The sequence below is a fragment of the Pelophylax lessonae genome, assembly GCF_965119305.1.
Source record: "Pelophylax lessonae genome assembly, chromosome: 5".
NCBI lineage: Eukaryota > Metazoa > Chordata > Amphibia > Anura > Ranidae > Pelophylax > Pelophylax lessonae.
In genome coordinates, this window is record NC_138772.1 from 16034056 (window position 1) to 16249055 (window position 215000).

General features: G+C 43.7%; 2 protein-coding genes across 4 annotated transcripts in view; both read left to right on the top strand.

Moving 5' to 3' along the window:
- The window catches only part of CYP8B1 (cytochrome P450 family 8 subfamily B member 1), a 21157-nt gene extending 3456 nt beyond the window's left edge, over nt 1-17701 (top strand). Inside the window, exon 2 of the mRNA XM_082259092.1 lies at nt 16099-17701. Within this exon, the coding sequence (XP_082115218.1) occupies nt 16107-17642 (1536 nt within the window). The 5' untranslated portion in view covers nt 16099-16106 and the 3' untranslated portion in view covers nt 17643-17701. The remainder of the gene's footprint in view (nt 1-16098) is intronic.
- A 28824-nt stretch (nt 17702-46525) lies between these two features.
- On the top strand, nt 46526-174306 carry GJC2 (gap junction protein gamma 2). Of its 3 annotated transcripts, XM_082257712.1 has the most exons (3): nt 46526-46545; nt 71089-71192; nt 172544-174306. In XM_082257712.1, exon 3 carries the CDS (start codon nt 172564-172566, stop codon nt 173797-173799), a length of 1236 nt encoding a protein of 411 aa, XP_082113838.1. In that variant the 5' UTR covers nt 46526-46545; nt 71089-71192; nt 172544-172563; the 3' UTR covers nt 173800-174306. The 3 variants fall into 3 exon arrangements, with proteins under 3 accessions (XP_082113838.1, XP_082113839.1, XP_082113840.1); XM_082257713.1 differs by lacking the exons at nt 46526-46545; nt 71089-71192 and adding an exon at nt 84042-84189; XM_082257714.1 differs by lacking the exons at nt 46526-46545; nt 71089-71192 and adding an exon at nt 158684-158708.
- The last annotated feature ends 40694 nt before the right edge of the window (nt 174307-215000 follow it).

Genomic DNA, 215000 nt, shown 5'->3' on the forward strand with positions numbered 1-215000 from the left:
AGCGCCCCATCGTTGGTGTCAGAGGGAGGAATAGCGCCCCATCGTTGGTGTCAGAGGGAGGAATAGTCTCTTAGGTCAGTAAAAAGAATAGTTCCCTGAGGGCTAGACGAAGGCAAGCAAAGAGCCACATATGGCCCACGGGCCAAAGTTTGGAGACCACTGGACAGTGCCTTGCATTTAAAAAAAAAAAGCCTGCTGCGTCTTTTGTATATTTCTGTAAAATGTGCATTGTGGGATAGTCAGGGGTAAGCTGTAGAAAATGCACTGAAAAAGCAACATGCGTTTTTGTTTATTGAATTTTTAAAGTCACAAATCAGCATCTCCCATGAAATGATGCAAATGAAAAGAAAGAGAATGCGTGTAAAATGCATCTTGCACAGTGTTACATTTTACCCACTTCACCTCTGGAAGATTTACCCCCCCTTCATGACCAGGCCATTGTTTGTGATACAGCACTGCATTACTTTAACTGACAATTGCACGGTTGTGCGACGCTGTACCCAAAAAAATTGATGCCTTTTATTTACCCCAGAAATGGAGCTTTGATCAGTTCTGCGGTTTTTATTTTTTGCACTATAAACAAAACAAGTCCAACAATTTTGAAAAGAAAAACCAAATATTTTAACTGCTATAAAACAAATCCAACAAAAAGCTGAAAAAAAAAAAATGTCATACATTAGTATGAAGTTTTCTGTATTTTATTGTGATGTCTTTGGGGGGGGGGGGGGGGGGGCACACCTGGTTATGTGCATGGATTACTACCTTTACCTGTTGGTCTTCTCCCATTATGGACATCCATTGCTTGGTTGTGGTTTGTAGCTCACCTGCAGCGTTGCCTGTTTGCTCCTTATTGGCACTGAGGGGGGAGTGCAAAATCTGGTGCACCTGTGCATGGGAGCCAATCAGCTTTTAACTTCGGCTTGTTCAATTAAAGTGGTTGTGAAGGAAGAAGGCGCATTCTATGCATGAAGGTAAAAAAACCTTCTGTGTGCAGCAGCAGGGATGGGCACGGACCGAGGCTGTGGTGGACATTTTCCAAAGTACAGATCTTATTGAAGGACACCAAGGTACATTTCAAAAAACACCACTCTCTACTAGGGTTAAGGCACAGCTCTAAAGGGGATCTTTGGGGACCCTGCTCTAAAGGGGATCTATGGGGACCCTGGCCTGCTCTAAAGGGGGATCTATGGCAAATATTTCCCCTTTATAGCAGGCCAGGTCCCCAAAGATCCTCCTTTACTAGAGCACACCCACCCCATAGATCCACCCTTTAGAACAGGCAAGGCAGGGTCCCCTATAGATCCCTCTTTAGACTCTAAAGGGAGAACTTTGGGGGACCCTGTCTGGCCTGCTCTAAAGGGGCATCTATGGGGGACCCTGCCTGGCCTGCTCTAAAGTTTACAGCAGGCCAGGCAGGGTCCCTCATAGATCTCCCCCTTTAGAGCAGGCCAGGCAGGGTCCCGTATAGACCCCCCCCCCTTTAGAGCAGGTCAAGCAGGGTCCCCCATAAATCCACCTTGAGAGCAGGCCAGACATGATCGCCCTTTAGAGTAGGCCAGGCAGGGTCCCCCATAGATCCCACTTTAGAGCAGGCCAGGCAGGGTCCCCCATAGATCCCACTTCAGAGCAGGCCAGGCAGGGTCCCCCATAGATCCCACTTTAGAGCAGGCAAGGCAGGGTCCACCATAGATCCCGCTTTAGAGCAGGCCAGGCAGGGTACCCCATAGATCCCCCTTTAAAGCAGGCCAGGCAGGGTCCCTCATAGATCCTGCTTTAGAGCAGGCAAGGCAGGGTCCCCCATAGATCCCGCTTTAGAGTAGGCCAGGCAGGGTCCCCCATAGATCCCCCTTTAGAACAGGCCAGGCAGGGTCCCCCATAGATCCCGCTTTAGAGCAGGCAAGGCAGGGTCCCCCATAGATCCCGCTTTAGAGCAGGCAAGGCAGGGTCCCCCATAGATCCCGCTTTAGAGCAGGCCAGGCAGAGTCCCTCGTAGATCCCCCCCCTTTAGATCAGGCCAGACAGGGTCCCCTATACATCCCCATTAAGAGCAGACCAGGCAGGGTCCCCCATAGATCCTCCTTTAGAACAGGCCAGGCAGGGTCCCCCATAGATCCTCCTTTTGAACAGGCCAGGCAGGGTCCCCCATAGATCCCTCCTTTAGAACAGGCCAGGCAGGGTCCCCCATAGATCCCCCCCTTTAGAGCAGGCCAGGCAGGTCCCCCATAGATCACCCTTTAGAGCAGGCCAGTCAGGGTCCCCCATAGATCCTGCTTTAGAGCAGGCCAGCAGCAGGGCTGCTTGCTTTGGGGGGCATCTGACAGGAGGGAAGAGCCAGGAACGTCGGCGTGGGACCCGAGAGGAGGAAGATCTCGGCTGCTCTGTGCAAAACCAACTGCACAGAGGAGGTAAGTATAACGTTTGTTTTACTGAAAAAAAAATTAAAGATTTACAATCACTTTTGCTTTGGTAATAAAACCTGGAAGCTGATTGGTTTCCAGTTTTTGCACTTTCCAGGTTTAGTAAAGTGCTATATGTCCATGGAAGTGTGGCATTGGCAGTCTGCAGAGTAGAGTAGGGACTGGCCAGAGAGGGATCACTTTGACGCAGTTGGTCAAGGGGCAGCAATTATTGATGCACTGAAATTTTGGTTGCTGAAAACTATCAGCCAAAAATTGGGTTTTCAGCGTTGTGCTGAAAAGAAAAAAAAAATTGCCCGGTTGGCGAAAACGCCCGCGATATTGCTGCGATTTAACCTTGCTTATGGTGTGTTTATCATAGGTCATGTGACTTAAAAAATGCATCAAAAACACAATACGAGTGCATTTTTTGATGTGTTTTTGCTGTGTTTTAAAATGCATTTCAATGGGGACGTGCGTTTTTTTTTTTTTTTTTTTTTTTTTTTTTTTTTTAACTGACCAAATATGCACCAAAAATTAAACAAGCAGGATTTTTAACCGCTTCAAAAGGTGCCGATAATGGCCGACAATATATTCATATTCATTTAAATTCATGATAATAATTAAAAAGTCGAATATGATACAATTGTGTATATAATATTTTATTTTTTATTTTAAACGTCAAATTTTCTTTTCGGTGCACCACGATTTGTATAAGAATTAAGAATCCCCTTTTTTTTTTTTAAAGCAAAGGTTTGCTATAGATATGTGAGGGTTAATAGTAGTGTCACCTCTTTAGTATCCCATGTGTTGTATATATAGAAGTCAGCTAGTCGCTGAGCAAAGACAGATCTCCATTCTACAGCATAGTGAAGGTCGGTGATTAAAGGGCGGGGATGGCTCAAGATGCCGGATTATAATTTAATAGGAGGAAATAATGATTTTCCCCCGTGTATTGGGGGGGGGGTCTTTTGTTCAGTCAATACATTTTCCTCCAGCCAAGGTCTGAATCTCATGTTCATGCGATGTCTATCAAAAAAATAGGCGATGTACAATTTCCATAGCATTTCAATAAATGTATTCTGAATTTTCAGAGTGCCCTCTATATCACATGCCCCCATTAAAGCATCCCCTATATGGGGTGTACCCCTATCAGTGTCCCCCTTTACATTGGGTGTACCTCCATTGGGTCCACCTCAATCACAGTATTCCTGTACATTTGTACATTGGGTGCTCTTTATCACAGTACATTGAGTGTGCCTTCACTTTGGGTGCCTCCCATCACATTGCCCCTTGACATTGGTTTTGCCCTCACTTTGGGTGCCTCCCATCACATTGTCCCTTGACATCGGGGGTGCCCTCACTTTGGGTGCCCCCCATCACAGTGCCCCTTAAAATTTGATGTCCCCTCACTTTGGGTGCCTCCCCATCACAGTGCCCCTAGACATTGGGTGCCCCTCGACATTTGGTATCCCTTCAATTTGGGTGTCCCCTCATTTTGGGTGCCCCCCATCACAGTGCCCCTTGACATTAGGTGTCCCTTCACTTTGGGTGCCCCCATTACAGTGGCCCTCGACATTTGGTATCCCTTCAATTTGGGTGCCCCTTGACATTGGGTGTCCCCTCATTTTGGGTGCCCCTTGACATTAGGTGTCCCTTCACTTTGGGTGCCCCCATTACAGTGGCCCTTGACATTGGGTGTCCCCTCACTTTGGGTGCCCCCCCATCACAGTGGCCCTTGACATTGGGTGTCCCCTCACTTTGGGTGCCCCCCCATCACAGTGGCCCTTGACATTGGGTGTCCCCTCACTTTAGGTGCCCCCATCACAGTGCTCCTTGACATTGGGTGTCCCCTCATTTAGGTGCCCCCATCACAGTGCTCCTTGACGTCGGGTGTCTCCTCACTTTGGGTGCCCCCCATCCCAGTGCCCCTTGACATCGGATGTCCCCTCACTTTGGGTGCCTCCCATCACATTGCCCCTAGACGTCAGGTGTCCCCTCCCTTTGGGTGCCCCCCATCAGTTTCCCTTGACAGGTGTCTCCTCACTTTGGGTGCCCCCCATCACAGTGCCCTTTGACATCTAATTTCCCCTCACTTTGGGTGCCCCTTGACATCAGGTGTTTAGTCACTTTGAGTGCCCCTTGATATCGGGTGTCCCCTCACTTTGGGTGCCCCCCATCACAGTGCCCCTTGACATCAGGTGTCTCCTCACTTTGGGTGCCCCCATCAGTGCTCCCTCCGATCAATGCGGCCCCTAGTATCAGGTGTTCCCCCAATCAGTGTGGCCCCCCCTGCATCAGGTGCCTCCCATACAAGTGTCCTGTACCATAACCATAGGTTTTCGGAGCCAGTTGCATTAGGTGTGCACTTCAAAGTTCAAACACACGCGTGTGCGTCTTCATATATGGCCCTGTCACATTGATCCCTCCACTGCCACACAGAGTGATAATGCTAATTTGCACTAGGTGATAGGGTGAGCCCAGGCACATCTGGCACGCCCATGACCTTAACATTGCCCCCTTATATTGGCTGCTCTCACATCAGAATGCCACCTTACTAGGGGTGACCCTTTACTTCCGATGCCTGCTCACATTGGTGCTCCCTCCCATCTGCCCCCCCCCCCCCTCCAAATCTGAATGCCCTCCCTTGCAATAGGTGCCCAGCAGGCGGAGGGCAGGAGCAGGCTGCAGGTCTGGACTGAGGAAGTTCCACTTTGGTCCTGCAAAGAATCGCATGCGATTTTATTTTTTTTTGCCCCCCCCCCACTGCTTGCTTGTGTGTGTATATAGAAAGGGAAAAGCGCCATCTAGTGGGCAGTAAAAAACTGTACAAATTGTGAATAAAAACAGAAAGCAATGATGTGGAAGTTTCACATTTCTATATTTTATTCAGAATACAACATAGATGATATATCAAATGTTTAACCACTTAAGCCCCGGAGGATTTGGCTGCTAAAGGACCAGGGGTTTTTTTTTGTTTTTTTTTTTTTTTTTACTGCGTAACTTTAACGGACAATTGCGCGGTCGTGCGACGCTGTACCTAAACGAATTTGACGTCCTTTTTTTTCCCACAAACAGAGCTTTCTTTTGGTGGTATTTGATCACCTGTGCGATTTTTTTTTTTTTTTTTTTTTTTTTTTTTTTATCACGTGCTATAAACAAAAAAAAAGCGTAAATTTTTTTTTTTATATGAAATTCCCCCAAAAAAAATGTAAAAATCAAAATGTTTTAACATTTTTCGGCCAATTTGTTTTATGCTACCTATGTTTGGTAAAAAAAAAAAATCGCAAGAAGCGTATTTTGATTGGTTTGCGCAAAAGTTATCGCGTTTACTAACAAAGGGAAAGATTTTTGTCATTTTTGGTGTTTTTTTTTTTTAACGCGTAATGGCGGCGATCTACGATTTTTTTTCGGTACTGCGACATTGCGGCGGACAGATCGGACCCTTGACTGACATTTTTTACACTTTTGGGGGTACCAGTGACATTACTGCAGTAATCAGTGCTATATATATGCACTGTTACTGCAAAAATGACACTGGCAGGGAAGGGGTTAACTTTATTGGACAGGGAGGGGTTAAGTGTGTCCTAGGGGCGTGATTCTAACTGTGTAGGGACATGGCTATTGGTGTAAAAGCAAAGATCAACCGTTCTACATAGTAGAACGGTCAGATCTTCACTTTTACACAGGGAGAACTGACAGGCAGCTTGTTTACACAAACCGCTCTGTCTTTCTCCCTTCACCGGAGCGATCGTAGTGTGACTGGCGGACATCGAGTCCGCCGGTCACACGCACTGACTTGTCTGTGAACGAGCCGCGGCGGGCGCGCACCCGCCCGCAATAGGCTCGCAAGTCAGTGACAGGCGAGTGACGTATCGATACGTCACTCTGCCTGGCCGGGGCTGACCGCCGCAGTATATAGTCGTGCGGCGGTCGGCAACCGGTTAAAGTAAGAAAATGTATCATTTTAAGAGAAAAAGAAGTTGATTTTAAATTTTATGGCATCAACACATCTCAAAAAAGTTGGGACAAGGCCATGTTTACCACTGTGTGGCCTCCCCTCTTCTTTTTATAACAGTCTGCAAACGTCTGGGGACTGAGGAGAAGTTGCTGAAGTTTATGTATAGGAATGTTGTCCCATTCTTGTCTAATACAGGCTTCTAGTTGCTCAACTGTCTTAGGTCTTCTTTGTCACATCTTCCTCTTTATGATGCGCCAAATGTTTTCTATGGGTGAAAGGTCTGGACTGCAGGCTGGCCATTTCAGTACCCGGATCCTTCTTCTACACAGCCATGATGCTGTAATTGATGCAGTATGTGGTCTGGCATTGTCATGTTGGAAAATGCAAGGTCTTCCTTTGAAAGAGACGACGTCTGGATGGGAGCATATGTTGTTCTAGAACTTGGATATACCTTTCAGCATTGATGGTGCCTTTCCAGATGTGTAAGCTGCCCATGCCACACGCACTCATGCAACCCCATACCATCAGAGAGGCAGGCTTCTGAACCGAGCGCTGAGAACAACTTGGGTTGTCCTTGTCCTCTTTAGTCCGGATGACATGGCGTCCCAGTTTTCCAAAAAGAACTTCAAATTTTGATTCGTCCAACCACAGAACAGTTTTCCACTTTGCCACAGACCATTATAAATGAGCCTTGGCCCAGAGAAAACTCCTGCGCTTCTGGATCATGTTTAGATTTGGCTTCTTTTTTTGGCCTATCGAGTTTTAGCCGGCAACGGCGAATGGCACGGTGGATTGTGTTCACCGACAATGTTTTCTGGAAGTATTCCTGAGCCCATGTTGTGATTTCCATTACAGTAGCATTCCTGTATGTGATGCAGTGCCGTCTAAGGGCCCGAAGATCACCGCCATCCAGTATGGTTTTCCGGCCTTGACCCTTACACACAGAGATTGTTCCGGATTCTCTGAATCTTTGGATGATATTATGCACTGTAGAGGAGAACTTCAAACTCTTTGCAATTTTTCTCTGAGAAACTCCTTTCTGATATTGCTCCACTATTTTTCGCCGCAGCATTGGGGGAATTGGTGATCCTCTGCCCATCCTGACTTCTGAGAGACACTGCCACTATGAGAGGCTCTTTTTATACCCAATCATGTTGCCAATTGACCGAATAAGTTGCAAATTGGTCCTCCAGCTGTTCCTTTATATGTACATTTAACTTTTCCGGCCTCTTATTGCTACCTGTCCCAACTTTTTTGGAATGTGTAGCCCTCATGAAATCCAAAATGAGCCAATATTTGGCATGACATTTCAAAATGTCTCACTTTCAACAATTGATATGTTATCTATATTATATTGTGAATAAAATATAAGTTTATGAGATTTGTAAATTAGTCCATTCGTTTTTTACTCACAATTTGTACAGTGTCCAAACTTTTTTGGAATTGGGTTTATGTGTGTGTGTGTATGTATGTATGTGTGTATATATATATATATATATAAATATACGTATGTGCTTGGGGGTTAGAAGTCATTTTCTAGCAAAAAATACAGATTTAAACAAAAAGTGCAAGGAAAGTCAGTGTCTTCAAGTGATAATCACCAACAGTTATTTGGAGGGTGGGGGGAGGACATTGGGGTATCCAGAGGAATCGCACACAAGAGAGAACATGCAGATCGTGTCCTTGCTGGAATTCAAGCTTTCTACTCTGTGGTGGGAACAGTTTTTTTGCTTTGATGCACCTGGAATGTAGATGTTACCTGGAAGTTTAACCACTTCAGCTCCAAAGGTTTGCCCCCTCCCCCCCCCCCCCCCTTCATGACCAGGCCATTTTTTGCGATTCAACACTGCGGTATTTTAACTGACAATTGCGCGGTCGTGCGACGCTGTACCCAAATAAAATTGTCCTTTTATTCCACAAATGGTTTTCTTTTGGTGGCATGTGATCACCTGTGCGATTTTATTTATTTTTTATTTATTTTTTTCTCTATAAACTAAAAAAAGAGCAACAATTTTGAGAAAAACACAATATTTTTTTACTTTTTGCTATAAAACATTCCCAATAAAAAAAATGTAAAACTAATTTCTTCATCACTTTAAGCTAATTTGTATTCTGCTACATATTTTTGTTAAAAAAAAAATCTTAAGTGTATATTGATTGGTTTGTGCAAAAGTTATTGCGTCTATAAACTATGGGATAGATTTATGTGGGTTTTTTTTTTTTTTTTTTTGCGGGACTGTGACATTGTGGCAGACAAATTTGACATCAGGTGTCACTTTTTGGGGACCAATGACAACAATGCAGTCATCAGTGCTAAATAATATGCAGTGTCACTGTACTAATGACACTAGCAGGGAAGGGGTTAACATCAGGGGCAATTAAAGGGTTAAATGTGTTTCCTGGGAGTGCTTTCTAACTGTGTGGGGGAGGTGCTCTGACTGCGGGAAGACAGAGATCCGTGTTCCTGCTTAGCAGAAACCCAAGATCCCCATCTTCCCCTCTCACAGACTGCCGGTCTGCCTCTCTCCCAACGATCGCTGGGTTCCTGGCAGACATCGGGTCTGCCGGACCCACTGATTGGCTCCTGCTGTGTCCAATCGCAGCGGGAGCAGGTCACCGGTGGCTCGCGCGCCCCAGACCTGGAAGAAGAAGAAATCATGTACAGGTACATGATTTTGCACTTAAGGGCCGCTATGCAGCAGTATATATGTACGTGGGGCGGTCCTTAACCACATGCCGATCGCTCCCCGCTGAGAGAGAAGAACGGACAGCGGTTGTAAACACAGCTGACCGTTCTTCTCTCTGGAATGATCACAGAGCGCCTGTGATCCTTCTATGTAGGATCACAGGTATCTATAATCATTCCACAAGCCCCGCCCCCATATAGTTAGAATCACTCCCCTAGGCCCACAGGGTTAACCCCTTCCCTGCCAGTGTCATCATTACAGTAACAGTGCATATTTTTAGCACTGATTACTGTAGTAATGTCAATGGTCCCCCCAAAAGTGTCAAAAATGCCAGTTAGGGGTCCGATCTGTCCGCCGCAATGTCACAGTCCCGCTAAAAATCACTGGTCGCCGCCATTACTAGTTAAAAAAACAATAAAAATTACATCAATAACTTTTGCACAAACCAATCAAAATACGCTTATTGCGATTGTTTGTTTTTTTTTTTTTTTTACCAAAAATATGTAGCAGAAAACAAATTGGCCTACAATATTAAAAAAATATATATTTTTTTTTTTTGAGAATGCCATATAGCAGAATGTGGAAAAAAAAATATATATATATAATTTATTTTTATTTTCAAAATTGTCGCTATTTTATTTGTTTATAGCGCAAAAAATAAAAATCGCACAGGTGATAAAATACCACCAAAAAAAGCTCTATTTGTGGGGAAAAAAAGGATGTCAATTTTTTTTGGGTACAGCATCGCACGACTGCGCAATTGTCCGTTTAAAGTAACGCAGTGCCAAATCGTAAAATAGGACCTGGTCATTAAGGGGGTAAAACCTTTCAGTCTTAAAGTGGTTAATTGAACATTAATAATTTTAGATAGGCACAAAAGGTAATTTTTATGAGGCTGTGTGCTGTTTGTTTGGATGCACTGTGCAGCTACCTGTAAGTACTTGTTAGATGTATCAAGAAAACAGACAAAACAATACGTATCTTGCTGGAATCAATGTTTAGGCAGAACCAATTAAAAATCGGTTCACATGTGACTTATTTATCAAAACTGACCGCAAAGCACACATTCAGTGCCGGTTCACACTGGTGCGGTGCGGGAAACCCTGCGATTCAGTGCCGGTTCCCGAATCTCATCAGAATCGCATTCTGGTTCATAGGGACATCTGCGAACCACTGGAGGTGTCAATGTAAAGGTAATGACACCCCAGATCGGATCGCAGTGCGAACTGTGAAATGGTGCAGGAATCAGGTTGTATAGGTGTGAACCAATCACAGCGGCTCTTTACCATGTGTGTGGCGTGTCCAATCACAGCTGATCACGATGTAAACACACTTGCCGGTTATTGCCATTCCTTTCCTCACGCTGTCCTGATGATAGGAGCCCCCCCATAAGTGCAGCCTGGATCGGGGGGCCCCCCACCATGAGTGCAGCCTGGATCGGGGGGGCCCCCCACCATGAGTGCAGCCTGGATCGGGGGGGGCCCCCCACCATGAGTGCAGCCTGGATCGGGGGGGGCCCCCCACCATGAGTGCAGCCTGGATCGGGGGGCCCCCCACCATGAGTGCAGCCTGGATCGGGGGCCCCCCCTCCATGAGTGCAGCCTGGATCGGGGGCCCCCCCTCCATGAGTGCAGCCTGGATCGGGGGCCCCCCCAGGAGTGCAGCCTGGATTGGGGGCCCCCCCACCATGAGTGCAGCCTGGATCGGGGTCCCCCGCCATGAGTGCAGCCTGGATCGGGGTCCCCCGCCATGAGTGCAGCCTGATCAGCGAAGGAGAAAAATTACCTATTTGCAAAATATTATAACAGAAAGTAATAAAAAAAGGTGTGGGGGTTTTTTTTTTTTTTTTTTTCAAAATTTGCAGTCTGTTTTTTTTTTTTTTCGTTTAGCAAAAAATAAAAAACACCAGTTGTGATTAAATACCACCAAAAGAAATCTATATTTGTATGGAAAAAAAAAAAAGATAAAAATGTCATATGGGTACAGTGTTGCATAAACGCACAATTTGTCATTCAGTTTGTGCCAGCGCTGGAAGCTGAAAAATTTTGGCCTGGGCAGGAAGGGGGTGAAAGTGTCCGGTGTTCCGTGAGAATTACCTACCCCTCGTCACTTCTGGCCAGAAGCATCTGAGCAGCGCAGCAGTGCGCATGCTCAGAGCCCCGGATACCTAATGGCAGAACAGAGGAGCTTACTAGTGCGCATGCGCACTAGTATAAAACGATCACGGTGTACCATGAAAAAAACCTACCGACGCGGCGCTTACCTAAAACAGCTGTGCTGACATACGAGTCATCCCCGCTCCTGTCCCGGTCACTTCCCTGCTCTCGGCAAGTAAATATAAAAGCGGCTTTCGGCTCAGTGATTTATGTTTTCATACAGCCGCCGCCGCTTTTATATTTACTATCCGAGATCAGGGAAGTGACCGGGACAGGAGCGGAGATCACTCGTATTTCAGCACAGCTGTTTTAATGTACCCGCTGCATTACATACAGTGCGGAGTACCGGAAGTGACGAGGGGTAGGTTTTTCTCACGGGTAGGTAATTCTCACGGAACACCGGTATTGAAGTGGTTAAAAGGGAGTGTCCATGGAGAATGTCAGATTCCATACTGCACTTATTTATGGAGCTGGCAGGAAGCAATCAACCATAAAGAATACAATGACAGCAAATTCCAGCACAGGCCAGGAAATCCTCTACTCCGATATACATTCCGAAAAGGAAACACGGGGGGGGGGGGGGGGGCTTTAACCCCAGAAAACCAGAATATAGATAAATAATATATCAAAAATATAGGGAAGAGTTAGAACCCTTGTCAGTTTTTTATTTATATTGTCTCTGCTGGGGAGATTCACCCTCTCTAGAGGGGTCTATTTATAACACTGTGGGTATGGGATTGTGTATAAAATTGTAAAGAAAAAAATTGTTTTGTTTTTCCCCTTTTTTATTGGTTGGACTTTGTCTGTTTTTTTTTTTTTTCCAACCTGACTATCTATGTAAAACATTTATTGCATGAATTTTTATTACAGCATTTATTATTACAGCATTTGTGTACATTGAACGAAATGTCTTATTATTATTATTATTATTATTATTATAATAATAATACAATTATAAATATGATAAAAAGAATAGTAATAAATATAATAAATATATAATATATATATATATATATATATATATATATATATATATATATATAATAATTGTATCTTTAGCTCCATCTAGTGGCCATAATGCAGTATGGTCCTGTGAAACCCCTGAATGAATGAGAAAATTGTACTGAATTTTAGCCACTAGATAGCGCTATAGATAGAGGCATTAACCACTTGACCTCTGGAAGATGTACCCCCTCTTGTGACCAGGCCATTTTTTGCGATATAACACTGCATTCCTTTAACTGACAATTGTGTAGTCATGCAACACTGTACCCAAATACAATGTGTCCTCCCCCCCCCCCCCCCAAAAAAAAAAAATGCTTTCTTTTGGTGGTATTTGATCACCTCCTACTTTTTTTTTTTTTTTTTTGTGCTATATACAAAAACTGACCATTTTGAAAAAAAATAAATAAATAAAAAAATGTTTTACTTTCTGCTATAAAATCTATCCCAAAAAAAAAAAATCTAATTCAATTTAAGGCAACATGTATTCTGCTACATATTTTCGGTAAAAAAAAAAATAAATAAATAAAATCCCAATAAGCGTATCTTGATTGGTTTGCACAAAAGTTATCGCACCTACAAACTTCGAGATTTTTATTTCAATTTAAATTTTGTTTACTAGGCGGCGATCCGTGACTTCTAGCGGGACTGTGATACTGCAACGGACAAATCGGACCCCTAACTGACACTTTTTGGGGACCAGTGACACTAATACAGTGATCAGTGCTAATAATACGCACTGTCACTGTACTTATGACACAGGCTGGGAAGGGGTTATAATTGGGGGTGATCAAAGGGTTAACCGTGTGCCTAGCCAGTGTTTGTGAACTGTGGGAGGTGCTTTTACAAGGGGGAAGAGATGGAATTTATTCCCTGCTTTGCAGGAACACCGGATCCATGCATTCCCTTCTGTCAGATCGCTGTTCTGTCTCTCTGCCTAACGATCGGTGGGTGCCAGTGGACATCAGGTACTGTGCACCCACCGATTGGCTCCTGCTGTGTGTAATTACAGCGAAAGCAAGCCGCCCGCGGTGCACATGTGCGCCCCCTACCTGGAAGTATTAGATCGTATGTATTTATTACAATGGGGTCCCCTGTTCTAGTGACAATTGCCTAAAAAGGGTTTTTTTTTTTTTTTTTTTTTTTGTTTTCTCATTTCATGTTGAGATTTGAGACAGGAAGTGACATTAAATATTCCCAATGGGACACTTTCAGGTTTAAAAGTCCTTGACCAAATTCTTACCATTCTCTACTCTTATCCAAAACGAAACAAACATGTTTTAACTTTGGAATTTAACCCCTTTCCTCCCAGTGCCGACATCCGTTTAACAGGGTCCTTATGTCCTGGGGATGAGAAGAACCAGCCAATCATATGACTGCTGTGATTGGCTGTCACGGGAGGTCACATGATTGGTAGCTGGCTCCCAATCAGTAGGTGTTGATTTGCTAAAGGCAAATAGACTGTGCACTCTGCAAGTGCAGTTGCTGCTGAGCTTAGTAAGTGAGGGGGAGCTCTGCTGACTTCCATCATCCAATCATGTGCAAGCTAAAAAAAAACAGTGTTGTGCTCCCTTTTTTTTTTTTTTTGTGTGTTGTGCTTTTTTCCTTGCATATGATTGGATATTCTTTGCAAAGTGAAGCTTTACATCATTTGTTGAACTTTGGTGCAACTGCACTTGCAGAGTGCACAGTCTATTACCCTTTTAAGAGGAGCTCCAGGCTCCTTCAGGAAAAAATTAGGTCATAAGCTAAAGCTACACATACTGTAGCTGCTGACTTTAAATATTAGGACACTTACCTGACCACGAATCCAGCTCCCAAGCCGATTTTTATTTATTTATTTTTTTCTTCTTTTTTAAATTGTTGTGCTTTTTTTTTTTTTTTTTTTCTTCTTTTTTTTTTTTTTCAATTGGCTCTTGGGTGCTCTCGTCGCCATTTTGGGTAAGGAAAACTTGCAGTGAAGCCTTGCGGCTTCACAGCCAGCTCCCTATTGCGCATGCGTGAAGCGAGCTGCACTGGTGAATGGCCTGGCGGCAGGGGAAGGAGGAAGGGGGGGGGGGGTGAACTTCGGCAAAGTCACCCGGAAGTGGCAGCTGGTACCTGTCAAAACCAGGCTCCCCCCATCCCCAAAAAAGGTGGCAAATATGGCAGCAGGGGGGTGGGAGGAGGCAAACGGGTGGAGCCTCCCCTTTTGCGTGGAGCCTCCCACTTTATTCAAACCCTAACGCTGGCCATACATTATACAATTTTCTTGAAATTTACCTTCAACTATGTAGTGCAAAGGCCTGCCTAATTGGATACAAAGTAAAAGTGTTGTTTTAGCTTTGACCTCATATTATGTGGTTTTTGGTAAATCCAACAGAAAATTGAACCATCTATGGCCAGCCTTAGGCTCGGTTCACATATATGCGAATCGGATGCATTTATGACCACCTCTGATCTGCATAACATGTGAACCGACCCGAATTTCATGGCACCCGGTTCACACATGTCCAGGGCGGCTGAAGTCAGGCTTTTAAAGAGTCCTGCGTGAATTTTTATTTATTTTTTGGTCCAGTTTAGGTGCCAATTTGACCTGGTATCAGCCTTTTGCTTTCCCTGTGCAGCAGAGCTCAGAGAGGGAGTGGGAGAAGCAGCCAAATGCACGCTGTTTGGTGGGAGAAGCAGCCAAATGCACGCTGTTTGGCGGGAGAAGCAGCCAATTGCATGCTGTTTGGCGGGAGAAGCAGCCAATTGCATGCTGTTTGGCGGGAGAAGCAGCCAATTGCATGCTGTTTGGCGGGAGAAGCAGCCAATTGCATGCTGTTTGGCGGGAGAAGCAGCCAATTGCATGCTGTTTGGCGGGAGAAGCAGCCAATTGCATGCTGTTTGGCGGGAGAAGCAGCCAATTGCACGCTGTTTGGCGGGAGAAGCAGCCAATTGCACGCTGTTTGGCGGGAGAAGCAGCCAATTGCACGCTGTTTGGCGGGAGAAGCAGCCAATTGCACGCTGTTTGGTGGGAGAAGCAGCCAATTGCGTGCTGTTTGGTGGGAGAAGCAGAGTAGCAGAGATGAGCTCATTAGTCTGCTGCTTCTCCTTCCAGTCACAGGGTGGGGAGGAGACCTATAAGCCTACTTCTCAACTTTTTGAGATGGGAACGAGGGACGCCGATTAGCAAAAGTATGTAGGCATAGGACACACACCCTGCCACGCCCCCTTAAAGGAGAAATATAAAAAAAAATTAGTTAAACCCACAAATGCTCTTTTTTTACCACTATTATTGCTTTATGCTGGCTTTTAAAATTTACAAATGCAGCAATTTAGAAATTTGATGAAAGGTTTAGCACTGGGAAACATTTTTTTAAGAGATAAATAGTGCATTTTATATACAATTATATAGATCAGACCACCATGGGGGGACAAATGAAGAGGACAGAGGGACTTTGTTCCAAATCAGGGACAGTTGGGAGCTATGCAATAAGTAAAGGTAAAGCTACATTAGTGTAGAGAATACACTGAGACTGTGATGTGTAACTCCCAGAACTGGATGGACACATTTCAAATTCTGCCATAATAATGATATACTGTATTAGGTTTATTTTTTTTTTTGTTGAGATGGTTTTTCAATTAGTACTACACATAGCTGGCTCCTGAGGAAGTGGCTAATACCCATGAAACGTGTCAGGCCTCTGGAAATGTAAATCTTGTGATTTGAATGTAGTACTTTGTATAGCAATTGATTTTATTGATGGTATTTGATATTTCAACAAACATTTGTACACTATACGGAAAAAATATACTATTTCTTATAAATGTTTCTAAAAAATGAAATGTAAAAATGATGAAGTGCCTCCAATGTCCCCAATTTGTGTTCCTTTTACAATGTCCTATTTCTAATTGTGTTTTCTCTTTTGCAGCCTCCAAGATGGCTCTGTTACTCCCAATCCTCCTGGCTTTACTGGCCTCTGTTCTTGGAGGCCTCTACATGTTGGGGATGTTCCGGAAGAGAAAACCCAACGAACCGCCATTAGACAAAGGAACCATCCCATGGTTGGGATACGCCCTTGAGTTCCGTAAGAACACCGCTGCCTTCTTGCAGAAGATGCAAAAGAAACATGGAGACATCTTCACAGTTCAGATCGCCGGCTATTACTTCACCTTTGTGACAGATCCACTCTCCTTTAGTCCCATCATCAAGGAAGCCAAGACAAAGCTGGACTTCCAGCAGTTTGCCGCAGAGTTGGTGGCCAGGGTGTTCGGCTACCATTCTATAGCCAATGACCACAAGATTTTGGAGAAAGCCAACACGAAGCACCTCATGGGCGATGGCCTTGTGGTCATGACTCAAGCTATGATGGACAACCTCCAAAACTTGATGCTCCATAATGTCGGTGCTGGAAATGGTGAAAAAAAATGGCATGAAGACGGGCTTTTCAATTACAGTTACAACATCGTCTTCCGAGCTGGCTACCTGGCTTTATTTGGAAATGAGCCAGCTAAAAGCAAAGGCGCTTCGGAAATGGCCAAGAAGCTTGACCGTGACCTCTCTGATGAACTGTTTTATGAGTTCAGAAAGTACGACAAGCTGTTCCCGCGTCTGGCTTATGCCGTCCTGACACCAAAAGGCAAGTTGGAAGCCGAACGTCTGAAGAGACTGTTCTGGAACATGCTTTCCATAAAGAAAACCTTACAGAAAGAAAACATCAGCGGGTGGGTCATCGATCAGTTCCAATTTAGGGCTGAGGATGGGATGCCAGAATACATGCAAGACCGGTTCATGTTCCTGCTTCTTTGGGCCTCTCAGGGTAACACCGGACCTGCGTGTTTCTGGCTCCTTCTCTTTCTAATGAAAAACCCAGAAGCTATGCAGGCTGTAAGCGATGAAGTTCAAAAAGTTCTTAAAGAAACCGGGCAAGAAGTGAAAGTAGGTGGACCGCTCGTCAACCTCACCAGAGACATGCTGCTGAAGACCCCTGTTCTGGACAGCGCCGTGGAAGAAAGCTTGCGTCTTACAGCTGCCCCTGTATTGGTAAGAGCCGTCAAAGAGAACCTGAACCTCAAGATGGCCAACGGAAACGAGTACGCCATCCGTAAAGGTGACCGTGTAGGCCTTTTCCCATACACCGCGGTACAAATGGACCCAGAGGTCCATCCCGAACCTGAGAAGTTCAAGTACAACCGCTTCCTCAACGAGGACGGCAGCAAAAAGACAGACTTTTACAAAAACGGGAAACGGCTGAAGTATTTCACCATGCCGTGGGGAGCCGGCACCACCATCTGCCCTGGGCGTTTCTTCGCCATCAATGAACTCAAACAGTTTGTGTTTCTGATGCTGTTGTATTTCGAGTTTGAGCTTGTGAACCCGAACGAAGAGAATCCACCCATTGATGCGAGTCGTTGGGGTTTTGGAACCATGCAACCCACCAAAGATGTTCAATTCCGGTACAGGTTACGTTATTAGACCAAGAAGACGACCTCCTCTACAAGAATCATTTCAGCTTTTTTTTTATACAAAAAGTATAAAGTGAACCTTTTTTTTTTCAATTTTGGGGAAGTAATTGAAAATAGGGACTGTTTTTGACCGATGTCTACTATTTTATATTCATTCAGGTCCAGGGGAAGTTGAAATTCCTTGAAATTAAAGTGAACAAAGGCCACTCTAAAATCTCAAACATCCCCCAAAAGCGCAAAAAAACCAGCAAAGTATTGTAAGCATACGATCGCTTTTATAACTGCATTGTTTTGTAAAAAGAGAATGATTTTCTTTGTTGCTGATTTAAAAAGGATTTTGATCCACAAAAGAAAAAAAAAAAAAAAGAATAAAAGTTTAATATATACATTTTGTGAAATAAAAACACATTATTCCACATTTGCATACTGTATTTATTATAATGTCATCCATATAAACCATTATTAGTCTTTCTTAAAAGCAGGGCTTTGTTTCTCAGAGAATAGGTGCAGGAGCTCCCACCTTTTGGGTCACCCTTTTTCTCTACCCCCCCCCCCTACCAATCTCTGAGAACTGTCTCTTGGCTGCACCCCCTACCCACCTCCCAGTACCCCCTCTTTTTGAATAGATACAGAAGCAAGTATCATTTTGTACTACTAAGTAATTTGTATAGAATTTGATAGATCCCACCCCAGCAGCAATAGACTTCCCCCAGCAACAACAGACCCCACCACAGAAAAAATAGATCCCCCACACAACAGACCCCCCCCCCCCCGAGGCACAATGGATCCCCCCAAAACAAAATACCACCCCAGCAACAATAGACCTCCAGCAGCAACAACAGATCTCCCAGCAGCCAATATCTAAAGACCCTCCAGCAGCTAGCAACAATAGACCTCTCCCTCAACAGTAGATCCCACCCCCAGCCAACGACGATAGACCTACCCAGCAACAATGGGCCACCCCAAAATATAGACTCCCACCATCGACTATAGATTCCCCAGCAGCCTGCATCAATAGACCCTCCAACACACCTTGCCATAAAATACATTCAGTGTTGGAGGTGCCGGGACTGCGTTCCCCTGGGTTCCCGCTGAAAAAAAGCCCTGCTTAAAAGTGATTCTAAAGGCAATTTTTTAAAAAAAAAAAGAAAAAAGTTATACTTGCCTGCTCAGTGTAATGGTTTTGCGCAGAGCAGCCCTGATCCTCTTCTTGTTGAGTCCCCTGACAGCGGTCCAGGCAACCCCCCACCCCCCCAACCCAAGATTTTTGCTAAGGGGGCACTTAAATAGGCTTGCTCCCAATTCACAAATGGAGCTCGGCCATGCCCCCACTCTCTCTCACCGTTGATTGTGACTGACGGCAGCAGGAGCCAATGTCTTCCGCTGTTGTGTGAACCGGAAGAGCTGCTGCTCTCAAGCAAATCCCTGGATCGAGATGGGGCACAGGCAAGTAATGGGGGCTGAGGGGGGGGGGGGGGGGAGTTGCACCAGAAGGTTTTTTTTTTTTTCTATGACCTGCTTCTACCTATACTCTTGTTTCAAAAATTTTCTTTGGCTACAGGATACTGGTTGTGAAAGCAGTGGGCAGCCATTGCTGATGCTGAGATTGACACCCCTGGCAGATAACGGGGGCTTCCCCAAGGAGCAGAGTCCTAAGTGACAACTTGGTCTTCACCAGAGCATCCCTTCAGGAGTGATAACCAGTGACCTTAGTGACCCCCCCCCCCCCCAAGGTTAATTTGCTATAAGCTGTCAACCAGGTCATGGCCCTCAGTATCGCCCCAAGAAGGAGTTGCAGGAAAAGAGTAGCTACAATGTGGTGACAAGGTATGAAATGGCAGAAAATCAAAGCTCAAGTAGAGGTCAGGGCTGGCAGAAGTAAAGAAGGTAGTTAATGTCCAGGCACAGGTTGAGGCAGGTATCAAGCAAAAGGATTGTCAGTTTCTAGGCAGAGGTTGAGGCATGTGGCATGCAAGGGTATTCTGTATCCAGACAGAGGTCAAGGCAGGCAAGAGAATGTTGGATATAGGCACAAGTCAAGGCAGGTGGCAAGCCAAAGAGTAGTCTGTATGTAGGCAGAGTTGCAGGCAGGCCAGAGCATTAAGTATCTAGACAGAGGTCAAGATAGGCAGCAGGCAAGAGTTGAGGCAGGTGGCAAGCAGGATAGTTGGTGTCTAAGCAGAGGTTTAGGCATGTGGTATGCAAGAGTATTCAGTATCCAGACAGACCGAGGCAGGAAAGAGAATGTTGAGGATATAGGCAAAGGTCAAGGCAAATGGCAGCAGAATTTGAGGCATGTGTTGCTGTGTGATGACTTCTTGGGTCTCCCTCCGATTACCTGCAGACAGTGACTAGGGGATTTTTTCACACATCCATCCTTACTCCCGTTTGCTCGTTACTCAATAAACAGTTCAGGGGATTTGTTTTTAGATTTATTGTGGAACTTGGATGGGAGAAGGGAAAAGTGGGATACTCCAACTGAACAAATCACTGTAGAAGAGGACAACTCTCACTTGGCCTCACCAGGTTATTTGAGGAAGCAGTCTCACTGCTTTAACCAAACTTTCACTTGTATGGAAGAATTAAGTCCTCTTGCTCTCTTTAGCAGCAGACTTGATGAAACGACATTATCTTCAGGACACTCTAGCATCCCCTTTACTGACACCCATCTGCTGACTCTTCCACTGAAGGGATGGCCCTCACATGACAGGCCCCATATAACACAGATCTGTACTCACTGTAGGCAGAATCAGATCCTTTCCAGTGTCTCCCTTCCAGTCAGCTCTGCAGGACCTCTGGGTTCAGCTCCTCTTTAACATTTAAGTCCACCGGTCAGCTACTTGAGGCTGTATGGCAGCTTCTAGAGAGGGGCAGCCGCCCCCTCCTTCTGGGACCCACTCTCCAGCCGAAGACCCCAAACCCATGTGCCCTTGGCCCATATGTGGCCAGGGAGTACAATAATTTACGTGGAACAATAGACATCTGCTGTATAAAAATTTACATGGAAGTATCCACCAAGTGCATTATAACAATGCAGCCCCCGCCAAACACACGGCTTGATGTGAAAAGGGTAAGCATCCTGACTAACTATACTACAAATAACATTTGTAGACATATACGCAAAATGGACAATTTCTCAAAGTTTCCTTTAACATATAGGCGTTTCGGATCGCGGGCAGAATTGCCGCAATTCTGAACCATTGCAAGTCGGACGCCCGTGCTATTCCCATGACTTGCAATGGCACCCCCAAAGCGGCGCAATTATGCCTGGATTGTTGCTCGACAAATTGAGGGAAAATCACGCAAACAGAATCGCAGGACACCAGTCGCCCAAAAGAAGTTTGTGTACTTCCAGGCGTCCCACGATTCTGTTTGCGCGATTTTACCGCGATTCGTGGGGCGGCAAAATCGTGCTGCGTGTGTGGTGCCATTGCAAGTCACGGGAATCACACGTGACTTGCAATGGTTCAGAATCGCAGCAATTCTGCCAGCGATTCGAAAAGCCTATATGTGAATGGAGCCAAAAGGCATGAAGACCCTTTGCAAATCTGCAAAGAAAGGGTGAGCATGTAGTAACTTTACATTCTATGTATACACAGTGAGACTGTTCTCTCCGCTGAGGCAACCTTCTTACCTGAAGAATCTCTATCTCTAGCATTCATGTAGAGAGAAGGCTGATGCATCAAGCCCTCTAAGGGCAACTCTCAGAGGCGTAACTAGAACCTTCAGGGCCCGGATGCAAGAAACCATGAAAGGCCCCCTGGACCCTTGGCCGGGGCCCTTCCTTTCAAGCATGGGGCTCTTCCCACTGATCCTGGGGCCCTTTACTCTCGTTGCGGGGCCCTTTATTGTGGTCCTGCAGCGGGACCCTTTCACAAATTCTGCAGTGGGCCCCCTTCCTGCCATCTTGGGGCCTCCCCACGGTGGGGGAATGCCAGGGCCCGATCGTAAGTGTGACCTTTGTGATCCTGGAAGTTCACCCACTGGTGTCAGTAGTTTTTATTTTTTGGTATTTTAATTGTATTTTTTATAATTTAATTTTTTTACAATGTCACTGACTATGACTCTGTCCATTCAGAAAAGGAAGGAGCTGGTAAATTACATATTTACCGACCCCTTCCTGGTTCTCTATTGTGACACATCCCCTGCAGCAGCCGGCAGGAGAGGGGAGGGAGCACAGTGTGGGGGGAGGGCAGCACACAGGGGCCCAGAGACAGCAGAACACAAGTGAACTGGATAGGAGGAGTGGCAGGGGGGAAGCATACAGAGGAAACAATCTCCTCCTGCAGCTACAGGAGGAAAAAGGAGGAGAGTGATTTCTCTACATGCTGCCCCCACCGCCCCTCCTATTCAGGTGTACAGGGGAGCTGCACAGGCCCCCTGGAGCATGGGGCCCGGTTGCAATTGCAACCCCTGCAACCCCTGTAGTTACGCCCCTGGCAACTCTTGACGCTATGTCCTGTTGTGTTCCTGTAATAGACAAACAGAACAACCTGCCAATCTGACTAACTAAGCATATTCTGTACTTGTTCCATTCAGGAACCATATGACTAGCAATAGGCAAAGTTCCTCTCAATTACCAGGGTACTGACTTTTTCGTATGCTAGTCAGACCCACAAGATAGGAGGAAGAAGTGCAGAGACCATCTGACTGGTGTTCAGTGACCGTCTCTCTGCAGCCTTGAGGCAACACCTCATCCCCTAGTGCCATGCTGTCAATGCTGGAGCCTTAGCATTAGCTTGTGCCTACTTGTGAGTGTCTGTAAGAACTCCTCAAGGGTTCCTTTTCACTCTGACACCCCTCTCTCCGAAGAGACAATGAGCCGCTACCCCCCCCCCCCACCCCAAAAGGTAGCAACTCACACAAATTTTCTTTAACATAACAGTGGCCCATTGGCGCAAAGGAATCTTCGCAAAGTGTCCTTTTCAATGCAGTTTCTTTGCTAAGTTTCCTTAAGGAGCTATTGCCTCAGCAATACTAATGGTCAATGCACCAAAGGATCGTCACAAAGTGTCTCTGTGAACAAGGGGTTTACCCCCTCCAGTTAGCAGTGCCTGCCTTTAACATGAGAAGTCCTCTGTGGCAGAAGTTATTTTCTCCAAGGTGAGGAAACCATGGTAGTTTCAATGATCCCCATCTTCATTTGCAAGAAAAGAAGGGAAAGTGGATTTGGGAGGAGAGCTCCTAGCCCCAACAGTAACAGTAAAACTCTTCGGGCTCACTAGCCCCTTTTGTAACTCAAGACTCTTAAGATTGAATGAAGAACTTGGCATACCACAATAGTAGTGGTCAGGATGAGGTATATGGACAGTCTTGCCTTCATGACTCAGGTCCTGATGGCCCAAGCTTGGCCTGTCTTACCTGGACAGTTGACTTCCACTCGATCAATGTATATTGACCGCCCTAGATTCCAATTCTCCTTTAATGGACAGGAAGGTTCCCACAGCTGAGGCCTGGATGGGTTCTGATGTGGCTTGGGGACATATAGAAAGTCCCAGACAGCTTCTTCACACCAAGCACCCCTCTTGCTTTAGATTTCCTCCATTACCTCCCATGGAGCATATGGATAATCATATCCGTATTCCATGGCCATCTGGGAAGTTTCTGCCTATCTCCTCTCCCAGGAGGGGAATATAGGGTCTCCATTTTGGAAATTAGCGTGGAATATGCATCGTTCTGGGCTTGGACCTGAGCATAGGTGCGGGGTGGGAATAGGTCTGGGACCCTTGTGGCATAGGCCTCACAGAACCCAACATTCCTTGCATATCTCATAACCGCTGTTTCTGTTTCTTCACTAAGTTAACTGGAACTTGCTGGACTTCTTCCTTCAGTTCCCCAGTTCCATTTAGCCTCCACATCTGACCTCTAGTCACTGATTCCCCCTTCCAGGGATCAGTATCGGCATTCAAATCTGGATGACCCCACGTCAATGATCCCTGCCTCCACCTCACTGGGTGAACTGGAGGACTTCAACTTCTGGATCCATTGATGCCCCTCTGCCTCTTTAAGAGCTGGACTTTTTGTTGCTGCAACCTCAACCAATGCACCCTGTGACTGCTGCTCGGCCCTCACGACTTGTGTGCATTATACCTCTGAAATGTGGGTCTTTCTTGTTTGACAGAAGGTTATGCGGGTGTGCACCACTGGTCCTGGCCCCAACAGTGTTCTCGGCACTGTCTGTCCTCTCTCAAAGGTAATAGCCACCACTGGTGTCAGCAGTTCAGAGGTGGTTCCTATCTCCCAGTTCACATAGCCTTCTGGGCTGGCAATCGCTCTGTTCCAACTTCAGCAAAATGTCACTGCACTATCCATACTGGCCCCACGCTCACAGCTGCACGGACACCTTCAGGCATCTGCCACATACCAGTCCAAGATGCTTCATGTCCCCTCCGCTGCACAACGCCAGACTTCCCTTGGGCATCAATCGGACTCTAGTGTCCAACAGGGACGAATTCTGCTATTCAGTCCACTATGCTGGCTCTCTGCTAACACGTGGGATAGCCCCTGCGCTCCGGCATCCGTCATCTTGCTCCTCCAGACACTTTCTTCTCCTCAGCTACACCTGACAGCGGATTGGCGGCCCGTGGAGGGCAACTCCACCTATGTCCCCAGACTTGCTGACTCTTGTGGTGGCTCCTCCTGCTAGGCAAATCTTGCATTCTCTCCCGCGCGGTGCAGTAACCCCTTCGCTGCTGCCATAACACTAAACCTGCAGGAATGGTACTGCAATGCAGCTTGTTCCCTGCCACAGACACACATATATTTGCTTCTTCTGTCTGTTCTTGACCATAACTTGAAAGCACACTTGTACCGATCACTGTAAAGCAGACTATTACTTTCTTCCACTGTACAGCACATCCTTTCCTCGCCGACACTCCAGCACTTTACATGAGAAGATATGGCATTCTTGGGTATGAATCCGGTCATTGCCAGTAGCAACCACTGCTGTAACTCAGAGGAAAATCCTGGCCAAGCCCCCAAATGTAGCACTGTCCCCATAGGCCTTGCTGTGTGTTGACTTCTTGGATCTCCCTCTGATTACCTTGCAGACAGTCACTAGTTGATTTTTCATACATTCATCCTTACTCCCATTTGCTTGTTACTCAATAAACAGTCCAGGGGATTTGGTTTTTGTATTTATTGTGGAACTTGAATGGGAGAAGGGAATAGTGTGATATTTCAATTGAACTATTAACCGTAGATAAGGACAACTCTTACTTGGCCTCACCAGGTTATTTGTGGAAGTGGACACACTGCTTTAACCATACTGCCACTTGTATGGAAGAATTAAGTCCTCTTGCTCTCTTTAGCAGCAGACTTGAAGCAATTACTTTTATCTTCAGGACACTCTCTAGCATCCCCTTTACTAACACCCATCCACTGACTCTTCCACTGAAGAGATGGCCCTCACAGGACAGGCCCCATGACTGTACTCACTGTAGGCAGAATCAGATCCTTTTCAGTCAGGTCTGCAGGACCTCTGAGTTCCGCTCTTCTCTAACATTCAGGTCCTCAGGCTGACTATCTGAGGCCACATGGCAGCTTCGAAAGAGGAAGGGCAGCCGCCTCCTCCTTCCGGGACCCGGCTCTCTAGCTGAAGACCCAAAGCACATGTGCCCTTTGCATTTATACAGTATCCCAGCATGCACCGAGGCACTTTCCTCTGTCAATCACCAGGGCTGTAACAATGCCTGTGCCCCCCACTTGTCAGGTTTCCTCCCACTGTCCAATATGCCTCCCTATTGGACCAGTGTAAAACATTACAGAAAAGCTGAGCTGCACCTGAGCACCATGAGCAGACCCTAACAATGAATCCTGCTCTGTAGTAGGCAGAGAGGAATATAAATTTACCTGGCAATCTCTCTGGTAAGCAGACAGACCCAAAAACTATACTCTATTCTAGCACCCACCTAGGAGGGTGCTACACATGCAAGAATGTTTTAGTATCCAGAGGTTAAGGCAAGCAGGAGAGTACTTATATGGGGGTTTAGGCAAAGGTTGAGGCAGATGGCAAGCAGAAGAATAGTCTGTTTCTAGGCAGAATCTGAGGCAGGCTAGAGTGTTTAGTATTCGGGCAGAGGTCGAGGCAAGCAGCAGGCAAGAGGGTGGTTAGTGTCCAGGCAAATGTTGAGGCAGGTTGCAAGCAGAATAGTTGGTGCCTAGTCAGAGGTTGAGGCATGCGACATGCAAGAGTATTCGGTATCCAGACAGAGGTGGAGGCAGGCAAGAGAATGTTGGTGATATAGGCGAAGGACGAGGCCAGGGCAGCCATCAGAAATGTTGGGACCCCTTACACAGCTTTAGGACTGGGCCCCCCGATGCTTGACCACCAATCTTCCCCATGGCCCGCCCACTGGCCGTTTCACCAAATCTGCCCACTGGCCATCTTACCAAGTCCTTCAGTGCACCCACTTTTATTGTAGCACTCTTACAATTTAACATGTGAATATGAAAAGTATTAAAAGTCATCAGTGCTTTCAATATTTAACAGTAAGACTCCATTCACACTAGTCCGACACTAGCGTACAGGCCCCCTTAGAATGCAGTGACCAGTGTACAGGCCCCCTTAGAATGCAGTGACCAGCGTACAGGCCCCCTTAGAATGCAGTGACCAGCATACAGGCCCCCTTAGAATGCAGTGACCAGCGTACATGCCCCCTTAGAATGCAGTGACCAACGTACATGTCCCCTTAGAATGCAGTGACCAGCATACAGGCCCCCTTAGAATGCAGTGACCAGCGTACATGCCCCCTTAGAATGCAGTGACCAGCGTACAGGTCCCCTTAGAATGCAGTGACCAGCGTACATGTCCCCTTAGAATGCAGTGACCAGTATACAGGTCCCCTTAGAATGTAGTGACCAGCGTACATGTCCCCTTAGAATGCAGTGACCAACGTACATGCCCCCTTAGAATGCAGTGACCAACGTACATGTCCCCTTAGAATGCAGTGACCAACGTACATGCCCCCTTAGAATGCAGTGACCAGCGTACAGGCCCCCTTAGAATGCAGTGACCAGCGTACATGCCCCCTTAGAATGCAGTGACCAACGTACATGTCCCCTTAGAATGCAGTGACCAGCATACAGGCCCCCTTAGAATGCAGTGACCAGCGTACATGCCCCCTTAGAATGCAGTGACCAACGTACATGCCCCCTTAGAATGCAGTGACCAGCGTACAGGTCCCCTTAGAATGCAGTGACCAGCGTACATGTCCCCTTAGAATGCAGTGACCAGTATACAGGTCCCCTTAGAATGTAGTGACCAGCGTACATGTCCCCTTAGAATGCAGTGACCAACGTACATGCCCCCTTAGAATGCAGTGACCAACGTACATGTCCCCTTAGAATGCAGTGACCAACGTACATGCCCCCTTAGAATGCAGTGACCAGCGTACAGGCCCCCTTAGAATGCAGTGACCAGCATACAGGTCCCCTTAGAATGCAGTGACCAGCGTACATGTCCCCTTAGAATGCAGTGGCCAGTATACAGGTCCCCTTAGAATGTAGTGACCAGCGTACATGTCCCCTTAGAATGCAGTGACCAGCGTACATGCCCCCTTAGAATGCAGTGACTAGCGTACATGTCCCCTTAGAATGCAGTGACCAGCGTACAGGCCCCCTTAGAATGCAGTGACCAGTGTACAGGCCCCCTTAGAATGCAGTGACCAGCGTACATGCCCCCTTAGAATGCAGTGACCAGCGTACAGGCCCCCTTAGAATGCAGTGACCAGCGTACATAAATGTTGAAAATAAGTAATTTTTCTCCTTCACTGATGTGCACTGATGAGACGGCACTGATAGACTGCACTGATGAGGAGGTACTAATATGCCGCACTGATAGGCGGCACTGAATGTGCTTCCATTGTGGTGACACTCAAAATAGTCAGTGTTAGGACTGCAAGTAACACAGGGTGTTGTGTAGTGGCCATGCAGCTTACACATGCATTTGCAAATACATGTCAACTAAACCCCTGTTCTTTATTTATATTGGGAGACAGGTCTACTTGGTTGGTGGCAGACTGGAGGGTGAGTACATCAGACTGGGGGCTGGCTGACTTCCATGCACCTCTTTTAATCCTTTACATTTTCAGTTTTTTCTGGGTTAACCCCTTCCCTGCCAGTGTCATTAGTGCAGTAACTGTGCATATTTTTAGCACTGATTACTGTAGTAATGTCACTGGTACCCCCAAAAGTGTCAAAAATGTCAGTCAGGGGTCCGATCTGTCCGCCACAATGTCGCAGTCCCACTAAACATAAAAATCGCACAGGTGATCAAATACCTCTATTTGTGGGAAAAAAAGGACATCAATTCTATTTGGGTACAGCGTCGCACGACCGCGCAATTGTCAGTTAAAGTAACGCAGTGTCAAATGGCAAAACATGGCCTGGTCATTAAGGGGGGAAATCTTCCAGTCCAGAAGTGGTTAAGCATTATTACCATCACTGCTTCTTTAAAAACTATCTGTTTAAAAACATTTTTAGGATTGATACATGTCCCCCAAACCCTTTTTTTTTATGGCCAATAACTTGCATATAAGCCTTCAAAATGGCACTTTTGATTTTTCAAGTTCGGGTCCCATAGATTTCAATAGGGTTCGGTAGGAACTTTTGCAATGTTCGAGAGTTCTGGCGCAAATCAAACGTGGGTGGGGGGGGGGATGTTCGGCCCAACTCTAATTGTCAGTTAAATTCTATTGGTTGTGCAGTTAGAATGAGCTTCAGGGACATCTAAGAATGTATAATCTGGGAACATGTTGTAATTAAAATTAACCACAAGATGGCACAATAAGATTTCTCTAATGATCAGCAAACATTAGGTCGTGTGTATGAAAAAAGAAGTTTCATAGTCGCTGTATACAACCTGTGCGTTCTGTCCCCATTCCTACTCATCACCCACACAGGCCGAGCTGGTCGAGCTGTTTGTCAGGTTGTTGGAATTTCCTGGCCAGCCCCACGTCAGCACACCTGAGTTTGCTTCTCCTGCGAACCCTCAGGACCACTCTTAGTCCCGATTCACACTGGGGCAACTTGTCAGGCGACTTAGCCGCCTGACAAGTTGCGCTCTATTCAGGCCAATGGAACAATTCTAATTGGAGCAACTCAAGTCGCTCCGACTTAGAAAAAGGTTCCTGCACTACTTTTGGGGCGACTTGCATTGACTTATATTAGAGAAGTTGTTTGCAAGCCCCGTTGAAGTCGCGATGCAGGGGGCGGCTTCAGAGTCGGGCGACTTTGAAGCCGCCCCAGTGTTATCCTAGCTTATAAGAGAGGGCCCTCCCATTCCCTCTTGTTCTCATTTTTGTGGTCTCCAGGCCACCTCAAACAAGCCATAAAAGAACAAGAAGGAATGGAATCCCCCCCCCCCCCCCCCCCCTGCCAAAACCTTCCCACCCATGTTTAGACTCTCCTGGGGTTGGCAGGTCCAGAATGAAAAAGGTAAATCCTCTCAACACTCTGAGTGTCGGGGCTGCGGGCATGGGTGGCTTAGAGAGCCTAAGAGTATGGCGGAAAGGCTGTGGAGTGCTAGGCTCATTTCCCCTCACCTGCTTACAGCTATCAGGGACGCCCCATCTGCTCTTCTCGGCTGTTATGTTGACCGGTGCTGACGCACTGAGGAAGTGGAGCATGCGGGTGGCAGGCGTAGCCTAGCAACCGCCCTGCATAAGACCGGAAGCCGCAATGGCGGCAATGCTGAGTGCCACTACAGCAGTGGTTCTTAACCTGGGTTCGATCGAACCCCAGGGGTTCGGTGAGTCACTCTCTGGGGTTCGGCAGGGGGGGAACAAAGGGGCAATTGCTCCCCCCGAGAAAATATTACTGATTGTGAGGCCGAGCGCACCCCGGGAAATCAGAGCTGCAGTCGGGACAACTCACAGCCATTACACATAGACACTTGACACTCCGCCCCCTGTACCTCCCCCAGCAGGTTTCCAGCCTATCTCCTGCAGGCTGCTTGCTGCGTGAGTGGGCGGGATGGGGATGTACCTGACCACGGAGATCGCGCCCGCCTGGAAGAGGGAAGTGTGAGCAGAGGGAGCCGAGTGAATGTTCCTGGAGGTAGGCTCAGCTAGCTGTACATGGTGGATTCGTTTATAAGGACCTCTATGCTACGTCTGCTGAGTTACTGCAGCTTAGCATAGAGGTGCTGTTAGCTGACAGATGGAAATGCATGTCCTTTTCATTTAGCTCAATAAAGCATTGTGAATACCCCCTGGTGTGTGCCCTCCTGATACCCCATGGAATGCTCTCCCAACACCTCCCCCCAATGTGTGCCCTCCTAACACCCCATGGTATGCCCTCCAAACACCTCCCCAAAGTGTGTTCCCTCTTGACACCCCATGCTATGTCCTCCCAACCCCCCCCAGTGTGTGCCCTCCTGATACCCCATAGTATGCCCTCCCAACACCTCCCCCCTCAGTGTGTTCTCTCCTGACACCCCATGTTTTAATGGTTTTGTTCTTTGTTCTTAATGGTTTCGTTTTTTGAGATACAGTCGCCAACACTTGCAGGGAGGCCCCAGCGAGATTTGAACTCGCGACCCCTGGTTTACAAGACCAGTGCTCTAACCCCTGAGCTATGGAGCCTTTTTTTTTTTTTTTTTTTTTTTTTTTTTTTTTTTTTTTTTTTTTTTTATGGTTTTGTTCATTTTGTGCACCTATGTATAAATATATACCTAAATATATACCTATGTTTTGAATTTGAAAAAATCATATTTTATTTTTTCAATTAAGAAGGGTTCGGTGAATGCGCATATGAAACTGGTGGGGTTCAGTACCTCCAACAAGGTTAAGAACCACTGCACTACAGAGTCTGCCCACTGTGCAGGTAATGGGTTACAAGATAGGCTTTCTGGAAAAACCACCAAACATATTCGGCAAAACAAGATGGCCACAAGACCGGAGGAAGCAAGAATATTTAATAGGATACGTGAAAGAATTGCATCAGAAACAGGCAATCATACCGGTCCCGCCACAACAGCAGGGAAGAGGCGTTTATTCCCCAATATTCTTGGTTTCCAAGGCATAAGGAGACCTCAGACCATTCCTGGACCTGAGATCGCTCAACCTAATTATCGACCCTCAGGTATTTAGGATGGAGTCCATATATACTGTTATATCAGTGAGACAGCCAAACAATTGGACGATATCAATCGATCTCGCAGATGCATATCTGCACACCACATTCAAATCAACAAACGCCACCAGAGGTATCTGAGGTTCACTTTGGGAGAAGACCACTATCAATTCAGATGCTTGCCTGTCGGAATCAACACTACTCCCAGAGTCTTCTCCAAAGTCCTGTTAGCCACCATCGTAAATATTTGTCTCAGAAGGATAAGGATCTGCCATTACTTGGACGACATTCTGGTGGTAGCCCAATCAATCACAGAAGTGACGCGACATCACAATCAAGTATTACAGATCTTCGCCAATTTCGGTTGGCTGGTGAATGCTCAAAAGAGTCAATTAATACCATCTCAAAGAATGGAGTATCTTGGCCTAATATTCGATACACGAAAGGGACGGATCTTCCTACCCAATCGCAAAGTGGCCGAGCTGATGACTTGTATCAACAGCATAATGAGTGTTCCTGCAATGTCAGTAAAGGCTCGTACACACTTGACGGAAATTGGACGAAAAATCCTCCAATTTTTCTTTCTCATGCTCAGGGGTCATAACTGTTTTTAGTTCACAGTGCATAAATGTTCACGAAATTTCTCGTCCGATTTTTTTTTTTTTTTTGGGACATTTGTTCCTAGACTTCCGGGTTGTCAGCAACTTCAGATCATCATCTGCATGGTCTTTGGTATAAGATTTTTCGTGGATGTACTGCATACACATTAAACAAAAATTGGTCGTCTGGGGACGGACGATAAAAATTTTGGTGTTTGTCCCTCCGCTTTTTTTTCGTTGAAAATGTCGGCATCGGCTGCTGAAAGTTGTGTACACACTAGCCGAAAATCGTACGATTTTACCTGGGATGGGAATTTTCCGTAGATTTTCTACTAGTGTGTACCCCACTTAAGAGATTGCATGACACTCCTAGGAATGTTTACGGCAGCAACCCCCGCAGTACCTTGGGCAAAGTTTCATGAAAGAGCTTTTCAGACATCATTCCTACCCCAGTGGGATGGCGCATCCTTAGATCTTGTTGCCAACTTGAATCCGCCAGAACCTGGTATGGTGGAGTTCACAGGGCATGCCCGGTGGAGTGGATCTCGATAACCTCGGATGCCAGTCTCCAGGGCTGGGGGGGCCCAATGCCTCGGCAGGGCCGGACTGGGAATAAAAACCAGCCCTGGAAATAATTTAATACCAGCCCCAGTGGCGTAGCGTGGATTGTCAGCACCCAAGGCAAGGCAAGTAATTTGCGCCCCCTAACCAGCGGACATTTAGCTATCTGGGGATCCCTACCACTCATACAGAATTAAAACCCCTTATGGCACATTTTAGGATTTACCACTCCTTGTTGTTCTCCTTTCTTTCCCTTTTATCTTTCCCTATCCTAATTTCTTGTTTTTTTTTCATCTCTCTCTCTCTCTCTATCCGGCTTTCTTGTTCTTTCTCTTATTCTTTCTCTCCCTTTGTATTTGTTCCTCCCCCACTTTTCCCTCCCTGTTCTATGAATTCTCTCTTTTTTTTATTCCTTCTCTTACTCCTTGTTGGGGGGGGGGGGGGGTGCTGGGAGAGCGGCGCAGGCTCCAGGGACGGCCCAGCTGGGAGGCCACAGGCTCTAGGAACAGCCCAGCTGCCCCCCTCCCCACTATCTAATATACTGCATACCCCCCTCCCCACTATTTAATACACTGCAGACCCCCCTCCCCGCTATCTAATACACTGCATACCCCCCTCCCCACTATTTAATACACTGCTGACCCCGCTATCTAATACAATGCTGACCCCCCTCCCCACTATCTAATAAACTGCAGACCCCCCTCCTCGCTATCTAATACACTGCATACCCCCCTCCCCACTATTTAATACACTGCTCACCCCCCTCCCCGCTATCTAATACAATGCTGACCCCCCTCCCCACTATCTAATAAACTGCAGACCCCCCTCCTCGCTATCTAATACACTGCATACCCCCCTCCCCACTATTTAATACACTGCTCACCCCCCTCCCCGCTATCTAATACAATGCTGACCCCCCTCCCCACTATCTAATACACTGCTGACCCCCCTCCCCACTATCTAATAAACTCTGATGCCCCCTACCCCTAAAACAATGCGGCCCCCCGGCCCCCTCACCCTAATACAATGCTGATCCCTCCCTCTCCCTAATACAATACTGATCCCCCCGGCCCCCCTCCTCCTAATACAATGGTGACCCCCCCTCCTCCTAATATAATGCTGTTCCCCCCTCCCCCTAATACATTGCTGCCCCCTCCCCCTAATACAATGCTGATCCCCCCTCCCCCTAATACAATGCTGATCCCCCCAGCCCCCTCCCCCTAATACAATACTGTTCCCCCTGGCCCTCTCCCCCTAATACAATGCTAATCCCTTCCTCCACTCCCCCTAATACAATACTGCCTGCCCCCCCCTCCCCCTACTACAAAGCTGCCTGCCCCCTCCCCCTAATACAATGCTAATCCCTTCCTCCACTCCCACTAATACGATACTGCCTGCCCTCCAAAATGCATTACGCAAGGTCCCTCCTCCACGACTCTTACCTGTACACTACAGGGCAGCTCAGCACGTGCCGCCGGTCATCGGTGTCTGTGTGGAAGCTTGGGAGGGAACTTCAGGGAAGGGATGCCACCATCACGCCATGCCGTGCAGCCAGCCAGCCAGTAGAGATCAGCCGCCGCGCAGCCGCCGGATATGATGTCACGCCGACGCCGCCGCTCACATCAGACAGGCAGTTTCTCCTTTCTTTCGGCTGTGATCGGAACTCCGCCCCTCCAGCCCGATGCAATCCGGCCCTCTCAGCTTTGCCTCTCCAGCCAATCAATGCTCCACCCCATTGTCTCTCCGTGGAATCTATCGATTTCGGCACAACACCGGCCGGCGGCCGCGATTTACAAAAGGGGAAAGCTTTCTTTGTGGCCACATCTCAAAGCGGCTTCAGGGCCGCCGGCCTACCGGGAAATTTCCTGGTATCCCGGCAGGCCAGTCCAGCCCTGGTAGCAAGCTGTCGAGACAAGACACTCCAATTTCCTGGAGTTGCAGGCAGCCTTCCTAGCCCTGCGTGCCTTCTAAGACTTGATTCGACAAGTTCAAGTACAGCTAAGGTTGGACAATCAGACGGCAGTCTCCTATATATCCTGACAGGGGGGAACCAGAAGCCTCTCTTTACTGCAATTAACAACCAGTATTTTTGTCTGGGCCAAGACACGTCTGGAAGCCTTGACAGCGGCCTACATTCCAGGCAGACAGAACCACCTTGCGGATCAGCTGAGTCGGAATTTCCCCACCAGCAGTGAGTGGGCGGTCAACAGACGCTACCTGGAACCAATTTTCTCTGAATGGGGTGAAAATACAGATGATGATACAGATGATATGGATGATGATACAGATAATGATACAGATGATATGGATGATGATAGAGATAATGATACAGATAATGATACAGATAATGATACAGATGATTTGGATGATGAAAAGGATGATGATACAGATGATATTGATGATGATACAGATGATATGGATGATGATACAGATGATATGGATGATGATACAGATGATACAGATAATGATACAGATGATGATGATACAGATAATGATACAGATGATATGGATGATGATACAGATGATACAGATGATGATACAGATAATGATACAGATAATGATACAGATGATGATGATGATACAGATAATGATACAGATAATGATACAGATAATGATACAGATAATGATGATACAGATAATGATACAGATAATGATGATACAGATAATGATACAGATGATATGGATGATGATACAGATGATACAGATAATGATACAGATAATGATGATACAGATAATGATACAGATAATGATACAGATAATGATACAGATGATGATACAGATGATGATGATACAGATAATGATACAGATAATGATACAGATGATGATGATACAGATAATGATACAGATAATGATGATACAGATAATGATACAGATGATGATACAGATGATGATGATACAGATAATGATACAGATAATGATACAGATGATGATACAGATGATGATGATACAGATAATGATACAGATAATGATACAGATGATGATGATACAGATAATGATACAGATGATGATACAGATAATGATACAGATGATGATGATACAGATAATGATACAGATGATGATACAGATAATGATACAGATGATGATACAGATAATGATACAGATGATGATGATACAGATAATGATACAGATGATGATACAGATAATGATACAGATAATGATACAGATAATGATACAGATGATGATACAGATAATGATACAGATGATGATACAGATAATGATACAGATGATGATGATGATACAGATAATGATACAGATAATGATACAGATGATGATGATACAGATGATGATGATACAGATAATGATACAGATAATGATACAGATAATGATGATACAGATGATGATGATACAGATAATGATACAGATGATGATGATACAGATGATGATGATACAGATGATGATGATACAGATGATGATACAGATGATTTGGATGATGAAAAGGATGATATGGATGATTATACAAATGATGATAGAGATAACAATACAGATTACATGAATAATGATATGAATATATGGATAATACAGTTTGGCTTGTAGAATCTAAGGAAGTCCTCAATCACTTTCCTAATGTTATATTACACCCCCAGTTTGTAAGCACTTCCTGCAGCTGATTTAAAGCGATATTAAAACCACAAGCAAACATTTATTATATTGCAGCTTACCAGTTCTTAGATGTGACGGCGGCAATAGTTATTTTAAGGCCCCGTTCACATACGAGCGACGCTACTTCGCACCGCGACCTCCGAGGTCGCGGTGCGAGCAGTGCACCGCGACCTCGGAGCGGCCGCCACGGACTTCATAACATTGAAGTCTATGGCGGTCGCCTCCAGGTCGCCCCAAAGAAGCTCCGGTACCTTTTACTAAGTCGGAGCGACTTGTGTCGCTCCTATTAGAACGGGTCCGCAGCTTCCCTATGGAAGGCGACCTACGGCGACCTGTGAGGCGACCAGGTCGCCTCACAGGTCGCCTTAGTGTGAACGGGGACTTAATCTTTCTTTCTTCTTTTTTAATCTGGGGATCCAGCCAGTAAGTCTGTTGTTCTTCAAAAGAACAAGCTCTTCAGCAGAATGTATGAGTTACAAGGATGAGGCAAACCATTTACCACTGACAGGGGAGCTTACACTGATCAGCTTTTATTTAGGCATGTAAAACCTTTATCCCAAAAGGAAAAAAACTGTTACTGTAACTGATTATAAAGTGTGAGTTGCAATGTGTTAGTGTATTTAAATCTTCTAGCACTTCTCATACCCCCTCCCCCTCAGACTGACAATGCTGCTGTCCAAAGGTTTCATCCAGAATGGGGGGGCGACTCTAATATAGGAGGTGTGTTACTGGCCAGATGACTAGGTAAAAACAGGGGGGGAAAAAGCAAAAAAAAAAAAAAAAAGGAAACTAATGCAGCCACGCCATCTAATTATTGGTAGGCTGCAATACACAGGATCTCACAAAAGTAAGTACACCCCTCACATTTTGTAAATATTTTATTCTATCTTTTCATGTGACAACACTGAAGAAATGACACTTTGCTACAATGTAAAGTAGTGAGTGTACAGCTTGTATAACAGTGTAAATTTGCTGTCCCCTCAAAATAACTCAACACACGGCCATTAATGTCTAAACCGCTGGCAACAAAAGTGAGTACACCCCTAAGTGGAAATGTCCAAATTGGGCCCAAAGTGTCAATATTTTGTGTGGCCACCATTATTTTCCAGCACTGCCTTAACCCTCTTGGGCATGGAGTTCACCAGAGCTTCACAGGTTGCCACTGGAGTCCTCTTCCACTCCTCCCTGATGACATCACAGAGCTGGTGGATGTTAGAGACCTTGCGCTCCTCCACCTTCCGTATGAGGATGCCCCACAGATGCTCAATAGGGTTTAGGTCTGGAGACATGCTTGGCCAGTCCATCACCTTTACCCTCTGCTTCTTTAGCAAGGCAGTGGTCGTCTTGGAGATGTGTTTGGGGCCGTTATGTTGGAATATTGCCCTGCGGCCCAGGCTCTGAAGGGAGGGGATCATGCTCTGCTTCAGTATGTCACAGTACATGTTGGCATTCATGGTTCCCTCAATGAACTGTAGCTCCCCAGTGCCGGCAGCACTCATGCAGCCCCAGACCATGACACTCCCACCACCATGCTTGACTGTAGGCAAGACACACTTGTCTTTGTACTCCTCACCTGGTTGCCACCACACACGCCTGACACCATCTGAACCAAATAAGTTTATCTTGGTCTCATCAGACCACAGGAGACGGTTCCAGTAATCCATGTCCTTAGTCTGCTTGTCTTCAACAAACTGTTTGCAGGCTTTCTTGTGCATCATCTTTAGAAGAGGCTTCCTTCTGGGACTACAGCCATACAGACCAATTTGATGCAGTGTGCGGCGTATGGTCTGAGCACTGACAGGCTGACCCCCCACCCCTTCAACCTCTGCAGCAATGCTGGCAGCACTCATACGTCTATTTCCCAAAGACAACCTCTGGATATGACGCTGAGCACGTGCACTCAACTTCTTTGGTCATGGTGAGGACTGTTCTGAGTAGAACCTGTCCTGTTAAACTGCTGTATGGTCTTGGCCACCATGCTGCAGCTCAGTTTCAGGGTCTTGGCAATCTTCTTATAGCCTAGACCATCTTTATGTAGAGCAAAAATTCTTTTTTTCAGATCCTCAGATCTTTGCCATGAGGTGCCATGTTGAACTTCCAGTGACCAGTATGAGAGAGTGAGAGCGATAACACCAAATTTAACACACCTGCTCCCCATTCACACCTGAGACCTTGTAACACTAATGAGTCACATGACACCGGGGAGGAAAAATGGCTAACTGGGCCCAATTTGGACATTTTCACTTAGGGGTGTACTCACTTTTGTTGCCAGCGGTTTAGACATTAATGGCTGTGTGTTGAGTTATTTTGAGGGGACAGCAAATTTACACTGTTATACAAGCTGTACACTCACTACTTTACATTGTAGCAAAGTGTCATTGTTTTACATTGTAGCAAAGTGTCATTTCTTCAGTGTTGTCACATGAAAAGATAGAATAAAATATTTACAAAAATGTGAGGGGTGTACTTACTTTTGTAAGATACTGTATGACATTTTTGGTTTTGGGATTAACCACTTGCCGACTGCTCACTAGAGCTGTACTGCAGCAAAGTGGTTCGTTATCGTCTGGCGACGTACACCTACGTCGCCAGACACTCCCCTTTCAGTCACAGCGGAAGTCGGGCCAGGGGAGGAGCGGCGGCGATCAATGCTGCTCTTCCCCGATCGTTGGGGAATCTAGTTTGGAGATCCGCCCGCTTGTGTAAACAGAGCGGGCGGACCTCCTAAGTGACAGACAGGGTCAGATTGCAGGGTTCAGCGTAGCTGAACCTGCAATCTGTCCTTGTGTCACATAGTCCCCTCCCCCCACACACGTCAGTAAGCACCAGGCATACATTAACCCCTCCCTCTCCAATAAAATTAACCCCTTCCCTGCCAGTGTCATTTTTACAGTAACAGTGCATATATATAGCACTGATTACTGTAGTAATGTCACTGGTACCCCCAAAAGTGTCAAATGTCAGTCAAGGGTCCAATCTGTCCGCCGCAATGTCGCAGTCCCGCAAAAAATCGCAGATCGCCGCCATTACTCGTTAAAAAAAAAACACCAAAAATGACAGAAATCTTTCCCTTAGTTAGTAAACGCAATAAATTGCGCAAACCAATCAAAATACGCTTATTGTGATTTTTTTTTACCAAACATATGTAGCAGAAAACAAATTGGCCAAAAATTTAAAAAAAATTAGATTTTTACATTTTTTTGGGGGGAATTTCATATAAAAAAATGTGAAAAATATTGTTATTTTTTCAAAATTTACGCTCTTTTTTTGTTTATAGCGCAAAAAGTAAAAATCGCACAGTTGATCAAATACCACCAAAATAAAGCTCTGTTTGTGGGGAAAAAAGGACGTAAATTTCGTTTGGGTACAGCGTCGCACGACCGCGCAATTGTCAGTTAAATTCGCACAGTGCCGAATCGCAAAAAGTGGCCTGGACGTAAGACAGCAAAATCCTCCGGTGGTAAAGTGGTTAATATCGCTTTAAATGTGTTTATTTCTTGGCCTGCTTTGAAACTTTAACATTTTGAATACAATGAAGCTTTAACTGTCAAAGGCTCCAGCATCCCATTGCGGTTGCAAGAACCGTGTGACCTATTCCTGCCTCTTATTTAAAGCAGATGTAATGTCCAACTGAAGAACATTTCGTTTGCTTTGTGCATCATAAACAAATTACTTTTATTTAAAAAAAAAAAAATGTTTACCTTTCACTAGAGTCTGTAGCTTCAACTGTGTCCCCTTATATCAAAATGATGTCGTATGATCATAGGCATAATCTAGCCCCCGCCCCAAAGCACCAACCCCCCCCCCCCCCGCCCACACCCCATGTTGAGGGCATGTGACCTGGTATGGTATCGCTTCTCGCCCTTTTGGCTAAGATCAAGTGTAGTATCTGTTCTTATCAGTTGGTATGGAACCTGATGGTTAGTATCGGTGGGGGCCGAAATGAACCAGGGCGCTCCGGAATAACCGGGGGAATGGGAAGTAAGCCACATCAGAGAAAGTCAGATGGGTCCATTGCCTTTTGATTTGAATGGGTCCGCCCTTACCAGTTTGAAGGGAGCAAGAAAGCTGGGAAATGACGGTTAGTATTGCTCCTGGATGTAATTGGTGAGGAATTGGGATGGCGGTGGGAGGGCCTTTCCTCCTGGGTTGAATCTGGCCTTGCAAAAGGCTTGTCCCCAGTTGAAGGCAGGCTCTCTCTAAGCTGTCCATGTTCCAAACCTCCTGGTAGGTAAGGGCTACACTCGGTCTGGCCATTGGGCCGGGGTAGAAAAAGCCGTAGTGTATGTGCCCCTGGGGTGGCAGCCCAGGGGTGCCTTAATTCTCACTGGTGAGGGGCAGCTCGCCTTGAGTTTTTCGGCTCCATGGTCACTGCACCTACACACACTTTTTTAAGCACCTGCCTCTTGGGCAAGGCCTTTTGGCTTCGACCAGAGGAATTTTTATTCCGGCCGGAAGGCCTGCCCTTGTATTTTCACAAGGGCACTAATTCACTCCTCCACTTCCCCTTCCCCACCTTTTTGTTTGTGTGTGCTTTTTTCTTCGTAGTTTGTCACTTTCTATCACCTTTTCTTCACTGCACGACTTGTAGGGTGTGGGTCCTCGGGCCCTGCCTTGAGTCTTGGGAGGGGGCGGATATGGCCTTTTGGCTTAGTTCGCCCTCTCTCGTGGGGTCTCCCTTCGGGGGAGCCCCACTTAGTACTCGGTGGGGGCTGTTTCGGCAGTCCCCCTGAAGAACGGGGTCGGTCTGGTTGCGGCCAGACAGACCATGAGTACCTTAAACCCCTGTCAGGAGTCTTGCGCCCCGGGGGATCGAGGTTCGGGTCCTACCTCTTCGGAGGGAAGACCATTTGTTCGCACACCCTGTGCACTTTTTGTGTTCCTCACGTTTGTGTGTGTGCACTTTTGTATGCACCGGGTGAAGTCTTTTGAGTGTGTTTCACACGCTACGGGCTTTAAAAAAAAAAAAAAAAAATGTGACCTGGTATGGTTCAGGAGGGAGGGCGTTTGCCTCCTCCCTTTCCTGACCTGCTGGGCTGCATGCTCAGATAAGGGTCTGGTATGGATTTTGGGCGGGACTCCACATCATTTTTTATTTTTACATTTTGGCGTGGGGTTCCCCTTAAAACCCATACCAGATCCAAAGGGCCTGGTATGGGCTGGGGGGGGGGGCTTTTTTTCCTTTATTTGCTTTACCAGCACTTTTTTTTTTTTTAAATTCAGCTGTCAGCGGGAAACCCATTGACAGCTGATGACTCATTGATTAATAACCACTTGCCAACCGCCTGCAGTACATATATTGCGGCATGTCAGCTCTGTCCCGCGAAATCTTGTACGTTGCTTTGCGGGACCGCGAGTGGGGGGCGCGCCACTGGAGGCACGCATGCGCGCCCATTCGCCACAGGGGAAGCTGATCTGCCGGTCCGGCAGCCTCGATTGCTGCTGATCGCTCCCCGTGGAGATAGAATGGCGGTCTGCCGTTGTAAACACGGCAGACCGCTGTTCCATCATTAATGAACACATGGATCTTGTGTTTCTCCTGTTTAGGAACACAGGTCCCTGTGTTCATTTCATAAGCCCCATCCCCCACACAGTTAGAAAGCACCCCCTAGGGCAGTGATGGCGAACCTTGGCACCCCAGATGTTTTGGAACTACATTTCCCATGATGCTCAACTACAATGCAGAGTGCATGAGCATCATGGGAAATGTAGTTCCAAAACATCTGGGGTGCCAAGGTTTCCCATCACTGCCCTAGGGACACATTTAACCCTTTGATTGCCCCTGGTGTTAACCCCTTCCCTGCAAGTGTCATTATTACAGTGGCAGTGCATATTTTTAGCACTGATTATTATTATTATTATTATTATAAAATAGTATTTATATAGCGCAGACAGTTTACGCAGGGCTTTAGATTACTGTAGTAATGTCACTGGTCCCCGGAAAAGTGTAAAAAATGTCAGTTAGGGGTCCGATCTGTCCGCCGCAATGTCACAGTCCCGCTAAAAATCGCAGATCGCCGCCATTACTAGTAAAGAAAATAAATAAAAATTACAAATCTATCCCCTAGTTTGTAGACGCGATAACTTGCGCAAACCAATCAATATACGCTTATTGGGGTTTTATTAACCAAAAATATGTAGCAGAATACAAATTGGCCTAAATTCATGAAAAAATTTGGTTTTAAAAAATTTTTTTTATTGGAAATGTTATATAGCAGAAAGTGAAAAATATTGTTTTTTTCAGAATTGTCGCTCTTTTTCTGTTTATAGCGCAAAAAATAAAAATAGCACAGGTGATCAAATACCACCAAAAGAAAGCTCTGTTTGTGGGGGAAAAGGACATCAATTTTATTTGGGTACAGCGTCGCACGACCGCGCAATTGTCAGGTAAAATAACGCAGTGACAAATCGCAAAAAATGGCCTGGTCATTAAGGGGGGTAAAACCTTCTGGTCCAGAAGTGGTTAAGGACGCAGCGGCCGGCTTCCCGGCCCCATTCCTTAACAACCAGCTTACACTACTCCCTCCCTGATTGGGCAAAGCTTTGCCCAATCAGGGCACAGAATGCACTGTGCAGCACTCAGTGCATTGCAGGATGTTTGTCAGGGGGAACACCCTGCAAATTCGGGTGATCGGTGAATGGTTGAACAGGCAAATGTGCGATCCGAACTCATGCTTGGGCCAAACTGTTCACCCATCCCTACTATATATGTAATGTGTATGTAATATGTATGTACTATGTATGTAATATGTATGTACTATGTATGTAATGTGTATGTAATATGTATGTAATATGTATGTAATATGTATGTAATGTGTATGTAATATGTATGTACTATGTATGTACTATGTATGTAATATGTATGTACTATGTACAGTGCCTTGCGAAAGTATTCAGCCCCCTTGAACTTTGCGACCTTTTGCCACATTTCAGGCTTCAAACATAAAGATATAAAACTGTAATTTTTTGTGAAGAATCAACAACGAGTGAGACACAATCATGAAGTGGAACAAAATTTATTTCATATTTCAAACTTTGTTAACAAATAAAAAACTGAAACATTGGGCGTGCAAAATTATTCAGCCCCTTTACTTTCAGTGCAGCAAACTCTCTCCAGAAGTTCAGTGAGGATCTCTGAATGATCCAATGTTGACCTAAATGACTAATGATGATAAATAGAATCCACCTGTGTGTAATCAAGTCTCCGTATAAATGCACCTGCACTGTGATAGTCTCAGAGGTCCGTTTAAAGCGCAGAGAGCATCATGAAGAACAAGGAACACACCAGGCGGGTCTGAGATACTGTTGGAGAAGTTTAAAGCCGGATTTGAATACAAAAAGATTTCCCAAGCTTTAAACATCCCAAGGAGCACTGTGCAAGCGATAATATTGAAATGGAAGGAGTATCAGACCACTGCAAATCTACGAAGACCTGGCCGTCCCTCTAAACTTTCAGCTCATACAAGGAGAAGACTGATCAGAGATGCAGCCAAGAGGCCCATGATCACTCTGGATGAACTGCAGAGATCTACAGCTGAGGTGGGAGACTCTGTCCATAGGACAACAATCAGTCGTATACTGCACAAATCTGCCCTTTATGGAAGAGTGGCAAGAAGAAAGTCATTTCTTAAAGATATCCATAAAAAGTGTCGTTTAAAGTTTGCCACAAGCCACCTGGGAGACACCAAACATGTGGAAGAAGGGGCTCTGGTCAGATGAAACCAAAATCAAACTTTTTGGCAACAATGTAAAACGTTATGTTTGGCATAAAAGCAACACAGCTCATCACCCTGAACACACCATCCGGAAGTGACATTCCCCCCCCCCCCCCAACCGGCAGTCCCCCATTCTCCCCGTGGTTCCTGGGCTCTTCACCTATTACCGGTGCCCTTGAACACTCCCCCTGGGGAGGGAGAGCGCTGTGAGTCCGAGGCAAATCGCACACCTGCACAAACGCAAGCCCAAGGGATTTTTTTTTTACCAAAAATATGTAGCAGAATACAAATTGGCCAAAAATGATGAAAAAAAAAATAGATTTTTAAATGTTTTTTTTTTATTGGGAATGTTATATAGCAGAATGTGAAAAATATATATATTTTTCTCAGAATTTTCGCTCTTTTTTTTAGTTTATAGCGCAAAAAATAAAAATCGCAGAGGGGATCACATACCACCAAAAGAAAGCTCTATTTGTGGGGAAAAAAGGACATCCATTTTATTCGGGTACAGTATCACACGACCGCGCAATTGTCTGGTAAAATAACGCAGTGCCAAATCCCAAAAAATGGCCTGGTCATTAACCACTTGTAGACCGGAAGGATTTCCTGACCAGTCCCTATTTTGCGATTAAGCACTGCGTTACTTTAACTGACAATTGCGCGGTCGTGTGACACTGTACCTAAATACAATTGATGTCCTTTTTTTCCCACAAACAGAGCTTTCTTTTGGTGGTATTTGATCACCTGTGCGATTTTTATTTTTTGCGCTATAAACAAAAAAAGAGCGACAATTTTGAAAAAAAAAAAAAAAAAAAAAACAATATTTTTCACATTCTGCTATATAACATTCCCAAAAAGAACTTAAAAATCAAATTTTTTTTAACATTTTAGGCCAATTTGTTTTCTGCTACATATTTTTGGTAAAAAAAAAAAATTGCAATAAGCTTATTTTGATTGGTTTGTGCAAATGTTATCGCGTTTACTAACTACGGGAAAGATTTATGTCATTTTTATTATTATTTTTTTATTTACTAGTAATGGCAGCGATCTGCGATTTTTAGTGGGACTGCAACATTGCGGCGGACAGATCGGACCCCTAACTGACATTTTTGACACTTTTGGGGGGACCAGTGACATTACTACAGTAATCAGTGCTAAAAATATGCACTGTTACTGTAATAATGACACTGGCAGGGAAGGGGTTAACAGTATAGGTGATCAAGGGGTTAAATGTTAGCCTAGGGGAGTGTTTCTAACTGTGGGGGGCGTGGCTTCTGAAATGACCATAGAGACCTGTGATGACCATAGAGACATGTGTGTGATCAAAGGGTTAAATGTGTACCTAGGGGAGTGATTCTAACTGTATGGGGGAGGGACTTGTGAAATGACCATAGAGACCTGTGTTCCTATATAGAAGGACCACAGGCGCTCTGTGATCATTCCAGAAAGAAGAACGATCAGATGTGTTTACAACAGCTGACCGTCCTTCTCTCTCAGCGGTGAGCGATCGCAGGTGTCAGGCAACAATCGAAGCCTATGGAGGTGTTCATAGCCTTACCCCGCTCTGATGAAGGGGGGACACCCCGAAACGCGTAAACGGTTCTTTGGAGGTCCACATCCCACCACGGCCTGCATCAGCAGAGGAAGCCCAGTGGAGAGTCTTGGTGGTCCTTGATTGTACACGTTTGCCCGTGTTCCAACTTGTTTTGTGAGTACAATGTGTATGCTATTTTATTTTAATAAATTGTTTTAAAGATAATGCGCTAGGCTAGGCTAGTCCGTTCCTTTTTTAGAGTCTGTTTGGGTTACCACGGACCTGTTGAGAGTGGCAGCACAGCCGGGACTACGTCCATTCAATCTGAATCGCATTCTCAGGATAACCCCTCAAACGCAGGAGTCATTTGTCTTTTGTACAGCAATCAGAGCCACCTGCCCGCTGCCCCCTAATTGCAGGCGCGTGACCGAAGTAGCCTTACCTGAGAGCGAGCGCCATACATGCCATACATGACAAGGCGCGCTCACGCTCCCGCTCGGTCACGGACCCCCCCGCACGTGTGCCCGGCGGACCCGATGTCCACCGGGCACTTGCGATTGTCCATTACAGTGGGAGAAAGGCAGGCGGCTGATGTACACAAAGCCGCCTGTCATTCTCCCCTGTGTAAGAATAGTGATCATACGGTTCTACTATGTAGGACCGTTGATCACTGTTCTTACACCTCAAGCCACATCCAATCACAGTAAGAATCACGCCCCTAGGGACACACTTAACCCCTCCCTCTCAAAAAAAGTTAACCCCTTCACTGCCAGTGTCATTTTTACAGTAACAGTGCATATGTATAGCACTGATTACTGCAGTAATGTCACTGGTAACCCCAAAAGTGTCAAAAATGTCAGTCAAGGGTCCGATCTGTCCGCCGCAATGTTGCAGTCCCGCAAAACAAATCGCAGATCGCCGCCATTACTCGTTAAAAAAAAAAACAACAAAAATGGCAAAAATCTTTTCCTTAGTTAGTAGACGCAATAACTTTTGCGCAAACCAATCAAAATACGCTTTTTGCAATTTTTTTTTTACTAAAAAATTTAGATTTTTAAATTTTTTTGGGGGGAAATTTCATGTAAGAAAATGTGAAAAATATTGTTATTTTTGCAAAATTGTCGCTCTTTTTTTGTTTATAGCGCGTGATCAAAAAATCGCACAGGTGATCAAATACCACCAAAAGAAAGCTCTGTTTGTAGGAAAAAAAGGACGTCAAATTCATTTAGGTACAGCGTCGCACGACCGCGCAATTTTCCATTAAAGTCACGCAGTGTCGAATCGCAAAATAGGCCCTGGTCAGGAAGGGGGTAAAATCTTCCGAGGCTTAAGTGGCTATGGGACATGAGCGCCCTGACTACAGCACCGGGATACAGTCCATGGACTTCCACATTAGCAGTAGAGCGGAGATAACAATTTGTTTTCTCCTCTATCATATGGGTCATTTTTAAAAAAAATAATAATTATTTTGCCTATAGTTATGGAGCATCGGCCGTCCTTGTCTGGTGACGCTATAAAAAGGAACGCAGCTGCAGAACAATCCGCCCCGGGCTCTGCGTGCGATGTCTTCCATCCAGCCCCAGGAGCGAGCTGTCATCCTGCTCAGTGTATTCTGTCCATGTAAATCTGCAGCTCCGTCCCATCACCCCATCGCCCAGGATTTCACATCCCCAGACCAGCCGCCGACTTCTGCTCGCTCCGCGGTACCTGCCGCCGCACCACCCGTCTGCCTGCCCTCTGCCAGCACAACCCATGCCAGGCTTATTATTCATCTCTACAGCTGCCTCCTGCCCAGAGAGAAATTTACAACTTGGGATCTCAGAGCCGAAGGTATGTAAACTATTCTATGCATGGAAAATTCTGTGTTCTTCCTATGGACTGGCGTTGGGCTGCAAGAGAGTAGTTAAAAGTCATGGCAGATGTTACAGCATCTGACGAAAGTGAGTACACCCCTTACATTTTTGTAACTATTTTATTATTATTATTATATAATATTTATATAGCGCCGACAGTTTACGCAGCGCTTTACAACTTGAGGGTAGACAGTACAAATACAATACACTATAATACAGTAGGAATCAGATATTATTTTAAAAACAGAGGGGAAAAAAGCCTAAAAAAAAAGTAAACTAATGCAGCCACCACATCTAATTATTGATAAGCTGCAATACACAGTATCTCACAAAAGTAAGTACACCCCTCACATTCTTGTAAATATTTTATTCTACCTTTTCATGTGACAACACTGAAGAAATGACACTTTGCTACAATGTAAAGTAGTGAGTGTACAGCTTGTATAACAGTGTAAGTTTGCTGTCCCCTCAAAATAACTCAACACACAGCCATTAATGTCTAAACCGCTGGCAGCAAAAGTGAGTACACCCCTAAGTGACAATGTCCACATTGGACCCGAAGTGTCAATATTTTGTGTGGCCACCAATTTTTTTCCAGCACTGCCTTAACCCTCTTGGGCATGGAGTTCACCAGAGCTTCACAGGTTGCTGCTGGAGTCCTCTTCCCCTCCTCCATGATGACATCACAGAGCTGGTGGATGTTAGAGACCTTGCGCTCCTCCACCTTCTGTTTGAGGATGCCCCACAGATGCTCAATAGGGTTTAGGTCTGGAGACATGCTTGGTCAGTCTATCACCTTTACCCTCAGCTTCTTTAGCAAGGCAGTGGTCCCCTTGGAGATGTGTTTGGGGTCGTTATCATGTTAGAATACTGCCCTGCAGCCCAGTCTCCGAAGGGAGGGGATCATGCTCTGCTTCAGTATGTCACAGTACATGTTGGCATTCATGGTTCCCTCAATGAACTGTAGCTTCCCAGTGCCGGCAGCACTCATGCAGCCCCAGACCATGACACTCCCACCACCATGCTTGACTGTAGGCAAGACACACTTGTCTTTGTACTCCTCACCTGGTTTCCCCTCACACGCCTGACACCATCTGAACCAAATAAGTTTATCTTGGTCTCATCAGACCACAGGAGATGGTTCCAGTAATCCATGTCCTTAGTCTGCTTGTCTTCAGCAAACTGTTTGCTGGCTTTCTTGTGAATCGTCTTTAGAAGAGGCTTCCTTCTGGGACGACAGCCATATAGACCAATTTGATGCAGTGTGCGGCGTATGGTCTGAGCACTGACAGGCTGACCCCCCGTCCCCTTCAACCTCTGCAGCAATGCTGGCAGCACTCATACGTCTATTTCCCAAAGACAACCTCTGGATATGACGCTGAGCACGTGCACTCAACTTCTTTGGTGGACCATGGTGAGGCCTGTTCTGAGTGGAACCTGTCCTGTTAAACCGCTGTATGGTCTTGGCCACCGTGCTGCAGCTCAGTTTCAGGGTCTTGGCAACCTTCTTATAGCCTAGGCCATCTTTATGTAGAGCAACAATTCTTTTTTTTCAGCTCCTCAGAGAGTTCTTTGCCATGAGGTGCCATGTTGAACTTCCAGTGACCAGTATGAGAGAGTGAGAGCGATAACACCAAATGTAACACACCTGCTCCCCATTCATACCTGAGACCTTCTAACACTAATGAGTCACATGACACTGGGGAGGGAAGATGCCAAATTGGGCCCAATGTGGACATTTTCACTTAGGGGTGTACTCACTTTTGTTGCCACGCGTTTATTCACAGTCACGATTCACCATTGAAGATTGATATTTCACCGTAAATTTATTAATTATCAACTTTTCATATGGACTTCTTTTTTTTTCTCCCTTTTTTTTCATGGATTTTATTTAAACTCCCTTTTTTTTCATGGATTTTATTTAAACTTTGGACTTTTTTTTTTTTACTGATTATGAGTATTTTTTATGCACATTTTTTGCACAGATGTCACATTTTTGCACTTTGTCACTTTATTGATTTTTTTCCTATTTTTTTGAGTTATATATTTATAGATATATATATATATTTTAGCATTAGCACTTTCATTTGTTGCAATTTTTACTGTTTTTATGCATATTTTTTGCACAGATATCACATTTTTGCACTTTATTGATTTTTTCCTCTTTTTTTGTTATATATTTATATATATATATATAATTTTTACTGTTTTTATGCACACTTCTTGCACAGATGACACATTTTTGCACTTTTTCACTTTATTGATTTTTTTACTCTTTTTTTTAGTTATATATTTATATATATTTTTTTAGCACTAGCACTTTAATTTGTTGCAATTTTTACTGTTTTTATGCACACTTCTTGCACAGATGTCAAATTTTTGCACTTTTTCACTTTATTGATTTTTTTCCTCTTTTTTGAGTTATATATTTATATATATATATATATATATATATATATATATATATATATATATATATACTTTTTTTTTTTTTTTTAGCACTAGCACTTTAATTTGTTGCAATTTTTACTGTTTTTATGTTTTTGCACTTTTTCACTTTATTGATTTTTTTCCTCTTTTTTGAGATATATATTAATATTTTTTTTTTTTTTTAGCACTAGCACTTTAAATTGTTGCAAATTTTTACTGCTTTTCCCTTATTTTTTATATTTGCGCATATATCTTTTGCACCCAAGCACTTTATTTCTTTGTTCTTTCTACCATTGATATTTGTTAGATTCACACAATTTTTCACTTATTGGTTTTATATCCTTCTTGCCCCCCCAGGTAGTGCCACCTATCCCTCCTTTTTATATATTCATGACTATACATACCGCTTTCGTGGGGTGATATGTGAGGTAGGCTGCAGCCTATGACGTATATCACGGAATTTAAAATTTTTTGCAAAATATGAAATGTCAAAATGTCTTTAACCAAAGCATAAAAGATGAAATCGAATCATCGCAAGCATTCCGTAATTGCAGATAATAATTCCGTCTTGTTGCACCGGGGTTCTGGGTTCAGCTTCGGTCAAGGAGGTACCTGCATGGAGTCATTATGTTCCCCCTGTATACAGATAATTGAATCCCCTTCCAAACTATGGACTTAGGGGGGGGTGTGGTGTGCACGCAGTGAGGACATTAGAGTGTAAGCTCCCGTGGGGTAAAGACTGCTGTGAATGCTTCTATGTAGAGAATCAGTGCTGATGTTGATGCAATATAAATGAATGGGGTCACCCAGGTCTTCCGGCAGCCCATGCGATCTGTGCGTCCTGCTGGCGTCCTGCCGCTTCACATCTATGAACAGGATGACGGGAGGGTGTGCTGGGTGTGCTGGGTGGCTGCTGGCCAGGACTGGCCCCCCGTTTTATACCTTCTGTAGGATGCTGACGGTTCACACATGACGGGGACTTCTGTCTGACATCGTACAGTAAGTACCATTCCTCACCCCTCTCCTTGGGGGGCCGATTGTGATAAGCCACAGGGGAGCCAGATTTATTCCTAAGTAATAATGAAACCTTCTAGAATTAGGATTGGGGGGGGGGGGGGGGGGGTCATGTGACCATTGTGGCAGTTGTATGAGTTGGATATCACTATTTTAACAATTTATAATGAAAAATGACAGAATCTATACTGCCGTGAGCTGAAGAGATGTTCTGCTGAGGCTGAAAATATCAGGTGCCTGGCCCTGTCATAATACTGATACTTTGTCTTCTGTACATGTATGCGGATTCTGACTTTTCTCAGGCTTTCACTTGCTGCATGCTTGTTCTAGGTCCATTTAGGGGTTTACATGCGGTGCATTCACATCTGGTCCTGCCTCCGAGGATTTTACAATCTCGGCCACACTACCCACAAAAACCATGGACACAGCGCGCCCACGTTACTCTGACTGCAAGATATCCGACTTCTCTTACAAATTTGTATATGTAGCGGAAGCAAATAGAGAGTGGTGCAAAAACAGTGCATTAAAGGTTTATTTCTTCTTCTTTTTTTTTTTTTTTTCTCGTCCTGTCGGGTTTTTTTTCTTTTTTTTCTTGTTTTATTTATTTTAATTTTTTTTCTCATCCTTAGAGTTTTTTTCCTCTTTTTCTTGTTTTTTTTTTTATTTTTTACTCTTTTTTCGCTCTCTCTTTTTTTTTTTTTTATGTCCCCTCCGTCCATTATCTCTCTTAAGTCTTAAGTCCCTTTCTTTCTTTCTTTTTTCTTGTCCTGTCAGCTTTTTTTACTCTTTTTCTTGTTTTATTTATTTCTATTTTTTTCTTATCCTTTCAGTTTTTTTCCTCTTATTTACTGTTTTTTCGCTCTCTCTCTTTTTTTTTTTTTTTTGTCCCCTCCGTCCATTATCTCTCTTAAGACTTAAGTTCCTTACTTTCTTTTTTTTCTTTTCTTTTCTTTTTTCTCATCCTGTCAGGTTTCTTTTACTCTTTTTCTTGTTTTATTTATTTCTATTTCTTTCTCATCTTTTCAGTTTTTTTCCTCTTTTTATTTTGTTTTATTTTTTACCCCTTTTTTTTTTCCTCTTATTTACTGTTTTTTCGCTCTCTCTCTCTTTTTTTTTTTTTTGTCCCCTCCGTCCATTATCTCTCTTAAATCTTAAATCCCTTTCTTTTTTTTTTTTTCTTGTCCTGTCAGGTTTTTTTTTTTACTCTTTTTCTTTTTTTTTCTCCAAAATACTCTTTTTCTTGTTTAATTTATTTCTATTTCTTTCATCCTTTCAGTTTTTTCCTCTTTTTATTTTTATTTATTTTTTCATTTTTTACTCTTTTTTCTCGCGCTCTCTTTTTTTTTTTTTTTTTTTTTCCCCCTCCGTCCATTATCTCTCTTAAGAATTATGTCCCTTTCTTTCTTTTCTTTTTCTTTTTTTTTCTCATCCTGTCAGGTTTCTTTTACTCTTTTTCTTGTTTTATTTATTTCTATTTCTTTCTCATCCTTTCAGTTTTTTTCCTCTTTTTATTTTTTTTTTAATTTTTTACTCTTTTTTCTTGCGCTCTCTTTTTTTTCCCCCTCCATCTGTTATCTCTCTTAAATCTTAAGTCCCTTTCTTTCTTTCTTTTTTTTTTTTTTTTCTCGTCCTGTCAGGTTTCTTTTACTCTTTTTCTTGTTTTATTTATTTCAATTTTTTCTCATCCTTTCATTTTTTTTCCTCTTTTTATTTATTTTTTTATTTTTTTACTCTTTTTTCTCACACTTTCTTCTTTTTTTTTGTCCCCTCCATTCATTATCTCTCTTAAGTCCCTTTTTTATCAGTCCTGATTTTTTTTTTTACTCTTTTTCTTGTTTTATTTATTTCTATTTTTTTTCTCATTCTTACGGTTTTTTTCCTCTTTTTATTTATTTTTTATTTTTTTCCTCTTTTTTTTATTGCTCTCTCTTTTTTTTTTTTTTGCCCCCCCCCCCTGTCCATTATCTCTCGTCTTGTCAGTTTTTTTTACTCTTTCTTTTTTTTACTCCTTTTTCTCTATCTCTCTCTTTTTTTTTTTTTTTTTGTCCCCTCCATCCATTATCTCTCTTAAGTCTTAAATCCCTTTCTTATTTTTTTTTTTTTCTTGTCCTGTCAAGTTTTTGATCCTCTTTTTCTTGTTTTTTTCTGTTTTACTCTTTTTTCTTTCTTTCTTTCTTTTTTTTCTCATCCTGTCAGGTTTTTTGTCTTTTTCTAGTTTTTTTTTTCTCGTCCTTTAATTTTTTTTTTAATTTTTTTTGTTTATCTTTTTCTTTTCCTTGATTTTTTTTTTCTTTCTCTTATTTTTTACTCTTTTTCTCTCTCTTTTATTTTCTTTTTATTTTCTTCCCTCTGTCCATTATCTCCCTTTAAGTCCCTTCTTCAAAAAAAGAAAAATAAAACTTTTGGAGGGGTTCTGCAGTCTTAACCACCTCCTTCCCAAGCCTGTTCTGACACTTTGCTCCTACATGAAAAAAATCTACTTTTTTTTTTTTGCTAAAAATTTACTTAGAACCCCCAAACATGATATATTTATATTTTAACAGAGACCCCATAGAATGAAATGGTGTGTTGCAATTTTTTATGTCACACGGTATTTGCGCAGCCATTTTTCAAACGGAATTTTTTGGGAAAATAAATAAATAAAAGTAAAGTTAGCCCAGTTTATTTGTAAAATGTGAAAGATGATGTTACAATGGGTAAATAGATACCTAACATGTCATGCTTTAAAATTGCGTCTGCCCGTGGAATGGCGGCAAACTATGGAGCTTAAAATTCTCCATAGCCCATGCTTTAAATACCTTTACAGGTTACCAGTTTTAGAGTGGCACAGGAGGTCTGGTGATAGAATTATTGCTCTCGCTCTGATGTTCGTGACAATACCTCACATGTGTGGTTTGATCACTGTTTACTTATGTGTGTGGGAGTAACCAGGGCCGTCTTTAACACAGGGCAAAAGGGGCAGCTGCCCTGGGCCCACTCATTGTTGTAGGCCCCAAAGCAGTTGCCCCTTGAGCCCCCATTGCCTTTGAATATTTGATAAGTGGATTGGGGAGGGCCCAAGAAAATATTTGCCCAGGGTCCAATCAATATTAAAGACAGCCCTGGGAGTAACGTATGCGTTCGCATTTGCGCGTCAGCATGGTGGGACGGGGGTGCTTTGAATTTATTTTTATTTATTTATTTTATACAAAATTTTATTTTATTTTTTTTACACTTATTTTTATTAATTTTTTTGTACAAACTTTATTGCACTCACAAGGGATGAACAACATCCCTTGTGACAGCATGGGCCGTGACAGGTCCTCTGAATGGAGAGATTTGGGGTCTATTAGACCCCAGATCTCTCCTCTGGCCCCCCATGCAGCTGATCAGACAAAGATCAGTTTGATCGGCTGCTTCTCTGGCTGCTGGTGTGCCTAGGGCGGAACCGGAAGTGATGAATACTCATCGCTCCCGCTTACAGGGTTACAGAGAGAGAGGAACGACGTCTCATCCTTTCAGTTTTTTTCCTCTTTCTTCTTTTTTTTTCTCATCCTATTTTAGTTTTTTTCCTTTTTTTTTCTTCTTTTATTGTTATTTTTTCCTCATCTCATTCGTTTTTTTCCTCTTTTTTTTCTCGTCCTCTTCGTTTTTTTCCTATTTTTTTTTCGTCCTTTTAGTTTTTTTTCATCCTTTTTTTTTCTCGTCCTTTTAGTTTTTTTCCTCCTTTTTTTTTCTTCCCTTCGTCCCTTTCATTTTCTTTTCCTTTTTTTTTTTTTTTTTTTTTTTTTTTTCTTTTTTTGTTCTCATCCTTTCAGTTTTTTTCCTCTTTCTTCTTTTTTTTTTTTTTATTTTCTCATCCTTTTTTTTTATTCGTGTTTTTCTTGTTTTTATTTCTTTTTTTCTCTCTCTTTTTTTTTTCTTTTTCTTTTTTCCCCATCTATCCATTATCCCTCTTAAGTCCCTTCTTTGAAAAAAAAAAAAAAAGGGGGTTCTGCAATTGTATCTCTCCTCCCCCATGCGTCATACATCTTATTTAGAGAATATAATCGAAAAAGGAATGTGACTGTTAGTATCATTTTATTATAATTTGTTGCTTTAACCACTTGCCTACTGGGCACTTTTACCCCCTTCCTGCCCAGGCCAATTTTTATCTTTCAGCTCTGTCACACTTTGAATGACAATTGCGCGGTCATGCAACACTGTACCTGTCAGGATGCCAGTAGACAAGATAACTCCTCTGGAGGTACTTCTGTGCACGGACTAAAACAGATTCCCTTCTGTGGGTGCAAGAATTGGGCTTTGGCTAATAGATATGTGGATGTGTGAATTTGCGCGCACACGAGCTGTTGCGCATTCTCGTGCGCGCCGGCACCTGCGTGAAGGCTATTTAAATTCAGCTGGTGCTCAGGTTCCGTGCTGCCTCCTATGACCCTGTATCCTGCTTTCAGTTGCTGACCTTGTTTCTCCTTACCATTCTCTGAACCAGGGGTGGGACAAGGGGTGGGCAGGAGGGACGGCTGCCCTGGGCACTGTGGTATCATGTGAGGTGGGGGGGTGGCAAGGAGATTGAGAGGGAAGGGATTTGTATTTGGAGGGGGAATTTGGGGGGGGGGTAAAAATTGTTCTAGGAGGGGAAATTTTGGAGGGATATGTTAGGAGTGGTGATTTAGGGGGATGTGTGGTTGGAGGGGGGATTTGGAGTGGGGGGTAAAGGATTTGTACTCGGAGGGGAAATTTGAAGGAAAGAGGATTTTTGCAATGAGGTATATTTTTTTTTTTTTTTTTTTGGGAGGGGATGTGGGGGATGAGGGGGCAAATATTTGTTCTGGGACGGCAGATTTCAGCAGTGGGGAGGGGTGGATTTGTACTGGGAGGAGGATGAATTTATGCTTACAGGGTAAGCATGCAGATTAGTGCTCAGTTGTTGTTTTTTTTTTTTGGGGGGGGGGGGGTGATTTGCTGACACATAGTGCTCATACATCCTGGGGGGGGGGGGGAGGGGGCAGTTTGGCATGTTCGCCCTGGGCTCTAGATAACCTTGTCCCGGCACTGCTCTGAACTCCACCTACTTGTCCCCTGACCTCTGCTTCTGTTTGCTCCTTTGGCTTCTGCGTCACTGTTTGGTTCTAGACCTGGCTTGCCTCCTGACCTCGCTCCTGTCTGTGCCCTGTACCCGATCCATCCTGTCTGTGCCCACTACCCGATCCATCCTGTCTGTGCCCACTACCCGATCCATCCTGTCTGTGCCCACTACCCGATCTATCCTGTCTGTGCCCACTACCCGATCTATCCTGTCTGTGCCCTGTACCCGATCCATCCTGTCTGTGCGCACTACCCGATCTATCCTGTCTGTGCCCACTACCCGATCTATCCTGTCTGTGCCCTGTACCCGATCCATCCTGTCTGTGCCCACTACCCGATCTATCCTGTCTTTGCCCACTACCCGATCTATCCTGTCTTTGCCCACTACCCGATCTATCCTGTCTGTGCCCTGTACCCGATCCATCCTGTCTGTGCCCTGTACCTGATCCATCCTGTCTGTGCCCTGTACCCGATCCATCCTTTCTGTGCCCACTACCCGATCTATCCTGTCTGTGCCCTGTACCTGATCTATCCTGTCTGTGCCCTGTACCCAATCCATCCTGTCTGTGCCCTGTACCCAATCCATCCTGTCTGTGCCCTGTACCCGATCCATCCTGTCTGTGCCCACTACCCGATCTATCCTGTCTGTGCCCTATACCCGTTCCATCCTGTCTGTGCCCTGTACCGATCCATCCTGTCTGTGCCCGCTACCCGATCTATCCTGTCTGTGCCCTGTACCCGATCCATCCTGTCTGTGCCCTGTACCCGATCCATCCTGTCTGTGCCCACTACCAAATCTATCCTGTCTGTGCCCACTACCCAATCAATCCTGTCTGTGCCCTGTACCCGATTCATCCTGTCTGTGCCCACTACCCGATCCATCCTGTCTGTGCCCACTACCCGATCCATCCTGTCTGTGCCCACTACCCGATCCATCCTGTCTGTGCCCTGTACCCGATCTATCCTGTCTGTGCCCACTACCCGATCTATCCTGTCTGTGCCCACTACCCGATCTATCCTGTCTGTGCCCACTACCCGATCTATCCTGTCTGTGCCCTGTACCCGATCCATCCTGTCTGTGCCCACTACCCGATCTATCCTGTCTGTGCCCACTACCCGATCTATCCTGTCGGGTATGCTTGGAGGGTAAGCATGCAGATTAGTGTGCTCAGTTTTTTTTTTTCTTTGAGGGGGGTTTGCTGACACATAGTGCTCATACATCCTGGGGGGAGGGGGGGGGGGCAGTTTGGTATATGCGCCCTGGGCTCTAGATAACCTGCTCTGAACTCCACCTGCTTGTCCCCTGACCTCTGCTTCTGTTTGCTCCTTTGGCTTCTGCTTCACTGTTTGGTTCTAGACCTGGCTTGTCTCCTGGCTTCGCTCCTGTCTGTGCCCTGTACCCGATCTATCCTGTCTGTGCCCACTACCCGATCTATCCTGTCTGTGCCCACTACCCGATCTATCCTGTCTGTGCCCACTACCTGATCTATCCTTTCTGTGCCCTGTACCCGATCCATCCTGTCTGTGCCCACTACCCGATCTATCCTGTCTGTGCCCACTACCCGATCTATCCTGTCTGTGCCCTGTACCCGATCCATCCTGTCTGTGCCCACTACCCGATCTATCCTGTCTGTGCCCACTACCCGATCTATCCTGTCTGTGCCCACTACCCGATCTATCCTGTCTTTGCCCACTACCCGATCTATCCTGTCTGTGCCCTGTACCCGATCCATCCTGTCTGTGCCCTGTACCTGATCCATCCTGTCTGTGCCCTGTACCCGATCCATCCTGTCTGTGCCCACTACCCAATCTATCCTGTCTGTGCCCTGTACCCGATCCATCCTGTCTGTGCCCTGTACCCGATCCATCCTGTCTGTGCCCTGTACCCGATCCATCCTGTCTGTGCCCACTACCCGATCTATCCTGTCTGTGCCCTGTACCCGTTCCATCCTGTCTGTGCCCTGTACCCGATCCATCCTGTCTGTGCCCGCTACCCGATCTACCCTGTCTGTGCACTGTACCCGATCCATCCTGTCTGTGCCCTGTACCCGATCCATCCTGTCTGTGCCCACTACCAAATCTATCCTGTCTGTGCCCACTACCCAATCCATCCTGTCTGTGCCCTGTACCCGATCCATCCTGTCTGTGCCCACTACCCGATCTATCCTGTCTGTGCCCACTACCCGATCCATCCTGTCTGTGCCCTGTACCCGATCCATCCTGTCTGTGCCCTGTACCCGATCCATCCTGTCTGTGCCCACTACCCGATCTATCCTGTCTGTGCCCACTACCCGATCTATCCTGTCTGTGCCCACCACCCCATCTATCCTGTCTGTGCCCACTACCCCATCTATCCTGTCTGTGCCCACTACCCCATCTATCCTGTCTGTGCCCTGTACCCGATCCATCCTGTCTGTGCCCACTACCCGATCTATCCTGTCTGTGCCCACTACCCGATCTATCCTGTCTGTGCCCACTACCCGATCTATCCTGTCTTTGCCCACTACCCGATCTATCCTGTCTGTGCCCTGTACCCGATCCAGCCTGTCTGTGCCCTGTACCTGATCCATCCTGTCTGTGCCCTGTACCCGATCCATCCTGTCTGTGCCCACTACCCGATCTATCCTGTCTGTGCCCTGTACCCGATCCATCCTGTCTGTGCCCTGTACCCGATCCATCCTGTCTGTGCCCACTACCCGATCTATCCTGTCTGTGCCCTGTACCCGTTCCATGCTGTCTGTGCCCTGTACCCGATCCATCCTGTCTGTGCCCGCTACCCGATCTATCCTGTCTGTGCCCTGTACCCGATCCATCCTGTCTGTGCCCTGTACCCGATCCATCCTGTCTGTGCCCACTACCAAATCTATCCTGTCTGTGCCCACTACCCAATCCATCCTGTCTGTGCCCTGTACCCGATCCATCCTGTCTGTGCCCACTACCCCATCTATCCTGTCTGTGCCCACTACCCGATCCATCCTGTCTGTGCCCTGTACCCGATCCATCCTGTCTGTGCCCTGTACCCGATCCATCCTGTCTGTGCCCTGTACCCAATCCATCCTGTCTGTGCCCTTTACCCGATCCATCCTGTCTGTGCCCTGTACCCGATCCATCCTGTCTGTGCCCTGTACCCGATCCATCCTGTCTGTGTATGACCTGGCCACAGGAGTGACAGGAGGACTGAGGACAGACAGCGGGTGTTTGGTGGACTGGTCCAGTGGTGAGTTATAGAAGAAGATAACAGTATATATAATATTTTCTACATTTTATATTTTTTATAAAACAATGGATTTGGGGGCCTTTAGTTGGGTGTTATTTTTTTGGGGGGGGGGGCAGCATTTCATTCTTGGTCCCAGGCAGCACAATGTCTGGGGCCAGCCCTGAAGGAAGGGAATGTGTTTTAGCCTGCGACAGAAGTCCCTCCAGAGGAGTTATCTTGTCTACTGGCATGCCCATCCTGACAGTACCCAAACAACAGTTTTATCATTTTTTGTTTCACACAAACAGATCTTTCTTTTGGTTGTATTTAAAGAGGTTGTAAACCCCTGGGTACAGTTTGTACCTATAGGTAAGCCTATAATAAGGCCCTATAATAAGGCCTACCTATAATTCTGCCTGCGATTCCAAATCACTAAGTGTGAATGGGGACCTTAAAATTCATCATTATATGGCTTAGAAGAGCTTACAATCTATTACAGTATACAGGAGGATATAGAAAATTGGAGAGCTTACAATCTACTAGGGTAAAAGGAAGGATACCGATTGTAGAAGAGCTTACAATCTATTAGTATATAAGAGAGGATACGATTGTAGAAGAGCTTACAATCTATTGGGATATAAGGGAAGATGCGATTGTAGGAGAGCTTACAATCTATTTGGCTATAAGGGAGGATACAGAAGGTAGAAGAGCTTACAATCTATTAGTATATAAGAGAGGATACCAATTGTAGAAGAGCTTACAGTTTATTAGAATACAAGGGAGGATACCGATTGCAGAAGAGCTTACAATCTAATTTGAGTATTAGGGAGGATACAGAAGGTAGAAGAGCTTACAATCTATTAGGATATAAGGAAGGATATGATTGTAGAAGAGCTTACAAACCTATAGGACAGGATACAGAATGAAAAAGAGCTTACACTTTATTAGGGTATAAGGTAGATACGATTGTAGAAGAGTTTACAATCTATTGGGATGTAAGGGAGGATGCGATTGTAGAAGAGCTTACAATCTATTTGGCTATAAGGGAGGATACAGAAGGTAGAAGAGCTTACAATCCATTAGGATATAAGAGAGGATACCGATTGTAGAAGAGCTTACAATCTGTTATTATATAAGAGAGGATACCGATTGTAGAAGAGCTTACAATCTATTAGGATTTAAGTGAGGATACAGAAGGTAGAAGAGCTTACAATCTATTGGGGTATAAGGAAGGATACCGATTGTAGAAGAGCTTACAATCTTTTAGAGTATAGGACAGGATACAGAAGGTAGAAGAGCTTACAATCTATTAGGATATAAGGGAGAAAACAGAAGGCAGAAGAGCTTACAATGTATTAGTGAGTAAAGAAGAATACCAATTGTAGAAGAGCTTACAATCAATTAGGATTTAAGTGAGGATGCAGAAGGTAGAAGAGCTTACAATCTATTGGGGTATAAGGGAGGATACCGATTGTAGAAGAGCTTACAATCTATTAGGGTATAAGGGAGGATAACGATTGTAGAAGAGCTTACAATCTATTAGGGTATAAGGGAGGATACAGAAGGTAGAAGAGCTTACAATCTATTGGGGTATAAGGGAGGATAACAATTGTAGAAGAGCTTACAATCTATTAGGGTATAAGGGAGGATACAGAAGGTAGAAGAGCTTACAATCTATTAGGGTATAAGGGAGGATACAGAAGGTAGAAGAGCTTACATTCTATTAGGGTATAAGGGAGGATACAGAAGGTAGAAGAGCTTACAATCTATTAGGGTATAAGGGAGGATACAGAAGGTAGAAGAGCTTACAATCTATTGGGGTATAAGGGAGGATAACGATTGTAGAAGAGCTTACAATCTATTAGGGTATAAGGGAGGATACAGAAGGTAGAAGAGCTTACATTCTATTAGGGTATAAGGGAGGATACAGAAGGTAGAAGAGCTTACAATCTATTAGGATATAAGGAAGGATACAGATTATAGAATAGCTGAATAGGAATGTATTCAAATCAGAAGCACCACAAGTGCCAGCATGACCGGTCAGAGTTCCTGTGTTATTGTTCTCTGAGGGAGTACAGTGGTTGCAGCGTGACACCGCGCCTGTCACATCCTACACAGACCCAGCTTGTAACTTTGAGCGCTGAAATGAATCCGTGGAATTATCCGACATTCTGGAAATAATGTGAATAATCCTGTGAACGGTCTAATGACAGACGACACCCCCCCCCCCCACCACCCTGCCCCCCTCCGCTGTTGAGAAATGTCAAGTGTTTTGGGTCTGAGCCCAACGCAGGGCCATCTTCAACACGGGGCATAAGGGGCAGCTTCCCTGGGCCCAGTCATTGTTGTGGGGCCCAAACCAGCTCCCCCTACCACCAAAAGAAAGCTAAATGTAGCAGAATGCATTTTGGGCTAAATTTATGATGAAAGAATATTTGCAAAATTTTAAAACAGAAATAAGAAAAATACAGTTTTTTTGGGTTTTTTTTCCCAAAATTTTCAGTCTTTTTTCATTTATTTAAAAAAAAAAAAAAAAAACCCAGTGGTAAAATAATAATTTCATAAATAATAATAATATGAATAATATGAAATAATAATTTCATAAATATGAATATTATGAAATAATAACTTCATAAATAATCATATGAATATTATGAAATAATAATTTCATAAATAATAATATTAAATAAATACCACCAAAAGAAAGCTAAATGTAGCAGAATGCATTTTGGGCTAAATTTATGAAGAAAGAATATTTGCAGAATTTTAAAACAGAAATAAGAAAAATACAGTTTTTTGGGGTTTTTTTTCCAAAATTTTCAGTCTTTTTTCATTTATTTAAAAAGAAAAAAAACCTAGTGGTAAAATAATAATTTCATAAATAATAATAATATGAATAATATGAAATAATAATTTCATAAGTATGAATATTATGAAATAATAACTTCATAAATAATCATATGAATATTATGAAATAATAATTTCATAAATAATAATATTAAATAAATACCACCAAAAGAAAGCTAAATGTAGCAGAATGCATTTTGGGCTAAATTTATGAAGAAAGAATATTTGCAAAATTTTAAAACAGAAATAAGAAAAATACAGTTTTTTGGGGAGTTTTTTTCCAAAATTTTCAGTCTTTTTTCATTTATTTAAAAAAGAAAAAAAAACCCAGTGGTAAAATAATAATTTCATAAATAATAATAATATGAAATAATAATTTCATAAATATGAATATTATGAAATAATAACTTCATAAATAATCATATGAATATTATGAAATAATAACTTCATAAATAATAATATTAAATAAATACCACCAAAAGAAAGCTAAATGTAGCATAATGCATTTTGGGCTAAATTTATGAAGAAAGAATATTTGCAAAATTTTAAAACAGAAATGAAAAACATTCAGTTTTTGGGGGGTTTTTTTTCTAAATTTTCAGTCTTTTTTTTTCATTTACTTAAAAAAAAAAAAGAAAAAAAAAACCCAGTGGTGAAATATTCATTTTATAAATAATAATAATATGAATAATATGAAATAATAATTTCATAAATAATAATAATAATATGAATATTAGGAAATAATAATTTCATAAATTAATAATAATAATATGAATATAATGAAATAATAATTTCAAAAATAATAATAATAAATAAATACCACCAAAAGAAAGCTAAATGTAGCAGATTGCATTTTGGGCTAAATTTATAAAGAAAGAATATTTGCAAAGTTTTAAAACAGAAATATGAAAAATGTGGGTTTTTTTTTCAAAATTTTCAGTCTGTTTTCATTTATTTAAAAAAAAAAAAAAAAAACCCTGTGGTAAAATATACATTTTATAAATAATAATAATATGAATAATATGAAATAATAATTTCATAAATAATAATATGAATATTATGAAATAATAATTTCATAAATAATAATAATATGAATAGTATGAAATAATAATTTCATAAATAATAATAATAAATAAATACCACCAAAAGAAAGCTAAATGTAGCACAATGAATTTTGGGCTAAATTTATGAAGAAAGAATATTTGCAAAATTTTAAAACAGAAATAAGAAAAACTTGTTTTGTTTTTTTCAAAATTTTCTGTCTTTTTTCATTTATTTAAAAAAGGAATAAAACCCAGTGGTAAAATAATAATTTCATAAATAATAATAATGTGAACATTATGAAATAATAATTTCATAAAAAATAATAATATGAATTTTATGAAATAATAATAATAAATAAATAAATAAATACCACCAAAAGAAAGCTATATTTGTGGGAAGAAAATTAAAAAAATGTCATATGGGTGCAGTTCTGCATGACCGCGCAATTGTCATTCAAAGTGCGACAGCGCTGAAAGTTGAAAATTGTCCTGGGCAGGAAGGGGGTGATAGTGCCCACCCGGTATTGAAGTGGTTACCATAGGAGAAGTAAAGCTGCCATTGGCTGACAGTCAGCTTATAAAGTAACGCACATTTGAACCTTTTTTTTTTCCTCCTTTAATTGGCCGGCATTTTTTGAAGATTGTGGGACGTTTGGCGGCCAGACGTGACTCAGAGGGGGTGACTCGGAGCCTACTGACAGAATTCCTATATATTCCTAATGAATCATATAGTAGTGGGCGAGCGATCACAGCGCAGCCCTCTCCCCTCCGCCTCCACGCCGGCCTCTAATAACAGCGTGAAGGCCACAAATCTGCACCCCGCCTGCCGGCACAGCCATGAGCTCCACTTCCCAACATCTGGCAGCCGTTAGCTGGGCCAGGTTTCCGCTCGCTAACGGTCGCAAGAGCGGTCAGTGGGCGCTGACTTCATGCCGGTCATAACCGGTCCAGCTGCGGATGAAACAGGACAAGAAGCGCTTTCATGGACAATCTGATCTCTATGGAGAACAATCCATATCCATACACAGACATCTATTAACACCCCAGTAGATATTTAAAAAAAAAAAAAACACCTAATAAAAAAATACAAAAATACAATTTAAAAAATGCTAAAAGTAAATAATATAAATACTACAAGAAAAAAATATTTAAAGTATATAAATAAAAAACAAAATAAATATTGAAATAAAAAATATTAAAAGAAAACAAATTATAGAATAAAAAAATACTAAAAATACAATTTAAAAAATAAAAAAAAATACAATAAATAATTTATAAAGAATAAAAGTAAATAACATAAAATTAATAAAATACTTAAAATAAAGTAAATAATAAAATAAAAAAGCTAAAATGCAAAAAATAAAAACTACAAGAGTAAATGAAGTAAATTAAATAAAAAAAGTAAAAGTAAATTCGGTAAAAAAAAAAGTAAATTAATTAACAAAATAAGAAATACTTAAAAATATATATTTAAAAAAAAACAGAATAAAAATACTAAAAGAAATTAAAATAAATAATAGAAAATACTAAAATATTTATAAAATATTTTATAAAAATATAAAACTAACGAATATCAAATAAATAATTAAAAAAAGAATAAAAGTAAATAACATAAAATAAAAATACTTAAAAATGAAGAAAATGACAAAAGTAAAAAAGCTAAAATACAATATAATAAATAATAAACTAAAAAAAGAGTATAAGAGTAAATTAAGCTTAAAAAGTAAATTAAAAAATAAAATAAGAAATACTAAAAAAATAAACAAAACAATTTTAAATAAAAATAAATAAATAAAACACAAAAATAAATGAAAATAAATATTAAAAGATACTAAAATAAGAAAATAATAAAACTAAATAAAATAAAATAAATTACAAAAGAATAACAGTATATAACATAAAATAAATAATAAAATAAAAATACTTTAAAATTAAGTAAATAATAAAGCTAAAACACAAAATAATAATACAATACTAAAAGAGTAAATTAAGTAAGTTAAATAAAAAGTAAGAGTAATTTAATTAAAAAAAAAAAAGAAAGTAACTTAAATGATAAAATATAAAATACTAAAATAGAAAATAGAAAAAAAAGGAAATTAAAAGAAATAAAAAAAACTAAAAGAGTAAATTAAGTATGTTAAATAAAAAGTAAGACTAAATTAAGTAAAAAAAAAAAGTCAATTAAATGATAAAATAATAAATACTAAAACAGAAAATAGAAAAAATGGAAAATAAAAGAAATAAAAAAGAACACTAAAATAAATGAAAATAATAATAAAAAATACTAAAATAAAATATAAAATAATAAAACGAAATAAAATAAATAATTAAAAAGAATACAAGTAAATAACAAAAAATAAATAATAAAATAAAAATACTTTAAAATGCCGTAAATAATAAAAAGCTAAAATACAATAAACTAAAAAAAATTACTAACAGAAAGTAAAATAAATAATAAAATAAAAAAAATACAAAAAAACAAACAAAAAATAAATACTAATTTAAAAAAATACTAAAACAAAATAAATAGAAAGACAAGGAATACTAAAAAAAATAAACAAAAAATAAATACTAAAATAAGCTAAAATACAATAAACTAAAAAAAATTACTAACAGAAAGTAAAATAAATAATAAAATAAAAAACTACAAAAAAATAAACAAAAAATAAATACTAATTTAAAAAAATACTAAAACAAAATAAATAGAAAGACAAGGAATACTAAAAAAAATAAACAAAAAATAAATACTAAAATAATTTAAAAAAATACTAAAATAAAATATATAATAAAATAAGGAATACAAAAAATAAACAAAAAATAAATACTAAAATAAAATAATTAAAAAAATATTTGTAAAAGAAAATAAAAAAATTGTAAAACCAAATTAAATAAAATAAATAATTAAAAAAGAATAAAAGTAAATAAAATAAAAAATAAAATACTTAAAATATGAAATAAATAATAATAACAAAAAAAAGCTAAAATACAATAAAATAAAAAGATATTAAAGAAATTAAAATAAATCATAAAATACTTATCCAAGCCCATCATGCCTGAAGGGAAAACATATCCTTAAGTTGAACTAAAGGCAAAACTTTTAACCTATTGAAAACACACTGATCATGACTTTTGACCCTAATACTAGATCCAGCTGTGATCTAGCCATTGTATCCTTATTTTTATTTATAATTAATATTTTACACGGGAACGCACATGTCCTGAGTTGTCCTTAAATTGAGATGAAGGGAAAAAAAGCATCCAAAACACATAAAAAATGCATAAAAAAAACGTGTATGCAGAAACACATCTGGAACACGGAAATCGCGGTGTGAACCAGCCTCTTCAGGTAAAAAATGTGGAGTGCCCCTTTAAGGCTGGATATTTGAACCTCACATGTGGGAATAATAAAAGTCGGAGAATTGGATTTCCTGGTCACAATTATTCATGAAATGTAACAACGTATAAATATCCGTCTTCTTCTCTGCGCTCCAATATTGCCGCGGCCTCCATCTTATCGCTTCCCAGAATCCTCCTCTTCCCTCCCCCCCACACCAGAAAACGCTCTTCTCTCCCTTTATGGAAAATAAAAACTTTTCCCACTGACACCCCCCCCTTCTCTGACCCCCCCCCCCCCCCAGAGACGTCCTATCGGTCGCAGAGGCTGTAGCGGTGCTCATTAACCTTTAACCCCCGATAGATTTTCAGCTGCGATACCAAATATTTTCTCAGGCTCACAAAGGAGGTTTTAATAACCAGATAATTCGTTCCATCGAGTTCCGTTCTTTTGTTTATTTATTCTATTTGTTGTTGTTGTTATTATTTATGTGTTTTCTTTTTTTTCTGATTCTTTAGAATTTATACTTTCCCAGTCCCCAACTCTCCATTTCCTTTAAAGGGAATTTTTTTTGTCTTTATAAAGATTGTTAGATAGTTAACTATGAAGATAGTAGATAGTAGTTAGTTAGTGCAATGGCGCCCACATAACACAAGAGGGCAGACTTTAGAGTGTAAGTTCACCTTCTACCTTCTATGTAGCTGTCACTGCCCATACAGCTGGTACAGGCAGGATGGGACCAATCAGGGCTTCAGAGACAGATCAGAGCAGTTCCCATTGGTCACATGCTAGCACATCACCACACTGAGCAATCCGATCCATCCCTGAAGCTCTAAAGTGCAACCCAGCGCCGGGGCACTGTCACCTAGAGCCCAGGGGGGGACATACCAAACTTCACCCCCCCCTTCAATTCATGAGCATTATGTGTCAGCAAAAATCACCCCCCCCCCAAAAAGAAAATTAAAATTGAGCACTAATCTGCTTGCTTACCTCCTAGGCATAAATCCCCCTCCTCCCAGTACAAATCCAACCCCTAATGAAATCCCCCTCCCCAGCACAAATATTTGCCCTGCCCCAGTTCCCCCAAATCCCCCCCTTCCCCAAAAAAATTACCCCTCCTAGCATAAATCCGGTACTCGTCCACCCCACTCCAACCCCCCCCCCCCAGTACAAATTCTCCCTCCAATCCCCCCTCCTAGCAGAAATACCCCCAATCATCCCTACTAGCACACATTTCTCCAACCCCTCCCAGATAAAAATCACCCCTCTTACCACAAATCCTCTTCTCCTCAAATTTTCCCTCTGAGTACACATCCCCCCCAGCCACACTCCAAACCCCCCTCCCCCCCAGCATAACCCCCCCCCCCCCACACACACACACACACACACACATCCCTAATAGCACAAATCCCCCACCCCTCCAAAAATAAAAATCACCCCTCCTAACACAAATCCTCTCCCCCTCAAATTTTCCCTTTGAGTATACATCCCCCCACTCCAAATCCCCCCAGCACAAACCCCCCCTCCTAGCACAAATACCCCCCAATCATCCCTACTAGCACAAATCCTCTTCCCGCTCAAATTTTCCCTCTGCGTACACATCCCCCCCCCAGCCCCACTCCAAATTCCCCCAGCACAACTCCCCCCAATTTAACCCCTAGCACAAATACCCCCAATCATCCCTACTAGCACAACCCCCCCCCCCCCCAAAATAAAAAATAAAAATCACCCCTCCTAGCACAAATCTCCTCCCCCCTCAAATTTTCCCTTTGATTACACATCCCCCCACTCCAAATCCCCCTCCCCATTCACCCTCCTAGCACAAATACCCCCCAATCATCCCTACTAGCATAAATCCTCTTCCCCTCAAATTTTCTCTCTGCATACATTCCCCCCTACCCCACTCCAAATCCCCCCAGCACAACCCCCCCCTCCCCCAATTCCCCTTCCTAGCACAAATACCCCAATTATCCCTACTAGCACAAATCTCCCCCTCCAAAAAAAAAAACACCCCTCCTAGCACAAATCCTCATCCCCTCAAATTCCACATCCCCCCACTCCAAATCCCCCCTCTATCACTAATCCCCCCCCCAATCCCCCCTAGCTCTAGCCCCCCCCCCCTTTTCCCTCCTAGCATAAATACCCCCAAATCATCCTTACTACCACAACCCCTCCAAAATAAATAAATCACTCCCCCCCAGCACAAATTCTCTTCCCCTCAAATGTTCCCTCAGAGTACACATTCCCCCACTTCAAATCCCCCCAACACAATTTAACCCCCCCCCCCATTCCCCCTCCTAGCACACATGCCCCCCAATTACTCCCCCACAGTCCATATCCCCCCCAGTGCCAATTCTCCCTCTAATCCCCCCTACTAGCAAACCCCCATCCAAAAAAAAAAAAAAAAATGTTCCCTTCTAGCACAAATACCCTCCACCCTCTACCATATCTCTTCTAGTACAAATCCTCTTCCCCCATTCCCCCTCCCAACACAAATCCCCCTAAACCACCACTCCTAGCACACCCCCCCCCCCCAATATCATCTCCTAGAACAATTATTACCCCTGTCACCCCTCAAATTCTCCCTCCCAACACAAATCGCTCTCGCCCCAATCTCCTTGCACAAATCCCTCCTTCTAACACAAATCCTCTTTCCTATCCCCCCTCCCAACACAAATCCCCCCAAATCACCACTCCTAGCACATCCCCCCCAAAGTTCCTCTCCTAGAACGATTATTACCCCCATCACCCCTCAAATTCTCCCTCCCAACACAAATCACCCCTGCCCCCCACCTCATATGATACCACAGTTCCCAGGGCAGCCATCCTTTCTGCCCACCCCTTTTGCCGGCCCTGGTGCAACCTCTCTATGATTGTCACAGGGACAGGAAGTCAGGAGAAATCTCCCCAGCGGGGAGGGGAGCTGGGGGAGGGGGTCACAGGGACAGGAAGTCAGGAGAAATCTTCCCAGCGGGGAGGGGAGGGGATTTGGGAGGGGGGGGTCACAGGGACAGGAAGTCAGGTCACAGACAAAAATAAAAACACCTGACACAGATTTTTAACTCCTCCCCTCTCCATCCCAAATTAAGGAAACAAAATGTACAGTAGTTCAGCTTTACTGGAAGTCTGCAGGGTGTAATTATTAAATGTTCGTTGGTGAATGTCCCAAGCATTCGCCCGGCCATCGCGAATTCTGAATTTTGCTTAAAGTATAAAAAAGGGCAAAACTTGATGGTTAAAAAAAAAGTAAAAAAATAAATAAATGAAAAACTGACAGGGGTTATATCCCTCTCTTTAGAATCCAAAAAAAAAAAAAAATAAATACAAATAATTTTTGCCTATAGTTCTACTTTAATATGTTGATTTCCTATGATTGTCAGCTCCATCTAGTGGCCTTAATGCAGTATTTTTCCTACCTATACCTAAATCAGGAAAATACTGCATTATGGCCACTAGATGGAGCTGACGATCATAGGAAAATCGCTCTATTAAGCAAAATATAGTCCGAATTTGCAGCGGCTGGACGAGTGCTTGTGACATTCGTCCAAACATTTTAACCCTAACACCACCTTCCGCGGCTCTCTCGCGCTCTCCCATCCGACCCCAGATCTCTCCATAAAGAGAACCTGTCACATATGCCAATTTCTGTCGGAAAGGATGTTTACGTTCCTTGTGACAACAATAAAAGTGATAAAATTAATAATAAAATAAAAATAATCTAAAAAAAATAATGAAATAGGAAATATTAAAAAATAAATAAATACTAAAATAAAATTAAATGTAAAAATAATACTAAAAGAAAAGAAAACAAATATTAAAATAAAAAAAGGGAAAATAAATAATAAAATAAAAAAATAGGAAAATAAATAATAAAATAAAAAATAGCAAATACTAAAATAAAATGAAGTGTAAAAATAATACTAAAAGAAAAGAAAACAAATAATAAAATAAAAAATGGGAAAATAAATAATAAAATAAAAAATAGGAAAATAAATAATAAAATAAAAAAATAGCAAAATAAATAATAAAATAAAAAACAGCAAATACTAAAATAAAATTAAATGTAAAAATAATACTAAAAGAAAACAAATAATAAAATAAAAAATGGGAAAATAAATAATACAATTAAAAAATAGGAAAATAAATAATAAAATAAAAAATAGCAAATACTAAAATAAAATTAATTGTAAAAATAATACTAAAAGAAAACAAATAATAAAATAAAAAAATGGGAAAATAAATAATAAAATTAAAAAATAGGAAAATAAAAAATAAAATAAAAAATAAGAAAATAAATAATAAAATAAAATATAGCAAAAGTAAAATTAAATGTAAAAATAATACTAAAAGAAAACAAAACAAATAATAAAATGAAAAAAAATAGGAAAATAAATAATGAAATAAAAAATAAGAAAATAAATAATAAAATAAAATATAGCAAAAGTAAAATTAAATAAAATAAATAAAAATTAAAGCAACAGTGAAAAAATAAATAAATTATTAATTAAAAAAAACTTAAGGTGCCCCCCCCCCCCCGTGCTAGCACCCAAAGATGAATGCGTATGTCTGTCCCGCAGGCATGCAAACAGCGATCATCCCACACATGTGAGGTATCACTTTGAATGTCAGATCATGGGCAGTAATTCTAGCATGAGACCTCCTCTGTAAATCTAAAGTGGTGACCTGTAAAGACTTTTAAATCGTTGCCTATGGATGGTAAAATTGACATAGTTTGGCGCCGTTGCACGTGCATGCGCATTTTTAAAGCGTAACATGTTTGGCATCTATTTACTCATCTTTTAAATTTAAAAAAAGAAAATTGGGTTTTGTGTTGTATTTTTTTTGCATTAAAATTCAAAAAAGTTTATTTTTTCCCCCCAAAATTGCATTTAGAAAACTGTTGTGCAAATACCGTGTGATAAAAAAAATTCTGAAACCCTCTAATTTATTCTCTAGCACAAATAGAATAAATATATAATGTTTGGGGGGTTCTAAGTAATTTTCTAGCAAAAAAAAAAAAATGTAAATTATTGTTGCATGTGAAAAAAAAGTGGCAGAAAAAGCCCGGTCTTCAAGTGGCTAGAGAAATAATTATTATTATTTATTTTAAATATTTTTTTAATATTTTTTTTTAAATAAAATGATCAAAAAAAAAGAAACAGTAGCAATGTAGCATCAAAAGTTTTATTATAGTTTTTTTATTTTTTGATTAACTGATTCATTGGGTGGTAATCGATAACCCCTGAATGTGTATTAACACTTCACTAATCATTGCTATTGATTGTCAGGGCTCCCCACATTATCCAGCGTCATTCTGTAGTGCCAGGGAAGATCAGGTCCCGGTAACAAGTGAAACTACATCAGAGAGCTCTGGATGGTCACAGGACACTGATATTATCATTTTTACTTTTTAAAGTTTGTCCTGGAACACAGCATCACTTGACTCTGTCCTTTGTGGTTTATCCCCTGACACAATCATCCCGTCCCCGGTACAATGGGGTCATTGAGGGTCCTGACATGACGTTCCTTGCACTAAGGGGACGGCGGCCCCGGATGACAATAATCAATTGTCTTCTCTTGTTGTGTCCCCAGATCTGGTCACCTCCAGTCCGACATACGTCCATTCCTGGCAGGGGATGCTGTGAGAAGCCCGAAGATTTAAAATATCGACTTTATTTTTCCTTCTGAGCGAAAAGGTAACAATTTATTATTATTATTATTATTTTGCCATAAAGTTTATTATTATTATTAATATTATTATTATTATTATTATTAAGTGAAAAGGTAACAATTTATTATTATTATTATTATTATTATTATTGAGCGAAAAGGTAACACTTTATTATTATTATTAGTATTATTATTTTTAATAATAATAATAATAATAATAATAATATTATTATTATTATTATTGAGCGAAGAGGTAACACTTTATTATTATTATTAATATTATTATTATTATTATTATTATTAATAATAATAATATTATTATTGAGCGAAAAGGTAACACTTTATTATTATTATTATTAATAATATTATTGCTATTAATAATTTTATTATTGTTTGTGTTACCAGAAAATCAGAGCTGTACTGGGAAAGGAAGGATTGTGTGTGTGTTATCTATATAAAAAAAAAAAAGTTAGAGCGGCACTCACGGGTCTTGAAAGGTGAACGCACAATAACGGTTTTCTTGCGTTCACCTTCCAAGACCCACGAGTGCTGCTCTTTCTTTTGGTTTAAATGCACTTCAGTCTCTGCTGTGCTCCCGGGCCAATTTTTATTTTTTTTTAATCTCTGATTTCTGTGTGGTGGCAACCATTGGATAATATATATATATATATATATATATATATATATATATATATATATATATATATAATTGTTATTTATTATTTTTTTACTTTTCTTAAATCTATAAATCAACCAAACAACATTTTGAAGGAAAAAAAACAAAAGTATATAAAATCTGATAATTTTTTATTTTTCTATATATATAAATATATACATATATTAAGCATTTAATTGTATATTTTTTACATTCAAATATATATATATATATATATATACATATATATATATATATATATATATATATATATATATATATATATATATATATATATATATATTTAATTTAATATGTATATATATTTTATTATTATTATTATTTACTTTTTTTAAATCTAATATCAAATAAAAAATATATAAATATATATATATATTATGTACAATAATGTATAATACGATATCGTGTCTATAGCTCTGCAAATGCCGGAATATACCATATTTTGTAGACAATATAACTTTCACACAAACCAATTATATATTTATATATTATAATTATACACTTTTTTTTTTTTTTTTAATATACCAAAGACACGTAGCCTAAATGTATGAAGAATTTTGATTTTATTAAATATGTTTTATAACAGAAATTAGAATTTTATTTATTTTTTTTTTTTCAAAATGTCCTTTTTTTTCCAATAAAAATCCCAGTGGTGAGCAAATACCTTCGGACACAGGTGATCACAGATCAGGGTAAAGGGCCAATCACAGCAGCCCTGTACAATGTGTTTAGCTGTGTTCAATCACAGCTGATTGTGATGTAAACACACTTGCTGGTTATTGGCATTTCTTTCCTCATGCTGTCACAGAGTAAGGGGAGGAGAGCCGGTAACCAGCAAGCGTGAAAGGGGACTTCTACAATGATAATCAGTGTCCTGATTATCAGTGCAGCCCCAACAGTGCCCATTAGTGCTGCCCATCAGTGCCAATCAGTGCTGCCAATCAGTGCCACCTATAAGTGCCCATCAGTACTGCCTATCAGTTCCCATTAGTGCCACATATCAGTGCAGTCTATCAGTGCTGCCTATCAGTGCCAATCAGTGCTGCTAATCAGTGCCACCTATCAGTGTGGCCTATCAGTGCCCATTTCTTTCCTCATGCTGTCGCAGCGTAAAGAGAGGAGAGCCGGTAACCGGCGAGTGTGAAAGGGGACATCTACACTGATAATCAGTGTCCTGATTATCTGTGCAACCCCAACAGTGTCCATCAGTGCTGCTTATCAGTGCCCATCAGTGCTACCTATCAGTGCCAATCAGTGCTGCCAATCAGTGTGGCCTATCAGTGCCCATCAGTACTGCTTATCAGTTCCCATTAGTGCCACATAGCAGTGCAGCCTATATCAGTGCCTATCAGTGCTGCCAATCAGGGCCACCTATCAGTGCCCATCAGTGCGGCCTATCATTGCCCATCAGTGCAGCCTATCAGTGCCCACCAGTACTGCCTATCAGTTCCCATTAGTGCTGCATAACAGTGCTGTCTCATCAGTGCTGCCTCACCAGTGCAGCCTATGAGTGCCGCCTATCAGTGCCCATCAGTACCGCCTATCAGTTCCCATTAGTGCTGCATAACAGTGCCGCCTCATCAGTGCAGCCTATCAGTGACTATGAGTGCAGCCTATCAGTGCCCTCCAGTACCACCTATCAGTTCCCATTAGTGCCGCATAACAGTGCAGCCTCATCAGTGCCGATCAGTGCAGCCTATCAGTGCCACCTATCAGTGCCAATCAGAGCAGCCTCATCAGCGCAGGTCTCTTCAGGAGAAAAATTACCTTTATGCAAAACAGAAACTAAGAAAAACTTTTTCTTTTAATCAGATTTTTGGTCTTTTTTTAGTTTGTTTAGCAAAGAATAACCCCCCCCCCCCCCAGTGGTGATTAAATACCATCAAAAGAAAGTTCTAAAAATAAATTCTAAAAATGTAATTTGGGTGCAGTGTTGCATGACCGCGGAACTGCCATTCAAAGTGTGACAGCGCTGAAAGCTGAAAATTGTCCTGGGCAGGGAGTGGGTGAAAGTGCCCGGTAGGCAAGTGGTAAATATGCTTTAGGCCAGTGATGGGGAACCTTGGCACCCCAAATCTTTTGGAACTACATTTCCCATGATGCTCAACTACACTGCAGAGTGCATGAGCATCATGGGAAATGTAGTTCCAAAAGATCTGGGGAGCCAAGGTTCTCCATCACTGCCTTAGGCCATACGCACACTGGGCATTTAGCCCCGGGACATGAGGCTCTGGTGTTTAGGTGTGGGTAGAAGGCACCGGAGCACCATCCAGTATTGCTGCCCGCAGCCTGTAAAGCTCTCTGAGAGAGCTGCTGTGGTTGGAGGGTGCACCATATGGTAGTAAAGATTAGGGAAGTTTCAGTGGTGGCTGGTGCTCCATGGGCTGGAGGGGCGGCAGACGGACCGCACCATACCCCCCCCTGGACCACACCAGGCCACACACCATACCTCCCCCCCAGGACCACAGCAGGACCCCCGGCTCTCTCACCCTGCCTGGACATCTGCGGCGGCGGCTTCGGCTTCTTTACCCCTCCTCTTCTGCATCTCCTCCCTCCTCCTCCATGCCCAATGGCATGGCTTCTCCTTTTGGCCAATCAGGAAACTGGTCTCGGGACCCGCTTCCTGATTGGCCAGGAGGAGGATCCATGTGACAATAGGGAATATTCATTCGCTATTGTCACACAACTGGGTGGGCACTGCGCCCCTAGCCCACTTTTTTTTTTAGCCTATTAGAGCCTCTGGCTCTAATCACATGGCTAAAAAAAAAAAGCCCCATTGAACTCCATGCGTCCGGCACCCTGCATGTAGATTAGGGGGCCGGACGCATGAATAGGGGGGGCGGCGCCCCTGCGCCCCAATGCACCAGCCGCCACTGGGCAGTATGCACTCTTTGTTTTGGGTTTAGATACACTTTAACGCATGAAAAAAATGCACCCATCAGGGGCGTAACTACAGGGGATGCAGGGGTTGCAATTGCACCTAGGCCCCATGCTCCAGGGGGCCTGTGCGGCTCCCCTGTACACCTGGATAGGAGGGGGCAGCATGTAGAGAAATCACTGTCCTCCTTTTTCTTCCTGTATCTGCAGGAGGAAAATGGAGGAGATTGGTTCCTCTGTATACTGCCCCCGCCACTCCTCCTATCCAGGTCATTTGTGTTCTGCTGTCTCTGGGCCCCTGTGTGCTCCCCTGGTCCCCCCCCCCCTTACTGTGCTGCCCCCCCCCCCCCCACTGTGCTCCCTCCCCTCTCCTGCCGGCTGCTGCAAGGGATGTGTTGCAATAGAGAACCAGGAAGGGGGTCAGTAAATATGTAATTTACCAGCTCCTTCCTTTTCTGAATGGACAGAGTCATAGTCAGTGACATTGTAAAAATGTTTTTTTAAAAATAATACAATTGAAATACCAAAAAATAAAAGCTACTGACACCAGTGGGTGAACTTCCAGGATCGCAAAGGTCACACTTGCCACCGGGCCCTGGCATTCCACCACCGTGGGGAGGCTCCAAGATGGCAGGAAGGGGGCCCCACTGCAGAACTTGTGAAAGGGTCCTGACCATGATAAAGGGCCCCGCAACGAGAGTAAAGGCCCCCGGGATCAGTGGGAAGAGCCCCAGGCTTGAATGGAAGTGTCCCCCGGGAAGGGGTCCAGGGGGCCCTTCATGGATTCTTGCACCGGGGCCCTGAAGGTTCTAGAAACGACTCTGGCACCTTCTGTCCTTTTTGCCTTGTTACAGAAGTTCCCAGCTGATGGAACGAACGTCAAACAAATGTCCTGCTTTACCTACTGACCATTGTGCACACATTCAGGGACAGTTAGGTGGCTTGATATGTCCTAAAGAATTTGTGCAGAGAGGTTTTTCTCTCTATACAGAAAAAAAAAAACTATCTTGGAAGTTCTCAAGGCTAAGGGTGGTCAGAAGAGGTCTACGTGCCCCCGGCCAACCCTAGACAGTGGCCTTTACTGCCTTCCTTTTCCTCTGTGCTGAAGTTCTTTGAACATTAACTTTTTCACACACCTTGCTCATTCCTTTGTGCCTTCCAGAGGATTGTGAACAAAGAGTTTGGGACATATCGGAAGGCCATTGGGTTCCTGTTATTGCGCACTATATTTAGGCTCTCGGCTATGTTTAGTTTACGCAGCTCCTGGGGATGATGGCAATGAGGATAATGAATGGCTCCCACAGATGTTAACCACTTTACCACCGGAGGATTTTCCTGCTTTACGTCCAGGCCACTTTTTGCGATTTGGCACTGTGCGACTTTAACTGACAATTGCGCGGTCATGCAACGCCGTACCCAAACGAAATTTACGTCCTTTTTTCCCCACAAACAGAGCTTTCTTTTGGTGGTATTTGATCACCTCTGCGCTTTTCATTTTTTGCAATATTAATAAAAAAAAGCGACAATTTTGAAGAAATAACAATATTCTTCTACTTTGACAGTTATAAAATATCCAAAATATTCAATTTTTGTCATATATTTAGGCCAAAATGTATTTAGCTACATGTCTTTGACAAAAAAATTCTCAATGAGCGTATTTTTAACCGCTTTAAGACCGGAAGATTTTACCCCATTCCTGACCAGACCATATTTTGCGATTTGGCACTGTGTTACTTTAACGGACGATTGCGCAGTCGTGCGACGCTGTACCCAAATTAAATTCATGTCCTTTTTTCCCCACAAATAGAGCTTTCTTTTGGTGATATTTGATCACCTGTGCGATTTTTACTTTTTGCGCTATAAACCAAAAAAGAGCGACAATTTTGAAAAAATAACAATATTTTTCACATTTTTTTATATGAAATTCCCCAAAAAATGTAAAAATCTAAATTTTTTAACATTTTAGGCCAATTTGTTTTCTGCTACATATGTTTGGTAAAAAAATCGCAATAAGCGTATTGGTGATTGGTTTGCGCAAAAGTTATCGCAGCTACTAACTACGGGAAATTTATGTCATTTTTATTGTTTTTTTGGTTTAACTAGTAATGGCGGCGATCTGGCGGCGATCTGCGATTTTTTTTTGCGGGACTGTGACATTGCGGCGGACAGATCGGACCCTTGGCTGACATTTTTGACACTTTTGGGGGTACCAGTGACATTACTACAGTAATCAGTGCTATAAATATGCACTGTTACTGTAAAAAGTACACTGGCCGGGAAGGGGTTAACTTTTATTGGTGATCAAGGGGTTAATGTATGCATGGTGCTTACTGACGTGTGTGGGGGGAGGGGATTGTGTGACACAGACACAGATCGCAGGCTCAGCTATGCTGAACCCTGCAATCTGTCCCTGCCTGTCACATAGGAGATCCGCCCGCTTTGTTTACACAAGCAGGCGGATCTCCACACTCGATCCCCGACGATCGGGGAAGAGCGGCGGTGATTACCACCGTTCCTCCCCTGGCCTGACTCCCGCTGTGACTGAATACAGCGGGAGCGAGCCTCCGGCGGTGCGCGCAAGCGCGCCGCCCACAAGGGGAGGAGTCCAGTGACGTAGGTCTACGTCGCTGGACGATAACGAACCACTTTGCCGCAGTAGGGTCAACGTGAGCGGTCAGCAAGTGGTTAAAGAAGCAGAGTTCTGGTAACAGGCAGACAATACTTCTGTCTGAAGCAGCGCTGTGTTTCTGCACTTCCTTACACAATAGCTGATGACCGTGATGAAGGACGTTCCCCTTGTATGCTCCATTGTAGTCCACCGGATGTCTGAGATTCTCATCGTTTCTGGCCACAGACAGGGAAATATTTCACCAGTTTCAGCAAAAGATTAATTTGCTCGCATTCTCAGTGGTGCCCAACCAGGGGCAGACTGGAAATGTTCGGCCTGGGGGGGCAAGTACAAACCAGAGGCCCATGGTGCAGTGACTCTGGCCCCCTCCCACCCTCCAAATCCTCCTCCTGACCCCCATTCCAAACTGAAGCCCTGCTCCAGATACTCTCTACTTATCGGCTGAACCTGGGTTCCTGACCTGGCCAGCAGGGGGAGGTTGTGGGGAGCTGGGGCAGCTCGGTTGGGGCTGGCCAGGGGAGGAGAGTCTCCAGTGGGGCATTGAACCGGCCTCTGCTCAGACACAGTTTACACCATCCATGCTGGGGGGGGGGAAGCCTGCGCTTTGTCCTTGTCTTCACCCACACTTAGTAGGTCAGCGGCAGAGACTTTTTACTCCTTTTCACCAGGAATCCTTTAGGCATGTCTGTGGCAGAAGCGGTGCAGCCTTTTCTATGGGGCATCAGAGCAGCCCAGCGGGCAATTGCCCCCCTGTCCTCCTCCCCTGTGCCCAACTGAGCCTGACCAGGTTTTCCCCAGATCTTCTGTTTGGTGCCTGGCTGGGGAAAGGTCTGTTCCCTTTTTATTGAAGAAAATAAACTTTCCATTATTGGTTGTGGAGATTCTTCACAATCCTGGAAACTCTTGCAGCAGAATGGAAATTATGAGGCAAAGAGAGAGGAGAATACAAATGGCAGACTGAAGTCACCCTGGGCCTCAAAGGTGAAATGTGAGAGAAGGGCACCAGGTCCTAGTGGTGACATTGCAGAATTGGCGTCTAAGGGTCAGTGGTGAAATGGCAAGGGTAGCTTCTAACCTACAATCGTGAACCTGCAGATATGGTTTCCAGAAATGAAATGGTAGAAGTGAACTTCTGGTCTCAATGGTGAAATGGCAACAATGGTCTTCAGCCTCAATGGTGAAATGGTAGAAGTGGCTTCTGGGTCTCAATGGTGAAATGGCAGAGGTAGCCTCTAACCCACACTAGTGAACCCACAGAGGTGGTTTCCAGGACTTAGTGATGAAATGGCAAAGGTGGCCCCCCGGTCTCACTGGTGAAATGGCAGCAATGGTCTCAAGTCCCCAAAGGTGAAATGGTTGAAGTGGCTTCCGGGTCTCAGTTGTAAAATGGCAGAGGTAGCCTCTAACCCAAAATACTGGTGGTTTCCAGGACTTAGTAATGAAATGGCAGAAGTGGCTTTCAGGTCTAACCAGTGAAATTGGAGCAATGGTATCAGGTACTCAATAGGGAAATGGCAGAAGAAGCTTCCACGTCTCAATGGTGAAAAGGAAGATGGTGGCTTCTAGGTTTCAGTGTTGAAATGGCAGGTAGCCTCTAACCTGCAATAGTGAACCTGCAGAGGTGGCTTCCAGGTCCCAATGGTGAAATGGCAGGGGTGGCTTCCAGGTCTCAATGGTGAAATGGCAGGGGCGGCTTCCAGGTCTCAATGGTGAAATGGTACACGTGGCCTCCAGGTCTCAGTGTTGAAATGGCAGGTAGCCTCTAACCTGCAATAATACACCTGCTGAGGTGGCTTCCAAGTCCCAATGGTGAAATGGCAGGGGTGGCTTCCAGCTCCCAATGGTGAAATGGTGGGGGTGGCTTCAAGGTTTCAATGGTGAAATGGTACACGTGGCCTCCAGGTCTCAATGTTGAAATGGCAGAGGTGGCTTCCAGGTCTCAATAGTGAAACAACAGAAGTAGCCTCTAACCTACAGTAATAACTTGCAGAGGTGGCTTCCTGGTCTCAATGGTGAAACCGAAGAGGTGACTTCCAGGTCTCAATTGTGAAATGGTACAGGTGGGCAGATACAGGTACAGATGGTGGGCAGATACAGGTATAAATGGTACAGATGGCCAGATACAGATTCAGGTACAGATGGTGGCTTCTAGATTTCAGTGGTGAAATTGCAGAGGTAGCCTCTAACCTGCAATAGTGAACCTGCAGAGGTGGCTTCCAGGTCCAAATGGTGAAACGGCAGAGGTGGCTTCCAGGTCTCTATGGTGAAATGGTACAGGTGGCCTCCAGGTCTCAATGTGGAAATGGCAGAGGTGGCTTTAAGGTCTCTATGGTGAAACAGCAGAGGTAGCCTCTAACCTACAATAATAACTTGCAGAGGTGGCTTCCAGGCCTCAATTGTGAAATGGTACAGGTAGCCAGATACAGGTACAGATGGTGGCCAGCTACAGATACAGGAACAAATGGTACAGGTGTTCAGATACAGATCCAGGCACAGATGGTGGCTTCTAGATTTCAGTGGTGAAGAGGTGAAATGGCAGAGGTAGCCTCTAACCAGCAATAGTGACCCTCCAGAATGTTTGGGATTTCTAAGTAATTTTCTACTAAAAAATAGTACTAATTGTTACATGTCAGAATAGGCCCGGTCTTCAAGAAGAAACTAACCAAAAAAAAAAAAATACTAAATTTCAATAAATAACTGAATAAGGAACGTTGAAACAAGCCAGCTCTTCCTGTGCCACCTCATGCCCATCATTTTATTCTCTAGGGCCTTTGCTTAAAAAAAGATATATATACCATTTGGGGTAGGGATAGACCAATATGTTTTTTTTAGGGCCGATACCGATATTTTTGTCACAACGTATCGGTATCGGCCGATATGGGCCGATATTTTGTACATTTAAAGTTTTGAAAAACAAAGACAATTTTTGACACAAACCTGGTACTGAACATGTTCATTTTTGTTTAATGCTTAATGGCTGTCTTGCTGGCTGACACCCTGTGGTGGGTGGCTGGCCTGCTGGCACCCTGTGGTTGATGGATAGCTGTCTGGCACCCTGTGGTGGGTGGCTGGCACCCTGTGGTAGGTGGGTGGCTGGTACAGGGGCTGTGGGCGGCTGGCTGGTACAGTGCCTGTGGCTGGCTGGTACAGGGCCTGTAGGTGGCTGGCTGTTTGGCACCCTGTCTGTGGGTGGCTGTCTGGCACCCTGTCTGTGGGTGGCTGGCTGTCTGGCACACTGTCTGTGGATGGCTGGCTGTCTGGCACCCTGTGGTGGGTGGGTGGCACAGGGGCTGTGGGTGGCTGGCTGGTACAGTGCCTGTGGCTGGCAGGTACAATGCCTGTGGGTGGCTGGCTGGCTGGTACAGTGCCTGTGGCTGGCAGGTACAAGGCCTGTGGGTTGCTGGCTGGCTGGCTGGTACAGGCCCTGTGGCTGGCAGGTACAAGGCCTGTGGGTGGCTGGCTGGTGCAGGGCCTGTGGGTGGCTGGCTGGCTGGTACAGGGCCTGTGGCTGGCTGGTACAGAGCCTGTGGGTGGCTGGCTGGCTCTTTGGTACAGTGCCTGTGGCTGGCTGGCTGGTACAGGGCCTGTGGATGTGGGTGGCTGGCTGGCACTGGGCTGCTGTGGGTGGGTGTATGGCTGTGATACACTCCCATGAGACTAGTCCCGACTCCAGATGAGGCTGTCCAATGCGAGGGAGGCGGCCTAAGAAGTCAGAATGACGTCACAAAAATATCAGCAATATTAGCCAGTTCCGGGACCGATACCGATATATCGGGGAAAGTGCATATCGGCCACCGATATATCGGCCTTGCCGATAATCAGTCTATCCCTAGTTTGGGGGTTCTAAGTAGGGATAGACCAATATTTTTTTTCAGGGCCAATACCGATACCGATATTTTGGTCACAACGTATCGGTATCGGCCGATATTGGCCGATATTTTGTACATTTAAAGTTTTGGAAAATAAAGACAATTTTAGACACAAATCTGGTACTGAACAGTTTGTTTATTAACATTGTTAACATGAAAGGCTCGTTCTTCACACCTTACCTGCATGAAAACTGATAGAAAAACCGCACAGCTTTCACTTTCAGGGACATCAGTTTCACATCATGTGAACGAACGAGTCCTAGAAGAGTAGACAACTGTGAGAAATAAAGTGCTGGGAAAATAATAACTAAAGGCTTCCCAAACAAAATTTACATAAACTGCTGCAGTAGTGCACTCACTGTCTGCAATGATTAAATCTAGTAGCTGCACTGCAGTGCAAAATACAGTGAACTGGACACCAGTACTACTCACTTTCAATACTCCCAGTTAAGTAGAAGAATATTATAGTGCAGAAGGCATAACATTTCAGCATGTTCACCAGTTAAACGGCTTCTTTTCATAAATTGCTGCCACTTCATTAAAAACACGCTCACTTGATACCGAGGAAGGAGGAGCAGAAAGAGTTCCTTCTAGCATGAGAGGCAAGTCTTTTGTAGCGTGCCTCATTTTCTTTCCACCACTAAAGAGGATCACAACTTCTTCTGTCAATTACTGGTTCCTTCAAATAGAGATGAAGTTCATCATCCAGGCTCATTATTGCAGATTCAGAAGAATCCTCCTCATGAGGCCCCAAAAAACATTGAACATGTCATCTATTCGACCACAATGAAGTTTCTCTTCTGTCCATTGTCCTTTTGGACATTTTCTCTTTTTTTTTTGCAGCATCCTGCTTTTCCAGATGGCTGGCTGACCCCCTGTGGTGGGTGGCTGGCACCCTGTGGTGGTGAGTGGCTGTCTGGCACCCTGTGGTGGGTGGGTGGGTGGCTGGCTGGCACCCTGTGGTGGGTGGCTGGCTTGCTGGCACCCTGTGGTGGGTGGCTGGCTTGCTGGCACCTGTGGTGGATGGCTGCCTTGCTGACACCCTGTGGTGGTGGGTGGCTGCCTTGCTGGCACCCTGTGGTGGTGGGTGGCTGCCTTGCTGGCACGCTGTGGTGGATGGCTGGCTTGCTGGCACCCTGTGGTGGGTGGCTGGCTGGCACCCTGTGGTGGGTGGCTGGCTGGCTGGCACCCTGTGGTGGTGGGTGGCTGGCTGGCTGTCTGGCACCCTGTTGTGGGTGGCTGGCTTGCTGGCACCCTATTGTGGATGGCTGGCTGGCTAGCACCCTGTGGTGGGTGGCTGGCTGGCTGACACCCTGTGGTGGTGGGTGGCTGGCTGTCTGGCACCCTGTGGTGGTGGGTGGCTGGCTGTCTGACACCCTATGGTGGGTGGTTGGCTGGCTGGCACCCTGTGGTGGGTGGGTAGCTGGCACAGGGGCTGTGGGTGGCTGGCTGGCTGGTACAGTGCCTGCGGCTGGCTGACTGGCAGCTACAGGGCTTGTGGTGTGGCTGCCTTGCTGGCACCCTGTGGTGGTGGGTGGCTGGCTTGCTGGCACGCTGTGGTGGATGGCTGGCTTGCTGGCACCCTGTGGTGGGTGGTTGGCTGGCTGGCACCCTGTGGTGGTGGTGGGTGGGTGGCTGGCTGTCTGGCACCCTGTTGTGGGTGGCTGGCTTGCTGGCACCCTGTGGTGGATGGCTGGCTGGCTGGCACCCTGGGGTGGGTGGCTGGCTGGCTGACACCCTGTGATGGTGGGTGGCTGGCTGTCTGGCACCCTGTGGTGGTGGGTGGCTGGCTGTCTGACACCCTAAGGTAGGTGGCTGGCTGGCTGGCTGGCACCCTGTGGTGGGTGGGTAGCTGGCACAGGGGCTGTGGGTGGCTGGCTGGTACAGGGCCTGTGGGTGGCTGGCTGGCTGGTACCGAGTTGCTGTGGGTGGGTGTATGGCTGTGTTATACACTCGCGAGAGACTCCCAACTCCAGACAAGGCTGTCCAAGGCTAGGGAGTTGGCCTACGAAGCCAGAAGGTTAGGCCCAATGCGTGGAGGCGCGTGGTGCAACATACGCAATGACGTCACGACAATATCGGTAATATCGATACGATATATCGGGAAAAGTGATTATCGGCCCTCCGATAATCGGCTTTGTCCATAATCGGTCGATCCCTAGTTCTAAGTAATTTTCTACCAAAAAATACTGGTTTTTACGTGTCAGAATAGGCCTGGTCTTCAAGAAGAACTCACCAAAAAAAAATCCTAAATTTCAATTAAACAAAAATTAGTAACATTTGTTGAAACATGGCAGCCTTTACTGTGCCACCTCATGCCCATCATTTTATTCTTTAGGGCCTCTGCTTAAAAAAATATATACTGTTTGGGGGTTCTAAGTAAATTTTCTTCTAAAAAATACTGATTGTTACATGTCAGGATAGGCTCGGTCTTCAAGAAGAGACTCACCAAAAAAAAATCCTAAATTTCAATAAAAAAACTGAATAACGTTTGTTGAAACGTGGCAGCCTTTCCTGTGCCACCTCATGCCAAGAAGGTCCTGGGTCTGGAGGATTCTGTCTCGGGTTTACACGCAGCCGTCTCATTATGCTTTACTAAACGTTTTAGTTTTTCACCCCCCCCAGCCCTCCCTCCTCTGTCTAAAAAGCCGTAATGAGTCCCAGCCCAACGCAGGAGAGGGCTAATCCTCCTTTGAAGAAGATGGGTGATGGTCAGAAGAAAGTCTGATTCAGCACATGGGAGGGTTCGTGACTCAGACTTCCCCATCCTCAAATCCTTCAAGAGGAGCCCAAAGAAGACCAAACTTCCTTCGCACACACACACAAAAAAAATCCGTCAGTCCTGGAGGAAACTCGGGAGGAAGATGATTGTTCGGAGAACTTCTGCCGTCCGGACTTGTCAAGGCTGAGCTATTCATGCATCTGGAGGAAGGCGGGCGGCCCATCGAAGAGCCATGGCTGGATTTTTCTGAGTAGGTACCACCTTCACCAATGGTGTCTTTATTTCGGTAAAATAATCTTATTATTTTAAAATGGAAATCATTTGTTGGGCTTTAGCTTCTCCGGGACGAGATCCTTCCCTTCCTCTGGCTATAAATTCAAACTTTTTCTTTCGTGAGTTTAAAAATAGCTCATTCCCGAGACCCCCGGAGCCCCGTATTGGCCTCACGTTAGCAGGATCTCTGCGCCAAATGGAGCCGCTTTGATTCTGCCTTTTTGATGAGAAACACATTGCGTTGCTGGACTCGGAGAGCCTACAGTAAGCTAGCGTGAAGGCTATTAAAAGAGAAGGCGGCCCAAATACCGGATGAAACCGAGGACTCAAACGGAGCCTTTGGGGTTGATTTACTAAAATCGGAGAAAGTTAAGTAGCCAATCAGCTTCTAACTTCAGCTTGTTAATTTTAGCTTTGACAAAGAAATCTAGAAGCTGATTGGCTACCATGTATGGATGCACCAGATTCTGTACTCTCCAGTTTTAGTAAATCAGCCCCTCTGTAATAAATGGACAGTATTGCCTGGCACCAGGGCCGGGACAAGGGATGGGCAGGAGGGAGCGGTTGCCCTGGGTGCAATGGTTTATTGCAGGGATGGGGGGCACCTTGACTCTAAGGGAAGCGGGGTCGCAGTTTGGCATCCTTGCTCTGGGCGACGGATGACCTTGTCCCGGACCCATGGCATCCTCTGTAATAAATGGACAGTATGGCCTGGCACCAGGGCCGGGACAAGGGGTGGGCAGGAGGTGGGCGGTTGCCCTGGCTGCAATGGTTTATTGCAGGGATGGGGGGCACCTTGATTCTAAGGGAATGGGGGGGTCGCAATTTGGCATCCTTGTACTGGGCACTGGATGATCTTGTCCCGGACCCATGGCACCCTCTGTAATAAATGGACAGTATGGCATGGCACCAGGGCTGAGACAAGGGGTGGGCAGGAGGGGGCGGTTGCCCTGGGTGCAATGGTTTATTGCAGGGATGGGGGGCACCTTGACCTTAAGGGAGGGGGGGGCGCAGTTTGGCATCCATGCCCTGGGCGCTGGATGACCTTGTCCCGGACCCATGGCACCCTCTGTAATAAATGGACAGTATGGCATGGCACCAGGGCCGGGACAAGGGGTGGGCAGGAGGGGGCGGTTGCCCTGGCTGCAATGGTTTATTGCAGGGATGGGGGGGCACCTTAACCCTAAGGGAAGGGGGGGTCGCAGTTTGGCATCCTTGCCCTGGGCACTGGATGAACTTGTCCCGGACCCATGGCACCCTCTGTTATAAATGGACAGTATGGCATGGCACCAGGGCCGGGACAATGATTTATTGCAGGGATGGGGGGGCACCTTAACCCTAAGGGAAGGGGGGGTCGCAGTTTGGCATCCTTGCCCTGGGCACTGGATGAACTTGTCCCGGACCCATGGCACCCTCTGTTATAAATGGACAGTATGACATGGCACCAGGGCCGGGACAATGGTTTATTGCAGGGATGGGGGGCACCTTCACCCTAAGGGAAGGGGGGGAGCAGTTTGGCATCCTTGCCCTGGGTGCTGGATGACCTTGTCCCGGCACTGCATGGCACACTGGGGCTTGTAGTCTCTGAGCCTGCCATTGTGGAGTATATAAAAACTCTTTTGTATTCCTTCAGTTGTGAAGTTTTTTTTCAGTGATTGGTTGAAATACGTACTTTTTTTTTTTTTAAGTGGAAGTGACTTATGTCGTCGCCCCCTGAGGTATTGATAAAAAATAGGATATATTGCATCTCCTGCCAGCAAGTCTGTTTTTTTGCAACTTCCTATAGCAGGCCAAGCTGTCCAGCAAAAAATGGCAGTTAGAGGGTGGAGAGAAACCATTTGCCATTAACAGGGGTGCTTACAATGATCAGCTTTTATTAATTTATGTAAAATCTTTATCCCAAAAGTAAAAAAGAAACATTGTTGTAAGACCTAGTTTACAATTTTGATCAAAGGGCCCCGCCGCAACTGCCCTTAATCAAGTGAATGGGGCCCCACTGTAACCACCCTCAATCAACTGAATGGGGCCCCGCTTCTTCCACCCTCAATCAAGTGATTGGGACCCTGCTGCAACTGCCCTTAATCAAGTGAATGGGGCCCCACTGCAGCCAGACCCTCAATCAAGTGAATGGGGGCCCCACCGCAGCCACATTATTCAAGTGAATGGGTCCCTGCTGCAACCACCCTCAATCAAGTAAAAGGGGGCCCCCAAAAACCACCTTTAATCAAATAAATGGGGACCCGTCGTAACCGTCTTCACTAAAGTATACGGGGCCCCACAGCAACTGCCCTCAAATCACTGATTGACAATTTTGCTGTCCAAGGGTGTCTCCAATTGCTCCTCCATCCATAGTGGAGACATCCTAAGACAGAAAGTGTGTTACTGGCCAGATCACCAGGTGAAAATACAGAAAAATAAGTCTAAAAAGAAAACTAATGCAGCCACCACATCTATGAAACTGTAAACTGCAATATGATACATTTTAGTTTTTGGGGATTCTAACCGCTTTAGGCTGATCGTCCAGCCTAGTTTGGTGGGACGACACTCCCCCCCCCCATTCAATGTATAACTCTATAACTATAGGCTGTAACTCTATGTACCACTAATACTGCAGGAATTTTATGCTTGTGTTCTAAACCTTACTCTGATGAGAGCCACACAGCATGGAACAGCTGAATAATTATTGTTACCATTATATATATTATATTACAATACATTTTCTCATAATATATTATATTATATTAAATATTATATTATTTAATTATTATTATTGCTTATTCTATTATTATTATTATTATTGTTATTATTTCTTATTATTATTATTGTTAACAAACATTATTAAACAGGATTTTTATGGTGCCAACATTTTGTGCAGCACTTTACAAAATTAAGGGAGACAGTACAAATACAATGTTATTCAATACAAGAGGGATCAGAGGGTCTTGCCGTAAGAGCTTACAATCTAAAAGAGATGCATTACTTTGTAGTCACTTTGTCCTTATAGGTTGTAACTCTATGAAGCACTAACTCTGCATTCACAAGTTACTGTATGAAATTCTGGACACAAAACAAAGTCTTTGTAATAAATGGATGGGTTCTGTAAGATAAAAGGCAGTCCCAAGGTGTGGACCACCATCCGGCACACTGGCTGGGCATGCTGGGATTTGTAGTTTCTCGGCAGCAAAAGGGCAGCATAATGTATATACAAAAATCCAGACAGCCGCACTCTAGATGAAGTCAATCTTCATTGTTGTATAAAACATTGTTGTATGGCCTCTGATGATGTCTATTGATGACGAAACGCGCAAGTCACATACGACGTGACGCACGCACGCTACGCCGCGGCCATCTTTGAATATTGTTTCACACGTCCTTTACCATCCATTTACATGTGAGTGCATCTGGTTGTTTTTATTTAATAAATCTTTCCTAAGAATCACTACACTATATGAGCACTTCTTGATTCTGAGATGGGTTTGATTGCCTGTTGGTTTGGGAATAGCCTAGGTTTGGAGAAGAGGTGAACCGATCGTTGGCGTTCTGATGACACAGTGCACATCCGGGTCCAGTTGCAGATCGAGTTTATGGGCTTTCCACACACTTGTTTTGACCACTCTATAATCTGAGGGTCATTACATTCTGGTAAGCAGGATCTTCTCTCCTGACGCAGTGGTGTCGTGTGCTTTTCAAGATTCACGGCGTTTGGTGTGGGGGATCGTCTTTCCTATTACATTTACTTATGGACATTCCTTTATTGGACTGAACATCACTTTAATTGGCGCTGCACCCTGTTATTTTACTATAAAGGCAACACGATACAGCAAACGGACACTGTAGGGCAAAGAGAAAGAGTCAACGCGTTTCGTCATGGGTGAAACGCGTTGTCTTATCCTCATTTCCCACAGTATTTGTTTGCTGCGCCATGTTGCTCTTTTATACAATAATAAAGATGGACTTTATCGGAGTTTATACAGGATTTCTGTACAAACACTGTGTTCAGCCTGACGAGCTAGGCTTGCACCCCAACGGGAGGTGTGTGGGATCCTGGCAGCCGGCCATCCTGGAGCGTGCAGGGTTATGTTGTTTACTGGGAAGGCAGCATCGTTCCTGAGCTTGTGGTAGCTATATGGTTGCATGGTTTGACTGGGGATTGCTTGTAATCAGCCTCATGCCAACAATGCGCCTCTACCACCTTGTATAGTGGAAGTGATTCTTGGTTCCTCACCCTAATGGTGGCCATACACTCCTAAATAACCACTTATGGAGCGCCCACCGCAGTTTTATGTCGGTATTTTGACATTAAATACCAGGGTTATGGCAGCAAATAGCTGCCATAACCCCAGTATTTTTTTAAACGGCGGGCGGTCCACTTTAATATAAGGGTGGTCCCAGCAGCGGATTCGCTGCGGGATCACCCTTATGGGCAGCAGGAGGGGTGCCCCCCCCCCCCCCCCTCCCGCTGCTTCCCGGTCTTTTTCCCTGCTTACCGGACCCGTCGGTAGCGGGGAAACTGTCCACTGTCCTCTCAGGCAGGAAGTGGAGTGAGGGCAAGATGCCCCCACTCCACTCTATGCTCTTGGAGGACCGGAGCAACCTTATATGTCGCTTCCTAGCAACGGATTTAAAGAGCCCTTTTTTTTTTTAATCATGAAAAAAAAAATGATTTTTTTTAGTGTAGATGTGAGGTGTGAGGTCTTTTTGACCCCAGATCGCACATTAAGGCCCCTTTCACACCTGTGCGACTTGTCATGCGATTTGGGACTGCAAAATCGCATGGCAAGTCGTTCTCCATTATTTCCAATGAGTACCGTTCATATCTGTGCGACTTGAAGTCGCACCGACTTCAAAGTAGTCCCTGCACTACTTTGGCACGATTTTGAAGCGTTTTAAGGCCAAAGACATTCAAACCTAGTCAAACTCGCATCAAAATCGCGTCAAAATCCAGGCAACAAAGTCACGGCAAAATCGCGGTAAAATTGCGCGACTTTGAAGGACCTAAAGAGGACCTGTCCTGTTTATTTCTATTAAAAGGGATGTTTACATTCCTTGTAATAAGAAAAAGTGATCAAATTTATTTATTTTTTTAAAACTGTGTAAAAATAAAAAACAAAAGAAAAATAAATAGGAAAAAAAAATTAATTAAATCGCACCGTCCCCGTTATCTTGCGTGCAGAAGCAAGTCACGCCCACTTATGTACACAGTATTCAAACCATACATGTGAGGTATCGCCACGATTGTTAGAGCGAGAGCAATAATTTGAGCCCTAGACCTCCTCTGTACCTCTAGACTGGTAACCTGTAAAAAATCTTTAAAATGTCACCTATGGGGATTTTTAAGTACCAATGTTTGTTGCAATTCCAGGAGCGTGAGCAATTTTGAAGCATGACATGTTGGGTATCTTTTTACTCGGCGTAACATTATCTTTCCCATTATAGAAAAAATTGGGGTTATTTTAGTGTTTTCTTATTTTTTAATTCAAAAAAGTGTATTTTTTCCAAAAAAATTGCGCTTGTAAGACCGTTGGGCAAATACAGTGTGATAAAAAAAAATATTGCAACGATCTCCATTTTATTCTCAGGGGTCTCTGCTACAAAAAAAAATATATATATATATACACACACACACACATATATATATATGTATATATATATATATATATATATATATATACACACACACACACACATATATAATGTTTGGGGATTCTAAGTAATCTTCTAGCAAAAAAAAAAACAGATTTTAACTTATACTGCGGCAGGCAGCCGCTTCTGCGCAAACCCGCTGTAGGTCTACGTCGGTCGCGCGAAGGGAGCTAGGGGGCGAGAGCATGCCTGCGGCGGCCTGCTCCCGCCCCCGCTCATCAGTGGGGAAGCCGATGCACGGGGCAGGCAGCTCCGATTGCTGCCTGACACCCGCGATCGCTCCCCGCTGAGAGAGAAGAACGGTCGGCTATTGCAAACACATCTGACCGTTCTTCTCTCTGGAATGATCGCAGAGCGCCTGTGATCCTTCTATATAGGAACACAGGTCTCTATGATCATTTCACAAGCCACACCCCCCCCCCCCCCCACAGTTAGAATCACTCCCCTAGGCTCACATTTAACCCCTTGATCACCCACAGTGTTAACCCTTTCCCTGCCAGTGTCATTATTACAGTAACAGTGCATATTTTTAGCACTGATTACTGTAGTAATGTCACTGGTCCCCTCAAAAGTGTAAAAAATGTCAGTTAAGTGTCTTATCTTTCCGCCACAATGTCGCAGTCCCGCAAAAAAAATCGTAGATCACCGCCATTACTAGTAAAAAAAAAAAAAACAATAAAAATGACATAAATCTTTCCCCTAGTTTGTAGACGCGATAACTTTTGCGCAAACCAATCAAAATACGATTATTTCGATTTTTTTTTACCAAAAATATGTAGTAGAAAACAAATTGGCTTAAAATGTTAAAAAAAAAATTTTTATTTATTTATTTTTTTTGGGGGGGGAATGTTATATAGCAGAATGTGAAAAATATTTTTTTTTTTTTCAGAATTGTTGCTCTTTTTTTGGTTCATAGCGCAAAAAATAAAAAAATCGCACAGGTGATCAAATACCAGCAAAAGAAAGCTCTATTTGTGGGGAAAAAAGGACGTCAATTTCATTTGGGTACAGCGTCGCACGACCGCGCAATTGTCCATTAAAGTTACGCAGTGCCGAATCGCAAAATAGAGCCTGGTCTTTGAGCAGCCAAATCCTCCGGGGCTTAAGTGGATACATTTTTTTTTTGGGAATGTTATATAGCAGAAAGTGAAAAATATATATTTTTTTTTCAGAATTGTCGCTCTTTTTTTGTTTATAGCACAAAAAATAAAAATCGCACAGGTGATCAAATACCACCAAAAGAAAGCTCTGTTTGTGGGGGAAAAAAAAAATCAATTTTATTTGGGTACAGCGTCGCACGACCGTGCAATTGTCCGTTAAAGTAACGCAGTGCCGAATTGCAAAACATGGGCTGGTCATTAAGGGGGCAAATCTTCTGGTCCAGAACTGGTTAAGGGGTTCTAACTAATTTTCCAGCATAAAATAACTGATTGTTCCATGTAAGCAAAAGTGTAAAAAAAAAAAGGCCTGGAGCAGAAGTGGGTGAGATGCGTCTGGTGAACAGGCCGTACATTTATAAGGGAGGAGCCGGCTTCCCCAGCAGCACACGCTGGAAATCGCAGCTCTGACTTGTAGGAAGATTTTTTTTTCCTCATTTTTCCCTTTTATAGTAAAAGAATAAATCCAAAAAATCTGCAAAGAAATTGGACTCAGATGAGGCTCCATAGAGAAGAATGAGGCTTTGTCTCCTCCCATCAGGCAGGATATACGATCGTGTGATCTGCGCAGCGCTGGTCCTAATTATCCGGTGGGAACATTAAACTCAGTCACACGCAGTCCATAAATTCATCGTTCAGTTAAACCAAAATGCATTGAGCCCTGATTCACACTAACGCGATGCGGAAAACGCACAAGATTTGCTGCATTAACCCACATTGCACGTCAAAGCAATCGCACGGCGTCCATGCGATCTGCTGCCGGCGTCAATCTTATCTTAACCACTACAGATTTACTGCGGCAGGCAGCCGCTCCTGGGCAAACCGACGTAGTACTACATCGCTCGCTCAGGAGAGTCTAGGGGGCGAGTGCACGCCGCCGTGTGTAAGGCGGCTCCGATGGCCGCCGGCCTCTCGCAATCTCCCGCAGCTGAGAGAGAAAGACAGACAGCTGATGTAAACACAGCCGTCTGTTATTCCCCCTAAAGTGATCACAGAGGCTAGGCGATCCTGCTATATAGGATCGCATATCTCTGTGATTACTTCACAAACCACGCCCCCTGACAGTTAGAATCACGCCCCTAGGGACACATTTTACCCACTGATCACCAATAATGTCGCTCCCCACTGAGAGAGAAGGACGGTCAGCTGTTGTAAACACAGCCGCCTGTCATTCTCCCTGAAGTGATCACAGAGGCTAGGCGATCCTGCTATATAGGATCGCATATCTCTGTGATTAATTCACAAACCACGCCCCCTGACAGTTAGAATCACGCCCCTAGGGACACATTTTACTCACTGATCACCAATAATGTCGCTCCCCACTGAGAGAGAAGGACGGTCGGATGTTGTAAACACAGCCGACCGTTCTTCTCCCTGGAATGATCACAGAGCCCCTGTGATCCTTCTATATAGGAACACAGGTCTCTATGATCATTTCACAAGCCACACCCCCATACAGTTAGAATCACTCCCCTAGGCTCACATTTAATCCCTTGATCACGCACAGTGTTAACCCCTTCCCTGCCAGTGTCATTAGTACAGTAACCGTGCATATTTTTAGCACTGATTACTGTAGTAATGTCACTGGTCCCCCCCAAAAGTGCCAAAAATGTCAGTTAGGGGTCCAATCTGTCCGCCGCAATGTCGCAGTCCTGCAAAAAATCGCAGATCGCCGCCATTACTAGTAAAAAAAAAAAAAAATTACATAAATCTTTCCCGTAGTTAGTAACTGCGATGACTTTTGCGCAAACCAATCAAAATATTATTTTATTTCAGGCTCTTATATAGCGCTGTCAATTTACACAGCGTTTTACATATACATTGCACATTCACATCAGTCCCTGTCCTCAAGGAGCTTACAATCTAAGGTCCCTAAACTCACATACATACACAGTAGGGCCAATTTTGTTTTTATACAGGATCTAATTAACCTACCAGCATGTCTTTGGAGTGTGGGAGGAAACCGGAGTACCCGGAGGAAACCCACGCAGGCACAGGGAGAACATGCAAACTCCAGGCAGGTAGTGTCGTGGTTGGGATTTGAACCACCGACCCTCTTGCTGCTAGGTGAAAGTGCTAACCACTACACCACTGTGTATACGCTTATTGCGATATTTTTTTTTACTAAAAATATGTAGCAGAAAACAAATTGGCCTAAAATGTTAAAAAATTTTAATTTTTAAATTTTTTTTTTTTGAGAATTTCATATAAAAGAATGTGAAAAATATTATTTTTTCAAAATCGTCGCTCTTTTTTTTGTTTATAGCGCAAAAAAATAAAAATCGCACAGGTGATCAAATACCACCAAAAGAAAGCTCTGTTTGTGGGGAAAAAAAAGCGACGTCAATTTTGTTTGGGTACAGCGTCGCACGACCGCGCAATTGTCCGTTAAAGTCACGCAGTGCCCGAAATCGCAAAATAGGGCCTCGTCATTGAGCAGCCAAAATAAGTGCTTAAGGCTTAAGTGGTTAACAACATTCTGAAACAGATCGAAAGGCGCAGTGCGAGTGCCAAAATCGCATCACATGGACAAGCGATGGGATTTAGGCGCAGGAAGGAAAAAAGGGTCCGTCTGGGTTCAAACTTGTGTGATGCAAACACATCAAAAACACACGCAAAACGCATCAACCGCAACCTGCGTACCGTGAGGGGAAAAAGTATTTGCTGTACGTTTGCCCACTGACAAAGAAATGATCAGCCTATAATTTTATTGGTCGGTTTATTTTATCAGTAAGAGACAGAAAACAACAAAAAAAAACAGAAAAAACGCATCTCAAAAATTGATTTGCATTTTAATGAGTGAAATAAGTATTTGACCCCTTCATAAAACATGACTTAGTAGTTGGTGGAGAAACCCTTGTTGGCAATCACAGAGGTCAGACGTTTCTTGTAGTTGGTGCCCAGGTTTGCACAAATCTCAGGAGGGATTTTGTCCCACTCCTACGCAGATCCTCTCCAAGTCATTAGGGTTTCGAGGTTGACGTTTGGTAACTCCAACCTTCAGCTCCCTCCACATCTTTTCTATGGGATTAAGGTCTGGAGACTGCCTAGGCCACTCCAGGACCTTAATGTGCTTCTTCTTGAGCCACTCCTTTGTTGCCTTGGCCGTGTGTTTTGGGTCATTGTCATCCTGGAATACCCATCCATGACCCGTTTTCAATGTCCTGGCTGAGGGAAGGAGGTTCTCACCCAAGATTTGATGGTACGTGGCCCCGCCCATCGTCCCTTTGATGCAGTGAAGTTGTCCTGTCCCCTTAGCAGAAAAACCCCCAAAGTATAATGGTTCCACCTCCATGTATGACGGTGGGGGATGGTGTTCTTGGGTCATAGGCAGCTTCCTCCTCCTCCAAACACGGTGAGTTGAGTTGCTGCCAAAGAGTTTGATTTTGGTCTCATCTGACCACAACACTTTCACCCAGTTCTCCTCTGAATCATTCAGATGTTCATTAGTAGACTTCATACGGGCTGTACATGTGATTTATTGAGCAGGGGACCTTGTGGGCACTGAAGAATTTCAGTCCTTCACGGCGTTGTGTGTTACCAATTGTTTTCTTGTCCCAGTGCCGGGAACAAGATCATCCAGCGCCCAGGACAAGGATGCCAAACGGCGCCCCCTTCCCTCATTCATGATGTGCAAGTTTAGAGGGTCCTACACTCAGTAAACCATTGCGCCCAGGGCATCCGTCCCACGCGCCCACCAATTGTTCCTTCCCTAGTCCCAGCCAGTGCAAGGACAAGGTCATCTAGAGCCCAGGGAGAACATACAAAACTGCCCCCCCAAGATGTATGAGCATTATGTGTCAGCAAAAATCCCCCCCCCCAAAAAAAAACATTGAGCCTGCTTACCCCCTAAGCACAAACTCCCCCTCCTCCCAGTTCAAATTTACCCCCCCCCCCCCCCCCGCTGAAATCCCCCCTCCCAGCACAAATCTTTCCTCCATTTATCCCTCTTGTTTAAATCCTCTCTCCCCCCATATGCCCCATCACAAATCTTCCCCCAAAAATGATTTCCCCCTCCTAGCCCCCTAAATTTCCCCTCCAAGCACAAATCCCTTTCCCCACTCCAAATCCCCCTCCCAACACAAATTTCCCTCCCCAAACCTCCATCCTAGCACAACCCCCCCATAAAAAAAAAAAAAAAAAATTCCCCTCCAAGCACATATCCCTTTTCCCCCCCACTCCAAATCCTCCCTCCCAACACAAATCCCCCCCCCCAAACCTCCATCCTAGCACAAATTCCCCCCCCCCCCCGTCTATCCTAGCACAAATCCCCCCCCCCCCCCAAAAAAAAAAAAAAATTCCCCTCCTAGCACAAATCCTATCCCCCTTTATTATATTACCTTTTGTAGCACAACAAGTCCTCTTCCCCCATACGCCCTGCCAACACAAATCCCCCCTAAATCAACACTCCCCATATATCCCCTCCTAAAGCAATTTTTACCCCCTGCCACCCCCACCCAACACAATCTCCTTCTCGTGGTGCCCTCCCACCTCACATAATACCACCGTGCCCAGGGCAGCCGCTCCCCCTGCCCACCCCTTGTCCCAGCCCTGGTCTCAGCTGCCTTGAGATCTTTGACAAGATTCTCCCGTGTAGTTCTGAGCCGATTCCTCACCGTTCTCATTATCATTGAAACTCCATAAGGTGGGATTTTGCATGGAGCCCCAGACTGAGGAAGACTGACAGTTATTTTGTGTTTTTTCCAATTGCGAATAATCGCACCAACTGTTGTCACCCTCTTACCAAGCTGCTTGGCGATGGTCTTGTAGCCCATTCCAGCCTTGTGTAGGTCTACAATCTTCTCCCTGACATCCTTGGACAGCTCTTTGGTCTTGGCCATGGTGGAGAGATTGGAATCTGAATGATGAAAAAATTAGATTTTTACATTTTTATAGCAGAAAGTAAAAAATATTGTTTTTTTTTCAGAATTGTCGCTCTGTTTTTATTTGTAGCGCAAAAAGTAGAAATCGCACAGGGGATCAAATACCACCAAAAGAAAGCTCTAGTTCTCGGAAAAAAAGGACATCAATTTTATTTGGGTACAGCGTCGCACGTCCGCGCAATTGTCCGTTAAAATAATGCAGTGCCGAATCGCAAAAAATGGCCTGGTCATTAAGGGGGTAAAACTTCCGGTCCAGAAGTGGTTAAAGCATTCCGGTAGTGTATATAGCTAACCTAAAGGGGAGGGGGGGGGGGTTTGGTTTTGTAACAAAAGATTTTACGTTTTTTTGATCCGTTGTTGCGTCCCAGTGCTGCTGATCTACTGCAGCCTCCCCGCAGCAACTGTAGTCCAGCGATGGCTGCATGGCATTTCCCAGTGGTGACAGCAGTGGACTCTGCCTGAGTAATGTGTGTTGTAGTCTTTGTTGGAATCCCATGTGACAGGGTGACAACGCAGGAGCACAATTTCAGAACAGCGGCACAGCGTTGTCACCCTATATCAGGAAGTGCCTGAACAATGGCATTCATAGCAGGACCATCAGGGATTATTTTAATGAAGCTGATGATTTAAAAATATTGAAAGTGAATGATTTGGATAAGTAAATATTATTATAATTAATATCTGAATACATTCAGCATGTGTATTTTTCTGGAATCTTTGGTGCTCTTTGTGTATTTCTTCCAGATCTGTGCAGAAATCCAGTGTGAGACTTCCTGTAATAAAGACAGCTCACTACTGCTCTCTCTCCTTGTGCAGAGTGACTGGTCTTGTCTCCACCCCCTCCTGTAGTTTCCTGCAGGCAGCCTGTGGTGGGTGGAGCCTGCTGGGCCCCTCCCACAGCTCTGCTCCCTCCCCTTGTGCAGGGTGGTTGGTTTTGTCTCCACCCATTACTGCAGTTGTCTGCAGGCAGCCTGTAGTGGGTGGGGCCTACTGGGCCCCTCCCACAGCTCTGCTCCCTCCCCTTGTGCAGGGTTGCTGGTCTTGTCTTTACCCCTACTGTAGTTGTCTACAGGCAGCCTGTAGTAGGTGGAGCCTACTGGGCCCCTCCCACAGCTCTGCTCCCTCCCCTTGTGCAGGGGGACTGGTCTATTCTCTGCTCATTCCTGTAGTTGTCTGCAGGCAGCCTGTAGTGGGTGGAACCTGCTGCACCCCTCCCACAACTCTGCTCCCTCCCCTTGTGCAGGGTGATTGGTCTTGTCTCTACCCCTTCCTGTATTTTTCTGTAGGCAGCCTGTAGTAGGTGGAGCCTGCTGGGCCCCTCCCACAGCTCTGCTCCCTCCCCTTGTGCAGGGGGACTGGTCTATTCTCTGCAGGTTCCTGTAGTTGTCTGCAGGCAGCCTGTAGAGGGTAGAGCCTGCTGGGCTCCTCCCACAGCTCTGCTCCCTCCCCTTGGGCAGGGTGAGTGGTCTTGTCTCTACCCCTTCCTGTAGTTTTCTGCAGGCAGCCTGTAGTAGGTGGAGCCTGATGGCCCCTCCCACAGCTTTGCTCCCTCCCCTTGTGCAGGGTGGCTTGTCTTCTCTCCGCCCCTCCTGTATTTTTCTGCAGGCAGCCTGTAGTGGGTGGAGCCTGCTGGGCCCCTCCCACAGCTTTGCTCCCTTCCCTTGTGCGGGGTGACTTGTCTTATCTCCGCCCCTCCTGTATTTTTCTGCAGGCAGCCTGTAGTAGGTGGAGCTTGATAGGCCCCTCCCACAGCTTTGCTTCCTCTTCTTGTGCAGGGTAACTGGTCTTATCTCCGCCCCCTTCCTGTAGTTTTCTGCAGGCAGCCTGTAGTGGGTGGAGCCTGATGGGCCCTCCCACATCTCTGCTCTCTCCTTGTGTAGGGTGACTGGTCTTGTCTCCGCCCCCTACTGTATTTTTCTGCAGACAGCCTGTAGTGGGTGGAGCCTGATGGACCCCTCCCACAGCTCTGCTCCCTCCCCTTGTGCAGGGCGACTGGTCTTGTCTCCTCCCCTTCCTGTACTTGTCTGCAGGCAGCCTGTTATTGGTGGAGCTTGCTGGGCCCCACCCACAGCTCTGCTCCCTCCCCTTGTGCAGGGTGACTTGTCCTATCTCTGCCCCCTCCTGTAGTTGTCTGCAGGCAGCCTATAGTGGGTGGAGCCTGATGGGCCCCTCCTACAGCCTTGCTCCCTCCCCTTGTGCAGGATGGCTTGCCTAATCTCTGCCCCCTCCTGTAGTTTTCTGCAGGCTGCTTGTAGTAGGTGGAGCCTGATGGGCCCCTCCCACAGCTCTGCTCCCTCCCCTTGTGCAGGGTGACTGGTCTTGTCTCCTCCCCTTCCTGTACTTGTCTGCAGGCAGCCTGTAGTGGGTGGAGCCTGCTGGGTCCCTCCCACATCTCTGCTCATTGCAGAGGCTATGTACAGCACAGTGATGATGTCACTGCTAATTTTACAAGGTAATATCTGGGTTTTGCAAAGGAATTTGGTGCTCACAGATTGAATTTATCTCCTTTGTGGCTAGTGAGGATTTTTTTGTAAATGAAAGTTTAATTAAAAAAATCCTATTATCTTTTTGCAGTCAGGCACTCATTTATCTACAGCTGAGAGCCACTTATGTGATGGCGGCGGCGGCGGCGGACACGAGACATGCTGACCACGCGATGGCCCTGCGGCCGGCTCATCCCGCAGACTCCCCATTGTAATCCACAAGTGGGCAGATGTCCTGATAACATTCCCACCACAACCGCCCATCTTCAGTTCAATGGCGGCTTCTGGGCCCGGCGTCCGTCCAATAACTCCTTCCCTCCCATTGTCAGGACAGACAATAGCAGCACTCCGGTGTTAACAGCACAGCGGAGGGAGGGGCTTCCTGCCTGCCATCAGGGGTGGAAAAAGTCCAAAAAACCTAAAAAAACTGCGGCAACCGGTGAGCCGGTAACCACAACACTCATCAAACACATTACAGTCACCGTATCGGCATCCGCCCCGCCCACCCGCCATCCCCCGCTATATTATATACATTAACCAGTTCACCGCCCCTCTGCACTCACACAGGGAGCACTGTGCGACTCCGACATCTCTGATCGCTGATTCACAAATAAACTAACCACTTCTGGAGCGGAAGGATTTACCCCCCTTAATGACCAGGCCATTTTTAGTGCCGGTTAACATTTGTGCGATCACAGAGATCGCATGTAATTCGAAGCGCACTGCTCCTAAAATGACATGCGATGTCTGTGCGGTGCAAATTTCAGCCATACAGTTTGTATGTCTGAATTCGCACCGCAATCGCACTAAAAAGACGCACAGGACCCTTTTTTTTGGTCCGCAGCAGAATCGGATCACACTAGTGCGATCCGATTCTGTGCGAACTTGCAGATTGCACTGCGATAACTTTTAATTGACACCCCCTGTGTATCGCATATGGCAGTGTGAACTTCCAGGGGTGCGGATGCGATACGGGAACACGCTGTATATTCGCAGCGTTCCCGCATTGCAGAAATGTGAACCGGCACTTAGTGATTCAGACTTTAACGGACAATTGCGCTGTCGTGCGACGCTGTACTCAAATATTATTGATGTCCTTTTTTCCCCACAAATAGAGATTTCTTTTGCTGGTATTTGATCACCTGTGCGATTTTTATTTTTTGCGCTATAAACAAAAAAAGAGCGACAATTCTGAAAAAAAAACAATATTTTATACTTTCTGTTATATAACATTCCCCAAAAAAAAAAAAATTGTAAAAATCAAAATGTTTTCATCATTTTAGGCCAGTTTGTATTCTGCTACATATTTTTGGTAAAATAATAAAATGATAAAAAAAATCGCAATAAGCGTATTTTGATTGGTTTGCGCAAAAGTTATGGTGTCTACAAACTACGGGAAAGATTTATGTCATTTTTATTTATTTATTTATTTTACTAGTAATGACGGTGCTCGGCGATTTTTAGTGCGACTGCGACATTACGGCGGACAGATCGGACCCCTAACTGACATTTTTGAGACTTTTCCGCTAAAAAGCGCTGAGCACCGCTATTGCTAGTAAAAAAAAAATCCCAATGAGTGAAATTTGATTGGTTTGCGCAAAAATTATCGCATCTAGAAACTAGGGGAAATTTATGTCATTTTTATTTATTTATTTATTTTTACTAGTAATGGTGGCGATCTGTGATTTTTAGCAGGACTGCGACATTGCGGCGGACAGATCAGGCCCCTAACTGACATTTTTTACACTTTTCCGCTAATAACCACTTAGCACCGCCATTACTAGTAAAAAAAAAAATCCCAATAAGCGTATTTTGATTGGTTTGCAAAAACGTTATGGCGTCTACAAACTACGGGAAAGATTTATGTCGTTTTTATTTATTTATTTATTATACTAGTAATGGCGGCGATCAGTGATTTTTAGTGGGACTGCGACATTGTGATTTACAGATCGGGCCCCTAACTGACATTTTTGACACTTTTCCGCTAAAAACTGCTGAGCACCGCCATTACTGGTAAAAAAAAATTCCCAATAAGTGTATTTTGATTGGTTTGCAAAAACGTTATGGCGTCTACAAACTACGGGAAAGATTTATGTCGTTTTTATTTATTATACTAGTAATGGCGGCGATCAGCGATTTTTAGTGCGACTGCGACATTACGGCGGACAGATCGGACCCCTAACTGACATTTTTGAGACTTTTCCGCTAAAAACCGCTGAGCACCGCCATTGCTAGTAAAAAAAAAAAAAAAACCCCAATAAGCGTATATTGATTGGTTTGGGCAAAAGTTATCGCGTCTACAAACTACGGGAAAGATGTCATATTTATTTATTTATTTTACTAGTAATGGCGGTGCTCAGTGATTTTTTGCGGGACTGTGACATTGCGGCGGACAGATCGGACCCCTAACTGACATTTTTGACACTTTTGGGGGGACCGGTGACATTACTACAGTAATCAGTGCTAAAAATATGCACTGTCACTGTAATAATGACACCGGCAGGGAAGGGGTTAACATTGTGGTGATCAAAGGGTTAAGGGTGAGCCTAGGGGAGTGTTTACTAACTGTGGGGGGGGGCGTGGCTTGTGAAATGATCAACCTGTGTTCCTATATAGAAGGATCACAGGCACTCTGTGATCATTCCAGAGAGAAGAACGATTAGATGTATTTACAATGGCTGACTGTCCTTCTCTCTCAGCGGGGAACGATCGCGGGTGCCCGGCGTCCAAATTGCAGCCGCCGGTCCAGTGGATTGGCTGCCCTGCTTCCTAATGGGGGTGCCCCCCCAGGAGCACTACCGCCGTACAGGTACAGCGGTGGGCGCAGCTGTGCCAGCTTACCGCAGTATATCTGAGGCGGGCGATCGTCAAGTGGTTAAGATAAGAAAAGTAACGCATGGAATCCGGATTTTTAGGATGCTTTGTTGCAAAAATGATTTTATTTCTAATGCAATCCATAAAAAATGTAACGCAATAAAGTCAGTGTGAAAATTCTTTCTGATTGATAGCGGCCACCCCTGCCGTTCATTCAGAGCCCTGCGCCATGGGCGGCGGCTCCCGTCACATTATCGCGGCTCCAGCCAATCAGATGGCTGGAGGACGGGAACCCGGAAGGCAGACAGGGTATAGATGGACGCCGTGTGTTAGCGGTGAGCGGGCGGCACTGCGGGGGCTTCCTTCTAAGGTAAGGATTTCATAATGAGCCTAGGATGCGATGCACACTACACATTATGTCTGCGTCTTAGGCTCGGTTCACACTGGGGCGGCTTCAAAGTCGCCCGACTCTGAAGCCTCCCCGTGCAGCCCGACTTCAGCAGGGCTTGCAAACGACTTCTCCAATAGAAGTCAATGCAAGTTGCCCCCAAGGTAGTGCAGGAACCTTTTCCTAAGTCGGAGCGACTTGAGTTACTCCGATTAGAACGGTTCCATTGCACTGAATGGAGTGCGATTTGTCAGGCATCTAAGTCGCCCCAGTGTGACCCGGGACTTACAGGTTTTTATTTATTTATTTTGGGAGGTTTAAAACCATTTTAAAATAAATCTACCATCAGTGCCGGTTCACACTGGTGCGATGCCAGACATCGCATGTGATTCGCACCACATTCCTGAGCAGATCACATGCGATGTCTGTGCGATGCGATTTCAGCCATACAAAAATGTATAAAAATCTGAAAATGAAAGCGGATATCGCATCGCATTCACACCAAAATGGTGCAGGACCCTTATTTTGCTTCATACTGAAATCGGATCGCACAGGGGGTTCACAGCTATCCGATCCATTTCCTACACCATTTCACAGTTCGCATTGCGATCTGCGAATTAATCTGGGGGTGTCATTAACTTTACATTGACACCCCCCCCAGCGATTCGCAGATCTCAGAGTGAACCACTGTGTGATTCTGGTGCGATGCGGGAACCGGCACTGATTTGCAGGTTTTCCCGCGTCACACTAGTAGTCTGAATCGGGACTTAAAATTATTGACTGATCATTTCTTTCTCAGTAAATAAAGTGAGTGCAAAAAAATAAAAAATAAAATAGTTCTTGGCTGTGTTTACAAATATCTGACACACATCAGCCCCTGCTGTTACAATGTTGCAGTGCGATCCCTGGAGGAGAACAGAAGGAATTGTTTGGAAATATTTATAAATCTCTAGGAAGTACTGGAGGTGAATGTCTGCATATTGGAGGGTTTCCTTGTCTTTGCTGCACCCAGTGCTGTCAGGATCTGAGCCAATTATATAAGATGGTTGTGCCCATGATTGCTGAGGACAGGCTTATTACATATATTTATAATATAATTAAATAATAATAAAAAATTATACATATATTTATAATCCAAATGAGAGGGAGGCACTCACAGAATGAGCTTGTGTGTGTGTGTGTATATATATATATATATTTATTTATTATTATGAATTTGTTTTATATATATATATATATATATATATATATATAAAAACTTATATATCTCTATCTATATCTATCTATCTATCTATATAACAAATGCGTAATAATGAATATACTGTAAATATAAAATAAATGTAACAAATTCATAACAATATTAAAATATAATTTTTTTATGTTTAATTTTACATTTATTATATAATATAGTAAAAAAAAAGAAAAAAAAAAGAAAAAAAAAAAAATATATATATATATATATATATATATATATATATATATATATATATATACACACACAAATGCATAATACTAATGAATATTATACTGTAAACATAAATGTAACAAATTCATAATAATATTAGAATATAATTTTTTATGTTTCATTTTAAATTTATTATATATAATATATTAAAAAAAGAAAAATAAATTATATATATATATATATATATATATATATATATATACACACACACACACCATTGCATAATACTAATGAATATTATACTGTAAATATAAAATAAATGTAACAGATTCATAATAATATTAAAATATATTTTTTTATGTTTAATTTTAAATTTAATATATATAATATAGTAAAAAAAGAAAATATATATACATATACAAATACATAATACTAATGAATATTATACTGTAAATATAAAATAAATGTAACAAATTCATAATAATATTAAAATATAATTTTTTATGTTTCATTTTCAATTATATATAATATAGTAAAAAAAAAAAAAAATATATATATATATATATATATATATATATATATATATATACACACATACACACACAAATGCGTACCTAAATACTAATGAATATTATACTGTAAATATAAAATTAATGTAACAGATTCATAATAATATTAAAATATAATTTTTTATGTTTCATTTTAAATTTATTATATATAATATAGTAAAAAAAAAAGAATAAAAAATATATATATACATGTGTATATAACAAATGCATAATAATGATTACACTGTAAATATAAAATAAATGTAAAAAATTCATATTAATATTAAAACATCATTTTTTATGTTTAATTTTACATTTATTATATATAATATAGTAAAAAAAAATTCTATATATATAAAACCATATGAGGCAGAAGCGCTCACAGGACAAGCTTGAGCCTAATTAAAACGTTGAAATAAAAGTGTCACTGTGAATTCACCTTTCAAGACCTGTGAGTGGCGCTCTCTCTTTTGGATTATATGTACTACAGCCTCTGCTGCACACCAACGGGCCTAGTTTTTTTTATCTCTGATATGTGTGCAGTGACAACAGCTGGATATTATAAATATATATATATAAATTATTATTATTATAACTGACATAATGTGATGTGCATGCAGGGTGTGTACGTTCCTGTGTTCCGTGAAAAATCCATACCCGTGAGAAAACCATACCCTCGTCACTTCCGGTTCCGCTACGGAGGGTATGGATTTCTCACGGTAGTTAAACTTGCGGCGCTTACATTAAAACAGCTCATCTGAAACGTAAATCATCTCCGCTCTTCGCCCTGTCACTGCCCTCATCTCCGGTAATAAATATAAAAGCGGATCACGGAGCCGCGATCGCCGTCACATTTACATCTCATACTCCCGCCGCCGCTTTTATATTTATTACCGGAGATGAGGGCAGTGACAGGGCGAAGAGCGGAGATGATTTACGTTTCAGATGAGCTGTTTTAATGTAAGCGCCGCAAGTTTTACATTAGACACAGTGCCGTGAGAATTTCATGCCCACCGAGCATGCGCACTTGTCTAATTCTTTAATGTTCAATCACGTATCCGGGGCTCTGAGCATGCGCACTGCTGCGCTGCTCAGCTGTTTCAGCCCGGAAGTGACGAGGGTATGGTTTCTCCACGGGGTATGGTTTTTTAACGTTACACCTGCTCTCATCGCTGACCATATGACTTCCAGATCCGGGAGGCCCCAGGGCCGCCACCATCAGCTGATCATCACATGCGCCCGCCGGCCGTTTCTGACCTTCAGAAACCAATAAAGAGATGATTCTGAGTATAAAGATACACCGCCAAAGTGAATGAAGCTGGCAGGGAGTTGCGCTGTGCCAGGATGAGGGTTAAATGAGCCTTTGTTACACAATTTTCCAGCAGAGATGAAAATCAAATTTCCTAAAATACATTTTTTATTGTAAAAAAAGGACCTTAAAGGGGCAGTCCACTGATATCCCAGCATATGATGAATGCTGCAGAGTTCAAACCATCTGACATTTAGTCTCTATTAGTGAGTCCCCAGGTCTGTATACCTGCTGTGCCCATTATGAGGGGTTCCCTTCATCCCTGTGCTGAGTTCCTGGGTCTGTACACCTGCTGTGCCCATTATGAGGAGTTCCCACCATCCCTGTACTGAGTTCCCGGGTCTGTACACATGATGTGCCCATTATGAGGGGTTCCCACCATCCCTGTGCTGAGTTCCCGGGTCTGTACACCTGCTGTGCCCATTATGAGGGGTTCCCACCATCCCTGTGCTGAGTTCCCGGGTCTGTACACCTGCTGTGCCCATTATGAGGGGTTCCCACCATCCCTCTGCTGAGTTCCCGAGTCTGTACACCCGCTGTGCCCATTATGAGGGGTTCCCACCATCCCTGTGCTGGGTTCCCGAGTCTGTACACCCGCTGTGCCCATTATGAGGGGTTCCCACCATCCCTGTGCTGAGTTCCCGAGTCTGTACACCCGCTGTGCCCATTATGAGGGGTTCCCACCATCCCTGTGCTGAGTTCCCGAGTCTGTACACCCGCTGTGCCCATTATGAGGGGTTCCCACCATCCCTGTGCTGGGTTCCCGAGTCTGTACACCCGCTGTGCCCATTATGAGGGGTTCCCACCATCCCTGTGCTGAGTTCCCGAGTCTGTACACCCGCTGTGCCCATTATGAGGAGTTCCCACCATCCCTGTGCTGAGTCCCTGGGTCTGTACACCCGCTGTGCCCATTATGAGGGGTTCCAAAGTAAAGAAAAGTTTTGCCTTTAGGTCTACTTTAGAAGTCACCCTTTTAAAGGGCAACTCCACCGAAAACGAATAGATGGGCTTATAGTAGGTTGCAGCGGTACGAAGTAGCGGTGGCGTGGTCGTTGCATTTTGTGATTTCCATTTTTGAGTCTCTGGCGGCTTTAGTCAGACCTGACCAGACAGCCATGATTTCCACCCTGGTAAGACAAATAAAAGGAAGCGTATGAGAATCCTGGGAACGGTGTGTAGGGGTGTCAGCGCAGGGCCCATTGTTCGGTGTGATGGGGGCACAGCGTGTATTTCACACACACATCACTCGCCGATCAGCCTCTTCCTGCCTGACACAATGGTATTACTTGTAACCGTCCATCTCACTTCCCCCCACCCAGCACAATCCTCCAATCATCCCGGATCGCTGTATGAATAAATGTCATGAACTGGACCGCCGCGTCCGTCCGCCGATGGGATTTTATAAACAGACGGGCGTCATCCTAATGGGTGGGGGTGGGGATCGGCGTGGACCATACCTGATCCTTTGACTCTTTTTGTATCCAAATTCTGTAACGCAAAATGTACACTCAGCAAAAGTCATATTAACTCTTTAACTGTTGTACTGCTGCTTTAAGATAGATAGATAGAGACTGCAGACACGATACAGGAGATGGTCAGAGTCTGCAGACCCGATACAAGAAATAGTCAGAGACTGCAGACATAATACAGGAGATGGGCAGAGATGGCAGACATGATACAGGAGACATCTGGTCAGAGACTGCAGACATGATACAAGAGATGGTCAGAGACTGCAGACATGATACAGGAGATGGTCAGAGACTGCAGACATGATACAGGAGATGGTCAGAGACTGCAGACATGATACAGGAGATGGTCAGAGACTGCAGACATGATACAGGAGATGGTCAGAGACGGCAGACATGATACAGGAGATGGTCAGAGACGGCAGACATGATACAGGAGATGGGCAGAGACGGCAGACATGATAAAGGAGATGGTCAGAGTTTGCAGAAATGATACAGGAGATGGTCAGAGATTGCAGAAATGATACAGGAAATGGTCAGAGACTGCAGACATGATACAGGAAATGGTCAGAGACTGCAGACATGATACAAGAGATGGTCAGAGACTGCAGACGTGATACAGGAGATGGGCAGAGATGGCAGACATGATACAGGAAATGGTCAGAGACTGCAGACATGATACAGGAGATGGTCAGAGACTGCAGACATAATACAGGAGATGGGCAGAGATGGCAGACATGATAAAGGAGATGGTCAGAGTTTGCAGAAATGATACAGGAGATGGTCAGAGATTGCAGAAATGATACAGGAAATGGTCAGAGACTGCAGATATGATACAAGGGATGGTCAGAGACTGCAGACATGATACAGGAGATGGTCAGAGACTACAGACATGATACAGTAGATGGTCAGAGACTACAGACTTGATACAGGGGATGTTCAGAGACTGCAGAAATTATACAGGAGATGGCCAGAGACTGCAGACACGCAGACATGATACAAGAGATGGTCAGGGCTGTCATGGCCTCACAGGATTTGGCCCCCTGACAACTCTGTTATAAATTATTTGTGTAGTCCTCTTGACAGAGGCCTTCTGACAGTGAAGAAAGCCAAAAGCTCAGAAAAAAGGTTCCTCCCAGTTGATTGTATTGGAGCCAGGTGGGTGGACTGACCTCTGTAACACCTGGCCTGGATCCATGGGATTGGGGCCCCCCAACAATTCTCTTGCTCAGTGCTCATGTAGTCTCCTTGCCAAAGGTCTTCTGACCATGGAGAGAGAGACGGAGTTTAGGGAAAAGTATTCCGGTTGGCCCCTAGTTCGGGAACTGTCTTATCAACCTCCACTAGGAGGCGCTTTTTGGTTGACGTAACGTAACAATGGCAAAAGACACAACACATTTCATTTCTTGATGATAGAATGCTAATCCTGTTAGAGAGTTCTGGTTCTTTCACACTGGCGTAAGGTTTTCTTCATCAGTTCTGTCACGTTTTTTTTTTATAGAAAATCGGATGTAAAATGAATGCGGACTTAGATCTTTTCATCTGTTGTGTACATCCGTTTTCTGCCGAATTTCTAATTTTTGGAACAATAAGAATTTGAATCGGTCCAAAATTGATCGAACCAAATTATTTTTGAAGAATAGCTGGCTGCTGCATCCTTAACAACCGATGAGTCTTCAGCTGTCAGCAGGGTTCCCTGCTGACAGCTGAAAGAGAAAGAATAGCTGGTTGCTAAGAAGCGGGCCGGAAGCCGGGCCGCCACATCCTTAACAACTGAACGGAACTTTAACCCACACTGTACTTGTGGACTTCCGTCAGTATACGGCTTCCTCCTAGTCATGAACATAGATACCAGATTTTCCCAGCCGCCCCCATACAAAGCTAACCGACAACTTAACTTGTACAGGAATCTCTGTTTATTGAACAGTCACACAGAATTTATATACAGCATGGACCTCCCCCTCCTGATCAGATTACCACACACAGGTCAGGGGTTACCTGATTACATTATCATATGCAGATGACATTGTATACAGAAATAGAATTAACCTTAACTAATTATCTAGCCATCTGGACAGAAACAATGTGAGGTCATTAACATTTAACAATGGAACAGACAGACTTAACACAATCCACATCATACCGCAATAGATAGACAATAGGGAGAGCCTGCCAGTGACAGTCTGTCCATCTCCTACATTGAAGTACAAGGAATACACATCTAAGCATTGCTTTGAGTATTTAGGAGTCACAGACTTCATGGTACAGGCAGATTACCACACACAGGTCAGGTGTTGCCTGATTACATTATCATATGCAGATGAAATTGTATACAGAAATAAAATTAACCTTAACTAATTATCTAGTCATCTGGACAGAAACAATGTGAGGTCATTAACATTTAACAATGGAACAGACAGACTTAACACAATCCACACCACACCTCAATAGATAGACAATAGGGAGAGCCTGCCAGTGACAGTCTGTCCATCTCCTACATTGAAGTACAAGGAATACACATCTAAGCATTGCTTTGAGTATTTAGGAGTCACAGACTTCATGGTACAGGCTATAGGTCTCACAGTATAAAGTGGGATCAAATCTTCATATTTCTTGAGAGATATTGTATAATGGATAAATATTACTCTCCCATTTGAAGCAGTCCAAACCATATTCTCAGTGCCCATTAACCACTTTAAGACCGGAAGGATTTGCCACCTCAATGACCAGGCCATTTTTTGCGCTTACGGCGCTGTGTTGCTTTAACTAACAATTGTGCGGTTGTGCGACGCTGTACCCAAATAAAATTGATGTACTTTTTTTCCCACAAACAGAGCTTTCTTTTGGTGGTATTTTATCACCTGTGCGGTTTTTACTTTTTGCGCTATAAACAAAAAAAGAGCGACAATTCTGAAAAAATATATATATATTTTTTTTCTTTCTGCTATATAACATTCCCAATAAAAAATAAAAAAAATAAAAAAATACATTTTTTTATCATTATAGGCCAAATTGTATTCTGCTACATATTTTTGGTTAAAAAAAATCCCAATAAGTGTATATTGATCAGTTTGCGCAAAAGTTATTGTGTCTACAAACTAGGGGAAAGATTTATGTAATTTTTATTTATTTAATTTTTTTTACTAGTAATGGCGGCAATCAGCGATTTTTAGCGGGACTGTGACATTGTAGCAGACAGATTGGACATTGATGGGCTCTGATAGGAGGCACTGATGGGTGGCACTTATGGGCACTGATAGGCGGCACTGATGGGCACTGATAGGCAGCACTGATGGGCTCTGATAGGCAGCACTGATGGGTGGCACTGATGGGCACTGAGAGGCGGCACTGATGGGCACTGATAGGCAGCACTGATGGGTGGCAGTGATAGGCAGCACTGATGGGCACTGATAATGCAGCACTGATTAGCACTAATGGGGCTGCACTGATATTCAGATCCCTGATTATCTGTGTACATGTCCCCTGTGACACTGGCCTGTTACTGGCTCTGCTTTCCTCATGCAGTGATAGGCGGCACTGATGGGCTCTGATAGGCAGCATTGATAGGCGGCAGTGATAGGCGGAGCTGATGAGGCGGCACTGATAGGTAGCACTGATAGGCGGCACTAATGGGCTCTAATAGGCAGCACACTAATGGGCACTGATAGGTAGCACTGATAGGCGGAACTGAGGCAGCACTGATGGGCACCGATGGGGCTGTACTGATATTCAGATCCCTGATTATCTGTGTACATGTCCCCTTTGGCACTGACTGGTTACCGGCTCTGCTTTCCTCAGGCAGTGATAGGCAGCACAAATGGGCTCTAATAGGCAGCACTGATAGGCGGCACTGAAAAGCAGCACCAATGGGGCTGCACTGATATTCAGATCCCTAAGTACATGTCCCCTGTGACACTGGCCACTTAGCGGCTCTGCTTTCCTCACACTGTGACAGAGCGAGAGGAAAGTACTGCCGATAACCGACAAGTCTGTTCACATGGTAAAGTGCCGCTGTGATTGGCCCTTTACCCCGATCCGTGATCGGCTGTGTCTGAAGGGCACAGCGATTACAGAGCGTGCTGGATGCGCCCCAGGGAGCCCCGCGGACGCCCTCCCGGTACAACAGAGCTGCACTGAAGCTGTCTGTCAGCTGTAGCCTGGTAAGGAAGTGGGTAAAGGCCTGCCCTGGATTCAAGAAACGTGGAAAAGAAGTCCCTGGTTGGCAGATGTGTGGTGGTGCCATCAGCAATTACCGGCACCATTGCATTATTGCGTTTCTGTGTGCATTTTTCTATTTTATTCCTGACACACGTGGGTGTGAACTTTGCCTTAAACTATATGAATAAAGCCTGACAATGGTAAGCACCCCCCCCAGCGGGGTTATTTGGTTCAGTCCCAACTCTTGTAAGCTGTAGCTTGGCCCGTTGCAGGAAATAGAAATAGAATGGATCTGTGGAAGCTGTGTGAGCGGTTGGTCGCAGTGCACTTTGCACACCATCCTGTGCGCTGGAGTCAGGGAGATTTATCACCCCCAGCTCTGTACAACAATGGGCTATTTTCAGCCCCCGGTATTTTCCATCTCTTTTTATTGCTGACAGATCTTGGCCGGTCCCAACCAGCTGGCACTGCGAGGTTTGGAGATGCGTTGCAGACCGGAAGAAATTCTTGCAGCGATGGGGAGAATGCACATCAATATTAATATACCGCATTTAAAGGGTCACTCCGCCCAAAAATTATATTTCAGTTTTTGGTGTATCCTGGAGGGTAAAAACTCTCAGTGGTGTCTGATTGCTCTTAGAATCCCCGGTCATCTCTGCATTGCATCTCCCGGGCCTGTACACATGTGATCGTCATTGCAAGGAGGCATCATTTGCTTGGGAAGGGGAGGGGAGTTCTTGGACACACCCACTGCAAGCCCCTCCCTCTTCCTCCTATACATCACAAATGGTTTTCATTTTAACCCCTTCTAAGAATTTGCCCCCTTAATGACCAGGCCATTTATTGCAATTCGGCACTGCGTTACTTTTGGTGGTATTTGATCACCTGTGCGATTTTTATGTTTTGCGTTATAAACAAAAAATGAGCGACAATTCTGATTCTGAAAGAAAATATATATTTTTCACATTCTGCTATATAACATTCCCAATAAAAAAAAAAAAAAAAAGTAAAATAATTCTGTTCATCATTTTAGGCCAATTTGTATTTTGCTAAATATTTTTGGTAAAAAAAATCCCAATAATTGTATATTGATTGGTTTGCGCAAAAGTTATCGCAACTATAAACAAAAAAAGAGCGACAATTCTGAAAAAAAAAAAAAAAATATATATATATATATATATATATATATATATATATATATATATATATTTCACATTCTGCTATATGACATTCCCAAAAAAAAAGTTTAAAAATCTAAATTTTTTAACATTTTAGGCCAATTTGTTTTCTGCTACATATTTTTGATTAAAAAAAATCACAATAAGCGCATTTTGATTGGTTTGCGCAAAAGTTATCTCATCTATAAACAAAAAAAGAGCGACAATTCTAAAAAAAAAAAAAAAAAAACAATATTTTTCACATTCTTCTATATAACATTCCCAATAGAAAAAAATGTAAAAAAATTCTGTTCATCATTTAAGGCCAAATTGTATTCTGCTACATATTTTTGAGTAAAAAAAAATTCGCAATAAGCGTATTTTGATTGGTTTGCGCAAAAGTTATCGCATCTAAAAACAAAAAAAGAGCGACAATTCTAAAAAAAAACAAAAAAAAAAAAACAATATTTTTCACATTCTGCTATATAACATCCCCCCCCCCCCCCCAAAAAAAAAGTTTAAAAATCTAAATTTTTTAACATTTTAGGCCAATTTGTTTTCTGCTACGCATATTTTGATTGGTTTGTGCAAAATGTATCGCGTCTACTAACTACATGAAAGATTTATGTCATTTTTATTTTTATTTACTAGTAATGGCGGTGATCTGCGATTTTTTTTTCCGGGGACTGTGACATTGCGGCGGACAGATCGGACCCCTCACTGACACTTTTGGGGGGACCAGTGACATTACTACAGTAATCAGTGCTAAAAATATGCACTGTTACTGTACTAATGACACTGGCAGGGAAGGGGATAACCCAGGGGTGATTAAAGGGTTAAGTGCGAGCCTAGGGGGGTGTTTTCTAACTGTGGGGGGGTGTGGCTTGTGAAATGACCATAGAGACCTGTGTTGCTATATAGAAGGATCACAGGAGCTCTGTGATCATTCCAGAGAGAACGGTCAGATGTGTTTACAACAGCCGACCGTTCTTCTCTCTCAGCGGGGAGCGATCGCGGGTGTCAGGCGGCAATCGGAGCCGCCTGCCCTGTGCAGGCAGGCGGCTCCGATTACCGGCTGACACCCGCGATCGCTCCCCGCTGAGAGAGAAGAACGGTCAGCTGTTGGGCATGGAGTTCACCAGAGCTTCACAGGTTGCCACTGGAGTTCTCTTCCCCTCCTCCATGATGACATCACAGGGCTGGTGGATGTTAGGGACCTTGCGCTCCTCCACCTTCCATTTGAGGATGCCCCACAGATGCTCAATAGGGTTTAGGTCTGGAAACATGCTTGGCCAGTCCATCACCTTTACCCTCAGCTTCTTTAGCAAGGCAGTGGTTGTCTTGGAGGTGTGTTTGGGGTCGTTATCATGTTGGAATACCACCCTGCGGCCCAGTCTCTGAAGGGAGGGGATCATGCTCTGCTTCAGTATGTCACAGTACATGTTGGCATTCATGGTTCCCTCAATGAACTGTAGCTCCCCAGTGCCGGCAGCACTCATGCAGCCCCAGACCATGGCGCTCCCACCACCATGCTTGACTGTAGGAAGACACCCTTGTCTTTGTACTCCTCACCTGGTTGCCACACACGCTTGACACCATCTGAACCAAATAAGTTTACCTTGGTCTCATCAGACCACAGGACACAGAACTACAAGTCCCATGAGGCAGAGCAAGACTCTGACAGCCACAAGCATGACAACCAGAAACAGAGGCATGATGGGACTTTTATTTTTGCAACAGCTGGAGGGCCACATTTTGCATATCCCTGCTCTAGGGGGGTCGGCCTTCAGAAAATATATAATGTTTGGGGGTTTTGTGTAATCTTCTGGCTGAAAATGATTTTTTTTTAAACGTGAGCAAAAATTGCAAAAAACGGCACTGGCAGCTAAAGGGTTAAACATAAATAAAAACTCTTCAAATGTATTGAACTGCCTGTATATAGTCTATGTCAGCCTTTTTCAACCAGAGTGCCCAGGCACCCCGGGGTGCCTTGGGGTTTCTTCAGGGGTACCTTGGCAAAATGCCTAATAATTGCCCAAAAATGATATACAAGCCTGCCTTTTAGTTTAACAAAGCCACACGTTTTCATTGTGCACCATTACAACCTTCTTGAGGGCACCTTAGCTGAGTTTTGGAGAAAAAATTGAGGGAGAAGAGAAACATTAGGATACTAGTCAGTATCAGTGTGAAAAAGTGTATTTGCTTTAGAAGAATAAATCACCTCTAGAGTTGGGTGTCCTACCTGTGGATGTTGCTGTGGTATTCAAAACAATTAGAGTCGTTTTTACATTTTAGAATGGGGTGCCTGAAGACTGTCCATAATTTTTAACCACTTAAGCCCCGGAGGATTTGGCTGCCCAAAGACCAGGCCCTATTTTGCGATTCGGCACTGCGTGACTTTAACGGAAAATTGTGCGGTCATGCGACACGTTACCCAAAGGAAATTGGCTTCCTTTTTTCCCCACAAACAGAGCTTTCTTTTGGTGGTATTTGATCACCTGTGCGATTTTTACTTTTTGCGCTATAAACAAAAAAAAGCAACCATTTTGAAAAAATGACAATATTTTTCAAATTTTTTTATATGAAATCCCCCCCAAAAAAATGTAAAAATCAAAATTTTTTAACATTTTAGGCCAATTTGTTTTCTGCTACATATTTTTGGTAAAAAAAACGCAATAAGCGTATTTTTATTGGTTTGCGCAAAAGTTATTGCGTTTACTAACTAAGGGAAAGATTTTTGTAATTTTTATTGTTTTTTTTTTTTAACGAGTAATGGTGGCGATCTGCGATTTTTTTTTGCAGGACTGCGATATTGCGGCGGACAGATCGGACCCTTGACTGACATTTTTGACACTTTTGGGGTTACCAGTGACATTACTACAGTAATCAGTGCTATACATATGCACTGTTACTGTAAAAATGACACTGGCAGAGAAGGGGTTAACTTTTTTAGAGAGCAAGGGGTTAGGTGTGTCCCTAGGGGCGTGATTCTAACTGTAAAGGGGTGTGGCTTTTGATGTAACCACAGAGACATACGATCCTACATAGCAGGATCGTATGATCTCTGCCGTTACACAGGGGAGAATGACATACGGCTTTGTTTACATCAGCCGCCTGCCTTTCTCCCTCTCCAGCGGGAGATCGCGAGTGGCCGGCGGACATCGGAACCGCCAGTCACTCGCGTGGGGATGCTCGTGAACGAGCGGGGGCGGGAGCGCGCCTCCGGCGGCGAGTGACGTACCCGTACGTCACTTTGCCTGCACGGGGCTGACCGCCGCAGTATATGTACTTGCGGCGGTCGGCAAGTGGTTAAAGGGTGCCTTGACTGGGAAAAGGTTGAGAAACACTGATCTATGTGATACGTCCCTGCAAATGTAAGAAAACAAGAATCATTTAATGCAGCCATCTCCCCGTCTAACCAGAAATTGCTCATTGTTCTGTGAAAACACAGCGTTTGACAGCTTGGGGGTAGGTCGCCACAGATCATCGGAAAACCATTCCAAGGCCCAATAGCCTGAGAACGCAAATCGCGTGCAAATGAGAGCGTGTCACCTTTAATTGCTTTGTTAGAAGATCTATCCTGACACTGGTACCGGTTGCTGTTCCCATTGAAAGTGAGCAATGCCAACGTCACGGCTACGTTAGAGGCTCTGCAAGGCGTGCGTCCCAACGCCTGGTATAGGCAATGGCGGCAAATGCAGGTAGTAGGCAACCCAGCTCTGGGAGATTAAATTTTTATAGATTTGATTTTAAATCATAGAATGCTGAAAAGAAATGTATAAATATAAAAGTGTAACAAATATGTTTTTCAATAATACCACCACTTCAGAACCACCCACTGTATGTGTGTTTGCTTCACTTGACAAATTATCCCCATGTCACTTTCTTGGTGCTTCAAAGCCTCCATAGAAGTCTATGACAACACTCGCTTACAGCACCTGCATTGTTTGAGAAGATTTTATTCAGGGTTAGCTTCGCTTTGTCGTGGAGGTATTGCAGATATGAGATACCCCAGGATGCACTGGGAAACCAACAAGAGAACTGGAATGACGTCATCAGCATTCAGTTCTAGTTCATGTGTATATATTCTGGGAGTGTCTGGTGCGGACGTCACATCTGGTGCGCAGCATGGGTCAACAGGAAGGTGAGCGTGGTCCGGACTGGAGCAGAGCAGCTAGAAGATGGCACATCTGAGAAAGGAGAGAAGAGAGGAGAGGAGAGAGGACTGAGCAGCAGAGGATCAGCAAAGCTGGGGGACTGTAGTAGGAGAAACTAGTAATGGTGTGCAGCGTGGCAGCAATATAGCAGGGGTGAGAGGGGACCAGAGAGAGAGGAGTGTCAGCAAACCAGAGGATCAGTAGAGCTGGGGTTCATTATTTAGCGAGGATCAGCAGAGCTGGAGGGAATCAGCAAGATGGGGGTTACTGGGGTTAGTGGGAAATTAGCAGAGCTGGGGGTAATACTGAGTTGGAGATCAGCAGACCTGAGGGTTACTACTGAGTGGGAGATCAGCAGAGCTGTTGGTTACTACTGAGCAGGGGATCAGCAGAGCTGGGGGTTACTACTGAGCGGGGGGATCAGCAGAGTTTGGAGTTACTAATGAGCAGGAGATCGACAGAGCTGGTGGTTAATACTGATTGGGGCATCAGCAAAGCTGGGGGCTACTACTGAGTTGGAGATCAGCAGAGCTGGGGGTTACTACTGATCGGGGCATCAGCAAAGCTGGGGGTTACTACTGAGTGGAAGATGGTTACTACTGAGCGGGATATCAGCAAAGCTGGAGCTTACCACTGAGAGGGGGATCTACAGAGCTTGGGGTTACTACTGAGTGGGGGAACAGCAGTGCTGGAGCTTACTACTGAGTGGGAGATCAGTAGAGCTGGGGATTACTATTCAGTGGGGAATCAGCAGAGCTGGGAGTTACTACTGAGAGGGGGATCAGCAGAGCATGAGCTTACGACTGAGAGGAGGATCAGCAGAGCTGGGGGTTACTACTGAGTGAGGGATCAGCAGAGCTGGGGGTTACTACTGAACAGGGGATCAGCAGAACTGGGGGTTACTACTGAGCGGGGGATCAGCAGAGCTGAGGGTTACTAATGAGTGGGGGATCAGCAGAGATGGGGGTTACTACTGAGCGAGGGATTAGCAGAGCTTGGGGTTACTACTGAGTGGGGGAATAGCAGTGCTGGAGCTTACTACTGAGAGGGGGGTCAGCAGAGCTGGAGGTTACTAGTAAGTGGGGGATCAGCTGAACTGGGGGTTACTACTGAGAGGGGGATCAGCAGAGCTGGGGGTTACTACTGAGAAGAGGATCAGCAGAGCTGGAGTTTACTACTGAGCGGGAGATCAGCAGAGCTGGGTTACTACTGAGCCGGGGATCAGCAGAGCTGAGGGTTACTACTGAGCGGGGGATCAGCAGAACTGGGGGTTACTACTGAGCAGGGGATCAGCAGAGCTGGGGGTTACTACTGAGTGGGGGAACAGCAGTGCTGGAGCTTACTACTGAGAGGGGGATCAGCAGAGCTGGAGCTTACCACTGAGAGGGGGATGCACAGAGCTTTGGGTTACTACTGAGAGGGGGATCAGCAGAGCTGGAGCTTACCACTGAGAGGGGGATCCACAGAGCTGGGGGTTACTACTGAGCGGGGGAACAACAGTGCTGGAGCTTACTACTGAGTGGGAGATCAGCAGAGCTGGGGATTACTACTGATTGGGGCATCAACAGAGCTGGGGGCTACTACTGTGCAGGGGATCTGCTAAATGAGGGTTCTAATGAGCTGGGGTCCTACTGGACCCTTTTTCAAACAAATATAAAAACAACACACAGGGCATTGACAAAGCTTCACTAAAGCTTCAAAAAAGCACCGAACACCAAAAACACATCAAACAAATCATGTTTTAGTGATAAGTGCTTTATTGTGCGTTGAAGTCAAAGCAAAAATGATCCCTAAGAGCAAAAATTGTCACCCCCAATATTCATGGCGGACTCTAAAGTGAAATACAAAACTTGGAACTACTGTCATGTAATTCTTCAGCGTCTCTATATAGAGAGATTCGGGGGGTTTACCCAATCTTCAGGCCTAAAATTATTTTTTTTTTTTTAAGCATACGTGCAAGAAAGGCAAACATGGCCCTGGCAAGGAAAAGGTTAAAAGTGTGAATGTGTCCTAAATGTCTTATGTTGGAGTGGGCGGGTCTTCTGGGATCGGCGAGCCAATGGGAAGATCAGAACGCACGCGGCTCCATTGAAGTTATTTCTCCTCCGAGTATAACGTCTCATCCGCTCCTTTGCCCTTTAGATTTATAAAAAGCCCAAAATCCATCTCTATGGGAAATTAGACATTTGTGATACTCATCGCTACACGCCGAATTTCACCAAACCAATCCGGAATGGCGATTCCAAACCCCGGGGGGAGGGGGCGGGGACAAACAGGGACGGGTTTATTTTTAGAAACCAATTTAATCCAGTTTTCCATCAGTTTTCCTATTCATGAGAATGAACTCATTATCCGATCGACTGTCCCCCTCCCCCCGATGTCATTTGTTATGATATAGGAAAGTTATGAGTCAGGAGAGTCCCGGCGGATGAGTGACGATGGAATGTTATTGGTGGAAGGGGGAGTTCTGGTGGCTCGCCGTCCTTAGAGTATTATTCTTACTAGATGGGACTACAGATAGGAGAACTACATCCGTGTAGAATAGAATAGAATAAAATAGACAGAATAAAAATAAATTAAACAAAATAAATCTAATAAATATTTTACTTTTTATAATTAAATAAAAATAACAAAAAAAAAATTAAAATAATCATATTATTATGATTGCTATGATAATCATTTTTATTATTGTTCTGATTTATGTTATTTTATATTAATAAATATTACTGTTATATATTTTTTGTTCCAATAGTTTTTTTTTTGCAGTTTTAAGCATACAGAAGTACAGTATCTCACAAAAGTAAGTACACCCCTCACATTTTTGTAAATATTTTATTCTATCTTTTCATGTGACAACACTGAAGAAATGACACTTTGCTACAATGTAAAGTAGTGAGTGTACAGCTTGTATAACAGTGTAAATTTACTGTCCCCTCAAAATAACTCCACACACAGCCATTAATGTCTAAACCGCTGGCAACAAAAGTGAGTACACCCCTAAGTGACAATGTCCAAATTGGGCCCAATTAGCCATTTTCCCTCCCCTGTGTCATGTGACTCGTTAGTGTTACAAGGTCTCAGGTGTGAATGGGGAGCAGGTGTGTTAAATTTGGTGTTATCGCTCTCACTCTCTCATACTGGTCACTGGAAGTTCAACATGGCACCTCATGGCAAAGAACTCTCTCAGGATCTGAAAAAAAGAATTGTTGGTCTACATAAAGATGGCCTAGGCTATAAGAAGATTGCCAAGACCCTGAAACTGAGCTGCAGCACGGTGGCCAAGACCATACAGCGGTTTAACAGGACAGGTTCCACTCAGAACAGGCCTCACCATGGGCGACCAAAGAAGTTGAGTGCACGTGCTCAGCGTCATATCCAGAGGTTGTCTTTGGGAAATAGAGGTATGAGTGCTGCCAGCATTGCTGCAGAGGTTGAAGGGGTGGGGGGTCAGCCTGTCAGTGCTCAGACCATACGCCGCACACTGCATCAAATTGGTCTGCATGGCTGTCGTCCCAGAAGGAAGCCTCTTCTAAAGATGAAGCACAAGAAAGCCTGCAAACAGTTTGCTGAAGACAAGCAGACTAAGGACATGGATTACTGGAACCATGTCCTGTGGTCTGATGAGACCAAGATAAACTTATTTGGTTCAGATGGTGTCAGGCGTGTGTGGGGGCAACCAGGTGAGGAGTACAAAGACAAGTGTGTCTTGCCTACAGTCAAGCATGGTGGTGGGAGTGTCATGGTCTGGGGCTGCATGAGTGCTGACGGCACTGGGGAGCTACAGTTCATTGAGGGAACCATGAATGCCAACATGTACTGTGACTCTTCGGAGACTGGGCCGCAGGACAGTAATCCAACATGATAACGATCCCAAACACACCTCCAAGATGACCACTGCCTTGCTAAAGAAGCTGAGGGTAAAGGTGATGGACTGCCCAACCATGACTCCAGACCTAAACCCTATTGAGCATCTGTGGGGCTTCCTCAAATGGAAGGTGGAGGAGCGCAAGGTCTCCAACATCCACCAGCTCTGTGATGTCATCATGGAGGAGTGGAAGAGGAGTCCAGTGACAACCTGTGAAGCTCTGGTGAACTCCATGCCCAAGAGGGTTAAGGCAGTGCTGGAAAATAATGGTGGACACACAAAATATTGACACTTTGGGCCCAATTTGGACATTTTCACTTAGGGGTGTACTCACTTTTGTTGCCAGCGGTTTAGACATTAATGGCTGTGTTGAGTTATTTTGAGGGGACAGCAAATTTACACTGTTATACAAGCTGTACACTCACTACTTTACATTGTAGCAAAGTGTCATTTCTTCAGTGTTGTCACATGAAAAGATAGAATAAAATATTTACAAAAATGTGAGGTGTACTTAATTTTGTGAGATACTGTATATACTTAGACAATCACCATCAGAAAGTTAACAATACCAAGATGCAATTCCAATAAATTGAAAGACCTTGAACAGTTCAAAATAAAAAGGGGGAAAAGAAAATAAAAACGAAAAAAAAAAAAAAAGGATCCTGACTGTTTTAACCAGTTGTGGACAGGAAGGATTCAACCCCTTAATGACCAGGTCATTTTTTTTGCGACTCAGCACTGTTACTTTAACGAACAATTGTGCGGTCATGCGACACTGTACCCTAATAATGTTGATGTCCTTTTTTTCCCCACAAACAGAGCTTTCTTTTACTGGTATTTGATTACCTGTGCGATTTTTATTTTTTGCACTATAAACAAAAAAAGAGCGACAATTTTGAAAAAATTAAAGAAATAATATTTTTCACATTCTGATATATAACATCCCCCCCCCCCCCAAAAAAAATGTAAAAATCATTTTTTTTTTCGTCATTTTAACGCAATTTGTTTTATGCTACATATTTTTGGTAAAAATCGCAATGAGCGTATATTGATTGGTTTGCGCAAAAGTTATCGCGTCTACACATCTACAAACAAGGGGAAAGATTTATGTCATTTTTTAAATTTATTTATTTTACTAGTAATCTGCGATTTTTAGCGGGACTGCGACATTGCAGCGGACAGATCGGACCCCTAACTCACATGTTTGACACTTTTGGGGGGACCAGTGACATTACTACAGTAATCAGTGCTAAAAAATATGCACTGTCACTGTAATAATGGCACTGGCAGGGAAAGGGGTTAACACCAGGGGTGATCAAAGGGTTAAATGTGTACCTAGGGGAGTGTTTTCTAACTGTGGGGGAGGGACTTGAGAAATGACCATAGAGACCTTTGTTCCTATATAGAAGGATCACAGGAGCTCTTTGATCATTCCAGAGAGAAGAACGGTCAGCTGTGTTTACAACAGCTGATCGTCCTCTTTCAGCGGGGAGCGATCGCAGGTGCCCAGCGGCAATTGCAGCCGCTGGCCCCGTGGATCGGCTTTCCCGCTGCCTAGTGGGGGGGGGGGGAGACCATGCTGGCGCTCCCCCCCCCCATGAATGATAAAACTAATAACAATACTATAATAATAATAGTAGTAGTAGTAATAATAATAATATTATTATTATTATTACCAATCTTATTATTATAATTTTTTTTAATATAAATAAAATTATAATGTATAATAATATAAATATAATGAAAAAGAATGTTATTATTATTATTATTATTCGTGTTTTTTTTTAGAACTTTTATTATTAATTTGATTGTATTTTAAAATATTGATATTGTCATATTTTTTATATGTATACTGGACATTATTGACAACAATAACAACATATAAATATAAAATAATATAATAATAGAAATGTTATAAAATATAATAATAATAACAGTATTATTATTAATATTACCTAATATTTGTATTATTATACAAGATAATTTTTTATTATTTACATTATTTTATATTTATACATTATTATTTTTATTATTATTATCATTATTATTAGTGCAGTATAGGTGAAGTCTTCAAATACAAAATGTTCCTAATAATAGAACCCCGTTCCCTCTTCTTGTTCCGGTAAAATATAATATAATATAATAATAATAATAAAACAGTATTATTATTATTATTATTATTACCTATTATTTATATTATTATGTAATATAATTTTTTATTATTTTTTTTTTTATTTAACAGTTAAATTTTATTTTATTGTTAAACATATAAACAACACAAATATTCCAATACAATACATTACTCTGCACAAAAAATAATAATATCCATACATACAAACACAAAAAAAAAAAAAAAATACTTAGGGAGAGGAAGGGAAGGGGAATATCAATAAACCAGTTTAGGAGCAGGAAAAAAAAAAAAAAAAAAAAAGAAAAATTTTTTATTTACATGAATTTATATTTACACATTATTATTTTTATTATGATGATTATTAGTGCAGTTTTGGTTCAGTCTTCAAATACAAAATGTTCGTAATAATGGAACCCCGTTTCCTCGTCTTGTTCCGGTAAAATATAATATTATAATAATAAAAAACAGTATTATTATTATTATTACCTATTATTTATATTATTATGTAATATCATTTTTAATTTACATTAATTTATATTTATACATTATTATTTTTATTATGATGATTATTAGTGCAGTTTTGGTAAAGTCTACAAATACAAAATGTTCCTAATAATGGAACCCCGTTCCCTTGTCTTGTTCCGGTAAAATATAATATAATAATAATAATAATAATAATAATAAAACAGTATCATTACCTATTATTTATATTATTATGAAAAATAAATTTTTATTATTTACAGGAATTTATACATTATTATTTTTATTATGATGATTATTAGTGTAGTTTTGGTGAAGTCTTCAAATACAAAACGTTCCTAATAATGGAACGCCGTTCCCTCGTCTTGTTGCGGTAGATATGAGTCCATATGGCAGCAGGTAGTGACATGCCGGGGACTGATGCCTGAGCCGTGGGACTTTACATATTGTACATATTTCATACTCAGCGCTCACTTAATAACATTCCTCGCGTCCGCTGGAATGTGAGCCTGGAGGCGCCGCACACAGCCGGTGCAACCGAGATCTGGAAATGGGATGCAAGGAGAGAGCGGTGTATGAACAATTCTATAATCAGAGGATATACAGACTGAGGTTACCTGACTCTCCATTCTCACCTCTGCAGACTATGCGGTGCGCCTATAAAGTGTAATGTGAGCGCGCCATTCTTCCATAAAGTGTAATATGAGCGCACCATTCTTCCATAAAGTGTAATGTGAGCGCACCATTCTTCTATAAAGTGTAATGTGAGCGCACCATTCTTCTATAAAGTATAATGTGAGCGCACCATTCTTCTATAAAGTGTAATATGAGTGCACCATTCTTCTATAAAGTGTAATGTGAGCGCACCATTCTTCTATAAAGTGTAATATGAGTGCACCATTCTACTATAAAGTGTAATGTGAGCGCACCATTCTTCTATAAAGTGTAATATGAGTGCACCATTCTTCTATAAAGTGTAATGTGAGCGCACCATTCTTCTATAAAGTGTAATGTGAGCGCACCATTCTTCTATAAAGTGTAATGTGAGCGCACCATTCTTCTATAAAGTGTAATGTGAGCGCGCCATTCTTCTATAAAGTGTAATGTGAGCGCACCATTCTTCTATAAAGTGTAATGTGAGCGCACCATTCTTCCATAAAGTATAATGTGAGCGCGCCATTCTTCCATAAAGTGTAATATGAGCGCACCATTCTTCCATAAAGTGTAATGTGAGCGCACCATTCTTCCATGAAGTGTAATGTGAGCGCACCATTCTACTATAAAGTGTAATGTGAGCGCACCATTCTTCTATAAAGTGTAATGTGAGCGCACCATTCTTCTATAAAGTGTAATGTGAGCGCACCATTCTTCATTAAAATGTAATGTGAGCGCACCATTCTTCTATAAAGTGTAATGTGAGCGCACCATTCTTCTATAAAGTGTAATGTGAGCGCACCATTCTTCTATAAAGTGTAATGTGAGCGCGCCATTCTTCCATAAAGTGTAATGTGAGCGCACCATTCTTCTATAAAGGGTAATGTGGGCGCACCATTTTTCCATAAAGTGTAATGTGAGCGCACCATTCTTCTATAAAGTATAATGTGAGCGCACCATTCTTCTATAAAGTGTAATGTGAGCGCACCATTCTTCTATAAAGTGTAATGTGAGCGCACCATTCTTCTATAAAGTGTAATGTGAGCGCACCATTCTTCCATAAAGTATAATGTGAGCGCGCCATTCTTCCATAAAGTGTAATGTGAGCGCACCATTCTTCTATAAAGTGTAATGTGAGCGCACCATTCTACTATAAAGTGTAATGTGAGCGCACCATTCTTCTATAAAGTGTAATGTGAGCGCACCATTCTACTATAAAGTGTAATGTGAGCGCACCATTCTACTATAAAGTGTAATGTGAGCGCACCATTCTTCTATAAAGTGTAATGTGAGCGCACCATTCTTCTATAAAGTGTAATGTGAGCGCACCATTCTTCTATAAAGTGTAATGTGAGCGCGCCATTCTTCTATAAAGTATAATGTGAGCGCGCCATTCTTCCATAAAGTGTAATGTGAGCGCACCATTCTTCTATAAAGTGTAATGTGAGCGCACCATTCTTCTATAAAGTGTAATGTGAGCGCACCATTCTTCTATAAAGTGTAATGTGAGCGCGCCATTCTTCTATAAAGTGTAATGTGAGCGCACCATTCTTCTATAAAGTGTAATGTGAGCGCACCATTCTTCTATAAAGTGTAATGTGAGCGCACCATTCTTCTATAAAGTGTAATGTGAGCGCACCATTCTTCTATAAAGGGTAATGTGGGCGCACCATTTTTCCATAAAGTGTAATGTGAGCGCGCCATTCTTCTATAAAGTATAATGTGAGCGCACCATTCTTCTATAAAGTATAATGTGAGCGCACCATTCTTCTATAAAGTATAATGTGAGCGCGCCATTCTTCTATAAAGTGTAATGTGAGCGCACCATTCTTCTATAAAGTGTAATGTGAGCGCACCATTCTTCTATAAAGTGTAATGTGAGCGCACCATTCTTCTATAAAGTGTAATGTGAGCGCACCATTCTTCCATAAAGTATAATCTGAGCGCGCCATTCTTCCATAAAGTGTAATATGAGTGCGCCATTCTTCTATAAAGTGTAATGTGAGCGCACCATTCTTCTATAAAGTGTAATGTGAGCGCACCATTCTTCTATAAAGTGTAATGTGAGCGCACCATTCTTCTATAAAGTGTAATGTGAGCGCACCATTCTTCTATAAAGTGTAATGTGAGCGCGCCATTCTTCTATAAAGTGTAATGTGAGCGCACCATTCTTCTATAAAGTGTAATGTGAGCGCGCCATTCTTCTATAATGTGTAATGTGAGCGCACCATTCTTCTATAAAGTTTAATGTGAGCGCACCATTCTTCTATAAAGTGTAATGTGAGCGCGCCATTCTTCTATAAAGTGTAATGTGAGCGCACCATTCTTCTATAAAGTGTAATGTGAGCGCACCATTCTTCTATAAAGTATAATGTGAGCGCACCATTCTTCTATAAAGTGTAATGTGAGCGCACCATTCTTCCATGAAGTGTAATGTGAGCGCACCATTCTTCTATAAAGTGTAATGTGAGCGCACCATTCTTCTATAAAGTGTAATGTGAGCGCACCATTCTTCATTAAAATGTAATGTGAGCGCACCATTCTTCTATAAAGTGTAATGTGAGCGCACCATTCTTCTATAAAGTGTAATGTGAGCGCGCCATTCTTCCATAAAGTGTAATGTGAGCGCACCATTCTTCTATAAAGGGTAATGTGGGCGCACCATTTTTCCATAAAGTGTAATGTGAGCGCACCATTCTTCTATAAAGTATAATGTGAGCGCACCATTCTTCTATAAAGTGTAATGTGAGCGCACCATTCTTCTATAAAGTGTAATGTGAGCGCACCATTCTTCCATAAAGTATAATGTGACCGCGCCATTCTTCCATAAAGTGTAATGTGAGCGCACCATTCTACTATAAAGTGTAATGTGAGCGCACCATTCTACTATAAAGTGTAATGTGAGCGCACCATTCTACTATAAAGTGTAATGTGAGCGCACCATTCTTCTATAAAGTGTAATGTGAGCGCACCATTCTTCTATAAAGTGTAATGTGAGCGCACCATTCTTCTATAAAGTGTAATGTGAGCGCGCCATTCTTCCATAAAGTGTAATGTGAGCGCACCATTCTTCTATAAAGGGTAATGTGGGCGCACCATTTTTCCATAAAGTGTAATGTGAGCGCACCATTCTTCCATAAAGTATAATGTGAGCGCGCCATTCTTCCATAAAGTGTAATGTGAGCGCACCATTCTACTATAAAGTGTAATGTGAGCGCACCATTCTACTATAAAGTGTAATGTGAGCGCACCATTCTACTATAAAGTGTAATGTGAGCGCACCATTCTTCTATAAAGTGTAATGTGAGCGCACCATTCTTCTATAAAGTGTAATGTGAGCGCACCATTCTTCTATAAAGTGTAATGTGAGCGCGCCATTCTTCTATAAAGTATAATGTGAGCGCGCCATTCTTCCATAAAGTGTAATGTGAGCGCACCATTCTTCTATAAAGGGTAATGTGAGCGCACCATTTTTCCATAAAGTGTAATGTGAGCGCACCATTCTTCTATAAAGTGTAATGTGAGCGCACCATTCTTCTATAAAGTGTAATGTGAGCGCGCCATTCTTCTATAAAGTGTAATGTAAGCGCACCATTCTTCTATAAAGTGTAATGTGAGCGCACCATTCTTCTATAAAGTATAATGTGAGCGCACCATTCTTCTATAAAGTGTAATATGAGTGCACCATTCTTCTATAAAGTGTAATGTGAGCGCACCATTCTTCTATAAAGTGTAATGTGAGCGCACCATTCTTCTATAAAGTGTAATGTGAGCGCACCATTCTTCTATAAAGTGTAATGTGAGCGCACCATTCTTCTATAAAGTGTAATGTGAGCGCACCATTCTTCTATAAAGTGTAATGTGAGCGCACCATTCTTCTATAAAGTGTAATGTGAGCGCGCCATTCTTCTATAAAGTGTAATGTGAGCGCACCATTCTTCTATAAAGTGTAATGTGAGCGCACCATTCTTCCATAAAGTATAATGTGAGCGCGCCATTCTTCCATAAAGTGTAATATGAGCGCACCATTCTTCCATAAAGTGTAATGTGAGCGCACCATTCTTCCATGAAGTGTAATGTGAGCGCACCATTCTACTATAAAGTGTAATGTGAGCGCACCATTCTTCTATAAAGTGTAATGTGAGCGCACCATTCTTCTATAAAGTGTAATGTGAGCGCACCATTCTTCTATAAAGTGTAATGTGAGCGCACCATTCTTCATTAAAATGTAATGTGAGCGCACCATTCTTCTATAAAGTGTAATGTGAGCGCACCATTCTTCTATAAAGTGTAATGTGAGCGCACCATTCTTCTATAAAGTGTAATGTGAGCGCGCCATTCTTCCATAAAGTGTAATGTGAGCGCACCATTCTTCTATAAAGGGTAATGTGGGCGCACCATTTTTCCATAAAGTGTAATGTGAGCGCACCATTCTTCTATAAAGTGTAATGTGAGCGCACCATTCTTCTATAAAGTGTAATGTGAGCGCACCATTCTTCTATAAAGTGTAATGTGAGCGCACCATTCTTCCATAAAGTGTAATGTGAGCGCACCATTCTACTATAAAGTGTAATGTGAGCGCACCATTCTACCATAAAGTGTAATGTGAGCGCACCATTCTTCTATAAAGTGTAATGTGAGAGCGCCATTCTTCCATAAAGTGTAATGTGAGCGCACCATTCTTCTATAAAGAGCCTCTCCGTGACTGCACAGAGAAACGCAGGATCTGGTGGAGGAGTTCTGTCCTCCTCTTATCTGACAACTGCTGAGATGGGGGGGGGGCAAAGACGAGCCTCTCCACGGCTGCACAGAGAAGCGCAAGATCTGGTGGAGGAGTTCTGTCCTCTTATCTGACAACTGCTGAGATGGGGGGGGCAGAGATGAGCCTCTCCATGGCTGCACAGAGAAGTGTGGGATCTGGTGGAGGAGTTCTGTCCTCCTCTTATCTGACAACTGCTGAGATGGGGGGGGGGGGGCAGAGATGAGCCTCTCCGTGACTGCACAGAGAAGCGCGGGATCAGGTGGGGGAGTTCTGTCCTCCTCTTATCTCACAACTGCTCAGATCGGGGGGCAGAGATGAACCTCTCTGTGGATGCACAGAGAACCGCAGAATCTGGCGGGGGAGTTCTGTCCTCCTCTCTTCTGACAACTGCTGAGATGGGGGGGCAGAGACGAGCCTCTCCGTGGCTGCGCAGGATCTGGTGGAGGAGTTCTGTTCTCCTCTCTTCTGACAACTGGGGGCAGAAATGAGCCTCTCCATGGCTACACAGAGAAGCGCAGGATCTGGTGAAGGAGTTCTGTCCTCTTATCTGACAACTGCGTAGAAGGGGGGGCAGAGATGAGCCTCTCCGTGGCTGCACAGAAAAGCGCAGGATCTGGTGGAGGAGTTCTGTCCTCCTCTCTTCTGACAACTGCTGAGATAGGGGGGCAGAGATGAGCCTCTCCATGACTGCACAGAGAAGCACAGGAGTTCTGTCCTCTTCTCTGCTGTCTACTGTTGAGACAAGGTGGAGGCAGAGATGAGGGGGGTGCAGCAGAAAGAAATATGCGAAATCCACATGAAATTCAGCCCGCGAGCCTTGTGTTTGAAACATGTGATCTAAAACATAAAGTCTCCTCCAGAGATTACAGTACTCTCCAGAAGGACGACACCATATTTGTTCAGGCATCTTCCAGAGTCACCATCTACTTCCTGGTTATAGGTGACACAAATCCTGGTGTCTGTGCGGTTCTTGGCTATGTTCACAAATGTCTGACACAGATCACTGGAGGAGAGGAGACTGAGGAAATGCTTTTTCTTGCCTGCAGCAGACTAATGACATCATCTCAGCCTAGGCAAAGGCACCAGACTGGAGATCATGGATGACTTTTAATAATAAATTGTGGAAATTTTTGGATGAATGACACTTGCAGTGTATATTGTGACACGCTTTAGCAGTTTTATTCCACTCAGTTTGGCGCAATGTTTCAGGACATCCCTGCTATGTGATGTCACAGGACATCCCTGCAATGTGATGTCACAGGACATCCCTGCTATGTGATGTCACAGGACATCCCTGCTATGTGATGTCACAGAACATCCCTGCTATGTGATGTCACAGGACATCCCTGCTATGTGATGTCACAGGACATCCCTGCTATGTGATGTCACAGAACATCCCTGCTATGTGATGTCACAGGACATCCTTGCTATGTGATGTCACAGGACATCCCTGCTATGTGATGTCACAGAACATCCCTGCTATGTGATGTCACAGGACATCCCTGCTATGTGATGTCACAGGACATCCCTGCTATGTGATGTCACAGGACATCCCTGCTATGTGATGTCACAGGACATCCCTGCTATGTGATGTCACAGGACATCCCTGCTATGTGATGTCACATGACATCCCTGCTATGTGATGTCATAGGACATCCCTGCTATGTGATGTCACAGGACATCCCTGCTATGTGATGTCACATGACATCCCTGCTATGTGATGTCACAGCACATCCCTGCTATGTGATGTCATAGGACATCCTTGCTATGTGATGTCACAGGACATCCCTGCTATGTGATGTCACAGAACATCCCTGCTATTTGATGTCACAGAACATCCCTGCTATGTGATGTCACAGGACATCCCTGCTATGTGATGTCACAGGACATCCCTGCTATGTGATGTCATAGGACATCCCTGCTATGTGATGTCACAGGACATCCCTGCTATGTGATGTCACAGGACATCCTTGCTATGTGATGTCACAGGACATCCCTGCTATGTGATGTCACAGAACATCCCTGCTATGTGATGTCACAGGACATCCCTGCTATGTGATGTCACAGGACATCCCTGCTATGTGATGTCACAGAACATCCCTGCTATGTGATGTCACAGGACATCCCTGCTATGTGATGTCACAGGACATCCCTGCTATGTGATGTCACAGGACATCCCTGCTATGTGATGTCATAGGACACCCCTGCTATGTGATGTCACAGGACATCCCTGCTATGTGATGTCACAGAACATCCCTGCTATGTGATGTCACAGGACATCCCTGCTATGTGATGTCACAGGACATCCTTGCTATGTGATGTCACAGGACATCCCTGCTATGTGATGTCACAGAACATCCCTGCTATGTGATGTCACAGGACATCCCTGCTATGTGATGTCACAGGACATCCCTGCTATGTGATGTCACAGAACATCCCTGCTATGTGATGTCACAGGACATCCCTGCTATGTGATGTCACAGAACATCCCTGCTATGTGATGTCACAGGACATCCCTGCTATGTGATGTCACAGGACATCCCTGCTATGTGATGTCATAGGACACCCCTGCTATGTGATGTCACAGGACACCCCTGCTATGTGATGTCACAGAACATCCCTGCTATGTGATGTCACAGGACAGCTCATCATCAGATCAGGACTCTCATCTTTAGCACTGAAACTAATTGGGAAGTCTCTGGCACTGGATAGCCTGGTGTACATGGGGGTGGTGACCATGATGTCAGATGGATTGTCAGCTTCCTGTCCAACCATTCTTCATTGGACAGGAAGGAGAGTCATGAAAGAATGTTGCTGGAAAATGGTTAGTCAGCCTATTTGCTTCCAGAGAAACCCGAGCAGCTGGCAAAGGGTTAAACCAGCAATGATGGTATGTCCAAAATGACGTAAGTATTCATATCCATGATCAGGAGATGGTGTGCCGTGCCCGGAAGCCCCCCATAACCAGAACTGTCATACATACATTATATTGTCAAAAGTATTGGGACGCCTGCCTTTACACCCAAATGAATTTTAACCACTTCTGGACCGGAAGGATTTGCCCCCTTAACCACTTAAGCCCCGGAAGATTTTACCCCCTTCCTGACCAGGGGGTATTTTGCGATTCGGCACTGCGTGATTTTAACGGACAATTGCGCGGTCGTGTGACGCTGTATCTAAACGAATTTGGCGTCCTTTTTTTCCCACAAACAGAGCTTTCTTTTGGTGGTATTTGATCACCTGTGCGATTTTTTGATCATGTGCTATAAACAAAAACAGAGCGTCAATTTTGCAAAAATAACAATATTTTTCACATTTTTTTATATGAAATTCCCCAAAAAAAAAATGTAAAAATCAAAATTTTTTAACATTTTTGTCCAATTTGTTTTATGCTACATATGTTTGGTAAAATAAAATCGCAAAAAGCGCATTTTGATTGGTTTGTGCAAAAGTTATCGCGTTTACTAACAAAGGGAAAGATTTTTGTAATTTTTGTTGTTTTTTTTTTTAAACGCGTAATGGCGGCGATCTGCGATTGTTTGCACTATAAACAAAAAAAGAGCGACAATTTTGAAAAAAAAAAAAAAAAAACAATATTTTTTTACTTTCTGCTATAAAACATTCCCAATAAAAAATGTTTTTATCAGTTTAGGCCAATTTGTATTCTGCTACATATTTTTGGTAAAAAAAAAAATCCCCAAAAAGCGTATTGGTTTGCGCAAAAGTGATCGCGTTTACAAACTATGGGATAGATTTTTGGACTTTTTTTATTTTTATTAGTAATGGCGGCAATCAGCGATTTTTAACAGGACTGCGACATTGTGGGCAGACAAATTGGACCCCTAATTTTTGACACTTTTGGGGGGACCAGTGACATTACTACAGTAATCAGTGCTAAAAAAATATGCAGTTACTGTAATAATGACACTGGCAGGGAAGGGGTTAACTCAGGGGTGATCAAAGGGTTAATTGTGAGCCTAGGGGGTGCTTTCTAACTGTGGGGGGAGGGACATGTGAAATGATCACAGAGACATGTGATCCTATATAGAAGGATCACAGGCGCTCTGTGATCATTCCAGAGAGAACAACAGTCAGCTGTGTTTACAACAGCCGACCGTCCTTCTCTCTCAGCAGGGAGCGATCGCAGGTGCCGGGCAGCAATGGTGGCTGCCGGTCCCGTGGATCATCATCCCCGCTGCCTAGTAGGAGCGAGAGCGTGCCACCGCCAGCATGCGCTTGCCCCCAGGAGCTCTCCCAACGTACCCCTAGGCTGATTCACGCAGCAGAGCCAGCCTGCTGCAGTGAAACTGTGGCAGGCGGGTGGCAAGTGGTTAATGGCATCCCAGTCTTAGTCTGTAGGGTTCAATATTGAGTTGGCCCACCCTTTGCAGCTATAACAGCTTCAACTCTTCTGGGAAGGCTGTCCACAAGGTTTAGGAGTGTCTATGGGAATGTTTGATCATTCTTCCAGAAGCGCATTTGTGAAGTCAGGCACTGATGTTGGACGAGAAGGCCTGACTTGCAGTCTCTGCTCTAATCCATCCCAAAGGTGTTCTATTGGGTTGAGGTCAGGACTCTGTGCAGGCCAATCAAGTTCCTCTATCCCAGTCCACACATCCATGTCTTTATGGACCTTGCTTTGTGCACTGGTCCAAATCTTTTGGTGGAGGGGAGATTATGGTGTGGGGTTGTTTTTCAGGGGTTGGGCTTGGCCCCTTAGTTCCAGTGAAGGGAACTCTTAAGGCGTCGGCATACCAAGACATTTTGGACAATTTCATGCTCCCAGTTTTTTTTCGCACCAGTGTGAACCGGGACGAATAGCCCAAACCCACTCATCCATTTCTTTATGGACCTTGCTTTGTGCACTGGTGTGCAGTCATGTTGGAACAGGAAGGGGCCATCCCCAAACTGAAATTGTCCAAAATGTCTTGGTATGCTGACTCCTTAAGGGTTCTCTTCACTGGAACCAAGAGGCCAAGTCCAACCCCTGAAAAACACCCCCACACCTTAATCCCCCCTCTACTAAATGATTTGGACCAGTGCCCAAAGCAAGGTCCATAAAGACATGGATGAGCGAGTTTGGGGTGGAGGAACTTGACTGGCCTGCACAGAGTCCTGACCTCACAAATGCTCTTCTGGAAGAATGGTCAAACATTCCCATAGACACTCCTAAACCTTGTGGACAGCCTTCCCAGAAGAGTTGAAGCTGTTATAGCTGCAAAGGGTGGGACAACTCAATATTGAACCCTACGGACTAAGACTGGGATGCCATTAAAGTTCATGTGAGTGTAAAGGCAGGCGTTCCAATACTTTTGACAATATAGTGAACATACATATATATGCAGGAAATTACTTTTGATGGCATTTGAACCAAGACCGCAACATACTGTATATACAAACATCCATAAGCGACTACATACAGACGCAAAATCCTCGCAGTTAGGAGTTGATTTACTAAAGGCAAATAGAGTGTCCACTCTGCAAGTGCAATTGCTACTTTGCAAAGAATAACCAATCACGTGCAGGGAAAATAAAGGAAACCGCATTTTTGCTTGCATGTGATTGGATGATGGAAGTCAGCAGAGCTTCTCCTCATTTCCTAAGCTTTGGAGCAACTGGTCTTGCAGAGTGCAAAGTCTATTTGCCTTTAGTAAATCAACTCCTTAGTCTCTAGAGATGAGCGTTGGGATTCCACCACAAGGGGGAAACCTCATTTCCTTCATCGATGGGGGAACTTTGCTTCAATGTGTGTTTAAACGCGTTGCAGTGCGCTTCAGTGCTGGGTGCATTTAGAGCTTGAGGTTTTTTTTTATTTCAACGGGCAGACTAAATATTCTGAGCAATCAAAAAATTCTACGCCCAAGCACCTAAAACGCCATTTGCAAAAATGCGGCTTAGGTGGGCTTTTGAAGCTGCTTTTCTCGTGCCAGGACAAAAAAGTTTAAAAAAAGCCCCAGTGCGCATAAGGCCTTATATTTTTTGTAAAAAAAAAAAAAAAGAACCACGCCCCGGACGACGTCACGTATGACGAAACCGGTCGGGCGGTACTGGATGCACAGCTGTCACGCCCCCTAGACGCTTTTCCATACACGCGGGATGCTGCGGTTTGTCTTGTCTTTGATGTGCCTTTTTACAAGATTACTCATTGTAAGTGCAACTTTTAATAAATTTCTTGTGTGTTAAAAACGGGATTACGCTATGTGCATTTCATTTCCTTTCACACATATATGATATCACTTTGATATATTTATCACGAGTGTATTCCTGCCTTCACCTTGGGATTCAAGTCTTCCGCTCTGACACCACCTTTCTGGGACTTGTGCACCTTTGTTGGATTCACATTTATCACTTAATGGACTTTTTATTCACTTAAATATTCAGTTTGTATTCATTTAACTACTTCCTTTTATCCAATTTATTATTTCACATTTGTATGGGTTGCACCATATTTGATAGCGCTGCACAATTTTTTGTTTTTATTGTTTGATTTACGATTGATCAAGTGTTTTCAGCTGCTTTCACAATCATAATTTTTCACGTTCATTCACAAACCGATTTTCAATTTTAGCGCAGGATCTTTTGTGATTTGTATTCTTATATTTTTTGTGTTTATATTTGCTTTATGTTTATTTGTATATTCTTTGTGCGCTGTATGTATACTCTAAATATATATATATATGTATATATATATATATGTATATATATATATACATACAGGGTTTTTTTTCAGCTGGAACTTGGTGGAACTGGCTCAGGCCCTCTGCTCCACGCTCACCACTATCACTTGTAAATATACAGTGGGTACGGAAAGTATTCAGACCCCCTTAAATTTTTCACTCTTTGTTATATTGCAGCCATTTGCTAAAATCATTTAAGTTCATTCTTCTTCCTCATGAATGTACACATAGCACCCCATACTGACAGAAAAACACAGAATTGTTGACATTGTTGCAGATTTATTAAAAAAGAAAAACTGAAATATCACATGGTCCTAAGTATTCAGACCCTTTGCTGTGACACTCATATATTTAACTCAGGTGCTTTCCATTTCTTCTGATCATCCTTGAGATGGTTCTACACCTTCATTTGAGTCCAGCTGTGTTTGATTATACTGATTGGACTTGATTAGGAAAGCCACACACCTGTCTATATAAGACCTTCCAGATCACAATGCATGTCAGAGCAAATGAGAATCATGAGGTCAAAGGAACTGCCTGAAGAGCTCAGAGACAGAATTGTGGCAAGGCACAGATCTGGCCAAGGTTACAAAAAGATTTCTGCTGCACTTAAGGTTCCTAAGAGCACAGTGGCCTCCATAATCCTCAAATGGAAGATGTTTGGGATGACCAGAACCCTTCCTAGAGCTGGCCGTCCGGCCAAACTGAGCTATCGGGGGAGAAGAGCATTGGTGAGAGAGGTAAAGAAGAACCCAAAGATCACTGTGGCTGAGCTCCAGAGATGCAGTCAGGAGATGGGATAAAGTTGTAGAAAGTCAACCATCACAGAGTGGCCCGACGGAAGCCTCTCCTCAGTGTAAGACACATGAAAGCCCGCATGGAGTTTGCTAAAAAACACCTGAAGGACTCCAAGATGGTGAGAAATAAGATTCTCTGGTCTGATGAGACCAAAATAGAACTTTTTGGCCTTAATTCTAAGCGGTATGTGTGGAGAAAACCAGGCACTGCTCATCACCTGTCCAATACAGTCCCAACAGTGAAGCATGGTGGTGGCAGCATCATGCTGTGGGGGTGTTTTTCAGCTGCAGGGACAGGACGACTGGTTGCAATCGAGGGAAAGATGAATGCGGCCAAGTACAGGGATATCCTGGACAAAAACCTTCTCCAGAGTGCTCTGGACCTCAGACTGGGCCGAAGGTTTACCTTCCAACAAGACAATGACCCTAAGCACACAGTTAAAATAACGAAGAAGTGGCTTCACAACAACTCCGTGACTGTTCTTGAATGGCCCAGCCAGAGCCCTGACTTAAACCCAATTGAGCATCTCTGGAGAGACCTAAAAATGGCTGTCCACCAACGTTTACCATCCAACCTGACAGAACTGGAGAGGATCTGCAAGGAGGAATGGCAGAGGATCCCCAAATCCAAGTGTGAAAGACTTGTTGTATCTTTCCCAAAAAGACTCCTGGCTGTATTAGATCAAAAGGGGGCTTCTACTAAATACTGAGCAAAGGGTCTGAATACTTAGGACCATGTGATATTTCAGTTTTTCTTTTTTAATAAATCTGCAACAATGTCAACAATTCTGTGTTTTTCTGTCAGTATGGGGTGCTATGTGTACATTCATGAGGAAGAAGAATGAACTTAAATGATTTTAGCAAATGGCTGCAATATAACAAAGAGTGAAAAATTTAAGGGGGTCTGAATACTTTCCGTACCCACTGTAGAAGTCCAGCTTCTGTATTTACAAGTGACAGCATGGCTCCCAACAGCTCCCGCAAATCTGATCTGCTATACAGCTCCAACTGCGTGCAGGATGGGGATCATCAAAACATCCCTACTGGATGATCTCCCAGCAAGTGAGAGAGGTGGAGCCTCCTACAGTGTACAGGGAGGTAATAGAGCTGGCTGAGTGCTTTAGCCTAAAAAAGTAAGACGTGGATGTGGAAGATGGTGGAACTTTTAAGGAGGAGGGGTGGAGAAGATGGGGCAGTGGAGGTGGGGTTGCATGCAGAGGTCAGAGTTGAAGAGGGGTGATTGTGAGATGTGGATAGGGAATACTGCTGTGGAAGAAGGCTGAACTCTGCAGTCTGTATGTAGTGCACTCCTGAACTCTACACTATGTACATAACACACCCCCAAAATTCTGCATGTAGCACACACCTGAACTCTGCACTCTGTGTGTAACCCCCCCAACTCTGCACTTGGTATCTAATGCACTCCTGACATCCCCTTTAAAATCCTCCCACTGTTAGCGGAATTTGACCACAGCCGCTATTTGCTGCGGTTTGGAGGGTGTGTGCGTGTTGGGGGGGGGGGGGGGTTTCTGAGAAAAAAAGCCATATATATATATATATATATACAGTGGGTACTGAAAGTATTGAGACCCCCTTAAATTTTTCACTCTTTGTTATATTGCAGCCATTTGCTAAAATCATTTAAGTTCATTCTTCTTCCTCATGAATGTACACATAGCACCCCATACTGACAGAAAAACACAGAATTGTTGACATTGTTGCAGATTTATTAAAAAAGAAAAACTGAAATATCACATGGTCCTAAGTATTCAGACCGTTTGCTCAGTATTTCGTAGAAGCCCCCTTTTGATCTAATACAGCCAGGAGTCTTTTTGGGAAAGATGCAACAAGTCTTTCACACCTGGATTTGGGGATCCTCTGCCATTCCTCCTTGCAGATCCTCTCCAGTTCTGTCAGGTTGGATGGTAAACGTTGGTGGACAGCCATTTTTCGGTCTCTCCAGAGATGCTCAATTGGGTTTAAGTCCGGGCTCTGGCTGGGCCATTCAAGAACAGTCACGGAGTTGTTGTGAAGCCACTACTTCGTTATTTTAGCTGTGTGCTTAGGGTCATTGTCTTGTTGGAAGGTAAACCTTCGGCCCAGTCTGAGGTCCAGAGCACTCTGGAGAAGGTTTTTGTCCAGGATATCCCTGTACTTGGCCGCATTCATCTTTCCCTCGATTGCAACCAGTCGTCCTGTTCCTGCAGCTGAAAAACAGCCCCACAGCATGATGCTGCCACCACCATGCTTCACTGTTGGGACTGTATTGGACAGGTGATGAGCAGTGCCTGGTTTTCTCCACACATACCGCTTAGAATTAAGGCCAAAAAGTTCTATTTTGGTCTCATCAGACCAGAGAATCTTATTTCTCACCATCTTGGAGTCCTTCAGGTGTTTTTTTTAGCAAACTCCATGCGGGCTTTCATGTGTCTTACACTGAGGAGAGGCTTCCGTCGGGCCACTCTGCCATAAAGCCCCGACTGGTGGAGGGCTGCAGTGATGGTTTACTTTCTACAACTTTCTCCCATCTCCTGACTGCATCTCTTGAGCTCAGCCACAGTGATCTTTGGGTTCTTCTTTACCTCTCTCACCAAGGCTCTTCTCCCCCGATAGCTCAGTTTGGCCGGACGGCCAGCTCTAGGAAGGGTTCTGGTCGTCCCAAACGTCTTCCATTTGAGGATTATGGAGGCCACTGTGCTCTTAGGAACCTTAAGTGCAGCAGAAATCTTTTTGTAACCTTGGCCAGATCTGAGCCACAATTCTGTCTCTGAGCTCTTCAGGCAGTTCCTTTGACCTCATGATTCTCATTTGCTCTGACATGCATTGTGATCTGGAAGGTCTTATATAGACAGGTGTGTGGCTTTCCTAATCAAGTCCAATCAGTATAATCAAACACAGCTGGACTCAAATGAAGGTGTAGAACCATCTCAAGGATGATCAGAAGAAATGGAAAGCACCTGAGTTAAATATATGAGTGTCACAGCAAAGGGTCTGAATACTTGTGATATTTCAGTTTTTCTTTTTTAATAAATCTGCAACAATGTCAACAATTCTGTGTTTTTCTGTCAGTATGGGGTGCTATGTGTACATTCATGAGGAAGAAGAATTAACTTAAATGATTTTAGCAAATGGCTGCAATATAGCAAAGAGTGAAAAATTTAAGGGGGTCTGAATACTTTCCGTACCCACTGTATGTATACATACACACGCCACGGGTGAGTCACACTTGTTCTTCCAACAACAGAATTGGACTTCCAAATCATGCAGGATCCATACTTACTGCTTCCATAGCATCAATCAGGCAAATATGTCAATCCGCACCACAGAACACTCCTTAAATCATTTAAAGGGTGCAGCAGATTTCAATATCATGTATAATTAACCCAGAGAAGATGGGCAAAACATCAAAGGACAGCGCTATCACCCATAATAAATAACATAAAATACTTAAGTCAAACAATTCTTCAATAAAGTAATATCAGATGATTCATAAATAACATATAAAAAGTGTCCTTAGGACGTCAGGAGACAAAACGCATAGGGCGGGGCTTGTCTGGACGTGACGTCGGCACACATGCTTAGGTCCATGCTTGCACCCAGGTCACTGTGGCTGGTTTTAAAGAGAAATTGCTTATATTCTAGTATCAGTGGCGATACAGGTCTATGTAAGTCTATTACTGTGGATTTTAATAATAAATTAAACGATTTTACGCAATAGAGAGCTCTCTTTTTTTTTTCCTGTTTGGCTTGGATGAGCGGTGCGAGCCGGTACTGGTGTTCCCATTGGGAGAGTGAAAGGTTCCTGTGGAGATCGAAGTGGATTAAAAGTGGGTGTTCCTTTACTTGGATGGAGATTTCAAAGTGCTTTTATACTGGGGCTTGGGGTTATACTGGGGCTTGTGCTTCCAGTAATAAACCTCTGGTGAGTTATTAGCTTGTCATCTAATTGGTAGGTCACTGGACGGGAAGTCGTTAAAAGAATCTCTGGTGATCCTGCCATAAAGATTCTTGTTCAGGTGCTTCATGTTATAGGGTGACCTTGGTCTGCTACGTCTTGCTTTCCTCAGTGGTAACCCTGTATTTAGGTTGTTCCTTCTGAAGGGTGACAACGCTCTGTCTCTGTGTCCCACTTGTTCCCAACACAAATTACACAGGCATTGTCCATTGTTGTCACCATCAGGAAGCCCCGCCTGAAAAATGCCATGCAGTACATGCTGGAGTACATGTAGACAGGATATGGCTACAAAGAGGTACTGAGATGGGACAAAAAAAGGCGATTGTTGATGACAGGAAACTACTAGTAAATCAGTTGTGTTTATGGGGGTTTAGTGTTGAGCCCTAGTCTCCTAGTTTTTTGGAACTTGAGATTATCCCTAGGATTCGGAGACCATTGGAAGGTCTCTGGATGTGTTTTGCGTGGTCAGAGACAGGTCCTCTTTGTCAGGTTGTGCTGCCTGTGTTGGTTAAGGGGCTTCTGGTTTTGGGAGGAAAGTGAACAAGAAGACCCATCCTTAGTGTCTATGATGTCAACCCATTAATTGCACGTCTCCACCCTGGACCGCAGACAGGAAGGCCTGAGCTCCGAGACTGGGATGAGAGAGCAGGATGTGAGATAATAAAGAACAGTAGCTACATCCCCCACCATTATCTGATAAGCAGGAGCGCAGTCAGGTCATAGGTCACATCCCCAGACTCCTGTCCATCAATGCACCAAAGTGCTTTCTGCGTAATAACGCGAAAATGGAAAGTGAGTTTGAGGTTTGGTCCACACAGGCCAATAAAGGGAGGACTCAGGGTACTTCCTCAGGCCCATCTCACACCAGGAGCCGGAAACTGTGTGGGGAACTGAATGGCCCAGGATACACAAACAGTGATCTAGCCAACGCTGATGTTTTAAATACATGTAGCCTACTAGATGCACACTACACCTGGTAGTGGAAAGCATGCTGGTGGGTGGGTAGTGGTGGTCGGCTTCAAGTCTGAAAATACAGGGGCTGTCTCCCCTTCAGATGGAGTACTGTGGGCCAAGGATAGTCATTGACTTGGGACAGTGAGAAGATCTGACCACTAAAAGGTCTTCCTCGTACATCAATGTGTAGAATAAAGGACTTTAAGGTACTAAAAGCCGAACACAGCCAATATGTTAAATGCATTTTCTTGAGGAATTCATGTGAAAAAATAAAATAAAATGATATAAAATTGATATTACTTCATCATTACTCACTGTTTCAATCTAATACTTCTTAGTCTTGACCCACCAGCCTTTCAACACAGTACTGCATTGTATCTGCTCTTGGATAGGTTGGATCCTAACTATCTCATGGTAAAGCTAATGTCAACCAAATGCTGATACAATAATTTGGCCTATTTAAATTTGATATTGCATTGGGGTGACGAGTAAAGGCTAGGAGGTTACACATATTCCAAACTAATTCATCATGACATTCCTTTATTCTCACTCAATATTTCAGTCTAGCACAGCACCTTCTAGACCTGACCCGTCAATACATTATCACTTAATATTATATTATATATTAAATTATATTAACATATTATTTTATCAGCTCTTGGGATATCGGGTCAAGTCTAGGAGGTGTTATGTGAGATTGAAATATTGAGTAATGATGAAGTGTTATCAATACAGGCATACCCCACTTTTAAGTACACAATGGGACCAGAGCATGTATGTAAAACGAAAATGTACTTAAAGTGAAACAATACCTTTTTTAATTTCTCAATGCATGTAAATACACTAGCTCCATAGGAAATCTTGGTCAGCTTGACATGGCACTGCTCCCAAGCCTTAAGTGACAAGGACACCAAGATTGGGGAGCGTGTTAAGGGGATCCAGGACTATGACATGGTAGATTACCTAGGCAAGCTGGCCGGCCACGACCTGGGTCCCCTCTCTGTGCTCTCTAAGTTTGGTATCTCTGTCACTTATGGTTTGGGAGCAGTGCCATGTCAAGCTGACCAAGTTTTCCCATAGACGCCAATGTTAAAAACCAGGAGTAGTGCCATGCCAAGTTGACCAGACTGTGTCCGTACTCGCGAGTGTACGTAAAGTGAGTGTACTTAAAACGGGGTATGCCTGTATCAATTTGATTGGAACCTGTGTGACCTCCTAGCCTTGACCCACCATCCCATTAATACAATATAACATTAAGAGACCAAACTGTTGTATCCGCTCTTTGATAGATTGGATCGTACCCATCTGATGGTTTGGGTAATATCAATCAGCAACTGATATAATAATATGGCCTTTTTAAATGTGATATTGTATGGATAGGATGGTGGGTCAAGTCTATGAGGTGTTATGTTAGACTCAACCATTAAGTCACGATGAAGTAATGTCCATATCAATTTGATTGAATATTTGTAACCTTGACCCACCATCCTTTTGATACCATATAACACTTTAAAGCGGAGTTCCAGCCTTTTCACTCACCTGTCCAACGGTCCAGCGATGCGGCCGCCCGAAGCCTCGATCCTCTTCCCTCTGGTCTCGGCGGCGCCGGCATCACTGCTGTGGGCACCCGGCTGTGACAGTTTGCGGCTTCACAGCCGGGTACCCACTGCGCATGCGCGAGTCACGCTGCGCGTCTTGATTGGCCGGCAATCTTCTGGGACCTCTGACATGTCCCAGAAGATTGCAGGGAGGGAGGGGGAGAGGAGAACTTCCGTTCAGGGCGCCGCGGCGCTCTGAGCGGAAGTGGGAGCGGGTACCTGTCAAAACTAGGTACCCGCTCCCCCCCAAAAAAAATGACATGCCAAATGTGGCATGTCAGGGGGTTAGAATACCTAAAGTGGAAGTTCCACTTTTGGGTGGAGCTCCGCTTTAAGAGACCATATTGTTGTATCAGCTCTTGGATAGGTTGGATCCTACCTATCCCATGGTTTGGGTAATATCATTTAAAACTGATACAATAATATAATCTCTTTAAATGTGATAATGTATTGATGGGATGGTTGGTCAAGTATAGGAGGAGTTATGTTGGATTGAAACTTTTAGTGATGATAAAGTAATGTCCCTATCAATTGAATTTGAATATTTGTAACCTTCCAGCCTTGACCCGACAGATTTTCCCTATCTGATGGTTTGGATAATATCAATGGAAACTGATACAATATTATGATCTCTTTAAATGTAATAATGTATTGATGGGATGGTGGGTCAAGTCCAGGGGGTTTTATGTTAGATTGAAACTTTGAGTGATGATAAAGTAATGTCAATATCAACTGGATTAAAATATTTGTAACCTCCTAGCCTTGACCCACTATCCTTTCAACACAACATCACATTGAAAGTGACCATATTATTATATCAGCTCTTGGATTGGTTGAATTCTACCTATCCAATAATCAGGATAATACTGATATTTAAATGTGATATCACATTGATAAGATGGTGAGTCAAGGTTTGAAGTATAATGATGAGCTGAAACATTGAGTAATGAACTAATGTACATGTCAATTTCATTGGAATATTTGCAACCTCCTAGCCTTGACCTACCATCCTTTCAATGCAATGCAATACTACATTAAAAGAGACCTTCTAATTGTATCCTGGATAGATTGGATTTTACCAATCTGATGCTTTGGATAATATTAATCAGGGAATGGTGCAATAATATGGTCTCTTTAAATGTGATATTGTATTAATAAGATGGTGGGTCAAGTCTAGGAGGCGTTGTGTTAGGCTGAAATGTGGTTAAATTTGATATTGTATTGATAAAATGATGGATCAAATCTTGGAGGAGTTATGTTAGACTGGAACATTGAGTCATGATGAAGTAAATGTCAGTATCAATTTGATTGAATATTTGTAACCTCCTAATCCACCAGCTTTGTAATACAATATCACACTCTAAAGCCCCGTACACACGTACGGATCGTCGTCATACAAACGTTCGTCTTTTCTCCCCGGGATGTCGGTGTCTGTTGAAAAGTGCAAGGACAGCACAAGAATTTTGTCCGCAGACTTCAGCTGACTGCAGAAGTGATGTCATGTAATGGTTAACTTTCCCTGTGTTTTTTATTTTCTGAGCATGCCCAGTCTTGCAAATCTGCGGTCTGTCGGCTGATTTCTGTACTGACAGGCGAACAATCGTCCGTTCTGGTGTCCGCAGACAAAAATTTTCATGTTTGCAAGAAAGACTCTTGTCCGCAGAATGTGCGCAGACAGCTGTCGGAGGCACCATACTAACACGCGTACAATCGGCAGATCTTTCGTCCGCCGACGTTTGTATGACGACGATCCGTACGTGTGTACGGGGCTTTAGAGACCGCATTATTGTATGAGCTGTTGGATAGGATGGAACCTACGTGTCCCTTGGTTTGGGTAATATCAATCAAAACTGATACAATAACACAATCTCTTTAAAGCGGGGTTCCGGCCTCAAATACCTTTTTTAACTAAAAATACCCCTATAATACTAATCCATCACCCTTTAAATGTGATAATGTAGCAATTTAGAGTGTGATATTTAGCAATTGCTAAAGCAGCAACAACTCAGTCTCGTTGGTTGGGGCCTAGACGGCCAGGCCTCTCGGAACGCCCTGGCCCCCTACATGTGTATGGGCTGTCTCCCCCCGGATGGCTGCCCTGCTTGGGAGGGAGTTGATTTACAGCCGATTGCAAAATCTAGTGCATCTCTGCATAGAAACCAATCAGCTTCCAGGTATTTTGTCAAAGCTTAATTGAACAAGCTGAAGTTAGAAGCTGATTGGCCACCATGCACAGCTGCACCAGATTCTGCACTCCCCAGTTGTAGTAAATCAGCCCCAAAATGTCAGAATCACCACAATGAATTGTTTGATGAAACATTTTTAGACTCATTAGGCTGGTGCTCTTTTAGGACTTTGTATAATTATAAATTTGATGTCTTTTTTATTTCTCATAATAAAAATTCCTTGAGAAAATACTTCTAACAGATGCGTTGTGTTGGACTTATTTTTAGTACCTTAGAAGTTCCAGGAGTTCCTTGTTCTTCAGATTGATGAAAGTTTATTTTTTTTTTTTGATGATGGCACACTAGAACTATTTTATTGATTATAATCCATCAACTATTTCCTAAAGTTTGAAGTTTAAAGGTTCTTTCTCATAAACAAAAATAAATCTTTCCATAAACATGCGTGATCAATTTGGGTGCGTTTACTTGTTTATGGGCTGAATAAACACCCAGATGTTGTAGTCATTGCAGGGAAACAGCAAACTGCCTGGGAAAACCCATTCCAAGAAATCCATGAACCCCTCCGAAATCAGTCAGGAATAATGTACAGTAAGTTGAAGGCCAACTCCAAGATCACCCCTCCCCCCCCTTTTTTATTTGCATAGGTTGGTTGGACAGGTGTAGTAACAACTGTCATAAGGGTGGACTTTAAAGGCACATCATGAGACAGATAAAACCATATATTTTTGTATAAAGGGAAAATATTTATTGATACCAATTAAAAGAAACATATCAAAATATATATAATATCAAAATTATTATAAAAGGGGATAAGGCTGGCCCAAAAGGGCATCAGCCTAACACAGGAGAACAAGTCTCTTATAAATGCAAATAGCGCACATCAAACCTCTAGTCAAACAGTCTGTCCATCTCCTACATTGAAGTATATGGAATACACATCTAAGCAATGCTTTGATTATTTAGGAGTCACAGAGTTCATGGCATCGGTCTACAACAGGCTGTAGGACTTACAGTGTAAAGGGGGATTAAATCTTCATATTTCTTGAGATATAGTAGATATAATACATATCATGAAAATTTGTATAGATGTGAAGGTACGTCTGTTCATGGGTTGACGCGTTTCGCATCAAGCTTTTTCAGGACCAAAAACGCACAGACATATCATTTAGGAAGGACCTCCCCCTGTCACACTAAGAATTTATCTACCAGTCTCCAATCTGTTTGCTACAATAAGTCAATGGGACACGGTTGTGCGTTGTTCCTTTCCTGTCCCTGGCCGGGACCAGGGACCCACATTATTTTGATCTCTCTGCTCTCTTAGGGACTGTTAAAAAATTGGGCCTGTATTCTACAGAAACTATATATTCATAGAGTAACAGAACCGCGACCCACACTGTGTTTGTGGGCTTCCGTCAGTATATGGCTTCCTCCAGTCTGGAACATAGATATCAGATATTCTAGCCGCCCCCCCATACAAGACTAGCCGACAACAAGCTTGTATAAGTTCTGGAAGCAAATCCTTTATTGAACAGTCTCACACAGAGTATACACAGCACAGGGAAACACCCCCTCCTGATTCCATTACCACATCAGGTCAGATGCCTGATTACATTATCCTATGCAGATGAAACTGTATACAGAAATATAATTACCCTGAATTAATTATCTAAAGAACCACCAACACAAACAGTATTCTACTTTTCCACCAGTAACTAATAGATGACGATGATTCAATCAACCTGAGCCAATTAACTAGCAGACTGCCGTCCTCGAGCTCATGAAGTACAATACACATTATCATGGGATCGCGGCGATTCTACCTGCGATTGTTGCCCGACGAATCACGGTAAAATCGTGCAAACAGAGTCATGTGACGCTAGTCGCCAAACAGAAATTTGAGCGATTTTCTAGTGATTCGTCGGGCAACAATTGCGGCCACAATCGGGGTGCCATTGAAAGTGACGGGGATCGCACTGGCGTCTCACGATTTACTGTGATTCGGGATTGCGGGCAGAATTGCCGGGGCGCCTGGATGTGAACGGAGCCTTAAACATAAAAATAAATATAAATACTGTAAAAGTACAAATAACCACTGAGTCCCGGTTTACACATATGTGATGTGGGAACCTTGCAAATCCACTGCGGGTTTCCCGCATCGTATTCAACTCGCAGGCAGTTCACAGTGCCGTATGAGAATCGCTGGGGGTGTCAATACAAAGCTAAAGACACCCCCAGATCAGTTCGCATATCGCAGTGCGAACTGTCAGTTTGGACATGAATCGGATCGCCCATGCGATCCGATTCTGGTGCGGACCCAACATAGGGACCTGTGCGAGTTGTGTCCGAATGCGTTGCAAATTCAGCCATACAATGTGTATGGCTGAATTTGCTTCGTACAGACATCGCATGTGATTTGCATAGCAGTGCACTCCGAATCACATGCGATGTCTGTCATCGCATATATGTGAGCCGGCTCTTAAGGACTCGGCCAATTCTGACACTTCTGCCGCGATCCGGGACGCCTGGATGTGAACAGAGCCGAAGTAAGCGCTGTATATTGATATACTAGTGTGTGATGTGTCACATTTATACTTATCTGTTCTTTGTGCTGCATTCCAACATCACCATTCTTCTCCCCCTCCTGATAACGGAATATTAATAGGTAATAGACGCAGCACAGTCACCGCCGGAGCACTGTGTATGACGCCATCATTCCTCGCTACTGACTCGTCCTTCATAAAATGAGGATTTTTCCTGTAGGAAGGAGAACTGTGATTCACCTTCCAGTCACTCCCTGGAATTATTTTTGTTAAGAATATATTTTGGGATTAAGAAATGATAAACCAAAAAAAATATTCAATTAAATGAAAGAAATGTGTCACATCATTCATCATAGAAACGGTATGTGCCCAAATATACTAAAGTATATAATTTCTATTTTTTTTCAATAACTCCATAAATCTATTCAAAGATCTCCTAAATTAGACATAGAAATGAGTACTGGGGTGTTGTAATCACTATACACTGTGTGTGTGTGTGTGTATATATATGTGTGTATATATATATATGTGTGTATATCTATCTATATATACATGCGGGATTTCTTGTGCATCATCTTTAGAAGAGCCTTTCTCCTGGGACGACAGTAATGCAGACCAATTTGATGCAGTGTGCGGCGTATGGTCTGAGCACTGACAGTCTGACCCCCCACCCCTTCAACCTCTGCTGCAATGCTGGCAGCACTCATACATCTATTTCCCAAAGACAACCTCTGGATATGACGCTGGGCACGTGCACTCAACTTCTTTGGTCGACCATGGTGAGGCCTGTTCTGAGTGGAACCTGTCCTGATAAACCACTGTATGGTCTTGGCCACCGTGCTGCAGCTCAGTTTCAGGGTCTTGGCAATCTTCTTATAGCCTAGGCCATCTTTATGTAGAGCAACAATTCTTTTTTTCAGATCCTCAGAGTTCTTTGCCATGAGGTGCCATGTTGAACTTCCAGTGACCAGTATGAGAGAGTGAGAGCGATAACACCAAATTTAACACACCTGCTCCCCATTCACACCTGAGACCTTGTAACACTAACGAGTCACATGACATCCGGGAGGGAAAATTGCTAATTGGGCTAAATTTGGAAATTTTGTACTCACTTTTGTTGCCAGCGGTTTAGACATTAATGGCTGTGTGTTGAGTTATGTTGAGGGGGACAGCAAATTTACACTGTTATACAAGCTGTACACTCACTACTTTACATTGTAGCAAAGTGTCATTTCTTCAGTTTTGTCACATGAAAAGATAGAATAAAATATTTACAAAAATGTGAGGGTGTACTTACTTTTGTGAAATAGTCTGTATATATATATAGGTCATGGGATCACTTATAAAACAAAGTATCAATACACCAATTCTGAGTGGAACCTGTCCTGCTAAACTGCTGTATGGTCTTGGCCACCGTGCTGCAGCTCAGTTTCAGGGTCTTGGCAATCTTCTTATAGCCTAGGCCAGTGATGGCGAACCTTGGTACCCCAGATGTTTTGGAACTACATTTCCCATGATGCTCATGCACTCTGCAGTGTAGTTGAGCATCATTGGAAATGTATTTCCAAAACATCTGGGGTGCCAAGGTTCTCCATCACTGGCCTAGGCTATCTTTATGAAGAGCAAAAATTATTTTTTTCAGATCCTCAGAGAGTTCTTTGCCATGAGGTGCCATGTTGAACTTCCAGTGACCAGTATGAGAGAGTGAGAGCGATAACACCAAATGTAACACACCTGCTCCCCGTTCACACCTGAGACATTGTAACCCTAACGAGTCACATGACATCGGGGAGGGAAAATGGCTAACTGGGCCCAATTTGGACATTGTCACTTAGGGGTGTACTCACTTTTGTTGCCAGTGGTTTAGACATTAATGGCTGTGTGTTGAGTTATTTTGAGGGGACAGCAAATTATGTGCTTCCATGCCTAGTGTGGTCAGTTTTTATTAGGAAAGGAGTGGGACTGGCAGGGATTTCACACAAAGGAAGCAATACAAAGAGAAAAGGAAACTTTTAACCACTTGCCGACCGCCGCAAGTAAATATACTGTGGCGGTCAGCCTCGGCCAGGCAAAGTGACGTACCGGTACATCACTAGCCTGTCACCGGCTTGTGAGCCAATAGCGGGCAAGCGCGCGCCCGCCGAGGCGCGCGCCCGCCGCGGCTCGTTCACTGAGGAGTCAGTGCGTGTAACCGGCGGACCCGATGTCCGCCGGTCACACTGCGATCGTCGGTAGAGAGGGAGAAAGTCAGGCGGCTACTGTAAACAAAACCGCATGTCATTCTCCCCTGTGTAAAAATGGAGATCATACGGTTCTACTATGTAGAACCGTTGATCTCTGTTTTTACGCTAGTAGCCACAGCCAATCACAGTTAGAAGCACGCCCCTAGGACACACTTAACCCCTCCCTCTCCAATACAGTTAAACCCTTCCCTGCCAGTGTCATTTTTACAGTAACAGCGCATATGTATAGCACTGATTACTGTAGAAATGTCACTGGTACCCCCAAAAGTGTCAAAAATGTCAGTCAGGGGTCCAATCTGTCCGCCGCAATGTCGCAGTCCCGCAAAAAAAAACGCAGATCGCCGCCATTACGCGCTAAAAAAAAAAAACAACAAAAATGACAAAAATCTTTCCCTTTGTTAGTAAACGCGATAACTTTTGCGCAAACCAATCAAAATACGCTTTTTGCGATTTTTTTTTACCAAACATAGGTAGCATAAAACAAATTGGCCGAAAATGTTAAAAAATTTTGATTTTTACATTTTTTTGGGGGGGAATTTCATATAAAAAAAAATGTGAAAAATATTGTTATTTTTGCAAAATTTACGCTATTTTTTTGTTTATAGCGCATGATCAAAAAATCACACAGGTGATCAAATACCACCAAAAAAAGCTCTGTTTGTGGGAAAAAAAAGGACGCCAAATTCGTTTAGGTACAGCGTCGCACAACCGCGCAATTGTCCGTTAAATTCACGCAGTAAAAAATCGCAAAAAAAACCCTGGTCAGGAAGGGGGTAAAATCTTCTGGGGCTTAAGTGGTTAAACACAAGTACATGGTACAGCAGGCTCTTAATGTTGGAGTTTGGCCCCTTTCACACTTGTGCGACTTGTCCTGCGACTTGGGACTGCATAGTCACATGACAAGTCATACCTTATGATTTCCAATGAGTACCGTTCATATCTGTGCGACTTCAAGTCGCAATGACTTCAAAGTAGTCCCTGCACCACTTTGGTCTGACCTTGATGCAATCTGAGGTCCAAAGACAGGTATTGCTTCAAGTCTCGTCAAAATTGCAGCAAAATCGCAGCGCAAAAGTGCGATTGTGTGAAAAAGTGTAAAAGGGGCCTTAGGATTTAAGCTCCCCCCCCCCCCCCCCCACAAAAAAAAAAAAAAAAAACAGGTATTTAAGAAGTGACAAGTTCCCCTCCTGGATGTCTGGAAGCCGCTGCTCTACCGCCCTCTAAAAAGTGATCAACCACAGCTCCCTTTTCAGAGGGTGGTAGACACTCATGAAAAGGCCCTTAACCACTTTACAACCGCCGGCCGCAGATGTACTGCGGTAGGCAGCCGTTCCCAGGCAAATCGCCGTACGCGGGATGCTAGGGGGCAAGCGCACGCCCCCGCTCCCCAGCCGATGCACGGGGCTGGCGGCTCAGATTGCCGCCTGACACCCGCGATCGCTCCCCGCTGAGAGAGAAGGACGGTCGGCTGCTGTAAACAAAGCTGACCATTCTTCTCCCTGGAATGGTCACAGAGCGCCTGTGATCCTTCTATATAGGAACACAGATCTCTATGGTCATTTCACAAGCCACACCCCCCCCCCCCACAGTTAGAATCACTCCCCTAGGCTCACATTTAACCCCTTGATCACCCATAATGTTAATCCCTTCCCTGCCAGTGTCATTATTACAGTTACAGTGCATATTTTTAGCACTGATTACTGTAGTAATGTCACCGGTCCCCCCAAAAGTGTCAAAAATGTCAGTTAGGGGTCCGATCTGTCCGCCGCAATGTCGCCAAAAAAAAAAAAAAACAAGAAAAATAAATTAAAATTAATTTTTTAATAAAAATTATATAAAAAAAAATTAATAAATAAAACATAAATCTTTCCCTTAGTTAGTAAACGTAATAACTTTTGTGCAAACCAATCAAAATACGCTTATTGGGATTTTTTTTTTTATACCAAAAATATGTAGCAGAAAACAAATTGGCCTAAAATGTTAAAAAATTTTGATTTTTACTTTTTTTTGGGAATGTTATATAGCAGAATGTGAAAAATAATGTTTTTTGTTTTTTTTTTAGAATTGTCGCTCTTTTTTTGTTTATAGCGCAAAAAATAAAAATCGCACAGGTGATCAAATACCACCAAAAGAAAGCTCTATATGTGAAAAAAAAAAGACATCAATTTTATTTGGGTAGAGCGTTGCACGACCGCGCAATTGTCCGGTAAAGTAACGCAGTGCTGAATTGCAAAATAGGGCCTGGTCAGGAAGGGGGTAAAATCTGCTGGGGCTGGAGTGGTTAAAGTAGAATTAGACCCTCCTCTATGTTACAGCTAAGGACGCTGCCATGGTAACCTCTGTTTGATCTGCAGTTGCCATGACGCTGCAGATGCGATCGGTTATGACACCAGCCAGTTGATGGCGTGACAGTTCAGTTGAGAGCACAAGCAACCTGTGACCGGGTGGGGAAATCGTTACACACTCGGCGTGTTTAGGGAAACTGTTAAAGTTGAATGTTGAAAGCAAACCTTTTTTTTGGATGGAGTACCCCCATCAAATTAATTTTTTCTGTTATCTGTGTCTCATTGGAGATATTTCCCTTCACTTCCTGTCCCATAACCAAAACAGGAAGTGAGAGGAAATCCCTCCAAAGTGAGAGAATCCCCAGAACTAGTGTCCCCCGTTGGAAGATTTCCCCTCTATTCCTGCTCTGGTGACAACCCCATAATTTTGGGGATTTTCTGTCACTCTCAGTGATAAGTGTAAACAGGACAATTAGAGAGGGTGGATCTCCCTAGCGGGGACACAGACAGCAATAAAGACTCTCCATCATTTCAGACCCAAAAAACAAAGTTTTGTCCTCAGTTATACTTTAAATTGATGGATTTGGTTTCTGCTTTAATGTCTCAATATAACCCCCATCAGGCTTCTGGAGCCTGAGAGGACCCTGCTGCTAGGCAACCAATAGGAAGTGTTCATGCAATCCAGGCAGTGAGATGGACACCCAATGAAGGACCCCTCAGCTCTGCAGTGAGGAGCAGAGAGGACCCCGGAGGCGGTGCATCACCATGGCTGCGGATTTCAGTGAATATTTGGGGGCTTTTAGAATTATTTGTTTTTGATAAATCCTGCAGTGATTGGGTAGAAGCTGTTGGGGGGGGAGCGCTATTTGTGGTGGTGGGTGGGAGTGGGGGGCACTGTTTGTGGGGTGGGGAGGCTCTGTTTGTGGTGGTGGGGGTTGGGGGGGCACTGTTCGTGGTGGCGGTGGGGGGGAGCGGTTTGTGGTGGTGGGTGGGAGTGGGGGGGGGCACTGTTTGTGGGGGCGGGGAGGCTCTGTTTGTGGCGGGGGGGGGGTTGAGGCACTGTTTGTGGTGGTGGCGGTGGGGAGGCTCTGTTTGTGGTGGTGGGGGTTGGGGGGGCGCTGTTTGTGGTGGCGGTGGGGGGGAGCGGTTTGTGGTGGTGGGTGGGAGTGGGGGGGGGCACTGTTTGTGGGGGCGGGGAGGCTCTGTTTGTGGCGGGGGGGGGGTTGAGGCACTGTTTGTGGTGGTGGCGGTGGGGGTGGCACTGTTTGTGGGGGTGGGGAGGCTCTGTTTGTGGTGGTGGGGGTTGGGGGGGCGCTGTTTGTGGTGGTGGGTGGGAGTGGGGGGCACTGTTTGTGGGGGTGGGGGGTTGGGGGATGCCGTTTGTGGTGGTGGGGGGTTGGGGGATGCTGTTTGTGGTGGTGGGGGGTTGGGGGATGCCGTTTGTGGTGGTGGGAGAGGGGGGGGGTAAACTAACTTATTACCATTGTATCTTGTGTTGTTCTGGATTACTTATTAACTGACCATGCTGTACCTCCGTTGCTAAGCAACCATATAATGCTACACTCAGATCGGACCCCTAACTGACATTTTTGACCCTTTTGGGGGGGGGGGGGGTACCAGTGACATTAGTACAGTAATCAGTGCTAAAAATATGCACTGTCACTGTACTAATGACACTGGCAGGGAAGAGGTTAACCTATGGGTGATCAAGGGGTTAAATTTAAGCCTGGGGGTGTGTTTACTAACTATATGGGGGAGGAGCTTTTGAAATGACCATAGAGACCTGTGTTCCTATATAGAAGGATCACAGGCGCTCTGTGATCATTCCAGGGAGAAGAACGGTCAGATGTGTTTTCAATAGCCGACCGCCCTTCTCTCTCAGCGGGGAACGATCGCGGGTGACGGCAACCCCGTACATCGGCATCTCCGCTGCCTAGTGTGGGCAGTCTTTAACACAGGGCAAAAGGGGCAGCTGCCCCGGGCCCAGTCATTGTTGCGGGGCCCAAAGCAGCTGCCCCTTGAGCCCGCACTGCCTACAAATAATCGATAAGTGAATTCAGCAGGGCCTAAGAAAATGTTTGCCCAGGGTCCAATCAATATTAAAGACTGCCCTGGTGGGGGGCGCTCGCCCCCTAGCACCAGGCGCGCGACCGATGTAGTCCTACTTCGGAGTGACTGCCTGCAGGGACTGTCCGGAACTGGTTGATCATAGCATAATGTAAAAATAAGTTCTGGGCCCCTCCCACAGCTCTGCTCTTTGCACAGTCTATGTACAGCACAGTGATGATGTCACTGCTACTTTTATATGGTAATATCTGGGATTACAAAAGTATTTAGTGCACAAAAATTGGATTTCTATCCTTAGTGGCTATTGAGAAATATATGTAAAAAGTTCTTGTGTCCAGAGTTTAGCTTTAAAAATTTTAAATACCGCATTTGCCCACTAGATGGTGCTCATAGAAAGTCCACATAATAAAGCGCCACTTAGTGGCCAAGTGAGGTTTTTCTTTTAGTTTAAATCAACGAAAAAACATTTGAGGAGCACAGGAACTAACCTGATAACATTCACTGTATGTACATGCACTTTCACTGGGTGAATACGCCCCATAGTGTGAACGGATCCTGATCTTCTCATTGGGGACACAGCAATCAAACCCGACACAGCTCCTCCCCCCCATTCTGAAACTCGCCGATTGGAAGTCCAATTTTTAGGGTCACTTCAGTATACATCGTGATTTCAAATAATACAAAAATTCCAGAAAAAAAAATGCTTTGTAATATTTCAGGACGGTTTATGTAAATATTTACTTCCATAGCAGCTAAAAATAGTTCTCATTCTGCTGCCAATACATGGGAATTCGGGAGGCCGAGTTCTGTTTGTGCCGTTATAAGTCGCTCGGTCATAGAAAACGTTCGCTGGTTTTGGATTTGGTGCTCCTTTTTGATGGCAGATGAGGCGGCACGGTGAAATCCCCCCCCCCCCCCCCGATGCAGCTGGCAGGCCCAGACTAGTGCGCCTTCTGAACTCCTCCCAGTGATAGATCACAGCTGACAGATTCTCCGGGATGGTCGGGGGAGAACCACAGAGTTAGAAAATGAAGTTTAATGATTTACTCAGAATTTTTTTTTTTTTCTGCGTACTAAATCCATAAAGTGTGCAGAATCCCTAATCCTGGAATCTGAGATCACAGAAATCTCAGTACTGCCTACCTGATCCTTACATTGGTAGTCAGTGGGAAGAATATTCCTTACATTGGTGATCAGTGAGAAGAATGTCCCTTACATTGGTGATCAGTGGGAAGAATGCTCCTTACATTGGTGATCAGTGGGAAGAATGCCCCTTACATTGGTGATCAGTGGGAAGAATGCCCCTTACATTGGTGGTCAGTGGGAAGAATGTCCCTTACATTGGTGATCAGTGGGAAGAATGCTCCTTACATTGGTGATCAGTGGGAAGAATGCCCCTTACATTGGTGATCAGTGGGAAGAATGCCCCTTACATTGGTGGTCAGTGGGAAGAATGTTCCTTACATTGGTGGTCACCAGAGATGTATGGTAACGAAGTAGAACTACTTAAGTACTGTACTTAAGTACCGAAATGCAGTATCTGTACTTTCCTAGAGTAGAATTTTTTTCTCCTACTTCTACTTTTACTTCACTACATTTTTTCGATGATTTCGATACTTCTACTCAAGTATTTTTTTTTCGTGCTGCATAGTTACTCATTACTTTTAAAAAAATTACCACTGCCAGAACAGTAGATGGCAGGTTGCATAAAGCTCAAAAAAATGTGTATAATGTCATTTGTAAATCAGCGCATATGAAAATAAAGGCTGTGTATAATAAAAGCTGCTATACCAAATCTTTCCAATAAAAAGAAAATATGAAACAAACAAATAAATGGTGCTACAGCGCTTAAAGTGCATCAAGAAACTACTAACAAACACAGGTTAATCATTTGAATAAATCATTTGAAATAATAAAAAACAATATGATGTTCATACTTTTGACTTCTTTCTTTAATAACTACATAACACAGTACTTGTACTTCTACTTTCAGTACTTGAGTAGAATTTTTTTTTCAAAACTACTGGTACTTTTTACTTTTAGTACTTAAGTAGCAAATTTTTTGAAAAAACTACTTGCAATACTTAAGTAAAAAAAATGTTGAATACTTTAGTACTTCTACTTAAGTAACTTTTTCTGCGAGCACTTCCACTTCTACTCAAGTAATTTTTTGATCGAGCACTTGTACTTTTACTCAAGTAGAAATTTCGAGTACTTTATACAAGTCTGGTGGTCAGTGGGAAGAATGCTCCTTACATTGGTGGTCAGTGGGAAGAATATTCCTTACATTGGTGGTCAGTGGGAAGAATATTCCTTACATTGGTGATCAGTGGGAAGAATGCTCCTTACATTGGTGATCAGTGGGAAGAATGCTCCTTACATTGGTGGTCAGTAGGAAGAATGCTCCTTACATTGGTGGTCAGTGGGAAGAATATTCCTTACATTGGTGATCAGTGGGAAGAATGCTCCTTACATTGGTGGTCAGTGGGAAGAATGCTCCTTACATTGGTGGTCAGTGGGAAGAATGCCCCTTACATTGGTGGTCAGTGGGAAGAATGCCCCTTACATTGGTGGTCAGTGGGAAGAATGTTCCTTACATTGGTGGTCAGTGGGAAGAATGCTCCTTACATTGGTGGTCAGTGGGAAGAATGTTCCTTACATTGGTGGTCAGTGGGAAGAATGCTCCTTACATTGGTGGTCAGTGGGAAGAATGCCCCTTACATTGGTGATCAGTGAGAAGAATGCTCCTTACATTGGTGGTCAGTGGGAAGAATGCTCCTTACATTGGTGGTCAGTGCAGATAGCTAAAAGATTGGATTTCGTGGTTACAGGTCTGGGATGCAGAAACTGCTCATTGTAAGGAAACTCTACCAACCTTTGGAGGAACCCTGGATGAGAAAGGCCGCCCTAAACTTTATGTAAAAACCGTTCCTCTCAGGGGAGAGACTCCGACACTTCCCAAGTTATTGGCCTCAGGAATCTTTGTTCCCATTTCCCATCCAACTGAACATTTAGTGCACTAGAGGAATGCACAGAGTATGTTCGCTCTATAAAACCCTCCATGTACGCAATCACAGATTCTTATTTTCATTTCTTCAATCCAAAAATAATTTTAGCAAAGTGTGGCATGGAAACTCTTCCCCAGTTCACAGGCGCCGGAGGTTGTGTGAGGTCACCGTACATTGCTCAAGAACAAACTATCTGTGTACCTCACACCTCGTAACCAACCCAACATTTTATATTGTGTCCAATCTCTGCCAGCCACAGCCAAATCCCATTACTTAGTTTAAGTCATTGTTCAAGCGGCCGAAACTGGAGAACATTTATTTTTTTTACATCATATTTGTCCTAAAGACAGAAAAATGGGTTTGCTATGGAGGGGGTTGTATGTCGTTTTTCTATTTTTGGAACTCTCCATTCTATATTTTTTTTAACTCCCTTTTCCATTTTTTTGAACTCTCCTTTCCATTTTTGGAGATCCCCTTTCCATTTTTGGGGGGCTTTCTCTCCTTTGGAGCTCTTCATCTAACTTTTATGGGGCTCTCCATGCAATCTTTATTGGAGCTCTCCTTTCCATCTTTCTTGGAGCTCTACATTCAGATGTTTAGAGATCTCCTTTCCATCTATTTTGGAGCTTTTCTTTTCCATCTTTTTGGAGCTCTCCTTTTCCGTATTTTTGGAGCTCTACTTTCCATCTTTTTGAACTGTATTTTCTATTTTTTTTTTTTTTTTTTGAGTCCTGCTTTTAATTTTTCCTGGAGCTCACTTATCCATCTTTCTTGGAGCTCTCCTTTCCATCTTTTTTGAACTGTATTTTCTATGTTTATTTTTGCTCTCCTTTCCATCTTTTTGGAGCTCCACTTTCCATCTATCTTGGAGCTCTACATTCAGATTTTTAAAGCTCCCCTTTCCATCTTTTTGGAGCTCTCCTTTCCATCTTTTTGAACTGTATTTTCTATTTTTTAGCTCTACATTCTGTCTTTCTTGGAGATCTCCTTTCCATATTTTTGGGCTCTCCTTTCTACTTTTTTGAGCTTTCCTTTCCATCTTTTTGGACCTCTCCCTTCACTCACTTCATTTTTTTTGGAGCTCTCCTCTCCATCTTTATGGACTCTCCTTTTCATCTTTGGAGCTCTACATTCCATCTTTTTGAACTGTGTTTTTTTATTTTTATTTTAGCTCTCCTTTACATCTTTTTTGGGCTCTCCTTTCTATTTTTCTTTTTAGCTTTCGTTCCATCTTTTTGGACCTCTTCCCTCAATTTTGTGGAGCTCTCCTTTCCATCTTTAAATGGAACTCTCCTTTCTATTTTTTTTAGCTTTCATTTCCATCTTTTTTAACTGTATTTTCTATTTTTGTTAGCTCTCCTTTCCATCTTTTTTGGGCTCTCCTTTCTATTTTTTTTAGCTTTCATTTCCATCTTTTTTAACTGTATTTTCTATTTTTGTTAGCTCTCCTTTCTATCTTTTTGGACCTCTCCCTTCAATTTTTTGGAGCTCTCCTCTCCATCTTTATGGAGCTCTCCTCTCCATCTTTTAATGGAACTCTCCTTTCTATTTTTTTGAGCTTTCCTTTCCATCTTTTTGGACCTCTCCGTTCAATTTTTGGAGCTCTCATCCCCCTTTTTATGGAGCTCTCCTTTCCATCTTTTAATGGAGCTTTCCTTTCCATCTTTTTTAACTGTTTTTTCTATTTTTGTTAGCTCTCCTTTCTTTTTCTTTTTGTTGAGTTTTCCTTTCCATCTTTTTGGACCTCTCCCTTAAATTTTTGGAGCTCTCCTCACCCTTTTTATGGAGCTCTCCTTTTCATCTTTGGAACTCTACATTCCATCTTTTTGAACTGTATTTTCTATTTTTTTTTTTAGCTCTCCTTTCCATCTTTTTTGGGCTCTCCTTTCTATTTTTTTGAGCTTTCCTTTCCATCTTTTTGGACCTCTCCCTTCAATTTTTCGGAGCTCTCCTCTCCATCTTTATGGAGCTCTCCTCTCCATCTTTATGAAGCTCTCCTTTCCATCTTTTAATGGAGCTCTCCTTTACATCTTTTTTGGACCTCTCCCTTCAATTTTTGTAGCTCTCCTTTCCATATTTCTTTGGGACTCTCCTCTCCATCTTTTTTGGAGTTCTCCTTTTCTGAAGTCCTGAGGCCACAGAATCCTTGCAGACATGTTACAGACACGTGTAGCGTGTAGCGTGTCCTTCCTTTTAGTTTGTTTCCTATTAGCTGCTCTCCCTCAGTCATCTCTCTGCTGACTTGTTTACTCTCCAGGGAGAGAAAGAAAAGAGAGAGAGAGAGAGAGAGAGAAGGATTCCAGACATTGCTGTGAGAATCGCAGTCAGCAGAGTGTTGCATACGGTGGAGAGTTTTCCCCAAACCCACCCAGTGACTCTCCGAATCATAAAGGGATTCTGCAAAGACAACAGGAAACAAGAAATAGGATGGATTTTCACCACGCAGAGAAGGAAAGTTTTTTTCTTCTATAGCAACAGAAGAATGTAAACTTGCATTAGCAGGATCTGTGCGGAGGAGCGCCCATACATCACACTGACGGCATGTGTAAATACTCATAAAGGTTTTCGCCTCGTCGTTACTTTGTGTGTTTTTCCCCATTCCAGTTTTGTATTTTTATTTTTTTATTTCTTTGCGTTTTTCTGAACCCTCAAACAACCGGATCCTGGCCTCCGTCTTGGGATTTCGCACTTTGCACCCGGGTCTCGCAAAAAAAGCGCCTTGTAAAGTGAGTATAATATCCGACTTTTCCTCCACTTTTCCAGGAATTTAGGAAACGAATACTTCCAAGAATTTGGAAATTTTTTTTTTTTTACTACTTTACATAGCAGATCGGGAAAGGCTTGTGTAACCGTCCGAAAATCTCGCAGACACATTGATGGGTTTTACGTTTTCCCTGCGCAACATAAAAATTAGTAAAATGAATGATCCTTCTCAGGGAGATCAAAGCAGTCGAGTAATCTTGATTTGTTTTTTTTGAGCTCTGAAGGTTTTTGTTTCTTTTGAGCGCCTTGGGGATGAAAAATATGTTCTGAAAACAGAATGTTCATTTCAATTTTATTGCCAAGGGAGACATTTCGTAACTTGCTTTTATAAAAGGTAAAGCGCAGAATTGTGTCATTGCATCAATAGCAGAAGCTTGCATTGCTCAGCATGCACAACAATTGTTTATTTTCTCTATATCTAATGGGTCATACACACTATAAGATTTTCTGAAGACTTTTTCCTTTAGATTTACCAAAACCATATAATAGGAGGTCAAACCTAAACACTTTCAATTTGTATGCAATCTGGCAGGCCCTTGCACTACATAGAAAAGGTAAATCTGAAGGAAAAAGTCTTCAGAAAATCTTATAGTGTGAATGGCCCTTAATACTGAGATGTAAAATAAAATAATGTCAGCGCCTAAATATCAAAAGGATATAGCAGCTTGCAAACAGTGTGAATATACAAACACCAACATAAAATATATAAAATAAGATTGCAGCACTATAATAGTGACTTAAAGTGATAAATATTGTGAAAAAATATAAAAAATATAATGTGAAAAATTATAATGTGAAAAAATATAATGTGAAAAAATATAATGTGAAAAAATATAAAAAATATAATGTGAAAAAATATAGTGAAAAAATATATGTGAAAAATATAAAAAATATAATGTGAAAAAATATAATATGAAAAAATATAGTGAAAAAATATAAAAAATATAATGTGAAAAAATACATGTGAAAAAAAATGAAAAAATATAACGTGAAAAAATATAATGTGAAAAATATAATGTGAAAAAATACAATGTGGAAAAATATAAAAAATATAATGTAAAAAAATATAGTGAAAAAATATATGTGAAAAAATATAAAAAATATAATGTGAAAAAATATAGTGAAAAAATATATGTGAAAAAACATAAAAATTATAATGTGAAAAAAATATAATGTGAAAAATATAATGTGAAAAAATACGGTGTGAAAAAAATACAATGTGAAAAAATATAAAAAATATAATGTGAAAAAATACAATGTGAAAAAAATATAAAAAATATAATGTGAAAAAATATAGTGAAAAAATATATGTGAAAAAATATAAAAATTATAATGTGAAAAAATATAGTGAAAAAATTATATGTGAAAAAACATAAAAATTATAAAAAAAAAAAAAAATTATAATGTGAAAAAATATAGTGAAAAAATATATGTGAAAAAACATAAAAATTATAATGTGAAAAAATATAAAAAATATAATGTGAAAAAATATAAAAAATACAATGTGAAAAAATACATGTGAAAAAAATATAAAAAATATAATGTAAAAAAAATATAAAAAATATAATGTGAAAAAATATAATATGTAGGAACTAGTTCCTACATATTATTTTTTTGCACATTATTTATAACTTTAAGTCACTATTATAGTGCTGCAACCATATTTTATATATAATACTGAGATATGTCACAGCTGTAAATAAATCTTTAATTTTGCTCAAATGTACAATATTTAGAAGTTTTTGTAAATGTAAATTTTTGCTTCATTTTGAATTTTTTTTCCCTCTAATTTAACCGCTTTAATACCGGGCACTTTCACCCCCTTCCGGCCCAGGGCAATTTTCAGCTTAGAGCACTGTCACACTTTGAATGACAGTTACGCAGTCATGCAACACTGTACCCATATGACATTTTTTTAACCACTCCTGGACCAGGCCTTTTTCTGACACTTGTTGTTTACAAGTTAAAATCAGTTTTTTCTTGCTAGAAAATCACTTACAACCCCCAGACATTTTATATATATATATATATATATATATATATATATATATATTATATTATCTGGTTCTACCCATCAATAGGTCTCATTAGCACGTCTATGGCCATAATCCAACCACTCTCGGCATCTACGGTAGGGTCTCTGCTAAAAAAAATATATACACACACATATATATATATATATATATATATTTTTAGCAGAGGCCCTAGGGAATAAAGTGGAGATGGTTGCAATATTTTTATATTTTTATTTAATATTTTTATGTTATATGCAATATATATATATATATATATATATATATATATATATATATATATATATATATATATATATATATATTGTGTATATATTTTTTTACATATAATATAAAAATATTAAATAAAAATATAGAAATATTGCAACCATCTCCACTTTATTCCCTAGGGTCTCTGCTAAAAAAGATATATATACATATATATGTATATATGTATTTTTTTTTAGCAGAGACCCTAGGGAATAAAGTGGAGATGGTTGCAATATTTTTTATCGCACCGTACCGTAGATGCCGAGAGTGGTTGGATCATGGCCATAGACGTGCTAATGAGACCTATTGATGGGTAGAACCAGATAATCGAACCTACAACTCTTTAACCACTTTAGGGCCTTTTTCTCACACTTCTTGTTTAAATTATTGTTTTTTTGGCTAAAAAATTACTTAGAACCACCAAACATATATATTTTTTTTAGCAGAGACCCTAGAGAATAAAATGGAGATCGTTGCAATATTTTTTATCTCACCGTACTTGCACAGCGGTCTTACAAACGCAATTTCTTTTGGAAAAAAATCACTTTTTTTAATTAAACAATAAGAAAACAATAAAGTTAGCCCAATTTCTTTCTATAATGTGAAAGATAATTTTATGACGAGTAAATAGATACCTAACATGTCATGCTTCAAAATTACGCACGCTCGTGGAATTGCGACAAACATTGGTACGTAAAAATCCCCATAGGCGACATTATAGAAATTTCTGCAGGTTATCAGTTTAGAGTTACAGAGGAGGTCTGGGGCTGGAATTATTACTCTCGCTCTAACGATCGCGGCGATACCTCACATGTGTGGTTTGAACAATGTTTACATACGTGGGTGCGACTTGCGTATGCTTTTTGCGCGTGAGCTAATGGGGAAGGGGCGATTTAATTTTTTTTTTCTATTTATTTTATATTTTATTTTTACAAATTACAGTTTTTTTAAAAAAAAAGATTTTTTGATCACCTTTTGACCATCTTGCCCTTTCTTGACTTCCTGCCTGAAAGGACAGCGGACCGGATGGTTTTCTCCGCTACCGTAAGTGGCAGGAGGGGGGGCACCTCTCCAGCCATCCATAATGGTGATCCCGTGGCGAATCCACCGCTGGGACCACCCTTATGTTAAAGTGGACCGCCCGCAGTTTAAAAAAGTACCGGGGTTATGGCAGCTATCTGCTATCTGCTGCCATAACCCCAGTATATAACGTCAAGTAACATTGCGACGGGCGGTCTGTAAGTTGTTACGTTTGTTTTTTACACAAATAGAGATTTCTTTTGCTGGTATTTAATCACCACTGGGTTTTTTTATTTTTTTGCTAAATTAATAAAAAAAGACTAAACATTTTGAAAAAAAAAAAAAAAAAATTTGGGTTTTCTTTGTTTCTGTTATACAATTTTGCAAATAAATAATCTTTCTTCATAAATTTAGCCAAAATGTATTCTACTGCATTCCTTTGGTAAAAATAACACAACATCAGTGTATATTATTTTTTGGAAAGTTAACCACTTTACCACTAGAGCATTTTGCTGTCTTACGTCTGGGCCACTTTTTGCGATTCGGCGCTGTGCGACTTTAACTGACAACTGCGCGGTCAGGCGACGCCGTACCCAAACGAAATTGACGTCCTTTTTTTCCCACAAACAGAGCTTTCTTTTGGTGGTATTTGATCACCTGTGCGATTTTTACTTTTTGCGCTATAAACAAAAAAAAAGCGTTTATTTTGAAAAAATAACAATATTTTTAACATTTTTTTATATGAAATTCCCCCCAAAAAAGATGTAAAAACCAATTTTTTTTTAAATTTTTGGCCAATTTGTTTTCTGCTACATATGTTTGGTAAAAAAAAATCGCAATAAGCGTATTTTGATTGGTTTGCGCAAAAGTTATTGCGTTTACTAACAAAGGGAAAGATTTCTGTCATTTTTGGTAGGTTTTTTTTAACGCGTAATGGCGGCGATCTGCGATTTTTTTTGCGGGACTGCGACATTGCGGCGGACAGATCGGACCCTTGACTGACATTTTTGACACTTTTGGGGGTACCAGTGACATTACTGCAGTAATCAGTGCTATAAATATGCACTGTTACTGTAAAAATGACACTGGCAGGGAAGGGGTTAATTTTATTGGAGAGGGAGGGGTTAATTTATGCCTGGTGCTTACTGACGTGTGGGGGGGGAGGTGACTGTGTGAGACAGGGACAGATCGGATGTCCAGCTATGCTGTACACTCCGATCTGTCACTCCCTGTCACTGAGGAGATCCGCCCGCTTGTGTTTACACAGGCGGGCGGATCTCCACACTAGATCCCCGACGATCGGGGCAGAGCAGCGGCGATCGCCGCTGCTCCTCCCCTGGCCCGACTCCCGCTGTGAATGAAAACAGCGGGAGCGTGCCTCCGGCGGCGCGAGAGCGCCACCTACAGGGGAGGAGTCTGGCGACGTAGGTCTACGTCGTCAGACGGGATCGTGCCACTTTGCCGCAGTACTATTCCAGTACTCAGTGGTAAAGTGGTTAGAGTCCACAAACTATTGTATATATCTGAAAATTGATCAATCCTGATGTACTGACGGCCAATCGCATTTCTTGAGGCCCGAAAACGCCAGGATAGTACAAATATTCTTCAAGTTATACCTTTTTGGAAGATACAGTCCAAGGTATTTAGTACGTGGCATGGCAAGTTTTTTAAAGTTGTCATTATTTGTCACAATTGTTTGGAAAATGAAAACATTTAATTTTTCTCAATTTTATTTTTACATGCTGTCACCAGTGCAGTACAGCATTAGGGATGATCGAACTTTTTAAATGTTCGGTTCGACCAGAACACCCGAACTTCCCGAAAATTCGGCCCGGATTTCAGAACCCCATTGAAACCAATGGGACCCGAACTTCGGTAATCAAAAAACACAATTTTGAAGCCCTAAAACCCAATAAATGCCCCTAAAAAGTGCCTAGGGTTCTGGGTCATGCCCCAGGGACTATACATCACACAAAAAAAAGTTCTTAATAATTGTCATTTTTGATAGAGGGCCAATTATTGAAAAAAATTATTGAAAAAAAAAAATGAGATTTCTTTGGATTTAGTGTCTGGGGGGTCTGCAGTCCCTCGAAATCCGGGACAGTCCCTCAAAATCAGGGACAGTTGGGAGCTCTGCCTCCATGTTCTGTGCAGTAGATGTACTATGTGCATAGCGATGCTTGTACAGGCTTTTGAAGAATCTGCTGCGCCCAATGGGAAATGTTGTCTGAGTACATGATGATGATGGATGATGTCATGATGCTAAGATTGCATTTTCACGAATCTGACCCTTAGCTGAGTTAATAAAAAAAAAAAAAAAAAAATGCTCTTGTAATCTTAATATCTAATTATAGCTCTTCCTACATCTGTGAATATATTATTAGAGGCATTTTCCGTATGTATCTAAACATTCAGTTCAGACGAAATCCTGGAGTAGTTGAAATAGCTGCCTGGGAAGAAGACATTTAACCCTTTAGTGACTACACAACATTAATACCGGGCATGCATCCTCTGACTTGACAATAACTTCATGACTAAATAGCATATTTAAAAAATAACTTTTTTTATATATATAAGGCTTTTTTTTAGTAAGTTTTTTTATCAGCCTGCTTTTTTATTATACAAATGCACAAAAGGGTAAAGAAAATTATTTCTTTAACTTTTTTATTTTTTAAATTACTTTTTTTTTTAAGTCAGATAATTGTGTCTGACATTTACAGTGTTAAACATATGATACTGCAAATGCCACTGTAGTCTGAAGGTGGCAGTGTTAATTTTCAGAGTTTTAGGCTCCATGCACACTAGCATTTTTTTTAAGCTAAAAAAAATGCTGGATGAAAATTGCTGGTAATACCTTTTTGTGGGAGCGTTTAGGAGCATTTAGTAGCATTTTAGGAGCGTTAGTGTTTTATTAGCATTTTTGAAGTTCCTTTAAAAAAAAAAAGGAAAAGGAAAAAAATAAAGGGAAAAAATGCTATTACTATTTAGCTTCTAGGAGCAATAAAAAAAAAAAAAAAAAAGGTTATTGCTAAACTTCTAATAGTTTCTCCAAAACCTCGTCATCTATGAATAATATTTAAAGAGTTAATAAACCCACAGCAGTAAAATCAGTCTTTATATGCAGTAAAACATGCTTGTTATACATACTGTGGTCCCCAAGGGGTTAATCCTCTACAATGTGTAAAAAGGCTGTTTGATCCTGTCTTCTCTGATCCTCCCCTTCTTCCACTGTCCCCAATCCATCTCCTGATAGTACAGAGCCTTGGAGGCACTCTGCACATGCTCAGTTTGGTGTGTATTGCGAGAGAGACTTTTTTGTTTTTTTTTTTTCTGGGAGGATGCATGTGTTCAGCTTTTTCTGGGAGGATGCATGTGTTCAGCTTTTTCTGGGAGGATGCATGTGTTCAGCAGTCTGTCCAGACAGAGGGTCAGGGGTCCTGCAGCCTCATAGGACAGTCAGAAGAGAATGAAAACTCCTCCTACAAGCTTTAACCAGACACTGATAGAAGTCACAAGACTTCTAAGCCATAACTGTGCAGCGGTCAGATGCATGTGCAATGCGTGCATACAAGCACTGCTAGTGTTATATTGGCAGTGTTTGTATGCACACTCAGACTCAGTGCATATGTGCATATGAACAACTGGTCTCTCCCAGGTCCCACATACTAGTGGCACATATGCACATGCAACAAAGTTTGAAAGGTGGTCAAGTAAAAGAGGGGCAGGGGGAGGCGTTTATTCAGCAGTATAGTTCCGCTTTAGTAGGCTGCAGGTGGGGAGGGGTTAAATAAAAATTGCATTTTGAAAGACTAAAGGGCCATACACACTATAAGATTTTCTGAAGACTTTTTCCTTTAGACTTACCAAAACCATATAATATGAGGTCAAACCTAAACACTTTCAATTTGTATGCAATCTGGCAGGCCCTTGCACTACATAGAAAAGGTAAATCTGAAGGAAAAAGTCTTCAGAAAATCTTATAGTGTGTATGGCCCATTAGAGTTAGACACAGATCTACAATCAGGATAGAGTGGCTTGTGTGAGTCTTTGAGGTGGATCTTCTGCCGGTTATGTTGGGGCCCTTTTTAGACGTTGGTGCACAGAGAAATTAGGGTATGGGAGTTGCAGCAATGTATCTAAAAGGTTGACCTTAGTGAAGGAGAGGACTCTTTAGGTACGGGTGAATACTTAGGAGGCAGACCCAGTCGCAGCAGCAGCCTAGTGCTGAGGTCTGCACAGTTGCAGTAGTTAGATGTAATGATATGCACAGTTGCAGCACTCTAGAACTCAGATGACATAACTTGGCTGCATTGGGCCTTGTCTAGAATAGTATGAGAAGTTCACGCAACAGCAGGTGTAGGGTCTATGTTTACAGGTTATGTAGCAGATGGGTGCAGCTTAACAGTGTGTCTATGACCCTCTCACCACTTCCTTTCCCTATAGTTCTCTGATGGCGGCTGGTTGGATAAAAAAAGGGGGGGGGGCCTTCTTTTAGGGTTGCCACATTTTCTTCAAGCTAAACCTGAACACTTTAGCGGTGGACAGCAATTTCTTTTTCTTTTTTTTTTTAAGGGGGAACACTGTGGACTCTGATGTAAGGAGTTTCCTGCTCACCAAAGACCCCATTTACATCAGAGTTCCCAGCATCCCCCCTTAAATCACGTTTCCCAAAGGCCCCCTTACATCAAAGTCCACAGAGCACCCCTTATGCGTGAGTCCCCCTTACCCTAGTGTACTCACTCGCTTTGAGGCAGAAGAGAGAAGGGAGGAAGGGGAGAGACTTCACTCACCTGAGGATGGAGGCTCAGGCTTCGCCACCTTCTATACACAATGTATCTTCCGGCTGCTGGGCTTCAAATTTCCGCCCACACATCCCTTTTCTGAGGCAGAGCATGCCGGGGATGGGCGTATTGGCGGGCAGACACTAGGGGGTAGGGCAGAAGGAGAAGCAGATCATGCCCTCTCTCCTCTCCCATTTGTGGGGGGGGGGGGTAGTGTGCTGGTTCTGGGCAGTGTGAGAGAGTGTGCCACAGACACTCAGCTTAGTAAACTGTGGCCAGCCTTCCAGACGGTAGTGATTAGGGTGTGCCCAGGCACATCCAGCCCATGTGCACGCCTATGCACTCGTGGTTGTGTTACTCGGTTACTTGGTGAGCCACAGTCCAGTCCATCTGAATTACGTGTCCTGGTTTCCGGTGGTCTGAAACCCGGACATATGATTCAAAATCTGGACTGCCCGGGTTTATCCCAGACGGGTGGCAGCCCTGCCTCCTTTCCTGCTTGCCAAAAGAAAAATGAGAGTGAACACCTTAGAGCAGAGGTGTCAAACTCAATTTAATCGCGGGCCGCATCAGCATTATGATTGCCCTCAAAAGGGCCAGTTGTATGTGTAAGACTGGATGTCAAGAGCATCCCCTACTCTTACATAAGACGTCAAGAGCCTCTCCACCATCAGAAGTTGAGTCCCTCATCCTCCCTTACATCACAGTGCACCTCTCTTACCTTGTGGTGCTGCTGGGAAGAAGCTGGAGGCATTGCTGGAAAGCAGAAAGTATAAGGTCTGGAGGAGGACTGGAGCTCTCCTGAAGCTACAGGAGAGGTGTGAGGGCCACATAAAATGGCCTGGAGGGCCGGATTCGGCCCGCGGGCCTTGTGTTTGACACCTGTGCCTTAGAGGCTCCGAGTCCTCAGTGGGTCTAGGCAACGATAACTTGAATCACCAGCAAGTGTGATTTTACACCCAGCGAGGCCAGGAGGAGGAGGCCGCAGGGCACCCTACATGGCTTAGGCACGTTCTACAGAGCTTGGGAGGCCATTGAGTCACTCATCACATAGCTAGTCAGCTTGGGTGCATGAAGAAGTCCCTCAACCCTAAAGATGGGGTACTTGGCTCAGTCATTTTTTTTATCAAGCCCCATGTTGGGGTTTCATGGCATTTCTATGTACTTGTTCCAGACTTTCATTATCTACATCTGGTGAACGGCCTCAAGACCCCTGGAAGATCCATCATCATTAGAGCAGCTATCCTTCACACATTATATTCTCCCAGACCGGCCTCATTAATGAAAGAGTAGGAAACATTTTAGTGTAAGAAGGAACTGCGGGTCAAAAAGTGACATCTAATAATGTGGCAGGGTGTGTGCAAGAAGTGACTTTTCCAGGCAGAGCCGAGCCAGGAGCAAGACTAACGGTTTGGCATGAGGAACAAAAGCACTCAGTATATTTAGTGATGCAAGTTTTAAAGTAGATGTAAATCCTAACTGAATGGCACTTAGTTTGCTAAAGCACGGTGTATCCAGGGATATGCAAACTGTGGCCCTCCAGCTGTTGCAAAACTACGAGTCCCTACATGCCTCTGCCTCTGGGTGTTATGCTTGTGGCTGTCAAGAGTCTTGCTATGCCTCATGGGACTTGTAGTTCTGCAACCGCTGGAGGGCCACAGTTTGCATATCCCTGGTGTATCCTAAACAATTGGCATTTTGTGAATAAAAAAGTGTTTTCACCTTTTTTTGTTGCCTCTCAGTGCTGGTGATCCCCTGGATCCTATTTGAAGCCACTTCCTGCCCGCATACACTCCAGGGATGGCTGCACAGCATTTCTCAGGGTGGGGTTGGGCTTCCTGTTGATGACAACAGTGGACCATACTCTAGAACAGTGTTTCTCAACTCCGGTCCTCAGTACCCACTAACAGGCCAGGTTTTCAAGAAAATTGAAATACATCACAGGTGATATAATTTGCTGCTCAGTGATTGTAGTACTCTAGTCTGCATCTCCCCAAGGTAATACCTAAAATCTGGCCTGTTAGTGTCCCCTGAGGACCGGAGTTGAGAAACACTGCTCCAGAACAGTGGTTGTCACTTTCTTGATATAGGGGGCCTCAAGTGTGGCCCCCCTATCATCACATAAAATTCAGTAAATATTCAGTGTCAGAGACAGCAGACACAAACAGGATATAGTCAGTGACTGCAGATATGATGCAAGAGATAGTCAGAGACTGCAGACATGATAGAGGAGATGGTCAGAGACTGCAGACATGATAGAGGAGATGGTCAGAGACTGCAGACATGATAGAGGAGATGGTCAGAGACTGCAGAAATGATACAAGAGATGGTCAGAGACTGAGAACGTGATACAGGAAATGGTCAGAGACTGCAGAAATGATACAAGAGATGGTCAGAGACTGAGAATGTGATACAGGAGATGGTCAGAGACTGCAGACATGATAAAAGAGATGGTCAGAGACTGCAGGCACAATACAGGAGATGATCAGACTACAGACATGATACAGGAGATGGTCAGAAACTGCAGAAATGATACAAGAGATGGTCAGAGACTGAGAACGTGATACAGGGGATGGTCAGAGACTGCAGGCACAATACAGGAGATGGTCAGACTACAGACATGATACAGGAGATGGTCAGAGACTTCAGACAGGATACAAGAGATGGTCAGAGACTACAGACATGATACAGGAGATGGTAAGAGACTGCAGTCATAATACAGGAGATGGTCAGAGACTGCAGACACGATACAAGAGATGGTCAGAGACTGCAGACATGATACAAGAGATGGTCAGAGACTGCAGACAGGATACAAGAGATGGTCAGAGACTACAGACATGATACAGGAGATGGTAAGAGACTGCAGACATGATACAGGAGATGGTCAGAGACTGCAGATATGATACAGGAGATGGTCAGAGACTGCAGACTTGATACAGGAGATGGTCAGAGACTGCAGGCATGATACGGGAGATGGTCAGAGACTGCGGACATGATACAGGAGATGGTCAGAGACTGCAGACATGATACAGGAGATAGTCAGAGACTGCAGACATAATACAGGTCAGAAGATGGTCAGAGACTGTAACCAAAGTCTACCCCAGGTTACCCCAGCCTGTCGGAGTGAAGCCAGAAACATTGCTACTTCGGGTGGATATACACTATTATAAGAACAGATGAAAAAAGAAGTTGAAGATATTTTCGGTTCTCCTGGAGAATGCCTTGCGCAGAATATCTAAGGACACATTCCTCACAGCGAGATTAATTTGGAATATTCCCAACCTAAATAACGGGGGGTCTTTGAATAACTGTACTCTCTCCAGTGTAAACAAGCAGGGGATATCCTCTCACATCAAAGTTCAGCCTTCTATTTTATGTTATATCAGTGATGAGTTTTCTGTAACGGGTGTTGATTTCCCAGGACTATTGTGAATTTTTTTTTTTTTCTACAGCTGAGAATAGGTTGCCAAAACTTTTATAGCTCTTTGGAAAACCGAAGAAAATACTTGAATAGGCGTTAAAATGTCACAACCACAGAAGGTTAGATAAACAGTGTCACTCTCCAGGAAAATGGGCGGTTGGTCCTTAGTTATGGGTCAACCGCAAAAACATTGATCGGTAATTCATGCTAAAAAGGTTTAGTGAAAGACGAAGTGACATTTCGTCTGTGAAATGAGAACAAAGTTTGGTCTTTATTTTATTCTTTTATGCTTACCAGTAGACCACCTACGCCTGTTGAGGAGGTCAATACCATGGAATAATATTCTATGGCGGATCTTTTTGAGATGTTAACTTTAAAGCTGAACTCCAGGCATATATAGAAGACACAGATTTTTGTGGCTCTGTATCATTAATGCCTTACTGAACCCCCCCCCCCCCCCACACACACACACACCTAAGGGCCCAAATGAACCCTCCCTTCTACCGTCCCTTAGTCCCTTCTTTTTCCCTGAGGGCCCAAATCAATGCTCTCCCCTACCACTCTTCAGTCTTCCCCCTCCTTATTGAGGTCCTGACTCAATGCTCCAACCTACCACTCCTCAGCCCATCCCTCTTCCTCTGTGGGCCCTACTCATTGCTCAAAACTAAAAAAAAAGACTTAAGCTTTATATATATATACACACTATATTTTAACAAAAGTATTGGGACGCCTGCCTTTACACACCCATGAACTTTAATGGCGTCCCAGTCTTAGTCCGTAGGGTTCAATATTGAGTTGACCCACCCTTTGCAGCTATAACAGCTTCAACTCTTCTGGGAAGGCCGTCCACAAGGTTTAGGAGTGTGTCTATGGGAATGTTTGACCATTCTTCCAGAAGCGCATTTGTGAGGTCAGGTAACTAATGTGGACGAGAAGGCCTAGATCGCAGTCTGAACTCTAAATCATCCCAAAGGTGTTCTATGGGGTTGGGGTCAGGACTCTGTGCAGGCCAGTCAAGTTTCTCCACCCCAAACTTGCTCATCGATGTCTTTATGAACCTTAATTTGGGCACTGGTGTGCAGTCATGTTGGAACAGGAAGGGGACATCCCCAAACTGTTCCCACAGTTGGGAACATGAAATTGTCCAAAATGTCTTGGTATGCTGATGCCTTAAGTGTTCTCTTCACTGGAGCTAAGGGGCCAAGCCCAACCACTGGAAAACATTCCCTCTCCACCAAGTGATTTGGACCAGTGCACAAAGCAACATCCATAAAGACATGGATGAGTGAGTTTGGGGTGGAGGAACTGACTGGCCTGCACAGAGTCCTGACCTCAACCCGATATAACAGCTTTGGGATGAATTAGAGCGGAGACTGCAAGCCAGGCCTTCTCATCCAACACCAATGCCTGACCTCACAAAGGCGCTTCTGGAAGAATGGTCAAACATTCCCATAGACACACTCCTAAACCTTGTGGACAGCTTTCCCAGAAGAGTTACATAGTAACATAGTTAGTGAGGTTGAAAAAAGACACCAGTCCATCCAGTTCAACCTATGATGTGAGTGTGTGTTTGCTGCTAACCGTACATTGTATACCCCTGTATGTTGTACATTGTATACCCCTGTATGTTGTGGTCTTTAAGGTGCCCATCTAATAGTTTTTTGAAACTATCAATGCTCCCTGCTGATACCACTGCTTGTGGAAGAGAATTCCACATCCTTACTGCTCTTACAGTGAAGATAGTTACATAGTTAGTGAGGAGTTGAAGCAGTTATAGCTGCAAAGGGTGGCCAACTCAATTTTGAACCCTACGGACTAAGACTGGGATGCCATTAAAGTTCATGTGTGTGTAAAGGCCGGCGTCCCAATACTTTTGGTAATATAGTGTATATGTATATTTATGTATCTATGGACAGACTGATTGCACACAAGTTGATCAATCAACTTGGGTTCAACCATCCTACTGGACTTTTCACATGATTATTGCCAGGGGCTATAGCCGCTAGCAATAATCATTGTGTTCTCCCGGCAGGCATGGTTACCCACACCCCTCCCCTGCTGGGAGAACACAATAGCTCCGCAGGAAGGATTCCCCCACAACACTAACTGTGTTGTGGGGGAATCGAGCGATTTTGGGGTAACACAAATTTGCAGCATCTATGGCTGGGTTTAGTTTGTCTGAAGTTCAGCTTTAAGCTATCATAATGGACTTTCTGGAATAGATGAATGAAGTTTAATAGCCAAGTCCAATGCAATTTAATTCATTCATTTTTGTTTTTTCGTTTTCTTTCTAGGTTATAAATGAATAGCCCTTATGCCCAACATGAGCTGGAGTTTTTTAACCCGTCTTCTAGAAGAAATTCACAATCACTCCACCTTCGTGGGGAAGGTCTGGCTCTCAGTCCTAATCATCTTCCGAATAGTCTTAACAGCCGTCGGCGGAGAGTCGATTTACTCCGATGAACAAAGTAAATTTACCTGTAACACAAAGCAGCCGGGCTGCGACAACGTCTGCTATGACTCCTTTGCGCCGCTGTCACACGTGAGGTTCTGGGTCTTCCAGATCATCATGATATCCGCTCCATCGGTCATGTACCTCGGCTACGCCATCCACAAGATCGCCCGGGCTGCCGAGAACGACAGACGGACACATATACAAAAGAAGAAGAAAAAGTCTTATTCGAGATGGCGGACGGGTGAAAATGTTGAAGATCCTGAGGATGATGAGGAGGAGCCCATGATCTATGAGACTCCAACAGTACCAGAAAAGGTGGAAAACAAAGACAAAGAAAACAAAAAACATGATGGAAGAACACGTATTAAAGAAGAGGGACTGATGAAAATTTACGTCTTTCAGCTTTTGTCAAGGGCTGTTTTTGAAGTTGCCTTTTTGATAGGTCAATATTACTTGTATGGCTTCCAAGTGTTGCCTAACTTCCAGTGCAATACTAACCCGTGTCCACACACGGTAGACTGTTTTGTGTCTAGACCAACAGAGAAGACGGTATTTTTGCTGATTATGTATGTTGTGAGCTTCCTCTGCCTGTTGCTCAATATCTGTGAGATGTTTCACCTCGGAATTGGGACCCTGAGGGACATAATTCGCAACAAGAGGATGAATGCCACCAGGCAGCCACCCTACAATTATTCATACCCAAAAAATATCACTTGCCCTCCAGAATACAATATGGTGGTGAAGTCAGACAAGTCTACCAAAGTCCCCAACAGTGTCATGGCCCATGAACAAAACTTGGCCAACGTTGCCCAAGAACAGAATTGCACAAGCCCCGATGACAACGTTCCATCAGACCTCACCGCCTTACATAAACATTTGAGGGTTGCCCAAGAACAGTTAGACATTGCATTCCAGACCTATAACTCTCAGGTCAATGGCCAGACATCAAGGACCAGTAGTCCTGCTTCTGGGGGGACGGTGGTGGAGCAAAATCGGGTAAACACTGCACATGAAAAGCAAGGAGCGAAGCCCAAGTCTGGCTCAGATAAAGGCAGTACCAGCAGCAAAGATGGAAAAACTTCCGTATGGATCTAATCTGAAATTTAACAGGAAAAAAAAAATGTAAAATCCACTGGAATTCCGAGTTTTTGTTAACATGCTAGTAATGGTTCTGCAGTTCAGGAACGAAGCACAATTTTAAATAATATACTAAATACCAATTTTATACTTTTTTCTCTACTTTTTTTTTTCTAACCAAATACCAAGTATATGGCTTTATACATTCATATCTACTTACATGTTTCTAATTGGAGAAACGGAGTAATACTCGATACTTTCAGGACTTACCACCATGAAGGGCTACAAACAATCTCTTTGAGGGCCTCTCCCTTTATTTCTACTCTATAGAACAATTAATTCCTGAATAACTCCTTGGCGGGACCCCTGGTTCTGTAGACTGAAAAGTCAGCTGGAATATTTGCTTTGCACAAAATAACTAATGGGATACAGACTGGGAAATGAGAATTTGTTCTGTAACTGAAACTTTTTTTGTTGAATTTGTAAGATATTGTTTTTATATAAAAAAAAAGAACGTGGCTCAAACCGTGTCTTTGTACTTGTTGCTTTTGTGAATCCCCCCACACACACACACACACACACACCTGTACTCTATCAGTGTCCACTATCAAGTGGATATAGGAGGAGTCGCTTGTAGTGCATTAGCACATCTTTCCCAGCAAGGAGTGTTGTCTCCAAGGGTTAGAGAGGCTGGATTCACCCCTTTTCTATGGATAGTGTAGGACCCACTGATAATGGGGTACTTTGACGTAGTGGTGGGCTTGAGCACGATATGGCCATATGGTGGGACTGAATCCCCATTTTTATTTATGGATTGTCTCTATATTTGATAGTCATTTCTTTTGCATGTGTGCGCTATTCTTTTTTAATAACTATTGGTATTTGGAATGGGAAACATGAAAGAGAAAGAGAGGTCTTTGATCAAATAATATATAAAGATTTCCTTAACTTCCTTCACAACAAGAAGTGAGAGGATATCTCTTTAAAGAGAGATGATATTCCCTCTTAGACAGTTGCCTGAGCAACTGACCTGAGCCCTGGACCTTTCCCACTGATCCTTTACAGAGTTCCCCCTTAAATCAGAGTCCACAGAGTTCCCACTTACATCAGAGTCCACAGAGTTCCCCCTTACATCAGAGTCCACAGAGTTCCCCCTTACATCAGAGTCCACAGAGTTCCCCCTTAAATTAGTGTCTCCCCTTACAGAAGGTTAGATAAACAGTGTCACCCTCTCCAGGGAAATGGGCTGTTGGTCCTTAGATTTGGGTCAACATCAACAACATTGATCTGTAATTCACGCTAAAAAGGTTTAGTTAATTTTCAGAGTGAGATTATGTCTGTGTAATAGGAACAAAGTCTGGTCTTTATTTTAACCTTACCAGTAGACCACATATGCCTGTTGAAAAGACCAATATATCCCATGGAAAAATATTCTATGGTGGATTTGTTTTGAGATGGTAACTTTAAAGATGAACTCCAGGCATATATAGAAGACACTAATTTATGCAGCTCTGTATCAATAATGCCTAACTTAACCTTCCCCACTTAAGGGCCCAAGTTAACCCTCCATCCTACCTTCTCTTATTCTCTTCCCCCTGAGAGCCCAAATTCACGCTCTCCCCAACTACCCTTCAGTCTTTCCACCTCCCCTTGAGGGCCCAACTTAATGCTCCTACCTACTGCCCCTTAGTCCTTTCCGCTACACACTGAGTGCCCAACTCAATGCTCCCCCTACCACCCTTCAGTGTTTCCCTCTCCTCCTTGAGGGCCTGCCTCAATGCTCCTACCTACCACCCCTCAGCCATTCCCCCTACGCCCTTAGGGCCAAACTCAGTGGTCCCCCCACCACCCTTCATTCTTTCCCCCTTCTTCTTGAGGGCTTAAATATGTACTCCTACCTACCGCCCTTCAGTCCTTCCCCCTACACCCTAAGGGCCCAACTCAGTGCTCCCCCCCCCCACCACCCTTCAATCTTACCCCCTCCTCCTTGAGGGCCCAACTCAATGCTCCTACCTTCCCCCTACACTCCAGTACATTAAGGTAAAGGGGTTTACCGATGTAAGAAGGGAGTGAGGATACTAGTATAAAGGGGGAACCCTTAGATCAGTGCCCCCCTTACATCAGTAACCCCCCCCCCCCCCCCCCGGAGTGACTGACTACCCCATAGACTCTGTGTGGCTTGGAGCTGTCACAAACTGACCTCCTTTAAATGTTTTGGTCGTTCTCTCCCCCCACACCCCCTCCTTGCAGTCACTTTCAAATTCACCTGAAGAGCATCCCAAGCACAGTGCAGCCCAGCTGAGACAGAGCTGAGATCAGCCGATTTCTAATCAGCCGGCTCCAGAACAGAGCATGCGCAGTTCTGGAGCTGGCTGTTTAACAACCAGCTAAGCTCAGCTCAACTTGTCTTGGCTCAGCTGGGGGTTCGTCCTCTGGTCAGGTGAGATATTTTATAGCGATTGCAAGGGGGGGGGGAGGCTTGGGGCAACCTTTGCGACCCTGGTAGTTTGCCACTGATACTGTTACTTTTGAACCAGTTTACAGAATCACAGATATAAGATCAAATAAAAATATCAGAGTATGAAGCAACAAGTTGAAGCAATCAAATGTAACATACATGAAGAAAAGACCATGACTATGCAGCTCGACCAGTAAAAATGTCATCAGTATGTGTCATCATCGTCAACAAGAATAACAGCAAGTAGGACACTACGTTTTCATTATGTCAAGGAACAAGGAAAGCTACAGGAGAATAAGGTTAGAGGGGAGATAAGAGGGAAGAAGGACAATAATAAGAAGAGGGGGATAGAAGAAGAAAAAAGTTTTTTTATAGCTGTCTGGCCATCAATGTAAGGAGCGTTCATTCTCATGACCATTAATGTAAGGAACATTCTTCCTACAATGTATTACCAGCAATGTAAGGAGCATTCTTCCCACTGACCACCAATGAAGGGAGCATTCTTCCCACTGACCACCAATGTAAAGGGGCATTCTTCCCACTGACCACCAATGTAAGGGGCATTCTTCCCACTGACCACCAATGTAAGGGACATTCTTCCCACTGACCACCAATGTAAGGGGTATTCTTCCCACTGATCACCAATGTAAGGGACATTCTTCCCACTGACCACCAATGTAAGGAACATTCTTCCCACTGATCACCAATGTAGGGAGCATTCTTCCCACTGACCACCAATGTAAGGTGCATTCTTCCCACTGACCACCAATGTAAGGAGCATTCTTCCCACTGACCACCAATGTAGGGAGCATTCTTCCCACTGACCACCAATGTAAGGAGCATTCTTCCCACTGATCACCAATGTAGGGAGCATTCTTCCCACTGACCACCAATGTAGGGAGCATTCTTCCCACTGACCACCAATGTAGGGAGCATTCTTCCCACTGACCACCAATGTAAGGAGCATTCTTTCCACTGACCACCAATGTAAGGAGCATTCTTCCCACTGATCACCAATGTAAGGAGCATTCTTCCCCTGACCACCAATGTAGGGAGCATTCTTCCCACTGACCACCAATGTAGGGAGCATTCTTCCCACTGACCACCAATGTCAGGAGCATTCTCCCCCTTAACTATCCCATTAATGTACCATGAGTTGTAGATATAATAAATATACGTAGGGGTCCCCTAAGACCAGTAAGTTATTACAAGGGTTCCTTATGTTTAAAAGATTGAGAAGGGCAGAGCTGGAGGCTCCACTAGACCCAGTGTACACATAATAGTGTTTAGGGAAGGGTGGTCAAGGTGGAGATGATGTCCACAATTGCAGACAAGAATGTCTGGATTTTAGAGCATCCCTAAAATATATGTATAATGTCCTGAAAGCATTGTCAGATATGAGGGGGCACAGATAGGTAGACTTTCGTCAGCCTGGATAGTGTTAGGTAGACTATGTATGTGCAGATATTAGATGTAGAAACAATTCCAACGTATCATCCCAGTCATCATCATTCAGGGAGCATTACCTGCCATTTAAGTAATGGTTGTATGTAGACAATGGAAGTCATATACTGTATAATCTGGTATCAGTTCAGAACTTGACCTTTCAGAAGGTGGGTGCTTTTGGTGACAACCATGGGTGGCCCCGTATATCATCCAGAGGAGATGATACACAGGGGCCAGTAGAGTCACCAGTACTCCAGGAAAAGTTCCTTTCGCCATATTATTTTGAAGAAATCATCACATGAAATAGTAAGCCAACGTTTCAGGTCTGTGTAGGGTTCCTTCAATAGTACAGTGATGTTCTGTTATTGCATTGAGTAAAGGACTCTGCAAGGTCCTGAAACATTGGCTAAAGCCCCGTACACACGCTTCGATAGTTGGCCGTGAATTTTCGGCCAACGTCCGATCGGCGGATTTTTGGCTTGTTAGTATGAAGCTTTCGACAACCGACTCCGACTTTTCGGCCGAATAAAATCTGGTGTGCAGGCTATAACATTTTTGTTGGCCGTCAACACAACAGCCGATTTTCCATCAGTCAGTACAGATTTCGGCAGACAAAAATCTGATGAGCAAGACTGGGCATGGTCAGAGATGAAAAAACACGGAAATTAAACCATCACATGACATCACTTCTGAAGTAGATTTTTTGTTGGCCGAGAAAATTCGTGTGCAGTCTAGGCACATTCCAACCAACAAAACACAACTTGGACAAAAGACGGCCGATCGGTCGGCCGATAATCGTTGCGTGTGTACGAGGCATAAGTATATCATGTGATGATTCCTTCATTATAAAGTGATGAAGAACACTTCTGAAGTTCTGGTGACTATATATTTCTTCAGTGTGATGTAGATGGTATGAAAAAAAGGCCATCTGCTTTAAACTGGAACAACCGACCCTTTAACACCACCTGTCACCCTCAAACAGACCTTTTATTATCTCTACCCTTATTATTCACCCCTTTGGCCATGTTACTCAAACAATACCCGGACTTCCAGGCCCCATGGGATTGAACAGATGGTTTCACAAACCTTCAAACCTATCATTCTGTTCTTGGACAATCAGTATCTGGCTTGACCCATTCCAGAGAGATTAAATTCATGTGAGCGAGGATATAAATATTGGAGGATTTTCCTACATACATTAGAAGTGAGGAAGCCACTTGGGTGAGTTGTGAAACATTTTCAAATTCAGAGCAAGTCCAGCTGACTGTGACTAGCTGCTACTAGTCCAATGGTGGCCGTACGCGACTTCTATAAACAAGCTCTTTCTTTTTCAGTTGTTGTCTTCTAATACAAATATTCAATCTATATTTGACAACCCAATTGATCGATATGCCATACACAGAGAATTGGATTTCGATTGATAGTTAAGATTCAATCATAACTTATGATCATAGGTTATTGATCACTTCTTTGTTTCCACCATATAATCTCACGATCTAAATTAAATTATGATTGGATTTCTGAACAAAGTTTATGCTGCTAATCGAGACAATATGTTCAATAAAATTCTGTCCTGGCCAATCAACCAGACCAAATCCAAATCAATTGGAAAGGAGGTTTTGGCTAATTTGTAGATTCTATCGTTTTGATCGGAAAATACCTTCCAAATACGTATGGCCACCATTAACAGGCAACCCAAGTTCCCCTTAGATTTAGATTGGCTAATGTTGCACGTTGCCAGACCGGATCTGTTTGTGCTACAGACACTGCAATTCCTCTATATACACACACAGATAACCTTACCAAATTTATGGTCATCCATCATGGTCATGACATTTATGGTCATGGTCATGGTCATAATAGTCATTGATAATGGTCATAATCATGGTCATGTTCATAATGGTCATTCTTATCATGGTCATAATCATGTTCATCCATCATGGTCATGCTCTTAATGGTCATCCATTATGGTCATGGTCATAATTATGGTCATTGTTATCATAGGCATCATCATGGTCATGGTCATAATGGTCATCATCATGGTCATCATGATCATTCATCATGTTCATAATCATAGTCATGGTCATAATGGTCATCATCATGGTCATCATGATCATCCATCATGGTTATCATGGTCATAATAATAGTCATGGTCATGCTCATATTGGTCATCCATAATGGCCATGGTCATCACGGTCATTATCATGGTCATCCAGCATGGTCAGTGTCATAGTCATAATAATGGTCATCCATCATGGTCAGGGTCATCATCATGGTCATGGACATAATGATCATACATCAGTATCATGGTGATGTTCCTAATGGTCATTCATTATGGTCATGGTCATAATCAAGGTCATTGTTATCATGCTCATCATCATGGTAAGGGTCATAATGGTCATCCATCATGGTCATCAATCATGGTCTTGCTCATAATGGTCATCCATAATGGTCATAGTCTTGGTCAAAATAATGGTCATCCATCATGATCATGGTCATCATCATGGTCGTGGACAAAATGGTCATCCATCATGGTCTTGCTCATAATGGTCGTCCATCATGGCTATGGTCTTCATGGCCATAATCATGCTCATCCATCATCGTCATTTTAATGGTCATATTAATGGTAATCATCATAATGGTCATCCATCATGCTCATGGTCATTCATCATGGTCATGGTCATCCATCATGATCATAGTCATCCATTCCTATGTATAGATATATTGATATAACCTACATCAATGGAGGACAGGGACAGACAACTCATTCAAGGAACCAGAGAACAGGCTATAAGGAAGAGTTACGGGACCCAGAGGAAAAAAATGATCTAATTTAATAAACTCAGTGAAATAAAAACTGTTTGAATTGTCACTGCATAGCATTTTGATTTTTTTCTTCTATTTTCCAATTAAAATGATAAGGTGATGGTTTGAGGCCATCATTGTTCATAATGGTCATTCTTATCACGAACATTCTTATCATGGTCATAATCATGTTCATCCATCATGGTCATGCTCGTAATGGTCATCCATTATGGTCATGGTCATAATCATGGTCATTGTTATCATGGGCATCATCATGGTCATTGTCATAATGGTCATCCATCATGGTCATAATCATAGTCATGCTCATATTGGTCATCCATAATGGCCATGGTCATCATGATCATGGTCATCCAGCATGGTCAGTGTCATAGTCATAATAATGGTCATCATCATGGTCATGGACATAATGATCATACATCATTATCATAATCATGGTCATGTTCCTAATGGTCATCCATTATGGTCATAATCATGGTCATTGTTATCATGGTCATCATCATGGTAAGGGTCATAATGGTCATTCATCATGGTCATGGTCATCATGGTCATCAATCATGGTCTTGCTCATAATGGTCATAGTCTTGGTCAAAATAATGGTCATCCATCATGATCATGGTCATCATCATGGTCATGGACAAAATGGTCATCCATCATGGTCTTGATCATAATGGTTATCCCTCATGGCCATGGTCATCATGGTCATAATCATGCTCATCCATCATCGTCATTTTAATGCTCATATTAATGGTAATCATCATAATGGTCATCCATCATGCTCATGGTCATTCATCATGCTCATGGTCATCCATCATGCTCATGGTCATTCATCATGCTCATGGTCATTCATCATGGTCATAATCATAGTCATCCATTCCTATGTATAGATATATTGATATAACCCACATCAATGGAGGACAGGGAGAGACAACTCATTCAAGGAACCAGAGAACAGACTATAAGGAAGAGTTACGGGACCCAGAGGAAAAAAATGATCTAATTATCTAATTTAATAAACTCCGTGAAATAAAAACTGTTTGAATTGTCACTGCATAGCATTTTGATTTTTTTTCTTCTATTCTCCAATTGAAATTATAAGGTGATGGTTTGAGGCCTCGTACATCGGTGCCTGGAGCCTTACAAAGTAAATTTCAGGTATAATTCCCCATTCGGGCTCACAGGTGCTTTGTACCGCTTCCCATAGAAATGAATGGCTGAATGCGGATATACGCCAGTACATGCATAGACATACGCATGGATACAGACATAAGACCTTGCATGCATGTTTAGACAAGTACCTGTGTATACCCAGAACAGATACCGAGAATTACACCCGACATACAGGAAAGAGAAATGATATTGTGCAGAATTCATACATACAGAATAAGGACAGATACTGAGAATTACACCCGGCATACAGGACAGGAGAAGTGGTACTGTGCAGAGTCCAAACATGCAGAATAGTAACAGATACCGAGAATTACACCCGGCATACAGGACAAGAGAAGTGGTACTGTGCAGAGTCCAAACATACAGAATAAGAACAGATACCGAGAATAACACCCGGCATACAGGACAAGAGAAGTGGTACTGTGCAGAGTCCAAACATACAGCATAAGAACAGATACCGAGAATTACACCCAGCATACAGGACAAGAGAAGTAGTACTGTGCAGAGTCCAAACATACAGAATAAGAACAGATACCGAGAATTACACCCAGCATACAGGACAAGAGAAGTGGTACTGTGCAGAGTCCATACATACAGAATAAGAACAGATACCGAGAATAACACCCGGCATACAGGACAAGAGAAGTGGTACTGTGCAGAGTCCAAACATACAGAATAAGAACAGATACTGAGAATTACACCCGGCATACAGGACAAGAGAAGTGGTACTGTGCAGAGTCCATACATTCAGAATAAGAACAGATACTGAGAATTACACCCAGCATACAGGACAAGAGAAGTAGTACTGTGCAGAGTCCATACATACAGAATAAGAACAGATACTGAGAATTACACCCAGCATACAGGACAAGAGAAGTGGTACTGTGCAGAGTCCATACATACAGAATAGAAGTAGTACTGTTCTACTCTGATTGCTGTGCAGTACCTTACATATTACACTCCCATCCCCCCTGAATGTTGTGCTATACCTTATATACCTCACACTGCTAATCATCACAGTATTCTTATACAGACAATATTCTTACATCTTGTACTCTCACATACTCCTCTGTTGAATATATATTTATATTCCATGCTGCTTGATGCAATACAATTTTATGGAAGTTTGCGCCCCCTTTAAGACTGTACATACAGGGCCGGGCTGAGGCAGAAGAGGCATCTGCCTTGGGCACCATGCTGGAGGGGGAACAGCTAGGGTGGGAGTCTCCCCTGCTTCTTCATCGCCTAGCAGTGTGCTACACTGTGCAGGTCTGAGCTGATATCCCAGTCCTGAAAATTACACTGGGAGATCACAGCTTTCCCCTGAGTAACCGGTGGGATCCGCTTTATCATCAGCGTGAGAGTCTCCCCGCTCTGTACTCCGAGCTCCGTGTGTTCCTGATCCCCCGATCACAGCACTGGGCTGACAATGCTGCGGTCAGCTGTGCCTCCTGTGCTCCTTCATCCAGAGAGGGCTTTAATACAGGTGGTGTGTTACTGGCCAGATCAACAGGTGAAAAAAAAAGAAAAAGAAAACTAATGCAGCCACCACATCTAATTGGTTTGCTGCAATTTATGACATTTAAGGTTTTGGGTTGAATGCCGCCTCAATGTGGATCTCTCTCTCTGACAAACACAGCGGGATTGTTTTGGCGCGCTGTATACAGCAGCGGGGGATGGGATACGCTCTGACTCACCCGCACCTTTTACATCATTCTCTTCATTATTTATACAAAGTGGAATTCCAGTCAAAAAGAAAAAATAAATAAATCAGCGTTCGGCGGTGGCTTCCCTAGCAGAGCGTTCCTTTTCATGCTGCGTGTGCGCTCTGTGCTTGTTACTTCTCTGTGTGACGCTCTGTGCAGGTTCAGTTTTCGATTTCTTTGGGATTTATACACTAAGAGCCCATTCGCATTAGCGCGACTTGTCAGCCTGACAAGTAGCGGTCGGTCGCGGTCCATTGATTAGCACAGGACCCGTTCTAATAGGAGTGACACAAGTCGCTCTGACTTAGAAAAAGGGTCCTGTACTACTTTGGGGCGACCTCGAAGCGACTTGCATTGACTTCCATTATGTGAAGTCTCTGCAAGTCGCGCCGAAGTCGCGGTGCATAGCGGTGCACGCGACTTCACAGGTCGCCCCCCAAAGTCGTGTCGCCTCAATGTGAATGGGCTCTTATTTTTGCATTTTTAGTTCCTGTACCTTTAAAACAGAAGGCATTAGCCCCCATTCACACTAGCGCGACTTGTCAGGCGACTTGGTCGCCTGACAAGTCGCGGTGGGTCGCTCGCCATTGATTAGCACAGGACCCGTTCTAATAGGAGCGACACAAGTCGCTCAGACTTAGAAAAAGGGTCCTGTACTACTTCGGGGCGACCTGGAGGCGACTTGCATTGACTTTAATGATATGAAGTCCATGCAAGTCGCGCCGAGGTCGCGGTGCACACTGTGCACCGCGACTTCACAGGTCGCCCCACCATGTCGTGTCGCCCCTGTCTGAACGGGGTCTTAACCACTTGCCTACCAAGGTACGTTTATAAACAGCGTGCTAAACAAGTGAGTGGTTAACCTCTTCACCCCCAGATGATTTACCCCCCTTCATGATAAGGCTATTTTTTTTGCAATACGGCACTACGTTACTTTTAGGCTCCGTTCACATGTAGGCGTTTTGGGGCGTTTTTGGGGAGTTTTTCTGCTCTAGGATCAGCTCTCGAAACGCCCAACAAGACAAATCCTATTAATTTCAATGGCCCCTGTTCACATCTGGGCGTTTTGACGCTGTGAGCAAAACGCCCAACGCTCAAAAAAGTAAATGAGCTTCTTTTTGGGCAGATTATAGGCGTTTTCCATTGGTCTCTATTCAATCTAAAAATGCCTGCACAAAAAAACGCCTGTAAATCGCGGTAAAAAAACACGCGAAAACGCTACGCTCAGGTGTGAATGTAGCCTAACGGACAATTGCGCGGTCGTGCGACGCTGTACCCAAATAAAATTGATGCCCTTTTTTTTCCACAAATTGAGCTTTCTTTTGGTGGTATTTGATCACCTGTGCGATTTTTATTTTTTGCGCTATAAACAAAATAGAGGGACAATTAAAAAAAAAAAAACATTTTTTTACTTTCTGCTATAAAACAGGTAATAAAAAATATAAAAAATCTAATTTTTTCATCAGTTTAGGCCAATTTGTATTCTGCTACATATTTTTGGTCAAAAAAAATCGCAATAAATGTATATTGATTGGTTTGCGCAAAAGTTATTGTGTCTACAAACTATGGAATATTTTTATGGAATTTTTATTTATTTATTTTTTTACTAGTAATTGCAGCGATCTGCAATTTTTATTGGGACTGCGACATTGCGGCAGACAGATCGGACCCCTAACTGACATTTTTTACACTTTTTGGGGGCCAGTGACACCAGCGTCTACAAACTATGGGATATATTTATGGAATTTTTTTTTTTTTTTTACTAGTAATGGCGGCGATCAGCGACATTGCAGCAGACAAATCGGACTCCTAACTGACACTTCTGACAAATTTGGGAACCAGTGACACGAATACAGTGATCAGTGCTAGAAAAAAAAAATGCACTGTCACTGTACTTATGACACTGGCAGGGAAGGGGTTAACATCAGGGGTGATCAAAGGGTTAAGTGTGTCCCTAGGACTGCAACATTGCGGCAGACAGATCGGACCCCTAACTGACATTTTTGACACTTTTGGGGGGACCAGGGACATTACTACAGTAATCAGTGCTAAAAATAAGCACTGTTACTGTAATAATGACACTGGAAGGAAAGGGGTTAACACCAGGGGCGATCAAAGGGTTAAGTGTAAGCCTAGGGCAGTGTTTCTAACTGTATGGGGGAGGGGCTTGTGAAATGACCATAGAGACCTGCGATCCTATATAGAAATGACCATAGAGACCTGCGATCCTATATAGAAATGACCATAGAGACCTGCGATCCTATATAGAAATGACCATAGAGACCTGCGATCCTATATAGAAATGACCATAGAGACATGTGATCCTATATAGAAGGATCACAGGCGCTCTGTGATCATTCCAGAGAGAAGAACTGTCAGCTGTGTTTACAACATCCGACCGTTCTTCTCTCTCAGCGGGAAACGATCGTGGGTGTCAGACAGGAGCAGCGCGCTCGCCCCCTAGCTGCAGGTGCGCAACCGACGGACCCCTGACTGACATTTTTGACACTTTTGGGGGGACCAGTGACATTACTACAGTAATCAGTGCTAAAAATATGCACTGTCACTGTACTAATGGCACTGGCAGGGAAGGGTTTAACCCAGGGGTGATCAAAGGGTTAAATGTGTCCCTAAGGGAGTGATTCTAACTGTATGGGGGAGGGACTTCTGAAATGACCATAGAGACCTGTGATCCTATATAGAAGGATCACAGGCGCTCTGTGATCATTCCAGGGAGAAGAACGGTCAGCTGTGTTTACAACATCTGACCGTCCTTCTCTCTCAGCGGGGAGCGATCGCGGGTGTCAGGCGTCAATCGGAGCCGCCTGCCCTGTGCATCAGAGTCCCCGCTGCCAAGTGGGGCGGGAGCGTGCCAACGCCGTCACACGCTCGCCCCCTAACTGCAGGCGTGCGACCGACGTATACTTACGGCGGTTCGCGCAGGAGGGCCAGCCTGCCGCAGTATTTCTGCGGCGGGTGCTCCGAAAGCGGTTAAAGGGACGCTGGCTGGGAAGGGGTTAAGGCCCTGCATACCTCTTTTTGTAAAAGAAAATATTATTTTTGATGCTTGACCTGGCAAAGCTCACCGATCGTAACCGGCTTCGTTTTTTGTTTAATTTGTCTGCTGTCTCCGGCGTTATAAATGCGTCCCGTGTCTCCACCATAAGAACAATAATCATGGAAGATTAAAAGTCATTTCAGAACACTCGACTTCTCGTTTACTTAAGAACGTTTTCTGCCTTGTAAAACAAACAAGCGATGGGAATAAAGGAGGAGGAGGACCATTAAGAAGCTGGCAATGATGCCTCTTTTTAACGTCCCTGGGGGGGGGGGGGTGACGAAAGGATTATTAAAGGGCACCCATCATTTTATTGCCCATCTCAGTTCTGCTTTATCTTTTGCCCTAAAAGGGCTTTTTCCATTATTCAGGCCTGGTTTTCCCATAGTAACAAATATGCTTAATGGGAAGCAGGATCGCATTGTTGAAGAGAAGATCAAAACAATCTGGAATTAAATCATATTTTTTTTAATTTTGTCTGCTTTGTTCTGTAGTCACCAATGGGAAAAAATCAGCTGCTATGACATCTTATATTTCCATTGTACTAAACATCAGACATGTTATGCTGAAGACTTGTGGCCAAAGGATTATATATACTCTGTTTTCCCCAAAAAAAGCCCTACCCCGAAAATAAGACCTAGCGCGATTTTCAGGGAGGGCTGCAAAAATAAGCCCTAGTAAAAGTCCTTGTAAATGTATGTACTGTATATACTCGAGTATAAGCCGAGGCACCTAATTTTACCACAAAAAAATGGGAAAATTTATTGACTCGAGTATAAGCCTAGGTTGGGAAATGCTGCAGCTACTGGACCCAACTGGACCACCACGAAACCCAAAATAGGGGCTGTGGGCATGGTGCAGGGGCTGTGGACATGGTACAGGAGATGCAGGGCTGTGGGCATGGCACAGGAGATGGTTCAGGCATGGTACAGGAGATGGTTCAGGCATGGTACAGGAGATAGTACAGGCATGGCACAGGAGATGGTTCAGGCATGGTACAGGAGATGGTTCAGGCATGGTACAGGAGATAGTACAGGCATGGCACAGGAGATGGTTCAGGCATGGCACAGGAGATGGTTCAGGCATGGCACAGGAGATGGTACAGGCATGGCACAGGAGATGGTTCAAGCATAGCACAGGAGATGGTACAGGCATGGCACAGGAGATGGTTCAGGCATGGTACAGGAGATGCAGGGCTGTGGGCATGGTACAGGAGATGGTACAGGCATGGCACAGGAGATGGTACAGGCGATGGTACAGGCATGGTACAAGAGATGGTTCAGGCATGGCACAAGAGATGGTACAGGCATGGCATAGGAGATGGTACAGGCATGGCACAGATGGTACAGGAGATGCACTGCTGCGGGCATGGTACAGGAGAATCTCCTGTACCATGCCTGCAGCACTGCATCTCCTGAAGAGATGCAGGGGCTGCGGAGGAGTCTCACTTACCTTTTCGCCTTACATTCAAAAATGGCGCCGCCCGGCACCAACACGTCACCGCACATGCACACAATAGCAGAACGTGTACGGGCTTTCCCGAGCGGCGCATGCACACTGACCAGGGAAGAGGTAAGTGAGTCTGTGACTCGAGTATAAGCCGAGGTGCTGATGCTGGGTGAGAGGATGTTGAATAGGGTTGAGGTCAGGTAATGATGATAAATGAGATGTTCAGTGGGGTTGAGGTCAGGTACTGCTGTTGGATGAAAAGACCTGTCTTACTCGGCCTGCTCAAGACCCTGTTCCATCTAACCATCCGCGGAGACGCTAAGTTGGCCCTTTTGCATTGCCCGATACCCGGCTTATATGCGCCCCAGCAGAACCTGGCCACTTCCCTTTTTATCTCTGTGGAACGGACCATAGCACAGGCCTGGAAGACCCCGCGCATTGCCTTCCAAGGGGTGAAGTCACATATGACCACTCTAATGCTCCATGAGCAGATGTCCGTTATTGTGAACTTCTCAAGATCAGGGAGCCATGGATCTTATATGAATTTCCTTCTCTTAAATAGGCTTGTTTGGGCCTTATCTGATTGTCACTGGCGAAACTTCAGAGTGTGGGTTTTCTTCCTTTCTTTTTACCCTTTCTCTAGATCTTATTTCTCCTCTTCCCTCTTCCACTTTCTTTCTGGCTCCTCCTCCTTCTTGTTTATACTAACACTGTCCTTAGGTGTTGGTATTAGGAGTTGTGCCACCCCGGAGATGACTGTGAATAGGCCATGAACAATGGCCTTTTTTCTTTAGCATTTATTATTCATTGATACTATCTTCATAGTATTGAATTTATGATGGATGCTAAGTTTGTAATTTTTATGAAATCTTCTGTAATACTTGACCATTTCTTAGCCCCTGCGTAGGCGACTTATATGCTTGTACTGGATCTTTTATACTGAATGGTAAAACCAGCAAATACATTGAAAGAGGAAAGATCTGTCTTACAATTGGCATTCCAATTCATCCCAAAGGTATTCAGTAGGGTTGAGGTCAAGTCTTTGTGCAGGACACTCGAGTTCATCCCCACTAAACTGGTCAAACATTGTCTTTATGAAACTGGCGTTCCAAAAACCATGGCCATTAGAATAGAGTTGGCCTCCCTTTGCGGCTATAATATCTTCCACTCCTTTGGGAAGGATTTTTAAAAGATTTGGGTAAGTGTCTGTTGGAATTTGTGCCCATTCAGCCAAAAGGTCATTTATGAGGTCAGGTATTGATGTTGGTATTGATGTTGGATAGGAAGAAGGTCAGTAGAGTTAAGGTCAGGTACTCATGTTGGATAAGAAGACGGTCAGTAGGGTTGAGGTCAGGTACTCATGTTGGATAAGAAGACGGTCAGTAGGGTTGAGGTCAGGTACTCATGTTGGATAAGAAGACAGTCAGTAGGGTTGAGGTCAGGTACTCATGTTGGATAAGAAGACGGTCAGTAGGGTTGAGGTCAGGTTCTCATGTTGGATAAGAAGACAGTCAGTAGGGTTGAGGTCAGGTACTCATGTTGGATAAGAAGACGGTCAGTAGGGTTGAGGTCAGGTTCTCATGTTGGATAAGAAGACGGTCAGTAGGGTTGAGGTCAGCTACTCATGTTGGATAAGAAGACGGTCAGTAGAGTTGAGGTCAGGTACTCATGTTGGATAAGAAGACGGTCAGTAGGGTTGAGGTCAGGTACTCATGTTGGATAAGAAGCTGCTCAGTAGGGCTGAGGTCAGGTTCTCATGTTGGATGAGAAGACTTGGCTCACAATCTATATTCCAATTCATCCCAAAGGTGTTCAGTAGGGCTGAGGTCAGGGCTCTGTGCAGGACACTTGAGTTCTTCCACACCATATAGATCAAACCCTGTCTTTATAGAGCTGGCCTTGTGCATCTCTCATATTTCAACACATGCTGTTCCATTTGTTAAGCAGTTTCCAACATCAAGTGTCTGATCCTCAATAATGTGAATGATATTATGACCCCCATGGGTCTAAAATACATAAAATATAGACTATGGAGGGGTACATTGCCCATATGTTAGCACATGCTATTCCAGCTCTTAAAAGTCCTCCACATCATGTGTCCAACCATCAGGAAGGCCTCAAAGCCCTGCTGCAGTCAAAATATTCATGTGTGAATATATTTATCCTTGCTGTATATGATTTGCAAAGCCCATTAGGTGATGAAATCATAGAGTGGTCATAGAACAGCCTACATGCCTTTAAAAACCCAAACATCACCTTGTTAAAGTAGTAGTGGCATCATCACTGTGCAGGGCATAGCTAGTGCAGGAAGAAGAGCTGTTGGAGGGGCCAAACGGGTCCTTCCACTGGAGGGAAATATACATGAATAAAAACCCTGCTCCCCATTTGGTCCTGACTGGCAGTCACACTCCCAGTGACTTCAGGGCTCTGTTCAGTTTCAAATGGTCAGAGACCCAACCTGGGACTGGAGAAACACTCGATTAACACAAGCATCATCACTTGAGGGGAGCCTTCAGAGTCCTTAGCCTGGCTCTTCTGGTTCTCCAGATAGCACAGGAACCCTAGGTTCCAAGTCACCCAGGCAGAGCCTGTAGAAGTGCGATCCAACACCCACTTTTACCAGTCTCTTTCCAGTATCAACCTGAAAAGTTTCCAGCATAGCAGTACAATAAGGTCCATCCAATATGGCAAACATTTTCCTCTTTAACAGGTAAATCTGGTGGTCAATAAGTTGCAAAAAAGTACAATCATGTAGACTGAACATGTCTTCTCATAATGGGTACACCGATCCTAGTAGTCTCTCTACTGTGGAGAACCTCTGCTCCCAAAGAGGAGACCCCCAAATGGGCTTTTCACAAAGTCTCCCATAGTCAATTCTTCAACCCACTAACAGGAATCCCACCTTCCTTCACTATGCAATATGGACAGGACCTCCCCTAAAAGAGCCCTGTGGGTGTAGAAACAAGACCAGTCACCAGCTGCAATTAAGACCTCTGCAACCTTTATTCCTCCGACACTCCCCTAAATGGCTTGCCACTAAAGATTTTAGAAATTCTTCAGAAATCCACCAAGTGAACAATGTTTGAAAGATATGGTTTCTATATGGTTCCTATGGGTTCCTTTAGTAAGTCTTTTTTGGTTGCAGTCCCTTCACGCCTCTCCTCAACAGAGAAAGCGATGTTGAAACAAGTCACCAGTTGTCATGACCTCTGCTACGCTGTCAGGCAGCACAGCACTGTGGAAAATGTAGTCCAGGGGAGAGAGCTGTAGGGGGGGGGGAGAGCTGCATTCTTTGAGGCTGTATAGGACACAGCTTCCTCTTGTCATTAAGGAGCCCAGAGAGTGCACATCGCTGTCCAGTGTGCAGCATCACTGCTGCATAACAGTGGCCTGAGCAGCATCCGGGGTGCTGAGTCCAGATGTGCCGACAGCCAGTCACCTGGGTGCAGAGCAGGGAGTAGACTAATCACTGAGTGTGACCGGATGATGAGCTGCAATATTGCTGGCACTGGTAAACTGCTACTCTGGGGATTTACTTTCTGCTGCTAGAGAGACTGAGCCCTGTAGGAACTAGAAATGCAGCCATCTAGCAACCTTAATGCTGCCTGCAGGCTTGACTGGGGCTATTCTCATAAGCACCAACAGTACAATGGGGTCCCAATGCTAACTGGCTGAAGACTGCTCCTTTACAGCTGCTACTCAGAGACCTTTACTGATTAAATTTTTGTACTGTTGTTCACTGCTGATTATGTGAATCGTGATAAAGTTCTACATTTCTGTACTATGTAATGCAATGTGTAGTGAGTCAGAAGGCTGCTGTCAAGGTCTTTCCTTGCCCTCCTGTTGGCAGCCATCTTGGACATGTGCAGACTGCTGCCTCTTATAGACTCTGATTGCATCATGATTTCCTGCTGCCTGGGCATCGCACATTGATGATGTCACACACCTTACTATATATATCCCCTGCTGGGTTGCTATCATTGCCCTTGTGTTTGTGCTCCAAGGTGTATCTCTGCTAGCAGTCTTTTGTTCTCTGTGTTCCTCCGTGCATGACCTGGCTTGACTGACAACTCTCCTGGTTCTCGACCCGGCATTGGCTGATGACTCCCCTGGCTCTTGACCCAGCATCGGCTGATGACCCGGCTTTGGCAGACGACCTGGCTTCGGCAGACGACCCACTTCTGGATCTGACCTCGGCTTAGATTACTACCCGCTCCTGGACTTGACCCTGGCTTGTTCCTGCTCTCATTTCCTCACTGTTTCTGTGCGATTATTATTGTTGTTTCCTCCAATAAACTGCTTCATTTTAACTGCATTCCTGTGTGGTCTGGTTTCCTGCACCCTGACAGCTGCCCAAGAGTTAAGCCTGCCCAGTCCCAGCTGTTTATGGCTTCGCCCCCTCTTTGTGATCCATAAATACAAGGAGAGGGCTCTCTCTTCCACATGGGATTACAGAGGCAGACTGCTGAACAAGGTAGTCCTGCTGAAGCACATGGCCCCCTTCTGAGCTGCCCTGCTCGGATTCTCCCTGGAGCTAGGAACCTACTGTAACGGATCAACTGGCACCCAGATTGGGTACCTCTATTGAATAGGGTGCTCCTAGTGCTTCCCGAGGGCTCCAAGCACTCCACCAGACACCATAACCACCCCAGACCCCACGAACAGCCGCAGCTTGGTTGGGGTCTCGCCGTCTCCTACCCACCCTGGACCTACGCCAAGGCTCCAGGTTCCAGTGGGTGAACCTCTCTTTCCCCAGAGAGTGAAGCAGGAACAGGAACAAGCTCTTACAAGAGCTTAGTGATTACCCAAGGGAGTATAAAGAGCATAGCAATCCCTTGTAGCAGATTCTCCCAATAAGAGATATGACACTAGATTGAGGGTGAAGTAGAACTCTTTATTGAACAGTCACACAGAATTATGTACAGCATGGACCTCCCCCTCCTGATCATATACAGTAACCACACACAGGTCAGGGGTTGCATGATCACATTATCATATGCAGATGAAATTGTATACAGAAACAGAATTAACCTGAACTAATTATTTGGCCATCCGGAGAGAACAATGTGAGGTCATTAACATTTAACAATGGGACAGGTAGATTTTAACACAATACACATTCCATCTCAAAACAGACAATAGGACAAGACTGCAATGACAGTCTGTGGGTCTCCTTCATTGAAATACATGGAATACACATCAAGCAATGCTCTGACCATTTAGGAGTCACAGACTTCATGGCAACAGGCTATAGGTCTCACAGTATAAAGTGGGACCAAATCCTCAAACTTCCAGAGAGATATTGCTGACAAATATTACTGTCCCATTCGAAGCAATCCAAATCATTAAGTATCTGTCTTTCACTCATAGTGATGGTTAGTACCATCATACCTACTACTTCTGGACACGAGCTAAAAGGACTTCTCTCGGGGCAAGGTATGAGCTTGGCAGCCTGCATTAGATATTTAGGGTTAGACTCTGCTTTAGGTACGTTGTGCTGTTGGACCGTGATAGTGAATTCTCAGTAAGGTTTCATTAACTGTTCCTTGCTTGGTCTGAAGTTTATCAAAAGGGGTACATGAAGGTACATGGTGTATCCAAAAGAACAGGGCCTGTAACACACACATGGGGATGAAGAGAAAAAGCACTACATTAAGGAAGTAAAGCATTTAGAAATTTTTCAGAAATCCATCAAGGAACAATTTTTGAAAGATATGGTTCTTATGGGAGTTCTAAAGAAAATCAATTTTGGTTGCAGCTCCTTCACGCTCACGATGTTAAAACCAGATACGTGTTGGGTTTGGCCCAGCTAAAATCATCAACCCATGACCTCTACCATTACCGATCAGCAGGAAGCGGCCATGGAAATGTCAACACAGATTAACAGCATCAAAAAACTGAGAGGATGTGTGTACACACCGAGTCAGGAAATAATTGTCCGGCGTATTTCCCATCATTTGATACACAAGCCCCTCTATAAATGAATTAATGAGCTCCGGGGCCTACACCTCTACAATCAGCCTTCGATTAAGACGGTTCATTAGCTTTATAACGCATTCCTCATTCAGCAGGAATGTAACATGTCATCGGAAAGTGAAAATTTCAGGATGTTGCCAAAGAAATGGAACTGGTGAGAAATACCTTAATAAAAAAATAATAAAATCTTTAGTTAATTTCTCGGGAGTGGAGAGAGAGCCAAATAAAATATCAAATTAAAATACGCCATGGGGCAGCTTTTCCTTTAATCACCCCAACTACATGAGAAAACTACAGAAGATAAGAACATGGAATTCGGATAAGATGTGATATTTCCATACGCTGCCAATGGGAGGGGCGGGCTTGTTACAGATTGGAAAACATTGGTATTTTATGTAGAATGTTTCCAACATTTCCGTTCCTGAAGACAGCATTTACCAGCTACTGTGTAATTATTATTTCGGCAACCTCCAGCTGCAATGTGAAATAAAAACTACAGTAGTGATACTGTTACCATTGCTAATTGTGACAGCTTTTCAACTCAAGGCTGTTGGTTGTTAGGGAGCTGGCATCCTAGCAACCAGTGACTCATCCTCACCAGCCTCCTTCAGCTGTTAGACAGGGATTCTTGGTAATTTGTTTCATTCCGAATCGAAATTTGGACAAATTTTAAGTTATTCAGAGATTCAGATGTATCCGAATTTCCAAATTACAGAAGATAAGAACATGGAATTCGGATAAGATGTGATATTTCCATACAGTGCCAATGGAAGGGGCGGGCTTGTTACAGATTGGAAAACATTGGAATTTTATCTAGAATGTTTCCAACATTTCCGTTCCTGAAGACAGCATTTACCAGCTACTATGTAATTATTATTTCGGCAACCTCCAGCTGCAATGTGAAATAAAAAATACAGCAGCGGTACCGTTACCATTGCTAATTGTGACAGCTTTCAACTCAAGGCTCTTGGTTGTTAGGGAGCTGGCATCCTAGCAACCAGTGATTCATCCTCCCCAGCCTCCTTCAGCTGTTAGACAGGGATTCTTGGTAGACATTTGCAATTCGTTTCATTCCGAATCAAAATTTGGACAAATTTTAAGTTATTCAGAGATTCAGATGTATTTGAATTTCCAAATTACAATAGTAATGAATTTAAACAAATCTGAAATAACGAAAAAAACAATTCTGACAAAATTCTAATTCAAACCGAATTCAAATTTCCAAAGAGAAAAAAATAAAAAAATAAAATAAATGAATGGATTAGAAAAGTAAAGAAAGAAAGAAGTAAAGTAAAGAAACTAAACTAAAAAAACTAAAGATAGAAAAATAGAATAGAAAAGAACAGAATAGAATAGAATTGAATATAATAGCGTAAAACAAAACCCTTAGACCCCCCTCCTCTGCACGTGCCTGCGACCCGATCTCCAGTGGCGGAAGCTCTGCAGAGGACACGGCCGAAAAGTGTTGTGAAATAAATGTGATAGTGACGTCGCCCATAGACTTACTATGGGGCTTCCGTTGTCGGCTGTGTCCTCTGCACTCGCCTCCCAGCGAAGCCGCCGCTGACAGCTCAGTGTGGAGATCGGGTCGGATCGGCTTCAGAAAATATAATTATATTGATTTCTTCTTTACAGGGCTAGATAGGTTAGTGTTAGATTGTGGAGCAGGGATTTTCGTTTTAGGGGGGACTTATCCTTTAAGCGCGATGTGCACCTACCAGTTAAAATAAAATATATTTTTTAAAAAATATTATCAATACAAGTATCATGGTGGCTGCGGAAATTTTACATTTCACACCAAGAGATGGCAACAGATTGTTTAAAGCGGACTTCCGGCCTCAGCAATGTTTTTTAAATAAAAATACCCCCGGGACAGTCAGTAGTACATTCCACAATGGATAGCCTCTGAACTGTCCCAGGTCGCACTTACCTTTTAGAAGAAATACTTACCTTGAAAATGTCTTCTCCAGCGCTGCCATCTCAGGTGTGGGCAGCTGAAGCCGCAGCGTCCTCTTCTGTGTCCTCTTCTGTATCCTCTTCTCCCAGAATGCCCTGCACCGGCCCCGCTCGTCAGTTCAGGTGCAGGCGCGCAGGCGCGTCATTTCTGTACAGTTTCTGGGCATGCCCAGAAGCTGTTTAGCAGGGAATGACGCACCTGCACCGGAAGTGACGAGCGGGGCCGGAGCATTGACTCCTGGAAGCGATGACGTTCATCTCCCAGGAGTCATCGCAAGCAGGAAGTGACGGCGCGGGCCGCGACCGCAGAGGGAGGAAGAGGAAGTAAGGTAAGTATATTTTCTTTAAAAACAAGGTAAGTGAATAAAAAAAAAAAAAATTAATTATCCAATTTTTTTTTCAGGTAATTTAGGGAAAGCGGAAGGGGAAAAGTGTATTTTTAGGTTGGAACTCCGCTTTAACCTCTTGCCGACCATCCGCCGCAGATATACTGCGGCAAGGTGACTCGGCTGTGTGAATCGCTGTACCAATACAGCGCTCCTCTGGAGCGAGCATGGGGGCACTTGCGCGCTGATGATTCGAGAGAGGGGAAGCTGATCTACGGGGCAGGCGGCTGAGATTGCCGGCGGGCACCCACGATTGCTCCCCAAGGAGACAGAACGCCGCTCTGCTGTTAAAAACACGGCAGACTGTTGTTCTGTCAGCAATCAACACAGAGCTCCTCTGATCCTCCTATTTAGAAACATAGATCTCTGTGTTGATTCCATAAGCCCATCCCCCTCACATTTAGAAAGCACTCCCTAGGCTCACATTTAACCTTTTGATCGCCCCCGGGTTAACCCAATCCCTGCCAGTGTCATTATTACAGTAACAGTCATATTTGTAGCACTGATTACTGTAGTAATGTCACTGGTCCCCCCCAAAAGTGTCAAAAATGTCAGTTAGGTGTCTGATCTGTCCGTCGCAGTCCCCCTAAAAATCGCTGATCACCGCCATTACTAGTAAAAAAAAATGACATAAATCTTTCCCCTAATTTCTAGACGCCATAGGCGTGTGCACAGGGTGTACCAGGTGTGACTGGGCACACCCTAATCACCCTGTTCTGCGCAGATTCCCCCTGCTGCTTGGCTGCAGAGAAAGGGACTGGGGAATCTCGGTCCCCAGTCCCTTTCTCTGTCTCAAAAGTGAGACATCAGGGGTCTGTTTAGACCCCTAATATTTCGCCAAAGCCCCCCAAAAAAAAAATTAGACAAAAGAAAAAAACAACCAAGTTGTGAGACCCAACTTGGTTCAAAGGTGAACTCTATGGGCACATAATAGGATAGATTTAGACATCAAGAAATTGTATAAAAAAAAATGTATTGATTTCCATTAAAAACATTAATACATTTGCATGCTCTTGGTAGCTCATATTTTGGTCTAATAAAAATTATTATTAATAATTAAAAAAAATATATATTAATAAAACTAAACTGCAGACATTGGTATAAGTAGTTTATTTTTACAATTTTTTAAATTTATATTATTTTCATTATTATTATTATTTTTGTTATCTCTCCCCCCTACTGATACCGTCCACTGCCCTACTGGCACCAACCTCTGCCCTATTGGCATTGTCCACTGCCCATTGCTCTACTGACACACTGTTTGAGCTTTGGGGTGCACACCTATGGTAGACGCGATAACTTTTGCGCAAACCAATCAGTATACACTTATTAGGATTTTTTTTACCAAAAATGTGTAGCAGAATACATATTTGCCTAAAATAATGAAAAAATTAGATTTTTACATTTTTTTTATTGGTAAATGTTTAATAGCAGAAGGTAAAAAAATCGTTTTTTTTTTTTTTTCAAAATTGTCGCTCTTTTTTTGTTTATAGCGCAAAAAAAAAAAAAAAAAAAACGGCAGAGGTGATCAAATAACACCAAAAGAAAGCTCTATTTGTGGGGAAAAAAAGGACATCAATTTTATTTGGGTACAGTGCCGCACGACCACGCAATTGTCAGTTAAAGTAACACAGTGCCGCATTGCAAAAAATGGCCTGGTCATTAAGGGGGTAAATCCTTACGGTCCTTAAGTGGTTAAAAAATGTTCTTTTATTTCCACTTATGGGGTGATTTTCAGCAAATCCTACAAAAATTGTAAAAAAAAAATGGTATTGTCTAAACCAGATTTTTAATCACTGAGCAGTGTGAGATGAAATCCTTTCCAGCCGGTACAGTACAGCCCCATAGAGGTCCATGAAAAGGTCACGTTGTGCACGTGACGGCTGGTTCAGGTGTTTGACCTCCTGGAATATGAATAGGGAAGGGTCATGGTCAGAGACAATTTGGGAAACAGGCGCAGGAAGTGACGGCGGTGTGCTATTGTAGACCTGTTGTTTCCTCCCAACCCGAGGCCTCCGCATTGTCTTTACAAATGGTGATAATGGCTGTCCGTATGCCAGATACGAGTCCCGTCACTTCCTGGGGTTCCTAACCTCAAAAGCCACCCGCTGTGGTCATCCGCAGGGGGGAAGTGTCTTCAGGGCTTCAAAACAGCCTGTTGTCAACATTTCAATCAAATGTTGAGAATTCATAGGAAAAAAAAAACTATTTAAATCATGCTCAGTAGAGGTTAGATCAGTATTTGGACCATGGAAGTCTAAGGTTCCTCCTGACGTTCTAGCAAGTAATACAGAATTATTTGCCCACCTACACTGACTACTGATTCGAGGTGGCAATTTCCCCACTTACAGCAAGTGTAAGGGGTCACCCTTACATTGACCACTTCTTTTTACTGGCTGGTTTCCCTTTATGTTTACTACTATTCATTTCTAGAATTGCACATGGGTGCTCAACCTGTGGCCCTCCAGCTGTTGCGCCCCTTCCTGTTCCAACATGACTGCGCACCAGTGCACAAAGCAAGGTCCATAAAGACATGGATGAGCGAGTTTGGGGGGGAGGAACTTTAAAGTCCTGAGCTACTAGCCAGGTCTTAAGGGTTACTCGCCACTAGTTGCCCCACCCAACTCCTAACCTGCCCCACCCCTAAACACGCCCTCATAAATTATCTCATAAAATTACACTGTTAAATGTTTTTGCATTAATGCAGAAGTTACAAAAATAAATATTAAAAACAACGTTTTCAGTGCCCATCAGTGCAGCCTCACCAGAGCCCATCAAGGGTCTGGAGGGCGGGGGTCCGAAGAGAACGGGGGGGGCTGGAGAGGGGGGGGCTGAAGAGCACTAAGGGGCTGGAGGGGGAGGCTGAAGAGCACTGGGGGCTGGAGAGGGGGGGGGCTGAAGAGCACTGGGGGGGCTGGAGGGGGGGGTGCTGAAGAGCATTAAGGGGCTGGAGGGGGAGGCTGAAGAGCACTGGGGGGCTAGAAAGGGGGGGCTGAAGAGCACTGGGAGGGCTGAAGAGCACTGGGGGGGGGCTGAAGAGCACTGGGAGGGCTGGAGATGGGGGGGGGGATGAAGAGCACTAAGGGGCTGGAGAGGGGGGGCTGTACAGAACTGGGGGGCCAGCAAAAGAAAAAAAGAAGTTGGATAGGAGGGGGATGGGGCGGCTGCATATAGAGGAATTGATCTTTCCATATTCCTCCTGCAACCGCTGAATGCCTGCAGAGAGGAGAATCAGGCATCCAGTGGCTGCAGGAGGAATTTGGAAAGATCAATTCCTCTATATGCAGCCGCCCCACAGTTCCTCCTATCCAGTCACACGGGGAGGCTGCTCAATCCTTGGGCACTCACCTTCTTACCACCCCCACGAGCAGCGCAACACAGACCAAGGGAGCAGCTGATGACCGACAAGAGATGATCGGTGCGAGTATCGGCTTGACACCCCCCCACAACCCCCATTGGTGCGCCACTGCTGGCCGGATAATGACAGAGCGCGGCTCATCCCACTGTAACAGCTTTAATTGTAATTGCCGGGCACTCGCCAACACACACACAGTCCCGCCTCCTAGCCAGACTTCTTTGATAGACGTCAAACGTCCTGGTTGGCCAGGTGTTCTGACTATCAAAGAAGCCGGGCTAGGAGGCGGGACTGTGTGTGTCGGCGAGTGCCCAGCAATTACAATTAAAACTGTTACAGTGGGATAATCCACGCTCTGTCATTTTCCGAGCGGATCCCGAGTGGCTCCCGAAGAAGCCCCATGCTCGCCCTACATAATTTTCCACTCGCAAAATGCGAGCAAAAAATTTGAGGGCTGTATATATATATATATATATATATATATATATATAAAGCTCAAGTTTTTTTTTTTTTAGTTTTGAACAATGAGTAGGGCCCACAGAGGAAGAGGGAAGAGCTGAGGAGTGGTAGATCGGAGCATTGTATCAGGACCTCAAGATCAACATGGGGACAGGGTGCTCTGGGGTGGCCTGGTATGGTTCAGGAGGGAGAGAGGTGCTCACTTGTCCCCTCCCTTTCCTGACCAGCCAGGCTGCATGCTAGGATAAGGGTCTGGTATGGATCTTGGGGGGGACCCTACACCGTTTTTTTTTTAAAATTTAAAATCCAGTATGGACTGAATTTTATATTGTTATTTTTTTTTTTCTGTATTGCCGGGAGCCGACAATACATTACAGTCGCGAGCAAGTTTAAATGACTTTTTTTTTCTTTAGAAATGTCATTATTGCAGCAGCAGGCTCCATACATCGTACAGATGCACCACTTTACAGATGTGTGACAGATGCTGGGCTTGCTCTGGCCTCCCTTTTGTCAAGGTCGTACCTTGCCCTCCTGTTGGCAGCCATCTTTGGACATGTGCAGACTGCTGCCTCTTAAAAACTCTGATTGCATCATCACTTGTCTGCTGCCTGGGCGTCGCTCAGTGATGATGTTACACACCTGACTATATATATCACCTGATGGGTTGCAGTCGTTGTAGGCGCAGTTGCTCTTGCGCTCGTGCTCCAAGGTGCATTTCTGCTAGCAGACTTCTGTTCTCCGTGTATGACATGGCTTGGCTGACGACTCTCCTGGCTCTCAACCCTGCATTGGCAGATGTCCCGGCATCGGTAGACTACCCGCTTCTGGACTCGACCCTGGCTTGGATGACTACCTGCTTCTGGACTTCACCCCGGCTTGCTCCTGCTCTCACTTCCTCACACTTGCTGTGCGTTTATTGTTGTTTGCTCCAATAAACTGCTTATTTTACCTGCATCCTTGTGTAGTCTGGTTTCCTGGCACCCTGACACCTTGTCCCTGCACCCTCTGTACCCCTGGCCTGTGATGTTGGGCTTGCTCCAGCTTTCCTTCTCCCTGGGCACTCTGTACCCCTGGTCTGTGACAGATGCTAGGCTTGCTCTGGCCTCCCTTGTCCCTGGACTCTCTCTACCCCTGGTCTGTGAAAATTCTGGGATTTCTCTAACCTCCCTTGTGCCTGGACCCTATGTACCCCTGGTCAGTGACCCCTGCTGGGCTTCCTCCAGCCTCCCTTGTCCCTGGACACTCTGTACCCCTGGTCTGTGACAGATGCTGGGTCTGCTCTGGCCACCCTTGTCCTTGGACACTCTGTAACCCTGACCGGTGAACGATGCTGGACCTGCTCTGGCCACCCTTGTCTCTGGACCCTCTGTAACCCTGGTCCGTGAAAGATACTGGGCTTGCTCTGGCCTCCCTTGTCCCTGGACACTCTGTAACCCTGACCGGTGACAGATGCTGGGTCTGCTCTGGCCTCCCTGGTCCCTGGACCCTCTGTACCCCTGGTCCATGACAGATGCTGGGCTTGCTCTGGCCTCCCTTGTCCCTGGACACTCTGTAACCCTGGTCAATGACTCCTGCTGGGCTTCCTCTAGCCTCCCTTCTCCCTGGACACTCTGTACCCCTGGTCTGTGACAGATGCTGGGTTTGCTCTGGCCTCCCTTGTCCCTGGACCCTCTGTACCCCTGGTCCATGACAGATGCTGGGCCTGCTCTGGCCACCCTTGTCTCTGGACCCTCTGTAACCCTGGTCCGTGAAAGATGCTGGGCTTGCTCTGGCCTCCCTTGTCCCTGGACACTCTGTAACCCTGACCGGTGACAGATGCTGGGCCTGCGCTGGCCTCCCTTGTCCCTGGACCCTCTGTACCCCTGGTTCATGACAGATGCTGGGCTTGCTCTGGCCTCTCTTGTCCCTGGACCCTCTGTACCCATGATCCACGACAGATGCTGGGCTTGCTCTGGCCTCCCCTGTCCCTGCATTGTCTGTACCCCTGGTCCATGACAGATGCTGGGCCTGCTCTGGCCTCCCTTGTCCCTGGACCCTCTGTACCCCTGGTCCATGACAGATGCTGGGCCTGCTCTGGCCTCCCTTGTCCCTGGACCCTCTGTACCCCTGGTCCATGACAGATGCTGGGCTTGCTCTGGCCTCCCTTGTCCCTAGACCCTCTGTACCCCTGGTCCATGACAGATGCTGGGCCTGCTCTGGCCTCCCTTGTCCCTGGACCCTCTGTACCCCTGGTCTGTGACAGATGCTGGGCTTGTTCTGGCCTCCCCTGTCCCTGCATCGTCTGTACCCCTGGTCCATGACAGATGCTGGGCTTGCTCTGGCCTCCCTTGTCCCTGGAACCCCTGTACCCCTGATCCACGACAGATGCTGGGCTTGCTCTGGCCTCCCCTGTCCCTGCATCGTCTGTGCCCCTGGTCCATGACAGATGCTGGGCTTGCTCTGGCCTCCCCTGTCCCTGCATCGTCTGTACCCCTGGTCCATGACAGATGCTGGGCCTGCTCTGGCCTCCCTTGTCCCTAAACCCTCTGTATCCCCGCTCAGCGACTAATGCTGGGCTTGCTCCAGCCTCCCTTCTTGCTGGGCCCTCTGTATCCCTGGCCTCTGACAGCTGCTGGGTTTGCTAAAAAGCCTTATGGATGACCCAGCTCTGATCCTGAGGCTACCAAAGCTTCTGACTTTAAAGACTCCAAAAAAGAATACAGAAACGTATAAATAAATACAAAACAGAATCTCCGAAGAAGTTTTTCATGCTCACATGCACAGCAGATGACACATAAAGAGAGTTTAAAAAAAACAATCCGGAGCAGAAGATATAAACCAGACAAGAATGAGGCCGTGTGTGTGTACAGGCAGAGAGCCCAGCACTCCGCAGAGCCCCCGGATCCTCCGAAGGAGCAAACAGTGAGCCAGGGAATTCACAGTCTGGTTCAGTCCTCCGTCACGGCCCTGTGCAGCACTTCCCCGTATACTTCATGGAGTTAACCACTTCTGGACCGGAAGGATTTTCCCCCTTAATGACCAGGCCATTTTTTGCGATTTGGCACTGCGTTACTTTAACGGACAATTGTGCAGTCGTTCAACGCTGTACTTAAATACAATTGATGTCCTTTTATTCCCCACAAATAGAGCTTTCTTTTGGTGGTATTTGATCACCTGTGCGATTTTTATTTTGTGCGCTACAAACAAAAAAATAACGACAATTTGGAAAAAAAAACAATATTTTTCACTTTCTGCTATATAACATTCCCAATAAAAAAAATTTAAAAATCAAAATTTTTACCATTTTAGGCCAATTTGTTTTCTGCTACATATTTTTGGTAAAAAAAAAATCGTAATAAGCGTATCTTCATTGGTTTGCGCAAAAGTTATTGCGTCTACTAACTACAGGAAAGATTCATGTCATTTTTATTGCTTTTTTTACTAGTAATGTCGGCAATCTGCGATTTTTTTGCAGGACTGTGACATTGCGGCGGACAGATCGGACCCCTAACTGACATTTTTGACACTTTTGGGGGGGACCAGTGACATTACTACAGTAATCAGTGCTAAAAATATGCACTGTTACTGTAATAATGACACTGGCAGAGAAGGGGTTAACCCAGGGGCGATCAAAGGGTTAAATGTGTACCTAGGGGCGTGTTTTTAACTGTACAGGGGGGCGGGGCTTGTGAAATGATCATAGAGACCTGTGATCCTATATAGAAGGATCACAGGCGCTCTGTGATCATTCCAGGGAGAAGAACGGTCAGCTGTGTTTACAACAGCCGACCGTCCTTCTCTCTTAGCGGGGAATGATCGCGGGTGTCAGGCAGCAATCTGAGCCACCTGCCCCGTGCATCAAAGACCCCGCTGCTGTGTGGGGGCGGGTGCGTGCCGCCGGCAGCGTGCGCTAGCCCCCTAGCTGCAGGTGCGTGACTGACGTATACTTACGGTGGTTGGCGCAGGAGGGCCAGACTGCCGTGGTATTTCTGCGGTGGGCGGTCTGAAAGCGGTTAAAGGGACATGATTATCCAAATAATAATACATTTATATGGACAGCACAATGGGGACTTCACCATTCCTCCATCTCCAAAGAAAATCTGTACTAACTGATATTTTATTCCTACAGCTCTAACATGCAATATATACAGTATATACTGTGCACCCCAATTGCAACAATGTATATATTCATAATAGTAGTCTCTTTAGGAGATCTGTGTGTCCTATTGGCCAGCACCATGGCTCAGTGGTAAACCACCACAATACCGGGCACTTTCACCCCCTTCCTGCCCCTGCCAGTTTTCAGCTTTCATCGCTGTCGCAATTTAAATGAAAAATGCGTGGTCATGCAACACTGTACGGTACCCAAATAGAGCTTTTTTTTTGGTGGTATTTAACCACTTGCTGACCAGCCACCGCATTTATAGCGATTTTTAAGTTTTTTTTTTTTTATTGAGAATATTATATTGCAGAAAGTGAAAAATATATATATTTTTTTTTTTTTCAGAATTGTCGCTCTTTTTTTGTTTATAGCGCAAAAAATAAAAATCGTACAGGTGATCAAATACCACCAACAGAAATCTCTATTTGTGGGGAAAAAGGGACATCAATTTTATTTGGGTACAGTGTCGCACGACTGCGCAATTGTCCATTAACCACTTAAGCCCCGGAAGATTTTACCCCCTTCCTGACCAGGGGGTATTTTGCGATTTGGCACTGCGTGACTTTAACGGACAATTGCGCGGTCGTGCGACGCTGTACCTAAATGAATTTGATGTCCTTTTTTTCCCACAAACAGAGCTTTCTTTTGGTGGTATTTGATCACCTGTGCGATTTTTTGATCACGCGCTATAAACAAAAAAAGAGCGTCAATTTTGCAAAAATAACAATATTTTTCACATTTTTTTATATGAAATTCCCCCCAAAAAAAAAGTAAAAATCAAAATTTTTTAAAATTTTCGGCCAATTTGTTTTCTGCTACATATGTTTGGTAAAAAAAATCGCAAAAAGCGTATTTTGATTGGTTTGCGCAAAAGTTATTGCGTTTACTAACAAAGGGAAAGATTTTTGTCATTTTTGTTGTTTTTTTTTTTAACACGTAATGGCGGCGATATGCGATTTTTTTTGTGGTACTGCGACATTGCGGCGGACAGATCGGACCCCTGACTGACATTTTTGACACTTTTGGGGTTACCAGTGACATTTCTACAGTAATCAGTGCTAAAAATATGCACTGTTACTGTAAAAATACACTGGCAGTGAAGGGGTTAACTTTATTTGAGAGGGAGGGGCTGTGTGTGTCCCTAGGGGCGTGATTCTAACTGTGATTGGCTGTGGCTTGAGGTGTAGTTACACTGATCAATGGTTCTACATAGTAGAGCCGTATGATAAGTGTTTCTACACAGGGAGAACTGACAGGCAGCAAAAATATGGCCTGGTCATGAAGGGGGAAAATCTTCCAGTCCTGAAGTGGTTAATATTCTGCTTCTTCTTTTGCTGTCCAATCACAGGCTGGGGGAGGGACCATGACCGCCTTGTGTTTAGAAGGAAGTGTGTTGAATGATCCTGGCTAGAAGACTGAGGACATCCAGTGGTGGAAAAGAAGTACTGCAGGGGGCAAATCAGGATTAAGGCCTCATGCACACAGGCGGGAGCTCCTGAGGAAGCGTTTTCACGCGAAACGGCCGTAGAGCAGTATTACATGCCAGAGGTCCTAGCCACCAGTGCTATTGTGGGTTCTGGTGGCTTTTCATGTAAGTGATGTTCTGAAGATTGGACCTTTTGTATTTGGCTTTTTCTTGTTTTTAGTTGTTTTTAATAAATACTACACTATGGAAAGCATTTTCTCTCTTGCATATCTATTGATATAACTTCCTGCTGGTTGGAGTACTTGAAGGAATTTTTTTCCGGGGTCATCCTCTCTTCTGATTTGCTTTCTGGCTCAAGACCTGCTGTATAAGATACAAAAACGCATTAGCTGTCCTAATAAGACAGCAACATGGTCTGGTGAGTGTGCATTTCTGTTTTTGGGTGAAGGACCACTGGTGGAGGATTGACCTTGTTTACACTGACACTGATTATCCATATGGACTTTTTTTGTAGTTTTATGGACTGAGTTCATTATTTTTGATCAAATGCACTATATGTTCACTAATTGTATGTTTTAGCACTGCAACCTATTTTAGGTATCTATTTACTCGGTGTAACATCATCTTTCACATTATACAAAAAAAAAAAATTGGGCTAGCTTTACTGTTTGTTTTTTTTTTTAATTCATGAAAATGTATTTCTTCACAAAAAATTGCATTTGAAAGACCGATGCCCAAATACTGTGTGATATAAAATATTGCAACGATCGCCATTTTATTCTCTAGGGTCTCTGCTAAAAATATATATAATGTTTGGGGGTTCTAAGTAATTTTCTAGCAAAAAATACAGATTTTAACTTGTAAGCAACAAGTGTCAGAAAAAGGATTAGGGTCCTTTCATAGGGGCTTTCCGTTTTGCTCAGCAGGGATCGATCCGCTGATTCCCACTGAGCAGGCGGATGACAGGTCCATCTCTGCTCACTGTGCTGAGGCGGACCTGTCAGATTCCCGCTCTCCTCTATGGGGAGATCAGGTGGAAATGGACCGCCTGTCTGTTTTCATCCAATCCGATCCTCCAGACAGATGGAAAATAGGGTATCTATCTGTCTGGATTTCGCAGACAGGATCGGATCGGATGACAGCAGGTGTCAGTAGACATCCATGGTGCATCCGATCAGGTCAGACTGAAAAACTAACAGGCGGACCTGATCGGAAAGCCCGTGTGAAAGGACCCTTAGACTTCAAGGGTCAAAAAAAAAAAACGCTTGACGCACCTATTTAGCCGCTTGCCAACCGCCGCAAGTACATATACTGCGGCGGTCAGCCCCGTGCAGGCAAAGTGACGTACCGGTACGTCACTCGCCTGTGAGCCAATAGAGGGCGAGCACGCGCCGCCAGAGGCGCGCTCCGGCCCCCGCTCGCTCACTGGAATCCCCGTGCGTGTGACCGGCGGACCCGATGTCCGCCGGTCACTCGCGATCGTCAGTTACAGAGGGAGAAAGGCAGGTGGCTAATGTAAAGAAAGCCGCCTGTCATTCTCCCTTGTGTAACTGCAGAGATCATACGGTCCTGCTATGTAGGACCGTTGATCTCTGCTGTTGCACACACAGCCACATCCAATCACAGTAAGAAACACGCCCCTAGGGACACACTTAACCCCTCCTTCTCCAATAAAGTTAACCCCTTCCCTGCCAGTGTCATTTTTACAGTAACAGTGCATATGTATAGCACTGATTACTGCAGTAATGTCACTGGTACCCCCAAAAGTGTCAAAAATGTCAGTCAAGGGTCCGATCTGTCCGCCGCAGTGTCGCAGTGCGCAAAAAAAAAAAATGCAGATCGCCGCCATTACTCGTTAAAAAAAAAAACAAGAAAAATGACAAAAATCTTTCCTTTAGTTAGTAAACGCAATAACTTTTGCGTCAACCAATCAAAATACGCTTATTGGGATTTTTTTTACCAAACATATGTAGCAGAAAACAAATTGGCCTAAAATGTTAAAAAATTTTGATTTTTACATTTTTTTTTTTTTGGAATTTCATATAAAAAAATGTGAAAAATATTGTTATTTTTGCAAAATTGACGCTCTTTTTTTGTTTATAGCGCATGATCAAAAAATCGCACAGGTGATCAAATACCGCCAAAATAAAGCTCTGTTTGTGGGGGAAAAAAAGGACATCAATTTCATTTGGGTACAGCGTCGCACGACCGCGCAATTGTCCGTTAAAGTCACGCAGAATACCCCCTGGTCAGGAAGGGGGTAAAATCTTCCGGGGCTTAAAGCGGAGTTCCACCCTGGATTTTTTATTTTTTTTTTTAATACCCCCGGGACAGTCAGGGCTAGTGCATTCCACAATGGCTAGCCTCTGATCTGTCCCGGGTTGCACTTACCTGCAAGACGAAATACTTACCTTGCAAACGTCTTGTCCAGCGCTGCCATCTCAGATGTGGGCAGCTTGAAGCCAGCGCGTCCTCTTCGGCGTCTTCTTCCGCCTTCTGTGGTCCCACGATGCTCTGCGCCGGCCCCGACGTCACTTCCGGGTCGCGCGCGTCACCCCTCCACAGCTTCTGGGCATGCCCAGAAGCTATTTAGAAGGGGATGACGCGCGCGACCCGGAACTGACGTCGGGGCCGGTGCAGGCGCAATGATTCCTGGGAGCTATGACGTTCAGCTCCCAGGAATCATTGCAGAGCCAGGAAGTGACGACGGCCGCGGCCGAGGAAGGAGGAAGAAGGAAGTAAGGTAAGTATATTTTCTTCGCTACGAGGTAAGTAAAAAAAAAAAAAATATGCGATTATCCATTTCTTTTTCAGGTGACCCGGAGCGAGAAGATGGAGGTAAGTATAAAAATAGGGTGGAACTCCACTTTAAGTGGTTAGAGGAAGTGTGTTGAATGATCCTGGATAGAAGACTGAGGTCATCTAGTGGTGGAAAAGAAGAACTGCAGGGGGCAACTCAGGATTAAGGCCTCATGCACATGGGGTGTTAGAAAAAATGAGCTGCAAAGCCAATACCAACGCCAGGAAAGCAGCTGGAAAAACACGTTTTTAGTAGCTTTCTCCATTGACATTAATGCGCGTTCAGCCGCGTTAGATTTTAGCAGCGGTTCTTTGCCTCTAATCAAAATCAATGGTTGCCTATGAGCCATCTTTGATCCGACTTTCAGCCCATTGATTTGAAAGGAAGTCCCATCCAAGTCAGATCATCATGACCCGACTTGTGGTGCGACTTGAATCTTGAAGAGGAACCCCATGCCAAAATGGAAAAAAAAAAACGGCGTAGGGTCATTTTGCCGTGGGGGCCATTATTTATTATTTTTTTTTTTTCATTTTGGCGTGGGGTTCACCTTCAAGATTCTCAGAGCTCAAGTCGCACCACAAGTCAGGTCATGATGATCCGACGTTTATGTGACTTCCATTCAAATCAATGGGGAATTATAGGGAATCATTGATTTTGACTTGTCCAAAAAAAAAAGTCTGATGCGGTTTAACGCTGTATGCGCCGTTAAGCCGCCTTTAGCAGCGCCAGACTTTTTTACAGCGGATCCTCAGAACGCGCTGGCCGGGTTTTTTTTCTACAGCTTGAAAACGCCTATGCCACTTACAGCTCCTGAGTGTGCATGAGGCCATAGAATAACATGGGGGGTGGGGCGTTTTTAACCCCTTCACGTCAAAGGAAAGCAAATATGCAGCCTTGGATTCAGGGGGTTGTACCGGGGTGATGGGTGCAGCTAGAGGCGTCACCCCATTACCGTTGTTTAGAGCCAACGGTCGGCTTTCTCGGTAATGACAACCGATGCGGCTCAGCAGCCACTCTGCTGTCATTACAAGGAGCGGGAGGGGACGTCCCCCCGCCGCATTCCCCGGTTCACCCAGGTCTACCGTCCCACCAGGAGACCTGAGCCACCAGCCGGTGCATCGGCCGGCTAGCCGAAGACCCGAACAAAGCCGGATTCAGCTCTGATTGGGTCTCCGATGTAAGAAGCCGGATGTGACGTCATGACATCACTTTCGGGTACTGGAGTCTTAAAAGTGCCAGATTTAAAAAAACAATGATAGCATTCAAAACAGACAAACTTGGCATTTTGAATGCTTTTAAGTACAGAAGAGGGACCCCTGATCCCTCCATAAAGAGGACCTGTCACTGCCTTTTAATGCCACAAGGGATGTTTACATTCCTTGTGGCAGCAATAAAAATGATAAAAATAAAATCAGTTTAACCACTTTACCACCGGAGGATTTTGCTGTCATACGTCCAGGCCACTTTTTGCGATTCGGCACTGTGCGACTTTAACTAACAATTGCGCGGTCGTGCGACGTTGTACCCAAACGAATTTGACGTCCTTTTTTCCCACAAACAGAGCTTTCTTTTGGTGGTATTTGATCACCTGTGCGATTTTTACTTTTTGCGCTATTAACAAAAAAAAGCGACAATTTTGCAAAAATAACAATATTTTTCAAATTTTTTTATATGAAATTCCCCCCAAAAAAATTTAAAAATCTAAATTTTTTTAACATTTTCGGCCAATTTGTTTTCTGCTACATATATTTGGTAAAAAAAAAAAAATCGCAAAAAGCGTATTTTGATTGGTTTGCGCAAAAGTTATCGCGTTTACTAACAAAGGGAAAGATTTTTGTCATTTTTGTTGTTTTTTTTTTTTAACGAGTAATGGCGGCGATCTGCGATTTTCTTTTGCGGGACTGCGACATTGCGGCGGACAGATCGGACCCTTGACTGACATTTTTGACACTTTTGAGGTAATCAGCACTGTTACTGTAAAATTACACTGGCAGTAAAGGAGTTAACTTTTTTTGAGAGGGAGGGGCTATGTGTGTCCCTAGGGGCGTGATTCTAACTGTGATTGGCTGTGGCTTGAGGTGTAGGAACAGTGATCAACGGTCCTACATAGTAAACCCGTATGATCACCATTCTTACACAGGGGAGAATGACAGGGGGTTTTGTTTACATTAGCCGCCTGCCTTTCTCCCTCTCCACCGACGATCGCCGAGTGACCGGCGGACGACCGGGTCCACCAGTCACACGCGCGGGGGGGTCCGTGACCAATCGGGAGCCGGAGCGTGAGCGCGCCTCCGGCAGCGCGCGCTCGCTACCTAGACCCTACGTCGCTCTGCCTGTGAGGGCTGACTGCCGCAGTAAATAGTCGTGCGGCGGTCGGCAAGTGGTTAAGTACAGAAGAGGGACCCCCGATCCCTCCATACAGAGGACCCGTCACTGCCTTTTACTGTCACAAGGGATGTTTACATTCCTTGTGGCAGCAATAAAAATGATAAAAAAAAAATCAGATTAAAAATAAAATAAATAAATAAATAAGAAAAAAAAAATTGAAAGCAGCCTGTCCCTTCGTTTTCACGCTCAGAAGCAAACGCATACGCAAGTCGCGCCTGGGTATGTAAGTGGTGTTCAAACCACACATGTGGGGTATTGCCGCGATCATTAGAGCGCATACTTGTCTGTATTGGGCCCCATATCAGGTTGTCTGTATTGGGCCCCATATCAGGTTGTCTGTATTGGGCCCCATAACAGGTTGTCTGTATTGGGCCCCATGTCAGGTTGTCTGTATTGGGCCCCATGTCAGGTTGTCTGTATTGGGCCCCATATCAGGTTGTCGGTATTGGGCCCCATGTTAGGTTGTCTGTATTGGACCCCATTTCAGATTGTCTGTATTGGGCCCCATTTCAGATTGTCTGTATTGGGCCCCATATCAGATTGTCTGTATTGGGCCCCATATCAGATTGTCTGTATTGGGCCCCATATCAGATTGTCTGTATTGGGCCCCATATCAGATTGTCTGTATTGGGCCCCATATCAGGTTGTCTGTATTGGGCCCCATATCAGGTTGTCTGTATTGGGCCCCATATCAGGTTGTCGGTATTGGGCCCCATATCAGGTTGTCTGTATTGGGCCCCATATCAGATTGTCTGTATTGGGCCCCATATCAGATTGTCTGTATTGGGCCCCATATCAGGTTGTCTGTATTGGGCCCCATGTTAGGTTGTCGGTATTGGGCCCCATGTTAGGTTGTCTGTATTGGGCCCCATATCAGATTGTCTGTATTGGGCCCCATATCAGATTGTCTGTATTGGGCCCCATATCAGGTTGTCTGTATTGGGCCCCATATCAGGTTGTCTGTATTGGGCCCCATGTCAGGTTGTCTGTATTGGGCCCCATATCAGATTGTCTGTATTGGGCCCCATATCAGGTTGTCTGTATTGGGCCCCATATCAGGTTGTCTGTATTGGGCCCCATATCAGGTTGTCTGTATTGGGCCCCATATCAGGTTGTCTGTATTGGGCCCCATATCAGGTTGTCTGTATTGGGCCCCATGTCAGGTTGTCTGTATTGGGCCCCATGTCAGGTTGTCTGTATTGGGCCCCATGTCAGGTTGTCTATATTGGGCCCCATATCAGGTTGTCCATATGGGGCCCCATGGTTTCTAACAGCAGCCCTGTATGCCAGGAATTTATACATGCAGATCACTGGCTGGAGGACATCCAGCATCATCTACCTCAGCATTTATTACAGGTATTTATATAGAACTAATAGTTTATACAGCACTTTACATATATATTGATCATTCACATCAGTGCCTGCCCCCAAGCTTACAATCTAAGGTCCCTAACTCACATACTAGGGCCAATTTACCTACCAGCATGTCTTTGGAGGGTGGGAGGAAACCCACGCAGGCCCAGGGAGAACATGCAAACTCCATGCAGGTAGTACTGTGCTGCATCACATGTGGTTGTTACCTAGGGTAGTATGCATGCAAATACAGCCTGCCTAATAATTCCCATTCCCCCAGACATCCACCTGTACCACTTTGATATTTGCATAACTCCTGGACTGCATAGAGTAGCACAGAGGCCCAGTGCCCAGTAGGGGGGGGGGGGGGGCAAGCTTCACATTTAGCATGCATTATACTCAGAGTGTAAAATGATCATTGCAGTGTAGAAGAGGACACATCATTGCTGGGTACTTTGCTGCCATCTAGTGGATGTACACTATACTACCAAAAGTATTGGGACGTCTTTACACGCACATGAACTTTAATGGTCTCCCAGTCTTAGTCCGTAGGGTTCAATATTGAGTTGGCCCACCCTCTGCAGCTATAACAGCTTCAACTCTTCTGGGAAGGCTGTCCACAAGGTTTAGGAGTGTCTATGGGAATGTTTGACCATTCTTCCACAAGCGCATTTGTGGGGTCAGGCACTGATGTTGGACGAGAAGGTCTGGCTCGCATCTCCGCTCTGATTCATCCCAAAGGTGTTCTGTCAGGTTGAGGTCAGGACTCTGTGCAGGACGGTCAAGTTCCTCCACCCCAAACTCGCTCATCCATGTCTTTATGGACCTTGCTTTGTGTACTGGTCCAAATCATTTGGTGGAGGGGGGATTATGGTTTGGGGTTGTTTTTCAGGGGTTGGGCTTGTTCATGTGAAGGCAGGTGTCCCAATACTTTTGACAATATAGTGTATCTTAGACTTTTGCACTCGGTGTGTACTTTGCTGCCATCTAGTGGATGTATTTTAGACTTTTGTAAGTAGCGAAAACCGTGAAAGCTGTAACTGCTGCTTTGAATTTCAAGTTACAGGCTCTGGAGCTGTCATTGCAATCAGTGCCGGTGCAACCACTAGGCAGATTAGGCAGCCGCCTAGGGCACCTGGTCACTGGTTTCCCTACTCTACCTCTTAGTCTCCCCCCGCCGCCTGTGCAGCCGCTCTGGACCGATCACTGATTCATTAGGCGTCGCACAGCCCAATGGCAGCACTGAAGACATGTCCCGACCCGACACCGACTCAGTCTCCTGAGTCCTGACTGCGCACGCCTCTATGATCAGTGACAGACAGGTCACAGTCTGTCTCTCTCAGAGATTCTCTGGTGCCAGAAGTGATGACCTTCCCTCCCATCCATGCCATCCCAAAGACCAGTACAGCCAGCCAGCTCTGCCTTTCTCCCCTCCCCTTTGTCCAGCGGCAGAGCACATGTGACGATCCGAGTAGTGGGTGTCCTGGGTCGGTGCCTGGTGTGACAACTGGAGCTTGCATTAAAGACACTGCCGAGGCAGGGTTTGTGCCTGAGACTGAGAGAGACAGTCGTTGGTTGCAGAGGCAGCAGAGCAGAGCCCCGGTGATGAGTGAAGAACACACAGTGACCTACATTCTATAACTGTATAGCGTTAGTGTATAAGACTCATTTGTCCTCAAATGTATATCATCCCATCCTCCTCCTCCTCACCTCCACCCCCTCTCCTCCACTCCCTCTCCCCCCCCTCCTCCTCCTCCTCCCACAGTATCATGTGACTTGTTAGTGTTACAAGGTCTCAGGTGTGAATGGGGAGCAGGTGTGTTCAATTTGGTGTTATCACTCTCACTCTCTCATACTGGTCACTGGAAGTTCAACATGGCACCTCATGGCAAAGAACTCTCTGAGGATCTGAAAAAAAGAATTGTTGTTCTACATAAAGATGGCCTAGTCCAGTGATGACAAACCTTGGCACCCCAGATGTTTTGGAACTACATTTCCCATGATGACTTATGCACTCTGCAGTGTAATTGTACATCATGGGAAATGTAGTTCCAAAACATTTGGGGTGCCAAGGTTCGCCATCACTGGCCTAGGCTATAGGAAGATTGCCAAGACCCTGAAACTGAGCTGCAGCACAGTGGCCAAGACCATACAGTGGTTTAACAGGACAGGTTCCACTCAGAACAGGTCTCACCATGGTCGACCAAAGAAGCTGAGTGCACATGCTCAGCGTCATATGCAGAGGTTGTCTTTGGGAAATAGAGGTATGAGTGCTGCCAGCATTGCTGCAGAGGTTGAAGGGGTGGGGGGTCAGCCTGTCAGTGCTCAGACCATACGCCACACACTGCATCAAATTGGTCTGCATGGCTGTCATCCCAGAAGGAAGCCTCTTCTAAAGACGATGGACAAGAAAGCCTACAAACAGTTTGCTGAAGACAAGCAGACTAAGGACATGGATTACTGGAACATCTCCTGTGGTCTGATGAGACCAAGATGAACTTATTTGGTTCAGATGGTGTCAGGCGTGTGTGGCGGCAACCAGGTGAGGAGTACAAAGACAAGTGTGTCTTCCTACAGTAAAGCATGGTGGTGGGATTGGGATTGTCATGGTCTGGGGCTGCATGAGTGCTGCCGGCACTGGGGAGCTACAGTTCATTGAGGGAACCATGAATGCCAACATGTACTGTGACATACTGAAGCAGAGCATGACCCCCTCCCTTCAGAGACTGGACCGCAGGGCAGTATTCCAACATGATAACCCCAAACACCTCCAAGATGACCACTGCCTTGCTAAAGAAGCTGAGGGTAAAGGTGATGGACTGGCCAAGCATGTCTCCAGACCTAAACCCTATTGAGCATCTGTGGGGCA

Bases quoted from the DNA above. Each gene is read 5' to 3' on its own strand.
- GJC2 (XM_082257712.1), top strand. From the start codon at position 172,564: ATGCCCAACATGAGCTGGAGTTTTTTAACCCGTCTTCTAGAAGAAATT.